At 42.7% G+C, this 251116-nt stretch overlaps 2 protein-coding genes and 1 non-coding gene across 10 annotated transcripts; 1 reads left to right on the top strand and 2 right to left on the bottom strand.

Moving 5' to 3' along the window:
* The first annotated feature begins 8458 nt into the window (after positions 1–8458).
* On the top strand, positions 8459–161605 carry Slx4ip (SLX4 interacting protein). 8 transcript variants are annotated; one of them, XR_007590026.1, is made up of 10 exons: positions 8460–8626; positions 10512–10574; positions 19083–19140; positions 104433–104522; positions 109091–109211; positions 139313–139390; positions 141534–141622; positions 156650–156750; positions 158016–158976; positions 161457–161605. XR_007590026.1 is itself a non-coding variant. In XM_050131937.1 (10 exons), the coding sequence occupies exons 4-10, from the start codon at positions 19114–19116 to the stop codon at positions 158758–158760; spliced, it is 1251 nt and encodes a 416-aa protein (XP_049987894.1). In that variant the 5' UTR covers positions 8460–8626; positions 10100–10194; positions 10512–10574; positions 19083–19113; the 3' UTR covers positions 158761–160517. The 8 variants fall into 8 exon arrangements, 7 of the variants coding, with proteins under 7 accessions (XP_049987940.1, XP_049987921.1, XP_049987932.1 ...); XM_050131937.1 differs by lacking the exon at positions 161457–161605 and adding an exon at positions 10100–10194 and having other exon boundaries at positions 158016–160517; XM_050131931.1 differs by lacking the exon at positions 161457–161605 and having other exon boundaries at positions 158016–160517.
* On the bottom strand, positions 16357–16515 carry LOC126496861 (U1 spliceosomal RNA). The gene has a single exon (XR_007590467.1). It is a non-coding gene; the product is annotated as a U1 spliceosomal RNA (small nuclear RNA).
* A 10220-nt stretch (positions 161606–171825) lies between the features above and the next one.
* Positions 171826–206914, bottom strand: Jag1 (jagged canonical Notch ligand 1). The gene is made up of 26 exons (XM_050131906.1): positions 206439–206914; positions 205704–206009; positions 197277–197328; positions 192169–192423; positions 190524–190584; positions 186664–186794; positions 186195–186314; positions 185256–185369; positions 183959–184072; positions 183208–183321; positions 182658–182704; positions 181973–182146; positions 181383–181533; positions 180294–180458; positions 179748–179861; positions 179143–179256; positions 178936–179049; positions 178653–178769; positions 178175–178202; positions 177635–177720; positions 176324–176437; positions 175678–175787; positions 175354–175587; positions 175009–175140; positions 174705–174855; positions 171826–174082 (listed from the first exon to the last, which is right to left on the bottom strand). The coding sequence occupies exons 1-26, from the start codon at positions 206517–206519 to the stop codon at positions 173625–173627; spliced, it is 3657 nt and encodes a 1218-aa protein (XP_049987863.1). The 5' UTR covers positions 206520–206914; the 3' UTR covers positions 171826–173624.
* Between the last annotated feature and the right edge of the window lie 44202 nt (positions 206915–251116).

The following is a 251116-nucleotide window of genomic DNA, read 5'->3' as shown; positions in this document are numbered from 1 at the left end:
TTTTTTTTTTTTTTTTTTTTTTTTTGGCCAGAGTGCTATAAAATTAAGTTCTCTGTACTAGAAATTAACTAACGGTTGACCAGATTTAATGAAACTTACCTGAAAACTGCAAGCTGCTACTTCAGCTACGTTTGGCTCCTTGGTCATTGACTCTTGAAAGTCCAAGACTGTCTGGCTCAGTGGTATCGTCCTTCGGGATTTGGAAGACAGGGCTGCTTTTGATTTTGTACCACCCCAAATGTATGAATCCGATTAAAGGCACCATAACAATCACAACTTTGTATTCTCTCCAGAGGTGCTGAAAGCTCATCGTCTGCTGACATCAGCACCCCTACGAAAAGATGACATTTAAAAGAAAAAAATTAAAATTAACCCAAACGCAAAACATAAACAGTCCTCAATCATGTCTACAAACACAAACAGTATACTACATTTCAATAAAGTTCTCTCACAGGCTACAGAGACACCCCAGAGGTTAAGAGTTCCCAGCAACTACAAAGCAGCCCACAACCACCTGTAACTCCAATTTGAGGGGTTCCGACACCCAGGTTTCTGCTGGCATTGAGCATACATGCAGTGCAGACATATGCTGAAGGCAACCTCTAAGACACACATTGAAAAAAACTGACTATGAAGCAATTTTTCAAAAATTAAGAATGTGCTCTTGCTTGGGGGCACTGGCCCAGAATTTCCAGAATGCGATGAAGTGAACTCCTCAGAGTGTTCTGAATCTCTCATGGACTACAGAGGTTGACAATGGTCTCATGCTACCTGCTCTAACCAGGGCACAGGTGTCTGTATCATTCATTTGGTTTAGATTAGCTACGTTAACTTTAGCTTGTTCTTACTACAGAAGAGCAAGGCTGAACGAACAGACATACCTCTACCTTGTTATAGTATGTAGCTAACTACACCTAAGGGCTACAAAAGGAATGAGATACAGATCCTATTTTTTAAAATTTATTTTATTTCTATCAATGATGGCAATTACCCTCTCTTCTCTTCTGTAGTAAAAGATTTTAAAAGTCTTTCCCAGGAAGACTTTCGTCAAGTTTTCTGTAATTGTTATATCCCAAGCTAAAAGATTTCTTGGTGGCAAATGGAGGGAGAAAAATTATCCCAAACATTTGGGTTCTAGAAAGATATATAAGACTATCCTATTTCTGTCCATTAAAATAATTATGTGGTTATTTTTCACTCACAATTTGAATACAGACCTTTTTTATATAAATTTTTTTAACAGATTTGTATTTTGCCTTTGAGGCTTCCTGGGCGCCATCTGCTGGTGCTTTAGGCACAGTGTAAGGAGTTCAATCTGCTTAAAATACATGAAAAACAACACTTGCACAAAGGGCAACATAGTCATGGAGAGAACATCAGCTAGGATGCTAAAATTAACCAAACCAAATCTTGTGTTTAGGATGTTTGACAGTTATATAACTTCATGTCTTTAATGAAAATGTTGATGTTGGATACTGAATTCCTCATTTCTGAATTCCAAACATTGACTTGAATAATTCTTTTAAAAATTTAGTCTTTGTAAAAGTAGTCCTTGTTATTTTCAATTTAAACAACAGTTCAAGCTTGGTCCTCAGTGTAGGCACCAGGTACAACTGCAAAAAGCCTAGAGGAAAGGATTCTGAAAGTTTTCATCATAAAAAAATGACCTTTGAAGAGACAGCTATGTTCAACCTAATTCATTGTGTAACACATACATTATCAAAACACCACGAGATGCCTCATATGTACAGGTTTAAAGAAAATGAATGCATATTGTACTCATGGCTAACCTGCCCAGAATGGTAAAGAGTGCCTTTTCCGCACATTTTCTAGACATATCTCCTAAAATGGCACCAGTTTTATTAGACTTTTCTAGTCTTGTAAAACACACACAGCAAACTTCAACTCCTGATGAACCAATGGTTCACAACCGAGTTCTAGTTTCCACTCCACATAATCCTACTCCTTTAGGCAATTGTTCAAGGACAGCTCAGTCAACATCTAAGTCAGGAAATTTATCTTTTTTCAGCAAATGTTAAAAGTTGATACATTATGAGAATTTTACGGTCTTTTCTAATCTTTACCATTCAGTGTATTTATAATGAAAAGCAGACAATACTGAAACCCTTACAAGATGGTGTTATTAACTGAGTAGTGGCCGTAAGTTGACAGGCTCCCGGCAGCCTGCTATTCACCAGGAAGAATATGGTGGATTAGAAGTCTCCGAGGTCTCACAAGTCCGTCCTTTCACTGCTTTTCCTGATTACCACCCGATATGATATCTGCGTTATAATTATCCTGATTATCGTCTGACTCTGGGACTGGTGGGGGAGAGGGGTTGGAAATCACGTGGACTGCTCTAGATCAAATGTCCAGTGGCTTGGCTCTCTGCCCCAATCTGCTAATTTTCAAAGGGTCAATTTCTACCCTTCATTATTTTTGAGATTTTCATTTCATTCTACTTTTGCTTCTGTAAATAACTTATTGTCTAGAGAATGATAGTTATGGGATATTAATACCCTGAATTTCTTGTCCACTTTAAATAAATGTCCTCATTCCAATTCTTATCTTAACCTTCCTTACTGTCTAAAATAAGGAAACAGTTACCTATGGTCCAGTCTCATTTGCCACCACACTGTCAGCTCTAACACCATTGGTCCCTCTCTTCTGTTTTCACCTACCCCTTATAAGGGTTATCTTCATCTGCATGCTTGCGACCATTTTTCTCCACTGTAAAGAACCAAAGCCTATAATCTCAGGACTAGGAATCACAAGAGCTAGCATTGTTCAAGGGCATCCATCCTTCACCAAAATAGCAAACAGCCCGGGCTATATGAAACTCTATCTCAAAACTAATAAAAACAAACAAAGGCAAATCAATGAGTCAACAATAGTAACAAAATCCTTTTTTCTTTCCGAACTGCTGTTATGTCTGGATTTTGTTTATGGAGGTGGGCGGGGAAAGAAAAATATGGAGGGAAGGATGGGTCTTGAAGAGGACTGAATTCGGGTCCCAGCACCCTCATAGGTAGCTCGCAAGTACTTGTATGTAACTCTGGTTCTGGCGGATTGAATACCTTCTTCAGGCCTGAGGGCACCTGCACTCATTGCACATATCCCAACAAGCGCACACACACATATAATATATAAACATAATTAAAAACAAAATCAGGTTAAAATTATCTTATATTAAGCTAGTAAACTCTTGAGAACTGGATATAATGTATTCTACCCTCCTCACTTTTCAAGCCAGTCACCATGTCTTCCTGTTTCACATGACCCCCCCCCCAAAAAAAAAAACCCATAGCCCAGACCCTCATGATCTGTAAATGACTTTCTTCTTTTGTGGTCCCATCATCAGTAGCACTAGTCATCACCTGGGAATTTAGCAGAAATGTAAATTCTCCCTGCGTGGTGGTGGCGCAAGCCTTTAATCCCAACACTCGGGAGGCAGAAGAGTTCGAGGCCAGTCTGGTCTACAAGAGCTAGTTCCAGGACAGGCTCCAAAGGTACAGAGAAATCCTGTCTCGAAAAACCATTAAAAAAAAAAAGAAGAAGAAGAAGAAGAAAGAAAGAAAGAAAGAAAGAAAGAAAGAAAGAAAGAAAGAAAGAAAGAAAGAAAGAAAGAAAGAAAGAAAGAAAGAAAGAAAGAAAGAAAGAAAAGAAAAGAAAAGAAAAGAAAAGAAAAGAAAAGAAAAGAAAAGAAAAGAAAGGTAAATTCTCAGACTGCCCTGACCTATGAAGTAAAAACTCCAGGGTGGTGTCTAGAAACATTTATAATTCCCAGGAAGTCCTAAAGCTGAAGTTGGAGAGCTACTGTCTGAGTGACCTCCAAAAGCTTCTGAACTCCTAAGTATACACAGAGAAATGGGAAGCCATGTTTGTTTGCCTGCAAGACTGCAGTGACATTTTAGACTACAGGGTCAAAGTATGATCTCATAAAAATACACAAAGGCCATCAAGATTTAGTTTCTACTGACTGGTTTTTCAAGACTAGAGTAAGTCAGGTTAGTAAGAATGTATCATAAAGCAGTGACTTAAGGGAATGAGCTGTGGACTCCTATGCCTGGGGTTCAAATCTTCCCTGGATCCTCTTTGTAAGTACACTGCCTCAGGGAGCCACTTCTTGTCCCTACCACTGGCAAAGAGTAACGAAGACTTCCACATCAAAAAGTTGTGTTGAAATTAACATACCAGAAACAGCCTGAACTCTGTACAGATAGTTTTATTAGCAGTCTTATTTGGTCATCTGAAAAGGGAGGATGCCCCCCAGATTTTTTTTGGAGACAAGTGTCATATATAACCCAGGCTCGCCCCCAATTCATGGATGCTAGACAAAAGCTAAAAATATCCAGATTCTCAAGAACAGGTTTTGTGGTTTCGAGAGCTCTTGTTTGAAGGTGGGGTGAGGTGTTGTGCCTATAGTCAGAATGTAAGAAGTTACAAGATTGCTAACAGTGGAATGTGTAAGTCAGGTAAGCTGTGAAGGAAATAAGAGAACTTGTCAAGCACAGAAAAGCAGCAAACACAGAGTAGATGCCACGTATGCTTCTCTGGTGACAGTTAATAAAGTTAGTTACCAGGTGATTAGAGGTGACAGTCCTGATACCTGATCTGGACTTCAGAATGTTGGACAAGAACAAAGGCTTTGAGCAAACGTCTGATGTGGGAGTGATTTCTTATTAATAAAGAAACTGCCTCGGCCCTCATAGGACAGAAAATTAGGTAGGCGGAGTAGACAGAAGAGAATTCTGGGAAAAAGAAGCTGAGTTGGAGTCGCCATGATTCTCCCGCTCCAGACAGACGCAGGTTAAGATCCTGGTAAGCCAGCTCGTGGGCTACACAGAATATTAGAAATGGGTTAGAACAATATGTAAGAGCTAGCCAATAAGAAGCTGGACCTAGCCGGGCCAGGCAGTGTTTAATAGAATACAGTTTCCGTGTAATTATTTCGGGGCATAAGCTAGCCATGCGGGCAGCCGGGTGCCGGGACGCAGCCCTGCCGCTCCTGATTTCAACAAACGTCCTTAAACCTTCATCACAAACCAATTAACATCTTGGGAAAATCGGTTCCTGCCTTAGTCTCATAGCCTATCACATTATAAAAATTATCATACATATTTACAACACTATAGTGTGAGCATGGGTAAGTGCTCGATACATTGCGGCTGTTACTGGTGCATCAGCATGACTTCTAACACATGAAAGTAGCCCCTCCAGAAACGCCTGCTTGAGCAATGGGACCATGTATCTAATCTTTTGCTTATAGTTTACAAAATCAGGAAAATACTGGATTGATCCAAATGTCTCCAGTGTTCATGTCAATTTTCACTTGAGGTATACGTGGAGTTACTTTTATTCAAATGCCCCTGACTGTCCACACATGCTGGCAATACTCCTGGACTAGGGAAACTACCACGGTGAATAAGGAATGGTGCTTGTCTTCCAAGCCAAGACCAAATTTAGAAGGCGGTGATTTTAATAATCTATGACTGAACACCTTATAGGAGCAAAAACAAAAGACCTAATTCAAGTCTGTAGCAGGCTTTCTTTTGGGCCACCAACCAGCTCCCAAATCACGACACAGAAATTTATAAATAGGTATGAATGCTTGGCTTAAGCTTATGCTTGTCCCACTAGCTCTAACTTAAATTAACCTGTTTCTCTTCACCTGTACTTTGTTTTGTGACTTACTTACCTTTCCTTCTGTATGTTTTCCTCCCCGTGTCTAGCTGGGGGCTGCCTAGCTGGCCCCAGGTTTCTTCTTTCTCCCTTGTTCCCTCTTCTTCCTTATTCTCTCTGCCTGCCAGTTCCACCTATCCCTCTACTACCCAGATACTGGCCGTTCAGTTTTTTAAATTAGACCAATCAGGTGCCTTAGGCAGGCAAGGTAAAAAGAGTAACACATCTTTACATAATTAAACAAATATAGCATAAACAAATGTAGCACATCTTTGCCTAGTTAAACAAATGCAACAACTTTACATAGAAATATTTTGCAGCATAAACAAATGTAACACATCTTTGCACAGTTAAAACTAACAGTCTACAACACAAGTCTCCTGATTTTTCAAAACCACACGTCTCTGTTTCCTCTGAATTAATCCCAGTTTTTCAGTCAATATTCACGATTAGTTAATAGCTACTTGTTTTGTTGCTCGACTTTATTCTCACTGTAGCACAGTTACTAGGGAAGCTCGCTTTCTTAGTCCTCACAGGGTGACTCATTAGGATAGGAAAAAAGTAGGGGCTTGTTTTAAGCATTTTAGGTCGTTTATTTCCCCAGGGTGTCAAGGCTCTGCTTTCTCAAGTTGTCAGCAACTCTAAGTAAAGTTTATCTTAAAGATTCAATATCTGAGCTGGGTGGTGATGGTGCACACCTTTAATCCCAGCACTCTAGAAGCAGAGGCAAAAGGAGCTGTCTGAGTTTGAAGCCAGCCTGGTCTTCAGAGTTCCAGGACAGCCAGGGCTACACAGATAAACCCTCTCTCGAAAAACCAAAAAAGAGGGGGGGGGGGATCCAATTTCAGGTTCTTGTAGTATTATGGGCCTGGCATTTCTTTCACAATTCTTGAGCTTCAACTCTTCTTTCGGGTGTCCGTTCTCCGGAGAGCCTTGCTCTAAGCACTTAATCTAAAACTTGGCTTTCCTCCCCCTCTTCATTATTTTCTAGGACTTATCACTAAACTGTTATTCCTAGAATGGTGGGAAGAACCCTCCCAGTCCAGATCACTGATAAATGCAATAGTGTCTCTCTGTCTCTCTCACACACACACACACACACCGCAAAAGCAGACGATAATTATCAAAAACATTTTCCCTCCAACATCAAAAAGGATCCAGGAGGATGAACATAACCTCCGCTCATGTCAGATGTGCTTGGATCTCCAATATATAGTCACAAGTCCGAGTGCTGTTTCTGCTTTCTCAAAGTTGACACGACCATGCTGCCAGCTCTATGCTCCCGTGTGGCGTTTCGGGGACGACCCCACGTCCCGACAGCCCCGGGTGTATCGACCCCCTCCCCGTGAAAGGGTTAGTTCCGGGCTGCAGGTGGAAAGCGACAGCGCAGGTGACCCCGACTATTTCCCAGGGAAGCTTCTCCGTCCAGTTCAGCGCACAGGTGGCTTTAGGAAGCTTTATTCCAACTCTACCTGGTACTGGACATTCCTGGCTACCCACACTCGCACAGTCATCGGACAATCACGACCTGAAACAACTTTCAAAGCCGGCCTTGGGGCCTCTCCGTGGCCAGCTGCTTCCGCGTATCCCCGCCCCCAAATACCCTTGGCCGAAGCCACCCGCGACCTTCGCGTGTGTGGGGACTCGCAGCTGGAGCGCACGGTGGCTTCTCCACTGGCGGCTCGGGCGCTCTCACCTGCCCACCAGCAGCTGCACCTCGCGGCCAAACCGCCGTCGCCGCCACCGGAGCGCAGACCCGGGCTAGTAAAGCACACACGCTACGGACTCTCGCTCCCTTGGCCCAGAGAGACAAGAAGGCGCATGCGCAGCTCCACGCGTCCCGCCCTCTCCTCCGGTATTTGCTGGACGCTCCGGCTAAGGCGAACTGCGGCCGTCCCCGAGTGTCTTTGTCTCTGCAAACTACCGAAAGTGAAAACGTTTAAAAAAGCGCATCGCAGCATCAAGGCGGCGACAGACTTTGCGACCTTCCGCTTTTTTGCCAGGTATTTCTGGAATGAATGAAGTCACCCTGCTTGGCTGCTTTTCGGCCTGTGACCAATCACAAAGCGCCTTCTTTTGTCACTCCGCCTCAATTCCCATCTCAGGGTGCAGAACGTGGCCCCGCCCTACGGTCCCCGAGGGACGTCGGAGAGCGGGCATGCGCAGTCAGTGCAGGACGCCGGGCAGGAAGCTTCCGCCCAGACTTGGTGCCCATTTAGTCAGAAGTCGAGAGTCTCCAGCTCAGTGCCGGCACTGACTGGTTAAATTTCGTGCTCTTGCCGATATTTTTTCTACTTTGGGGATAAATCTTTTGCTCTCTCGGGCCACCCGAACTATTATGACGTTATGTTGAAGCGTACTTTCAATTAGCTTTTCTCTGGCATTGTGAAAGCCACCTTTGTTTCTCAACCTATCGTTTAACCTTTCTCATCAAAATATTTTTCACACCTCACCGTGTAGTTTTGCGATACCATAGAAACACTACTTTTTTTTTTTCTCCCTATCACTACGTATCATTGGATTACAGTGGTTCGTTATCTGCCAATCGTATTCATGGCATGCCCAGCCTCTAAACAGCGCGTTTCTGCCGCCATTTTTATTTTGGTCTCTTTAAAAAGCTTTGAGGTCAGTAACGGGAGCCATTTTTCGTTTGGGCAGATTCTTCCGGTTATCCCGCTACCTTGACAAGCATTTTGCCACCATCTTAGGTTCTGGCACTGGCTTCCAGCCCCCGTGAAGCCGGTCTCGCCATCATGTGTTTGGGCGGTGGCTGCAATCTCAAACGCGCGAGGCGACACAGGGAAAGGGAAGTGAGCCAAAGCCTCTGAGGCTTTGCCTGCCGCCTTTTTGGTGTGAGTTTCCACATCCAGGTACTAGTCCACCAGTGACCCTGGACAGTAACAAAACATAAAAAGTCCGAACCCACCTCCCGCCACCAGCATAGGTAAGAGCATGATACTCTGGCATCTAGCAGTTCCCTCAGCTGCACTGAACTGTTAGCCCATTTTCTGTACCATTGCGTGTTTTTGTTTTGATTTCGATACTTTCCACAATCTTTCTCTTAGGCCTTTTCTCTCCGTTACTTTTTGAAAACACTCCGAGTGCTGAAAAATTGTTAAACATCAGGGTGCAAGATACTTAAAATGAAAATAATGTTGAGGGAATCTCTCCCGAATAAAAGTGCCAAACGGACGGGGCAGCAATTTGTATGAAATTACAGCTGTCTACGTCCATAGATGTAAAATATAGCCTTCAGAGATTTCTTTTCCCCCTCGAGACAAGGTTTCTTGTGTAACAACTCTGACTGTTGTGGAACTTGCCATGTAGACCAGGCTGACGTCTAACTCGAAGAGATTCGCCTGCTTCTGCTTCCCAAGTCCTGGAATTACAGGCGAGCACTACCACTGCTCACATTCTCAGAAGATTTTAAGATGTGATTTAGGGATTCTGTTCGTTCGTTCGTTTGTTCATTCATTCATTCACTCATTCATTCACTCAGCCAGTGCCTTTGTTCAATACTTAACTAACTTTGTGCTATAGAAAGCAAAGAACAGTTAAAAAAAAAACAACAACAACCACTCAACCCTTTCTTGGGGCTCTCATTCAATTTCCTTGCCAACTACCAAGCTGGGACCAGGAACACAGTATTCTATAGTTCTTAGCACTACTGGACAAGCAGCTTAATAGGTTCTTGCTTCTCCTATTTCTTGGGTGTTGTACATAGCCATAATTGTAAACTAGTTGGCTCATGTTCAACTTACTATGGCCTTGTTCGGTCTGGTCATCTACCAGCCAGGTCAGCACCATCTGGGAGTTTACTTTGAATGATTAGAAGTTGCATGTTGGCACAGTGTGATGTTGACTTGGAAATTTGGGTTGTGGCTTACAGTGACTTTCTGTAGCCCCGGGCTTTCTTCTGTGTCTTCCTTTACTGAGAAATCAAAATCGGGAATTCTCAAACTTGGCTGCCCATGGCAGTCACCTGAGAGGCTTCTAAACCTGACTTGAGACTGGTTATAGACAGAAATCCAGACTCTGGGAGAAATCGAAGTGCTACTAAGGTATTTGATGGCACTGAAAGTGATGTTTATGTTTTTCATGCTGTTGTGAGTAAGAAGTGTGGTGTCTCCCCCCACCTCCCACCCCCAGGACTTTCCTTAAAATACTTAGGATTTTGAAGAGGAATATTAGATTGGGAGTTTGGTGAACCATCTTCCCAGTGACTAGTTACCTTGCCAGTCAACTGCCCAGTGATTGGTTACCTTACACTAGCTACCTTGCCAGTCAACTGCCCTGTGATTGGTTACCTTACACTAGCTACCTTGCCAGTCAACTGCCCAGTGATTGGTTACCTTACACTAGTTATATTGCCAGTCAGCGTCACTGTCATTGATTATTGTGTGTCTTTTTTACTCAGTGTATTAAGTGGGAAAGAAGAATGGAAGTCTCTTGTTCTCATGAGTCTTGCGTGGATGTTTCCATCGTGGAGATGCATCTTTTATCACTGTGAAGGTGAACTTCATTACACTGCAGTATTGATTGTCCGCAGTTTATTTGTTTTTGTTTTGTTAATTTTTTTTTTTTTTGGAGCCTTTCCTGGAACTAGCTCTTGTAGACCAGGCTGGTCTCGAACTCACAGAGATCCGCCTGCCTCTGCCTCCCGAGTGCTGGGATTAAAGGCGTGCGCCACCACCGCCCGCCCGGCGATTGTCCGCAGTTTAAACGCTGCACGGGATATTGAGGGGTGGTGATAATGGGGGTGGTTAATAAGAAAATCAGATCTGAAACTGTCTGTCCTGGCCTCACATCCTGCCTTCTCCACTTTCCAGCTCCGCGCTCTGGAATCTGACAGACGTCGTCTACCCTTGTGCTTCAGTTTTGTTACTTGGAAGGTAGGACTGTGTGAGAGTTATATAAGTTAATACCAGAAACATGCTTTTTAGAAGTACCAGGCATGAACTGGAGGGATGGCTCAGTAGTTAGGAGCTGTGTGCTGTTCTAGAGAACTTGAGTGTCGTTCCCAGCATCTATGCCAGGCAGTTTACAATTGCCTTTAATGCCAACTTCTTGGGGGATCCATGGTGTTTGACTTCTATGGGTGTCTACCCTCCCACGAACATACCCACACACAGGCATTCTCCTATATCCATAATTAAAAATAATACATATTTTTAGAAGAAGTACCTGGTACATAGTAACAGTTATGAAGATATTAGCTGTAGATATTTATATTATCTTATAAATCAATCTTTGGATTATTAAGATTTTGTTTACACAGTCCAATGACTGAAATTCTTTGGCTTTCCACTGTGTTCATCCGTTTGAAAAAGAGGGTGGTCTAAATCCATTATTCCAGGCCAGGAAGATGATTTTCAAATAACTTTTTAAATCAAAAGACCTTTCTGTAAACATAGCCTTATTGAGATAAAATTGTGGTGCAAATAGCAACATCTGTTCAAAGTATACAACGTGGTATGTTCTACACATGTATGCTGGTGTGTCACAGTCAGATAATGATCATAACCATCGCCCTCAGTCTGGTTTCTTGGTAATTCCCCAAGCTGCTCTTTTCTAAGCAACTACTGACTTACCAATATAAATAAATAAACAAACATTTTCTAGATTCTTATCTCAAAGAAGCCATGTCCCAGATGTTTTTATTTGGGGGTATGTGTAGCTATCTTTGTTATATATAGCAATATATATTTATGCGGTTATATATGTCAATAGCTCGTGTCTTTTGTTTCCTTCCATTTATTTTTTTTTCTTTTGTGTTGGAGCTTGAAGTAGGACTTTGTGCTTTTTTAGTCAAGTGCTTTATCACAGAGCTAAACCCACAGACTCTTCAGCCTGTTTGAACTGCTGACTTATCAAGTGTGGCTACATAATCATCTGTATCATTCACTAGTGGATAACCATTGGGATTTTTGTTTTCAGTGTGCTCAATTTCACGTAGTTTTGTTTTCCAGCTTATTTAAATTGAAGAAAAAAAAAAGAAGAAACCCTAGTTTTTTAATGCTTTCTATATACAATGAAACCAGAAGAGGACAGTGGCAAAACGTTTTGTGTTGTTATTTTACTTGTCTTTTATATAATTTATGCCTTAACTTCTTATGAATGAAATACGACTTTTTAAAATGCTTTATTTATTTTTATTTATGTGCATTGGTATTTTATGAGGCTGTCAGATCCTCTGGAGGTAGAGTTACAGGCAGTTGTGAGCTGCCATGTGGGTGTGGGGAATTGAGCCCAGGTCCTCTGAAAGAACTGCCAGTGCTCTTAACCACTGAGCCATCTCTCCAGCTCCGAAATACATTTTTAAAATGCAAAATACGGTGCTGGAAGTGTAGTTTAGTGGTAGAGTTCTTGCCTATGGTGCTCTGTTCCTGGGTCTAACATGAAACTGTGTGTGTGTGTGTGTGTGTGTGTGTGTGTGTGTGTGTGTGTTTTAAAGCAGCTTTCAGGATTGAACGTTTCACTTACCAGGCAAATGCTCGACCACTGAGCTGTTGTTCCCCTCCTGCACTTTAGTTTTGAAACGGAGTCTTGCTAAGTTGCCCAGGCTAACGGTGAACTTACAGTTCCTCTCTGTCAGTCCCTGGAGTAGCTAGGAGCACAGGCGTTGTCCACCTGGATTATTTATTTCTAATAATTTTTAAATCGTGTGTATATATGTGTGTCTCTGTGTGGGTATGTGTATGTTAGTGCAGGTAGCTGTAGTGCTTGGGAGTTGGGTCTCCTGGAACCCGTGCTGCAAATGGTTGTGTACTGACTTATGTCCAATGCAAGAGCTACAAGAACTGTTACTGCTGAGTCATCTCTCCAGACTCAGGATTGTTGTCTCTTGGTCTGTATATCTCTAATCATTTAATCTGCCTTAAATCTTTAAAGGTTAGTATGAATATATTGCTTTAGGGATTTTGGACAATAGTCCATCTACATCTGAGAGCCATGAAATTCTACAAAGTAGAGATTTGTAAAGCCAAGCCAGAGACATCCCAGAGCTCCCATTTGTCAGGAGATGGAGAATGCTACTTATGTATTAAGGTTTAGTGTTTTTCTTAGGGAAGAATGGTCAATCAGTTGCTTTTAGTAGTATTGACACATATTGCTAGAATAAGTCAAAGCTGGCTTAAAATTGAATTTGATTTATGTTACTATGGGGGTAATACGAAATGCAGCTGTTAAAATATCGTGGATAGAAAAGATAATTCATGTCACTGTTTTGATTTTTTTCTCTAGAAAAGATTGATGTTTTGTAATTAAAAACAGTTTAAATAGTCAGGCATAAAAAGAAAAATCTTTCTTGGTTTAGTATCTTGAGTTTTGATTCCTGTGGAGTTATGTAACCCCCACTGAAATCGGGATATGGTCCAGGTCTATCATCAGCCTCTATCTCTACCAACACGCTCCCACCCAGTTTCTCCAACTATCCCTTATGTGCATCTGTTCTTCAACCCTTAGCAGCCAGTGAAACAATGGTATATTCTCCAGTGATACAATCTTTGCACCAAAAAGATTAGATTTTAAGAAGAGTATTGATGATAATCAGAATGCCTTTTCTTTTGTTTGATTGTTGTCAGTGAAGGCGAATGGGAAACAGCAATTATCAGAATGGGTTTTAGGTTCTAAAGTAAATTACATGATGTCCGCTTGTACGTTCTTGGGTGTATTTAAGACTAATCATTCACTGAGATTCAGGCACAGAGCCAAGTGATGACCTGACCACTCCCCAGAGCCCAATGACTGTCCTGTTTTATGAAGAAGAGGTCCAGAGACACAGAGGAGTTGAATGGTCTCAGGCCATCCGAAAAGGCAGAAGTGAGAGTCTCAAGTCATTACTAGAGTGCATGAAGATGTCTGTGTGTGCTTCTGATAAGGAATCAGATGATAAATAGATCTGACTGTCAGCGAAGCATCCCATGCAGGGTTGGCTGGCCTGAAAACTCAGCAGGAAGTGGAGACGTAGGTCTTGTGTCATATGATTGGCGTGACAGCAGAGTTACAGAAAAGTAGAATCAGTAATTGGAATTGATCTTGTTACAGTGTTTTAACATCTGGTCTACATTTCGTAAAGGAAAGAAAAATAGTCAGATTTTTGTTGTTTGAATGGTTCTTTTTCCATTGTTGATGCTTGTTTTGATTTGTTTTTATGAGCATACTAGGCATTCAAGGTTGCGGCACCCCACCCCAAGTCATAGGAACAGCTAATTCTTTTTTTGTGCTGAGGTTTCCTTTTAACCTTTATCTAAGTTGTCACTAGTAGGACTTTTGCTCATCTGTCACTTTTTGACCTTTTACTACAGTTTGTTCCTAGGTATCAGTTTAATAACAACCGTGGTGTGTTGCTGGGCAACAGCCATGATTTCTCATGTTTTAATTTCAGTTGTAGTGGCAGAAATCCTAGGGCCCTTACCGTTTTCTGTTCTCTTTCCATAGCTAGAGAGCTTTGTAGGAAGATGATAGAAGCACAATAATTTCTTGAGTGAAGATTGAAATGGAGAGGTTAGGAGGCTAGAGTTAATATTTGGCCTTTTAAATTGAGGCAGCTGCTTTCAAAAGCTTGTCACACAGGCCAGAAATCCTGAAAGAAAGACAAATGGGGATTTCACGTTGCCCTAGATTTTCCCACAGAATAATCTAGAAGGTCACTGACTTTCTTTCTTTGAGTTTATCTCTGCGCTGTATTTAAATGACAGGAAAATCATGTGATATTGTCTAATCTGCTTCTATTCCTTCCCCAAATTAATTTCCCTAAACATCTTAGGCTGTCTGCCTCCCTGTCAGCCACACATGCAAGTGCCTGAGTTTTGGTGGGGTCACACGTTATCCAAGTGTCCATTTTGTGAAGGAATGCTTGTGTCCAGTTTAGAGACAGTGGGCCCAGGAATGCAGAAGAGAGGACAGACGGTCGTATTTGTGAGATTTATGTTGTGCTGTGGCTTCCCTACAGGCTTATGCAAAGTGTATGGTTTCCATGTAATTGGAAAATACATCTTTTTGGAGATTGTCCTGGATTTCATAACACTAGTCAACAAAATAAAAATGCCAACGACTTTAGACTTTAATAGATAGCTCTATAGCAAGGTTTTTTTTTGTTTTGTTTTTTTGTTTGTTTTTTTACATTAGTGCTTGAAACCCTAAGCACTGAGCTTTCTGCTCTTGCAGAAAAATTGTTTGGAAATTTAAAACTTAATTCCAAGGCCAATACATTTTCTATTCAAATGAATGTTAGAAATCAGTATTTTTAACAACAAAAGGCTACACTGAAGTGGACTAAATTTCAACCACATGTCAGATCTGTTGTCCATTTCATCTTTAAATTTAGATTTACTTATTTACTTACTTGTGGTGGTTCAATGTTTTATAACTAAGGATTGAATTTAAAGACTTGAACATGTAAGGCAAACCCTGAGCTACATTCCCAGCCTCATTGTACATTATTCCCAGCATAAAACATTAGGATCTATGTATTAATCACAGCTCTCTCAACTTTGTCTGATGCATTAAGTATTCAGTATTTATTACACTGCTTGTTTCTAAACATCTGTTCAGAGTACTTTGCCTTCCATGTAAAAGATTTAATGGAGAATTTGGGATTGGAGACAATAAAGTTTCATTGGATAAATGGGTGTAAATGTAAAATATACTAATAGCCTATAGCAGCTGACCGTTCGAGGACAGTAGCATTGATTAAACAAACTCTGTTGTGTATCTGTGTGGTGGCTCAGCTATTAAGAAGGACCTGAAAAGATTTTGTCCCGGGGAACTTCTGGTTAGGCAGAGGAGATGCTCTGAGGACCAGGGTGGCGTGGAGTTTAGTGAGCTGAGAATGAGGTAGAAGTGTAACTGGCCGAGAGAGGAACACTTTAGTCTAAACAATCATGACTGGCTCCAAGAAGCTTGTGGTCCTGCTGTTGGACGTTGGATGATAGGGTACCTACCCTAGGAGAGAACATCAGTTCAGTGCGTGTGGGAGGAAGTAGAAGTACCTAGAGATCCATAATCAAGGACGTTTGTCAACGGCTGTTCGGGTGAAGTCAGTGCAGATGTCAAGGAGATTGGTTTTGGAAAGGAGGGTGGGCAAGGATTCTAGTCAGAGGCTTGTGATGCTGTGCAAAGCCTAACCATTTTGAGTACTGGCTTCCCTGTCACACCCCTCTCGTGGTGGGTGGTGTTAGTTATCTAAATACTGAGAACTGAGAAAGAGATACCAAGTAGTTCTCTTAAGAGGCAGTGATTGTGGGGCACCGTCAGGATAATACTCTTTTTGGGGTCCAGAACTCTTGGCATTGACATGTGTTAGTAGTATGTGTGGGCTGCTATCACAAAATACTTTATGGTGGGTAGTATTTATTTATGTCCTGGTCAAGGTCTCTAGTCCAGGCTGTCCTCAGACTTCTAGATAGCCAAGGATAACCTCAGCCTCCAGTCCTCTTGTGTACACCTCCAAGTACATCTTCACCAGCTTTCTGTCTTTCACTGCCTAAGCTTGGCTGTCCTGGAACTCGCTCTGTAGACCAGGCTGGCCTGGAACACACAGAGATCTGTCCGCCTCTGCCTCCCGAGTGCTGGGATTAAAGGCGTGCGCCACCACCACCTGGCTTGTTCATTCGTTCTCTCTCTCTCTCTCTCTCTCTCTCTCTCTCTCTCTCTCTCTCTCTCTCTTTCTTTTCTTGTGCAAACACAATCCCTCACTACCACAAATTATGCAGTCGAGTTTCCTGCATTTAGGGAAATCGCAGCTTTCAGCACATTTGGAGTACAATGAATAAACCTCGTCCTAGGAAAACCACATTGGTGATCATGGTATCTCCCCAGCCAGGACAACTTTTACAACTTAGATTATCCCTTTTTTCCTTAACTATGTTTTGCCTCTGGGCTTTTTACCTTTTTTATTCTATGTAAATGAAGGCAGAGCTTTTGTTTTGTCCCAACTATCTGGTCAGTTACAAATAAATACACAAAAGCTTATATTGATTACAGAATGCTCGGCCTATAGCTCAGGCTTATTGCTAACTAGCTCTTATAACTTAAATTAACTCATTTCTATTAATCTACATTTTGTCACAGGGCTTGTGGCTTTACCTGTACTCTAGCATCTTGCTTCTCTTGGCTCATCTCTTTCTTGAATCCACCCCTTTTCCTCTCTGTATTTTCAGTTTGGCTTTCTCGCCTAACCTTATTCTGCCTGCTATAGGCCAAATCAGCTTTATTATTAACCAATGAGCACAATACATATTCACAGCATACAGAAAGATTATTCCAAAAAAGTTCTATATATCTTTCTTCTTACTTCGTGGCTGGCTCCTGGTGTCCTCCTCTCCTCCCTTTCTCACTCTTTCCTCTTCTCTGCAGCCTAGGTTTTTCCTCCTATTTATTCTCTTTACCTGGTAACCCCACCTATTTCTCTCTCCTGCCTTGCTATTGGCCATTCAGCTCTTTATTAGACCAATTGAGTGTTTTAGGCAGGCAGAGTAACACAGCTTCACAGAGTTACACAAATGCAACATGAAAGAATGAAACACATCTTTGCATCATTAAACAAATAATCCACAGTATAAATGAATGTAAATAAGTAATCCACAGCATAAATGAATGTAATACATCTTAAGCTAATATTCACAACACTCATATGTGCATGCACACACACATGAATATACCCACAGGAGTGTGGACACACACCATACATGAAGATCAACAATAAAATGTCAAAATAAAAAAAATTATTGCCTAAATGAGTGATCATGAAAATTTATAATTTGTGTTTTCTTCTAAGAGTTATAGTTTTAGCTTTCACATTTAGGTATTTGATGCACTTTGAGTTAATTTTTGTTTGAAGTGTGATAGAAGGGGCAAAGCTTATTGCTCTCTGCATGTTGTCCCACCACCAAGTGTTGAAGAATTCTTCCCCATCAAATTGTTTGACACCCTTGTTGAAAATCATGTGGCCATGAGAAAGGATCTATTTTTTGCAGTCTTGATTTTAGTCAGTTGATCTGTGTATATACTTTAATGCAACTACCATGTTTTGTTGATGGTTTTCATGGTTTCAATTTTGTATTAAGTTTTTAAATGGGGACATACAAGTCTTCTGTGTTGTTTTTCAACATTGTTTTGTGTATGCATATGCCTTGTATTCTCATAGATATTTTAGGATATGCTTTCAATTGTATAGAGAACTGAGTTAGGATTTGATACAGATTGCATTGAGTTGGTAGAATCAGTTTGGTGGAGAGTGGTATCTTAATAGTATTAAGTGTCCTAATCCTTGAGTATAAACATGAAGTATATTCCTATTTATATAGACTTACTTTTCTTTGACTTATGGCACTAGCAATTGACAGTAGGGACTTGCTCGTGCTAAACAAGCACTCTACCCCAGAGCTAACTCAACCCATTCTTTAGTTTCTTTCAATAATGTTTTATGGTGTTTAGTGTACAAATAATATATTTCTTTAATTATATTTATTTCTTTGTATCTTCTTTCTACTATCAGAAATGGAATTGTTTTATTAATTTCACGTTTAGTATTGTTCTTTGCTGGCATACCAAAATACAGTGTATTTTAAAATAGTGATCCAGTTACTCCACCAGCTTTCCCAAAGTCACTAATTGTGATAGGTTCTTTGTGTTTGTATGTGTAAAAAAGAGAAAAAGATGGGAGACAGATGAGAGGGGGAAAAAAGAGAAAGAGAAAGGAAGACTTTCTGTATGCAGAAGCGTGATCTCTTCCTTTTCTGGATGCCTTTTTCTCTTCCTTCTCTATTTGCTCTTCAGTACAGTTTTGAATAAAAGCAGCAAGAGAAGAAAGACATTGCCCTTTGCTCATTTTAGTGGGAGTAAAAGATTACTCATCATGTATGATTTTAGCTGTTTTTTCTCTTTTAAAGAATTTTATTAGTTGTTATTGTTTGTGGTGTGTGAGAGAGTGTGTGTTAGTGTGTGTGAGAGAGAGAGACAGAGAGAGAGAGAGAGACAGAGACAGAGAGAGAGAGAGATCATGTGCATAACAGAATTTTTGAAGGTCAGAGGACAACTTCTAGGAGTTGGTTCTCTCCTTTTGTTGTGGATTCTGGGAATCAAATTCTCTGATTATGTGGTATTTTTGTTGATTGCTTTTCAGATGTTAAGCCACCTTTGCATTCCTGGGGTCAAATCAACTCGGTTATAAACATGTGGTGGGTTACTGTAGGGAAGCTCTCGGAGCTTGTACATTTTTCTGGTCAGTTTTTAGGTTACCATATTAGCATAATATTTTAGTTAAGGGCAATTAGAATGAAAATTTTATCTTATACTGATTAATGATATTTTATTAACCAGATCTTCCATATAACATTCCCCAAAGAGATAGTTTTATATATCTAACTATATCTTTCCTTTTTTTTTTTATTCTGCAGGTGCTGTAGCTCTTTTGGAAATCAGTAAACCATGGCATCTAAGAAGTTTGCCATTAAAGTAAGTCATGCTCCGCAGCTGCCTTTAAATGTCCCTCACTCTCCTGTGTATGAGTTCCGTGTTAACTAAAAGATGGAATTCTTAAGTTCATCTCTACTCTTTAAGTTTAGAGGTTTGGACATTTTAAGTTAGTTAACATCAATGGGTGAGAAAACTAATAATTTTTAAAATTTTAAGGAATTCTTTGTGTAAAATCTTCTGTGTAGGTTCCTTTTTGGTCATAAACTTTGTCCCTAATGCTAATATTAATCATTTATATCGCGTGTCCATGGCATGACTTCTGAGGCTAATGTCCAAGGAGCAGCCTAAGCTGTTGTATCTGGTGTGTGCTAGAGTGTGCCTGCTGCCTGCTGCCTGCTGAGCTTTCATTGTTAGCTTTACAGAGGAGAGTCCTCAGTGGAGGGCCTCAGTGAGGAGTTGCCTAGATTTGATTGGAGGGGAGGGGGAATTGTCTTATTTATTGATAAAGGGAGGCCCAGCCCACTATGGGCAGCTCTCTGTTCCTAGGCAGGTGGTCCTGGACTGAGAAGGTGAGGTAAGAAGTGCTCTGAGCATGAGCATGTTAGTAAGCCTATGAGAAAGCTAATGGGGGAGCCAGCACGGGGGTTTCCTCCATTGTTTCTGCTTCAGGCTCCTGCCTTGAGTTCAGACCCTGACTGCCTGTACCCATGGGCTGTGATTTGGGGCTGTAAGTTAAAATAAACTTCTCCTCTCCCAAGTCGCCTTTGGACAGTGTTATCACAGCATCAGAAAAGAAATAGAACAATCGGTTTCTTTCATTTTTCTCTTATAAATTTGCTTTCTCTATCCATCCATAGAGCTGAGAGCTTAGGGTACTGTGTGACGGAAGATCAGGGGAAGACTTGATAAATACCTTGTGTGAGCTCTTGCAGATACTTTCATGTATGTTGATTGTTCTCCTGGTCAGTTCTGTGTAGCACGGTCATTATCTTCCATAGCAATTAAAAACCCCAAAGCCGGGGCCAGTGATATGGCTCAGCAGGTAAGGGCACTTGGCACAGAGCCTGACTATCTGGGTGTGATCCTCAGTATTCCTGAGACCCACATGGTGGCAGGAGAGAACCAGTTTTGGGAAGTTGTCCAGTCACCTGCCTTGCACATACACAAATACATAGGATAATTGAAGCCACTGAAGAGAACTCTTAGAAACTGTGACAGGGAAGCTGAAGTAGCTCTTCACAGTGGGTGGCTTCGGGAGGGGCTGGCAGTGGGGAAGGACTTGGGTTTTTTTAAGGGGCTGGCACCTGGGAGTTTGGCTATGTTGGACTTGATTTTTTTTTCTCTCTCTTTTTCTTCTTCTTTTGTTTTTGGGATGGTCACAAGGGTGGGGAGTGTGGGGTGGGGTGGACTGGGAAGTGAATGTGATTGAGGTGTATTATATGAAATTTCCAAATAATCAATAAAAATATTATGTTAATAAAAAAGCTCAAATTCCAGTATTTGGTTAATCAAATTGCAAAACAATGTAAAATTGTCATTTTATCTTATTCTTAGTTAAGTCAGTGCTTATTAAGTTTGCTAACATATTTATAAATTTCATTGCTTGTAATTACTTCTGATATGCATATGCTCTTGAGTATTTCTTTCATAAGGGTGTCTAAGTGGGGAACATTCACTATTTGTTTATAAAAATTATTTTGATCTTCATCTAGATTTCTAGAATCTAGTACGATATTAAATTGATTTTAGAATGCTAGTTTGAACATTATTTTACTGTGTAGCAATATTCTGCCTCAAAGGACAAAAGTCAATAAAATTATCTGGTGATATGCCCTATTTAATCTCAGTTCTGAGGAGGCAGAGGCAGGTGGACATCTGTTAGTTTAAAGCCAGCCTAGTCTGTGGCAGGGGTAGAGGGAGGGAGAGATTGAGATTACTGGCTTAAAGTAATAATTTAAGATAATCTCACATTTCTTTCCTGACTTTGTATCAGTGATTTCTCCTTTTGATGTTAGCCGGGACTGCAGTTACTTAGGGACTCATGTTTAGGTGAAGCATCAAGTGTGGCATCTTCATAGGGTAGCAGTCATTGTTGTTGACTTTGGTTCTCCTAGCATAGGGACTAAGTATAGAGGCCCCAGACAAGAATTCTAAGTACAGAGTAGTGTACTGTGCTCACCCTCAGAGGCCTAGACTTAAGTCTCAGCTACTGCACCTGTTGCATTCTCTTGGTCAGAACAAGGACCAGCCCAGGGGAAGGAACTTGACTGGTGAAGTAGGGAGCTCCCTGGGTGGGGAGATGTTGGACTGTACCAGAGCCCAGTTGTCACAGGTATCTCTTGACAGCCTTGAATGATCAGTCTCTTTCCTGATGGCCTAGTATGACCAACCCTTTTCCTTGTTATCTGTCCTTTGTCTCTGCTGGTTTGTAAGATTTTATTTGTCTTTGATAGTCTACAGGTTTGTTCTAGACATAGATTTATCTGTTGTGGAATACAGTGTTACACACTCAGTTTTGGGAAATTCTCATCCATTTTTCTACCTGGGGTTGCATGTTTTAATTGACTCTGTTCTCGTTGCAACTTATATTTGAAGTTTGCTGGGTAAAGTCATGATTTATTTACAGCTTGGAAGAATGAGGTTAATCTGTCGAAGACTGTGCCCTAGCAAGCTCTGTGTTCTGAAGTGAACCAGGCTCTTTGCAGAGTTCATCAGAAGCTTTCTGAGGCTCAAGAGGACACCTGATTTTGGTCAGCTGTGACATGTCAACCCTAGCGTACTTTCATTCTGTCAGAGATGATATGCTGACCCCATGCTGTCCACATTGACATGACTCACTGACTTTGCTGCCATATTACCCCGTCTCCCAGCTGTGTCTGAAAGGCTTGGAACCCAGCTTCCACATCATGGGTGTTACCACAAGCGTGAATTTCAACTTGCAGACTAGCTACAGAAACTGGTCTAGCCCATGGTGATCATGTCCTCCTGCCTTTGATCACACAGCCAAGGAACCAGTTCCCTCACTGTGGAGTTTAGCAGCTCCCAGGGCTTTCCTTTGGGTTCCTTTTCCAAATGTCTGACATAGAGCCCTTGTAAAGGATTCTGCTGTGCTCCGTGGTGCCATTGGTGCTGTGAGCGCATGCCTTCTGCAGTGCGCAGGTTCAGAAGGTGTATATGCTGCACGGCCATTGACTTTTCTTGCCATTAGCTCAGTGCTTCATTCAAAGAGCCCCTCCCCCTTTCTAGCCTAAATGTCAGTTTTTAATTCCAAAGTGCCTTTTTGTCAGGTGTCTCCCACTTAACCAAAATCTTCCCATCTGTATTTACTGTACAGGTGAAAGAGAGACATGCACACTGTGGGGTGGGAAAGGCCAAGCCAAAAGGTATCAATTGAAAAGGATAATAGCTATTTAATTTTAGTTATGATTTTTTTATTCGCAAGTTTATATTTTTTTTATTTTTTAAAAATTCAGATTCCACTAGTTCTTTCCCAATTTTTAAATGATTCCATTTTCTCATTTTGTCATCTTACTATATTATAATGGCTTTTAAGTGTTTCTGTTATTTCTAATATTACGTACCAAGTTTGAAGTAAATTGGCCAGTAAAATTGCTACATTGTTTGTACTACATGAACTTTAATTTTTGTATTTTGAGATGAGGCCTTGCTATATTGCCCAGGCTGTCCTAAAACTCATGCTCTTATTGCCTCAGCCCCAGAAGTGCTAACATCATAGTCTATGTTTGTGTTTTTTGGTATTGTGTATAGCATTATACACATGGATTCATGTCTATGTAGTCCTCCCCAACAGACATGGGTAGAGAGATGTACTCTGAAGAGCAGTTGAGCAATTTTAACCCTATTAATTTTATTAATTTTAACTTTATTTTTGCTGAGGCCATTGGCATTCTGTTAGTTGTAGACCAGATTTATTTTCATGGCTCAGGGTTCTACTAACCTGTGAACAGTATATATTTAGAACTCATAACGGAGTTGGATAGGAGTTTTTTTTTAATTTTATTTTTAGTTGCAGATGCTTCATTTCCTTTTTGTTTTTTCCTCCCTCCCCTGCATCCAGGGTTCTAAATGGATGAACCACTGTTCTCACTGATCACTTCTAGGTGTGGAGAAGAGCAGGCTTAGTTACATTTTCACAAATGGCAGCTACTGTTTCTCACAGGAATGAAGTAAAAAGCTCAATTGAACAGCTCCAGTCCCAGAAAACTTATATCTTTGGTTATAGAAAACTGAGCTGAAAAGTATTATGTGATGATGTCTACAGACTGAGTACTTGTATGCTAAACATTGAATTGTGTGACGAAAGGATACACAGATCTACGCAGAGGGTTTTTTCTTAACTCCAGCCTCAATGGAAGTGGCTTCAATTGTAAGGCCCCCTTCTTGTCAGTGCCCCTAGGGCATCATGAGTCCTCTCCCCACTTTTCCCAGTCCTGGTTCTAGATCTCCTGACAGCTAAGCTTGACCCTCATAAAGTCATGGTTATTGATAGTGCTGCGGGCATTTGTTACTTTTACTGTTCTTTTCAGATAACCACCTTCTGTCTTGACCTTTTCCTGTCTGCAGTAAGCTTGTTTCTGTTTCTTCAGTTTCTTATCTATGTCTTTCTTTCCTTTACTTGGGTATATCTTGGGTCTATCTCTTCCTTTCCCAAGTTCTTAAGGCAGAAGCCTAACCCTTTGCCATCAAACCTATCTTTTTTGTTGTGTTACTTAAAGCTAGACAGTTCTGTCAAAGCATGTCCTACTTAATTGTGTCCTTCATAGTATGCAGCTAACTTGGGGATTTGGTCAAATAATTCATAAATTTCCTTATGATATATGTTTCAGTATATTGGCGATCGTAATCTCTATTCTTTCTGATTGGGAATTTCTATTGATCGTATTTAAATTGATCATATTTAAATTCTGTTTTGATAAAATACTGCTCTGTAAGCATTTTAAAATGTGATATTATTTATAATGATTTTATATCACTGTGTAACATCAAGTATAGTAATATGTAATATTTATGTATATGTAAAACGAGTCAGATTTAACATTTGTATCATTTTGCTGTATCATTACTAATGTTTTTGTCCATTTGTTCAATAAGTTGAAAAAATATTAAAATATCTAACTGTGATTTGAAATGTATGTATTTCTCCTTTTAATTTTATTAAATTTTTTTAGTATGGTGTGAAACTCTTTCATAGATATATAAAAACTTATAGTTACCCTATCTATTGAATTACATTTTGAAATGTCCTTTTATCCCTAATTATACTTCTCAAATTATAGTCTATTTGTGTGACATTAGTGTAACCTACATTTGGGATCCATTAATCAAGCATAGGCTCCAATGGGAGTGTCAGTAAGCCAAGCCCAGTCGTATGTGCAGTGCTTCCAAAACCACTTCATTGTTTTAATAATGAATGAAAAATAGCATCAGCACAAATTTAAGGAAAGCTTAGAATATAAGAAATAGAGACAAAAGTGAATGAATAAACTCAGAAGGTCAGAGAGACTTTAGGGAGGGATGAAGATTATGAAGTTTAATGTTTATTTTCGCACTGTTGTAATGATGGAACAAGATCAGGATGTTATAAAGAAGAGAAAGTCATGAGAATTGAAAAGAGTACTTATAAAACATGACAGAAACATAAATTTTTGATCCTATCAAGACCTATCAAGGAATATTGCTCAGAAACTAAAACAAAAGATTTTAAAAAGAAATGTAGGAAAAAAACCCCAAGAGGATTAGAATTTGATCTTGATATCAAAAGTTGAAGTTCTAGAAACAAAGACAAATAGCAGAAAGGAGCACTATGAAAAGAAAAAAAAACAGTATAATAAAAAATTCCACAAAGGACACAGAGTTCCTGTTTGAGAGCTTGAGTGAGGACCCAGCAAAAATCAATGGAAAAGTGTTGTGCTGAGGCCTGCCTTTCTACAGTTTCACAACAGAGACTGTGTGGGGAGGAGGAGGAAGAGGGAGGAGGGGCGGGGAAAGGAGAAAGAACAGCAGCACAGAAGGGAAGGAGTGAAGAATTAGGGCAGCCTGCTCCACAGCAGCGAGACAACAGGAATAGTAATACCTCAGTGCTCACGGTTATCACTCAGAAAACCATTTTCCGGTCAGAGTCTCTTCCCAGTCCAACCTTTAAGCACATGTTATGGTGGAATGGGAACATTTTCAAAGATGCTAAGGTCAGGGAAATTTCCTTCCTCTGTGCTCTATCTTAGGATATGGTTCTCCAAAATGGGGTGTAAACAGAGGGTTAGACATGAGATCCTGGCCGTAGAGAATCCAGACTCAGTGCCTAAGCAAATCCCATGCTGATCATTATACATCAGGTTCAGAGTGGGGTCATTTCCATTGGCCTAGGAAGGAGGGTTCCTGGCAGATAACAGAAAGTGTAAAGGAGGAAGAGGCCTCGAGCATTTAAATAGATAAAGAAAAATTCTTTCTGGGCTGTCAGAGGGCCTGGAGTAATTTAGTCAAAGGAATCTAGGAAACTAACAAAAGAAAAAATGATGTAAGTCTTAACTCTGAAGTAAAAAGAGAATTGTGTAAAGCAGCAGAGTCAATATGATCTATGGCTCAACATTGAGCAAAGCTTCCATTTCATGTCATCTTCAGTTCTAGAGTTTGGAAGGTCGGTGAAAGAGAGGCGTGGGAAGATGATTATAAGCATTATGCCCTCATTTTTTAGCGTGATATAGAAAGTGGAAATGATAAGAAAGTATAGTTCAAGCACAGAAGCATGATGCTTAATAGCAGATGAAATAGCTAAGTTTCCAGTATTGTTGCCTCTGGTACGTGGTAGTTGGGGCCAGAATGGGCTCCTTTTGCTTTGCTTTGTTTTTTGAGACAGGGTAGCTCTAGCTATCCTGGAACTCAGTGTGTAGATTAGGCTGACCTCAAACTCACAGAGATCTGCTGGCCTCTGCCTTCTGATTGTGAGGATTAAATGTGAACACTATCATGTCTGGCTTCTGGGCTTATTTTAATCTGTCTGTGCATAGTATTCAGAAAGAAAGTGAATATAGTGATATATATAAAGCCTGCCTGATGATCAGAGTGCAGAGCTAAGCTACTAGAGGCCAGGGAGTGATGGCACACACCTTTAATCCTCGGGATACATGAGATTGAATCTGTCTAAAAAGAGAAATAGAACTCATGCAAAGGTATCCCAGCCCTTGGAATTTCATGCCTTTAATCCCAGCACTAGGGAGGTAGAGACAGGAGTGATATGGCTGGGCAGAGGTATATAAGGAGGAGGAGACAAGAGCTCATTGGAGTCTGAGGTTTGGTGGAAACACAGTGCAGTCATCTAGCCAGTCTGAGGATCTTTGGTCTGACATTGGTAGAAGTAAAAGGTCTCTCTAGTGGCTTACTGCCCTGCTTCTCTGATCTTCAGCTTTATCCCCTAGATCTGACTCTGGATTTTGATTAATTAAGACCAACTAGAATTCGTGCTACAAGTGAATAAATAAATTTTAATGAAATAAATTTATACGGAGTTTTCATAAAGATGCACCTACTTTTTATCAACCTGGGGTGAAAAATACTTGAATAGATCACGTTTTCAAAAGTAGCAGGCCAACTAATGGCACCAAATAGTGTGTCCTTAGTGTCTGGGTTGTTTGCTCTATGACTTTCCACTGGGTTTAAACTTCTAACAGACAGCTTTTGCCTTTTAAAGTGAAGGTTGTTCTCCAGACCTTCGTTAATCAATGTTTGTTTGTTTTTCTCGTTAATTCTTGGGTCCTTGGACTTGAACTCTCATCTGTAACTCCCTCCCAGATTTCCAGGAAATGGCAGCACCATCTAAGACAGGAACCCTTGGAGCAGCAGCGTTCATGGGGGCATGAAGTCCAAAATCCCTGCAGTTTCCAGCAGGGAGGTCTGTCCTCCACTGCAGTGACTCATCCTACTTGATAAACATGGTGGCAACAGCCTTGATTCTCTACTTATCTTAGTCGAAGACTTTGCCTCATCCCAGTGTTTTAAAATATTCGTTATTGCGTAAATGTTCTGAGTCAAGGGAAGGCCAGGTTTAGACAGAGTTAGCAGATTATAGTACCCAGGACAGCCAGTTGTTTTAGAAAATAAAGTTTTATTTGTACACAGCCACTTCTATTTGGTAAGCTGTTGTTTCTGGCTGCTTTTATGCTATAGTGGGGCTGATTTGAGTAGTTATGATAGAGGCAGAACCCACTACCTACAAAGTACACAGACATGTATATACACATATTGCTTATTTGTATAATATGTGTGTAAATATTTCCTAGAGCATATATCACTTTCTACTGGCCATATACTAAGTACTTAGTAGGTGCAGGTGGCTAGTAGTGTGTACACGTGCACACGCACACATGTACACACACGTGTGTACATGTATTGCGATGCTTCAAATCCAAGCCAGGGCCTCATGCATGCCAGACAAGAGCTTTATATTTGAGCTACTCCTGGCCCCGACAGAACAGGTCTAAATGGCTGTATCTTTTGCTGCTCTCACCTGCTTAAATCATGATGGAGTAAGCATTCAAGGAAATTAACCTTGTGTTAAATTGGCTGCAAGCATCAGACAAGCCCAAAGCAAACAGAAATAGATATGAACATACAGGTATTAATCATAGATGTTTATCCACTGAAACACAAAATGGTAGAGAAAAGAAATCAGAACAATAAATTATTGTTTTAAATGTCCAATAACATATATGGTTTGTGCCTTGGGGAAACTTCACGGTCCCATTCCTGACTTTAAGAAGTGTAGAATGTTGCCAGGCCTCATTCCCAGTAATTACGTCTTAAGATTTAACATGTTTAACTTGGGCTCCAGAGAAGCCGTACAGTGCAAAAGCTCCCAAGCTCATTGTGTGTCTCTGTAGATCATTTCCTCTGCTTCCTGCATCTGTTTTCTTGGATTAGTTTGGTATTACAGCAAAGTCTACGATTCTTTTGGCCATGAAGACTGCTTTGCCGCTTCCCCTCCCCACAACTTTTTTTGTGGGTGGGAAAATTTTTGTTGTGAGAGTTGATTAATTAGAAGGGATTCCTGGCTTCCCTAGCAATGGCAGCCTGGGAAGATTACAGAGCCTGGCTTAGTGACAGGCGGGCCAATCTGTATTTAAGGAAAACTTGGACCAGCCAAATTTCCCTGGAATGTGGATCTGGCTTTGTCTTCTACAGGGAATGTGCAGTGACCCTTCGCCCCTTCCCACCATTGCAGAAGGCTGTCAGCGTCTACTTCTGCTGTTTAACACTGTCCGCTTTTTCTTGGGTGTGTGGGGAGATAGTGGTTTAGAAAGCCTGAGCTGTTTTCTAAATTTGAAGTAAGAGCTCTAAAGGTTTAGTCGTGTTTAAAAAGAAATAAGAGTTTACTGGATTTTAAAAATTTCTTTATACCCTTACTGTTTATGCTTTTTCTTCTTGATAGCAATTTTAGTTTTATGCCGAGATCTAAATTTTCGTTCGTATTAGTTTTTGCATTCTGCAGAAAACCACACAAAGTTAAATATGCTCAAGAGTTGATGTAAATCCTTGGTATAGGAGCAGTGAACGTGAGGAGCGATGCATTCCATTTCCAGAGAAAGAGATGGTTGAATAGCAGATGGGCTGTCAGTAGGCTTTTGTCTTGCTAGCTTGCCTCTGTGAATCACTTGCATCCTGTGTCCTAGGTTTTTGGTGTACCTAAAGGGGAATGTGCCACTGACTGTGTCACCATTGCTTCTTTGAAAATTGATGCATTGATCCGCTGTGTCACATTGAAAACAAGATTGAAACGAGCTTTGCTTCAGTATAGGTTAACTCGACTCATAGAGGTTGAGTTCCACTCTCTGATCTTCTAAGTTTTAAGAACGATAACACTGAAATGTTCTTAAAGAATAATCAAAAGCATTTTAAGCATTCTGTTCTTTACTAGAAATAAATTTTCATATGGAGAGTGATATGTAGCCCTGAGAACATTTTTATAAAGATACTTGTCAGTACCAAGTTTTCAGAGCCTAAGAAGGACCTGCATGTCTCTTTTCCTGATTCTTAAGTTCGCTGCCTTTTAGACCTCTGTAATTTGGTTTTCTTTAAGAGCTTTGTCCTTTTGAAGACATATGGGGTGTGGTGTAGTGCCTGGCAATGTGCTCCGCTCATGTAGGCTGCTGTTTTTCTCAAAGTCTGCTTTGCTGTATTGCCAGATTGGGAAATGTGTGCAGCTCAGTGTGTGCTGATTACTCGATGGAACTGGAACACAGTTGCTCGCAGCTTACTGGCGTTACCCAGTGAGTTCTGCCGTGGGTGCAGAGATGTGGGCTACCTTCTTACACTATAGGATATGTGCTCTGAGTGCTGATGGTTTTGAAACAAGAGGATTTTTGTTTTGTTTGTTTGTTTTGAAATGTAGCTTCTTTTTCCAAGTGTTTTCTATCTGGCCAGATGGTCAGGTCTCAGGCCTCCCTTCTACAGTCTTTTTCCTAGATGTATAAGCATCTTTTTTTTTTCTTTTTTTATAACTGAAAAATGTTGAAATCTAGCTTCAGCTTCTCATCCTCTTTTAAACCTCAGCTTCCCACTTGTTTCTAAGTAGTTTCTTCCTAAGTTCATTGCTGTAGCTTCAAACTCGGGGCATGGCGGCTTCTACTTTTCCTCTGATCTGGCTTTTGATTTGCAGGTTCCCGGCACAACTTGTGATGTCCTTCTTGTCCTTGCCACCTCTTAAGGTGTCTTGTCTGCCTTGAGACTGTTCCTCTTTCCCGTGGTACCCGTGGAAGCCTTTGTTGTCCTCACCTGTCTTTTCTCTGCCAGTCTCTCTGTTTGCCTGCTGCCGCCACCCTCGTTCATCCAGACAAGCGTCTGGGCGCTGTTTCCTTGCTCAAATGATTGAGCAATTCCCTTTGTTTAACCAGGTTTAATGTCAACTCTCAGACTGTACTCTGGTAATTACTGTCCATTTCCTCCTTAGCCTGGTCTTAGTTTTCACTTTGCAACTTGGGAAAATGATCCACCTGTTCCTCTGGAACTGATATCTTTGTATTTTGTGCGGTCACCTGGCCTGTGATTTTTTTTTCTCTTCTTATTTCTCGCCTCTTCTTCTGTAGTCCGTGTTACTTGTCACCGTCTTCCAAGTTTGCCAGATGAATGAATCTTGTTTTCTTTGGTTCAGAGGCCAAATTTTTCCTATGCTAATACACTTTTACTTTCCTTTCAGTCCCCAGTACGTGCATCTTATTGCCATACATTGCACACATTGGCCTAGAACATCTCCTGAGACGGACTTCTCTTCTGTTTCTGCTATAGAGTCACAGGTCCCAAGTAGTCTAGAGTATTGCTGGGGTGACCAGAACCACTCTTTCCTTCTTTCTTTCCTCGTGACCTTTTTTGCAGTCAAGTAATGCATAGTCTTCAATCTGTAGTATATTCTTTACTTTGAAGTTCTATCTTTTCCTATTTCTTCCATAGTGGTCTATAGTGATTTTGAAAATAGTTCAAATAATTCTTTTACAAACAGCCTCTGTTGCCAGGCGGTGGTGCCACACGCCTTTAATCCCAGCACTCAGGAGGCAGAGGCAAGCAGATCGCTGTGAGGTCAGACTGGTCTTCAGAGCAAGTTCCAGGACAGGGTCTGAAGCTAGAGAGCAATCCTGTCTTAACCACCCACCCCCAAAAGAACCAAACAGCCTCTGTTTATTTGTTTGTGTTTCTGAATGTTGGCACGTGTGTGTAGTTGGTTGTGCAGATGTGCACATGTGTATGGCCAGAGAACAACCTTGGGTGTCACTTCTCAGCATCCATCTGTGCCTTTCCTCTTAAGTAGGGTCTCTCAGTGGCCTGGAGCTCAGCAAATAGGTTTCAGGAATCCGTCTGTCTCTGCCTCCACAGCTCTGGGATTACAAGTGTTCTCAGCTTTGGAATAAAGTCAGGCTCTCATACTTGTGCTGTTTCCCAAGCACACGCCATTAATTCTACTTAAACATAACCACAGTGACCGCATGTAGAGTTTGATTTTGTGTCATTCAAGATTATGTCTTAGTTAACGCTTCTGGGTTAAACTGTAATACTTTGGTATTTTTCCTGATATACATATTAAGTGTGTGTTTTATTTTATCTTCTAGTGTTAGACAATGTTTACTAGGAAGGTAGACTCAGGATCTTTGACCAACTATATGGATTCTCTCTGAGGGCTGTAGAGGGCATCATCGTTCTATATTTCATAAGGTAACTCCTCTAGATCCTGTGAGCCAAGGAAGCAGAGCAACTGGCGTCTTTTTTAAAATGGCTGGCTCAGTACCAGATTGTCAGGCAACCAACCCTAAATGCCCGTCTGTTCACCCATTGGTTGTATCCACACTTACATCCAGTGTCTGTTATGTACATGTATATATTTATTGCTTCTGCCTGAATGTACTTAGTAGGATATACCACTCTGAACACTACAGTGGAAACAGTCACAAGGACCAGACCTATCCAGAGTGGCCTCAGAGAAATCCTTCTGAGAGTGGCAGAGGCCACCTGTCGTGTGCTTTCTTCTAGGTTCAAGAATCTAGAAATGACGTACTGAGAGGTTCTTCCCTTGTTTTGGGGACGCCTTAGGGGTCCAGGTCTGTCCGAGCAGTAGAGGCTAGAAGGGGCTAAAAGGGACCGAGCAGTGTTGTTCTGGTTATTCCTCTTCCTGCTCACCTCTGCTCATTGTTCTCGTCAATGCTGCTTTGGGGATATTTGGTTAAGGAAGTTAGGGCTGAGATGCTATTGCGTGTCCTTGGACTTCTCAGTCACTGAGAACTCTGTGGCAATAACGTTGTCTTAAGTGGGCAGCTATCTCCTCATTACCCGTACACTGGAAGGATACATAGTGTTTACCTAACCTCTTTCTAGATACTTCTCTGGGAGTACTTTTTGGAACATCCACCCTTAAGTAATACAGGAAGTTAGGTCTCTGTGTGTGTCATTCTGTCACATGTGAGTAGCATGTGACAATACTTTGATCTCAAGACTTCTTGTTATTTACACGGTTGTTTGGCATTCCTGTGTATTCTCGTTTATGTGTATACACACATGTGATGTATTTTGTGTGACATTAGGAAAGAATGTTCTGCTGTTTGTTTCACAAAGGTGTAACATCATAATGATTCTGGTGAAGCATACACCAAGTCTAGCATTCCAGTTCTTGTTATTTGAAAGATGTATTGGGTATGAGTATTGGCATCTTGTCCGTGATGCCATTTCTATAATTCTGTCATTTGTGCTTGTTTCTGTAGGTTCTTTGATAGCACATCTTGAAATGTGTGTGCGTATGTCTGTGTGTGTGTGTGCACAGACACATGTTATATATGCATGCTGTGCCTCACATTCAGAGATCAGAGAGGATAAATTGGGGTTTGGTCCTTACCATCCACTTTGTGACAGTGTCTCTTGTTTTTCAATGCATATAGCAGGCTAGCTGGCCTGTGAAGTACTGCAGTTTTCTCTGTCTCTGTCTCCCATCTTGCTGTGTGAAAGTGCTGGGATTGTAGACCATACTACCATAGCTGACTTTACATGGACCCTAGGCACTCATTATTGGGTGGCAAGCACATCTCCCAGTCACTTCTTGAAATTAGGTCATTAGGTTTTTAAGAAAGAATGCTAGAATATGAAACTAGCATTAGGTTTTACCCAGGATTCCTTAGTTCATCTTGTGGTTTCACTTCTAAAATGACACTTATGAAACCACCATGTTAATCTCTGAACAACCACCTCCTTATCTATGGAAAGAAATAACAGTATTATCTGTTTCACCGGTTTTTTGATATCAGATTAATAATGAAAGGTATAATGCTATGAAACTGTTTGGAAAAATAACATTCTATGCATGCCGTGGAGCTCTCGGTAATTGTTTTACAGCCATGTTCTGGGTAGCAAAGGGACTGGGCCTTGACTTCTTATTCGTTCTTGGACTCATAATTCTTGGGAGTGAGGACTCGTCTAATTCTTTTCATATGTGAAGTTTCGGTTACTAAGTCTTTATTTGTCTTTGCCTGCAAAGCCCTGGTTAGGCCTTTGAGCCACAGGCAAGCCTGATCATCTGCCCCTGTCCTCGGGGAGTTTGCAGCGAGAAACTGTGTCAACCTTTAAAAGCAGCAGAGTGAAACAGAGGCGCTGGTGCACTCTGCACAGCCTGATCATGACCAGGTTGGATAGAGAAACCGTCCTGATCTGCTTCTGATTGGGCTCTGTGGCCTGTCACTCTGTTCCGGGTCCTCATTGTCAGTCGGTGCTCCAAGCTGCTTATGGTGGTGGGCAGCATTGATTAGAAGACAGAAAAGTTAGATGGTCGTCCTCGGTATTGATTCCTGACTAGGGACAAGGCAGCTAGCTTCCATCATCTCCCGTTGTCTCTGTGTCACTTAAGCAAACTTAGTACAGTGAGTGGGGAAAAGAGCTGGATGGTTCCTGCTTTACTGTTGTCTCCTGGGGTCACTCACTTGGATGCTTAGAGTCAGTGACTGCTCTACAGAAGCTAAGAAGTCACTTGCCTGTTTGGTTCTTTCTTAGTTTGCGTAAATGTGGTGGTGTGGTGGGAACGTCCTCTGGGCATGCGGAGTGCGAGCTGCCGACCTTCTTGAGGGTTCTCCTCAAGCTATGTCCTACTGTGTTGTGTCACATCCAGGAGAAGGCTGAGGCCTTGCTTCTTGGTGGAAAATCAGTGTCTGTTTTCAGAGACGAGGGAGGGACTCACATTGTCAGCTGAATTTTGAGATTGCCATGATTTTCTTAGTTTTAATTAAATGAAGTGTTGCATTCGAGCGTTTCTGGGCTCCACAAATATAAATATATATATAGCCTGGCATTTCCAGAATACTAAAATTTGTATTTGAAGAATTCTTTTTGTGACATACCGGAAGGAATGGGCTGAGTTCTTGTCAGGGCTCGTTAGTAACTGGTACTTTGGAAAGGTATGCTGTTTGGAGTGTTTGTACCCATCTGTTAAATGTTAGGGTTAGGACTGGAAAGATGACGCAGTGGTAAGAGCCTATCCTCGGTTCAGTGGACCTGAGTTCAGTTCTGAGCACCCACATTGGGTGGCCCTTAACCACCTGTAACTCCATCTCCAGGCGATCAATGCCATCTTCTGAATTCAGGGGCATATATACTCACAGGTGAACTTGTGCTTTGTGTACATTTGTCTGTCCTCCTCCCCCATTAAAAATGAAAAGAAATCCTTAAATATTAGGGTTAATTAAATAGACATTAATAACAACCCATAAATAGGATTAATTAAATAGTGTTTTTTTTAAAACCCATATTGAAGTTTCTGACATTGTTTAATATAAAGATATTTGGGTATTGAATCGTGTTTAACAGGCATTAGCATATATGTTTCCCTGTTTTGATGTTATAAATTATTCCTAAAACAATGCAACTATTTTTTTAATAGGCTTAAAATTAAGTGTAGGTTTGAAAATCTATGTTGGTATGCGATCGTCTGAGTTACATGGTATTTCAGGTACTATTTGTGTGGAATGGCTAGCATTTGGTTCTGTTAGGCGGGCAGTGATAGTGCTAAGCCTGTGGATTGGGCCCGATGGCTAAGACGGGAGATGGGGGAGGCTCTGTGCTTCTGGTTGGATGGTTAGAACCACCTGAGTTAGGAGGCTCAGCAAAGAACCAAGGTTGGGGGGAAAAGAGTGTGGTCTCTGAGTCGCTGATGCTCAAAGTCTGCTCCCCGGAGCAGCAGCAGCAGCAGCAGCACCTTCTTCTCTAAGTGTGGCTTTCTAGCACACTGCTCTGTAACCGTCTTAATAAGTATCAGGCCTTGGCTATCACAGTTAGCACTATAATATTAATCATTGTGATTCATATCTTTCTGGCAGGGTATTCCATAAAGCAGCTTATTTTGAAATTCTTCTCACCTGGTTAGTTCTGAAAATCTAGTGGCTGGTCTTGGCTGGTCTGTTATTCTGACCATATTGTGCGTCTAGGGAGAGAAGACCCGTGTAAGCAACGTGTGCAGGTGTTTCTTAGACAGGCCCAAGATTCTGAAGGTGCTGTTCTAAATCTGCTGTTGGAAGACTGTTAGCTGCAGTGATGTCGTTACACACAAAGCCTGAGTGTTTGCTGGAATTGCCAGTGTCATTTTAGGAGTGTGTGCCCCCCCCCCCCCCCGCAATGCTTGAAGTCTGGCTTTGCTTTGAAGAGTGCTTCTCTCTGGACTCCTGCTTCTTCAGTTCAAGCACAGTTGCTCTTCTCCAGGTAGAGTTTTCTCTTTTTCTTTTGTGGTTAAATAAGGATCATGGTTAACTCTAAAAGGAAAACCAACTGCGTCCTAGATCTAGGCCCCGCTGCTGTGCCCAAGCCAGCCGGGGCTTTTCCACCTCTGCTGGCAGCCTTCTTTGCTTCCTCTTTAAGCCAAGCTCTCAAAGTGAGAAGCAGTTTAGCCTGTGTTTAGGACCTGCTGATTCAGAGGCAGCCGTGCCTTTTGACATGGCACTTGCTGCCAGGCCCTTGCCCTGACTTGCTTTGGCTTCTTGTTAGCACCTGCCTTCAGGCCAGGCCACCTTTGCCTTCGCTTTCCTCCAGGAAGCTGTGGGTTTAGGTATGTCCACTGTGGGAAGGCTCCTCTTCCCGCTGTGTTACACACGAGTCCTCCCCTCACGCTCACGCCTTGCACTGTCTTTAGACAAGAGTGGAGTGGCTCATGTGAAGCCAGCTGTTCACATGCAGGGTAGGATGCAGAGGCATAGCCATCCCCCCTGGAGGGTACTTTATGACCTGGGAGTATGAGTGACTCTGAGGGAATTGACCAAGGACTGTTGAGCTCGTGAAAGTCTGGGGGCAGCTCTGGGCTGCTGGTGACCCCACTCCCAGGCAGCTCCACTATAGGCCTGTCTTCGAGAAGGATTTTAGTCTCTGCATTTCCATGGTTACTCCCTCTCTTCTGGTCTCTGTGTGCTCCTCCGTGCACTTTGGAGGACACAGTGACCCATTCCCCAAGCAACATATCCTGCAAGAGTGCTGCACTTCTGCCAAGCTTCTGGAAGCTCGTTGTACAGATGTGGAGATTTGCTGCCTCAACGGCGGTTCGAGGACAGTACCTCTTAGTGCACACACACACGGCCGTTGCCCACCCTCGGGCATGGCAGTTGTCCAAAAACAAGGCACAGTTCCTCCAGAAGTTCTATAATACTAACTGTAGGTTAGAGGCTTGTAAAGCTTGCTGGGTTTTGTGGTTATTCTTTTGTTTTTCTCTTGGCAATCCCATACATACGCTTACATTCTTACAGATAGATCATCATAATGAGTGTTTGTGGAGGTAGGGGCTTCAGTGACGTTTAAGAGCTAGCTGGAATAAATCTAATATTTGACCTGGGCTCCTGGGGCTAGAGAAATCACAGTGGCCTTCTGTGAAGTTTGCAACTGGTTTTGTTATTGGTGTGAAAGTTGAGAAACGTTAGTGTTGTCCACAACTCTCCGTGTGTGTGTGTGTGTGTGTGTGTGTGTGCTTGGTGATTAAACATACTATTGCAGGAAAGTAGTAAGGAGCATGCCGTGTCGTTCTGGTAACATTTCTGGATGTCTATCCCACTGGTGACCTTATGTGTCAGGAGCGGTAACCGGTCTTCGGCAGCGCAAATCTGTTCTTAAATCTTCGGTTTTGAAGCCCTGACTGCGTCCCGGGGACTCATTAGTCATCTCTGAGTCTGCATATTAGCTTCTGACTCAGCACTTCGTGCATACTTCCTCCAGCACATGAAATGACCGAGAATGTGCTGTGGCGTTAGCATTTTTAATCGCCCCTGACGAGTGCTGCTTGCTACGGGCTGCTCAGCCTTCCCAGCGGTTGATGAAATGCTTGCTGTTTGCAAGGGTGTCCCGAGGAATCAGATGCTGCTGTATCAGTTCCGATGCTCCTTGCATGGCTTTCACTTCCCACAATGACTGAGTCTCCATCTGCCATGACATGGCATTCCTGGGCCCCCGCCCCCTCCTTGGGTTGGTGACTAGAATGTTTATTTTTAGGAAAAGTTAAAATTATCCATAGAAGGGTGTGTTCTGCAAAATTTACATTCATCAGCCTTGCACAGCAGGGATCATGGGAAGGGTATGAATGTGTAGATTTTAAAGAAAACCTTTTATGGGAAATTTCACAAAAGGGGAGGAATGTGATGAACATTAATGTACCCATCATCCATTTTCAGCATTGAAGGGAATTTTAAATCGAGTGTCATTCAGTCTGAATGCCGATTTTTAAAAAACTACCACGGAACATTAACCCCCATGTGTTTAATCTGTTTTGTTTTTTGTTTTTTTTTTTTTTCAGGTCTCAGTACCAGTAGCAGTTTTCTCCATAATGCCCAAAAATGTCTTATCCCCTTCCTCCGGTCTTCAGTTTAAATCCTAAGAAAAATTACTAAAAGTGCAAGGGTTATACCTCAGTGCTTTTCTAGCACGCCAGAGCCCTAGTCTTGATCTCTAGCATTGCAGAAAGCAGACAAAACCTGTGTGTAAGCATGCCCTTGTTGTGTATATGTGCATGCGCACGTGTGTGATGTGGGAGTGATTTCTTAACAATAAAGAAACTGCCTCGGCCCTCATAGGACAGAAAATTAGGTAGGCAGAGTAGACAGAAGAGAATTCTGGGAAAAAGAAGCTGAGTGAGAGTTGCCATGATTCTCCCGCTCCAGACAGATGCAGGTTAAGATCCTCCCTGGTAAGCCAGCTCGTGGGCTACACAGAATATTAGAAATGGGTTAGAACAATATGTAAGAGCTAGCCAATAAGAAACTGGAACTAGCCGGGCCAGGCAGTGTTTGAAAGAATACAGTTTCCGTGTAATTATTTCGGGCATAAGCTAGCCATGCAGGCGGCCGGGTGCTGGGGACACAGCCCCGCCGCTCCTATTTCAACACGTGTGTGTGTGTCTGTGTGTGTGTGTGTGTGTGTGTGTCTGCATGCACACACACAGATGGAGGAAGAAAGAAACATAGACAGCCACAGAAGCAAGCACAGGGACAGGCACAGGTAGCCTGACTGGGCAAGATCTAGCTCTAAGGACGGGCTCCTGTGACTTGCTTGTTCCAGTGAGGTCCTGCCTCCTAAAGGTTCCTATGCCTCTTAAAGTCGCCCCAGTACTGGGGGATCCACTCTTTAATCCATGAGTCAATGGGATAGTGGTTCTCAACCTGTAGGCCGTAACCCTTTTGACAAACATCTGTGTCTGTCTCCGAAGGTATTTACATTGTGATTCGTAACAGTAGCAAAACTAAAGTTATGAAGTAGCAATGAAAATAACATTATGGCTGGAGGTCACTGCAAGGTGAAGAACTGTGTTAAATGGTCGCAGCATTAGAAAGGTTGAGAACCGCTGCTATAGGTGATATTTCCTATTCAAACCAAAACAATGTCTGACACAGCAGAGTCAACAAATTAAAAATACCATCTAGAGATACCAGTTTTAAGATTCTTTAGATTTCACTTCATCTTCATTGGCATTTTATTTCAGCAGTTTAAAATGTGAATTCAAGAATCTTACATTCTTTTCATATTTGGTTTATTTATTTATTTATTTATTTATTTATTTATTTATTTATTGAGACAGAATCAGAGGCTGGTCTTGAACTCCTGGTCCTCCTTGACTTCACCTTCCAAGTGCTGGGATTACAGGTACATAGTGTTTTCCTGTTACAGCCTTTCACTTCAAAGCGCTTGTGAACGCAAAAGAAGGCAGCTGACACTCATCTTACCTCTTACTAAATTAGGTGCTTTCCTGTCACCTGACTTCACTCTCACAACACTGGAGCTACACCATATTGTTGACCAATCTCCAGGGAGGTGCTAGGCAGATACCAGTCACGTCAGAAGCAGGGACTATTCGAGCTGGCCACTGATACAAAGCCATGTACTTAGATGGAGATTGGTACTGACTTAGAATCATCCTCTTCTAGAGTAAGACAGCTACTTATGTTATGGTGATCTATAATTTAAAACTATGTGCTAACCACACTACCAATTTTATGAAGTTGGACAGCAGCTGTAATTCAGAGATGGAACCTGGGTCCCCTGGCTCCTCTTTTCACTGCCCCTGCCCTTTAGAAAAACCCTTTAGGGAAATAGATGCACTGGGGACTGAGGTGGTCAAAGGTCAATTCTGGGCCCCCAGCCTCCTTTGTAGAATCTGGCATTCCTGTGTCTTTCTTGTATTCTCTTGGGGGCCGAGCACATGCCTTCTGCATGTGCTTGTTTCTTTTTCTCATGTTGTGCTTTTGATGGAAGCAAGATGAAAGCTGTGCTGTGAACCTTAATCTTGTCTTTGTGCGGTTCTTTCACACATCCTGTTTGTCTCCGTGTAGTGTAAATGAATGTTTATATTGCTCCCCTCTATTTGTTGCTGATTTGATTTTCCTTAAAGCTGTAGTTTGAGGAGCAAGCATTTGCTTGTCTTTTTTAAAGCTGTAGAGAATGACTTCTGCAGGGGAAGTTCAGTGGAGGTGAGATGGTTATCTGCCGTCATGTCTGGATCCTACTTGCCCAAGGTGGTGGAACTGCAGCTTGGGGTGTGCCTATCTTGTTTGGGGATGGACATCCTCCCCTCCCCATAGTTACTTCTGCTTCCCAAATAGCCATTTCCCCACAGTTCACAGAGGAAAAGAATTGGTTTGCAAGATAGGTGGATATATTGGGAAAGATGGAAGTGGTTTAAAATTAGATTGTGTAGAGAGCTATTCAACAGCATACATTTACTAGAACCTATAAAATAGAAAATTTATGATACGTAATATATGCTAATAATGCTCGATCGATCTATCTATCTATCTATCTATCTATCTATCTATCTATCTATCTATCAATCAATCATTGTGGTGCAGAAGTTCAAACCAAGAGTCTTGCCAGCAGCGAATGTCTGCCATCCCAGCACCAGGCAGGCTGAAGCAGGATGACTGGCGTTCATGGCAGCCGGTGCTGCATTTCAGAATTCAGTCTCAAAACAAGAACGCCCATACCAACAGACAGAATCCTCAGAAAAACAGGAAGGAACTCGAAGCCTTGTGTATGCGGAACGTACTCTTACTATTGGGCTACGCCCAGTCTAACGGCGTTAGTTTTCTAAGAAACAGGGCTTTACCTGTGATTCACCTACCTGAGAATTTGCAGCATCCTCCTGCCTCTGCCTTTTTTCCCTTGAGACAGCTTTTCACTATGTAGCCCTGGCTGTCCTCTACAGACCTCTACCGAACTCCCTCTACAGACCAGACCAGGCTCGAACTCCCAGAGCTCCGCCTGCCTCTGCCTGCCGAGTGCTGGGGTTACTGGCGTGCGCCACCACTGCCTATCTTTCCATTTATTGTCAGGGATCCGTAACACACGAGAGGTGTCATAATTTTATGGGTCGACTGTGCTCTCTTTAGTTTTAATGGCAAAAATATGATTACCAAGAAGGATTTTTAATATGGATTGGGTGATATTTTGATGAAAATAGATTTGGGTATTGGAAAAATGCAAAGTTAGATTTTTATTAGTTCCCAGCTATAAAAGAAACTAGAAGCAAAAAGGAATACATTCTTTCCTATAAAAATTTTACCTCAATGACGGGGTTCAGGACATACTATCCCCAGCTATGGCACCATGATATTTGTGAAACATCTGTCTCAGTGATGGAGTTAAGGACCCATTACCCCTACATATGAAACTGTGGCATACATGAAGCAGCAGGCACCGTCAGATTATCCTTACCTTTCCTCACCTAAGAAGTTTCTGACTGTTTTCTTGAGAAAGCGGTAAGACTTGTGTCTCAGACGAACCCGCCCTGTACTCAGATGAAGAAAAGTCCCTAATGTTGGTCATAGAGATATCTAAAGAAAAGCATACCCATTAGAGCTTACTTTGTAAGCGTCATTGTGTGTGTGATGTATATGTATATACATGTTTATGTGTGTGTAATGTATGGATTAATGCATGTTTGTGTGTGATGTATGTGTTTATACATGTCCATGTATGTGTGTGTGTATGTATCATGGGAGCCAGAGGTCAATATCTGATGTCCTCCTAAGATGCTTTTTACATTTATTTATTTTTATTTATTTATCTGAGGCACTGTCTCATTCTGTAGCCTTCACTTGATATATAAATCAAGCCTGAAACTTGATATATGAATTGGATTGCCTCAAACCCAATATGTAGATTGGGTTATCCTCAACCCCACAGATCTACCTGCCTCTGCCTCCGAGTGCTGAGATTGAACACATGTGTCACTAGGCTTGGCATCATTACCTTATCTTTTGAGACAGGATCTCTTCATATTTGTGTAGCAAGTGTTTTATTGACTGATTTATCTCTGAGCCCTAGATCTTTTTATTTTGTTCTAAGACAGGTTGTCCTGAAATTACTTTGTAGACCACCATAGCCTCAAACTCACAGAGATCCTCCTGCCTCTGCCTCCTGGGTGCTGGCATTCAAGGTATGCACCAGTGCACCTACCTTCCAGTCCGAGAGCTTATTTAGGTAATTTTTTTAGTCTCACTTTTCCAGTACTGTTCACTTATACATCAACCGTAACATAAAAACTATACAGATTTATTTACTTGTTCAAGTTTTCTTTCTTGTGAATGCCCCAGTTTTGTGTGCAATTTGTATTAGATACATTTTTGTTTATTACAATTTATTTTATATGCATTTTGTTGGCTTCATCTCATTTCTTCTTATGAAAGCTTCAGCCATAATCTTAAGAGGAGTGGGAAAGAATTTTTACTTTTCTACAATGAGATATTTATTTATTTATTCATTCTAAGAATAAAATCAGGTCTAGTGTTAGTTTATAAAATGTTGTTAAAGGAATTTAGGATAGCCTTTACTTCTTTTAGCTAGGAGTTTCATTCACTTAGTTAAGTTATTCATTGAGGACTCTGTGCTTTGCTGATAAGCTAATGGCATACGAATAAATGTATAGCAAGCTTCCCATAGCCTTTTCCTAAAGACCTCTTTGTGCTTGTCACTTTGTGAGGCATTCTGGGAGATACTGACATTGGGAAACTTTATGGATTTCTTCTTAGATATCCAGCACTTTGTCTGTTACCTGTGTCCAGAAGAATTTTATGCCTACGTGAATGAAAGAATATGTAAGTTGTAGTTATCCTGAAATGTTCTCTTGTACTTAGGATATTGTTTTGGGGTGGAGATAATTTGCCCCCACCCAAAACTCATGCTGTGGCTTGCCCCTGATTGCAGCAGTGTTGGAATTCTTTTAATGGATTGCTGGCTTTCAGGAGAGTTTTTGCTCTGGTAATGGTGGAATAGTTCCTGGAAGAACAGGTTGTGATAGTGAGTCTTCCTGAGTGTTAGTCTTTTTGCCTGTTTTTTAGCCATGTGTCCAGCCTACACAAAGTCCTCAATAGAATGTGAGCAGGTGCTGGCACTGTGTTGGACTTCCCAGTCTCCAGAACTATGAACAAAAACTCTCTTTTATCTATTAATTTCTCAGGCCCCGGGATACTCTGTTTTAGCAACAGAAAACAAACTAAGAAACTTAGAAGCCATATTTATGTGAAAAAGATAGCTAATCATATGGGATTCCCTGGGGATATACCCGAGTCCCTAAGAGCAGGACCCACTCACTGTGACACGTACACAGACAACATAGTAGAGATGAAGATGGCTACGCAGGGAACCTTAAGGAGGCAGCATTGACTCTAGCGAGGGAAAAAAATGGGAGTTAGTGTTGGGTGCAATAGTGGCTACAGACCTTCAGGAACCTAACTGAGAAATTAGGTTGTGTTTTTAAGGACTGTGGAGTCACTGGCTCTTGAGTCATGAAGCCATTGGTGGGACATAATAATTAACTCCAGCACCCAGTAAGCAGAGGATGTGGGTTCACTGTGAGTTTGAGGCCAGCCTGGTCTGTGAGTGAGTTCCAGGCTTGTTAGGGCTATATAGTGAGACTGTGTGTGTGTTTGCGTGTAAACTTATTAAAGTCACTAGGTTGGTAATACTGGTTTTTACATCTCTTATATGCAAGGTGTTTATGTATTTAAGGGGATAGAGTATTTCGTTGTTGCATTCTTGTTTTATTTTCTGACATCTTAAGGTAATCAGCAATAATCCCCACTGCTTCCCTTACTAGATTGAGACAATTCTTCCTTTCTCCCTCTCCTTCCCTTCCCCTCTTCTCCTTTTTTCTCCTTCCTTTCTTATTTTCTTCTTTCTGAGACAAAGTCTTTCTGAGCAGCCAGGCTTGCTCTCCAGCTCTCTGTGTTGCTTATGTTGGCCTCAAACTCAAGACCCTCTAGCCTGAGCCTTACTTACAGATAGGATTAGTAGCACTGGCTTGGAAATAAGTTCTTTTTTGTTTGTTTGTGTTTTCTGAAGTATTTATGCATGAATTCACTGAAGATGTGTTATGTTCATAAAAGTTCAGGAGTAACGATATACCACGCAGGGTGGCTAAACTAGTAGAAAGGCAGGGAGGGAGTGCTTGTGTTGAGAAGAAAAGTTACCGTGTTCTTCTCTGAGCCTCGAGCCAAAGAGATGTTCTGTGTGCCAGGCACTTTCTTTGATTTCATAGTCCCTGCAGCATCCCAGGAAAAATGTTGATCTTCAGATGAGGGAGAGGCTTAGGGAGCTGTTATGTGTGGGTATGAATCTTAAGTCTTGGGTTTGTATTTGGTTGTAGAAGGAAGATTGATAGAAAGGCATTCTATTAATTCAAAAGACCTCAGTGATGTCCTCTTTTCTGGAGTAGATGATTAAACAAGTATGTAGCCAGAGTGCCTCAGTGTCCCTGGTCACCAAATGTCAGGATCTAAGGTGATGTGAACGGTCTTCTATACTATCTGAAGTCAAGTTAGGTCCCTTAAAGCTTCAGCTCCAGCACCTCACTCAACACTTGAAGAATTACTCTTTTGGAAGGGTTATAGTCTGAAAGAACATTTCCTTATTAGGACAAAATCATGTCTGAATTTCTGCTTTCCAAACTGACTTTGAAAAATAGAGTTTGTGAACATTCATGTGCATTGGTGTGTGCATGGAGGCTTGATGTGCTGTTTCCCTCAGTCATTTCTGAGACAGTCTCTCACTGAAGCTAGGCTAGAGCTTACTCGTCCTGCTAAACTGGCGGGCCAGAGAGAGATCCTCCTGCCTCTGCCTCTGTGATGATGTTATTTTAGGCCTACTGTCTAAACCCTGCTTTTTCTTTTTCGTAGAAGACTTTTTTTTAATAAAAAATTTAGTAAAGACTGCAGTTAATTTGTGTTTAAATGCATATACCCTTTAAAATTTTTTCATTGACAGTTTTTTATACAAGTATATAGTGAATTTTAACCATTTTCACCCCCCTTCACCTGTTCTCATCCCCTTCCCTCTCTCCTGAAAGGAGAGGTGCTTCTTCCCAACAAATCTGCCTCCCACTTTGATGTCTTTTTCTTTAAATGATGAGTCACTGAGTTTAATTAGAGGTGTTTGCAGGAGCATGAGTTGGGGGTTTATTTACTAGAGCATGAACAGCTTATCAGTAGCTACACTCTTAAAGAAAATGACACCCCTGCCTTAGCAACCATTAACTGCCCGTAGACCCTCAAGGAGGTCGGAGGTCTCATAAGCCTTCTCCTGTGTATGACGGAGTGTTGATGGTCCTAATCTCGCATAGGCAACTGCACCTGCGGTGAGTTTATAGCCATAGAAACCAAATCGTGTCCAGAAGACGCTGTTTGACAGCATTGCTCCCCATCCCATGGTTTCCACACTCTTTCCATTCCCACTTCCTCTGTGTTCCCTGAGCATCCCTGACCATGTTTGCAGATATGTGATATAGGAGCAAGCACTCAACAGTAACGTATTCACAGCTCTTTGACCAGTTACGGTCTCTGCAAGAAGAAGCTTCTTCAGGGGCGACTCAGGGTAGCACAGATTGTGTGTGGAAACATAAGTATTTAGAAGACAGTTTTGGCAATGTTTTTATTTGACAAAGCGAAAGTTGTTGATTCCCTGCTTGGGTTTATGACCCACCCTACTTTTTCACATCAGAACTGCGGATTGGAGTCAGGTCTTCATGCCGATCCTCCAGGCACATGGTTTTCTTAGTCAGAAAGGAGTAAGTGCTGCCTGCTAATTTGCTTGCTCCTTTGATTTGTAGACACTTTGGTTCTTTGGGCCTTAGTGCCTTTCTCAGTAAACTGAGTTTTGGGTTAGAGTAGATCACATTCCAGCTCTGAATGTTTCTGCTGTTTGTGGAAAATGATTCCTTAGGGCCTTAGTTCATGAATGGTTAAAAACAGAAACAACAAAATCAAAATCTAGTTTAATCCCCTTCACTTTGCATTTATTACGTTAAAAAGGGACTGTACTAACGTGTTAGATCTTCTGCAGTTAAACATAATTCCTAATTTTCCGAGGCCAGCTGTAGATCAGGATTCTAAAGGCCTAATGGAAAAGGGTGGGTAATGTGTTTGTCAAGAGGCCACTTAGAGAAATCAGTTCCATGTAATTTTTAATATGGTTCCTTGGACAAAAGTTTTATGACTCAGTATTACAGATGTCATTAATTTATAATGGAAAATAGTGAGACAATATGACAATTATCTTTAGACTCAGGAATACTTAGGCAGCAGGGGGAGTGATGATTGAATAGTTCCAACAGAGGCCATTTCAAAATGCTGCTAAGCTGAAGCCCTGGTGGCACCGTTGAGCCGTGGGCCCCAGTGCCTCTGAGCACCCTTATATGCCAGCCAACTGATAGAATGACATCAGCGTCTGTTGGCAGTGCCAGCACCTCATGGTTTTTTCTCACTGAAGGAAACCTACACACATTTGCCTTTCTGGGGAGGCTGTGCTGCACGGGAGGGAGGCCAGTTTCATTTGTTCCTCCACAGTCAGATTTCCTCCTCCACCTTCCTCTGAACTCTAGGTATTTTAGAGACGTTAGCAAACCCATTGCAGGTGCATTGCAGACATCCTTATGGGGAGAAGAAGAAAATACATCTGTCTTTTGTAAAGTAGGAGCTATAGTGGTGTGTTCTTTGTGTTTTAATAAATAAAGCTTGCCTGAAGATCAGAGGGCACAGCAGCCACACTAGTCAGCCATTCAGGCCAGGGTGTGTGTGTGTACACACTTTTAATCCCAGGAGACAGAGGCAAATGGATCTCTATGAGTTCAAGGCCACCCTGGGCTACACAAGATTGATCCAGAAACAGATCCAAGTGGTGGTGGTGGTGGTTTACACCTTTAATATCAGTGTTGGGGAGTGACATACTTTTAATCCCAGTTGGGGAGGTGGAGACAGGAGCAATATTGCTGGGCAGAGGAGAGAGGAATATAAAGGAGAAGAGACAGGAACTCTGGAGTGTGTAGTCAATTCCTGGAGACAGGATCTCGCTTTTTCAGTCTGAAGATTTGGTGGGTAGAAGGTCTCCCTGGTGCTTTGCTTTTCTGATCTTCAGCTCGAACCCCATTATCTATCCCTGGGTTTTTATTCTTCATGGAAGTCATGTCTTAATTTAAGTAGAGCCTCTTACCTGTGTAGCCCACAGTATCCTAAGAATAGGAAAATCCTGTAATAGAAAAAGCCACTGGCCTGAGTTGCGAAGTCTGAGTGTTACCTAAGTCCTGAATAGAATTCTTCTTAAGAGTTGATTTTTGTGTCTTGCAATAAAAATATAGGTTGACATTCTCTTTTGTTTCTTGCATATTTACATTATTATTGTTGTTGTTGTTATTTGGTGCTCATGCTTCTCATGTCTTAATGGGGAAATCAGACAATAACTTTGTGGAGTCGCTTTCTCTCTTTCCACTTTAAATAGGTTCTAGGAATTGAACTCATGTCACCAGGCTTATATGGCACATAGCACTTTTACCCACAGAGCTATCTCACTGCTCCTGTATGTTGACTTAGTACTTAGAATCATAGTACTTAGAACGTGACCTTATATGGAAGCATGGTTTGGAAAGAGGTCAACAAAGTCATTTGCGCGGTTCCTATAGGAAGTGGGCATTTGAGCACAGAGATAGACATGTACATGTAATGTTTGAAGAACTCCTTCAACACGGCATGGGGCACCTAAGCCATTAGAAACCTGAAGAGAGGAACGGAATATATTTTTCCTTTGCAAGCCTCAGAGAAGCCATCATGCCAACATCTTTCTTTTAGATGTATGGCCCTGGAAGTGGGGCAACTTTTGATGGTTTAAATCACCCACTTGTTGGTGCTGTTATGGTGACCTCAGGAAAATACAGGCGTGATTATGCAAAGTCATGCAACTTTGGACAAACGTCTCAACTTGGACATCTGCTACATAATGTGTAAAGTCAACTTTTAGCGTAGATAATGTCAGGACCCTCCCGTTCTGCCATTTGATGACTAAACTTCAAAAAGTGTGTTCAGTTTTCAGCAAAGTAATTGTAGTTGTATTTCTCAATGTAGCTGAAATATATAAACATGCTGTTTTCAGTTCCCAGTTTTGCTCTTTTCATTCAAGCGTCATTGATGATACTTCCCTTAAGCCTTAGGGTTGGGCAATTCTGTCTCTTCCAAGTTGACACTAGACAATGACAGCATGTCTAGTCTGTATGTGAGTATGCTATGTGTCCTAAGAACATTAGCACTCAGAACCGCATACCTGTTTTCTACTGATTTGGGCTAATGTAATTTGGTGGTCATTTTGTGAGCTTTTCTTCACTCAACCCTTAGAACATTTTCCCGTTAGCATCTATAGGCCTACTGTAGAGTTTCCAAAGCAATCATTTGGTTACTTGCTGGAGGTCTCACCTTGGCAAACAATAGCGCAGCAGCTGTGTTATGAGATATTTGATTGCACTGTGAAACTCTGAGACTGTGTTGACTGTGTTAATGAAAGTAACTTTGGATCAGGGAGTGGAGCCAGTGAATAGTTGACAAGAATTAGCCATAGAGAGTTTGGAGGAGCCAGGTATATGGGTGGAGAGATGCACAGGCAGGAGTAGGGAGGGACTTAGAGATTTATAGTCTTTTTGGTTTGGGATGAGTGAAGACATGCTTCTTTTGCTGGTTCTCTGGCCAAAAAGGCCAGTCTGCTGGTTGCTTCTCAGCCTCTCTGATCTAGCAGATTTTTACCCCAACATCTGAATCCTGAGCCTTTATTGGTAAATAGAATTACAGAGACCTAGTTAAAACCTACATTTGGTGGCAGAGCCGATGCTGGCAGGACTGGAAATCCCACCATACTGTGGTCTGAGCGATGGGGACCACAGGACACAGACAGTGGTTAAAATATCAGTAAATTCAGGTGCTGCTTCTAAGCCAACAGGAAAATAGCACAACATGCTTACACTGTTAGAGTGTACTTCAACACCTGACTTTCCCTAAGTTAGGCAGCTCGAATGGAGAGACCTTCTTCTTTGGCTTCTGCATCAGCTGCAAGTGGTTCAGTGATACAAGATGAAGACTTTGTAGGCAATTAGGAGCTCTTCTGAGGAATCTGAAGCCCACACTGTATCTCTGAACTCATGAACCCTGGACTTCAGGATAATTTTTTAAATGTGCCTTAAACTTTAAGGAAAGGAAATTAATATAAAATTATCTCTTATTTCTAAAAAAATAAATCATGTATTTGATTCAAAACACATTTTTTAAAGATTCATTATTTTAAATTATGCACATGAGTGTGTGCAGGCGCACATGCATGAACAGGTGTGTGTGTGGATATGTGTGTATACACAAGCATCAGTGCATATGCACTTGACTGCTGATGCCCACTGAGGCCAGAGGCATTGGATCCTGCTGGAGCTGGAATTACAGGTGGCTGTGAGTTGCCCCACGTGGGTGCTGGGAATGCATGTCCGTATTCTGCCAGGGCAATATGTACTCTGATCCCTGAGTCATCTCTCCAGCTTTACAAAATGAAAATCTTTTTTTTTTTAATGTATGAAAAGTTTCACTTTGTTCTTTTATCAGGGGCTTTCCCTAATTTTCCCAGAACCCATTCATGCCTTACTGCTCTGCTAGGATGCCCACTGCCCTCAGCGCGCCATTATACAGAGACCAAGGGCCTAGGTTGGGCAGTGGATCAGCTTTGGCTGGATGTTCTGATGGCTTTGATGACTCCTATTTCCTTCGTAGTCTGCGGAGAAGTGGTGAAGGTGCAGGACATACTCGCTATATGCAACCAAGTTTAAATTGAATGGAGCTTATTTTTTTAAGGTTTATTATTCTGCCTTCCTGAAGTTTTTCTAATACCCGTGGTTTAAAATATTTTCTCTGATTTAAGCTTTCTGCTTAGTTTCACCCACTCATGTATCTTTTATAGGTCAAAATGAAGACCTAATACGTCCTCATTGTTACTAGCTAAGTCTAAGGCGGCTCTGATGAGTCACTTGTGTGTCTGTGATTATGAACACTGTGGCAACGCACCCTCACTGTGGGAGGACTTCAGATAAAATCTCTACCATGAAGATCTGCACATATCTCCTTTTGAAAGGGGATGCTTTTTTATCATTTTAAATGGAAAACTTGTGGAAGTTTTTTTAATGTTATAACTTTCTTTGTATAAATATATAAAGTTGATAATGCTATTTATAATTTAGGTTGTTCACAAATAAATGGTGATTATTAGAATTGTCCACTTCTGAGTCTAAGTGTGGCTCTTTCCCTCTGTAGGTTCCAAGTCTTTGTACCAACTTCAGCAGGGCAGTGGTAATGGGAGATACTCCATTTATTTTGATCCATGTTTTCCTGTAAAGTTTTTTTTCTTACAGTTTTGTATTAGTTACTTTTCTACTGCTGTGATTAAACACCATGACCAAAAGTCAGTTGTGGAAGACAGATTATTTGGGTTTATGGTTCTAGAGAGACACGAGTCCATCATGGAAGAGAGACATGGCTACAATCTGCAGGCAGCATGGCAGGAACAGGAGCGGAGAACTCCTGTCTTGAACACGTGAAGAAACCACAGAGAGCAAACTAGAAGTGACACAAGATTTACAACTCCAAGACCCGCCCCAATGATGTACTTCTTCCAGCAAGGCTGCACCACCTAAACTCCCCAAACAGCACCGCCACCCGGGAACCCAGGGTTCAAATGCCTGAGACTTTGTGGGTCATTTCTCATTCAAGCCACTACAACTGTAAAGAGAGGATTAAAAATCAAGATAAAACCTCAAAGATTCTAGATTAAGGGTCATCGTTCTGTCGTCTCTTCATCACATTGCTCAGGAGCCACCAGATTTTGACCTTTTCTAAGCCCAGCACTCTTTCTTCTGATGATTAGCTGTTTTGATGTTTAATTCTTTCCTCTGAACTTTTTCTTTTTTTTTTTTTACTTTTTCTTTTCTTTTTTTTTAAATTTATTTATTTATTAAAGATTTCTGCCTCCTCCCCGCCACCGCCTCCCATTTCCCTCCCCCTCCCCCTATCAAGTCCCCCTCCGCCATCAAGTCCTCCTCCCTCATCAGCCCAAAGAGGACTCAGGGTTCCCTGACCTGTGGGAAGTCCAAGGACCACCCACCTCCATCCAGGTCTAGTAAGGTGAGCATCCATACTGCCTAGGCTTCCTCTGAACTTTTTCCAGAGAAACTTGAGTTAAAAGAGGAGCTAAAGACCTAGCCTGTCCATGTTAGTATTTGTTATTGGAAGTAGAAAAAACTTAGTAAACCTGCAATTTGAAATTATTGGTCAAATAATAGTTTAGGATTTTTTATTCTTGTTCATCTATTTTGGTGTCTTTTTCCCTCTTCCTCCTACAGTGTGACTTAGGATGGTAAGAGCCAGATTATGTTCATGCTTTGACTTGAATCCTGTGATTCAGTAGCTCCTTACTTGGTCTTTGCTACAACACAGATGGTTTTCACACTCCTTACATGCTCACTTCTACCCTCCTTGTTCGAGACTTTATGGTAGAAAGTGAGAAGGAGCATTTCTTCTATCACAGTGTTCTTAGTTGGCTCCACATTGTAAGTAACTCTTCGTTGCACACCTTGCTAATTAACCCTTCCTTCTTTTGTTCGTGTATTCCTTCCTTCCTTCTTTCCTTCCTTCCTTTCAAATTTTATACATGAGTACAGTGCATTTTGAGCATTTTCTTTCCCTCTAACTCTTTCTAGTTTCCCTTACATGCCTCTCAAATTTATGTGCTTTGTGTGTGTATGAGAGAGAGAGAGAGATTGAGGGGGAGAGAGAGAGGAGATCTCTATCCTATACAGTCCAATTACTATTGCATATATGCATATGGGTATAGGGATAGCCACTTGGGACATGGACAAGTTTATCGTGGAGCTTGTGTTCAAAGACAACTAACTTTTATATATTAAGGGGCTTCTCTCTGGAGAAGACTCATTTACTCATTCACTCATTCATTCATTCATTCATTCATCCCCTTCCCCCCCCCAACAGCCATTGACTGCCCTTTTCATCTGTTTTGGGGCCTTACAAAATTTCCCCTTTGATATGTTGGCATGCTAACTGGTATTGTCACTATACAGTCCTGTTGAGAGCTCATGGACTTACCTTAGTGTTTCTGTCTCTTAAAGTCCTCTACCCTATTTTCTGCAATGTTCTCTGAGCCCTTGGTGTAGAGGTTGAACTGTAGATTTATCAGTTGTTGTTGGGTACTCTCTTAGTTAGGGTTTCTTTTGCTGTGAAGAGACACCATGTCCATGGCAAGTCGTATGAAGGAAAATATTTAATTGGGGGAGGCTTATAGTTTAGAGGTTTAGTTATTATGGTGGGAAGCATGGTGGCCTGCAGGCAGACATGGTGTTAGAGAAGTAGCTGAGAGTTAGTTCTACAAGTGGATCTGCAGGCACAAGGAAGACAGTGAGACACACTAGGCCCAGCTTAAGCTTCTGAGACAACAAAGCCCACCCCCTAGTGACACACCTCTAACAAAGCCACACCTCCTCTGACGAAGCCACACTTCAAAATGGTGCTGTTCATTATGTGCCAAGCATTCAAACATATGAGTCTATAGAGGCCATTTGTATTCAAACCACCACAGGTACTTACCTCATGGTCAGTTCTCTGCATTTGACCAGTTGTGGATTTCTGCCACAGTCTCCATCTGTTGCAAAAGAAGCTTTGTTCATGAGCTACACTTATCTGTGTTTAGAAGAGTAAGTACTTAGAGTCCAGTTAGAAATCACATTGGTTTAGGGAGTTGGCAATAGTAGGTTCTCTCTAGGGTCCATTTGAGTTGAAATAAACAGCTCTTGGTCACTCCCAAGATATCAATGCTGCTTTTGTGCCTTCTTTTCCTCTTTTTATTTTTAAATTTGAGATTATGTTGTTTTGACAGCTCTGGAACTCTTTGTAGACTAGGGTGATCCCAAATTCACAGAGATCCTCTTGCCTCTGCATCCTGAGTACCGGGATTTAAGGTACAATCACTCTTCCCAGCTTCTAACTATCTTTTTCAGTTAGTGGTTCTCAATCTGTGGCTCTCTACCCCTTTTACAGGGGTTGCCCAAGGCCTTCCTAAAACACAGATATTTGCATTACAATTCATAGCAGTAGCAAATTTGCAGTCATTAAGTAGCAAGGAAAATAATTTTATGGTTGAGGGTCACATACCATGAGGTATTAAAGGGTCACCGCATTAGAAAGATTGAGAACCACTGTTTTAAGTAGTTATGGTTTGCATTTTTCTCTAAAATCTTTATATCTGAGTGAACTCATTCATTCACTCACTTTCTACCTTTTTTCCTTCCTTAACTTCAGAAGTGATTTCTTTGATTAAATCATCAATCTTTCCTAATATATAGTAACTATATTTCCTAGTATAATATATATTAGGGAAGATTTAGGATTTAATGTTACATATATATACTCATATACTTACTACACACATGTGCATGCACACATACACTCACACAAGATGCATAGTTGGTTAATAAATCTTCAGGAAGTCATCATGTAAGCCAATGGCTGATACATTATCTGTATTAAATATAAGGTTAAAATTATAAACATGTTTATGTTCTCCTGTGTATGTCTGTTCAGCCTATAATTTTTGGTTTAATAATAATCATTTTTATTTTGTATTTATTCTTCCGATGTATGCCTTTCCTGTAAGCAAATGTGTCCAGCAACAACATTTGGAATTGTTTTGCACATTTTCAAACTTACTCCAGTTGGTGCGTGCTGTGTTGTACCATGCAGTTTCTTTCCCACTCGCTGTTTGGTTAGGGCTGGGGAAGTCAGCATATGGATGTGTTTAACTCTGTGATTGGCTTGTTCCATAGTCTTCCCTCTTGTAACTATAGGCTATTTACCTTTTCTAGAAGAATGTTTAAGTTTTCCCTGAGTTTGTGCTGCTCTCAGCCATTTGCCGTGGACATTTACATGTGTGTACACAGGAAGCTCCCGACAGAGGTCTTGGAATTGCTCAACCGCAGAGGACCACTCAGCCTGGCCACACTAGACACTGTACTTTGTTTTATATAGTAATGATTTTTTTTTCTGTGTCCTTCAGAATGTTTGCTAGTGCCACAGTTTTTGCCATTAATGGTTTTCTTTGTGAAAAAAACATGAAATTATATGGTTTAGTTTTATTGTTTCCCTTGGTAGTTGGTGTATGTCCTTCACTAATTTTTATCTGCATATTGTTTTATCTCTGTTCTTTTTGTTGTTGACGTGGTGTCTCACACTTTGCTAGGTTGCCTCGACTGGCCTAGACTTCACAATTTCTTGCCTCATCCTTCTAAATGGTATCTCCTCTGACTTGCCTTTATCTTTTGATAGAAACTTTTTTTCCGCATAGTGTCTGTGTCTTTTATATGAGTTAAAATGGTAGCTGTTGACTTGGCTTTGTATGTTGTCTGTAGCATGCTTGTTGTGAACAAGTTTTAAAGTTTAATATCTGGTTTATCAGACTTCTATGGTTTCCACTTTTCAAATTTAACTGAAAAAATACCTGTCTAGCCAAAATCCTGAATGTGCCTCTTAGTATTGAAACCTGGTTCTGCCCCTCACTTTCTTTGAGATTTGGTGTCAAGTGTGTGATTCTTCTTCCTTTTTTTCCAGAGTGCTGGGATCACAGACATGTGACATCATGTCCAGCTTTGAAATTTTGCATTAGTTTTGTCATGTGTGTGATCTTTAATGCCCGTCTAGCCAGTTCTCCATATCTGTAAGTTTTGCATGGATTTGGCAAACTACAGATCAAAAATATTTGAGAAAAGTTGTCTGTATTACAGATATTCTTTTCTTGTCCTTATTCCCTGAAAGAATGCATTAAAATAGCCCGTTTATATTGTGTTTACAATTACAAGTATTTTATGCAAAACTTCCCATTTCCTATAAAGATCTGATCGTTTGTGGGCTTTGATTTGCTTAGGTGGTCCTGGACCATTCCCACAGATCCAGGAGGACAGCTGTTAGTGTGTGCACAGCTTCACATTGGCATCTACTTTTATTCAATGCCATGTGGAGAGCCAGTTATCCCAAAGTAACTTACTCTTCCCCGCTGATACGCTGTGCTTTTCTGTTTAATATTATTATGCCAGCAGACATAAATATACTTATATATTCTTTTACAATGCTTATTTTTATTGCTTTTAATTATGTGTACCTGAATGTGTCACTGTGTGGGTATGAGCATATAAGTGCAGGTGCTCACTGAATTCAAAAGAAGGTGTCAGGTTCCCTGAAGTTGGAGTTACAGATGGTTTGAACCACCAAACATAGGTCCTGAGAACTGAACGTGGATCCTCTGGAAGGGCGGTGAGCACTTCTTTTAACCACTGTGTCTGTCATCTCACCATTTCTCTGGCTCCTTCTTTCTTTTTGCTTTTACTTTTCTTGTCTTGTCTTTCTTTTTCTTTTGTTTTTTGTTTTTTGTATTTTTAGGCAGAGTGTTACTCTGTAGACTTTGGTGGACTGGAATTCACTATTGTCCAGACTGGCTTTGAACTCAGAACTCACAGTGATCCATCTGCTTCTGCCTCCCAAGTTCTGGGATTAAAGGTGTGTGCCGCTGGACCTCACAATGTACATTTTTTTCTTTCATCTCTTCACATGTCATCATTTCACATGTCATCATTAACTATTTTGATTGCTTTTTCATTCATTTATTTTATTTATTTGAAGTCAGGGTTTCTTTGGGTAGCCCTGACTGCCCTGGAACTCATTCTGTAGACCAGGCTGTCCTGGAATTTACAGAGATCCTCTTGCCTCTGCCTCCCAGTGCTGGGATTGAAGGTGTGTGCCACCAGGCCTGACAGTTTATGTATTGTTTTGTCTTTCGTCCCTACTTAGTTTGCCTTTTATTCAATTCTTAAGTATCCAGTTTATACTTTTTTTTCTATTCTTTTCTCTTTCTTTCAATTTTTTAAAAAAATTTGTTTGATTGTTTTAAGACCAAGACTTTCTTTGTAGCTCAGGCGGTCTTTGAACTTCCAATCCTCCTATGTCAGCCTCCCAAGTGCTGGGATTTCAGTTATTTGCCGCCATAACTGGTCCTATTTTCTATGTCTATCATAGCATATTATCTTTATAAATGTTCTGCTTTCCTTAGTTCTTGTATTCCTGGAAATAAACTTTGCTATGATTTCCTATTGGTAGAATTTATAGTTATTGAAGCCACTTTTTTTTATGAATGAGCTTTATTGCTTGTTTCTCTATTTTTTAATGGACTTTTTTGTTACTACTCTCATTAAGATGAATCATCCTCTTCTAAGTATTGATAATAGCTTGAACCTGAATAAAACGTTCCTGTGAAACCTCCTAAGCTGGTGGTAGGAAGTGAATATCTAGGACATGATTTTCCAGATTCTTCACCAATATTAGTTTGTATTCTTGTATTCCTCTTGAATCTTTGCTTTAGTAATTAATACTTTTCTTCATAACCACCAGTTTCATTCATGTATTCAAATATATTTTAAATGATATTGGATGGTCTATAATTTTTTCCTGATTAAAATAAAAATCAAAAACCAAGCATTTAAGGTTATACCTTCCTTTTATGTAGTATTATTTATCTGGGATGGAAGCTTTTCTGGTTCATTACATTTTTCTAATGAACCAGAATTTTCCCTTTATTTAATTTCTGCCTCTGTCTTCTTTTTTTCTTGTTTTCTCCTTTCCTCTCTGATCTATCTGCTTAGATTTTTTCCTTTAGTCTGTTGTACGCTGAGTTAATTTTTTTTCTATTTTGTATTATAGAAAATACACTCATGAAAGGGTGGGAAGGAAGAAGAGTTAGAAAATAGTAATAAAATACAAAGTTTCAAATAGAAATACATTTTGGTGTCTTTTGTACAGTTGGTATTAGAGTTATTAATAAATACATTTCAGACTTTATAGGAATGAATTTCAGATATCTTGCCAGAAATACTGGCATAACCATGGCTACAGAATGCCAGTTAGCTTGATTCACTTATTCCCCTTTTCACATCAAAATATCCCATTGTACCTCATATGTTCAATTATTATTTGTTACCTTCAGCATGATAGCTTTTAATATGTATTGCTTTCATCATAGTCCATTTATAAATATTCTGTGATTGTATTATTAGCCCTCTTTGATTTATTTAGAGTCGTGTCTTAAATTTCTTAAATACATTTTAAGATCATTTTTGTGACTGGAAATATTCATTGATAGAGCACTTACCTAACATGGGCATGCCTTGAACTTGATCCCTAGCACTGGAAGAGAAACCAAACAAAAATTTGTCACTTTCTAATTTAAGTACCTACAGTATATTGGGTGATTTGTTGAAATTTCCTTTCTGACCTGGTGCATGGTCAGTCTTAAGTTTTAATTTATCTTAATTTTAATATATGTGTATGTGTGTGTATCTCGATATATATGCTATGCTGGAGGGTGCCTTTGGAAGCTATAAGTGGGCACCTGATATCCTGGGGCTGGAGTTACAAGCAGTTGAATGTAGCGTGGGTCCTCTGGAAAAGAAGCAAGTGTTCTCAACTGCTGAGCTCTTTTCTGGGCTCATCAGTTTCTTTTTCAGTCATTGTATAATTGAGATAATTTTACATTCTATATTTATTAAATTCAAAATTCTATGTAATTTACAGATCAATTTTTATTTGGTTGTCATTAAAATGTTTTACCTGATTACTAAGCTTCTGGCAGTCTTTCTGGGTGTATTCTTGCCATGTGTACTGCATTTTCTCATTTGCGCTTCCTGTCTGTGAAAGCTGCTCTGCTCAATCCAAAGTTTATGATTATCATCTTCATAGGATTTTCTGTTTCTGTTATCAGGTGTTCTTAGTGGCACGAAAACTTTTCCTGGAATAGTCTATTTTCTGATGTTAATATTTTGTTGCAAGTTTTTTTATTAAAATTTGTTAGACATTTATTTTCTAAAATTTTCTATTTATCATTTCTAAGAACAAAGAGATGATATTTATCATCTTCCATTCATCTCTTTCTTTGTACCAATTTATTTCCATAGTGTAGTAATCTATACTTATTAACAGGTTGTACTTATTGCAAATAGTAATAAAACTGAAATTTTTTCTGTTATAGTATATATTTTCTTTGATGTGTGTGTGTCTGTATCCTTCTTGTCTTCTGATTTTACCCAAATGTTTTGTATTTTCTGCTATGCCGACGTCCATCTTCTGACAGATGTGTACTTATTCTGTTACTTTAGAATAATTTTTTCATTTCATTGTATAACAAAGATCGTAAGGAGAAGAAAATTCATCTTGAGAATCACAAGCTAACAGATGTTATTTTTCTTGTAGAATATAAAATCTGGAGGAGGACACATCACTAGCAACTCAGGCCCTGTCTTTCAGGTTCTCATCCCTTACACCATGGACTTCACCTCTCTTTGTTTGTTTGTGTTTTGTTTCATGGCTGCAGACTGGCCTTTTAACTTTCAGATAGCACATCAGTGTATCAGGCAGACAGAGGTTGGGAAAGGACAAATGGGAGAAGAGAGATAGTCATTAAGAAGTCCACTGTTGTCATAAAAGGAGTGCTGGCCAAGAGACTTCCAGTTTGTGGTTCAGAGCTGTGTACCTGACCATCTGTAGCTGGGGGAGGCTGGGGGCAACTGAGACTCGGAATTGGAATCAGAGTGTCTACAGAGCTATCTCTCACATGTATTTAGTTCCCAAAAGTTTGCAATGAGCTCTTGTTCATCAGTATTTCTGTTCTTTCTGTAATGTAACTTAGACTAAGCACATCTTGCTTAAACATTAAACAACTGGCACAAAATCAATTGGCTGTTGATATTTACCAAGTACTTGGTATTCCCCTGTTCCCTACTAATTTCAGATCCGTTTCTGGGCCACGAGACAACTTGCTGCATTATTTCAGTTTACCCTTGGAATGCTAGGCAAACGCTACTCATCACTGAACTATATCCCAGCTCAGTCTTTTTTAAGTTTTAAACCTTGTTTTATTTATGCTTACAATCGTTTGTAGATGGTTTCAAATGTAATAGGACCAGAGGGATGCTTCACAATAAAGAGCTATGTATTATGTTGATTGTAGATTCTTTGGTAATTATAACAAGTTTATTCCTCTGATAGAATTCACAACTGGTGATTGCCATTACATCCTATTTTGGATTGCTCTCAGAGCCCAGATTTTTAATAATCCGTATTAAGCCCATTTCTTTTGAAAACCATCCAATATTTAAATTCATTTTAGAAGTTGTATCATCGGCTGCTCTGTCTAGACTATAACAATAGCAGTTCTCACTGCCTGATTTCTTCTAAGTGAGAGAACAGAACGTAAGCAATTAGATGGTAAGTTCTCACTGAGGATTGCAACTAAAAATAAAGTTTTTATACTTTATTTTTCAGATACTTCAGATAGTCAGTCATCGCCGCCCCTTAATGTGACTCACTGTTATAATGTTACTGTCTCAATGAGGAAATAAATAACATTCAGTTTTGAAACAGATACATAGATGCATACCCGGCTCTATTCAGTTCTAGATTGTTCTTTATATTCACTTAAAAAGTGACAGGGTTGTGAAATTGTAGCCAACCTTGCTGTATAGTCAGGCCTTATCTCAGACAAGCAAACAAAATTATCCCCTCAACAAAAAGTGAAGAGAAGACTTTGCATTTATGAAAATATCTGTCAAAAGTTTGTGGCTTTTACCCCCCCACGCCCATGTTGTACAAAATATGTGTGTTTGTAAGACCTACTATTACTACATTCTTTGCTTCTCCTTATACCCCTTTTCTTTTGGGGGATTTTGATCTATAGCCAGTACTGTTTTGAGATAAAGTACTTGGCAAGGATGCTTCTGAACTCAAACATCCAATGTAAAATGTTTGAGGCCAGCATAGATAGCTAAAAACTTTGTCTACACCAGAATTGTGCATAAATACCAGGTAACCACTCTCTCCTTCCTGTGTTCATTTGGTAGAGCTTCCTTTTCCACTGGCCTGATGCTGTTGGATGAAATTAATGGGTGATTTTTCAATGTGAATTGTACCTAAAAAGAAATGAAAGGCTCCATGCAAAGTACAAATTCGGTTATATGTGCTTACATTGATCGTCCCTAAAACGGGTGAAAATATTACAGTTACTCTGTAACAGAAACATGAGTGTTAGTAATGATAATGGTGGCCAGCAGTCTTTTGCACAACAAGTGCTAATAGACAGGACACAAGACAAGCAAGCTGTCTTGTAACCTTTTCCCAATAGGAAAAGCTTTGTTAGACTACTATACCCTGTTGCTATTCATCTAGACCTACTTCTAGTTCAGATGCTGAGATGGTACATAAATATACATGTGTATAAACACAGATACACAGTATACACACACACACACACACACACACACACAGAATGAACATTAAGGGCCAGGCATGATTGTAGTTGGCGACTGCCTGTGTGTTTCCTGACTGCTCAGACTCGAATCAATCACACAGAAACTGTATTAACTAAATCACTGCTTAGCCTATTAGCTTATGCATATTTCTACCTAGCTCTTACATCTTAAATTAACCCATTTCTATTATTTTATATTTTACCACGAGGCTCGTGGCCTACAGGCAAGGTTCCATCTGGCAACTGGCATCTTTCTCCTCTGGCAGCTACATGGCATCTCCCTGAAGCTGCACACTCGCTCGCCATATCTCCTCCAGCCTGACTATATTCTGCCCTGTCACAGACCCAAGCAGCTTCTTTATTAACGAGTGATAATAAAACACATTCACACACACAGAGGGGAGTCCCACATTACATGATGACCCTGAGGATTGGGAGTTAAAGACCAGCTAGGGCAGCATAGTCAGACCAGATACTGCGTTTCTTGAGTAAAACACATTATTTTCTTCCAGTCAGCTAAAGGCCTAAAGCTTGGACCCTGAAGAAGAAGGTTTTAGCCTTTAGACTGCCTTCTAGGCCCAAGCTTGCATCAGCAGCTGCCCCGTCTCCAATCTCTTGATTTGTCCTGCAGATTTCTGACTTGATAGCCTCTAAGCTGTTCTCTTGCTCTTCCACAGCCCTGCAGTTCTGTTTCTGTGAAGAACCTTGAGAAGTGGCGGCGACTATGCCTTTCCTAGTTGTCTTCACGTTACAGACATCCTCTTAGCTAGGACAGAATGCTCGCCATTAAAGCTATAGAGGAAATTACTCCAATTTAAATTTGAGATTCATTTATTCTCTTCTCCCTCCTAAGATCTTTCGACAATGATGTTAGTGAGTGATAAAGGAGCTGGGGATGCTTTGAAGAGAGGCTGTTGCTATCCATGAATTAATCTGTCCTCACTGAAGTAACCCTTGACAGTTCACATTTACCAGACCACTTGCTGACACCTGGGGCAGTACTAAGGCTTTTATACTGCAGCGATACCCTCCCTTCAGTGGCCAGATGACTCTTTATACTGCAGCAATACCCTCCCTTCAGTGGCCAGACTGTTCACCGCACATACTCAGTCTCCACAGAAGCCTCCTTGTTTCACTCCGTCTTGATGTCTGCCACTGCACTTAGTCCTGTGGATGGCCACCGCTGCCACTAAGTCCTCTTGATGTCTGCCAGTGCACTTAGTCCTCCTGATGGATGACATTGTATTTGTCCTAGAGGCTGGTGGGCAGAACTGTAAAAGACTTTCATAGTTGCCATTCTTGTCTCCACCTGCATTTCATTGTCTTTGCTGTTGTTGTTTGTGATGCTCCTCCAGGGTGCTCACAGGATGCACTGCCTTCTATCATGTGATCTTTACTCAGACCACCCCTTGGGCAGAACCATCTCTGCCATTTCCTGTTCTCTTTTCTGCTTTGCTCCTTCCCAGCACACATGAACTGCTTATTAATATGGCATCTATTTTACCTTCCCCTTCTCCATCTTTATCACAGCACAGACTTCTTGAAGGCAGGGATTTTCTTCTTCCCTCCCTCCCTCCCTCCTTCCCTCCCTTCCTCCCTCCCTCCCTCCCTCCCTCCCTCCCTCCCTCCCTCCCTCCCTTCCTCTCTCCCTCCCTCTGGGACAGTGTCAGGGGTGGGAGCACTGCAGTACTCAGTGTCAGGGGTGGGAGCACTGCAGTACTCAGTGTCAGGGGTGGGAGCACTATAGTATTTAGGTCCGTGTCAGGAGTGGGAGCACTGTAGTACTCAGGGACAGTGCCAGGGGTGGGAGCACAGCATTACTCGGGGACAGTGTCAGGAGCAGGAGCACTTCAGATCCTTGATGAGGTCAGGGAGACGGACATTTTCACATTTTGAAAATGTAACATTGAGCTTAAGTTTCTCTCTGAGCACAGGAGGTTATTACTAGATGTGGAGAAATTGCAGCAGTTACAGGGTCTCTGCAAGGCTTCGGGGGTTTTCCTGGCCCCAAAGATGGCAGCTGTGACAGAGGAGGTCATGTTAGATGGCCTTGCTCTGTTCCTGCAGGGAAGAGTATGCAATACACATCCAGCAGGGCTTAGGTAGCCGGAAGTGTGGTTACTCCTTACCCCCAAAGTGAATTTTAAAGTTCACTTATTTACACTGTTCTCATAGCAACGGGAAAACTCTCCTGACCTATAGCCACAGAAGACTCTGTAAAAGAAACTGTAGGAGGAAAAATAGAATAATGCCAGGGAAAAAAAAGTTTTTAATGAAGTACCATTCTTTCGCTCACTCGGTCAACTGAGAGTAACAATGTGTGCATTTGGCAACCAGAAGGGAAAGGTCATCTCCTGTTGCAGCATGAACCTGCCCACATTATGAGATTTGGTTTTTGTTGACACACAGTGTAGTATGAAGGTTGGTCCTTCGAATGGAAAGTCATTAAAGATGTGAGAACCAGCAGTGCTCGCTAACCTGAAGCATTTGGGACTTTGAGGAATGGTAAGTGCAAACAGCCCAGAATCCAGAGACTGTCCCAAGCGTTAAACTCTAGACTCTGGGAATGTGGACATGTCTTCAGTTACACGGATGTAGATAATTTTTCTTTCTGTGAGGTCTCTTGTCACTTCTATCTTGTCTGGACAGGGTGGAACTTTTGTGTAAATTCTATTTCTAGCTTGAAGAAACACTGAATTGTCAGCCAAAGCCAGGGCCACTTGGAAAGTGGGAAAGACACCGAAGATGGGGCCTGTCTTCTCCTTTGTCCTGGCTGTGAACTTGGGGCCCCTGCTCTGCTTGGTGCTTTCTGGGCTGGTGCCCATGGCCTGTGCAGAGCCTTTAACTGGGCCAAGTTGAAGCAAAGCCTCATCTCATTCTCAAGTTCGTCCTTAGGATCTCTGCTCATTAACTGTTTTGTAGATCTTTTCTGCCATGGAACTCTGGGCTTGGACTTACTGAACATGGTGCTTGGCATATTTCTGTGATTTTGTAAGAAATCTATAGGCTGACGACCTTGTGAGCCCTTCCTGTTCTCTCTCTCCCTCTTGTTTCTCTACTTAATAATATACATTGCTACACAAGTACACATATAACCAAGCTCTATTAAGTTATTTTTTTCTCCAAAACTGTGTTAAAATAAATAAGATCTCTTCCTCCCCCACCCACTTTAAACCTGCCTGCTTCTGAGTTCTCGGCTAGTAATGTCTTGATTCCCGTTTTGGTTGAGGAACTCCATAGCCAAGTTTGTTGCATGCTGCCTCACTTTGTACTCATGGTTATGATATTGAAACTTCAGGACCACACACAGATAGCAAAGTCTCTGGCCACTTAAGCATGTAAACAGTCTGGCTTTTTATAAAGTGGAAAAATATTTCTTGTGCACTATTTTAACATGATCAGCATGTTGAAACTTGGTGTGCAACTGTGTCAACATTTCCTTGGCTCTGAAGAGCAAACCTGGAGAGAGCGCCTCATGGTAACATAAAATGCAAGCTGGTTGTTTACTACGGGGATTTAGGCTGCAATTACAGGCTGAAGCAGACTTCCAAACGTGGAATACAAAATAAATGAAATACATTTTCCTAGCATTGTAATTATGCCAGGTACATAGGGATTCCTTTCCAGATGACTAATATTCTCTCCGAGAATCCGAAGGAAATCGGGAGTTACAGTGCTGTCTGTGAAGCGCCTTCTTGGTCCCTTATCAGGACCAGCCCCTGGGGTCTTGGTTGTATCCATGGCACACATCCTGAGATGTGTTGGATTTGTTACTACCCGCCGAGCATGTGGATTAAACCGGCAGTTTTCTCTCTTCTTGCTTGTCCCCACTCTGGTCCTCTGGAGGAAAACAAGCAGTAAACAAGCAATCAGGGAAGCGAGCAAGAGGATACTGGCACTTGCTAGGAAGTGGATCTATTCCGCATCAGATGTTTACTGAGACACTGTTAAGACCCTTAGTTGGTGAACAAAACATTCCTTTCTTCCCTCAATGGGACTCACTCCGGAGTAAGGAGATAGGCCATGAGCAGTAACCAGAATAAATGCTCAGATGATAGAGGTTGGTAGGTGGCAAATCTTACCTAGCAAGAGAAGCTAAACAGGTGAAATGTATCAAGAGTGGCATGGGGAAGCTGATTGATTTTGCTTTTGTTCTTATTTATCCACCTTTACTTAGGTACAGTTAACAAATAATAATCATATATGTTCAGTACACACTGTCATTCTATGATTGTCAGCTGTGTTTACCAATTCCGTCACCTCACACAGCTACCATTGAGGGGGACATGAGAGGAAATCTCAAGGGACGTTAAGTAGGGCAACATGGGAAGACCCGACTGAGAGAACCTGAGGAGGTGACAGCTGCACACCCTCTCCTCGATTCTAAACCTATAGGAGACCAGCGTGTTTGAAAAGTAAGGAGACAAGTTGGGTGGGGCGGAAACAAGTGGGGGACTCTCCTGGATGAGTAAATGAGCTTAAAAAGCTCTTGAGTTGTGTGACTGAGGACGTTAGGGAAGTCTTCTGATGGAGTTACGATAATTTTAACTGATGCCCAGAAACTGCCAGGAGCTTATTATATATAAGAGTTACATATTATATGTTCCAGGCAGAGGAACAGTAAGACCAGAGTGGAAAGGGAGAGAGAATGCAGTGGGAGAAGGAGGACCATGCTAGGTGAAGCTGTGCTCTGGGTGGAGTTCTGCCCCAAGTGAAACCGCCCACAGAGTGATGCTCTTGTCTCTTCGGTCTTCTCACAAGACCACCGAGGAGAGAATACTAGAGGATGAACTGAGCATGCGCATGGATGCTGCTCGTAGACGGCAACGTGCTTCTTTAGCTCTTCAGTTCTAGTAGAACAGCCAGTGGTCTTAACAGCTGAGCCATTCCTCCAGCCCCAACATTAAAGGTTTTAAATTACCGTTCTTCATTGCTTTCCCAGTGTTAGAGGTAGCCGTGCTGGAGGCTGCCATACCTATACACATAAAATAAATTTAAAAGTAAATCTTTTTTAGGAAGTATCTGGTGCCTTCCAGTGATTAAACAAATGGTTTTTTTTTTTGTTTTTTGGGTTTTTTTTTGTTTTTTTACTGAAAGATGTTCATTTGAGCATTATTAATAATACTTAAAAACTGAAGATGACTGAGTAAAAGTCATTAAACTAATGAGAAAATTTTGACATGGCTATATAATAGAGTTAAAATTAAATAGAATTTCATTTGACTCAAGCAGAACAAAATTGTATGTACAGAATTATTTATAATGATAGTATTGACAAGGAGGCTGGCTGTTTTGACCTTAATTTTATAGCAATACCTCAAGCAGGCAAGTATAAAAAGTAAGAAATGCAGTATAATTCAGTAAATATTCAATACCTTTTTTACAAGGGTACATGGTTGCTATAAGCCAAAGAGTACTTGAAGCACAGTCTTTGCCCTCATACAGTTTGTCCGGCATCCGTGTGAAGTCCCTGGAAGAAAGGAAATTAAGAACAGTACAGGGCAGAAAGGGGAAAAGTGTACCCTGTGTCATGCCAGGCCAGGCCTCTTCACCAGGACTAAGTGAGAAGAGTAGACAGGTGCTGTTTGTCCATTCTGTGCTGGAAAGTAGCAGGTTCTAGCAGATGTGTCTTCTCTGACTCTTTGCTAGAGCTACCATACTAAAGATAAGGACCGTCATCACTCTTTTCCCGAGGAGACCACTGTGACTCAGCTAGCACTTGGTTGAATGGGAATTTATGCCGAAGGCTGATGGGTCAAAGCCCAGACCATCCTTCTCCCTCCTGTGGAGCCAGCATGCACACTCCAGGAAAGAGAACCGGCCCCGGGAGTATTGCTGTGCAGCAGCTCTCTGTTGCTAGGATGCACGGGTAGGGATCCTGGAGGTGGTAGGAGATGGGCAGAGAAGACAGATGTGGAACCAGACTTGAGAAATCTCTAGAGCTCTGCACCCCAGTGTCCTCTTCCTGTCCTTTTTCTAGAAACTGCTGATAAAAGGCGGGGAAGGTATTGGGAAGGGTCAGTGCAGGACTTCGCGTGGCAGTGCAAAGGGGCTAGTGAGGTCTGTTAGGGGAGTGGAGGCATCACCTGCTCCCGAAGCAGCTAAGCTCCTTTGTCATTGCCTTTCATCTTTCTCTTCCTATCAGAGCCACTGCTAACACTGAGGGTGGATATCCCCACGCCTGCTTTCACATGGGAGCCTGGGGATTTGTCCCCTCCCTCTCCCTGCACAGTACTACACAGGCAGCTGAGGTGCTGGCTCCTCCCACTTCCTTCATCCCTATACTGCCCTCCCACCCGGGTGCCTTCACACTTGCTTTGTGTCAGTAAGTCCTGGTATGATCTAGGGTTTGATCTCTTCGTGGCTAGATTTGACGATGGCATGAGAAACAGAAGCCTGAGAAAAGAATGAGTCTTTTCCCTCCCCACTTCACTCTTTTCCCACCCTATCTGAGGGTCTAGCACTCAAAAGTTGTCTAGTACGGTGATCAAAAGGCATTGAGTTGGCAGACTGTAATCTCATTTTTACTCTTTAGGTGTGAGGCATTGGCTTAGTGACATATTTTGAGCCTCCTTTTCCTTATCTGCAAAAGTGAGAGTACAGTTCACCACTAGACTAATTGAAGCACCCTGCCAAGGACTTCATGCTGTGGACTGGAAAGAGCATCTCCTTAACGACGAGTGAGGAGGGCTTGAACTGGAGAACATCTGGGTTCAATATGTATTTGAAGAGTCATTGCATATTAATAATTCCAGAGGTGAAATAGACTGTGAGCATTAGTAGTCCATTTATAGCTGGGTTTTTGTTTTGTTGTGTTGTGTTGTGTTGTGGTGTGGTTGTTAATGTGACATAAACCTAGAGACACCTGAGAAGAGGGAATCTCAGTGGAAGAATTGGCTCAATCAGATAGTCTTGTGATTTTCTTGATTGAAGACTGATGTGAGGGGAACTAGTGACCGTACACATAGCACCAGCACAAGGAAAGTAGGCCTGGGCAGTCCAAAGAGGTGAGTTAAGGTGTGAGCCAAGGGATAAGTAAGTAAGAAGCCATCCACCCTGGCTTCTGCTCCAGGTCTGTGCCTTGAGTTTTTGTCCCTACTTCCCTCAGTGATGGGTTGTGACCTTAAGTGTAAGCTGAAATAAATCCTTTCCTCCCCATTGTACTTTTTCTTATGATGTTTATCAGAGCAACAGAAAGCAAACAAGAACAATGTGCATTTATCCATTTATTGCTCTCACAACCACAATGGCTTTTTAGTGGCCCATCTATTTGCCACGGCAAGCCCATGTTTTCTCTTCTCTCCTGCTCTGAGAGAGAGAGAGAGAGAGAGAGAGAGAGAGAGAGAGAGAGAGAGAGAGAGAGAGAGAGAGAGAGAGACACTCTTGATTTAAATGTCAACTCTGAACTAATGACCCTCATTCCTTTAAAATACCATGAGCCATGAGAACTACATATTGTGGTCATATTTATCTTTCAAGCTAGATTACTGTAGCTCAGGCTTTGGCCCCATGATGCAGTAAGCTGTCTTCCCTGCCTGCCACTGACAGCACAGAGCCTGCCTGTTAGAGCTTGCCTAACTCTTCTGATAATAAGGCAGGCTACAGTGAGAGGGAGCTGGCTGTAGCCTCAGGCACCTGGCAAATTATTAATGGGCCAACATGAATGGACCCAGCTTGAATCGGGCACAGTGTACCTCTGCAGGATCCTGTCAGCCAAAACCACTGTGTCTGTTGTTTGAAGCGATACCTCTGGCTGCTTCCCAGGTGCCCTCAACACACAACTGTGGAATTGTGCCATGTTCTTGTCCCTTTGTTTACCTTGCTGACAAAAGGAAACCAGTTTGTTTTCTTACTGTTTGGAGTTGCTGATGATTCTTCAAAACTTAAAATGTTTGCGATACATTGTTCCCTTAATCTGGAAACAGCTATTTAATCTGCTTTATCTTATTTCCCTGTGATATAACTTTCTTGATCAGAGTCTCTGAGGGAAAAAATAAAAACAAAACCCTGGGACATGTGCCAGATTCTTTCACAGTCTCTTCTGCATCCTTCCAGCCACAGGGCCGCAGCCGCTGAACCGCTGGAGATGCTGGTAGGAATAAACACGGGTCTGAGGTGTTGGACTCCATCTGCTCATCAGATGTTTTGTTTGGAATTGAAATGTTTCTCAGAAACCCATGTTGACAGTTTGGTACTCAATGTAGCAGTCCTCAGAGGTGACTGGATCTGAGGGTCCGACCTCCTGACTAGATGAATCCGTTTATGGATTGACAGGTTAATACTTTATAGAGCAGGGACTGTTATGAAGCCAAGCGCGTTATCCATCCACCCACCCTGCTTCGTGAACACCGTGAGGTCAGTAGACTTGCTCTGCTATGGTCTTCCTGATGTTCTGCCTTAGCAGATAGGACCGAACCAACTGGGTCAAGTGTTTGAGGCATGAATCCACTGGACTCACGAGTCAAAACCAACATTTCCCTCTTTGATTTGATTTATCTCAGATACTTGATCAGAGCAGTGGGAAGCTGACTTTCATGCCTGATAACCAAGTAGCCATTAAGGGAACATCCTGAATGGACATCTGCCTCCCTGAAACCTACCTTAAGCTGTTGTTTGGTGTCGGTCTTGGTTTTTAGACAAGATCTCACTCTGTAGCCCAGGCTGGCCTTGAAGTCTTGGCACTCAGCATTCCCAGTGTTGAGACTGCAGACTGAGTCACATCAGGCTCCTTAAGCTATTTTAAATGTGCCAGGCCGTGTCCACCTGCCCCTTCACAGCCGTGGTGTCAGTGATTAATACAAGTGGCACCCGGGTGTGTGGTGCTCTCTTACGGCCTGACCACTCGCTCTTGGGAAGGAGTTACTTCTCCAGCTCCCAGCTGAGCAGATGGAGGTCTGCTGGAAGGTAGGCAGCCTGAGGAGTCAGCTCCGAGTCCCTGGCTGTGCTGACTCATGCTCCTTGTGACAATTTTGCTGCCTGCCACAGCCACACTTTTGTCTTTCCCAATTTAGTCTTTTCTTCTTCCATCCAAATAGCTGAGTTCTTCTGGTGACCCCACAGATGCATTCTAGACATTACACCCAGCTCTTCCTTCCATTTTGAATCCTTTCTCCCTTGACAGAATCCTAAAAATGTGGTGCTCTTGGAGAAGCTGTAATTTGGTCAATTTTAGTTTCATTTTTAATATGAAATTACGACAAAGTGAAAATTTATGCTTAATCGATAGAAGTACCCTCCCCTCTTTTCTTGTTGGAGAATGGGGTAGGAGTCTTGAGACTCTCAGAGTGGAAGGTTGCCTCTAGATTGCTTGAGCAAACTTCTTTGAGGGCTAGCAAACGTTTCCAAATAAGGCCGTTTTAGTTTTGCAGGTCATATAGTCTTTGCTTATATTAGGAGAACTGGTGAGGCTAGCCTGGGCTTTGTAGAAAGATCCTGTCTCTCAAAATAAAACAACAGCAGCAACAACAAATCCCTAGGAAAACCAAAATAAACAAGAACAACAAAATCCTTCAATTCTGCAATTATTTCATGAAACCAAACATAAATAGAATGCAAAGATATGAGCATGTCTGTGCCCTAATAAGATTTTATTTACACAAACAGGCAGAAACAGAGTTATGACGTGGATCATAGTTTGTATTTAGTAGGGTTGTTCTTGATAATGAAAATTTTGCCAAAGGGCACGAAGTTGGACAGTCTATGTTGTGTTTGCGTGTTGATTTAATACCTACACCTTTTCTACTCCAAGTCTGTGTTGCTCAGCAAATGAATGTGTTGTCACTGTATTGTCGTCATACTTGAAAGTTCTTAATGAGACAAAGATAAACTAGAAACGCTGGCTTATTGTAACAGTCAGGGCTTCTGCTTCATGTGACCCATCAATAGATAATCTATACGAGAACCCGACAGTCTAAGAAATTCATGGAGGGAGAACAAAGACCTCCCAGAGTGTCCATCATTCATTTTGTCGGTAGTCCCTGCTATGGACCTTATATGGTTTATATGTTGTATGAATGCCCTTCACATCAAGGGCTTTATATGGCTTATCACAGGAAATTTACCCAGGACCACAAAGCTAACAATTAGATTTGGTTGTAGTCCTGGACTGTCTGACTCTAGAACCTACCTTCAATTATTATAAAGTAATTGGATTTAACAAATCAGTCACCTGCAGCTAGAAGACTGGGTTGAAATGGCAGAGGCTACTGCTACTCCTTCCTTACCCCTCTTAGACATAAACATCACAGAGGGTGGCTGTTAGGTGGGACCTTTCAATGGGAGTTAAGAAATAATGAAACCTGAAGGCCTTTGGGTTGAATTGATCTTCAAGGCCCAAGAGGAGCATGAATGTGTCAGGTGTGTGTCTCATCCACAGATTTAAGAGATCATAGGACTTAAGGAGGGGGTATAGGCTCGGTTTAGCTCAGAGGTTTGCTGGCTAGGATACAGGATGCAGAAGACAGGAACGCCAGGTCTTCTTTCCATCCACCAACCCTCTGCTGCAGAGTGAAGAAGTCTGTGTTTCACGTATATCTGCGCATCCATTGAGGTGCACATTTTCCTGGGATACCTGTGCCTTCTAATGAGGCCAGTGGAGGGAGAGCAACCCACACTAATCAGGACCTTTATTAGTTTCTCATCTTTCTAGCTCAGTGATTTAAAGAGAATACCAACTCGTATCTAATTTCCATTGGGAGTTGCCTTCGTTAGATAAACCTGTGCCAAAAGGAAATCTTTAAAAATAATTTCCATTGCTCTGATTATTTGTGGGTGGTATTTTTTTGTATGGTTTCCAAAGCAGTGACCCTAGCCACACTGAGGACAGTCATTTGGTGCTCTTGCCAACTCCGCACTCAGTGAAAAGTGCAGAGAAAGGTGCCTGTAGCTTTGGTTACAAACTCCTTCTCCTGGAAGTGGGATGGGTGGGTAGCTCTCCCAGCCCCAGCCTTTCAGTGTAAATCCTTCAAGGTATAGTCTAGTTGGTGTGTTTTTCCCAGATTCTGAACATTACCTCAGGACAACTGTCTGAGTTCATTTTGGCACCAGGACAAATGAGAGGATGTTTCCTGTTTGCCTGACTCTTGCCCCAACTTCTTTCTCTGTTCTGTTAAGCTCTTGGCTAAATTCTTTCCTCTTGTAGTCCACATTTTAACTGATGTTAGGGCACCGAGTGCAAAAATCTGCAAACAGTTAGCTTTTCATGTTTGAGCATTCCAGTCAGAACAGACTGAAGTTAAAGTTCTCGGAGCATGGCAAGATCCCTCTCTGCATAATGCATTAAACATTTAATAACTGTACTAATAATCCCAAACACTTTTAATGGGCCACATGGGAGCCTTAATGTGGTTTAAAAAAAAAAAAAGCGTGTTTCTTCACGTCAAGTTAACTTGCATCAAATTGAGAGAAATTCTTCGAAACAGCTTTGAGGGGCTGGAGGTTTCTAAGCCGGGAAACAAGTAGCATATTCTAAAGTAGTTCCTATGTAGAGAAAGACAATAAAAATATGGTGAGCGCTGACCTAGCACCGAGCATTTGTTTGCAGTTTAATGCTTTTTGAGTTGAGAATCGTCACAGGGCTCTGGTGTCTCTGCTGCGTGTCAGGCTAAGCGATTATGAGTAGGGTTGGCAGCTCAGACCACTCTTGGAACACAGGTCTCTGGCTTCAGGACCTTGTTCTTTGATTGGGAATGTGAACTGTTTGAATTTGGTCCTTTTTGAAGTATTGTAGGAAAAAAGAACATGTAGCATGGAAGGCAAAATTTTGAAGGACAATGTGTTTTGTGTTAAACCGAATTAACATTTATTTCTAAGTTGAATGTTTTACAGAGTTCTTCTCCGGTGAAACAGGTGTGCATTTGAAGCAACACAGTTGCTCTCTGGAACTCGGAAAGAAGTCGTTAGAGCAAGGATGAGTCCATTATTGCAATAACCAGTTTTACTTTGTTTGGCTTGTTTCAAGTAGGGTTGGCTCCTTGCTCTAAACATAATCCAGTCAAAACACTTGCAGTTAAAAAACGTGAATACACTAAGGACTTAGGAAACTGATATTTTTCAAGCATTTGCAAGGAAATGATGTCTTCTGGATAAAATTCATGACATAAGCCTAGCCTATCAGCTCACTAGCCCTGTACTTCAGTGATAACTTTAAAAAAATTTAAATAATTTTTAATTGAAAAATTTAAAAAATTGCACATATCACTGTCGGTATGGCTATTTATATGGTAGTTATCAGAATATTGCTATAAAACTCATATTTTAAGAGAAAACACAGGTTTTGCATTGATTTTGCTGTGTAATCATCTCTCCGTCTTGATTCTTGATGATGTTTTTGTCTGGCCTAGCATACTAGGCCATAGTATCTGGTCTAGTGTTGCTATTAACATGATTAATGCACACAAATTGTAAATATTGGACCCGTTTTTATTCTATGAGGGAAGTTTAGTTTTCCAGTTCAGAGAAAATAGCAGACTGTTGACTATTATAGATAAACAAAGTCATTAGCATTACTGACCAAAGTCGAGGTACGACCCGAAAATCAAGAGGCTAGTTTTCATGTAAGGCTTTGGAGCTGGCTGGGGGGCGGGGGGGGGGCTGTTGGAGACATTGCTGCACATTGGCAGCACCCGCGAGTGGGCATTCTGCCTTTGAAGAGTGTGTTTGTTTGCAAATGTCAGTTCCAAGATGCTTTATAATAAACAGGTCTGTTCCTCCCTGACCTTCTCCATCCAGAGAGTTCCAGCTACAAGCAGCTCACCCCATTTAAGGACAGCAGTGATGCAAGCATCTAATGGCAGTGAGTGTTCCTAAAAGGAAGAACAAAAAAGCCTGGCTTTTTAAGAAGGAATTTACTGGTATTAGCAAAGAAAAATCTCAAAGTGGCTTCACTTATCTCCACTGGCTTCCATTCATCTTTCCTTTTAGCAGAATGAAAAATGGGTGGATAGTTACAGCTTTGTTCTAAAGTGGCCCGTAATGTGCTGTGTGTTTTACATCCCAGAGGACGGCCAAGTCCTAATATGGCATTGGTACTCAGAGAAGCCTCCTTTCCTTTCCTTTCAGTCTATACAATAGGTAATGTGCTCGTGTCCAGGTCAGGATGAGCGTGTAGCAACTGCTAACCCAAAAGCTTGTGTTTCTAAGAACTTGAAAGGAGCTGTTTGTCCGTTCAGATCAGTTTAAGTGGTCAGGTCTTTGTCTTTGAAAAAGCTTCAGAATTTGTGAATGGTTTTGAGTCAGTCTTTTCCTTTCAACTTCATGCCATTATCTGTTTCTCAGTCTCTGTAATACCTGCCCTCTGGTGCTTGAAGCTCGGCTTTGAATCACAGCATGGCCAAAGACCAGGCTGACGTGGTACCCTGGTTGCAGTGTGTATCGCGACTTCATTCCTGGAAATGCAGACATACACAGGAAGGACCCGATTTAAACTTGGGAACTGCAGAGGCCAGAGCTCTATGCAAGTCTGAGGTGGAGCAGGGTATTCTAATAGAGATGATGTGTAAATTTTCCTGTGTGTTTTCAATGTAAGTGCCAACATTTACTAAAAGAGGGAAATGCTTGCTTTATGGAACTGGGCAGATTCTATTGGTTAGAGATTATTTTTCTAGTGGTGGGTTGACTGGACAGGCTTGTCGGGACTCTTGGTTCCCTTCTGAGCTTCTTGACTGTAGGGCTGTTTGTTAACCACGCGGTCCCTTCACTTGTCACTGAGAGATTGGGCCGGGTAATGCTGGCCTGTTTCATGGAGTAGATGAGGAGTAAGTTTAGGAATATTAAGAAAGCCGTTGATTCCTTGATTCCTCCTAACTGAGGCTGCTGCCTCTGAAGATGCTGACAGTTGAGCAGACCCATACTCCTAGACAGGGCTTTGTCAGTATCTGATCAATATATTCCTTAACAAGTCTTCCCATGTTTCCAGTTCATTACCAATTTCAGCCTCTGTAAGAGAAGGGATTTTTGTATTCAAGTGTCTCACAGAGGGAAAATTTATGTTTTTAAGGTAAGATTGTATTGCTCCCCCAAAGCCAACTGTGGTAGTTTGGATAAAGCCTCCTTAGGCTTATATATTTGAATACCTTGCATTGGAACTGTTTGAAAGGATTGTAAAGATTAGGAAGTGTGGCCTTGTTTGAAGAAGTGTGTCACTGTGGGGGTGGGCTTTAAGGTTTCAAAAGCCTGTTTCAGGTCCAGTCTCTGTCTTTGTAGCTCCCAGCTATGACAGATCCTGCTCCCTGTCATAATGATAATGGACTAAACCTCTAAAACTCTAGCGAGCCCCCAATTTAATATTTCCTTTTATAAGAGTTGTCTTGGTAATAGAATCTCTTCCAGCAATAGAACAGTGACTAGGACACAAAGCAAGAATGAATACTTTAACAATGAAGAATTCTGTTAGTGGGTAGTGGTTAGCACACGCCTTTAATCTTAGCACTTGGGAGGTGGAGGCAGGTGAGTCTTTCTGTGAGTTCGAGGCCAGCCTGGCCTATAGAGNAGGAAGAAAAAAAAGAAAAAAAAGAAAAAAAAAAAAAAAAAAAAAAAAAAAAAAAAAAAAAAAAAAAAAAAAAACACAAAAAGAGAGAGTTCTGTTAGACAATTAAATTTCTGTTAATAAAGTATGCTTGCTAAAAATGTTAGGAAAAAGTTAATTAAATCAACCTTGTTACTTTTCCCCTGGAAATTCATCTTGGCACTGATGGATGGCCATTCTCTCGACAGCCCTGAAGCTTTTCCAGTAGACTAAATGATGCCTCTTGCAGAGGATTAGCGCTGGCTGTAAAAAAGATGGTATACTACTGTGTTTGGTTTTATGCCCTTTCCTGCTGCCTGTGTTTTCTTTTATGGGCTCAATGCATGTTATACACTAGTTTTTCTTTCTAGAACCCTAGCCCAAGGAGTGGTGACACTAACATGTAGGGTGAGTTTTCTCTTAATTTAAACCTCTCTGGAAATACCCTCATGGCATGCTCAAAGTGTATCTTCTGGGTGATTTTAAGCAATGAAGATGAACCATCAGAAGTCCAAATAGAATCAAACATACTACTTAAAACTCATAACATTTTTACCCCTGCTCTTCATGACTGTCTGGTAATGCAAAATGGATCCAGCCCAACTAACTGCAAAAGGACATGTAGTCCTTTAAACACCTCAGCAGAGCTCAAAACACCTCAGCAGAGCTCAAAAAAGCTCTTCAACTGTGAACCTCTATAGAGTAAGTTTTTTTTTAAAAAGTTACTACATATTTGTAATATATAGAGTCACACAGTAAATATTTCTATTCCAAAAGCTAAGAATGGGAGTATAGAATGGAAAGACTAGGAATATGTATTTTATACATATACATATGTTTATGTATAATAACAATTATAATTTCAAAAATACAAAAACTATTAATTAGTTAAAAATAAAGTGAAAGAGGACTGTGGAAGCAATTCTGACATAGTTCATCAGTGTCTGGCCTCCATAGGTTAATGTTTCTACACACACACACACACACACACACACACGCGCGCGTGAGCCTTTGTTTCTGGGAGGAATAATGAGAATTCTATGTTCAAAAAGGACAAGAAGCTGCCACCTGTACTCTGGGGAAGTGGCCATACTAAGAACAGTGCCCTGACACAGCATTTTCAGTGTAGTTTTTAGTTTAGCTTGTTATTAAAAAAAAAAAAAAGGCCTCTTTTTCATATCCATTATCTGCTCTAATAGACTGCCTCCTTACTTAAGTCGGTGTAGTAACAATAGCACATGGCAGAAAGGTCAGAAGGCATCGTCCAAACATCACTCAGGCATGCACATATAACACACATGCACTTTTCTACCTTCAGGACATAGGGAATTTTAGAGATAAAATGCCGTTTGTGAGACCACTTATCACAGTGTGCTTTAAAGGGATAAGGCAGGAAGATTACAGTTTGAAACCTATTTCCCAGCAGGTGTTATTAAGTGAAATTTACTTTTTTTCAATGAAAACATGAAATTCTGTGCATTCACAATGCATTATAGTATATTATTTCAATACATGCATACATATATTTCAATACATATACATATATAACAAAGAATGACATACTTTTTCAAATTCTCCCACTCTATTATCTGTTCTCCCTCAATTTTCCTCCTATTTCCAAAAATGCTCTCTCTCTCTCTCTCTCTCTCTCTCTCTCTCTCTCTCTCTCTCTCTCTGACACACACACACAATTCTATAAATGAGGGAAAATGAGAAAAAGTGATACTTTCTTCTGCTTCACATGATCTCTGCTCCATTTTTTTTGCAAATGACAATTTAATTTTTTAAAGTTGTTTAATAATACTGTTTATGGTCTAATATTATAGTTTTGATTTGTAGTTACCTATATTTAGTGTTCATTTGTTCTTCTTTTTTAATATGTTAGTTGACCTCATGCACCCATCTGTAGATTGATATTTGCTCTTTCAGTGTTTGACTATTTTGTTGTGTATCTACTCTAGATATGTATTCTCTTTTGGCTGCATTGCTGGCAAACGTACTTCCCCCCATTATACCTAGTGTCTATTTACTGGGTTAATTACCTTCTTTCCTGTGTAGAAACTCTTCAATTTAATTGAGTTCTACTTGCCAATTATCACTGTTATTTCCTAAGCTTGTGGGGTCCTGCTCAGAAAGTTATTGTCTGCATCAGTATTTTTGAAGTGTTCTCCAACGTTTTCCTCTGGTTATGCCAGGGATTCGGGTATTAGGTTAAACTATCAATTTTTGATTGATTTTTTTTTTCAGGGTAAAGCATAGTTCCTTTCCTTTCCTTTCTTTCGCTTGTCATATGGATATCCAGTTCTCTGAGTATACCTGTTAAAGGTGCTGTGTTTTCTCCATGAGTGATTATGACTGTAGTGTGCACTTATCTTCTGTGTCTTTTGTTCATTGAAGCTGGTCTGTGTATCCTTTTGTGGGCCAGGAAGCCCCATGCTGTTTTGTTACTGTAGCTCTGCAGTATTTGTTTTAAATTAGGCTTTGTAGTACTCCCAGTATCGCACCTTTGCTCAGGTTGACTGACTTTGGGGTCTCTAGTGATTCAATATTAAGCATCATATTTCTGTGGCTATGAGGAATGCCACTGGGGTTTTGACAGGAACCCTCACTTAGGTAATGCAGTCATGTTCACAGTGAACATGGAGATCTTTTTTTTTCATTTTCAGGTTACTTCTGTCCTATTTTACAGTTCTACTCATTTGCATAGGGTTACTCTTGAATTTTGTTTTTATTGATTTTTTTTTCAGACTCTTAAAATAGGATTGTTTTCTTTTTTTTCTTGACTGGTTTGCTGGGTTTGATAGATGAAAAAGCTACTGACTTTTATTTTTCAATTTTGTATTCATACTCTAATGAATTTAGCAATTCTAAAGTTTCTGGTGTTACCTTTAAAGTCTTTTAGATATAGGGACATGTTGTCTGCAAGTTTGGATAAATTTACTTCCCTATTTGTAGTTCTTTTATTTTTTTATTTTGCTTTCTTTCTCTACATAAAACTTAAAATACTACATACATACATTAAATAAGAACACTCCTATTGGTCTCATTACTGATTAAATGAAATGTCTTCTTGTTTTCCTCCATTCATTGTAATGCTGGCTATGGGCTTCTCGTGTGTTGCCTGTATTGTGTTGTGGTATGATTTTTCTGTACCTGTTTTCTTCCAAGCTTTTATCATGAAGGGATGCTATGTTTTGTCAGATACTTTTATTTTATTTGCAATTTTTATCTTTTGTTTTGTTTGTGTGCGATTGTGCATTTGTAGACTTGTATGTGGTGAGCCCATCCTTGCATCTCTGGAAAGAAACAAACTTAATTATGGTATATGATCTTTATGTTGTGTTCAATCTGACTTGCAGGTGTTTTGGTTAGGGTTTTTATATCTATCTTTACCAGTGGTCTTACACTAACCAAAACTTCATCTAGCTTTGGTGTCAAGGTAATAATGGTGTCACAGAGTGAGTTGGAAGCATATCTTCTCTTTTTGTGTTATGAGGTCGTTTAGAAACCGTTGATATTAATTTTTTTGTCTCTGAAGCCCTTATTGCCATAATACCATTATGTGGTATTGATTTGTTTAGATTTCTTTTTGTTCAGTTTTGGGAGATCTTGTTTGTTTAGGAATTTACATGTTTCTTCTATATTTTCTAAATAAGTCTCTTATGTTAACCCTTAATGATCCTCTGGATTTTCATGGTGTCTTTGTATCATTTTATTTCATTATTCTATCTTTAGTTTGTACCTTAATGTTTTTTCTATACCCTAAATATCTAGGTTTGAATTTCAGTCATTTTACAAAAGTCTTATGTTCTTAATTGTGTGTGTGTGTGTGTTATTACTGTGTGACTGTTGTAGTTCATCAATCATGGATCCATTCCTCAGATTTTCTGTACCCCTTCAACTATTGGTAAAAACTGAATTTTTAAAGTTGACATACTGACATACTGAGCCTTTTTAAGATTTCTGGGTTTTCTCCCAATAACTCTTTGTTGAATTTCTCATTCATATTCTGCATTGCTTTCCTTAATTCATTTATTTAGTTACTTTTCTTTATTTTCTTGACATCCAGTGATCTTTTAAAAAAAATTCCTTTAAATTCTGCATCCAGTATTGCATGGGTTTCATTTGAGTCTTTGGAATCATTTGATGGAGAACTGTGAGCTCCTGGAGGAGTCATGACACCTGTTTTCTCATATTTTTTGTATTTTTAATGCTGAGAGATTTTGGATCAATTCTAATGGATGGTTGTTTGGTTTTGGTTTTTATTTTTTTAGTTTACTTCAGTCTTTGTGGGGACTGCCCTTTTCTTGATGACCTGTATTGGGATGGCTGGTTATGTGTAATAAATTTCCAGTTGTGTTTTATATAACTTTAGTGAAACTCCTATTTCTTTGGGGCATTAGTATTTTAATATAGTTTGTACTGTGTTGGAGCCTAAGGGTCCTGTTTCCTTGTAGGCCTTACAAGAGTGGCATGTGGCTAATAAATCAGGCAGATGTGTTTTATACAGTGGAATCCATGAGTTATGTCCTTTGTAATTGCTACTTTAATCTTGTCAGCAGCACGTGGTCTGAAGAAGCATGGGAACAACCTATGCTGTGATCTATCAAAGCTGTAGTGGGCATAGTGTTTTTGTTATTTCTCTCTGCTGTTACTGGGGATGTATAGCCAGGAAAGGGTGTTCAAGCCCCACCTACCCATGATGTCTTGGCGCCTTGTTGGCAGTTTGTGGGTTTTATCTCTTATTCTTTGAATTAAATAGTCACTAACATTCAAGCTAGGATGTTTTGTGGCTAGAACAAGCTGTGTTGACACGTAATCAGACTAGGAGAGTAGTTCAAAAGTAGAGCATTGACACACAATACTAGAAAAGTGTTGTGCTTGATCCTGGTACTGCCTAGAAAGGATCAAAGAAATGAGAGAGACAGCAACAAATAACAATGAACCATATACAAAAATAAAGTGAAAACCAGGTACCAACTCAAAAATCCATGATTTAGGATAGAATTTGTAGAGGCATAAATAATAGCAATAATAATAATAATAGATGTTTTAAATGAGGGCAAAATAAAAAAGAATAGGGAAGGTTAAAAGCAGAAAAATAAGTTAGAATATTAAAAGATGCAGAAGGATGAGAATGCAGAAAGATGAGAATGCTTCTCATTCACCACTGTGGCTCCCTCTGCAACTGTCTTATTTGCTTGTGTTTTGTTTTTACACAGTTATCAGATTGACTAAAATGGTTTCTCTTTTGTATGTTGATGCAGTTAGGTGCTTTTCAAGACTAATTTCTGGGATGTGATTATATTGATTATTTATATGGTAAATAATTTCCCTGTTGCATTAAAATCTTTGTTTCTAAAATGAAACTGTTGTGGAAAAGAGGGACCACGACAGCTTATTCATGTCCTCCCCAAGCCTAGATGGTGCATGGCACCAAATGCAGTGAGTATTCTTGAATGATATAATAATGATAATTGAACAGATATAAATGAAAGGATGGGTAGATGAATAAATGTTTTTTTTTTTTTTTTTTGCAGGAGATGGTGTCTTTTGACTCTGTGCTAGGGGATAACTTATGGGGAAAGCATGTTAAGTCTTAAAATCAGAGTAAGAAGTCTTATTAAAGTTACTTTTATATCCAAAGTTACATCATCACTTATCTTCAACTAAGTTCTTATTGAATATATTAGATGCTAAGTCTGTGCTTGAGGATGTGAAATAGTAGGTGAAAAGTACTACTTTTACAAAGTGGGCCAGAAAGCAAAAGTAGGTGTTTGGTGAGTTTTCTGCCCCTTGTTTGTCAGAGCCTTGGGAAGGCTGGGCTGGATGCTTCAGTACAGAGGCTGCAGTCATACTTGGGGCTCCGCACACTCAGCAAAGCATGAAGACTGGTGTGGTAGCTGTTGAGAGAAAGACCTCTCTGTGGCAGCAGGCCTGAGGTAGGACTAAACTGTGGGAGGGAAGAAGGCTGCCAGTATCATGCTGTCGATTTAATGACTGCTTGTATCCATTTGCAATCTACTACACAGTTACAAGGCGCAGCTCACAAAACTCCGGGGCAGGAGTACCCTGTGCAGTATGTCTTACAGTTCCTCTCTGGGAATCATTCTGGATCCTTTCCGGTTCTTCTACAGGAGAACCTCAGTGTCCCTCAGTGTCCGGCTTTGCATGTTAGAGGGGTGCCCATTTCAGGGATACTCCGTTGACCATGAGCCAGCCTTAGTTCCATGTTGCTCAGACCCACGATGGTTCCATCAGCTGTGTCCAGGCTTTCAATGAAGTCAGAAACCAGAGCTCCCTGGGGCCTACTCAGTGGTGATGAGAAAACAGTCATAGGCGAGAGGTTTAATTGGAAATTCAGTTTGCTCTATACATAAAAATGTCTTTGATGTTTAAAATAATTAATATTTTTGTGAGTTACTTTCAAGTTTTATTTGACCAGTGTGGTGCAGGGTGGCAGTGGTGTTGGCTAGCCAAGTGATGTATGTGCAGAAAACAGCACAGAGCTGGCTTGGGCTCCTGCCACTCACTTGGTACATGTTTGAATCTCATCAGAGCCTCAGTTTACAGATCTCCAAACTGGGGTAATGACAGTGCCTGCCCATGTCAGAAGCTGAGTCTGTCCCAAAGGTCTGATTGCTTGTCCCATCTTATTGCTTATTTCTTGGACATTTTTCCTTGTGATTTCTTGATTCAGGCTGACTCTACCTCTTGTTGCCAGGACGACATAATAGACTCTTAACTAGTGTCCACATCTGGTTTCTTCCCTCAGCTCTCATCATCTCTTTTGGAGTCAGGATGATCCGGTGTTTCTTGTATTAATTCTGTATGACTAAGAAGTCAATGGCACATTATAGAACATAAAATTTAAAGAAAACAAAATCTTTATAGTATATCTAGCCTTTTAATTTTTTGCTCCTACTTTTTTTCATAATTATTTCTATAATTCATTCATATTTTAAATATGTCAAATAAAACACTGCATTTTGACAAAAAGTAGCAGATTCCCATCTCTGCTCTTCTCCACCCTCAAATCATCTAAACCAGGAAATACTTCATTTATTTAGTTAGAGTATAATTTCATGCTTTGTCGAATTTTGACACAACCTGTTGACATCTGCTGTGGGACTCTAGCACTCCCAAACATCTCATTTTCCCATTTATGCAGAGAGAAGCTGCCTGTCTTTCTAGCTTCCATAGTTATATCACAGTGTTGATTTAATAACTACATGAGCATTTTCACTGGTGATTTTCAACTTTCTACCATGAATCTATTTTCTTATTGTTATAACGGAGTAGGGCTTTCCCCCTAGGAATTTAGAGTCATTCCTGTTGATTTATTCATTTGATACAGTATTTTCTCTGTGACTACTTCCCTCAGAGTTTTCCTAATGAGTTTTATAGTCCCACCAAGGAGCCCCCTTCTCCAAATCATTAAACCCATCAAGTAATGCATCCCTGCATCCCCTTCTGAAGATATTAAGCCACTGCTTTCAGGATTGGTTATATGGGATGTCCTTTTCAGCCCATGTCTCCCTCCTTCAGAGGGGTGCTCTCTTTCCTGCACTATGCTGTCTTTCTCAGTTTATTCGTTTGTTTGTTCTTATAAACACTCTCCCAAGAAAGGAATGTGTGGAGTTAGGGACGGCTGCTCCCTCCCCTGCTGCTTGTTGGCAGCCAGTTTTTCATCTGTTTCAAGGCTCATCTGTCCCATGATACTGTCTTTTGCTTTTCAGTGTGGACACAAGCTTTACTACCCTGCAGTTGTTCTCTTTGCCATAGGCTGGATGGCTCTCACTCACCTTTCTACTTGCATAAATGCATGCCATCAAGCTATGTCTTCAGGTGAGATGGTTCTATGGAGGAGAGTCAATAAGATAGGTGGTTTCTCCTGGTTTTCAATTTAGGTGTAACAAAGTACTGAGTCAGCCTTTCTCAAGCAGATGCATCAGAATTGTGAGGCCTGCATTATAAATTGATGGTTTTTTTTTTTTTTTTTTTTTTTTTTTTGGAATGAGCTAGAGTATAATTCGTTAGCAAATAAGATTAGTAGTATCTCCTCAAGGAGACACTTTTCAGTGTGGCAGGATGCTTCAGAAGCAGTGAGGCAGCTGACAAGTGCTAACAGTGTAAAATGGGCACTGGAACGGAGGCTGCCCTCAGCTGCTAGCTCCCTTTCCCAGGCTACTGTGACTAGTTACCACAAATGGATAGAACACAATATATAGCTGCTCCTTCACAGTTCTGGAGCTGGCAGTCTGCGATAAGTTGCCCGCTGGACTAGGCTTTGTCAGCTCTAGAGGAGAATTCCTTTTTTGGTTTGTTCCAGCTTCTTCTGGTTGCCAGTCTTGTTGTCTTGTGAACACACATCTGCTTGCTCCATCCTTATGCCACCTTCCTGTGGGTGTGGCTGTCTCCTCTGTGTCTTTTCAAAGGGCGCTTGTGATTGAATTTAGGGCCCATTTTGCTAATTCAGGGTGCTGTCTTCAAAACCTATAACTTAGTTATATCTATAACGATCCCTTTTCTAAATAAGGTAACCCACATTCTAGAATTAGGGCGTAGACAATGGAGCCACCATCCAACCCTAAAGTAGCTCCCAAAGCATGAGGCCCTTTAAGATAAGTTTCTCTACTCCTAATGAGACAATATATCTTTCATCTGGGCACAGTCATCACTCAGCAGTTGATGTTTTGCTGATTCGTCCTTTCACTTAATGGGTATCATAGAATAAACCAGCCCCTTTGCTGCAGTTCTGTATAGAAGCCAATAAAACGTAAATCCTGGCACTTGAGAACATTCTTGTGCCCAGATAAGACAGTTTTCTCATGACGGCTGCAATGTCCATGTTCATGAATAATCATAGAAATGAGGAGGCAAAACTATGAAGAGAAACAGTCAGTCATCTTAGGCACTGATAGGTCGCAGGAGGACCAGGAGGAAGACACCATGATTCACCCGCTGAAGTATCTGAACTGACTCTTGACTGTGCGGGCTGGCCTTATGACACAAACAGGGACAAACTTGAAACAACCTAGGTAGCATCATCTCTGTTCATGTAATCAGCCCCCAGATCATCATGTTAGGGCTTTCTCAGACAGTGCTGCCTTTGCATCTCCATGCACCTTCGGTGAGTTGTTTACTGCTAAGAAAGTGTCAGTATTTGTCTCTGACTTCTTAGCCATTAAGAAAGGAAGGCAAAGGGAAAAGGACCGACACACACTTACCGTTACCTCTCATTATAATTACTCCTCATCATTTGCATTCCATTCTGCTTTTTCATTTGGGAAAGTGAAGGGTAGAAGGAACAGCTAGTGCCTGTGTAATTATCCGGTCTTTTCTGTACATTCTTGGGAACAGAAATGCCATCCTCTGTCATGCATGATCCTTTAAAAATTATGTGTACATATACCCACCCATGCACACACCCACATGTGTGTATGTATGTATATGAATGTGTATGTATGTATATGTATGTGTGTATGTATGTATATGTATGTGTGTATGTATGTATATGTGCATGTACATGTATATGTATCTATGCATGTATATGCATAGATACAGACCTGGTAATTGATCACTTTGGGTGTCGAACAATTATTTGTAAGAGAATTTTTAAGAATCTTGAGTGTGTGTGAACACATACATAATGTATTTTCAGGGGACACATGCTATAATGTATGACAGAGGACAACTTACAGAATCTGTTTTTCAAGCTTTATATAAGTTCTGGGTATGGAATTCATGTCATCAAATTTGTGTGACAAATGTCTTTAACCATTATGTTATCCAGCTAGACCTCATTTTAAAATTCTGTTTTCACTTTTGAAATTGATAAAAATAGTGTGCATTCTTAGAAAATGATTATTATAAAATTGCCAAAGTTTTGGCCTGGCCTGCTGGTGCATGCCTGTTATCCCAGCACTTCAGAGGCAGGAGGATCTCAGGCCATTAACTGCATAGTAAGTTTAAACGTGGGCTACCTGTGGCCTTGTCTCAAAACAAAAACAACAACAATAACAGCAACAGAAGGTTTTCCAGTTTGTAACGCCTTGCTGTGGTTTGAAGTTTTAAGAGATCAAAAGAGCATCCCGGAATGGAAAAGAAGGGGAGGAGCTGTGTGCTGATCCTGATCCTCATCCTTTGTGGGAATCTCACATTGGATGTCATCGTTTTTGAGATGACATTAATTTTTATAGGGAGGTGAATCATTCAACAAAAATTCGTACCTTCCCCAGTTACTCTTTTTTAATCTGATGCCTATAATGTTTATAGACAGAAATTAATTTTAGTTAGAAGCTAAAGTGCTCTTGGGGAATAAGCTCCATTGGCTTTGTAATACTCTTGGGGAAATCTTTATCTTTTCTCCTATTATTCATTCTCCTTTTCTGGTCTTTTCCTTGTGCCTCCTGGCAGTGAGTTGCCATTCTACCACTCTAGCCCTTTGGACCAGGATTTGGGGCGGGGGGCATTGTCAGGCCTTTCTACCCAGTCTTTGATCCCTGAGGAGAACACCATGGCACTCCCTGTGAAAACCTGTACCCACCTGCCCCAAGTAGCTGACCAGCATTCCTCCCACTAGCTATGTTTTTCTAGGCTTAACAGTTTGACTTATCAGGTCAGAGAAGTTTGTGATTTGGGATTTTGCCTTCTAACATAAATGTCTCAGATCCTTCAAACTACACTAAATGAAGCCCATGTGAGTCTGTGGAGAAAACCCAGGGCTTGCTTTATTCATGTGACTAACATGGCAAATTTATTATTCCATTTTGACCTGTTTGTGGAAGGAATTGCTTTGATACATTCATGGCTTGTTTGGAGGGCATTGTAGTCTATTTTGTTTTCAGGACTTTGGTTTTGTGATAAATTTTGGATGGTGTCCAGCAGTCAAAAAGCATGATCCTAGTTTGCTTCTGCTTTAATGCTGTTTTCAGCCCTGAGGTTAAGAGGACTGCTTATGAAGTGGAAATCTGTCTAACTGTTAAGAGGTGGTTTCTTTTTATAATTTTATTTTGCTTTCTGCTCTTTAGCCATATTATAGAAGAGATAAAATCTATGTTCAGAGTGATCACTCCGATCACTCACTTTCTCTTCATAATCCCAGTGTTTCTAAGAAAGGAAGAGCACCAGAATCATGGAAAATCCACAGACTTTCCTGCCATAATTGCGATCAATAAAATGTTCTTTTCATTCTAGTCCCCCTGGATATAAACTAGCACAAGCCAAAATTAGCAATAATCTCCATGCCAAGAGAATTTCATGAGTTCGGGAAGCCCTTTGAGTCTCTGCCCTTAGTCTGGCAATTGTTTCGTCTCTGTGTTAATGGCAGAATCCAAGACCATATTCAGTCTGCAGAGGTCCCATCCACAGAGCGGGGGTTGGGTGCTGAGCAGCAGAGCTGGCAGTGTGCAGATTCTAGTTTTGTCTGCAGTGATGCTGGCTGTCCAGACGATACTCCAGCAAAAACCTGGTCCTCAGCAGCAGCTTTGGGGAACCCATACTGTGAACAGAGGATGCTGCCTTCACAGCACAGCCAGGCATGACATAAGGGTCACCTGTTTGCAAAGACTGAAAGACTGGTACAGAATTTTATAATGGGATGAATAAAGACTTTTTGGAAGCCTGAATAGCATAAGAAGGCTTACCTGTGTCACCCTCCCCGAGTAAGGGAAGGCAACCCCTGCTGTGAAGCTTTAGAGCTTGAAGCTTAGTAACACCCTGGCTCACACTTTCATCTTACTGGTTCATCTTTACATTCCTGGCATGAGTTTGTGTGTTTACACAATTTAGTGAATCTTTGAGCTTTTTTCCTTGTGAAGTCTGTTAACACATTTGGAAAGTCAGTAAACACAGTACCGTGGTTGCTTTGTGGCTTTTAGGTTTTGGCTTTTCTCTGAAATTACCACCATGCTGTTAAACTTTGATGAAGTTAAGAACATCTGAGGATAGAAGGAAACAATTAGCAGCGGTTATTCGTGTTTGGAGTCTGGGAAGTGTGCTGAGGGCTCACATGGTGAGAAGTTCCTTGGCCACATGTCAATCACGAAATGCATTTCAAAATCAGGTTTGATTAAGATGGGAATTTGAGCCTGCCATGGAGAAACAACTTACTTGCACATTTTTTATGGCACGAGCATAAAGGTTTGGTATAGAGACGGCGCTTTCTCATCTTTCTTTAAAAATAGTTTGGATTATAAAGAGAAAATAACTGCTTGGGCATAGAGGCATATCGTTTTCCAAAAGTGGGTTTTAATTCCCTGAGTTGATATCAAGGTGGAAAATAAAGGACAATTACTAATAACTTTTCAAAAGAACCCAGGTTGCAGCTCAACCCTATATAAAAGTGGCAGAACGTGATGAACAAGTTACACACATGCACTGGAGTATGAGTGTGTGTGTGTGTGTGTGTGTGGAGTCCTCCCCCCAGTCCACCCTCTTTTTAAAGCGAGGCCTCATTATGTTGCACAGGCTGGTTTCAAAGGCTCCCAACTGCCTATAGGTGTGCACTATCGCACCCTGCCAGAGTCCTCACCTTTACACAAATATTCCAGTTCTGAATCATATTGCTTCTCCCACGGTAGGCTGCCCATGGATTGTCTGCTGGGCAGAGACAAGGACCGAGTGACACAGTAGACAGACCTGAGCAGCTGAACAGCTTGGAGTGGGATTAGATGCCCTCCGCCTGGCTACTCTGTCCTGTTAGAACAGTGCTTCTCGGGTCACGTCACGTATCAGATATACACACGGCAATTCCTAACCATAGCAAGATTACAATTATGAAGTATCAATGAATAACTTTATGGTTGGGGGTCACCACAACATGAGGAACTGTATTAAAGGGTCTCAGCATTAGGAAGGTTGAGACCCACTCGACTAAAGGATCAGGCCCCCAGTCCTGCCTGCCTCTGCCCTGCCTTGACAGGTCAGGGTCACTTCGAAAGCTGAGATTTAGTTGGATGCACACACAGATAGCTTCCTGTGCATTTGAGAAGGTGTGTGTTCTCTGCTTTCACTGGGTAGTTTAAGGCATATCTGGCAGACTCACATTATGTGGAATATGTCTCCTGCAGTCCTGTTTGATTTTGCCTTCTTGTTCTGACAAGTGATGGCAAGTGGGTTAGTTGTCTGCTGCTCTTATGTTCCTCATAGTGCTCTTAAAAAGTGGTATCTCAGTTAACAAACTTTGGCTCTTCTTTCCTGTGAACCGGGAATAATTCTCAGCCTGGAAATACAATTTTAAAGACCACAAGGCCTTTGGGCTCGTGAAGGTAGCATAAGACAGTGCGCAAAGGCGAGGCCATTTCAGATCCAGACTGAATGTTGCCAGATCTGTTAAGTGTGAAATCTGAGACGTCTCAGTGTTGACATTATAGTTCAGGAGACTTGGATTTGGGGCGTGGGGATTAGTGGAGTTCAGCTGGTAAAGTCAGTGAAAATATTCCAAAATCAGACAAACTCTGAACTCTACTGTGGAACATTGGAGTTGAAAGCCAGGGAGGCTCTGCTCCGGGTTGTGGGCGACACAGCTCCAGCAGAAGAAGCTGCAGATAGAGCCATGGGAAGCAGGATGCTGCTTCACAGGAGCAGTCTCTGCCACTGCACCTCTGTGCTGTTCGGTCCCCTGAGCTCTCACTCATAGCTTATGGGTTGTGATGGCTAAGGGCCTACTTTTCAGTAGATTCTTGTTGCCCCAGGTGATATTATACCCCAAATATTGTTTTCTTTGCACTTCCTAGAAAGATTTGCCTTCCTTGATCTGGGCTATTCGGACATTTCTGTATGTGATTAATGAGTGGGCCCTGAGGGTGTGGCTTTCCTCAGTTAGAAAGGGAGCAGAACGGTCCACTGTGGTATGGGAAAACAGCATTTTCTGTGCTTGGTTTATTTAATAATAATAATCAGGTCTGGAGTTGCCTCTCATTTGTAGAGCACTTGTCTAGTATGTAGGAAACATTGCATTCAGTCTCTAGGACCACATACCTATGCAGTGTGTATCTGTGTGTCTGTTCTGACAGTGTGATGTGTGATGGTTTGAATGAGAATGCCCCACAGGCTTTTATTTGCATGCGTAGTCCCCAGCTGCTGAATTGCTAGGGAGGGATTAAGAGATGTGGCCTTGATGGGACCTTGTGTCACTGGGGTGGAGTTTGAGGTTTCAGAAGCCCACCACACCACCATCCTGAATGCTCCTAGTGGATCACGATGTAAAGCTCTCAGCTACTGCCCCAGCACCATGCTTGTCTGCCTCCCACCATGATAATAATGGTCTAAGCCTCTGAAATTGTAAGCAAGTCCCCAATTAAATGCTTTCTCTTTATCTGCTTCCCGCCATGATAATAATGGACTAACCCTCTGATACTGTAAGCAAGCCCCCTATTAAATGCTTTCATGGTATCTCTTCTCAGCAACAGAATAGAAACTAAAACACAGAGACACATACATGCATATACGCATACATACACTTGCACACACACACATACCAGACAAATCCATGTACACATAGAAACACACATAAACATATGCATATACACATAAACACAGATATACACATCTACACAGATATACACATCCTCATGTACACAGACACATACACAGCCCACACCCTCATACAGGAAAACATGCACATAGATACACACCCATGGACTCATGCAATATACACACACGGGCACATGTGCACACACATTGAGACATAGACACAACACATGCACACATGGGTACACATACACATACATGCATATACATAATGAAATGACTGTGATTTCTATAAAGAAAAGTGTGAGAGGAGATTAATATTTTAATAAGCTTGATTTAATCATTCCTCAATGTCTACATATAATATCATGATGAATTCCAAAATATATGTAATTATATATGCCAATTAATTATAAAGAAGTTAATGTTAGCACCTTTACCTACTAGTTGCATGTGAGGTCTTTCAGTTTAGAAAGCTGAGTTGAGGGAGGGAATGAGATCTCTTCTCCATGTGGATAATACCACTCTCTCAGCTATGGCATGGTGCAGCTGTGCGGGACAGCACGTTCTCCTTATAACTTACTTTGTAAGAATGAACCTTGTCTAGTTTCCACCTTATGTTAGACTCCTTGTTGCATAGTATGGTTACAAAAAAATACTTATCCTGAGGAGCTGTAGAGATGTTTCAGTAGTTAAGAGCACTGGCTGCTCTTCCAGAGCAGTACTCAATGCCCACATGGAGGCTCACAACTAATTGTAACATCAGTTCCAAGGGCATCAGATGCCCAGTTTGGCCTCTGTGTCAACAGGCACACAGGGGGCACATAGACATACATGTAGGCAACGTACCCATCATATTAAATAAAATAACCCCTCTGAATGAGGGTTCACAGCCTTTTGTTGTTTTTATTCAAGCTGAAGTTTGGACTATTTTATGTTTTAATGTTATGAGTAGAAGCTAAGAAAAATCAACCTTTATAAGTTAGAAGCAGTAGGTTTTTCTCAAGGGGAATCATCAGTATTTCAGAACCCCGTTTGGGGAAGCTGTCTAAATAGGCTTTTTATTTGTGCAGATACAGCAGAGATCCACTGTGCAGTGGGGAGAAGTTTGGCTAAGTCACAGCAGTGTTACGGTTGTTCGGTGCAAGAAATATTTGACTTGCTTCTTCTGGATAACTTGGTGCTATTCAAGTAGAGCATCTCTCTGCTAGTAAGTGCTTAGTTAGAAGCTCACCTTTGGGTATGGTTTCTCAGGTGAGTCTTCCTCTAGTGCCTTTCAGGGAGTAAGAAGAATTGTCCAGCAGAGTGACGGTGAGGTGATGGAGGGGAGAGACGGTTTCTCTTTACTGACAGATCCCCAGAGCAGCTTTGTGCCTTGGAGGATAAGAAGGGGCAGAAGCCAATGTCAGGGAGATGGATTAGATCTCAAGTACCATACTATCTTAGCTACACAAGGACTAGGAAGGAGAGTTGGTTGGCCCCAAGGTGGGGAGCAGGTATGCTGTCCCTCTCCTGTCTACAGTACCTCGTTGAGCATCTCTCAGACTTCGTAAGCTTTGGCGCATCAACAGATAACAAAACCAAAACTAAATGCGGAACTTACCATCTCATGGAAGAATCTGGCTGTCAGACTAACCTTACAGCACCTGGAGAATTTGAAATCTTGAGTCAGTGTTTGAAAAGGAGAATCATGATGCTGCCAGCTAGCTATAGGGAGTGTCACCTCAGTATATAGTCACATGTTTCCATGAAGAAGACACAAGCCCAGGCCGCAGAAACCCATGGGTTGAACCCACAGGGAGGTGATGTAGGCAAGTAGGAAGTGCCTTTCATCAGAACCAAGGTTCTGTCTTCACTTTTTGCTTGTTTGCCTTCTGACATTGGACTGGTGTATGCTCAGTACATAGCAAATGGATGAGTGGCTAGTGGCCTGCAGAGTAGGAGCCCTGTAGAGCACAGAGTTCCATGAGACTGGAGTTCGGGCAGGGTACAGCTCACAAAAGACCATGTTCTTATAAGAACTGCGGCCAATTGCACAGACTAAAAGCTTGCTGTTAATAGTTAGCCTTGTAGTGGGCATAAACTGTAGGTGACCTGGGCAAACTGGGATGTATGGTTAGCTTCTCAACGAGTTAGCCTTTTCTCTGAGAACAGCAGGGAGAAGACCCCTTAAAATTCTTTTAGTGGAGTAGGGGCTCGGGACAAGGCTGATCACAACTTGATCCCTCAGGAACAGACTGTAGGTATATGGAAGGAGAGAAGTACAAAAGGCTGATGCGCGGGACCCAGCAAGACGGAGTGATTGCTTGGACTGTGGGTGGAGGTGGGTAGGTGGGACTCCAGGGTGGGCCTTGTATTTGGCTTCTGGAGAAGGGAGTGTCAGGTCTTAAAAGAGAACCATTGAGCTAGGGTTGGGGAGGAAGCAGATTGGGGTGGGTGGGTATGTAGTTTTAGGCAAGTTGGAAAATGGAGGTATGAATATAAGTTTTCTTCCTTATCTTATGAATTCCCCAAGTGGGAGAGAATGATGTAAACGTACACATTCTTCATGTTCTTTCCTCTGCCCTCTGCCCCTCTACCCACCCATTCACTATTGACTTAGGCCTGAAATGTAAACTGAAAACAATCCCTTTCCTTCCTTAGAGGTGACTGTGTTTGCAAAGTAGGTGCTGAGTGAGCCTGCATAGCAGAGCAAACGGTTTGTCCAGTGAGAGAGGATTAGAAATTTCTTTGCTTCTGGTGAGCTTTCCTGAAGACCCTGAGCTCCAAACAACCTGCTTGGGAATATGAAATTTGGGAGTACAGTCAAGAAGAAAAAGAAGCTAGCATGGGGCCTGGAGATGTTCCCACAGGAGCCGGAAAGGCTGGAATGCTTCAGGGGGACTTAGTTTGTGCTTAGAATTGAGGCTGTGGTTTACAAATATCTTATGGCCCATAGTAATTCCTCTACAGGATCAGCCACTTTTGAAAAAGCGTGGAGCATGAAGCATGGAGCTAGCGTTAGCATGTGGAAGGTGGCTGGCCAGTGGATAGTACTTCTGTTTCTTGAGGTGGACGCAAACCGAAAGAGCTTGGTCCTCTAGACAGCTGTTTACTTGTCCAAGAGAAAAGAGTCCCTATGTCTTCACATGCATGACCCTTAAGAACCAGCATCTCCCTGAGGTGTTTATGAGGTCTGTGTCCTGTGGCAGGTGCTGCCTTCATGACAGGTAACTTTGTGCTCTGTGAGGCGTGCCAGACTGACCACCCATTACCCTCTTCTGGTAAGGGGCCAATGCTACAAATGCACTGAGTTTTTACAACAGAGAAAATTTTAACCTTGGTTTTCACTTGGATCAACTATGCTCTGCCAGGTGACATAAATCCCTGTAATGAAACGAATGTTTGCTTCACTGATAATGGCAGCAATTGCAATGAGTATGGCTTTAATCAACCTTAGTGTCTAATATCTCCGCAGGCATTAGTGTAGCAAGTATTTTAGGCCTGGGATAAACAATTTACGTTCATTGGGGGCATCTTGGTATTTCTTGGTGACATATTTATGTCCTTTATAATTCAGAGATTACTTCATATCACCTGGTAAAACTTTGACTACAATGACTGACCGACTTCACCGGGATGGGGCAGGAGAATATGGGGTTTCAGTGCTTATTTGTGGGGTACCTCTAAGAATTTTCTGAATAGTTTTGGCATCTTCTCTTTCCCTTCCAGCAGAGAAGTAAGATACCTTTCAGGTGAATGAATTGACTTTGTTGTATAGAGGAACCACAGTGAATACTTATAAGGGAAATAATGTTTTATGAGGTGTTTAAGTAATTCTTTAATGTAACCCTTTTAAAACATAAGAGTTTTAGTTAACCCGTTATGCAGCTACTTGACACTTAAACCTGCAGGAGCTAGCCACCATGCTTATTCATTTTATTAGGATATAAAGACATAATGTTCATCTTTTCAGCTGGATCGATTTGATATTGAGAGTTAAGTTAATTGGTACAACTTCCTAGGGGTTTAATAGCAAGAGGAAATGGATCTAATGCGTGAGTCTTACTGTGAGATGAATGATGTCGCATGGAAGGTACTGTTCCATCTATCACTGTATAAAGAGCTCTATGCAGATTACCCACAATAAAAGTGATCAGTATTTCCGGAAGAGCAGTGCTGTGTTTCTATCATAATATAGTCGATTTCTAAGTGTCTGTTGTAGCTCCTACATTATTTCATAAAATGTGATCCCTCACTGGGTCCCCCTTCCCTTCCCTCATTGTTGAAAATGAGTGGTAATGTAAACAGTGCCTTATGGACTGGTGTCCTCTGTCACTTGTTGAGGAGGTGAATCACTCGCTGTGGTTGTTGTTTTCCTAACATGTTACATTGTGTTCCCATGAAAACCGTCAGTCAGGGCAGAGAATTGGAAGCTCTTTCCTTTGCTATAGGCAGTAGAAGGACGAACAGCAGCCCAAGCTCTTACTCCACTGACTCTGGACCATTTGCCCTCTTTTGCTTCCTCCTCCTCCTAGCCTCTGATCCTTATAAATTCTCCAACGCTGAGAAGTCAGCCAGCTCCATGTGGGAGCTTCTACGTGGGCTTCTTTACGTGGGCACTAATGACAGGATAAGCCAGATGATCTTTTGTTGTGGGGGCCAGCCTGTGCCATGCTGAATGCTCAGCAGCTCTTGTAGTCTGCCCACTAGATGCCAATTGTGGCAGCCCTAAATGTTTCCAGACATGGTGTGTAGGAGTAAAACTGTATATTGGGGCCAGAATTACCCCCATGGTTTAGAACCTGAATAAAGTTTTAAACCTTCCTTTAACCATATTATTTGGAGGTTATCGGCACTAACACATTTCACCAATAGCGCCAGGGCATGGCGTACAAAGCCTGCTGCTTCCTTAAGTTGAGGAGTTGAGGATGGGGCAAAAATTTCCTGTTAAGGGCCAGTGCCCAAGGCAGAATTAATCAGAAAGCGCATACCAAAAATAATTTAGCTGCTTTTTTTTCCCCACCAAAGAAAAATATTTAGCCCCTCTGTCAGTTAAATTAGAAACAGGCACTGTAGAACTTGATTTCATGAGCATAATTCTCTATGAGCCATGTTAAGGCAAAAGCAACGAGGGAAGGACAGCCTCAGAATTCCAGATAAGTAGGAATGAGGAAGATGATCTTGAAAGAAGAAAAGGGGTGTGCTGCACAGGGAAGAGACCAGGAAGAGCCTCAGAAAGTTTGGGGTGTTTTGAAATCGTTACCTGCTTGCTGCTCAGCTTCTAGAAGTCTCAGGTCAGAGTTTATCACCCATTGTTTGAAAGAAGCAGAACTTTATCATTTTTTCCCGTATCTCCAGTTGTTCTACAGAGGGAATCTGCGGCAGCAGATTCCCAGACAGCATTAGAATACATATGGTAATGCTTGTGCAAAATGCTCATTCTATTTTGGTTTCTAAGAAAAAGAGAGAAAGAAAAAAAGAAAAGAAAAACAGCCAATGAAACATCTCGACCAAGGAATGGTGGGGTCATGCAGTTGATCTCTGTGTGTGTCCAGGGACACAAACCACTGTCATAGGTCTTTGATTGGCAGACTGTTGCCCCCAGCTGCATCAAGGTTACCTGGAATCCTGTTAGAAGTGCAAATTCTCAGTTCCCCCTCCCCCTCCAGGGCAAGCCGTAGCAGTCTTCAGTTTATTATACATTACTTATACATATATACACATTAAAGCTAGAGGAACACTCTTTCAGGCCATGGAGACGTGTAGCCATCCATCAGATCCCAAGAATCAGGACTCTCTTACAGTAGATTTTGTAACCATTTACTCCAAAGTCAGAGCTGCAGTCTTCAGAGTTCAGTGGCCTCAGGAGACTCTTCTCTTGCCAAGAGGAGGATGCCTGGGAGATGTAAGTTTCCACTGAGAACCTTTATAAGGCTTAATTGCTAATGCGTAGGTGGCAGCTGATACTGACTTGTCCCTCCCACTCAGTTCAGCTCCGCTTTCAACCTCTCTCTCAATATCCTTAATTAATGATCTGCAGCTTCTGAAGCCATTTCATCAGGGGTCTCTTGTCCCAGCATGTTTCCCCTTTGAGCATTCCTTGAAGAGGGTGTTATTCCCAGCAGTCAATTAGAAAAGGAAAGTAGAGGTGGCTCCCAACAAGCCCTGCGACCAATTACCTCCCTCCCTTTATCCCTCTTTGTAGTTCTCCAAAAAATGGGCCAGCCAGGCGAGGAAAAGCTGAGTTCTGACCAGCAGCCCTGGCCTTGTTTTTCTAACGCGCGTTTGTCCCGTTTGGATTTCGGTTTCCTGCCTTAGGCAGGAATTGATTGAAAATTCCCTTTGAACTCTTGATCCTTTTGTGGAAAGCAGTTATAAGATTGTTTCCCTAGCTGGGAGACGTTGAACGCACAGAAAGAGGGGAACTCAGCACCAAACGTTAAAGGTCATTCCCACCAAAACCAAGGGATGATTAGACAAGGGACTGCAATCATTTTAAGAATCATACTTGAATTTTGGCTTTTTTTTCCTCTTGATTTGATAAAGCAGGGTGAAAGATGAATGAGAGCTTAACTTCTTAATCCTCTATTTCTAAGTAATTATTTTTATTGGCTCACCTTCTATTTACAAGGAAAATACCTTTAAAACGTTTATTGGACCTAACACCTTCTTTGGTAAAGTTCATAGAAATTTCCCAGGTTAGTACCTCTCATCCCTCACAGGCAGTGCTGAGGAGTGTTCTGGAATTCCCTGTGGGATGGGAATCCCCTTGGTTCACTGGGCAGGTCCTATTATGGGGTCCTGATACTGTTTGTGGTTTCAGTCTCTCACTAACATAATGTAACCCAGATTTTTGAGCAAGGAGTCACTTTGGGGAAGTAATTACAGTGTCCAGTGGCTACATGCAGGTTTTGAAATTAATGATTAATTGTTAATTAACCAATCTCATTTGTCATCACTTCACACATGACTCAAGATACTACAGGTAACGAATGCCCCCATCATCACAGAAGGACACTGGGCTGGTCAGTTTTTTGCTTTGTTTTCTTTTGTTTACCTTCACTGGTTTGAGTGACTGGTGAGAATGATGTTGTTTATTTGTTAACTCCTCTCAATTTATAACTAATTTATTGATATTGTTACTCTCTTTGCATTCTACATTGTCATTATTGCTCCCTATTACAGATAGGGGGATTGAGAATCAAGCAGGCTTAGGAACTTACATACATAGGCTTCCAGGATAAAGGCTTTATGTACAACTCTCAAGCCCCTGCTTTCCATGTTAACATTTTCCTCAGAAGGTCCATTCTCTGACTCTTGAGTTCAGTAAGCCCACATCTTTAGAGACACATTTTAGAAACACAAAAGCCGGTAACCACTGTGCATTCCTGGATGTTTGAAGTGGCTGGCAGGAACACAGCGAGGCAGCCGGTCTGTCCTCCCTGTGTGGTTTTGCTCACTTCTCACAGGAAAAAGGCTTGTGTTCTGTAGTGACAGTGTGATGATTCATTCAGTCTCCCAATTTTACGGGTTTGGTGTCAGTATAGTTTGATCTTCTGGGTTGGGTGGTGAGACCACTTCCTGTGACAGATCACTTCCTGTCTGGAAGGCCTTTCTGGTCTACAAGTCTTTCTTACATGGAGCATATAGCAGTCTCCTCATGTTTGTTCTGGTTTGCCTAGTTCCCTGTCCTTAAGGCCCTGAAGAACTAAAAAGGAGTATTTATCTGCCGGTTTGGAAGCTATTTTTTCTTTTCTTCCTCAATCCTTGTGACCTGATATTTAAGTATTGCTGCTTCCTTGAGGGCAACCCTTGCTTAACTATATGACAGATTCTCTCAGTCTGAAAATGCATAACAATTAAGCGCTAAATGCATGTAGCCAGGTAGCAATTCATTTCTACTTAGCACCGTTCACCTATTTTAAGAGTACGTTCAATTCCACCATATAGGCAAAGGTACTTTTTAAAAAGGCAGAGTGAGCCTGCAATCAAAGGAAATCTTTCCCATCTCTTCCAAGATGTAGATGCATCAACTGGCTCCTGTGGCTCTGCTTGTTTACTATTAATATTTACCCAATTGTTCCATTGTTCTTTTTGTATATAGCTGAAGAAATGGAACTCCTCTAATCATCGAAAATCCCCAGTTTTTCGCTTCAGGATTCCTTGGTTCTACCCAAGGAGGTAGGAAGGTTGTGCCACCCCCTCCCACCTTCATGCACATCATTCACAAATCTCCCTCTGAGACTACCCTACATTCAAAATTACCTCTCAGTCTAGGTACAGGTCACTAGGGGAATATTTAGAGGGTTTTTCTTTGACTCATAATAAATTTTATAAATTCCTTCAACTCACGCCAACCTGATTTTTTTAGTTTGTCGTCAGGGACATAAAAGGTCCCTATATACACACATACATACACATGTATATACACATACTCTCACACATGTACACACCACATGTACACATATATACGTACACAATCATATACATATATGCACACATACACATGTATCACATGCACAGAGAGTGAGAGAGATAGGGAGAGGGAGGGAGAGAGATTTATGATAAAAATTTACACGGACTGATAGTTTTGTTGTTTTCCAAACTCCACTTCAGGGTACATAAGCCATCACTGATCTCAATCATGTCCCAGAACAGCCTGCATGTTGCTAACCACGGATGGGGCCTGCTCTGCAGCCCTTCAGAGACTCTAGGTAGTCCACAATAATTTCTAGTGAGTTATCTTTTCTTTCATGTTCTCTGTTGCAGAAATATTTAAGAGCAGCATTGATATTTTTTTTACTTAGCCATCTGTCATGACTACAAGCCATCTGCCTGCTCTTCTAAGAAACAATGTGTTGCCAGAGTAAAGCTACAAAAGAATTCTGAGGCATTTATTAGATGTTAGTATAGATAGGTAAATACTTATATTGCATATGTGTAAAAGTTTTTAATTGATAATACAGAGTCTAACTAAAGTGTCCTGGAATTTGAAGCAGATTCTGCCTTTGGCAAAAAGGGTAGAGATGGGAGAGAGGGGTGACGTCATCTGCCCTACGGCTAGGCCAATATATCCCTCATTGCTATACATGCTCTGAGCCTGCCCCTGCCATGGGGCCCAGATGACTGACATGAGGGGTCTGCAGATCACATCTAAACATTGCTAGGGAACGGATCTGAAACAGTGTGCAACTGGAAGCCTGTTCTTACAGCACTTCGCATATACTGATGGATAGACTTTCTGGTTTTGTGTGTGTGCCCCAGTGGTGTGCCCCTTCTCCAACTCCATTTTCGGTGGCCTCTGCCTTATTTCCAGCATCATGGTATATCCCTTTCCAAAACTTGTCTGTGATCTGCCCTATCATTAGGCAAAAGGCTTTCTCTTTCCTGAGTAGACCAGAAACAGTTTGCTAAAGGACGTCAACCAGCCTCTCACTCTTTTCTCCTTACAGAAGCCATCATCAAACCCACTTGTTCCACCTCTCTCTGTCTTCTTCGTTTCTTTATTATTTGCTCTCTGTCTCTAGACTCTTTCCCCTATCTACTGGAAAATTTGGAATAACTAGAAGATTGCTCACCCTGACCTGTATAGTTAGAAGCCCTACAGTGAGCAAGCAGAAAAAAGCAATCTCCCAACTCCCTTTGGTCTCAAGTAGGCCACCCTTTTCTCTGCATCCCTTTCAACTAGAAAAAACTTGAATTCAAAGAACAGGTCATCCACTGACTTGAGCCAAGAACGTTCCTCTGATAGATCTGGTTCACGAAGCCTAGATTTGTCCTCACATCGTGCTCTACTGACTGATTTGGAGGTGAGAAAGTAGCCCTTGGCTTCATCCAGTGGGTGCTGTTGATCATCTCTGTGAGTATGTGGGGTAACCTTACTTGTAAGCCATGAGCTTGTTTCTGTAGTCTTGTTCTAAGGATAGGGTAGAAGAGACAGAGAAGTGGTCCCTCCTAGAGCAACAAGCCAAGTGAGCCATTTTCAGTAGTGATGCTTGCCCTAAACTAACAAATTCCCTTCTTTGGTACCTATGTATTATACTTAGTACTGGGCATGAGAGCTTCAAGGTAACAGGAAGGTGTTCACACAGGCCTATGAGTGGGACGGATAGTGATATAGTCACGTGTTTGCTGCCTGTGGGAAGTTTTAGTGCAGAGACAGGAAGAAGTGCCGTGGCAGTGCCGGGTTTATTTCTGCCGGGGGGTATCATGGAGTACCATAGGGAAGAACATATTCTTTGCAGAGATCCTTCTCTTGGCCATCTCTAGCCCCATTTCCTGTAATTCATACAGTGTTTTCTGGCCCTGCAATTGGCATTTTACATTATGCGGAGTTTCCTAATGCCTTCGTATGGGCCATAGTGGAGTGATAGACAGGACAAGCCGCCGTATTTTGCACGTCTCTGTGGTGACAATTACAGAAGAATGTAATTCTTTGTGCCTTATGTGTGAAGGTAGAAACAAATATATAGATAACTGTGGAGGTGGGATCTGAGAGCACCAGTCCCTTTGAAGGAGATCTGTTGGGTCCTCTTATTTCACATATGGGAAAACTGGTACCTACGGGATCTCCTTGTCCCCTTAGGATGGTCTTCTCTTGTGTCTTCTTTGTGCAGTTGGGATTAAACACATCTGCCTGGCTCTGGTTTCTACTGCCTACCATGCTCCTCTCCCCTGCCTTGGAGGGCTTTCCAGCCTGCCAGTCCCTTAAGGCTCCCTCTGCCCTGTTAGTATCATGTGCTGACATTGATCTGTGTCTGCATTAGGAGACTTGAGCATACAGAGCTAATGCGGTCTCTTTCTCTGAATGCTGTGGTTGGTTTTTTGCCCCCCACAACTTGCTGTTCCATGGGATTCACTGAGGCAACACCTCTCAGGCAGGGCCTTTACTCTCCTGCCTCTGGTCCTAGGGTGAATACCACTAGGGATGGGGGTGGATGCCAAGAGGGTGTGGTACGTGCTGAAGTCCTATGTTGCTGTGTTCCTCTGTTGATGAGGGACTCAGACGACGTGAAAACCCTTCCACCTCTGTGATCTGTCTTGATTTTCATGGTGAACAATGCTAGCATTTTCACTTTCATGTTAGAGATACTTTGTAAAGTCAGAAGACAAGGTCTCCTGAAGACTCAGAGAGAAAGCACAACACAGAGTTACACCTCTGACATTTAGGGATGCAGAAAGTGAAATAACCAGTGTGCTTGTCTGGCACCAAGTTTATGGCCAGAATCCTTATATTTTAAACTTTGAACAAATAATTGTTGCTTCTCATGATGACAGTCGTTATCCCTATAGAATAAGGAGAGAGGAGGGTATTAGTTCTTCAGTGTATTGGACTGAATAGTGGCCTTGTTCCCAAAAAGGGCTTTTGAGCCCTCACCTTCCTGATACACCTAAAACTCGGGGCAGTTTGTTTGGTCATATGTTTCTTCTTACTGCTAAATATGAAGCATGTTCATGGGATTTAGAATCGACATGGGTGTGTGGCCATTTCTACTGGGGCTCATGTTCTAGCAGGGATGTCTCCTACATAGACCAGTCATTTAATGCACACGTCTGTAAAATCTTAAAGAATACGTCTGACTCAGAGGAGGAAGATAAACTGTTCAGAAAAGCTTCCTAGAGCTTGCTGTGCACCCGGTAGGCTTGGAGGCTAGTGGAGGAGCCCACTACACAATGGGAAATAGTGGTGGGGTTTGGTGAAGGGCTGGACTGCCAAGTTTGGCTAGAATAGGAATCCCTGTTGATGACATTACAGGTTCATCTGGGACACCACAAGAAAAGATTCTGATAGTCTAAGCAGGAATGATGTGAACATAGAACAGGATGGATGTCTGAGAAGTCATCCGAAAATAAATAGTACTTACAAGATGAGATGATGTGGGGGTGTGTTGACTGAGGTTTCTGTCCCACCCAGTTCCCACAGTCATTTATTCCCAACGAAACACACAGAGGTCTACATTAGTTATAAACTGATTGGCCTAGTAGCTCAGGCTTCTTATTAAGTTTTATAGCTTATATTAGCCCATAATTCTTGTCTGTGTTAGTCACGTGGCTTGATACCTTTTTCAGCAAGGCAGTCACATTTTGCTTAATCTGTGTCTAGCTTCCTCTGTGTCTGGGTGATGACTGCAGACTGAAACTTCCCTCTTCCCAGAATTCTCATCACCCCGCCTCTACTTCCTACCTGGTTTCTCCATCTATACTTCATGCCTAGCTACTGGCCAATCAACGTTTATTTAAAATACAAGTGTGACAGGATACAGACCATTGTCCCACAGCACTCTCCCCCACTTTTTTAAACAAGAACTCTGAATTGAATCTCCTTTGTTTAGCTTTTCTATTGACCATTATCTATAACAACTTGTAACCAACATTCTAAACAAAGGCAAACATCCATAATCCATTTTTTTTGGGGGGGGGATGTAGGCATGGTTTTCTAGGATACTTCCTGCTGATTGGGGGCACTGATAATCTTATGGGGACTTAAAGAAAATTTAGAATTATGATCAAGTCCTGATTGGAGTATCCTAAGGCTTTATCATCACAGGCAGCAGTCTTTGAACTGTTCTGGATGTAGAACTCAGATATCTGGGCCATTCCTCCTATCGGAGATTTCTCAGGGGATCTTCCTTGGTCAAACCTGATTTTTCTTAACACAGTATGAATCCACAGTTCCTCATTTCCTGTGGAAACAAAAGCAAAACCTCTTATCCAAAGTAATATCTTTTGACTTAAATTTTAAAGTCAAAACTAGAGCTAATGTGCCAAGCAGCGATTTAATTAATACAGTTTCTGGGTGATTATTTCGCAGCTAAGCAGCCATGAACCAACAAGCGGCTCTCTCCTCCAACAGGGGTGTTTCCCAGGGTTTAGGTTGCCACCTCTAGATGGAGGGGTGAAAGTGAGAGTTCCCTGCCTGTGCATGCACAACCAAGTGCACGGGATGTGAAGCTATTTCTCATCGCCCTTGGCTTCACTTCTAATGACCGCCTCTGGCTTGTGGAAGAAGTAATGGTTCCCATGTTTCCTGTCCTGAAGAGAACTAGAGAGTTTTCCTTCTGAGAGTAGCAACAACCTCCTAATTAAGGCTGAGGAGAAAGGGAGGCTTTGCCTCCTGCTGTGCTCAGAAGCCTATTTGTTCACCTCAGTTTACTCATGGGAGAAAAAAGTGGAGCTCTGAGAGCAGAGAATTTTAGAAGCCACAGTACTCCTGATTAGTGTAGATAGCTAAGCTCCTGCTACAGAGAACCAGGGCTTGCTAGCTGCTCAGGGAGAACCTCAGAACAGAATCTTCCAGAAACCTAGGAAACTTCTCTCTTACATTGCCAGTGTAAGAATTGAGGATTTATTTATTTGAAAAAAGAAAAATCTAATTAATCTACAATCAAGCATAAACTGGTCTATGAGAAAACTCCAGCCTGAACCTTGTGTTTCATTGGGAGCTTCTCTGGACTGAGAAGGGATAGCCAGAGCTTGGTTCTGACCAAGTTTTCACGGAGGCAGGCCTCTTTTATTATGATTGTAGGAGTCACATGGCAGTGGTTTTTAGCAGTGCTTGTGGACTCTAGACATCACAGCTCTCTGTGGTTAGAGTTGTCACAGATATTTGAAAATGCCAGACGTACTTCGCAGCCTTCAGTTTGCCGCTGTCACCGTGTCCATAGTCTGTGATACAAATCATTGCCTGCAAAACATGCACACATTATTACTGTATCCCAAATTAGGGGTCACTTTTTAAGGTTTTCATAAATGTGCTGCAGAGTAGTCAGTTTTTTTTTTAATCCTATATATTACATTTTATGTATTTCAAAAGCATTCTAAGCACATTGTGTCAGATTTTCAGTTGGCCGGAAAAAGATTCGTGGCATACAAACTGTTAATATCCCCCAGCTAAGATCTTGTACTTGTGGCATATGGCCTCCACCTGGTGGCAGCATACTCCTTAAAGGTTAGATCTATAATCAACAACTGCAAAGAAATTCTAAGCATAATAATATACTTGAATATGGCTTTCGAACTCTTTTTTTTACTGCAGCCCACAAAAAGAAATTGACCTGTTATCATAAATCACACACAGACTTGCATTTCACAAAGCTTCTCAATCTTACCATGTGGTACATGACATTTTTTCTGGCTTTCTAATGTTCTCTTGGATCTCTTTTATTAAGATAAAATTCTGGATGCATCAAACTAAGCTACATTCAGATGACCATAGTACGCTGGCCTCAGAGAAGGCCATATAATGTACACACAGATTCTGACATCTTACTTACATTTAAAAAATATTTATTGGTGGTGATTAATTTACACATAGTGAGAATAGCAGAACTACTTTTAGGTGTACAACCCAGATTCCCTTCAGGACCCCGTGGTTTCCTGTCACTGAATTTGACTTCTTTGTGTGCCTCTCAGACACCACCCTGGCGCTTTACTAAACAAGGCTCTTGCTGTCATGGAGCCGGAGAGTAGGCATCCATTAGTCGGGCCTCATTAGCTCGTTGTTTTTGAGATGAGTCCCATTTTGGCCATGTCACCATTTTGGTACATGCCGTTCCACTGTGCGAGTAGGCTACAGTTAGTTTATTTTCCTGTTGCTGGGCCTTGAGTATATCTTCAGTCCGGGTTAGTGTGAACAGAGCTCTGTTGCCTAGGTGAACCTGTAGGGTGGCCTCGTTGGCCTAGTCAGTAATCACATGTCTAGTTGTAGGGAACAGGCAAACCATTTGACAGAGTGGTTCAACCCAGTTCCATTCCCATCAGTGTGTCAGAGTGAACTGCTCCATCTTCTCTCCGTTTGGTATGGTGTTGGTCTTTGTAATTTAAGACCTTCTGCATTTCACGGCTGTAGCTACTGATTGGGAACTGAGTTTGACTGTGAACAGTGATGGTGAGCACTCTTTCATGTGCAGCCATCTATTTTTCATATTTGTGGTATCTATTCCAGCTTAGAATGTAAAAACGTCTACCAGTCCATGGAAGTTGTTTTCCTATTTTGGATACCAGTCCTTCATGTCAGACGTGTGTTTGTGAGGGCATTTTATCCCGTTTGCAGCACACACAGCATTCCACCGGTGGTATTGCTGATGAGCAAATATTTCTTCTTTAGATCGTGTCCAGCTTAGTCAACAATTTTTCCTTCAATGTTTCGTGTTTTCTAGCTCACACATAAGAAATCCTTTCCTGCCTTTACGATGAGAATAATAGTTTTTGGTTTTCATACTTAAGTCTGTAATCTGTCTCAAGTTAAATTTTGTATCTGGCAGATGCCAGGAGAGTTTCATTTTCTTTCTGTGTTTGTATCTGACTGATGCTCTCATACCATTTGTTAAAACTGCTTTCACCAAAGTTTAAAGCAGAAATCAAAGATCTCCTTAGAGATTTATAAACGTGACTTTCCTACAGGTCTACAGACTGAAGCTCTGGGTCTCTTGGACATCCCCAACCTGTGGTCCTGGTTATACATTCTTTCCTTTCCAAAGTGTTCATTTACTATTATCTTGGGAATCTCAACAATGACTCCTAAGGTGTGAAGATTTTAAGGTTCCAGTCTATCTGTGTCTGGCTACATCTACTCATGAGATCCGTGTGCCTGTTGTGGAGTTTGTGAGATTCTCTGCAGTTTTCTGCTGGGCATGAGCTGCAGACACATTCTGCCGTTAATAAATATTCTCCCCTTCTCTTTCAGTGTGGAAATTTTGCTGTCCTCGTGGATCTTCATATAGTGCCGCAAGGTCCAAACAAAGATTCCAGTTGGTTTTCAGAGCAGAAGAAAGAGGTACAACAAAGAAATTTTGTTCTTTAAACACTACTTATTGTATCTGCTGGAAGAAATGGCAGCTGCTCTCAGCTTTCATTTTCATTAGTGTTTTTTTAAAAAGTTGAGTGGTAATTAGGATAGTTAGGAGTATGCCCAGTGACAAGCATATATGTGTTCCCACCTCTGCCCTTGAGAAACTGACACAACCATGTTTCATATGCTAATCTATTGTTGGGCTGTGTGTGTGTGTGTGTGTGTGTGTATACATGCGTGTGGTGTTAGAGATCGAATCAAGGACTTTTACGTGCTTGGTAGGCACCTCTCCATCTCTATGTCCTCATCCCAGGCTCTGTTGTTTAAACCAAAACTCTAATCCCCTTTATTTTGGGGAAAATGGTCCTCACTAATAAAAAGGGAGGAAAAAGAAGCCAAACTATTCCAAGCAAGCAGGGATTTTGATCTGAGTGGCGAGAAAGCCGGCAGCACCTGGAGCAGTTGTGGAATTCACACAAGGCTAATCTCCATATCTGTATTAGTCCTTACCTTCATCCTCGCCTCTTCTCATTCTCATGAGCCTGTGACAAGGGAAGAGGAGCTTCAGTCTTCCCCCGCTGCTGCTGGCCTGCCAGTGAAGCAGATAGTTGGTACGGATGGATTGAGTCTGAACAACACGGGCTTGGAGCATGTAGGTTTGCTCTGCTAATACATGAAATTTTAGGAGAATTTGAAAAAAAAAAAACTGTTGGGTAGACTTCATAGCCTAGAAATATTGAAATGTTTAAGTACAATTATTTTACTGTTTGCTACCAACATTTGCTGCCGCTGATTAAGCTCTAGCGTGGTCTCAGTTGTGAGGGTCAACCTGAAACTGGGTGAGCAGCTGTTGCCACATGAGCAGTTTGTCCTTTCACTAAATTGCATGCCAGAGTACACAAAAGTCTCCACTGTTCCTAAGTACTTATTTAACCATGTATAATGCAGCTAATACAGAAAAGGTATCACTTAAGTATTTTTTTTTCCATTAGTAAGGCGTTCCAGTCAATAGTTAGCTATTTATTAAAGAGATGGCTCATTCCTGGGGACCTGAGATAAGTTCCTAGCACACACATACGCACAGACACACACATCAGAATCTTTAAAACCAAACAAAAACCCAGTTATTAGTAGTTAAGTTACAGGACAGTCACCTGTTATTCTTGTTTGCAAGGATTGGCTCTATGATATCTGACCTCCCCAAGAGCTTCTGCCTTCTCTGTCTTCAAATTAAGGAGTTTGACCAGATAAACCCTCAGTCTCCTGTGGTTTCAGTACCCTCTCTGTGAGCTCCTGTGAGGAGAATCATTGTTTCCTTCGGTAGAGATCAGGGACAGGTACTGAGGCAGAGGTCTATTCAAAAGTTTCCCAGCAGGCCAGTTGGATGACGCTGTGGGTAAAGTGCCTGCAACCCAGTACTGATCTGAGCTCAATTCCCATGACAAGAAAAGTGGGAAGAGAGAACTAACTCCGACAAGTCATCCTCTGCCCTCCACACGCACACCATGTCATGCACAGCTGCACACATATGCACTACAAGTAAATGAGTAAGCGTAATTTAAAAACCTTCAAAACACTGTTCTTCATTTCCTCCATAGTATTTGCCTGCTGCCATTACTGTTAGAGAGGTCAATAAACGTGAACTGTATTGAGCAGTAGTGCTGAATAGAAACAGAACAGCGGCACTAGAGCGGAGACAGATGTTTGTGACCAGTGTTCACATCACTAAAACCAACCTGCCCACCCGTACATTATTTTTAAGAGTACATTTTCAGTAAAATGGTAGTACCACCAGTACTTGTGGCCATTATTTCGCAAGGATGTCTAGTGACCTAATGCTGAGAAGACACAGGTTTTGTGAATTTCTCATGAAGGAAATTGACTATGTGCTGTCCTCTTGAGAACTTTGTGTATAGCAGGTCAGGACTTTTCTCCACTGTTCTCTTTCTTATAATCTCAAATTTTAGGTCACCAACACGTGTCCACATGATTCAAATTAGAGCATTCTTTCCACCAAAGTGACTAATATTTCACACAAGGGATCTTGCCCTGCTGACTTTGGAAAGGTTCTCAAGTCCACCATTCCAGACCCCAGCTCTCCCATGTTCTTTTACAGCTTGAAGACTTAAGCTGTAGACCTTAAATATTGATTTTTAGGCAGTTTTGACCAAGAAATGGTTGATACGGAATGTTCTAGAGTCAAGAGTCACCTCCTCTAGAAAGCGCAAGGCTAGATTTCTTGTCAAGGTGCCACGTGCAGCTGTGTTGTTCCAGCGAGTGTCTATTCTGGGGCAGTGAGGCATAACTTAGCAGAGGTGCATGATGGAACCTGCAGAGAGCTCCTTCAGTGGTGACTGCAAGAGGCCTGCTTGCCCTACCGAGCTGATCTTTCCTCTCCAAGCAAAGCTGCCACCTCTATGTTGAGCTGTTCCTTCTATTTATGTTCGTTGCTCTTCGAGTCAGTCAGAGATAATTTATGTATATGTCCTCAAAGGGAGATGTGAGGACAGCTTATGACTTCACATATGCTCAGTCAGTGCTTCCTTGTTTTCCATCTCTAGATCGCTCATGATGGGGCGATCTAGAAACAACCAGCTTGATTGCATTTTAACAGGCGCTTTATATGAAAAGAGGGCTGGGCCATATGTTAAACATGCGGTTCTTTCAAGTCCAACTCATGCAGTCAAAGAGAGAAACTGAAGTTGTCCCGTCTGTGCACTTGAGGAAGCAGACAGAAGCCCTGTTAGCACAGGGAGGTTGTGCCTGTCTCCTGCCCACTCGTGGGTACTTTACTTAGTCCTCTCACCTTCCTCTCAGATATTGCTGGCTGTTTTCTTCCCTGCATTGCTCTAGGCCTGCTGAGGATGCTTTCCCAAGCCCGGCTGGATCAGTTCTTAGGTATCCGTCTACTCTGCACATTGCCCATCTTTAATCCCTGAAACCTGATTCCCATAAGGAACGCCTGGAATATAGTGAGAAACTTCGTGTGTATGGGCTCTATTTTTGTCTAGCTATTTTTAGTTCTAGCCTTATAGGGTATTTATGGCCAAATTTTAGCAATCCTTGTTGCCTTGTGTGTCTTCCACATATTTTCTAGCTCAGTCATACTTGAACCCTGCATGTGAAGCAAAAATCATTTAATTGCTAGAACAACAGTACGAGGCCAGGCTGCCTTTGTGTTGTGTGAGCGGTGCCAAGCATTCAGCTGTAAATGCTAACTTTATATTCCACATTTAGCTGCAAATAAAAAGAAAGAGGAGACTGGCATTTGCATTTTATGTAGAAATGTCTATGTTTGTGTTAAATCAAGGATTTTATATCCTGTTTAAGGGGTATTTGCAATAAAGGAGCGAGCAGCCAAAAACCTGGTTCATGCTGTAATTAGGAAGAATCTCCGTGACTAACCTGTGCTGGCTTTCTGAGAAACAAGTGGAACAAGTTTGAGGTGACCAGAACAACTCTGAATCTGCTACAGAACTGCTGGAAATTGATCTAGGATCTCTCTTAGTTTTAAAGTATCTGTCCTATATGTAGCTTCCCCTGATTTCTTATGGTCAACTACATTTTTCTGGTAATGCAGGAAACACTACACAAAATAGTGATATCCACTGTACATTTGGATTTCTGAGTTGTTGATTTTATTTCTGTTCTTTGCAAATATTACATGCCAACTGATATCTCTAGAAATTAATAATAATACTGCACGCTGAAATTGAATTTAGGCATGGTTTGGCTACCTAGTAACATTAATCTACCCCAGAGACAGGAGGCGTTACTTTTATCATTCATGAATGAAGACTATTAATGTGATTTTAGAAAGTAATTGGGTCTACGACATCATCACAAGAGTGAGAAGGTCATACTGCCCCTCCCTGCTTCTCTTTAACCTACCACTCTGATCTCTTGTGTTTGTAAACCCGAGGCCAGAAACTAATGAATGATGCTGTTTACTCAGCAATAAAATTTAAAAAATAAATCTGAACCATGCTGGAAAATGTAAGTTTCTGGCTTTTCTTACACAAATAACATCAGGTAACGCTTTATCTGCAGGCAGAACAAGAGTGCAGTGGGATAGTAGGCCAGAGCTAGTGGCCTCTGTGACCTGTCCCCGTGCCACGCATACTGACTATAGGAGTGTTCTTACACTCCTTTCTGCGTCTCTGAGTACCCCTGAGTCCCATGCTGAACCGTGTAGACAGCTCCATGGGATTTATCCCCTCTATCCATCACAGTGTGATGGACTGATTCTTACATGAAAACATTCTTGAAGCTATACCCTGCTTTTGAAGTAAGCTTTTAAATCTTTATTTGGAATTGTGAAACTGAGGCAGAGAGAACATCATTAGGCAGAGCCAACACCAGCCATGGAGCTGTCTTTGATAGCCCATTTCATGTGCACTGCACTCCAGAAGGCTGTACAGTGTTCTTGTCTGTGTTCACAGCTAGGTTAAGAAGCTAACTAAATGCCAGCATTTGCCTTTCCAGTTTGTATAATCTTTTCTTCTTTGCATTGCATTAAACTTGATATGTCTGTTGTTTTAAATTTACTTTAGGAAGTTTGTTTGCTGTTAAAAGAAACCATTGATTCCAGAGTTAAGGAGTACGTGGGCATTTATAAACAGCACAGGCCATCAAATGCAGAATTCACAAGATCCAGTCCCTTGTCCTTAAAAGGTAGGCAACAAGCTCTGAGATTTTGGACAAAGAAAATAAAATTTCTGCTTTGTAGAGGTTGCAATTATATTTGACTCTGTTGTGTTAGCATAGTGATACATTGAAAAAATATGCTGTAAAGAAGATACTGTGTTTGAGTAACAAAAATTCACCAAAAAGCCTTAAAGGGCTTTTAATGGAAGGCAAAAATATATAAAAATAGCAAATAAAACATTCTTAAGGAAACTGTAAAATTTTAAAGGTCTGGGTTTTTTTTTTTTTGACAAATAATCTTACAAATGGATTTACATTAATACTGACATAAGTTGATTCAGTGTCTTATGGTTTTAAAAATGTTTTTCCATATGTCCCTCTATTTCAGATGTTCTCAAACAGGAGCAGTGTTATTCCCAGGGGGCATTTGAAAATGTGTGCAGAGCGTTTTGGTTGCCATTACTGGCAAGGGGTGGGATGCTGGCCCATTGTTGGTAGAGACCAGGGATGACATTCCATTCACAGAACTCAGAGCAACCCCTTCATAGCAGGCTACTAGCTTCCAAACCTAAAGGGCACCATCTCTGAGATTCTATCTGTGATAGCGCAGGTGAGGAAACAAGAGTCTGTAGGTTCAGTGGCTCGATCAAGTACAGGGTCGTCTCAGGACAGAGACTGGGGCTTATTTAGTGCCCTCCCCTCATCTGTCCCCAGTGCTTAGCTTGGTGGCTATGGTAGAGATGTAGTGGCATACTGAGTGAGAACTCTCGGAAGGGATGAGTGGCAGAGCTCAAATCCAGACTTAGCTCCTGTGGCCTCCACCCCAAGTTTTTTCTGTTTTCTCAGTCTTCTGCTCTGATTTTCTGTTTTGTTTTCATTGTTTGTTTCTCACTTAAAATCAGCATTTCATAGAAGCCTGTGGTACAGATACAGTGAGAACATGGTAATTATCAGACTACAATGGGTAGACTATTGTGAACCCCATTATGCTAACAGCACACCTGTTTAAGAAAAATACTGAATTACGTATTTCTCTGAACCTTTCTTGATCCAGAGTACTCACCTCTTATAGATGATAAATAAACAAGTAGTTTTTGTCACCCAAAGTGAAAGTCTTAAGAAAATGATTTTCAAACCAAACAATGTTGCTTCTCAGTGACTACTAACCTATGGGTCTCGACCTCACGGGGGTTCTGTATCAGATATTTAAATTATAATTTGCAAGCCGGGCGATGGTGGCACACGCCTTTAATCCCAGCACTCGGGAGGCAGAGGCAGGCGGATCTCTGTGAGTTCGAGGCCAGCCTGGTCTACAGAGCTAGTTTCAGGACAGGCTCCAAAGCCACAGAGAAACCCTGTCTCGAAAAAAACAAAAAAAAAAATTATAATTTGCAACAGCAAAATTACAGCTATGAAGTAGCAACAAAACGTTTTATTTGGGGGGTCATTGCCATATAAGGAACTGTATTGAAGAAATAGGAAGATTGAGAACCACAGCTTTAGATGATGCTCTCTGATTTGTCACCCAGTGTTGTTAAGAATTTTAAGTAGACCTGGCCAATCTCACATTTTATCTGGTGTAACAGGAAAAAGAATGGAGCCAGATTCTAAGACTCCTATCTCTGTCACAGCTGTTACAGTAGGTGGTTTGATCAGAATTCAAGCCAACCTTTCCATTCCCATCCCAGTCCTGACTGCTGAGGGAAGAGACTAAATACTCAGTACCCAGATTCTCTCACAGACAGTTCTGGTCCCAATATGGCAAGAAAATGTCCTTGGGTTTGTGCAAGGAAAAGGTTTATTGATTTTTTTTAAAAGAGAAAGTGATCTTATTGTGCATACAATTTTGTAACCTTTTCATTGTATCACCATTAAAAACTGTTGTTGTAAAATGCAGATAAAGCTTACTGTTCAAAAACTTTCAAGTGTACACTTTTGGCAGAATAAATATGCACATATTTTTGTACAGTTATCACTTTTACCAATCTCCAGAAGTTTTTCATTGTCTAGTCTGGAACTCTGCATGCATGACTAATGTGTCCTCGTCCTCTTGCCCGAGCCCCTGGTCATGGAGGTCTCACTTTCTGACACTCTTGTTCTTTCTACGTCAGTGTCTCGTGAGTGAAGCCATATAATGTCTGTCATTTTATTCTCTGTGTTATTTCCCTTACAAGTTACATTTTCATCATTCTTACAGCTGCATTTATCACAATTTCACATTTCTTATCATCTTCAGTACCTGTTCATTCATCTACTGACAAAGTGTTCCCTTGTTTTGGCTGTTAAGAGCATTGTTGTTGCAAACACTCATATACAAATTATCTTTTTAAGCTTTTTGGCTCTTTTGATTATAAATTTGGAAATTTTTGGATCACAGGGTGGTGCAGGACAATTGTCTATATTCTATCAATTGTGTTTTAAATAAATGCTGATTGGCCAGTAGCCAGGCAGGAAGTATAGGCAGGTCAATGAGAACAGGAGAATTCTGGGAAGAAGGAAGCCCATTCCTCCCCAGTCCTGTTCCAACCACAGAAGAAGGAAGATGTGATTGTTCTTCTGAAAAAGGTACCAAGCCATTTGGCTAACATAGATAAGAATAATGGATTAATATAAGTTATAAGAGTTAATAAGAAGCCTGAACTAATGGGCCAATCAGTTTATCATTAATATAGACCTCTGTGTGATTTCTTTGGGGCTAAACGGCTGTGGGACCTGGTGGGAGGACAGAAACCAGGCAGGACAGAAACCCAGACAACAGTGGGCTAATTATTTTGATTTTGTTTCTGAGGTTAACATACTGTTTGCCACCATGACTGCATCGTTTTTACATCCTCACCAGCATGAGGGTTCCATTTCCCTACATCTTTGCCAACCCTTATTCCTAATATTTTGATAATAGCCATCTTAATATATGTAAAGCAATCTCTAACTCTGGTTTGTTTTGTTGTTTTTGTTGTGTCAGCTCCCTCATGATTAGTGACACTGGCCATCTTCTTATTTATTCATTGGTTATTCATATGTCTTCTATGAAGAAATGTCTATATGCCTAGTCCATTTTTAACTGGGCTTTTTTTTGGGGGGGGGGAGGTTGTTGTTGGAAGGCTTTGTATATTATGCATATTAATTCCTTATTAAATATGTAATTGGTAAATATTTTTGCAAATTTTCTGGTTTGTCTTTTCCCTCTCTTGATGATTTACCCTGGTGCATAGATGGTTTTGAATGTGATAAAGCCGGAATGCCACTTTCTTCCTTTGTTGCTGGCCCTGTGATGCTATGCCTATGGAAGTCTTCTTCAAGTCCTGTCTTGTGAAACTTTTCCTCTCAAAGCAGAAGTTCGACGAAATTTTAAAAATTAGCCATTTTATTCAGGAACCTGACCCCATGTGAGTTACTTTTTATATGTAAATTAAAGTTAAAACCCACTTTCATGTGGATGTCTAGTTCTCTTAGTATCATTTGTTAAAAGACTACTCTCCACACTGAATGGGTTCGGTAATCTTGTCACTAATCATTTGAGCGTTGATGCCGGTTTACTTCTGAGCTTTCTCTTCTGCTTCAGTTGTTTGTGTCTGCCACTGGTGCCAGTGCTGCGGCCTCTTGATATACTATAGCTTTGTGGTAAGTTTTGAAATCAGAAAGCTTAAGTCTTGTAATTTGTTACTCTTTTTCAAGATTGTTTTGACTTGTTCCAGGTCCACATTGCTATTTTGATGACTGCAAAGTATTCTATTAAACGTCAGTGCTCTTAATTTATTGGTAGAATTAGATTGCATCTGATACTGTTCTAAAGAAGAGTACAGTTAACATTCTAGTAATACACATGCTTGTAACTTCAGAGTTGGATTTCATGTTTATAGTTTTGTGGACTTATGAGACAGAGAGAGAGAGAGAGAGAGAGAGAGAGAGAGAGAGAGAGAGAGAGAGAGAAAGTGAGAGTGTTACTGGGGCCACATAGCCTCTGAAAGTGTTCTACTAGCTATATGAGCTACAGCTTTTTCTTTTCCTTTTCCTTTTTTTTTTTTTCTTTCTGAGCAGGATTACCTGAGTTGTTCAGAGTCCAGGCTAGCCCCAAACTTGATATCCTTGTTTCAGCCTCCCAAATACTAGAATTACAGGCATGCACCACACCCAGCCTAGAAGAGCTCTTTAAAGATAGTGATGGATGTGTGTTTAAGTATGTTGAGTGTATGTCTGTGTATACAAGTGTGTGCAAACATGCATGTGGAAGCACAAGGCTGATGTCAGGAATTATCACGGTCTACTCTTCTGCCCCATCCTTTGTGGCCAGTTTTCTTAGTTGAACCCAGAACTCATTGGTATGACTGCTCTTGCTCTAGGGATCCCCTATCCTCATCTTCCCAGGCAGGAATTCTAGGGAGGCAGTTGTGCCCACTGACATTTACATGGGCTGTGGGATCAGAATCTTTGTGCCATGCTTGTGCAGGAAGTGCTTTAATCCCCAAGCCATCTCCTCCCAGTCCCCTGCAAATGACTTCTCTGTTATCATCTGCTCTTGACTTTCTCTAGTTGCACAACAACAAACCAGGTCCTCTGTGCTTTGTGTAGCCCCTGGTGACCATTAGTGGTATAATACTGCATTTAGTGAGATGATAGTATAACCAGAGGAAACCAGGATGGTGCTAATAGAATATTTCATTCACTCTTTGAAAGTGAGCTTTATAGGAAAGCCCCATGCTTTGTCTCTTCTCTCATTCTAACAGCCTTTGAGCGTATCTGTTGAGGGTCACACCATGGCCAGTGTCTTTCCCTGTAGCCACCAGCCCGTCTGGATTCCCACTTCACCTGGACAGCTGTAGCAGGAACCCCTCTGGCTTCCTTCCATATGGTCAGTGTGCCACCTTCTGTCCATACTGTAGTCAGGCCATCCCTTAAAATCTCATGTCTGCTCTTGTGAAGATCTGTAGAAACCCATTCGGGATATTCTCGGGGTCTCAAAGATAAAAGCCAAGCCCCCGGGGGTCTTGCGCGTTTGTTTTCCTTCTTCTTTAAGTGCCTTTAATTCTTTCCTTGTTACGTTTCATTGTCCTGGAGCCTTTGCTCAAATTAGAGCCTCATTTTCCCTATTCTGTGTTGTCTTCAGCTCTCTAGTCAGAGTTCACTCAGGACAGTCATCCTATCTGTAGATCACAAGTACCCTGAACTTCACCTTCTACCATTTGATAAACATCTGTCTTTCCACACATGTGTGAGCCTCCCACAGGCCAGTTCTGCCCTGTATTTTCTCTGTTGTCTCTCCATAACCAAGGCAGTTCGTGGCATGCAAAAGCAGCAATATATATGTGTGTAGATGATTGATCCATTAATCCCTTCATCTTTCCTTTTCTCATCAGGTCAGTAATTGCTGTGACTTGCCTGGCCTTCCTCATTTCCTACAGACCTGCTTTGCTTCTTCCTCTGTGTCCTCACTGTAATAGCTTCTCCCCTGTCTGACAACAATGTTCCAACTCAAAAGTTTTATTTTTTCATCCATTTCCTCATTTCCCCTCTTCTCTGACCACGTGTTGTTTGGCACTTACGTCGCCCACACCATATAGCATCCTAACTGAGCGGTGCTCTACTTACCTGCCTTCCTCTCTCCCTGTGAGGGGATGGCTGACTGGCACCCCTAGAGCCTCCTTCCCAGATTGCCCTGCTGCAGAGAACTGTCTCCTGGGTGCTCACCCTCCCCACATACTGTTTTCCAGGCATGACTGCTACACAGTTCTCTCTCCCACCGGATCACTCTCCTCAGCTGACAGGTTCACCAGGGGCCAGTTTCCCTTTTCCATTTCCAGATCCATATCAGGGTAACATGCCTCAGCATGGCATGTAAACTGAATATGTAATCCTGGGTAAGCCGAAATCTACAAGCTCATAACTCTGCTCACTGCTCTAATAAGATTAATCTTATTCATGCTTTGTGAATGTTCTTTATAACAACTGCATAAGCTCCTCCGAGGCTGTTTCCTTAATCTTTTATAAAAATAAAAAGCACAAAGATAATTCACAAATTATCAATGAGCAGCATAGTACAGACATTAGCTTCAGCCTTCATAAGTCATCTGGAAAAACCCTTTCAGGTCAGGCTACAGTAGTGACATGAGGGAGTCTTCAGAAAGACGTCACCTTCATTTCCCACCAGTGTCACCTCAGCTCTTTCCTCTAGCCTGGACCAGAACTGGGTATGACCCAATGACTTCAGTCTTTGCCAGACCAGCAGACTAAAACTCAACCAGGAGAATTGTGCTCTTTTATCGTCATTTATGTTTTTATGTGCTCACTGACTGGACTGTACAAATGCCTGCAGTTTTAGATTGCTTGCTTCCTTCCTTCCTTTTCTCGTTTCTTCCCTCCCTCCTTTCCTCTCATGTTTCCTTCCTTCCTTCTTTTCCTATCGCCACCCCTTCACAATCAGTTACTGACTTACTGCCATCGCCGCTAGGTCCTCCTTCTAATTCATCCACACCTCTCCTGCTGAAATAGTCATTTGAAAACAGAATTGACAGCCCTCAGCTTGAGATCCTTTTTGGTCAGAAGCTGTAGTTCAATATCCTTCTTCAATTCTTCTCTCCTTGGCACAAGCCAGAGTGTATCTGGCTCTTGGTTGAAGCTGATGGGATCTCTACGAGGGCCAGCACTCACTGTTCTGAAGCCCAGCTTCTGGCACGGGATGGGGACAGCTTCAGGATACATACCATTTTTAGCACAAAACTGATGAACATCTGTAAAACTCAGGACATAGTCCCAAAGCCTCTGCCCAGCCAGAAGAAATTGGTCAGCGCCTGGCCAAGCTCTATGCAACAAAACTGTATCTCATATCTGTTCTGTAGCTGCGGATAAGTCTATGGAGGCAAAACATTTGGCTTTTACCCTGGGAATATAGACTTTATTAAAATATTGTAAAGGCGAAGAGGCCAACCTTTGATTGGGTGGAGTTTATCAACTGAAAATTTACTGTTATCTTCCTGTTTCCATGAGTTTCCAAGTGATAACAACAAGCTGCCCCCCCCCCAACACTCACACGTGCACGTGCGCGCACACACACATACACACCAATTTCCAGCTATACAGGATATGTCCTCCTCAAATAGATAAAGTTCTAAAGCCCAGCTCCACTCTACCACAGGGGTTCTGAGTGATAGTTTTATGCATTTAACCATCTCTAGTTTATTCATAGCCCGTATTTGCTAATTGTCTAAATTGTGATACTAACTATAATCACCATGTTTTAAATAGAACAAATGGAAAACAGCAAAAATGCCTGTCTTAGTTCTTGCAGCTGATGCTGCAAGGAGGTCACAGGCACCATTTGGGTACAGGTCTATTGTTGTTCTTGTTGTTGTTGTAATCATGAAACATGTAGTTACCATCTGTAACTCTTTTCTAATGTGTTTTCTATTCCTGTGTCTTTAGCTGACCTGGAGTCTTCATGTTGGGTTATGGGGTGCTCTAGCTATTAGTAGCTCTGCCTTGACAGGATTATCCTTGCTTTTTGTTCCACTAACTTTGAGAATGCTCAGTGGGGCAGGGTGGTAGTAACACATAATCCCGGCACTCAGGAGGCAGAGGCAGGCATGTCTCTGAGTTCACGATCAGTCTAATCTACAGATTGAGTTCCCAGGAAACCAGGGCTGCACAGAGAAACCCAGTCTCAAAGAAACAGAGGAGGGGGGAGAGACAGACAGACAGAGAGAATGCTCAGTAGACGGGACTGGTGATGTTCACATATTTTCTCCGTAGGGTCCCTTTTCCCTGTGTGCTGTCATGAGCCACCACTTCACTTCTTCCGTGGGCCTCTCCCAGCCTCTGTGTAATGGCTGAGGGGCCTGAAGTAGTTAAATGGCACTTTGAGCTTCCCTACCAGCCCCTGGATGGTCTTCTGTGTTAAAGATTTCCACTGAGTCCTGGATTTAGCAGAATCAGGAAGGCATAAAGCAAGTGTTTGCTGAGCTTGTCCCTCCTACATTTGTTTCCTGACGCCATGTATTTTGCCAGGATGATACATATTCTGATCAGAGTAAACCTTTCATCCTTGAGCCTACAAGCTTTGCCTGCTTCCATCAGGTCCTGGCCGATGCCTCACATTCCAGCAAACCTCCCCATTGTTATATAAGGCTGCTAAATTTGAGTAGTGTTTGATTACATAAGACCATTGACTTTTATCAGTCCATTGTCTTATTTTGACTAAGTGATTTGTGCAGTTATGGCCTTTACTTGCCTCAGTATTTTTAGCTGTTCAGTCATCACATGACTTCCTACTCCAGGGCTTTGGAGGTTTACAGACACCATCTGTTCTAATCATTAGTTCTTCCAGCTCTTGATGCTCTGAGGTTGTCTCTAACCCTAAAGGAGGCTCATCCAGGGACTTTATGGCAATGCTCTTCCCTCACTGGCCAGGCACCATTTTGCAGAGGATTCTGGGAGAACAGGGGAAATCAAATGGTAGGGTGTGCCATTCTTAGGCAGATCTTCTTGAATGTAGATTACCATTCTCTTAGCATCCTTTTACCAAGCTATATTAGGCTGGATCTAACTCAATAAACCTTACAGCTGAGTTCTGGTAGAGGAGCCCAGTCCTCTCAATTGTCTTTTTTTATTGGACAATCATGAGAATGACCTTCTCATCCTCAGTTAAGGTAATGTAAAATCTGACCGTTAAGAAGAATGCTGGGAAGCTAATCAGCTAATCCTATAGACTTTGGAGGATCTCAGGTAGATCTATGAGACACTGAGCTTACAGGAAGTCCTTATTCCCTGAAGAGAGGGGAGTAGTGCCCCAGTGGCCTTGACCAGCATACCTGGAGAGCTCCCTGACTAGTCTTCAGTTTGTCCTTCTACATTGACTAATCAGTAGTCCACAGAATACAATGCTCTCCCAACTCTCATCTTTTATACATGTAGCTTGCCAAACTCTCATTATTCCAGGACAGGGCCCTGGTGTTGTCAGACACTGGGGAGGAGCACAATGTTGGAAAAAACTGAGGAATTGTGGCTACTTGTTGGTCACCTGTCTCTTGAGGATGCTTCTGGTCTGTTGCCACTGCAGCAGAGGTGGTGGTGGTCTGTGGATTGCAAATCAGTAAACTGCCTTTCATGTTCCAAAACCACATCCTGTCCCAGTGTAAGATTGCAGGACAGGGGAATCACCCAGTACAAAGGGACAGAAAATGGTATCCCCTAAGCCGTCCCCTCTGGGAAGCCTTAGCATCTGCCTGCTACGGAGTGACCGTCCATCCCATGTCAGCTGTGCTGGTGTCTGACTCACAGCCAAGGCAACCCCTGACACAGGTGTTTTTAGCCACTTTCCGTCCCCATTTGTGGGGATTAAACTGAGGCTTTCTGTATCTACACAAGTGCTTCACTGCTGGGCTGTGGCTCCAGCCCACAGCCCCCATTCCTAACCTTTCCTCTGAAGATGAGGAGCAGGCTTGGAGTTGTGTAACTTGTGCAAAGGTCATGTGACTTTGAAATGTCAGTGGCTGGGAAAAGTACAGCCATCTAATGTCTGATTGCCTTGTGTCTCCCTTAAGGCGAGTGGTGTGTACATATGCTTTCTTTAGATAAAAAAAAAAAATTCTTGTTATTAATGCTCAGCTCTTTAGACACAGGAGCAGTGTTCTGCTTGTATTACCATATGTGTATCTTTGTGTTAGACTTTGTATATCCCGTCTCTGATCTTGAGACAGGAAAAGAGACATCCAAATAGCTCATCTCCTAGTTCAAAGTACTTGGTGCGATAAATTGTCTGTAAAGATAGCAGTCCATTTATGCTTGTGGAGCAGTAAGAATTTTTTAACTTATTACTCTATTCTATGTAACCTTTTCTTTCAGCTAACATCTAAGAAACCCAGCCCTTTGGAAAAGTGTAAGACAAATTAAATTTCCCTGGGTACTGTGGTTTCTGCCTGCCGAAGTTTTTTTTCCATGACTGTTCTTCTCAGTTGACTACTCCCCAAAAATCTTAGCTGCAGTCTCTAGCCAAAATGCACACCCATCTGCTCATCCTTTTGTGGCATCGTCCCAGGTATGGCATGTGAGTGACCAGGGCAGAAGGACTAAGGCTTCCTCTCCACCTACTTCCTTTGTAGCCTCTGGTGCTGGGGCACTTCACCACCGTGTTAGAGAATCAACGGGTGTTCACACAAGAGAAGAAAAAGACAAGAATGGCCAAAACAAGCAAGTTCTTCCTATTCTTCCCTCTGTCTGAGAAACGTTCCCCTCCCTTCCCCAGTGCCTGATGCAACACAAGGTCCTGCCAAAGAAAGCTTTCTCCTCGCTGTCCAGACTCGGGCTTCTGGTGAGCTCTACTCCCTGATGTCCCTGTGAGTGAAGATGTGTATGTGGCATTTTGTTGTGTATTTATTTTCCCAGCCTATCGAAAACAGAGCCTTTTCCTAATTAAAATAAATTTTGGAAGTGAAACCCGTTTCCCGTGAGCCCAGCCCTTCCTCAGGAGACCCCTGGCACTCTCAGGGAAGCCTGCAAACTCACCACCTATGTGCTTTCCTTCAGCTGCCGCTCCTCTCTGATTTTAAAGGCAATTAAAAAAAAAAAAAAGACCATACATCATACATCTAGCAACTGCTAAATCTCAACAAACACAGGCCCTTGATAGATATGATTTTTATCATCACTTCTGCTGTTGATTGGGCTCCTACCCTGGAGCTCTGAGCGCACACCCACAGCGGGAATAAGTGTGCTTCAGTCACAGACAGAGGGGGTGTAGGCCCTGTCTGACTCTCCCGAGCAGGGGAGAAGTGACAGAGGAGGAAACGCTCACTTGTGTGGTTTCTGGATAGTAAGGCAGCACGGTACATTTTCAGTTACCTGCTCTGTTAAATGTTCTCAATTTTCACACAGTGGTTTTTTTTTTTTTTTTCTGATCGCAGCCACTCGAGAATTAAAATGGATTTCTCTAGTCTGCCGTAGAACATAGTGAAAGCATACGTCTTCTTTTTTACACATGGTTTAAATAGTTTGGGTCATTATTTACATTTTTCCCATAATGTATTCGGTCAAAATATTTTCTAAACTTTCATACACACACACACACACACACACACACACACACACACACACACACACAAACTTAAAAGGCCAGTAATGAAAGTAAGAGCCTGTAAGCCCTCTTGTGTCACTGTGGCATCAGCAGAGATTGTTTTTCCAAGAATGGGAAACTTGTAAAGCTTGAAGTTTTAGACATTTTACTAAAAGTGTGCTGAAGCAGCAGCGACAGCTCGAGATGCTTTTCTTTCTCAAATGCAGGGGAGGTGGTGCTCGCCTCTTACCACAGTAAGGGGAAAGCAAACAGCGGTCCCACTTGGCTCAGCCACCGGACAGGGAGGGATGCTGCGGCGCTGCAGGTGTCTCGTCTGTTGTTTACTTCGTTTTGTACAAAGTGAAATACAGAATGTGCTCAGAGACAGGTCTGTGAACAGAGAAGTGTTGTGTTCAGCCCGTGGGATGCTTGATTGACCCACTGGAGACAGTGCTCTGGCTGTCCGTATAGACTTTATTAGCGTGATCTCACTGGCCAGTGAGTGGACTGCTGCTCTCACGCCCACGGCCCTTCCCCCCTGATCTCACAGCCTGAGCATCACAGAGACTTCTTGAAACAAAACCCATGTAACTTTTGCTTAGGTTCAAGTTATAGTTCCAGTCCTGCTGGGGTGTTTGTAGCAATTCGAGTCCCTTGTTACTTTTGTTGCAGCTCTTGTGAGGATTGGAGTCTCCTGTTACTTTTGCATCTGCTTAAATCTGATCACTCTTACAACTGGAAATTTTGCAATTTAAATTGCTACATGTCGGTGACTCTACATAGCCCCCAGGAGTCTTAGATGCTAGAAGGATTTTTGTTGTCAAACACTGGTTTGTAAGAATGTTGTCAGAGGTTTGTCTTCCTGGGTCTGGGTTACCTCACTCAGGATCTTTTCTAGAGCTATTCATTTGCCTGTGAATTTCAAAGTGTTGTTGTTGATGTTGTTGTTTTTACCACTGTGTGTACGCCATTGTGTAAATGTACCAAATTTTCTCTATCCCTTCTTCAGTTGAGGAGCATCTAGGTTGTTTCTAGGTTCTGGTTATTACAAACAATGCTTCTGTGAACACTGCTGGGAAAACTGCATGGGACTGAACTAGACCCTCTGACAGTTATGTGGCTTGATCTGTTGTAGGGCCCTGGGAGTGGGGCCAGGACTTATCCCAGGTGCATTAACTGGCCTTTTGGGGCCCATTCCTATAGAGGGATACCTTGCTCAGCTTTGATACAGGGAAGAGGGACTTGGTCCTGCCTCAGCTTGGTGTGCCCGAGTTTGTTGACTCCCCAAGGAAGGCCTTACCCCTCAGAGAAGTGGATGGGGCATGGGGTGGGGGTAGGAGAGGGTGGGAGAAGGGGAGGGAACGGAAACTGGGGTTCATATGTAAAATGAAAAAAAAAATTTAAATAAACGAAAAAGAATGTTGTCAGAGGAATTGTACAATTGAGTAAAAGGCCTGCCCTTTACCACCTCCATGCAGACCAATGATTTATTACTAGATTTTCCAAAGACATGCCACTTGTAGGAGTAAGTAGAACTGGTTAGCACTCCTGTCTGTTAAAACTGGAAGGAAAATAGTGGAAGAGAAAGTTTCCTGCTCATAAATTGACATAGAAATGGGACCAAAAAACCAAAACAAAAATCTTTTCTCTTAGGGATCTTTTTGTTATATTTCCAGTTCTGACAGGGCTGTCTAGGCATGCTGCTAACCAAACTAGTGCTTTGCACACAGGACATGTACTTTACCACCGAGCTGCGTGCACGCCATGTTAACTAGAAATGTCACCATTTCTAATGCTAACAACTCAATGCAAGGCCCGTGGCTCTTCACTTCTACCCAGCAGATGAGAGCAACGCTCACCATTGAAAACCATGGTCTAACGCAGCATGTTGGGAACATGTTACATTGGCGTGTTGGTGTTATGTTATCCAAGTGGTCTAGTTGCCGCATAGCTAATATGTATGTATGTATTGGAGAGAAGGGCAGAAGTAGAGGGGAAAAGTGAGATTCCCGGCTAGGCCGTGTTCTCCTTGGCTAAAGCCTAGGGAGGTGACGACCAGTGTGTTTGACAGATTTAAAGCAGTGTTCTCTTCTCTCTGCTATAATGCAGTGGCCCGTTCACATCCAGGCAGCATATAATTTTATGTACTAGGTGACAGGATATGAGGAAGCGCTCCCATAACCTGTGTGTTTCTGGATAGTTCTGTATCCGCCGCACCGTGGCAGTAGCCTTCTCATGTCTAGTAAGCGTCTGACCATTTACCAGCTTGTCTGTGCTGCACCTCCACTCCCCACCTCCTCTCCGGCCAGGACCTCCAAGGTCTTAAAGTTCCCAGGAATTGAGTTTCGTCTTGCTAAGGTTAATACTCCTAAATGCTTACAAGAGAAAACAGGTAGAGAGAGCTCGGTGTGTAAGGCGTGCATGAGGGCCTAAGTTTGATCCTCAGAATCCAGGTAAATAAAATTTGGGCATGGGAACTCATGCTTGTAATTCCAGTACATGGGAGGTATCTAGGGCTCACTGAGTGGCCAGACCAGCCTACTTGGTCAGTTCCAGGCCAGAGAGACACCATGCCTCAAAAAAGATGTAGCTAGAGACTGGAGCTTTTCTTTTGGTCTACACACACACACACACACACATACACACACATTCATACATGAGCAAGCACTCATATTTGCATACACACAGGGAAGGAGGGAAGGAAGGAGGGAGGGAGGGAAAGAGGAAAAGGGTAGAAATCTAACATTAAATGCCAGTAAGGTCCCTCTGATTCTGTAAGGCATGAAGGGGGACTATAGAACACTGGTATAAAAGAATATAATTTGATTTATTCTTGGCACTGAGTTGCTAGCTAAATCCTAAATGCATCATGAAGATTAGAGACAATTACCTACACAGTAATTAAAACTAAAGACCTTTCATTCTCAGATTCCCAAATGTGACCCCCTAATTTTTCTGATTATTTAGAATAAAAGTAGAGGATCTAATATTATGATTTGCGGTAACTAAGCATTTTCTGCTAACTATTTTTTCAACCTGTGCGAGCACATGTGCACAATTTAATGTCAATTATGATAGTTTCTGAACATTAGCATGTGCCCTCTACCACCATAGGTATTAATCATATCTCTAAAGGAATTTACCACAAATTTCTGAGTGAGATGTCCACGTGGGTAGTTGCTGGATTATTCCTCTGGAAGCAGTTGGAGACACCCTGGCCAGCTGCAGGGCCCTCAGAGTTTTAGCTCGTTTAGATTTGCTGTTCTGCCACTGGGCTTTCAATACCAAAACTTCTATCAGTTTCCAGTTTTTAAAACTATTTTACCATCGACCATATAACCTGGTGGAAATGTGTTCTAATCTGTTTTGTGAACTACCTTAGAAAAGTTCTGTCTACATGTTATTGAAAAATTATAAAACAACAAAAACACTCAGCATAACCTCAAGTGTGAAAACGTGAATGCCTGGGCTGGCCTGTAGCTCAGTTGATAGAGTACCTGCCTAGCTTAAACAAAGCCCTGGATTCAGTCCCCAGTGCTACATATACCAGGTGTGATGGTACATGCTTATCATCCTAGCTCTTAGGAGATGGAGACAGGAAGATTAAAGCAAAGTCATTCTTGACTACATAGTGAGTTCAAGGCCAGCTCAGGATACAGGAGTCCTTGTATCTAAGTGGGTGGAGAGGGGATGTTTACTTAGAAGAGGTGTAAGTTTTCAGTTTTAAGCTGAGACCAACCAAATTTCATTCCTAGTGTCATAGATAATATATGTTCAAGTAAATATATGAATTATGTTTCTGTATTCTTTGAACATGTTTAGGTACAAACAGATAGCTGCCATGTAAGTTACTACTGAAGAAAATTAAAGTTGCAAGCCTTGAAAGTGGACACCCAAAATATTATTTCCTTAGAAATATTTGCAGGAATTTTGCTTAATTGCAACCAGAAGTCTGACCTGGAAGTCTAGTGTCTTGACCCTATAGCTGTTCGGTTTCCTATTTGTGGTGTTTTGGCTCTCTCCAACTGTGAGAAAATCTATTTTACATGGCTTTAACCCTGTGTATTCTTAGAAACATTGAAGTAGAAAATACTCCCTTGGGGAGGACAGCATTCTCATTATTTACAAGAATGACTTGTAAAAGTTTCTCTTAAATAGAAAACATTTTTGAAATAGTTAGCAAATCTTTCTTTTTAGGATCTGGTTCGGAAGTAAAAACAGCCCTGAGCTTCCCTTGGAGGTGATATGAATTTTAAGGAGATTTTTGTATTGTATAAATTTCCTTTTCATTAGTGAGATATATTTTAATCAAACTGTGGTTTATAAATCATCCCCTTATAAGGAAACTTTTCCAGATACCCTTCATTTTTAGTTAACTGAATCTTTTCTTCTCTAACCTTTTAGATGAGTGAAAAATAGGAGCATTCTAGTGATTCAGGAGACTGGTTAAGCTGGTCCCTGGGCAAGAAAGCCTTCGGCATTCTTATGTCAAAGGCTCGTGCCAGTTTAAACTCGCTTTATAGACCAGGCTGGCCTTGAACTCATAGAGATCCACCTGCCTTTATCTCCCGAGTGCTGGGATTAAAAGCCTGTACCAACCACTCCTAGCTTGGTATTTTTCAATTAGAGGAAATTCTCTCTCTGTCTGTCTCCCTCTTTGATTGTGTGTTTGTTCCTGTGTGCTTGCCATGGTGTGCTTGTGGAGGTCAGAGAACAATTTTGTAGAGTTGATTGTCTCCTTACATCATTACATGAGTTCTGGGCTTACATTATTGGGCCTTTACCACCTGAGCCGGCTTGCTGCTGTAGAAGAAATCAGTCATAACTATTTCAGAGGATTAAGAGAAAGGAACGCTAGCAGTTAAGTTCAAATTCATTTAGTCTAAGAATATTTTCTTCATTTTTTTTAAATTGTAGTATCAGATTTGTGCAGCGTTTCATCACTGCATTAAGGAGCCCTGGACAGATTAGCATTTTCATCCATTTACTGCTGATGCTCCTTCCACGAGTTTACTGTGCTGCCCTGAACTCTGCTGCTCAGCCCTGGGCTATTATGGTTTATTTAGTACGGGTATATTGGATAATTTGTTCTATACCTAGGAATGAGATTTCAGGTTAATTTTTTTTAATTCTGTGGTTAATATATTAAGGAAAGCACAGACTATTCCTAGTAGCCACACCATTCTGTTTGTTCCTGTAGTAAGTAAGGATTCTATTTTTCTCCATGTTCCCACCAACACGTGTTACTGCTGGTTTGGTTATGCACACCCTAACAAGTGTGAAATGGCATCTCATAGAGGTTCTATTTCTGTCTCCTGATGACTAGTGATGCTTACCCTCCATTTGAATATTTATTGACCACTTAGAATTTTCTTCAGGAAAATGCCTGTCCATTTCCATTTTAAATGTTCTTACCTCATAGATGATGTGAAACTTTTTCTCTTTGGGGTATCTTCTCTCTTCATAGTCTTAACTTTGACTATATGCACATTAATCTATCTTTTATTTTATCAGGCTGTGGACTTCATATCTAAGAAATATTCTGTAGTCCTTGATCACAAAGTTTTATATTTTTTTCTAGATGCTTTATAGGTTTACCTTTTGTAAATGGGTCTTTTAGGTATTGAATTAATTTGGAATGTGGTATGAAGTGGCGGGTTTGATATCATTGTGGTGGACTATTAGTTTAGGATGTGTTACATTCATAAATACTTATTTGTATATTTTTAATGATGCAAAGATGTGTTGCATTCTTTCGTGTTAGATTTGTTTAACTTTGTAAAGCTGTTTTACTCTACCTAAAACACCTACTTGGTCTAATAAAGAGTTGAACGGCCAGTAGCTAGGCAGGAGAGATATTATCATGGCTGCCAAGCAGAGAGAATAAGTAGGAGAACTCTAGGAAAGAGAGAAAGGAGAGAGAAAAGAAGGAAAGGAAGACACCAGGGGCCAGTGACCCAGCCAGTCACAGAATAAGAAATATAAAAGCTAGACACCCAACTACCCAGCCAGCCACAGAGTACGAAGGACAGAAAGATATATAGAATAAAGAAATGTAAAAAGCCCAGAGGCAAAATAAAGAAAAACGGGATAATTTAAGTTATAAAAGCTGACTAAAAACAAGCCAAGCCAAATCCAGACATTCATAAGTAAGAATAAGTCTCCGTGTATTTATTTGGGAGCTGGGTGGCGGGCCCCCAAAGAGTATAAAGAAAACCAATTAGACATCATCCTTTGGCAGATGGATATGCAGTTATCTTAGTACCACTTGTTAGAGAGATGACTCTAACTTCATTTAGTTCTTGGCTGCTTTATTGAAAAGCAAGTGATAGTAAATGTGTGTGCTTGCTTCTGGACTCCGGTCTATATGTCTGTGAAGCTGCCCTGCCAGTATTACACTGACCTGTTCACTGTTGCTTCATAGAAGTACCCTAACATCTGCTTCTGCTTCCCATTCATTTAAAGAGAGTAGAGGAAAGAGACAGAGACAGACAGACAGACAGAGACAGACAGACAGAGACAGAATGATCAAGTACCTTTGCCCCTCCTGAGCCATTTTACAGACACTTTCCGTTCTTTTTAGAACTTTTTGTTGTTGTTGTTCTTCCTAGCAGGATCAAACTGCCATTTTCTGTTTAGCTCAAGTGTCTGGGGGCTAGAGAGATGACTATCTTTGTAAATGGGAGAACATGAGTTTGGATCCTAGTACCCAAGCCTCCTTTGAGACAAAGACAGTAGGATCACTGGGGCTTGCCAGTTACTAGCCTAGCTGCAGGTTCATGGGGAAATTTGTGTCAGAAGAATGAGGTGGAGAGTGATACAGTAGAATGCCTGATGCCCTCTGGCCGCCACATATACTTGCAGACTCGTTTACATACACTACATGTGCATCCTCATGCAACAAAATAGAAGCATTAAAATGAAACAAATAACAAAGAGGTACCTAGTGGAGTTAAAAACACATTTGTACATAAAATGGGATTAAAAAAAAGATTTACCCAATACACAAACACACACACACACACAAAATCTGTGGCCAGGCCAATGAGATGGCTCATGAGGTAAAGGAACTTGCTAATAATAACTAATAAGCCTGGCAACCTGAGTTCAATTCCTGTAACCCACGTAGTTAGAAGTAGAAAACTGACTCTGCCACAGGAGGTCCTGACACACACATACATACACACAAACACACAGACACACACACACTCACGCTGAGATTTGGGGTGGGGGAGAGATAGATTCAGAGAGTCAATTTTAACCTGGTCACTGAAAATGTTATTTTAAATTATTGTAAACAACTGATGCTTTAATAATTTTGAAAGTGCTATTGGTCTTACCTAAAGCTTTCCCTCTAGGGTCTTAGATGAAAACTTCCGTAAGTTTGTTGGCTCTCGTTATTCTTTTTTTTTTTTTTTTTTTTTGCCAAATAAGTGCAGAGAAAGAGATCCTTGTATAGCCAGGGTCTTCCTGTGCAGAAATGTGCATTAGTTACCCATAGGGATCGGGTGTGACTGACGAGACCCCTGGCTGTCAATATTGACTGTCTTTCTAATTACACCTCAGAGCATTTTTGTTTAAGTTTCCTTTGGATTATTGTTATCTACTTAGGAAAACAATTTACAGCAGAGTAAGGGATACCTGTGCCTTCCTTGTTAAATGCTGTTTACACTCTTAGTAAATTACCTATAGAAGCAAGTTTCAGTCCTGGTTTATATTCTGAGACTTTGGAAGAGAGGGCTATACCAATACGAATGCTTAGAAGGAACACATCATCTTTACGGCCCTTGAGTATTTCCATCACATGATGTTATTAAAACCCTCTTCAAAAGAATCTTTACTTTCATTTGTTATACTTATCAAGAGTTTCATTCAGTTATATGTGAAAATAGAGCCCTATAATGAATCCCATTTACTGTCTACATCACTTTTTCACTTAAAGAGTTTCATGTATAACCCCTTCTGCTTTCCCTCCCCTCCTTGAGATTTTTTTAATGTAAAACTTAGAATAATTTTTATATAGCAATGACTCAACATAAATAGCTATAAAAAATGATCGAAGTGCTAATTTACAAAAGGAAGTAGCTGAGCTGAGTATAGAAGCACACGCCTAATCCTGTTCTTGCCTGGTACTGGCTGGAGGATTAGGAGTTCAAGGTCAATGTCTCCTGCCTGAGGAGCTTGAGGCCAACTCTCACCACGTGAGAACCTTCTGCAAATAAAACAATCCCACAAAGTTTATAAGTATGCTCTTATCCATCTTCAGATTTCTGAATGTCTCAATCCTTCTAGATACAAATAAGGTTGAGCCATTTATCCATGTAGTAGGATGCATCTCTTTGCAATAAATGGTCTCTAATATCCCTTCCTCTTTCAGTTTTCTTTTGTTTGCCTATGTATTTATTTAAAAAGCAGGTCAAGGTCCAATATCCTGGAATTTCTCAGGTGTGGGTTTAGCTATCTGTGTCTGTTGCCATACTGACATATTTTCCCAAACCTGGTGTTGTATACCCACTGGCAGTTAGTGCCACTGAGTTAATGAGATTGAAGTCCCATTGGCAGTAGATCTTCGTCCTTGATTAGGAATGCTGGATGGCAGTTGGGGAACATTTCCTATTGTATCTCTGATTTCTGGTTATAGCACTTCTTAATTTCATTCTAACAATGTATATCTAATGAAGATGCAGTTTCTGATCTAAGTTTTTTATTAATATTTTAGATTTGTTCATTTTTATTTATATTGTTAATGAGCAATGCTGTTTAAGCAAACAAAATTATAACAACACCACCCTTATATCTCCTTCTGAAACTTGTCTAAATAGACAGTTAAGATAGGCTTATCAAAGTAGGCTGTCCGCGGTGCTACACATCTTTGATCCTAGCACTCTGGTGGATATTTCTGTGAGTTCAAGGCCACCCTTAGTAGTGAGTTTCAGGCTAGCCAAGGTTAAATAGTAAGACCTTGTCTTAAAAAAAAAAAAGGGGGGGAAAAAGTTAAGATGGGTGTTTTGGGCTGGGGGGGTGGGGGTGCATGGTTCCTTTACCAGTGGGAGTGGTCCAGAGAGTCCTCCTCCAGCAGTGGGAGTAGTTGGAGTTGGCTTTTACAAGCTGAACCTGAGAACAGACTGAAGAAAGTACTTGATTAGGCTGTAGATAGGCATTATCACTCAGTGTAGTTTAATGGATAGTTTCCAGTTACAAACAGATCGGTTACCTGGGTTTCTGATATTGGCATAAAGCTCAATTAAAATTAATCAGTTAAAATTAGTGCATCTAAGTTAAATTTGTTTGTTTACAGAAACAATCTAGGCAATAATATCTTGTGTTTGATTGGTAAAACACATGGTGGGGGAGGGTGGTCATTGTGGATATGTCTATGGTGACATATATGCTTATAATCCTAGCCTTTGGGATCCTCAGACAAAAGGATTTCATTTTCAAGGCCAGCCTGAACTATAAAACTGTCTCAAGCTAACACAGTTATTTCCTTAATTGTGAATGTCAGATACAAGCCTGCTAACAACAAAATTCATTGATTTACTAGAAATTTCAAGCCAAAGAGCAAGACAAGGGATGCAGAACCACAGGAAGCAATATAACTAAAAAGTGTGTTAGTAAATGCAATGATTCTATCCTGGAGAAGAGTATGCCTTATGAGCCCCTATCCCACCTGTGATGGAACCCTAGCCAGTGTTGTGTGGATCTGTGTAGGTAACCCAGCTGCTGAAAACTCAGGATTGCAATGGGCATGTCATACCCAGAGGGCAGTATTCCATAGTAATGTTCATTATTAGGCTCAGTGATTTTAATAGTCAAAGCAGTATAATAGTTGCATAAAACTCGTTTTCAACTGTTTGGGAAAACATTAAAGCTCTTAAAAACGATCAAGAGTTTTGTCATATTAAATTTATAATAAATTTTATTAGAAAAATGTTAGTTTCTTGAAATAGGTCTTTATTTGGTTTATAGGGTTTTTAAAATCAAATGTCCAAAAGGATTTTTTTTAAATGTAGTTTGACAATCTAAATGAAAGGGCAAAAAAAAAAAACCTAGGAATAATAAGTAATATTGATGAAGAAAAAAGTAATATTGAGAAGCAAGAGAAGAATTTGCTCTACCACATTAAGATTTGCTACGAATAAAGTTTAAGTAGTTGTAAAGGAATATAGAAAAGGGGTATGCATGACAGAACTGAGGTTGTGGGTCAGTGTGAGCCTTTTATCTGATTTTTAACTTCTCATCTGTGACATTGATTTTGTGTTTAGTATGAATTACATTGGAATCGCACTGATCTGGCATGTGTTGACATATGCTTGTATTCTCAGCACTCAGGAGTCTGAGGCAAGGTTAAGACAGATGATCAAACCTGGGCTACTTAGAAAGACCTCGTCTCAAGACATGACATGTATTAGTCACTACCTGTTGCCTACTATCTGAAGAACACTGTTAGACGGGTGTAGCTGTACACATCATCATCGGGGGGCGGGGGGGGTTGGCAGTAAGATCATTGGAGTGCATTGCTGGACTTGATACTGTCTAAAACAAAACCACATATAGGGACTATGGATGACTCCACAGATAACGGTACTTGTAACCAATTCTGAAAACCTGAGTTTGTTACCTAGTGCCCACATAGTGGGATGAAAGAATCTACTCCACAAGTGTCCTCTGGCTGCCACATATATGCCATGTCTTGTACCCCAGTCCCTTTGATTAAAAACTACAACAACAAGTAAATAATATAAAATAAACAAATCACACATGGCAATGTGAAAGGGTATAAGGAAATAACATTGAGATATTTATTTATTCATTTTTCATGAAGGACCTTGCTGGATAGCTCAGCGTGGCCTTGAATTCACTTGTATAGCCTCGGCTAACATTCAATGGCACATCTTCCTGTCTCCTCCTCCCAAGAGCCGAGGTTACCGATGTGTGCCACCATGATCAACAACATTGAGTTTGCTTTTTAACGTAGTTGAAAAAAAAATATTATATGATTATTTCTTTTTTAAAATGTAGTATATAAAATAGCAGGTTTCCTCCTGGAATTTCCACGCACACTTTGTCTTGGTCTGTCCTCTCTGCTCCCCTTCTCCTTCCCCCCTCGTGCTGCTTCTGTTCCACGTTTTGTTTTGTTTTGGTTTTTGTCATGTGAGCTCTGCTACTGTCTCTGTCTCTCTTCCTGGTACCTTTCCACCTCACGGGCCTTTTTCTTTACTCACAGTTACTCCCACAGAAACACAAATGTGAAGGTCGAAGCTAGGAGCCATGTATCTTTAATACTGGGACTTTAGAATAGAGTCAAAAAGACAAATCACAAGGAGATATGCATTCCCTGCGCCTGAATTTCTTTTTAGGTTAAACTAAACGACTAAATCACAGCTGAATACTGCCTATCCTAGCATTCGGAACTGACCAGCTTTCCTTAGACTCTGCCAAGCACACTAAGGAGCAGGCTCCCCTAGTGTGAGGAGCTGATACGGAGATGACAAACTGGCCGCACATCCGGAAAATTTATTCAGATTTTACACTGTATCTTAAGTTTGAGTTTCTCTCCAGTTTAAAGTACGAATAGGTTTTATATCAAGTTTGGATTACTGGTTTTTCTGATACTCAGTCTTAGCTTCCTCATGGCACCTGGTGGGTGGAGTTGAATGGCCTGTGTCATTTTAAACACGAGTGTGGTTCTCTTTGGCTTTCTCAGCAGATTTCAACCATTTTTCTATTGACTGCTTTGCCTCGTAGACATGCAGCTTATCACCTGGATTCGGCTGCTAAGGAAGGATGGAGTTGTGTGTGTGTAGGCACAGCATCCTCTCAGCTGATGTTTCAGGTTGTTTTTGTTTTCTGATGTTTTATATATCCTGATCAGCAATCAGGAAGTGGACAGGATGTTTGTCAGGTTCTATCTAGTACTGTGATTTTACAGTCTGGTTGGAATAAACCAAGGTTCGTGACTCTTTCTCTTTATACGTGGTGCTAGAATGTCAAAAGCTGGAGTAGGCTTTCTGCAAGACAGGGAGGCCCGGAGGACATGCCGCCTTAGCATGGAAAAGATATTCTTGAGGGGCATACTCGAACAGCTAGCAGTTCAAGTAACCAGCCACCTCATTCAGATGGCTTATGAAAAATCTGTTTCTTTTATTAAACAAAACAAAATCCATATGAAGAAAAAAATCTGAAATAATTATCTCTTTGTGTATCCCAGCACTTGGGAGACAGAGGCCAGCAAATCTCTGAGACCCAGGCCAGCCTGGTCTACAGAGTGAGTTCCAGGACAGCCAGGGCTACACAGAGAAACACTGTCTTAAAAAAAAAAAAAAAAAAAAAAAAAAAAAAAAAAAAAAAAAAAAAAAAAAAAAAAAAAAAAAAAAAAAAAAAAAAAAGAAGGAAAGAAAGAAAAAAGAAGGGGAGGGGGAAGGGAAAGGGGAGGGGAGAGGTAGAGGAGGAAGAAAAAGAAGAAGAAAGAAATTTTGACTGTCCTATAAAAGCTTTCCATTCCGTGTTAACATTCACTCACTGATGGGCTAACAAGGCCAGCAGGGTAGCAGGTAGCAAATCTGATTTGTAAACAGGAAACAGTCTGACCTCAGTTTTTTTATTCAGCTTAAGGTCTGTTTGTTTGCATGAAACTAACCTGCTTGCTCCATTTATTTTGTCATCAAGTAGACATAAATTTATTGCAATGCAGAGTCTAGAGCTATCATTAAGGATATGAAATGTTATCTCAAGAGAACCTTTTCGAAGTCTCTAAGTGCCTTGGGTAATAATAGATAAATGTCCAGCCTAGGGCCAAATATTCCATGTGTCAACCTAAATTGTTTCCTGGTTGCCATCTTTTTCTAGGCTCCTGTGTACATATTCTTAAGTTTATAACATAACGCTTGAGTCTTAGTTCCCACGAAATCCCTGTTTCCAGCCCTACCTATTACCAGCAATAGTGCAGGTAACATGTAAGCCCATGACAAGCTTTACGAGTCCCCATGGAGTCTCTTGCAAGGCCATGCCTCAGAGTTTCTTGTGTTTTTATGGGCAGTATCAAGCTTATAATTTCTTTACCTTTTCTCTCCTAGACTTTCTTACAAGGACATATGCAGCTTTCTGAATAGATGTGGTGTACGAAGCAACAAGCTGTACACTTTTTTTTCTGGATGAAATAGCTGTGAAACACACACTTCCCATCTTCTCTGTGTTCCTGATCTAGTCTAGTACGCAAGATACTGTCAGTGCTGGCTAGACATGAGCATTTTTCTTCTTGTTCTCTTAACCCAGTCGCAGCCAAGTCTTCAAATGGAGAGCGGGTTCTTCCTCCTGGGCAGTCAATTCTGCAGCAACACACAGCATTCTCACTAATACAAAAGAGACCACAACTCCACCCCCTTCAGTGAGCTTATCCTTGTCAAAATGTTAGGTGTCTACAATTGAACCATGGATTTCTTTGACATCATTAGTAGAACTAAGTATTTAAGTTACAGGCCTCGCAGTCTTTGAAACTGCAGATATATTCAAGGAGAATCCTTAAACAGTTAAAGAAGTCAGAAGTTTGACATTTCTGGCATTCTAAAAGACCATGCAAAGTGGGGGAAAAAATGCAGCTGAGATTTCTTTCTTTAAAGCTCAAATCCAGATTGGGGGTATTCTCTTTGGATGATTTAGCAAGGACTGAAGTAACCTGCCACCAATCCCGATGATCGAGCTTGATTCCCTGGAGGGCACACGGTAGACAGCACCAGCTCCCACAAGTTTTCTCCTGCCGCCCGCGAGCTCGTGGCGAGCAGGCCCCCACTGACACCGAAAGTAAATATGTACATATAATTTTAAAAATTCTTCATGATGACAGATCAGCTTATAGGTTTGTAGTTATAAAACTGTGGGTGGGGAGTAATATTAAGATTAAGGGTGGTATAAAAGAATATATCTGTTAAAAGGCATAGTCTTTGGTTGGCTCCCAGTTCAGAGGAAAATCAGTGGTCTACATTTTGGGAAAGTTGGAGGTAATTGAATTTAGACTGGCTGTCTGAGCAATAGTGTCTTGCTCAACTGCGGTATTGCAGGTTTGAAATTTGTGGGACTAGAGGTAGGTTTTTTTTTTTGATTTGGGAGTTTTAATATAGATTTCATTATTTGAATACTCCTCACTTAAAAGTCAGAACTCTGCATTGCTACAAAATCTGAAACATTGATTGTCATGTCAGTGAACAGAGATTTTCAGATTTGAAGGGAGTTTGAATATTCAGGTTCAAGATGCTCAATCTAGTATGTGGGTAATAAAGGAGATGCTCCTTAGTGCTTGGGCCCAGACTCACGTATTAGGAAAGCGAGTCTTCATGATGGCTAACTTATCCTGAAATGGTTTAGAACATATGTATAAGAAATATGATAAAAGATTAGTCATTATGCTTTACTGAGTCTAAATGGTGGAGTTCGGGGGGACTTGGTGGCACTCAGTCTGATTTCCTGGATACCTGAAGCTTTTATGGTCATCTGATCAACTGAAGAAGTTCTTTCAGTGAGAGAAGATGAAGGACACGAGTGTTCTCCTTGAGCTTGCCTTGTGCTCTGGGAGGAGGCTTTGCTTGCTGAAAGAGAGCATGCAGTGGGTGAATCGAGCCCGTATAAACCCGTGAAGCAGTGCATGCCAGCCATACCATCTCATCAGCTCAGCAGGGCACGCGGAGACATTTTCCCCAGCTTCCCCCATACATGGTATCAGAACAGTGTGAGGGTGGACTTCTGTGTTACGCGCTGCGCCACCAACTCCCCTTGGCAGCTGCAGGGATTCTCAAGTTATTCTGGCTATGCAGCTACTGGAAAGCTAATGAGGCTGAATACTTTCACAGTAAGCAAGGGTATTTCCTCTCAGTGACTTGGCACTGTGAATTAGAATAACCAAATGTAAATGGCCATACCTTTCAAATGAGGGCTTTAGCTACTGTTCTGTTGCTGTGAAGCCCATGCCAGACTCAGGCTGTCTTGCTCAGTGTCTGTCTGTCTCTGTCCTGCTCCCTTCCCTCCTGCTAATCAGGATGTAGCACTGGGCCTTTCTGCATGCTGCCATGCCGCCTGGTGTGTTGATAAAGGCCTAAGCCTGTGAAACTGAAAGCAGAGCCCCAGTTACATACTTTCTCTTATAAGAGTTGCCTTGGTGTAGTGGTCTCTTCACAGCAATTGAACAGTCGCAGAAATTGTCATCAGGGAGTGGCATATTGCTGTGACAGACCTGCCCATGCTCCTAGTTGGAAGAATATGGAAGATTTGGGGATAGTGGACTAGAAAAGCAGTTGGGTGCTTTAAGTGGGGCTGGAAGGGCCATATTTGTAGGAGCATGGAAGACAGTGCTGAAGGCAACTTGAACTCCGGGGCCCCAGCTCAAGAACTTTCAGAGGGCAAGGTTATTAGCAAGTAGCTTAGAGACCATTCTTGTGAACCATCTCTTCAGCCTTGCACCTTTTTATTTCTAATAAAGACATAGTGGAACATTTTAAGACAAAGTGTCCTTGTTCCTTGAGAATCTGTACAGCTTTGGTGGACAACCAGTGGAGCCCAGTAGAAAGTTTGCAGTAATGGGGCCTGTATTGAGCCTTCAGTGGGGAGTTGGAGGCTATTTGTAGAATGGAGAGAACTAAGCAGGGAGTGGAAGAAGTGGGAGCCCGAAGTCCTTGGGGGCTGCCTAGAGGTAAGGAAAAATACGTACTTTCTAGTATTGGACAATATAAATTAGATCTAGGAGTGAACAAAGCTAGGGACTTGTGATCGAAAGAGACTTCCATTACAGAGACATCTGCCTCCCCCCAAACCCCTGGTTCTTCCCGATCTAAAGAGAGTGTTCCCTAGTAGAAGAGGGTCACCGTAGCCAGTGAGAAAACAGACTACATGGTGTGACTTGTTAGTGCCTAATGATCTTAGACGATAATTGCCAGATGGTTTGGAAGAAACACGGTTTCTTCTTCTGTATCTTCTCCCCAGTCCCCTGAGGGCTCTTTTTAATCTGTGTTTTATTCTTTGGCATTTTGTTCGTTTGTGTAGTGAATTTCAGTCATTTCACCACCACCACCCCCATCACCATCTGTCTTCCCCCACTCCTTCTGCAGCTGAAATCCTTCCCAGCCCGTCCCTCTTGTTCTTCAGTGTCTTTCTTCTCTGTGTGAATTACCCACTGAGCTTGTCAGAGTTGCCTCCGTGAGCACGGGTAGAAAGTTACTTCCTGCAGCATGGACGACTCACCCGTACTTACACCACGGAAGAATGACAGCCCTTTCCCCAGCACTACTAATTGTTACCAATTTTTAAGGTAGGGGTGGGGCCTCGTGTGCCCTTCCCCATTTCGTGATGAAATGATGATGGCCTCAATCTTGTACAGGGAGCCACAGATCTAGGAGTGTTTCTGAGTGTAAAGGCCAGTGTTGTGACCAGAAGACGTCTTTTTGCAAAGCATTTTCCCTTCCTCCATCTCTTCCAGTCTTTGCTTACTCCCTCCCGTAATTCTCTAAACGTTGGGAAGGGTGATAACAATGGCCCATTTAGGGTCAAGCACTCTACTATCCTCTTTTCTTGGTAATTCTGCCAGTTATGAGTCTCCGTATTAATCACAGCTTGCTGCAACGAGAAACTTATCTGACCAAGGCTGAGAACCTAACACGATTTTCTGCATTTAGACCATTAATGTCGGAAGCTGGGAGATGATGCTGAGTAGGGAGGACACAGACCTCCTGGATTCTTTGCCACATTACTGTTATCTTCAGAGTGGTGCAGCTTTGCTTCAACCCTGAGCAAGTTTAAAACCTCAGTGGCTAGTTGAACTCTGTAAACTCAGTTTCATTAACAACAAAGATAAGAATGTAGTAATCTTTATATCTGTTATCTATGGAAATGTAATACATCTCCCAAAGAATTCCAGCTCGATGTGTTTCAGTGGCAGTAATATTCTCTGTTTATATATCAAGTTTAGTTTGACTTAAAAACTGACACAAGTACATTTTTTGTTTAATCTCTCTTTAAACAATAAAGTTTCATGTAACCAGTAGAATTAGGTTAAGCAGATGCAATTTTTTTTAGCATGTTAAACTTAATATTTCATTTGAAGGACCATTAGCGTGCAATCCCCAAGACTACTAATAATACAAACCACTTTAGGAGTGATGCCCCGACATAATTCAGCCTTGGGGGACATAGGTGCACGGGACAAGGTTCTGTCCTACTGATTCCACTAACAAACCACTTGGCATATGCCTTGTATTGTTTTCTGTAGGCGGAGGCACTATATCGGAACTTTATTGTTTAGGATTGTTTACTCATTAAAATTTTTGGTGTAGAGTTTCTTTATCGTCTAGGTGGTATCTCCCGGGTAACAGGCTTCATGAGAAGCAGAGGAGTGGCTTACGTGATCAGCTTTACATTAGCCCCTTCCTGCCTATAACTTTCTGTTGCTGAGATTTTCGTCAGAAAGAATTCGAAACTTTGAACATGCCATCTGCATCTTAATTGCTTAAACCTGCAGACTAGCAGAGGCTATTGTACACTCTCTTTCTCGTTTACCCTTTGTAAGACTCATAAATAATTATGTGAAAATTCACTTCTGAATTTCGATGTTTCCAAATTGCTACAGATTCCTCTTTTATAGCCACTCCTCCCCTGACAGTAAGGCAAATAAGGAGATGTGGAGGTGACTTCTGTCTTCTCAGTGGCGTAAAGAATGAAACACTTGTTTAAAGCCCTCGGAGAAATGCCAACCTTGTACAACTTAGAGGAAGCAAACAATATGGTTTAAGTACAATCTGATTTTTACTGTGTCGGGAAAAGTGTATTTGATCACTGTAAATCTGGAGGTTTTCCTTTTGTGGATGTCACTGTCATTTCACAATCTGTGTGACTGAAGTAATTCTTCTGCCGAAGATGTTCTGTAGACAGAACATCAAGTCTGTTCTCCTGTGTCCTGAGCCTGCTTGCAGAGTGGTTAGAACGAGAGTAAATGTAGAAGAGGAAACTTCTTTGGTTGTGTTTTAACTATACACATAGTTGAGAAAAACCTTTATTATGGAGGTAAAGGTAGTAGGAACTTAATTTCCCTACAGAGGTTCTCATGGTTCTCAATCTCTGTCTTGAAGGCTTAGCAGCTTTATGGGTTGTCTCATTGCCGGGAAATGCTCACCCTCAGGACTGTGGTAACCAGAAGCATTGTTACTTGATCTTTCAGAAAGTCAATCCAGTATTTTATAACCCAAGGAAAAACTGGAGAAGGGTACCAAACAAAGGAAGGGAACGGCAGGCAAGTGCTTCCTTGTGGAAGTTCTGTTAGCACGCTGATGAATCAATGGCTATGTCTTCACTTGCACAGATAAGATTCTCCGTTTGGGGCAGAGTTTATGCAGTAGCTACAGCTTATGCCTTTTTAAAGAGAAATATAATATTTCATATTCATTATCATTTAAACACATTCTATTCTTGATAGATCTTCCTTTTGGCTCCAGTTTGAGACCATTTGCTAAAGTTCAACTTTAGGATTGCATACTCTTTCAAAACAGTTGTGTCTATTGGTACTTCTGCCAACAGCATATGAAGATGCTGACTTTGCAATCTTTTTTTCTATCTGTTCTGGTGAATTGGGAGCTGGGGGGGGATGCATGTTGTTGGTGGTTTTATCTTCATTGATAAAGATGAGACTGAACTTGAACTAAGAAGTAGCTTACTTACAAAGTATACTCATTTGAATAAAAATTAAACTATTCTTTTAATGTTAAGTAGTGGACATTAGAAGGTGGCCAAGATCTATGCATCAGTTTAGACTTATTAGTTTATCATTCATCTGAAATCATTAATTTTCAGACACATTAGATCTCCTCATTTGCCCATTTTACAGATGAGGTGACTGAGTCACTTCACAGACTTAGGATAATACCAGGTGTTTTGGCCTGACCTCTCAGAAGAGTCAGTATGATAATATTGCTCTCCCATTCATGGGAGGCCTCTGTTACTTCTTTTATTCTTTTATTTGTTAATTATTGAGTGCATAGTGTGACAGGCATTGGGCAGGGTCTCTGGGATTCAGACAGATTTATAACCTAATGATGTCACTATCATATTGCAGGTTATGGCTTTCAGATCTCAGCCTATTTCATCAAGAGAGGGATACGCCTTCGCTGTATTCAGAGCTCCCAGAACACTGGTAAGAATCCGGTTTCTTGGACCAGGCATTTACATAATCAATTTGTCCAAAAGAAGATTGATAATCATGGACTAAATGTTCCTATTTGCTTCTGTGGCTACATCATTTAGTATTTCAAAGCATATGATCCCTCATGCTCCATGCATAGTACTTACTGCCCACGAGAACAGAGAGCAGAACCACGGGACACTTCTTCCAAATGCATCACAAGGTTTTCATTGGGTTTCAAAAGTGACTCAGTGAGCACGTGAACTTTGATTCATTTTCTCAGGCTTAGCGCACCCCATAGCCCTTGGAAAGGGGCACATGATCTACAAGAAAGTGCTTTCCCAGCCCAAAGCCAGCAAACCTTCCATATGTATTTAATGAGGCCAGCTTCCAACCCTCACTTCTGCAAGTCATGATACAAAAAATGATATCATGTCCAGTCAGCCACAGTGACATCAGGAGATAACAACCATTCCCTCTGTGCAGATCTGAACAGTAGAAAGTTTAGCTTAGCTATTTTGGAGAATGTCTTTATGAATATAAGATATAAAACAATGACTTTGAAATTGCCTTCATGGAAGTTTGCTCATAAAATAGTAATCATTCATGTCTGTACTTTTTTGTTGCTAATTACCCTCTGTTTCTTTTTAAAAAGGTTATTTTTATTTTCTGTGTGTGTGAGGTCTGCCTGCATGCATGTATATATGTGTCCAACATGTGTGCTTAGTATCCTTGGAGGCGAGAAGTGGGCATTGGATCTCTTGGAATGAGAGTTTCAGATGCTTGTGAGCCAACATAATGGGTGCCAAGACTCAAAGCCAGGTCCTCTGGAAGAGCAGATTATGCTCTTAACCACAGATTCATCTCTCCAGCCCCTATATTAGCCTTTTACTGGAGTCATCTACCTTGTTTACATCACTCACAAAGTTAACCTTCTATCTCATACAATACAGTCTAGGTATGCATTCTGGTCTGGACTGATGTTTAAATCTTTATTTACGTATTAAGGTAACATAAATCAATTATTATATAATCAAGTAAAGTGATTGAAAAAGCTTTTGAATTGACTATCATAAGCTATTCATATTTTATTCAAAAGTATTCATAATTATCGTTCTTCTTTTTGAGATGAACAATAGAAATACAGCATACATGAAGTGATAATTTTGAATTTTAATTCTCATCTCCTAAATAACAATGTACTTTAATTTTTTGATTTAGTTATAAGGAAGAGAAAGGACAAATAATGAACAGAGGCTACTTACAACTTAATTCCAATCCCAATAATTTATTTCAAGAATTAATACATAAATAGTAACTGTTTCTATAATTTTGTTCTTAGAGCTTTCCAAAAACTATCTGAGGTCTTCATTCATATATAATTTCTGAATTATAGACACACCCATGACCCCACCTACAACAAAGCCTTCCTATTGGAGGCCTGGTTGGCTGAGACCAGAACAGCAGATTGGGCTGAAGTCATGAATCTGAATCTCTGAAAATGAATCATGAGTCTGAATGTTGGCACATCCTTGTTAGGTAGTGGAAGCCAGGTGAGGCAGGATGGGTGGAGCGTTTGCTTAGAGCATCTGACCTGTTGTGATGAGATGCATAGTTTAGAACAGTAGTCACCAAGGAAACACCAGTGTCCCAGGGTCTCAGTAGAACCACTCCAGGAACATCAGTGCTTTTGGCGTTTTGTACGCTCTGACCTAGCCAAGTGGTATAAGGTGTTACCTGTATTCATATTGTGCATTTGTACAATTCACGTCTCTGTGATTAACTGACAGTTGAACCAAATGGAAGCACGTTACTGTCTCATCCAGTACCTCACATGTAGAATATTGAAAGGGCCCCCTTACCACACAGGAGTTCTAAACAGAAAGCAGCATCGAACACAGAGAACAATTATAATGGCCTGCCTGGAGGTTCTGTCTGTTCTGATAGTTCAGTGGCTGTGGTACACCTTGGCTCTTCCTCAGCTCACTCTGCCCAAGTGGTGGAAGCCCTATAGAGAGAAGGAGGGAGAGGAGACCCCAGTCCCAAGTATGCGCATCTTGCCGTAACAAAGCATTACCAAAGAACCTGGGAATGAGAATTTCTATTTGCATGGTATTAATGCTTTTAGTAACTCGGTCTTCTTTGTTTTGTACAGAACTTCATATATTTCCTGACAGATTTGTGGTCTGTGTTAGTCAACTTGCGTTCGGTCCTGATACTTGGGCAAGCCAGAATGAAAAATCGGTATGTATGAAAAATATTATGTGTGAGAATCTTCTTAGTGCTAAGTAACCGTGGTGGTAGCTGTGTGTGGTGGTAGTGGTGGTGTATGTGGTAGTGATGTGGAGGGGGTTGCCTTCTATTATCGGCTATTCAGTGTGTTTTAAGAGGTTAGAAATGCCTTGCCTTCTGTTTTGCATGGTAACACTGATCAGTTCATGAATTTGTTGATTAATGTGTTGGGTTTTTGTTTCTTTCTTCTCTAATACCATGAATATTTCATTTGATAACCAGTATCTTATCACTTTCAACTTTAAGTGAAGCAACAACACATGAGAAAGCCTTGATGGTGTTTGTGATGGTATGTAAATGAGAAGAAGCGAGATCTGTGCCTCCCCTGGAAGTTTCCACTGGGGTCAGTGGCTTCTGAATTGTATTCCATGGTGAATCACTGGCATTTTTCATGAGAACTAGTGTTTCTCCCCAGTGTATTATTTCGGAGCTAGTAGAGTTCATTTTCTCTTGCTCTCTTGTCTCATGCTAAGCTTGAGCTCTATCAGGGCCTCGTTTTGTTTCACTGGAGTTCTCTGCTCACACAATAAATGTAGAAAACCTACTCAAAATGTTGTAGCTTATAACGGTGTCTTTTAAGCTTCTTGTGTGCTTTTGACAGTGTCCTTGTTGTGTGTGTATGTGTCTTCCTGCCGTCACAGTTCAGGCTATTTAACTTGTCCTTAAAAAAATAAAAAATATTAGATCTCTGGCTTGAACCTTCAGTGAACAGGAAAAAAAATATAGAAGATATTAACCCAGCCATAAAGTATGACATGATTATTATGCTTCTAAAATAATTTATGGGGATATTAGATTATCCCTATTGCTTATTATTTTTTAACCCATTTGAAATTTGGCCCTCATAGTATAAAATCAGCTTCTTATCTCATCTTAAGTAAATACATAAGTGTTTAAGAGGCTCTGTGAGACAGTAGAAACCCAGAAAGAGCAAAGAACTGAAAATTCGCCCTTGCATTTGGTTCCTTTGTTTTGAACAGAGGATCCTTTCAAAAAAGCCCGTGTAACCCTTTTATTTCCTCTTCGTCCATCAAAAACAATCTCTCTATGTAAACATAAAATAAGATCAGTGAAGCAAATCTGGCCAAAGGCAGTAAAAGTTTATTTTTTTTAAATATTTTCAGGACATTGCTTTATCTTAGTAAATTAATAAATACTAAAGTAATTCTGTTGGCATATATTTTAATAAAGATTGCTTAACTGATTTTTCAGAGCAAGAAAAAAAATTGATCTGTAGTTTAAAAACACAGCTAGAACTAAACTACCAGAATGTTATTGCTTGCAGATGGGATAGAGGAGAAATCAGATCTTATATCTGACGTGTAATGGTAATACTTAATATCTTAAATTGTTAAAAAGGAATTAAAGCATCTGAATACAAATGAAACATTATCCCCTTGGGGGACTCTAGTATTTATACAGATGTAAGTTTTCCGAAGCTGCTGTTATATAATTCCTGCGATCTGGAGAACTTCCTAATTACTGAAAACTTTCCTTGTGAACCAGTCTTTCATTTCATTTAACCGTCTGGACACTTTACATGGGAACTCAGTTTCCTCGTCTTTAGCCTGTTCTGATCTTTACTGAGTACACTATCAAAGTTGCCCATATTCGTGCATAAGAAAAGTCATTTATATCACACAGTTCTTTCTTTTTTGGGGTGGTTCATTTTAGTTATGTCTCACTTTCCCTTCATGTACACTTTCCCAGCAACACAGACAAGAGTCAGGGAAACAGAGTCGAGCAGGTACCACCTAACTGCGCCATTGCCGCATGTGCTCCTGTCTCACTGAACAACTCCCCTCCTCGGGGCCTCACGCCCACCACTTTCTCAAGTGTGTCTGAGGTAGCTGTGAATAGCCAGGCCCTCCTGCGGACCCCTCATCAAGCCGGTCATACTGCCTTCCCACTGCTAATATCTGACCTCTTGAGAGTCCACCTTCCCAGCTATTTAGAGGTCAATCAGCCATCTTTCCCCCCTCCCCCCCAATGCTTCCTGCCAGAGAAGAAATTCATTCTCATGATGAACTCCAAATACACAAACATAGTGATATCAGTTCTCCCTTCCGCAAGAATTTGAATTTCTTTTCATGTTATATGATCACAAGAGGGCAGGATCCATCTCATTCTCTCCTGGTAGTCATTCTCAAGGAACTTCTGATTAGCAAGGCCTGAGAACTTGGCTCCCCACGTAGCTATATTGGCAATAAACTGCAGTTATTTTTCTTGTAATTGTTTATGACTCAGTGTTTTACATTCACAGGATTAATGGGGAGTGGTCTTGTTCTTGATAGCAGCCTCAACCTCTCACTGGTACTGTAGCTCTTAGGGAGTTTTCCTTTAGTTTCCTGTGCTTTCTGGGGCATCTGTGTCTTAAGTGAGAACTGACTAGGAAATCTGGGAGCATCTGTTGAAAACTACTTTGCCTAGGGAGTCTTTCAGCCTTCAGAGTAGGAAGCCAGCAGCATTTAGCATGGCAGTTCTTCAGGATAGCTCCACCAAAGAACATGTCCCAGATCAGGCAGCACAAAAGAGGCAGAGCAGAGTGAGAGCCGTTTTTGCTGTTCCTTTACCACCGTGCTAGAGAAGTATGTTCACCTTATCAACTTTCTCTGTCCACGGGGGACAGAGAGTAGAAGAAGGGTCCTCCGTGTTGCAATAGCCCTGCACGGCGTTCTTATGTTTGGGATGTGGGAACTGAGCTCTGTACTTTGGGAAGCAAGGGCATTATTATGAAATGAGTCACTGTATTTTTCTTACTAGAGTTTCTCATAAGAAATCTCTACTCTCCTAGAGCCTCAGATATGACCTTCTGCTGGACGTGGCGCCTGAGTCTTTCTGACAGTTTTCACCTTTGCTGTTCTGTTCACTTCTTCAGATTTTACTGTACTTGGTTCTATTCCACAGTATTGACTTCCCTCTTCTCTCTCTCTCTCTCTCTCTCTCTCTCTCTCTCTTTCTTTTTTCTTTCTTCCCCTCTATCAGAAACTTAAGTCTCCTGTGTAGAGACTGTTCCTTTTCAGTTATAAAGCCCTGGAGGTTTGGAGAAATCTGAAGTTACTTACTAGTTCCTGTGACTTCTTTATTGAAGTTACGTAAATAGGCAGGGACCTCTGTATATATCTGGGACATTTCAGGGTCACTGCAAAGCTACTGTTTGATTGTGAGCTAGTTACAAGCCACTCCTAGTCTCTAGAGACCACGGTTCCCATCTACTCTGACCATTGCAAGGAACAAAATGTTCTGGGTGCTGGCTCTGTACCAGGGTCTCTATTGGGCTTCAGTGACAGAAAAATAAGAAAATACTGTTGCCTTCTAACTGCTTATAGTCTGGGAGATTGACACATATCCGGGTCACCTAAAATCATTTTTATACCCTTTCTACAGTTCCAAAAGAAAGCCCAGAAATTTAGACCTCCATTCTTTCTTTTAAAGCTGCATGCACTGTGTTAAAGTTTGTGATCCCTTTGTAAATTAGAAAGTGACAAACCGTATTAGTGCTGCGCTAAAAGAAGATCCGTGCATTAAGGTCTTATGGTTTTCCATCTTGTCCTTCACCTGACTTGTGGCTGAGCTATGAAAATAGCTGTCGAGATTGCACACACACCGCAGCTCTCAGGGCAGGGTCCTCTCTGTAGCACGGACTATCTGAAAAGTTGACTAAGAGGTCCTGACCATCAACAGCATTTAAACACTGAGTTGAATACTTCTCTTAAGCCAGGCTACTATTAAAAAGAAAAAAAAAACACCTCATTTATAAATATAAGATTGAAGAAAAAATTAGTCTCAAGCAATAAACTGCCCTAGACTGAGATGTATTTAGCAGGGGCCTTACATTCCTCTGCTGGCTCAGTCCTCCTCCATATGCAAGAGAAGGTGGCACATTATCCCAGAAATCCTTTCTCAGATAGACTCCCTGTCAAGAAAGAAAAAAAAAGATGAAAATGCACTCAATAAGAATTTTAATATGATTTTTTACCAACATAGAGTTTTTTTAATGCAACAATAATCTTGCAGATCGAGTCACATTTTATTTTAGGAAAGGTAAACAAAAGTTATAAGAAAAAATTTTAGAAATAACAATTTTTTTAAAAAGGAACAGAAGAAATATATGACTTGAAAATTCGAGTGTTCTAACTGAATTCTGTGCCCTGATGAGAGGATAAGTAGTCCATGACTTTGCCAAGTTTTGGATGAAGTATCATAGACTTTAAAAAGCCACTTGTCCCTAACTATACTTCTGGTTCATCGTGAATTACACGGAGCTGTCAAGATGCTCCTACAACACTTGGGAAAGGCCCTTAAGTGTGGAGGAAAGGCAGATCACTTGTTCCCATTTTCTAATATTTCAAACTTGGTTCTTTCTTAGCATGTGGTTACCAAACTCCTGTATGTTCATTGCGCCAAAAGGCTAAATACAAACACACTCAAGGAAAGCAAAAATTACCCCTGACTTCCAGCCCAAAGAACCTCTGTTTCCAACCTGATCTTTGTTTCTTCAGGCTTAATAACTAAGGTCAGTGCATATTTATTTTTGCTAGGATTCTGTTCATTTATAAGTTAGTTTATTTCCACTTTTCTGTTGATGTTCTATTGTATATATTTCTACTTACTATATAATATATCCTCATCAAGTAAGGAGAGTAATCTGAAGTGAGCTTATCCTCTGTCTTTCAATTACATGTCATTGATGCGTGGCAGGAAGCGTCTGTATCTTTTCCACAATGATTTCTCCATGGAAACTCTTGATGTTGTATTTTTACATAGATAAATATTTTCTACAATCTATTAGTTTGAGATGTGAAGTCCTTTTCACTCTGTATGGTGACCAATGTCATGCTAATCATGATCTATAGGTTTCAAGAGAAAACGACATTCTGTTACTTCTACTGATGGGTTCACCATCTAGGTCTCATGCCAATCACTTCTAGGGACTAGGTTTCCCTGTTGCCCCATAGATTGAAATATTCACGGATGTCATTAAGGTATCGGTGTTCTCCTGTGAAAACAGCTGTCAGATGCACAGGACGGGTCCTCACTATAGCTTGGTAGAAGGAATATTCAAACATCCTGACAGAAGGCAAGATGTAAGCACTGAGTTGAATATATCCCTTTAGTCAGCCTATTATTTAATGCTAAGGAATTCTCACAGTCCTTGCCCCCTGCAGAGGCTGGCTGCCAGTTCCTTCTCCAGGTAGCTGGGATCACAGCTCAGGATCAAAACACGGTCAGCAGATAGTCAAGGGACTGACTGGGGCAGTGCCATCTGTAGAACATTTTGCCTTAGCAGTACCCTCATCACTGCCCTGGACTGGCAGGTGACTGATCTTAATGAAAATGCTAGTGATGGCAATGAAGATGTTCTTTCTTGCTTTATTTTTCTAGACTACAACACAGAAAATTAGAAAAAAAACTATTTCTCAGGTTAAGATCTTTTTAACAATTAACTATTACATACTTGTTACAGTGATCTGAGGTCTTATTCTCCTTTCCTAATAATAAAAATCTCCCAGGTGTTTAACCAGTAGAATTGCAAGTGAGATATGTTGTATTTCATTGCCAGAGGGTAACCTGCCCACTAATCAATTGGACTCTAAGATTGATAATAGCTAGGGTAATAGGAAATGACATATCTGGTTCTCTAATCCTCTGTGCTTGTTTTACATAATGTTCCTTTTGTGTTCAGAGGTCTATGCTCATTGGTCCATAGCGACCACCTAATTACATTGCAGATTAATTTGGAAAACTATACTATGGAATAGAACAGAGGGAAAGATATTGAAGTTAAACTATAAAGACCTGGTCTTGAATTCTACTTCTCCTATCACTTGCTGGAAGACCTCAGACACAGACAGTGTCTGACTTTAGGACATTAGCCCCTGTCTTGGTACACAGAGGTAAATGGGATACATGCTAGAAAGCCTGGCTAAATTTTCCCAACAGTCAAGTGAAATAATAGATATTAAAATGGCTTATAAACTCTGAAGCACTTGTGGGTACTAATTTTCATCACCATTATTTCCTTCTTCCCCCAAGGAAGAGTTCATACACATGCCATGCTGCCAGATTAGTGAATGATTCTATGTCTTCTTCGTGGTCTTGAGAAGAGAGTAATACTTGGTAATACCCTCTGCACATAGTATTCTCCCAAGAAGGTTAGGGCCTTGTTTTTGTGTGACTCTACTCTTCTCAGCTGCATTTTGCAACTAGAAAGACTGCAAATGCAAACGGCTGAGGGATAAGCCCCCATGTAGTCAGCTGGTCATGCGGACTCTGCTGTCCAGTTGCAGAGGAGGAAGAACTATGACGTCTGCCCCTCTACGTACCTTAATTTACAGCACTGGTCAGTAGACTCCTGTCGAGATGAAGCTTTGGAAGAGAAACCCAGTCATTTCTCTAGGGTATTAGGGGTTGGGAGATAGCAGACTTCTCAGGCCTGGATTTCTAGGAGTTCATGCTCCACAAAACACCCACAGGGCCAGCACAGATAGAGTTCAGTGTGTGAGTGGGGTATGTTTGGAAAATTCATTAATAAGCAGATGATTTAGAATGTAGCACTCATTTTCTCAAGGAAACAATGTCATGATAGAGGTGAGGTTCCCAGACAAGTCCACAAAAGCTGTGCCTATCAGGAGATATGAGTCTTGGAAAGAGGGGGCCTGGCTGTCTGTGTTCAAGGAAAATAGCAAGAGCTATTTCTTCCATATCCCCAGGCGGAGGGCCAGATCTAGAAAGAAATTTGAAATGAGACAGACATCTGTGATGTCTTCCCTCTGGCCTTTTGCCTCTTTCCCAGTATGTTCTGGCTTCTTTAGTCCATCTTTTAGCCAGCCATACTACCTGCATAGTATAGACTTGCCCACCACTCTCTTCTCCCCTTCTGTCCAAGGCCTTGACCTCAGTCCCGTGAGCGGTCACAGCAGTCTGAACCCTGAATGAAGGGCCGGCGACTTGCTGTGCTTGCCAGCACATTAGCAGCCGTAGATATGATAGAGGAGGTACTTTTGAACAAGGAGACTCTGGAGATAGGCCAAGTTTCACTGAGGTCATTCACAGCCTGTTTTAATATTTATCTGATCAAAGTTAAATAAATTTTATACAATGCTAATAGTGGTCAGTAGCCTCCTATGTCAGCCGCAGACCCAAACCTATTTGTCTTTTAAAATACTGTGTTTTGTCATACTTGTCTATACCCAAGACAACAGTAGCTAAGGTTGGTCAGGATTTATTTTTAGGTTCTCAAGGGCAGGTGAATGTAAACTGGAAAATCCTTGTGAAGTGTATACTTCCTACAAGATAACTTCCTTCATTTTTCACAGATACCATTTTTAGGGCTACATTCTTTGCAGTTACTTACAGGTATTTCCCTAGAATTGTATACAACAGCTTCCTAGTCACAGCTTCAAAAGAGAAGTATTTTTTTCCTTTCTCAAGACAGACTCACATGTCCCAGGCTGGCCTCAAACTCACTATGTAGCTGAGTATAATGTTGGCCTCCCGACTCTGCTGTCTTTGCCTATTCAGTACTGGGGTCACCAGCATGTGCACCATGCCCAGATTATGTACTGCTTGATCTACATCCTCAGCCCTATGGAAAGAAAACCAGTAAATTATTTTAAAGGAAAAATCAGTAATATTTGTACCTAACCTGGGTGGTAGCACAGTCCACAGCCTGGTTCTCTCTCCCCTAGAGACCCAGCCTTTCGTGGAAGCAGAAGAGTGAAAAGCTTAGGGGAGGAAAAGACCCTACCCTCACTGTGGGAAATGGGCAGGCAGGTGGCTTGGCATAATAGAACCCTCGAGATGGAGAGGACTTGCTTCTTCACACAGCTCCATTTAACAACTGCTGATCCCTGTCCTGCCTGCTTTGCCTAAACTAATACAACACACATCTACTTCCATTGTTTTTAGAAAATGACTTCAGTCCTGTGGAATTCATCAGATGCCGCCTCCCTTTTTATTTTGTTCCATTTTGCTTCTGTTCCTTTGAGTTAATACATGATACACCTGAATGTGCCTATCTTTTGACCTGAATGTGTCTATCCTATTCTGTCTGTCTACCTCCGCTTTTATTTCTTTAACTTATTGCTCAGTAGTTTAAGAAAATATTAGACATGAACTTTGGGAGATGCTTCCTCCTCATTGTTAGGACACATGCCTGGGATGACCGTGTCAGAATTTGGTCTGAGATGATGTGGTCTCGTGTTCAAACTTCATTCTTGCTCCCTCTCTATAACCACCCAGCTTTCCATCCTGTGTCACACTTCAGAACCCAGACATACCTGAAATCCAGTAGGCACAGCACTGAAGTAACGTCATATACTTTAATGCTCTCAGCTTTATAGTTTAATACTGTTACATGTTCCCTAAATAAACGGGTATGATATATTACACTTTTACTCTGCTCTTGCTGTTTATAGAAGGTATTGTTGGCAGAGTGCAGGGGCCTGGCACCTACAATAACTTATTCAGTACAACAGACTTGAGAAGAGATTCAGTGAGTGGTGACCCTTTTCATTTTCAACAGACAGGCAGGACGATTCCACAGAGCATGGGGGCATAAATGAGGATTTTACTGATGTCTCTGACAGCTCCAGACCTTAAGTAGAGCTTGATCAGAGACACAGAGAGGATTCTGAAAACTCAGTTTCACACCACTGTTAGCTCTGCCAGCCTCTGTGCTGGCTCTGCTCTCTGCCTGTATATGGTGGTTGGTCCTGGCATCTCAAGGTCTTTTCTTCCCAAGGGGAAAGAGAACAGACTTCCACCCACGACAGCTGTGCTGGCTCGTTGTATATCAACGTGACACAAGCTAGAGTCATTTTGGAAGAGGAAACCTCAATGAGAAAGCACTGCTACCAGACTGGCCTGTGGGAAAGCCTGTGCTGCCTTCTCCTGTTGATGATCAGGGTGGGACAGCCCACCTTACTGCCGACGGTGCTACCCTTCAGCTTGTGATTCTGAGTGCTGTAAGAAAACTGGCTGAGGAAGCCATGGGGAGCAAGCCAGTAAGCAGCCGCCCTCCATGGCTGCTTCTTCAGTTCCTGCCCTGACTTCCTGATGGGCTGATACAGAAGTATAAGATGCACCAAATCCTTTCCTCCCCAAGATGCTTTGGCCATCATGTTTTAGTGCAGCAACAGAAACCGTAACTGAGACAACAGCCATGCTGTGTGTGTGTGCATGTGTGCGTGCGTGTGTGTATGTGTGTGTGTGTGTGTGTGTAAAAGATTAAGAAATGGATATGAGTCAGTTTTCCAAATCTCTCCACCAGATAGTGACTAGAAGGGACTGTAGCCAAGGACTTCTGATTCAGAGTCACCTCGGTACATCTCCATCCCACCACGACAGCACATGACATGTGACCACTCTGCAGAAAAGAGAGAGCACTGCCTAGGACAGCCCTCCCGATAAGATGTTGGGGAAAGGGCTTTGGGAACTATGAATTTCTTTAGGTATAAAAAGCATGGTTTTTTCCCTTTTTACAAACTCCATGACTTATGAAGACACCAGGGTCTATTTTTTCATTTGTTTTAACCAATAATGTAAAAAAAATAATAATACTTTCCATATTCCAAAGTGTGCTTCATACGCCTCTCCCTACTCACAGGTGAAAATGAAAGTGAGCCATTGGAGGTTGTAAAACTGGTCCCAGAACAAGCTGGCACTGAGTGGGAGACGTCGTGCTGCACTCTCCTTCGGCTTTGTGCTCTCTGCCATTTGTTTTACTGATAAACCCAGGACAGATCACTTTTTGAATGTGCCTCAGATGTATACACGTATTATAATGCTCGGTGAATTGCCTCCTTTAAAAATATAGTTGGGCTATCATTTTAACTTGGGGTACACAAAACAGAATCAGAAGACACCCCTCTCCGTTATAATAAGAAAGTGATTCAACTCTCAAAAGATGAAGATGATAGTGGTGATAAAAATATATTACTATGTTAATTACTCCCTGGGGGGAGGGAGGTTCTACCATCCTTGGGTAGCATATTTTATAGTCTATGAACAGTAGTTTGGTGACCGAGCTCTTCTACAGGCATTCTGTCATGGCTGTGAGATATACCAGGAGTCCCTTGTACAGGTTCTCAGTTATGGCTGTGAGATATACCAGGAGTCCCTTGTACAGGCTCTCAGTTATGGCTGTGAGATATACCAGGAGTACCATTCTGCAGGGAGTAGACTATGTGTGTCTGTCATGCACAGGAGTGATCATGTCATCATTGGCATTGCCACCTCATGCTATTTGCTCATGTTGCATTAGTTCCTGACCAACATCATCTAGCCCTGGGATGTGGTAACAGTAATAAAACCTGCCTCACTGAGCAATTTCAGGAGTAACATTGAAGTGTGCCTACATTTCTCTGCTTTTCCTTAATAAAAAATTCTCCCAAAGTATTGCTGGCCAATGTGGTTTCCATTGACTGATGTGGGATGTCCTTCTGTATATGTGTTGCTTTTATTGGTTGATGAAAAAAACTGTTTGGGCCAATGGCTTAGCAGAGTAAAGCCAGGCAGGGAATCTGAGCAGAGTTATATATAGAGAGAAAATGTCATGTAGCTGCCGAAGGAGAAAGATGCCAGGACATTACCAGTAAGCCTCAGGCTTATGGCAATACATAGATTCCTAGAAATGAGTTGATTTAAGATGTAAGAGCTAGCTAGGAATATTCCTAAGCCATTGCCCGGTGTTGTTATTAATATAGTTTCTATATGATTATTTGAGTCTGGGTGACCAGGAAACAAAAGCGCAGACTCTGCTTACCTAATGATGCCCAAATGTTTGGCAAGAATTTCCATAATAAAGCCAGAGAAAGCTTTCACTGATGTTAATTTTTCTTCTTTTCTTACTTCTGGGGACACTTTTGTTCTCCTTCCTTATCAGTTTCATTGCCTCTTTTTCTGCATCTTCAATATCTTCTCATCTGCTTTTTGGATCCAGACATGTTGCATTGTAGCTCTTGTCTGAGTGACTTTGGACACCATATGCAAAGGCTTGCCCAGTTTTGCTTTGGTAGCTAAAGAACAGAAATGTATTGCAGTGTATCGAAAGCGGAGCCATCCAGGAACAAGGACCAGTAGCTTCACTGAAGAGGGTTTGGCCTCTGCTTTCAAGTTCATACTTTACTACTCCATGTCAGAAAGAGAGAGATAACAGGTCTTCACGTGATAGAAGACAGATGGGCAAGCAAGAGCTTCCTATGTCGGGTTCTATAAGGGAACCTGATGGCACTAAAATATACCTGTCCTGACCCCACCCCCTAGGGATACAAATGCAGCAGATTCTGGGTGGAATCTGTAACATTTCTTAACAAGCTCCCAGGGTGATTTCACGGGCTAATGCAAGCACACTTTGCAAAGTTTTGTCTCGCTGGCTCATTGTACCAGGTTAAGTTCATTTCTCTATGGCTCCCCTGCTTGAGTGTTGTTTCCCAGCCGAGTGTGAATCACCTGGGAGCCTCAATATAGATCCCCTAGCCCCACCTCAGACCTTGTGAATCAGAATTTCCACGATGAGTCCTAGGAATCTACAAGAAAAGAAAAAAGAGGAAAAAGAAAAGAAAACCCACCTCCCTTGGTGCCTCTGCTGCAGCCAGTCTTCTGCTAGCCTTTGATAGTCCCATCTCGTCTTACAGACTCTATGAGGAGGTCCTAACTCAGGAGCAAGTGGGTGTCTTCTTTGTCATTATAAGCCCATTTCTCAGTCTGTCCCACAATGTTCGAAAGTGCTGCTCAGTAAGACAAGTCACTGTGGGATGAACTCCGAGGGGAGTCACACTTGCCAGATGTCTTTGCAGCTTGGATATCAGCCATTGCTACACAGACATCTCAAAACTGTTCTCTGACTGGAGCCAATGAGTGTGGCATGGCTGCCTATCTTGTTTTGGTGAGGATGCCCTCGGTCATCCTTTTCGTCCAGGAATTCAATGTTCCCCAGAACAGACAACATGGTATACTCTCCTCCCTCGTTGCATTTTTTACATTTCTCCAGCTCAACCTTCCCCTTGGATCTGCATAGAGGGACACGCTTGGATTGGCTTCAAGCTCGGGATGTATCCACTGGTCTCCAGAGAGATAGTGAAAGACCTGAACCCTTTGTCCTGGGGCCTACCTGGACTTCACAAGTCACTGAGGGCAGGGTGTCCCCTTAGGTTAGACTTCTAGGGGAGTAGCCTTGTCTCACTTCTGTTTGGGTGCTTTCTCAGGTAGAACACTAAACCAGAACCGGTAAAATATTACCAGAAATGGAAGCAAAATGCAGCAGTGGGGATTGCTCAAGTGGTTAAGAACAAACCGTACCGAGAAATTATATTCACACAACTTTATCCTTGGCCTAGGTGGACAGCAAGCATCCAGGCTGTGAAGAGTAAGTCCTGTCCTGCTTGGTCTGCTTCCTGAGTTCCTGACCTGCTTACTCTGGACATCAGAGTCAAATGCTAGCCTCTTTGAATGGGGTAGATTTGTTTATATTCTTGCAGAAGGTCGGCTCATCGCTCACACAAAACCTAAAACCTAGTGATATCGGCCCTGCTAGTGTGCTCCATGGATTTGCGCTTTGGAGTTTTGTCTCTGGATAAGCGGCAGATGTCATTTTTATGCCAGATAAGAAAATCAGTAATTAAGAGAAATCCCTGCGGGAAATCCTATTCCCAGGTGATAGCTGCTTCCGCAGGCTTTTGAGGTGAGGGGGCTAGCTCTGGAGACTCCAAGCTGTGATTTAGTGACAGACAGATGGAACTGACTCTAGAAATATATGGCGAGCCATCCGATGAGTCCTGACAGTTAAAGGACTCAAGGAGACAATTTTTTTTCCCTGCCCACCTAGTCCTCATACAAATGTAAATATATCTCTTTCAACAAGTTGCTGAATGTGGTTTTAATTTATAAGCTAGAGATCAGTCTTACTGAGTGTACAGTCAGGAGTGTGTGTGTGTGTATGTGTTCGTTCTCTCTCTCTCTCTCTCTCTCTCTCTCTCTCTCTCTCTCTCTGCCTCCCCCTCTTTCTCTTCCCATGTCGCCCCCTTTCCTCACCCTCTGTTCTCCTTTTCTCTCCTTCTCTTTTTTGAAGTCACAGGTTTTATACTTTTTGAACTGGACATTTCCCCTGTCACTTTTCTTCCAGAGACTTCCCTGACCCCATTGTCAGGGGCCTTTAAGACAAGAGTAGTATTTCTTGAAGTAGTATTTCTGCTGTATTTCTTAAAGACATTTTTGAAGTTCCCAGAGGAGCTACATGTGGTTTTAAAACGTAACTAAGACAGTGGCTGAATCCATACTGCGATTGAGATTTGAAGAGCCTGTCACTATATCATACTTTATACAGTATCATATTTTATAGTGTATGCAGAACCCATTGTTGTTATTTATGACCCTGTCTGCCTTCCATTGTGGACTTCTTCCAGCCTTGGGGAATTTACATCATTCCTAATAGCAAAAGGCTTTCTGGTTCCCACAGCGTTGTTCAAAGCCTGACTCATGCTCCTTATGTTAATTGTTCAGCTCTGAAAATACAGCACTTACAGGGTGTGGCTGCAAGGGGAAAATCAACTGTATTTACAGGGCATGCAGGACATGTTTAGAAGTGTTTCGCACATAAATCTCCATCGCTCCCAATCCCTCTCAGCCTACCCTCTTTTGCCTTCCCCCTCTGACTTAATTTGGAGTATTCTTTTCCCAAAAATTCATTTTAGGAAACAACCAACTAAAAAAGAATGGCGACACATTACCGTGCAGTACAATCCAGTATAGCCAGTTATACTCTGTTGACTGACAATTAAAGCCAATTTAGGTTACAAGTGGACATGTCTTTGAAAGATGCCGGCCCAGGTCTGAAGCATAGGCATGGCCCAGAGCTCACGGATCCTCCTAACCTAGTTTTGTGAGCTCTGATGAGATGGAGCCCTTAGAGATACCCCGGAATAATACTCATGGCTGCCATCCTTCAGAATCTGGGGACTACCACCATTCATTCCTATGTAAGCCTACATAAGACACAGGTCTACTGATAGGTACGGTTCCTCATAGTCACTACATTTTAGAGGAATTTGATGGGGAAGAATTACTTGGACTCTCAGAAAAGAAAGAGCAGATAACACCTTATCTGGACTATCAGCTTCTAACCTATGGGAGGAAATTCCAAAACATTATGTGGGTCAACTCTGGCAAAGGTTGCCATAACTTTAAATTTTGTAATTATCTCTTTATGAAGCTTTGTGGTTTTTTTTTTTTTTTTTTTTTTTGGTTTTTCGAGACAGGGTTTCTCTGTGGCTTTGGAGCCTGTCCTGGAACTAGCTCTGTAGACCAGGCTGGTCTCGAACTCACGGAGATCGGCCTGCCTCTGCCTCCCGAGTGCTGGGATTAAAGGCATGCTCCACCACCACCCGGCCAGTGGATATGTTTTTTAAAGGTAGATAATCTGTGTATAAGATTATGGCAATGACTACTATAAGAAGCCAGAGACTCCCAGGTTTTTGGTGGTTGTTTGTTTGTTTTTAGTAACCGAGATTGAAAAAAACTTCATTTTTAAAATGCCAATATTAAAAGGTTTAACTTGATATTGTTTTATGGCTCACAATATTGGTAAGTAAGGGGCATGTGGAGGAAATCTCAGGATCATCAGGACACTGGCTACTGTCTTCTCACAAGCCTGCTGCTGCTGGCTGAGGGATTCTACCCTCTGGGGCCACAGAGAGACCACATATTGTTCTAAATGCCTTGGGATCTGCATGTTTCACATTACGGTTTTGGGTGTTTGTGGTACATACTCATGCATGAATTGTAAAGAGACGAATACAAAACCAGTGTGACACCAGAAAGTGCCGACTGAAAGCAATTGAAAGAGACTAAAACAGCAGTCTTGTTTTATTTGGTGTCTAAAGAAGTAAAGCTGTCCACCTGAGCATTCCTAGTGTCGCTGTTTTCCCTGGTTTTCAGCTAACAGGCTCCTGTTTGAACCTTTGTTATCTTTTGGAGTAGACAAAAAGAACCCTCCACGGACTGTCTGACTATTTCGCTGGGTGTGCACAGAGTTCACCTTCTCCTGGTAGAAAGCTCAAGAAAAACACTCTACAAGAAATGTAGGTCCAGCATGTTCCCTTGTTCTCCCTTTCTTACTGCCTGTGTGGATAGTCTATTACTCAATGAGAGTGTGTGAAACCTAATCAGAAGCCCCTTTGCCATTGGTCCGGCCCACAGCCGTATATTAATACATGTCCTTCCCACCTTCCTGTTGCTCTTGTTCTCTGGACAGTGGGAATGGACTCCTTGCTTCACAGGTGTGTGTGTGTTGCAAGGGGTGATTAATTACAAGCTCTTTGAAGATGAAAAGCACCTGCTGCTGCTGTGTTTCACACAGCTCTTGAGGTAACTGCAGACAGACCTACAAACTCCATTCCCTTTGTGAGAGCCTTTCTCTGACTTTGGTAGAATTATGGCAGTCCTTGGGCCCCTTACTACAACATATTTATGTTTTTTTTTTTTTCCACAGAGCTTAGCCAAAGTAAATAATCCAGCTTCGATGCTTGAATTTAGTGGCTGAAAAAGTTTCTTGCTATTTGTAAATGTATTGTTGTCAACTCCTTGCCAAAGTTAAGGACTTTAGTCTCTCGATTTCCTAAGCAGTTTCTGTCCGGCCATGGAAGTTTGTTTTAAAGTTTGCCTTGTCTGTTGTTTATCCTGTAGAAGAGGGAGGTAGAGAGATGATAGATGGGTAGATAGATAGACAGACAGACGGACAGACAGGGTAGATATACTGCTTATCATGGTTGTACTTTATTTAATGTTTGTTGTCTGAATGCTTTCTAGGACTGACCAAGTCCGATTCACTGAGGCTTACTCCCATATGCTTGATGAATAAACCTGGCACCTACTGAGTCATGTCATTAGAGAATCTTCAGATTAGTATTTATTCCCAAATATGAACAATGTGTGCATATTTGTACATATCTGTGGGTGTGCACACACATCCTGTGCTTTGGATGTATCTAAAGCATTCCCTCCTAGTAAAAGTCACTCTATTCACCCCAGGGAGAATTTTTCCTCTGCCATCTGAAAATGCATACCTGTTTGGTTAAAGTGATTCCATTTTAAAATGATTCCATCACTGAACCAACACTGAGATCTTAGAACATATCCTACTTGAGTGGAAAATGCGGAGGTTATTACTTAAGCCAATCTGTATTCAACGTACACTTTGGGGATTTCCTAGCTATGCTGAGGTGTTGAGGAGAAGCCAGCTGGCACGTGCCTTGTTCTCAGGTGTAACAGCCGGGGAGTGGGGGTTTGGAGGAATTCGTGCCGTTGCAAACCTCACATGCCATGCAATCTTAACTGTCTGTTTTAGTGTGAGAAAAACTGAAGCAAAACGCAGCGCCAAGAGCAAATCACAGGCCAGCACGGACCTTGTGGGAAGATCTACTGATTCGGTCATTACTGTGGTACCAAGGAGGAGGGATGCCTCTGCCATTCTCTTGTCAGAATCCATGGGTCAAGCACAGGATGACATAAAAGCAGCCAAGAGCCACCGGGGACTTCCTGTTCAAAAGCTGGAAAATGTTTCCCAGACTGAGCCAGAAGACACTAGCAGCCAGCAACAACCTCATCCTGGGGAGTGGCTAAAGTCGGGGCTTCTAAGCAGGAGCCCTATGTGTAGCTATGAGTCAGCATCACCAGGTCCAAAGCAAAGTCCACGAGCAGCCAAGACACAACAGAAACGCAGGAACTGCGGCTCTGCGGAAGACTCTGACCACCGCAGGAGAGTTTCTCTTGGAAATGATGGATTAGCCCCAGGAGACGTGATGGTGGGAAAGAGCACAGCTGTCAGTGTTTTGCCAGCGTTAGAGTTGTCAGATCCAGGGTTGCTTTTGAATCAGGATTTGGCAAAAGCCACGGCTAAAGAAGAGCTACATGCTTTGGAAAATCTCTCCTCCAGACACCTTATGACCAACATCCCAGGGCAGGCACAGCAAGCCACCCCGGCTGCAGCTGACGAAAGATTAGCGACAGTTGAAGGCGGCCCAAGCAAAAAAAGAAAGAAATTGCAAAGTTCTAGCAGAGGATGTAGTGGCAAGAAAACTTTGAATGTGTAGTTCCCGGGATTTGGAAAGAATTGGGGTAATCTCTCTAAATAAACAGATGTTTAGAGGCTGGAGGACTGTCTCAGTTTTTAGGAGCACTTACTGCTCTTGCAGAGGACCTAGGTTGGCTTCCAAGCATCCACAAGGTGACTCAGAAGCATCACGAACTCTAGATCCAGGAGACACAACACCCACTTTTGGCCCCCATGGGCACCGGGCATGCACATGGTATGTATACACACAAGCAGGCAAAATACACATACACATGAGATAAATCTTTTTTAAAAAGCTGTTTGTGTTGGGATTAGACTTCACAGTCACCTCCTGGAGGCTGTTTTTCTAATAGGCGTGTTACTTTCTCATCATGTTTATAACTGTCTCCAGAAAACACTGTGTTGACAAAGAGCCCTCTACTTGTCAAGGTATATAGGGCCCCGTGGAGAAGCCAGTAAGGTAGGGTTTTCTCACCGCATCACTATGGAGACCTCCTGATGGGATACAGAGAGATGGTGCCCTACGCTGCCAGCCAGCTCTTGTGCTCCAGTCCTCTTGCTCCTCAAACTGAGTACATGGCAGTGAAAATAGGCTAGTGGTTCTCAGCGCTGTGGTTCTATGCGAAATGCAGGTTTTGGAGTCTGAGAGGAACTATGATTCTGAAATAACACTAAAACTGACAATTCCCTAGGAATTATTTCCTCCAGCCTTGCCACCGCGGCTTCCATCAACTGGGGCCACATGTGGACACGTACAGCCCTGTGCTCCCTCGGACTTGTGAAGTATTTAGATTGTGTGAGTCACTTAATTCCCAGGTTCTGCTGCAGGATGGAGACAGCGCTTAGGGAGCTGGTTAGCTGTAGTTGCCAGAAATGCACAGGTAATTCATCTCAGCCTTATGTGAAGACATGGAAGAGGTGTGTTCTGTGTGACGCAGGTCTGACCCTGTCCTTGTTCACACCTCTAATATTCCAGATACAGTAAGGACAGACCAGAACCCATTCCAGTTCCAAGTTGGAAAAATTCACAGGGCATTTACATATTCTTTTTGGTTGTATAGCCTGCTCTCAAGAAAGACAAGAAACCTAAGTTATCTGCCTGGAAATTTCATCTGATCATCCCAGCCTCAAAGGACCAGAAACCACTTGCTGTTGTTCCTTTCCTTTCCCTTCCTGCCTAGCTTTTTTTTCTTGAGAGATAATCCCCAACTACTGAATCCTCAATGGAAGTCTGAGTAGCCCCTATTATACACCAAGAAGCAGCTTGCTCAGAAAGATCCTAAAGTCAAAGCCAGTCCTATCAGAATGATGGGCTCCAAAACTAAGATATTCTGACCTGGAATCAACAGGGTTTTACTTGTTTAATAGTTAAGGTCAGACTCAGTCCTTAATTGTACTTCAATGAAGGATTTGCTTTCAAGAAATGTTTTGTTTTTCAAATCTGTTATTGTAGGAAATAACGATTATTGTGACTAGTGAGAAAAAATAGTACGTTTGGTTTGTACATAGATGTGGTCTTTTACACAGTCTTCTTGCACAATGGATTTTAACAGGATTAGCAGGGAATGGCTCTGGGCTCCCATAAGTGGCATATGTTTAAGGATATGCCTTTAAGGATTTTGCCTTTAAGCATTTTCCTTCGGTGTATCTGAAACACCTCTACATCTCTTGTTTCTTGAATGGTTTTATAATTCTTTGAATATATGGACAAAGGGGAAAATTAGTCCCAAGTGTTTTGTTAATCATCATATGGTATATTAAATATTGTCTACTGTTGGGAGTGGTATGAGTTTTTATATTCTTAACTATTGTAATAACTTGGCATTTGAAATTCTGAGACCCTGTCAGTGTTGATAGTCAGAAACAAGTTCTTCAACCCCTTGGTACCCAATTTAAATTTATATTCAGGTCCCTGTAATTCTGATACTTACAAGAGATATCCATCCAGTTCTCCTGATAGTATTATAACTGAAGAACTTTCTCAGTACCTGGGATGCTAAGCCACCTCTATGTTCTTTCAAATGACATTTAATAAGTGAGAATTGGTTAGGTCTTTTTTTTCTCTTTCTTTCTTTCTTTCTTTCTTTCTTTCTTTCTTTCTTTCTTTCTTTCTTTCTTCCTCTCCCTCCACTCCACCCCCATTTAAAATCCTGTGGGAGAGGCTGGGCCTGGGGCTGTCCTAGCACTCGGGAGGCAAAGGCAGGCAGATCTCGTGAGTTCAAGGCTAACTTGGCCTACATAGTAAGTTCCCAGATAGCCAGAGCTACATAGTGAGACCCTGTCTTAAAACAAACAGATGAAAAAAAGGTATGAGAATAATCTGAGTTTTTTCTTGCACAACTGTTTTTTCTTTGCCACTGGAGGTAAAACTCACTCAGATATGCATATGATACGTTAAGTGTAAAAGGTCACTTGGCACTAGAACGGAGTAAGAACCACATGATTTTGTTCCCTTATTGCGTGCTAAAGAAATATGGAAATGCATTTCATTCTTTAAAAATAAGACTCATGGACTGTTGGTGAAGAAGGCGCTTTGCATGTGCAGTTCTCTGGATTTGATCCCTAAGATATCAATAAGAAAGAAAAATACACAAAACGTCTGTAGTTTGATTTCTGAAGAATGTAGTTCATCTCTGGATGAACCTTCTCAAAGTGTACCTAGGAGATGATGCTGGGGTCTTGGTATAATTGTTTTATGTTTGCTGTTGTATTTAGATTTCAGCAGAGATCGTGCCTGTCAGTGCCCGTTGGCTTCAGAAAGAGCCCCGACTGGGGCAGACACATAGGGAAGGAACTATCTATGCCCAAGAGAATGGCCCGGGATCAGTGGCGGCATTCGTGTTTCCTTAAGCTCCTTGGCAGACCTTACTGTAATATTTCCACAAAACGGTAGTGAATGGTCCTCTGAACAACAAGCAACTTTTCAAGAGCCAAAAAAACTCGCTGTGCAGCATGCTGGGACTGGAATATGGAAATTGTTTTAATTTCTTTTCTCTTATGAGGAAATCACTGCATTTGGTTTGTCAAGACAAGAGAGTTCATTCCCCAGTATTGAAACAGTGATGAACTGAAACATGTTGGAGCACGTTTAAAAAAAAAAAAAGTCAAAATTAAACTGGCTTCTCTTAAATAGCTTAAAGCTTTCCACAGTACAAAATAAATTAAGCATTGTAAAATGAAGTTAACTCAAGTAACCACTCCGTACAGAAATGTGGCCATTTATACCATCAGCCTTGCTGTTCCAGGGTATAATTAAATCCTCAGAAATCTGCAGAATTCCCTCTAATTTGGTTTCTATATATATTTAATGAGACAGGGAGGGAAGGTATGTCAAGATGTAGCATAACCGGGACCTTAGATGGATGAGATTTCCTTTATCATCTGGACCCATTCAGGTAAATTCCATTGGCAGCAGAGAATTGCCACACTATATGAAGTGTCCCCATCACCATTCTCACCAGAGATTGGCAATTAGTTGACTGAAACAAAAGTTGGTAAAACCACACATTTGACTCCCCAAAGCATCTGATGGGTTCTAATAGGTGGTAATTTGACAGATTCTCAGAATGAGTTTCCAGGTAGAATTAGACATTGCCAAATCTCCAGGAGAACCCTGGTCCTCTCATTTAAGTAGCTTAAATAGTCTGAATGTCCAGCGAATAAAACCATTTTTGTATTGAAAATGTACCTTTTTATGAATAAATATGTGTGTGGTGTGTTGTGTCATCCAGATTGCTTACTTTGTGTTTGTGTGATGAGCGGGGGGGGGGGGGGGGGGGGGCGGGGCGGTGTCTCACTATATCCCACAGTTCAAACTCACTACATAGCCCACACTGACCTCCAGTCTTGGTCCTGCCTCTGTGAGGAAAGCATGTGTGCGTGTGTGTGTGTGTGTGTGTGTGTGTGTGTGTGTGTGTGTGTGTGTGTGTAAGAGAGAGAGACATGCTGTTCAAAAACAAATGAATTAAGCTCAAAGAATGCATATCTAATGCACCCTTTTCTGAACATGTTATTCTCAATTATGTTCTGCCTGGAAGAATGTCTTTCCTCCCAGGAATGTTTTTTGGGTTCGGGAAATCTTGCTAAGTTAAAGGTACCATTTGAACCACTAGCCCAAAAGATTTAGGTTTAGAAAACCGAGTGAGAATCATTAAGATCAAATTGACCCTTAAGGTTCTAGGCTGTCTTAGCAGTCTAGTCCGCTCCCACTGTGCTCCTAAGTGAGTTCTGTGGCCCTCTTAGGAAGGGCTTTCATAGTCTTGACACCTTCCCCGAGAACCCTGACTTTCCCCAGGTGAGCTCCTTTACGTGCTGCATGAGCTTCTGGTCTTTATTCAGTACTGCTTGAGGTTCTGGGCCAGCTCTTTCTCTAATCACCTCAATGTTTCCGTCCCTTGTCCCTGTGGTCACTTGTAAGTAGATTTCCCTGGTGGCCCTATTCCCGTCCCTCCAAAAGCTTTTCATTGTCAGTTCAGAGATGACATCAGAGCTTTGTGTGAAATGGGAAGGGTGACTCCCAATGGGGAAGCCCATTTCTTAGTGTTTTGGTCGTCTTGGTGCACTGGGTGGCAAAGCCCACACAAAGGATACCCTGCCCTGGGCTGGAACCTGGACTGGAGAGCTGGGACAATGTAACAGCATGGCACTGCACGGTACTGCAAGCCGCAAACCCTGGGTCCAGGAGCTACATTGCCATTAATGGGTTTTCTGTGTGTTTTGATATAAGTCACTTAACCTTCCAGTCTTCAGTTTCCTCATCTTTCAAAACTGTCTAGTATTTTAAGCGTAAACCCATTGCCCTTTAAGTACTAAAGTAAGCATGTCACACCCCTATGTTAATTTGTCCATCTGTCTAGAAATGCTTCCTACAGTGGACGCTAGTTGGAATCACCTCTGTGGCTTGTCGATCAGTCTCTAACCCCCTGGGGTTGGTCGGGACTGCATTTTAGTATTTTTAAAACCCCTCAAACAATGACTCATGGGATACCGTATTAAGAACTACTTTCTCAAAATGGGGGATGTGTGCTTATGTAAATCCTGGATGTTGACAGGCAGGGTTGACTGGGAAAAATAGCCCTTAAAAGGGGGCTTTCTTCAAATCTAAAGTAGGCCCACTTTCAGCCAAATGAGTAGGAAGTCTTTAGGGACGAGGTGTCAATAATAGCTGTGCATTTTAATCACAGGGTTGTGTTTCCTTCTGCGGCTTTCCCATTCCGGAGTGGTAGACCCTGCGCATCATTCTCCACGTTGAGATATTGTTACCCTCATTCGGAAGATGAGTTTTCAAAGTGCCTAAATAATTGTCTGGAATTTCTACATAAACCTCTGGGTTTTTGCCTTTGATCCATGATCATTAATATCATTAATAGACCCTCTAAAAGCGCATGTGCATCTCAAGCTAGCTTTTGGCAGAGCAACGGGAGAATGAATGCTTTTAAAATATTTTGGCTCAGAAAGCGCATGTGAAATAACCCTGTGGGAAAATCAGGAGACTTTCTCATCCTGCAAAGGATTACCTAGGATGAGATACTGACCTTGTATTTTAAGTTCAGTTACATTTCTTAAAACCCCCGTTCATTACCCAGCCTGATTTATATTAGAGGTCGAAGTAGCTGTGAGAGGCTTCTATGATGATGTACAGTTTGCGTTTGTTGTTTTCTGCAGTTCCCAGAAGACATGTGTGTGTGTGTGTGTGTGTGTGTGTGTGTGTTCTTTAAAGAAAAAACAGCTTCTGCAGGAGATTTACTACAGCTTTTCTCTCAGAAACTAGCTGGAGACTTCTTTTCCTGGGGCTCTAAGGCGATCAAGCCCCAGAAGGCTAGTGTGTCAGGGTGAGCAGAGTGCTGACCTCCACGGGGGAGAGGTCAGCTCAGCACAGAAGACTCAAAAGGGAGGAAGAGAAAGCAACTCCGCAGCAGGGATTTGACTTGCTTAAGGGCAGAAGAGCTTCTCTAAAGGGGTCCCCAGTCTCCCACGCCCTTTTGCCTGCTCTTCTGTTCCTGCTCGGCACCATGCTCAGCACACTCACCACGCCACACAGACACAAGCACACACAGCCCACCCTCCTGCTAAATGGCTCACACCCTTTCTCCACCTGCCCCCAAGCAGTGTGCAGATTGGCAGTCCCTTCTCCAGAGGAGGCAGGTGATGGGTGGGCTGGAAATTTTGCTAGACCCAGTGACTCCGAAGACCTGTTGAGTTCCTCCTCCACATGCCTGTCTGGTGAGAACACAGAGCTTTCTCCCCCAAACCCTCTGTGGGTGCCTGGGAGGGCTCAGACCAGCTCATCCATTCTTGTCAGAGGAAGGCTGAGTTGGTAAATCAGACTTGGGCTGGGCGCTTGGTCCATATCCCAGAAGGAGGAGCCTGGAAAAAACCTCCAAGGACGCCAGAAGCTTGTGAAACAGCAGCATGGCTTTATTTGCATACTCCCCCTTAAAATGCTTCCCTGGTAAGCTATTCTGCTTGGTGGGAGATACCCAAGAAACACAGGGAAAAGCTTTCTCCAGTGGCTCGCCAATGAGAAGGGCTATGGTCATCAGAAGGGATCTCTGGGACCAAGGACTCTGTGCAAAGGAGTAGGGGGCTGAGGCGTGTATCTGCTGTTACGAATTCTGTTGTGAAGCTAAGAATCTCTAGTTGGAAAGGACTCAAAGCATGCTCCATCCATCTAGGGACTTTCCGCAACAAATCTGCATGCTTTCTCTTGAAGATGACATTTCTAATCAAATCCAATGTTCTCTCAAACCTCAGTTGTACATGAAGTGGACTCTTGTTTTGTATGTTTGTTAGGTCTAATGCCAGATCCCTATAATATTTTAGGCATGCCCACTGGATTTGTAAGAACCCCTAGCTGCTCTGCTAGCAGCTGAGTATGTCTACCTAGGCCAGCTGCCCAGCACATGAGAGCCAGACAGAGGAGGAAGGAGAAGGTTTGACATTTAGTCTGTTCTCAGTCCAGGCAGGGAAAGGCCACTATGCAATGTGACAGCCATGGAGTGAACATAATTGCTGCGATAAGCTCTGTAGGGGAGGAGCCATTACAAAGAGTATTTCTGAAATGCCCAGTCTACTGAAAACCTCTTAAAAGTGGTCAAACATCAGGTCCTTTCATAGCAATTAAGAAACCGATCCAATGCCATGTCTGAGGTCCTCCAAAACCAGGCACCTCAGCTGGGCACTGATTTTAGAGGAGAGGAAGGAGAAGAGAGAGCTGTGTAGTCAAAGGCTGTATAGTCAGCAAATGTATCTGTGTAGACTGTGCGGTTGTGTGGAATTTAAAAGGGCCCCAACTTGGCTTTCTTGTGTTCACTTGTTTTTGTTTGTTTCCTACAGTCCTGTAGTTAGTTCGTTCTCATCTTGAGTGGGCTTTCTTTCTGCTACACTGGTAGCAGGCACTGAATTGATCAAGGAAAAAGCCAACCATTTGTATAATCACCACCCAATAGAGCTTCTGAATGTGAACACAGCCTGGTTTGATTCTCCCTTGCAAAAGGGCTGTAGCTTTCCATTGCTGTAGAACAAATTGCCATGGATTTACTGCCTTGACAACACATAAATCAATTACCTCATCATTTCTGACACCTTTTACTTGGATCCTCTGCTCAGTATAACACTGAAACTGGGAGATTTGTTGCATTTTATCCCCATCTGAAGACGCAGCCAGGCAAAGGTCCATCCCTGACCTTCCCTGCATTATAACCTTCTTCCTTGCAGCATCAGGTGAAGGGTGCCCGTTATCCAGCTGGCTCTGCCAGGGATCTTCTAGAAGCCATTCTGAGCCCCTCCCCACCTCATTAATGGAGAGACCGCCACTGTGCTGAAATATCTCACACACTGAGTCCACTGACTTCTTCTTTGGTGGCCAGAGACATTTTTCTTCTAAAAACAAAAACCATCACTGTGGTTCTGTGACTATGTGGTGTCCCTGAAAATTTCTATCTTTATGTCCACCCAAGTGAGACAGTACATTTATGAACAACCATCACTATTGTACAGTATTTGTTCAACAACAAGGGGCCAGGGATCCTTGGAGGCCATCACTAGCTCTGCAGCTTGATACATTTCATCTAACTGAATACCTTCATCCTTTAACGGGCTCTTATCACATCACAGCTAAAAACTAATAGCAGCCTGTTTTCTTTTTCCTATAATGATTTCAGTATTGCATGACAAAGAATTCTGGAAATATCCAAGTTGGTCCAAACCCAGAACACAAAAACAAGGCCCTAGTGGGAGAAAAATTACAAAACCCAAAATGTGGATGGAGGAGCTCTTACTGGAATCCAGGAAGTCTGGCCCAAGAGCGCTTGCCTTTGAGCATACAGTCTGGCTTGCACACGAAGAGCGTGAAAGTAACAGTCAAATGTCGAGCCAGGCCACTGTGGAAGCAGAAGAGCTGGAGGAAATATCTTAGAACCTCTCTGGTAACTGAACTACAGCCAGCGTTGTCCAAATGAGAACACACAGAAAGCAGGAGATGGTTGGGTGCGGATGGAGAAAGGAGGGCGTGATGAGACCTGACCCTCTCCCGTCTCACCCCTTCCAGCTCCCTTCTCCTTACCCCAGAGGCATGTTGCCTTAGTTTTATTCAAACCTGTAGGCCATCCACATTTGCCCTTTGAGTTTTCTAAAATACACTTCCAGCACCACAAAGCCATAGCGAACCCATTGGGAGGATTCGAATGTTCTAACTTGAACTTGAGTAGTTTTATTTCTCTCCACGGGACAGAGTTTATCCAAATCATTCCTTCATCGGTACCTGGTGCAGAGGGATGGTCTGACCACACTGACATCACACACAGGGACAGAGGGGTAAAAGATGACTCAAGGGGGAGATTCTAATTCTTCAGCTTGAGCGGGGGAAAGCAGGGAGTTAGAAGCATTTTAGCGAGGGGAAGCAGAGCTGCAGCTCGGCAGCGGTGGAGACGTGCCTGTCGCAGCCAGCTGTGGCCCACTGAACATAGCTACCTTAGGCTCGTTCATTTAATCTGGATATTAGTAATTTTAAATGGTCACATGGCTTTTCTACTATAATACAGAAGGAAGGAGCCTTCCCAACGAGGCAGGCATGCTTAGGGAACATGGGATGAGCGGTAATTGTGTAGTGGCTACTACCAGGCCACCCCAACAGGATGGTTGCATCGGGGAGGCAGGCAGACCCAGCAGTGACACCAGTTTTAAAAATACCTACCAAGTTCTATGTATACGCATGCATGCATATAAGTGTGTATGTATATACATGTAACCGAACTGAGTGTGCACACAAGCGAGGGAAAGGTGAAATCTGTGGAGACCTGCCCGTTTCCTCTCAGTACTCCTTTCCTGCAATTCATTTTCTAATTCTATGAAGCAGAACCTAAAGAGGAAGTCTGAAACTTCCCAAGAACAAAGCAACAGCCCAAAGGGCTGGGACTTCATCTACGATTCAAAAAACACCTACGGTTCCCTGACTTGGAGATGCCACCATCAAGGTAAATGTAGTTCGGGTATGTCACAGCGGATTCTCCCTGGAGTCTCCATGGAGATATCAGCCAAGGCTGGATCCTGGCATAAATCTGGTTAAGTTCCCAGAAGAAGCACAACACCAAGCAGCCCAGGAAGGAGGGGTCTCCAAATTCTAGCCCTGGCTGTTGCTATCTGAACAACCCCCAAACCTCTGGAGGCCTCAGTTTGCCCTTCTGGGATCCTTTGATGAGGAGGATCATGGCTTATACTGGCATTCGGCGACTCTGTCGTGGAGGTTTTTCAACCGCACCTGTCTCTGGGAGGATGAAGCAAAGAAGTTACCCCCCACCTTCTACCCTCAACCCCCCTCCCCGCGCCTTATGCTAATCACAGAGGGGGCAGTCAGTATGGCTGCCTGAGTAGTCATTAGAAAAGCAGCTGCAAACCTGGGCCTCCCCTGGAATCACCAGGAGCCACACACATCCTGCCAGGACAACACGGCTTTAAAGCTGCAACTTCCATGTTGCTAGTACCCGTTTTTGTTCTGTGGATAAAGAATTCAACCTTTCGCACTCTGGTGTGGGTATTTTCAGTGGGATGGGCTGGGGAGGCTACGGGCAGACTTTCTTTCATTCAAGCTTCTTACTGGATTTAAGAGCCTTTACTCTAAGATAATTTCCCTGACTTGTGTATCACAGGTTAATACTGCACCCGTGCGTAATGATACATAATTTGAGACTTGTAAAAGCTGCTTTGGACTTGAAAGAAACACACTCTCTGCCAGAAAGGTTGTACCTGGCATGCAAGAGCAAGTAGTGCTGGTAGAGACTGTGTGTCCAAAGCAAGGGAGCCACACCCTTTTGACACGGTCTCAGAGGATGCCATGCAGGTGCTGGGTCCCTTGTTAGGTCGCCTTGCCAGGCAACCACACAGCCACAGTCCTGCGAGCACCCACCCCCATCCTTGCTTGCCCATGTCATGACCACTGGGGGAAAAAAAATTGCTCACCAAGAAAAAATTCAGTACTTTTAGCACACCCAGAAACACTGCACAAAGTTGAAGTGATGCAACAAGATTGTCTTAATGACTTCTAAACTTTGTTTTTAAGGCTTCTGGGACAAGAACCTCAAAGACCTGCCTCCAGGGGCCTCATTCTACCTTGGATAACCGAGCCATTTGTTGGCGTTGTTAGAGACTGACATAGTCTGAGCCAGGATGTTTAGCTGCTTGTGCAGTAGGGGAAAAAAAATGTTAAGAAAAATAATTGTTTTTGCAAACTATCTATTTAAAAACTGAACCTCAGGAAGCAGATTTGTGTTCCAATGCTTGGATGAATCAGAGCTTACAAAGTATAAATACACATTAGCAGGAGAAGGCTTCCCATAACCCATGTGCTTATGTCTTCCCAGCCCGGGAACCTCTGAACTCCTGTTTCTCATTCCCAGTGGAGGCAAGAAAGCAACCCACAGTCAAAACGGAAGTGGTGGGGCTGCATTCAGCTGAAGTTCAAACCCCGATGGGCCTCTAGGACAGTTTTTGTTTTGTTTTGTTTTGTTTTGTTTCTTTAAAAGCAGCTGATATTTAGCAGCTTGCTTTGTTCACTTTGAGGCAAGCAGGTATACCATTTAAAAAGGTGGGGACCATACATCTGCTTTCCTTGGCTCCTTTCTACCAAAGAAATATTACTAAAGAAGTTAACTTTGACTCACTGACCCCTCAGATCAGCTAATAAAGATGAATCACATAGCCCACAGCTTGCTTAAGGGGCAGTGTAATCGTTTTACTTAAAAATGATGTCAGGTGGTAATTTAGCAACAAACTGGCTTCCAGGCTATTTAATTCCATTTAACAAGGAGGGAAAACATTGTAATTAATGAAGAGCATATACTTTAGTACTTCAGTGGAGCTGTTCTCAAACTTTACTGTGTGCAAGCAAAAGGGGGCAGGGACAGAGGAAAGCCTGTTGAAACTGTAGACTCTGAGGTCCTACTTGGGTGAGTTCTGATCCTACGGGGTCTTGGGCTGGGCCAGGACTTCCGCAGTGAAGAAAGTGAGAGGCATGCAGACTCACTTGCATTTAGTTAAAAGTGTTCCTCCTCCGCAGCTGTCTAGAATCTGGGGACAGCGCCTCAGGTAAAACCATCAGCCTGAGGGTAATTCCCTTCTGGCATCTCATGGTGTATTCTAACTTTCGGATTCTAGCCCGAAATGTTTCCCTCCCAAAGCTTCTTGCAGGAGGGCTGAGAACATCTCCGGGAGGACTGAAGCTGAGTCCTTCTTTTCTCCTCCCTGACCCCAGCATAACTGGGCCTCCTTCGCTTCCTTCTCTCTCCACAATCCTGGCTCTGAGCCGTGCCCACAGGAGTCTGACCTATGCCCTCCCACTACTCAGTGTCGGGACCAAAGGCTCGTCAAGACAACACCCATGAATCTCAAGATCACTTCCCTCCTGGAATGAAGAACTGCAGAAGCTCATTAATTTTTTTTTTCTTGGCACAGAACTACTTGGCAGCTATCCAAGGAATTCTAGAGTCCTGCAGAATCCAAGTTTACAAACCACCAGAACAAGGTATTACTTCAGAATGCTATTTGAATCTGGTGCTGCTTAACAGGATTGTCTCCTGGCTTTTAGGGTCCCTACTTCTCCTCCTCTGACCCCACCTTGCAGAAACCAGCTGTCTACCCGCAGGGGTTAATGACCAAGTATGGCTCCACCAAGGCAAGATGTCATGGGCATCTAAACTCATCACTATCTGGGTCCTTCTGAAGCACCTCAACGAGGTACCCAAACAAAACACGACTGGGCACTCTTAGGGCTGTTAGAGACATTGAATCCTTTGATGGTTTCTGTTCATGCCCAGGGATTTGGGGACACTTAAAGCCCTTAAATGAGTTGCCCACCTGAGAATCATCCCTAGACTGGTTAAAAAAAAAAGAGAAAAAAACTTCCTGGAGACAAAACAGAGCATGCCTCTTCAACACTGGTTTGTGTTCGACCATTAAGTTCAAAGGGCCATGAACAACTCCAAATGCTGGGTGCGAGGGAGAATTCTAAGGTAAGCTTTGGCCTCCTAACCGGAAGCAGGGAATTCCTAGTGACTCCGCATAGCTCCTGGAATGTGTCCATGAGCTTTCCCAACTTATCCCTAGCCGAAGAGGAACCAGAGGCCAGCCGCCTGAATCCCGCCGTGTGGGGAAAAAGACAAGGCCCCTGGAGCCACCGGGAGCCGCAGTTCTTGCCCTTTGCAGATAATATATAGAGGGCAGTTGGATCTTGTAAGCTCTCAGGAAGTCAGATACCCAGCACCCACGGTCTGCATGGTGAGGCAGCCCAACACTCATTCTCTGGGTCAAGGTGGTCACTAGACGGGCCCTAACATCAGACTAGCCACTGTGTGGCAAAAAGAACCTCCAAGGATAGGATAGGCCTACACGTAAAGCCATAGGCTGTGGTCTGTAATGACAGCAAGGTGACATCCAATCCAAATCCAAACAGCTAGGAGGGAAATGAGAGCGCACTAAGTCTCCCTCTTTACCTCGACACCAATCCCAAACTGCTGAAAACCCTGTCGGTGCTGCCAGGGCAGAGGGCATTCCCTGTGCGTGCTCCCAAACAATTCACCTCCACACTGCGAGCCATTAATCCAGTGGTATTTATTCAAGCAGTATCCACACTTGTCAGATAACAACGGAATCGGGGGGCCCCCACAGCTCCCGCCCTCACAGCAGCCCCAAGACTTCTTGAGAGCCCAGATAAACTTTGCTGTTTGAAAGGCTTCAAAAGTGCATCACCCTGGCCCCTTTTCAGATGCTCCATCCAACTGAATGACCAGCACCAAACGGTGGGATGGAAAAGCCAGCAAGAACTACAGAAGCTCAGAAGAGGCCACACTGTTCCGTGTTTTCATACAAAAAAATTTAATAAATATTACTTTTTTCAAAATTTATTGCCAGGAACAACACATCAAAGATGCATTTTTATGTTCATATAACACTAATAGGACAATACAAAGTATCTTCCCGCTCTCAACGGTGAACCAAGATTACTCTGTTTCATAAGCCTTTTTGATCTTCAACTTGGTAATAGCACTTTGATTTCCTCACTTAAGGCAGGCAGTGTACTCTATGGCAAATCTAAACAGTGATCTAACTGGACATTTTATGGTTCAAGTATTCATCTAGCTTATTAGAATACTCCCTAAATGCAGTAGACAACAACAACAACAACCAAATCAAAGCGACAAGTGGTTCAGCATTACATACGAATGGTGAAAAAGAAATCAGAATTTACAAAGGAAGACCGGTGTGCTTCCAACGTCACACAATTCATCTGATTTGTTTTTAATGGGATTCAACCACTCACATTCTGGCTACGGTAAGTCATAGCTCAGTTTGTTCCCTTAAACTGTTCTGGAGCAGATCGACTGCCTGTCGCTTTTCAAGTCTAAAGCAGGAAAAAGAAAAGAAAAAAAAAAAAAAAGGACCTGTTCTAGACTAATTCTCAATCTGCCTCAGTCATCCTTAAAATGCCTTAAAGCAATGCAATAAAGGAAGGGATGGAACACCTGACGTCAGAAAAAAAAAAAATTCCACTAGTACTCCCAGGTGAAGAAGCCTATCTTATCCTTGCAAGAGAAACTATTTCCAAACACCTTAATTCTGGCTTACAGGCAACATGGAATGAGAAAAGTTCACCAGAAAAAAACTCATATGCTTACAACACTATCCAAAACCTTCAGTTCTAAACACATTACGTATAAATAAAAAGGAATGATGTTTTAAGGCTCTTGATTATTAAGTTAATAAATCAAATATACACAGTGATTAATAAAAAAAGAATTATTTACATAGCTATACAAAAATTCTACTTTTGACACATTTTTCCTCTTTAAATTCTTCATTTTTACCAGCAACTGCTGACATCAAAGGCCCCCCTCCCCCAACAACAAAAATACAATAAAAAAAATAAATAATAAAGTCATTTGTGATAGTTGCTGTGGTTCTGAGCTGCAAAAGGCACTTTCAAATACAGAACTACTTGTACGTCATCATAAAACCAATATACAAAAACAACTCAAGAGTCAATAAATATAAATAAAACTATGATCCTAAGGCTGCCTCACCATTAGGACCGCTGGCACAAGTGGAAGCTCCTGGCCTAGGGCTGGGCAGCTCCCGGGAGCCCGGACGTGTCGGCTGCAGGGGAATGTACACCCAGGCACATTCACTAGTTTTTGCATAGCTGTGAGCGCTGCGCTCGATTGCCCAGCCAACCACAGAAAACTACCGGTGCCAGTGGAAGCCAGCTTGTCGAAACTTAAATTAACACAGGGTTCTAAGTCAACAGCCTCAGACTGGAATACGACAACAGTTTAGAGAAAACTACAAGCCCCAGGGTGTCCTCAGACTCTACATACGGTGGCAGCCCACTGTCTGCTATACGATGTACTCCATCCGGTTCAAGCTCTGGGCACTTTCCAAGTCTCTGTTGTCCTGTTTGTTTGTCCAGTTCGGGTGTTTTGTCGGTGTGCCGCTGGGGGCCTTTTCCTCTCTGTCTACCAACGTGTACACGGGCTGTTTGGCAAACCTGACTTTCTGCTGGTGTTTATCCATGTCATCCTCCTCCACTTCGGAGTTGTGTGTCCTTATCTTTGACATTTTGGAGTTCTTGTTCTCATAATCCTTAATGGGGACTGTGTTGGCTCCGTGTTTCTCAATGGGGTTTTTGATCTGGTTCAGCTGCTCCCGCACATTGTTGGTGGTGTTGTCCTCGGAGGCAGAATGAGTGTGGCTGTTGGGCTTCCGCCGCTTCCGAACACACCAGTAAAAGGCCGTCACCAAGCAACAGACCCAAGCCACTGTTAAGACAGAGCTCAGCAGAGGAACCAGGAAATCTGAAAGATGGGCCAAAGACCAATTAATTGAGGAGTACTCCTATGATCTCTCCCAACTCCACACGACAGGGATTGTTTCTGGCCACTTTGGTGGCTTAGGATCAGGGCTGATTTCAGAATTAACAGAAACCCAAGTGCCAGCATGAACAACGCAAATCCCCCAGAGTCAGAAGAACAGTGGTGCTCTGGAGCATCAAAGGGTTAAATTTGAATATTCTGACAGGCCATCCAGCCATCCACCCAGTGAGTGCCTCTCAGCGCTCAGGACAAGCTATGCTAGGCTAATAATGCCACAGTTGCCTTTGTACAGAAGCAGGGCAAGGACCACTCTGCCCCAGGGCTGTGCAGTGGATTTAGATCACACCTCTTCTTCATGGGAGCTTGCCAACAAAGATAGTGCACACAACATGCTAGTGGGCTAGAAGGGTCAGATCATCAGCCAAGACCAATATAGGTTTTGTGACCTCGGGCAAGTAGATTGATCTGAGTTCTCTCAGTAGAGGGGTTTCTAAGATTCAAGAGGCGGTTGTCAGGTCACTACCAGCTGATGGCTTTCCTGGATGGTGTGGTCACATCAACAACACAGCCACCAGGAAAGGATGTACTCCAAATGGGCACCCACCTGTTCTGTTTTTCATAGGTCGCCTCTGAACTCTGACTTCGGCAACAGCAGCAAAAAAGGAGCTATTTCCTTCACGTTTACTAACGAGTTCTATTATTTTATCAGTAATTTCCTTGATAGGGTTCCCATCATCCCTGATGTCTTCCGCAGACTAGAAAAAAAATGAATTAACAGATGGTAGTCATCATTCGAAATAAGACAACAGCAAGGCTACCTAATGCTTTCAATGCAATTGCTGTTTGATATTACCCAACTTAAGTCCCTTGTAACCATATAGTTAGCAGTGAAATGGTCTTATACTCACAATGGCCACATGTATTTCATTGTTTGCTGACAGGGAAGGCTCACAGGCTATGTAGATCGAATATTCAGCAGAAACATTCTTTAGAATATTCAGATTTCTCAATTCACTGCAAATGTGCTCGGTGGTAAGACCCTACAATGATTAAAAACAAACAAGCATTAACACACATGTAAACAATGGGAAAAAAAAAAAAAAGGTTCCCGGTCTTATCAACTGCTAGATTTAATCTTCACTTTGTTCTAAGAGACAACTTTTGGCTACAGAGAAGTAGATGACCCCCCTCATTTGCCATACTACATTGGAACAAGCAGACACACTCCCATTCTCATTAAAGAAGTTACATACTGGAGACATCATCTCTTTGTTGAAAGTGAAAGTGATGTTTGCACAATTATCCTGGTAATAGGAGTCGGACGTGCACTTGGTCTTCACTGGCTGGAGACTGGAGGATCGACACTCGCCCACACCAGTGCAGGGGTGCACGAAGCACTGGTCATCGAGGACCGGAATGCAGCTCTGCCCACTGGGGCATTCGCTGTGCCCTTTGTGAAGCCGGCAAGGTCTAGGGCCACACCAGACCTGTGGAGGAGAAAACAGGAGCTGGTGGCTCAGCAGGAATAGCCACCCGTGATAATGCTGGGGAAGTGCAGCAAACTGTCATCGCCCTACCTTGGAGCAGGCGACCCGGCCGTTCAGGCACTGGCAGGTGTTACAGTCATCATCCCATTTGGCCCCGTCAAGTATCACTCTCCCCATGGTGACGCAAGATCTCCCTGAAACTGAGGGGTGGAGACACTTAAGTAGGAGTTTCCGTTGCCACCGACTGGAGCACGGTTCTGAATTGTTTACCCCCTCCCTGTTAAGACACAGTTACGCCCAGGTCCTTTGCCACGTGGCGACAACTCCTCCTACAATGTCAGGCACGTGCACTGGCCACCCCAACTGACTGCTTGCTTTGGGATATGACCTGAGAGACCCTCTAACGGAGCCTTCACAGTTGAGCTAGCCCCCGATGTGCCTGCCATCTGTTATAAAAAGTACATGCCTCAAAGACCGCTGATGATCAGCCAGCCAGAACTGGACCTGGAATCGTTACTCTGCTCACCCATCACGCTACATGCCATGAAAATAGATCCTGCATGCCACTGGGTTTTAAGGATTTAAGGAACTTTGTAACACAGTGATTTTGTGGCAACAGAAATCAATAGCTACCCTTCTACTTTTCCCTTCCTCCCTATGGTGAAGAGTCAAATGGTGGCTGCAGTGTCCACTCCACTTAGAAGATGCACAGGTAGCCAGACACCAGCACACCTACCTTCATGGCATTTGGCACCACTATGTCCCGGAGGGCAGATGCACTGGTAGCCGTTGATCTCATCCACACAGGTGGCCCCGAAAGCACAAGGCGAAGATTGGCATTCATTGATGTCTAGGAGAAACAGGTTCAAGTTTAGGCTTTTTTTTTTTAAATTTATTTATTTATTAAAGATTTCTGTCTCTTCCCCACCGCCACCTCCCCTTTCCCTCCCCCTCCCCCAATCAAGTCCCCCTCCCTCGTCAGCCCAAAGAGCAATCAGGGTTCCCTGCCCTGTGGGAAGTCCTCAAGTTTAGGCTTTAATAGAGTTTTTTTCCCCACAAACATCGACAAGGATTCAAACCCTTAAGTACAAGCTCGGTGAATTTCCAAGCCTGATGTATACAACAAACATATCACTAATCATTCATGAAGCCGCTGGCACCCAAAGGCCATCACTGTCCTGACATCTAAAGCCAAGAACCTGGGGAAGGGCAGCATTTCCCTTAGGTTCTCTCTCCTCTGACAGTACACTTTACAGCAAGGTTGACAGTCGCTCCCCGAAAATGGGTCAGAGTGGAAAGTTTAACTCCATCAGACCATAATGTCTGTCCCAGTGACTGGAGTCTGACAGCACCCTGTAGCTAGGCGTGGAAAAATGGGTAAGAGCGAGTAAGTGTAGCCCGATACAATAAAATTTCACTCATAGAAACAGGGGGGACTGACGTGGCTCCCAGACCATCCTTTGCCTGCCTTAGAAGGCAAAGCAGATACAGCCTATCAATCTAGTGCTGAAGTCCACCCCATCTCAGTAAGATGCAACTGCCACTATAATTTCAAAGAATTTGAGGAACAGAACAAGAGAAACAAAGTATTCTGTGCTTTTTTGTGTGTGCATGGGGGGGGAGAGTTAAAGTAGAAAAAAAAACCCAGAATTCAGTTTTTCTTCCACTTTTTGATTCTAATCATTTCTCTGGGGCCTAGTCAAACCCACTACAGAAAAGTCTATAGAAGCCAGAAACCCAGCTGCCTGCGTGGACAATGGCTTGGCCATAGTTTCATGCTAATCACGAGGGAAGTAAACACTTTCCTCAGGGCCCCGCATAGCTTAGCTGTCAAATTCTATGGCTGGCACGCTCTCTGAGAACAAGGAAAGCTGTGCCACCCAGAGAATGACCAGGGAGGATATCAGCCAGGGGCATTTAAATCCATGTTGGAGGAAGGAGATTAATTGGAACTGTGCTCTTAATTGTCCTTAAAGATGAAAAGATTTGAGTGCCGAAGTGGATGAACAAGTAGAGCCATGGGAAAATGAGATACGGTGGTACTTACTTATCCTGCAGTCTGGCCCAGCAAAACCCGGGGCACATTCACACCGATACCAGTTGTCTCCATCCACACAGGTCCCGCTGTTGTAACTAAGAAATCAAAGGTGACCTTAGTTACCAACATCCAGGTCTACAACCCACCCATCACAGGAAGCCCTGCCTGCCAGAACATCAGCTCTCTCACCCCAGGCCATATCTGCTGCTGACTAAGGAGCTTAAAAATACTGATGCCTGGGCACCACCCCCTGAGAATCTAATTTCCTAGGTCTCGGTTTGCAGCCCAGGCACTGGGACTTTTAAAAGCTCCCCAGGTAATTCGCGTGTGCAGCCCAAGGTTGAGAATCATTGCTCTAAATGAAGACACAGCCTGGATAATTAAAGTGTGGCCCACAGAGCAGCAGGCCAGTGTCACCTGGGAGCTTGTTAGAAACACATAGCCCCACCACAGACCTCCTGAATCAGAACCTCCCTTTTTCACCTCCATCCCTGGAGATTCCCATGCACCTTACAGCCAAGTACCAGCTTAAAAGATTGCCACACTTACCAAGGATGAGGGCTGCAGTCATTGGTATCTGCAAAGGAAAAAAAAAAAAGACTTAACTTTGGGGGTCTCTGTACAAACACCACTCATTTCCTCACCACCCAAAGGATACAATCACACTTAAGTCAGATATGTTGAAAACCTATTCTAAATTGGAAGCAGGCCTGGATCATACTCGGTTTCATTTGCCGTGGGACACATGTACACAGGAAGAGGCCCTGGTAGGGAAAGGGGGCAGGGGCGGGGGTGGGAATGGAAGGAGGCAGGCTGCTGGTCAGAGAAACCATCTGTCCCCATTTATCTCACGGGTGACTTTCTCATGGCCAGGTCAGGGCTGTATCCCATCAAAATCATTAGTAAGGACCCAGGTGACACAGAAGCAGGCATCAAACAGCAGTGGCTCTGGTTTCAATTCCAAGTCCCCATGAGTGTCGAGGATAGGCTGCAGTGGCCCAGGAAGAATTCAAGGGAGGCCACTCACTCTGAGTACAAATAGGCCCCTCCCAGCCTTCTTTGCAGACACAGGTGAAGGAGTCGCCATTGACCACACAGGTGCCTCCATTATGACAGGGGCTTGGCAGGCAGCTACTGTTCCTGGCTATAAGACAAAAGAAGGTTAAGGCCACTCTTGCTGAGGATCCCAGGTGGTCTGAGGGCGAGAACCAGACCCACAAAAATGATCACTGAGTCCCAAGAGCCTAGTGGCAGAGAAGGACAGATGACAGCCATGCCCACAGCAGATCCCACCTAAGGCGGAAGGTTACCTATGTTGCAGGTTGTTCCTTCCCAGCCACCAGGGCACATGCACTTAAATGCATCCCCTTCATCAGAGCAGGTACCACCATTGTTGCACGTGGCCTCGTCACACTGGCTGTCACCTAAAGAAAGACGACCTCGGGTCATGAGGGTCTCTGCCGGAGATCTTCCCTCCCGCAAAAGACAGACAGGAGGACCCTGGCAGCAACACTCACGTGAATGGCACGTCTTGCCTTTCCATCCATTTTTGCAGTCACAGTAAAAGTCATTGACCAGGTCTCGGCACGTACCCCCATTGTGGCAGGGGTTCTGGCTGCAGTCATTTATGTCTAGAACCAAAGAGGCACAGTTACAGGCGATCCCAAATGCATTCGTGATAACAAGGGTACCTTTCCTACAGTTGAGATCCAACCCTGGCTTTCTATACCACCTCCAGGAACAAGTGGGTTGTCCTGGGACTTTGATACAATCACCCTTTTCGAGAAGTTCCCAGCCAGGAAGAATGAATACAAGTTAGGATACAATCTTCTGGAATGCCGATGACAAAGTCCAGATGGACAAAAATTACAATCAAATCAGAGAGGTTCCTCCCAGGCCCGTATTCTAACTACCAATCTATTTCCATCATTCCCCAACAGTCGCTCCTCCCCGCTGATACCCAGAAGCCTTAATAAATGCCAAGGTGAGACATGAGATGAGGTCATCACAGTCACCAGGAATGGCAGTCTCAGGAAGACCACAGCAAAGACAGGCTTCCATCCCTCCCACCCCCATCCCTCACCCTGGAGCCATCTGTCCCCCAAAGCAGCCCCAGACTCACTGGTCTCACAGTAGGCCCCCTCCCAGCCATCGCTGCAGATACACTTGTAGGAGTTAACGCCATCTATGCAAGTGCCGCCGTTTTTACAGGGGTTGCTCTCGCAGTCATTAATATCTGTGAAAGGGAAATGCAAGGGAAAGTGAGGAGCCAAAGGGCACAGCGTGAGGTCACCAAGCACTAGCGAGTGACCTCCACAGCTGCCTCCAGAGAATGCACCTGGAACCAGCACCACCCTTTCTAGGTAGACACTTCTGGAGGGGGCCTCCCTTTTTAAGAGCCTCACACATTGGCTTATTTGGTAGGCCCGGGCAAAAAACTTCTACAGAAAAGCAGAACCACCCAAATAAGATTCCAAGACATTACAAAGTCATCTTGGGGAGCTCAAGACGCTGTTGGTGGTTTAACCAATGGACTACTACCTCCACGTGGGGCCTAAATAAACCTTTCCTGGTCTCCTCCACCTTCGTTTCTGACTAAAGCAATTCAAACACAAGTGCTCCCCAAGCTGGGTACCCACGGGGCTCCCGATTCCCGGTGGACTCTTACTTTCATGGCAGTAGGTGCCGGTGAAGCCTTTGTTACAGTCACAGGTGAATTTGCCTCCTGACTGGCTCTTGCACTTCCCATGGGGACCACAGACGTTAGAAGAGATATACCGCACCCCTTCAGGCGTGTCGTTGGAGGCCATGGCCACAGTGCAGCTGTCAATCACTGAAGACAGGCTTGGGATCAGACTGCAGCCACACTCCCACAGACAGCATTTCTAAGCAGAGAACTTAGCCCATGCCTGCCTGGTTGGAGAGGGCCAACCTCGGGCTAATGAGTTAATAAGACATCCAGAGGAGCTTGGGGACCAAAGCCCAACAATGTCCCTATGACAGGTAATATTAGGACTTCCGGGCAGACAGAATATTTTTTAAAGTTACTTTTAATTGCACCTTAACTTCTGATTTGTAAATGTCGTCTAAGAAGAAAGAACACCTTCATACTTTTTCCTCTATCTTTCTTTTCCTTTTTTCTTCCTTTTTTGAATTCTTATACTTATTTAAATATCTTATTTATTTATTTATTTGGTTTTTCGAGGCATAGTTCCTCTGTATAGCTCTGGCTGTCCTCAAACACCTGCTTCTCCCTCCTTTCAGTGCTGGGACTAAAGGCCACTGCCTGGCTCGCCTTCTCTATTGGAAGCAAAGCAAAAGTACAAACCCATACAAGTTTAAAGCTATACTGCCCAATATAGTAGCCATAGGCCAGTGCGCTTATTTTTAAATGAAACACACACACGTGTCAAGCAGTCAAGCCCTAGGGACATGCTAAATGCCATGGCTACTGCAACTTCCGCTACAGAGCACCACTCACAGGGCTTCTCAGATCAATTCTTTTTGTCACAAACTCGGCCACCTCTGAACTGGAAAGATAAATGAATTTCACACTCTCCCTTGGGCGATTCATACGTGGCTCTCCCAACTGGCGGCCTGACAGATTAGCTCCATATGGTCTCCATTCCCCTAAGTGACCAGATAAAGTCGTTCCCATCTGCAACCCTTCCTCCTCGTCATTTACCACTTAAAAGGGGAGGCGGCGGGAGATGCTCTAGAGAAAGACAGGTCCCTCCCGGGGAAGGGGGGAAGATACCTTCACAGGGGGTTGTGCGACAGTGGTCTTTCAGGTGTGAGCAGTTCTTGCCCTCATAGTCCTCAGGGCACTTGCAGAAATAGTCACTGGCACGGTTGTAGCACTGGGCACCGTTCTGGCAAGGGTTGGGCTCGCAATAATCGATGTCCAGCTGTCAAGTGGCCGAGGAAGAAGGAAAGGATCAAAGAAAAACAAAGGTGTCACTATCGCTTCTCTAGGCAGTAGACACCTGACCCCTCCCCAACCACTTCTGCAAGGAGACGCCCTGTACAGGACATACCCATAGAACCCATACACCCATAGAACCACATCCCTGGAAATCACTAAATCATAGAGCAGAGGTACAGAGCAGAAACGGGGCTGTGGAATGAAACTCAAAGTCAAGCAGACAGGCCACAGCAATCAAGAAGAAACTCATTCATCAACACCCGCTTCTACCAGCATTTGTTTAAAGGAAATTCCCTAGACAGCAGGGCGCTAGTAGATGTCAGAGGCCTAAGCACTAGAGTAGGGGAGGGGGCAAGGGCGGGTGGCAGAGCAAAGGTTTCAATGTTAAAGCTTGGTGATCTGAAGGGTTTGCCTCGGCTCACCTGACAGAGGTTTCCAGAGAAACCAGTGGGGCACAGACACTGGAATCTGTTGATTTCATTCTGACAGTGACCCCCATTCAAGCAGGGGTTGCTAGCACACTCATCGATGTCTCTTTCACAGTGATCGCCTGCATAGCCAGGTGGACAGATACAGCGATAACCATTAACCAAGTCCTGGAAAAGGAGAAGGGGGGGGGGAGAAACACATGCAGATGTTTCTATGTGTTCACACACACAGAACGTCAGTGGTTTTAACATGGCTGCTGCAGTTCTGGTCACCCGCTGACGTGGCCACATGTTAAGCTTTGGCATGGACCCGCAGTTCTGAATACATGACTTTAAATGGCCCTCGGGAGGCTAGGGTTGTTGAGGGACTCGACTTGTCACCTACATTTCTTTTTTTTTTAATTTTTATTTATTTATTTATTTTATTTATTTATTAAAGATTTCTGTCTCTTCCCCGCCACCGCCTCCCATTTCCCCCCCCCCCCCCCCCCCAAATCCCCCCCCCCCATCAGCCCAAAGAGCAATCAGGGTTCCCTGCCCTGTGGGAAGTCCAAGGACCACCCACCTCCATCCAGGTCTAGTAAGGTGAGCATCCACATTTCTAACCCCATGGGAACAAGACTCTCCTAGTATCACATAAATCTTAAGACTGTTTCCATTTAAGCAATGGTCTACATACCCGACAGGAGGCGTCATTCTGACACTGGCCAAGGCAGTCATTGATATCTGCAAAAGACAAACAAGTCATTGCGTTAAAGAGGCCCATGACATTCAACTGGGCTTACCTGAAAAGTACAGGCCTGATAAAAGTTTCAATCAGATTTCCCCGTGCTTCCGGTAAGATAAAGTTATTACACTGGGTGGGGGACCCTCCCTAATCCTCCAGGACAAGGGAGTGAAACCTCACCTCATTGTTTCAATCACCTTATCAGAATATGCCCAATTTTAGCAGCTAACAAGCCCGATAAATTGTATTTTTTTTCCTTGCTGTGCTAGCCCGGCCACTCCCTCTCCAAAAACATTCCCTTCCCGCTATAATATAAGGTTTTCCTTCTATTCAGCCAGAGAGGGTCTAAACAGCTCCTACAAAGCAGTGGGCTCTATCCCTAGTACCACAAAGCAAGAGAAAAAAGTTTCAGAACTGCAGCAGGAGGATGAATAGCTAAGAGGCACCATCACCCAAGTTTCACAACAACAACAACAACAACAACCCAGACCAAGTCACTCACTTATGTCACAATTCTGACCCATCCAGCCAGGAAGGCAATCGCAGTAGTAGCTGGCAATCAGATTCTTACAGGACCTGGCATTTACACAAGGTTTGGCCTCACATTCATTTGCATCTGAAAAGAAGCAAGGATGAGCAGTGACAAATGGGGGGTTTGTCTCCCCCTCCCGCCCCCCTCGTCCCCTTAAAAAGCATCACTATAGAGTTGGTGTGAAATACGAGACATTTTAACAAGCTGGCTAAATAAGCAATAGTAGGTGTTCTCTATCTGGAGCGTCCGAGCCCTCTCCTTAGCCTTTATCCAATAAGGGACGCTAATTGATAACTTTCCTTTGGGCTGCCGGCTAACAACCAGCCCCCAACAGAATGACAGAAAGTCACCAGGCAGCTCTCTGCAAAACCCAGGGCAGCCCAGTTGCTGGGATTTAAATGTGGCGCAAAGAATGCAGACAGCTCATTCCTCATGAGGTCATCCCTGTTTGGAACCTGGCTGCACACTCCTCGGACAGGCGATTGACATGGTCCAAGGAATCCCAGGACTTTCCCACAGGATCTAAAAGTGCTAGGCCATTTGCATATAAGTTATTTCTCCCAAGGCCCATTAGACCTTGATAATACTTAGTATGATGGAGTGTGCATGCACACACGCACGCACGCACACACGCACTGCTGGCCACACGCTCATCTTTCCTCACAGCTCTAATGAGCAGAGCCAACCTTGGCAGAGAACTTATGGTCACAAGTTTTCTTACCTAACTGACATGTCTTGCCAGTCCACTGGGGCGGGCACACACACTTGAATCCATTCACCAGATCCTGGCAGGTGCCCCCATGGGAACAGTTATTTGGAGAACAGTCATCAATGTCTGTCCAATGAGAACAAGAGAGGCCCAGCAGTTTAATTTCATTTGACCCACTTGGCAATTGGATAATGCAACAGCACCCTCCAGAAGAGGAGCCCTCACCTAAGAACGGGACGCCTGCTACAGTACACGGCCAAGGAGAGCCGCAAGTAAGGGAGGTGACGAAAAGGCCCAAGCCTTGATTTTAGCTTTAAATCCCCTACTGCCCTAGTTCAGTTAATCCGTCTCTAAGCAGGGAGACAAGGAATAGATAGCTGGAGACATACAGAGCATCAACTCAGTGGTGACAAGGGACATTCTCATCTGTGCTTAATCTTTACTTTTAAAAACACCTTTTCCTTCATGGCTCAGAGATGGAAAAGAGGAGGCACAGAAAAGTCATTTTCTTATACACGGAAAACATCCCTATGATTGGCTTACAAGTTTTCCCAAAAGTCACATGCACTGAGGCTGCAAAAGCCCCCACCAGAGATCTCATTCATTTATAACGTGTGCCACACTCGATTTACAAATTGGCTCACCAAGACTGCATGGCAACCCTCGCAAATGGGAACTGCTTGCTACTGCCCCGGTTAAAGCCGGCTCGGGGAAGGTTGAAATGACCACTGGGGTCCCAGAAGTCACAGCAAGGGCAGAGGTACCTACTACCTCCAGAACCCACACCCTTCACCACGCCGTACATATTGCTCCCTAAGGTGCCAAGGACAGTGGTTTTCAGGCTGAACCTCAAAACTCCAGGAACTCATTAAAGACTGTGGACTGCCTAATTCTGGTATTGTGCGTGACCAGAGCTCTTCAGTGAAAAACTCTGGTCAAGCCTCACAGCCAAGCTGCAACACAACTCCTTCTCTTGGATCCCTACGACCATATTCAATGGTTGGCCTTACTTCTTGTCCCACAGGATTGGGGGAGACAAGTCCAAAACTCACATGCGAAGGAATCTGATTCTATCCATCACAGACACATCACTAGCCACCTTACTGGGTAGAAAGGGGATCCTGGAAACTGTCCAAGTGCTATTAGACCACCCACCAAACTATGGGAGGTACCCATCCCTCTCCCACCAACGTAGACATATCACTAATGCACACATTGGACCAGCCACGTCTCTCCCATCAACCTTCTCTCTCAATACAATAAATAACCTTCCAGAACAGAACCATGACAAAACCTGGCACTGACTTACTTGTGGAACACGTGGGCCCAGTCCAGCCTGGAGAACACTCACACTCAAAGCCCAGGGAGGTCTCCTTGCAGCTGCCTCTGTTGTGGCAGGGGTCCGAGAGGCAAGCATGCTCGGCTGTGGAAAGGAGATAGCAGGTCAACAAGGGAGGAGAGCATGTGGGGCCCATTATTCCTTCCCTTCCCTCCAACATCCATCCCCTGCCTTGGCGACTATTCTAAGCAGATTACACCAGCAACAAGAGCAAGTTGGTGACGCCGCTCGGCTGTGGTGTGACTAGGGTAGACACCTTCCAACGAAGCTGTTTCAAGTCACATTTTCAATATCTGCTGGAGCTGAGAGGGTCACTTAAAAATCCTGCAAATACCATTGTCTGTACCACCTCAAAACATTAGGGATTCGGAGACAGTTCATAGGCTCACAGAAGGACTGGGATCACAGGCACTGTGATCGTTTTTATAGGTGTGTTAAGTGTATGGATTTTTCTTTGGGTATCTTCAATCTGCCATGTTTCCCCATGAATATACACGAGGCCTTTATCAAAACAATGCATCTTAATGAATTGTAAATAAAATAATCTAGCTCCGTTCATCAGTTGCCTAGCCCCGTCCTGCGTTTCTCCAGTGAGCCTCTGGATTTAGCTACAGATAAACCCAAGATCCTTAGGGGACATTACTATTGACACTCAAGCTACCACTTCCTAGCTCCAAGTTTTATTTTTTGGGGTTTTTTTTTTTGAGAACTCCCTACAATATATCTTGATCATATTCATCTCTTCCCCCAAATCCTGCCAAATCCAACCCCCCTTCCCTACCCACTCAACTTTGTGTCTTAAAAAAAAAAAAAAAAAAAAAAAAAACAAAAAAAAAACAAGGAAACCTATTTGATTTTCAAACGAAGTGTACAGAAAATGAGGGGTCCCACCCAGCATGGGTGACTTACCAATTTCACAGTTGGGTCCCGAGTAGCCCTCTGGGCAGGAACATTGGTATTTGTCAGGACCAGTGTTGCTACAAGTTCCCCGGTTGAGACAAGGCTGATGAGTCCCACAGTAATTCAGATCTGCCAAAAGTCCCCCAAAGTGATGAAAAAAGCAAACAAAACAAAAAGAGCTGCTAACTGGTCCCAGTTCTAGGCCATGCATGTTTTAAAAATAAATAATCAACCCACAACATTAAAGGTGAATTCAAACAGTCCTAATAAGAGTCTTTGCAAAAGGTTAAATAGGGCTGGGGTATACCTAAGCTAGAGCCCTAGCATCTGCAAGGCCCTAAGGTTTAGCTCCAGCAACACCCCCGTCCCCCCAAAATAGAAGTGGTATTAATGCCATTCATTCTACCACATAACCTCAGTTCCCCCAACCCCTGCCAAGTCCCCAGGCCACCCCCAGCCTCCACCACCGCGGTCATACCTTTGTCACAGAGCTGTCCACCCCAGTTGGTCTCACAGAGGCACTGCCAGGGTTCATTGCACGTGCCGTGGACACATCCAGGGTGTGGGATGCACTTATCGCAGTACAGGCCCTGCCAACCATACTGGCACCTGCAGACAGACAGCATAGCCCTCCCTTAGCCTTCTGAGCAGAGCAGCCGGGAATGCGCCCAGTGAGCGCACACAGCTGTTGCTGTTTCTGTTTTGCCAGAAAGGACAGGATGGCAGACTTGTGCAGGGAGCTCTAGGAGGAATACTTCAGAGTTAGACCAATGTGTGTCCTCTCAGCCTCCTCTGACAAAAGGAGAGCTGTCCTGGGAGCGGCCAGCATGGGGTGCCCCCTACAAAGCCATCCTCTTCCCAGGCTTCCAGGAATGGACTATGGGTTAAGGGCTGGCATAAATCAATCCCAGGTCCTAGTCAGGACAGACCATACAAGGGGAAGGAGCCTCTGGCGACAACAGCCATATACCTCTGCAATGCTGCACCAGAAGCCCAACTCCACCCTCCACACCACCTCAGTGCACAGAATTCAGCGACAGCGGAGGGTGGCAGGGAAGCTCCTCATTGCTTTGGCAGAGTCAAACAGAAAGGAAGGAGAGCAACCTCAGTACAACAACCTGGATCCCTAAACCCAGTTCTGTAGGAAGGAGAGAGGAGCAACAGCGCTGGGAAGCAGTTCCATAGATCATTCATGACCCACTACCCCAGCCAGGCATGCTGATTTATAGTTATTTCTCAGTTTAGAAAAAAACGGGGGGGGGGGGGAAGAGGTCAGTTTAGTTTATCTAGTTCTAGAGGAGTTGAGTTTCCTTTGTAAGTACCTTGTTCAACAGACTCTTTTGAGGTCAGATGGAACTTTTGATGCCCAAACAAAAACACAAACATAAACCTTCACCTGGGGTGGAGAGGGCAAGGTCTCACACCATTCTCCCCTCAGAGTTTCCAGGCCCCTGCAACTTGAGCCTCCCTCTCAAAATCCATCTCAAACAAAGGGGGCTGGGGAAAGGTAGGGACCAGCAGGCAGCCTGCTAAAGGCATGAAGGTGGAGCAAATGTAGGCCCTGCAGAACCAGCCTAAAGCAGAGCTGAGGGAAATGCGGGATTAGCTCCAGCTCTGTAAAAAACCTCTCAGCTGTGACTCAGGGGGAAAGAAAAGAAAACCACCCCCTGGTGGTCCTCCCTCCCTCCCTGACCAGAAGGGCAGTCTTTCAGGGAGCTGGAGGCAAAGAGCAAAGCGTGGTCATGGGAAAAATTATAGAAATCTAGCTATGAGCTAATCACCCAGGCTGAGAAGCCACTGAACCCTTGAGAATCCTGACTACTTCCTAACTTCTCAAGACAGCCATCCACACCCAAACACCGACAGCCACTAGAATGTGGGGCTTAACGTTAATCAGACACAGGATTCTGGTGTCTGTAAACAAGAGCAAATGACAAGTGACTATTTTAAAAGGCTGACCTAAGAACAGGGGCGTCATTCGGTAGGAACAACTTCCTTCAGAAGCAGACACCCAAGTTAGTGGGAGATAGAGGGTAGGGAGCCATTCTGTCAGCTCAGGATTCTTAGCTTAGAAGACACAATGGAACTGATGGGGCCATGGCAATGCTGTCTTCCCTCAGTGTCCCAAGAGGAAGGATGGTTACATTTCTTCAGTTTGCCTAATAAAACCAAGCAGGACAGCCGAGGACCCAACCTAACCCCCTAATTAATAAAGGTTCAATGCCCAAGCATAAAAAAAGCAACCACAGGAGGCCATGGATGACTTCAAAACGAAAACAAAAACCCTGACCCTAACAGGGACATCTACCAAGTTATCCCAGGGTAATGACAGATGATTAGCATTCTCATGAGAATCAGAGACTTTCCTGAGATGATGATTCACCATTAAGTTTGATATTTTTGGCAGGCTGTCACTGACCTAGCCTGTACACCCAGGAAGGGGCAACCCGAGTCTATAACAAAACCGATGAAGTGGTTTTTTTTTGTTTTTTTGTTTTTTTGTTTTTTTTTTTTTTTTTTTTCCCTGTGGGTGAGTCAGGAAAGAAAAAAAAAAGCAAGCCCATGTAATACATAACCCAAAAGACAACTTACAGGTAAATTGCCGTGCAACTATTTCTGGAGCAGGACCCAACCTGAACTTCCTTAGCTGGAAGGTTCTGTTTTGATATTCTTTCAGGGCAGAGAGAAGGAACTGGGCTGGGAGACTATGCAAATGGCGTGTGGGAAAGTTGCACCTTAAGTAAATAAGGGCACTGGTGCATGTCTGGGCAGGGAGTGGGAGGTGAGACTTCGAAAGAGAAAGGGCTCAATTCTGGAAACAAAGCCTGTTGTTCTGGCTGGGAGGGACCTCCCCTGCCCAGCAGTGTGTTTATTCTGATGACAGAGGCACACAGCTCAGCCGGCCTCGCTGATACTCATCTGAGCCAGGAGCAGGCTCCAGGGCCCTGGCATAACCAGTGCTCGTGCTTTCTTCACAACAGCCTTCATTAGCAGAGCCCCTGCAGGTGGGTTTCTGCGGGTCTCTGGCAGAGATGGCTGGGGGACGTCACAGTCAGCTGCGACCATGCACACCTGCAGTGGGCCAATCCTGTCCAAGCGCCCTGCAAATCCACTTCCTCCGGGACAACCTGTTCTTAGTTTACTTCCAGCTGCCTTGGGTCTCTCTTCAGCCTCAAGTTAGCCCTCCCGTGGCTCAGGAAGAGAACACAGGGGCTGCAGCTCAGAGTCATCAAGGTCAAGCCTACAGGTGACCAGTTAAAGGAGCGGCCCTCGTGCTTACTCAGAAAGAAATCACTCAGTAAGGTTGTCAAAGGCGCACTCCTAGGCCCACCTGAGGGCTAGGGAGTCAGTGGTGCTTGGGTAGGGCCAAGAAACTATTTCCTGCCTGCATTTCTAATAGTTCCTTGTAAATTCTCTAGTTTGGGAGTAACACAATCCACTGGGGTCCAGCACAGACCCTCAAATCTCAAGAACTACTTTTCAGTAAGAACACCAGGTACCTCATGTGCCTAAAGACTGTTTAAAAACTGTCTTTGACTCAAGTCAGAGCAGCTTCCAGAGCAAGGGTGACAGGACTGAAGGGTCCACTTAGTGTCTCATCGAGTTTGCTAATTCTTAAAGGCTCTGGGAGAAGAAAGTGTGAGGCCAGTCAAAATGCCACAGACACCAAAGGTATTTCCTGAAACAAGGCTTTTCCAAATTGGCATAATGTACATTTCAAAAAGCCCCCCAAACCGGGCATCGGAAGGGGAAACAGGCAGGCTAGGTTTCCGTTCGGCTTCAGCATTGTCCCCGACCATAAAGAACAGACTTCAAAGGGCAGCAGCGGAGTCGACATTCATCAGACTCAACTGAGCAGATTCCAGCACAGCCATTAACCTCTCAGCACCAGCCCAGCTCCCGCCTGCAAAGGGGCCAGGAGATTGTACTAATCCCATTCTAAAGAATGCTGGACTTTCGCCTGTTGATGGGAAAAGTGGGGGAGGGTGACAGCGGAAAAGCCAGGGTGGAGGAGGAGACACAAGGACACAAAGCTCCATCCCAGTCCAGGCCGTCAGCACTTAAGGAAGATTACGAACATGTCTTATCAATTTACGGAACAGTTCATATAAGTTTTTGTTGGTTTTTTTTTTTTTTTGGACCAAAGAAGTACATTCCACCAAACAGCTGCCATGATTTAATAAGCTTTGGATGTGCCTGTTTTGCCCCCCCCCCACTTATTCATTCTCCAAAGAAAAAGAGGCACATTCACAATGAAGTCAGTCTCTGTGCAGCATCAAAGAGGAAAAACAAGAAAAAAGAAAAGGAGAAATTACTGAAGATCCATTGGTCATTTACCTGCAGTCACCTGGGAGCTTGCAGGAACCATGCTTGGGACTGCAGCCCTGCCGGCATATAGCTGCAAAAAACAGAAAGCTTTATTAGCATACAACACTGCCTATGCCTTTCAGGTCACTGTCGTGAGAATGGCCTAGTATATAAAATTGGGGGCCCACATAATAAGTCCAGGTTCAAACTTCAAGGCCATGTTAGCAGATCTTCAAAATACACTACTGTTTGAAGACAAAATGAAAATACATGATGAGGGAAATCCCTTAGGTCTATTCTGTGAGCCTTGTCTGGCCCAGATCCCCTCACAAGAGACAGAATAAAGACATCCTGCCTCCCTACCCCCAACTCTGTCCCATCCCCGTATCTTCAGGTGAGCCTCCAACTAAATGCCTGGCTTCAACAATCAAAAGGGGCTAAAGAACAAGGTCGGCTAATCTTGTGGCCAAGTTGCCTCACAAAGCAAATTCTATACTTCTCATGGGAAAGAAAGAAATCAAGCAGACACTTAGGGAAGCAGACACTTAGGGAAACACACACACGGACACACAAACATTAGAGAACTTAAGTAATTGTTATCTAATTTTAAAATATAATTATTTCAGATACATTGAGCAATTCCTTCTGTCATCAATTCCAGAAGTGCCATCTTTTAAAAGACAAAAAACTATTGTCATACTAGCTACTGAAGAAAGGAATACTGCCCAAGAGACCATCTGCCCTCACGTGCCCCCTTCCTCACAGTTCAAAGATAAACAAAGGAGTTTATTTAATTATTGTGCAAATCAGGAAGGGACATTATATGTCCATGAGGGGACAGCAGATGACCTGGGATTCCCCAACTCTATTGCTACGAATTAGAATTACTGAATTCTAGTAGTATAAGGGATAAAAGACAGTAAGGGACTCTCAAAAAGCTTAGGCTCCTTTGGATGGGTTGTTCGGTCATAAGGAATATGAAAGTACAAGGTAAACACCTACCCTCCCCCCCTTAATGTCACAACCTCAAAGATGTCCAGTGAAACTTGCTGCAGTGACATGTGAGCTCAGGGCAGTCATCCCCCATGGCACTGCCTGCTCAATCATCACTGGCCTGGCCTGTTCCTGTTTGGCATCAGGCTCCGCAGAAATACAGTCCGAGAAGATGTGGTAATAGGAGAAAGGAACGGGGAGGCAGATGAGGCTGAAGGAGGAGTTGAGCAAGGCTATGGTCTCAGCTGGGGTCTGACTTCAGGAAGATCCCAGGGGAAGCTCTGGAGTGTGAATCTTATACCACAGCGTTAAGGCAAAGGGGCTGGCCTTTGGAACACGCCCCTCCCCATGTCAGTCACTCTGTAACTGTTTGCTGCAGGGATGGGGCAGGAGAGTGGCTCCTGCTTGGCCAAGGACAACTCCCTGGAGAAGGAGCAGCTGCGAGCTGTTAGCAGCCAACACTCAATAGCAGATGGGGGATGGGGACACCAGCTGGTAGAGGGGATCTGGACAGGGCACCAAGAGAATCTCCTCCATACAGCATCTTCATGGTTCGGTCCACGATAACAGCAACATCCCACCCTGCCACTGGACAGCTTGCCGTAAGGGTGGGAACCTGGCACCAAGAGTGACAGGCCGTCAGCATTCGCCAACCCACCCAGCTGCATGCACACATACCTACCTTTGTTACACTCAGGACCCATCCAGCCTTCCATGCAGGTTTTGTTGCCGTTCTGGTCACAGGCATAGTGTCCAAAGAAGTCATCTCTAGGCCGACAGAACTTATTGCAGCCAAAGCCATAATAGTGGTCATCACAAGTCACTCGGATCTGATACTCAAAGTGGGCAATCCCCGTGTTTTGTTTCAGTGTCTGCCATTGCCGGCTGGGGTTTATCATGCCTGAGTGAGAGGCCTTTTCAATTATGCTATCAGGTTCTAGAGGCAAAAAAAGAAAAAGAAAAAGAAAAAAAAAGATGACACTCCTTAACAGTCACATTAGCATCTTCTGCTCTCACCGTTTTGGCTACTTTCAGACTAGAAACACACATGGTACAAAAAATATGCCAATTCATCCCTTAAACTCGTTGCCAGGTGCTTCATATTATTTCCTTGCCTGGAAATACCATTAAATCCATGCACACCTCATCCCGGATCCAGAGGCACTCGAGTCAGCAATGTTGGCCTCTTGCTATTCGCAGCTGTAATGGGCCGGTTACAGCTTGTTGAATGGGACTGTGGGGCCAGGAACAAGAGCTATGCTAAGAACGTTAGGGCAGATGTGGAGGAAGCAGCAAGAACTATCCTAAGGACATTCGTGCAGATTTGGAGGAAGCACACAAGCAACACACTCCATCCACGGATTGATTCCCCATTGCCTGCCAGCAAAGCCTTGTGGGTCCATCTTCCAACAGCTCCCAGGGCTGCACCAGGAGCAGTACCATAGTCTGATCCTTGCCCAATAGATACAACGCTGTTTAAACTGGCCTTTGGTGACACGTGACCATCTGATTTGTTCCTGTGCTCTGGGTCCTTTGCCAACTTTCCTAACATATTGCTGGCCACACTACTTTGCAAAAAAAAAAAAACAAAACAAAACAAAAAAAACTCCTAAATGTTATAGAAGGCTGCCCCTTGGGAAATTTTACTTTTAAAGAAATTTAACTGTTCCAGATAAGGTTAGTGATCTGTACTTTCATTTGACTTTCAAGTTTTCTTGGAGAAGCTCTATTTTCTTCGCTGAAAGTCAAGGGGTGGGTTGCAATACATGAAAAACACAATTAATAAACAAACGCTTAAACTGGCATTCCATTGGCAGCATCAAAAACCTCTCACTCAGGTTCCTTAAATACGCTTGCTAGGCAAATTACTGTCTAGAGTCCAAGCAGATCTCAGAAGCAGTAAGGCCTGGCCTCTACACTGAGGTCACCTGCAGTCTAGCCTAAGAGAAGAGACAGGTCCTAAAATGGCGCCAAACCCCAGGAGCAAGGAGTACAGAAGGATGTGAGCAGACAAGGCTCGCAGTCAGCACTCAGCCTGGTGCTTATGTTTGTTTTCTTAAACCTGCCAGTCATCACCTTGTCAAATGCATGGCCACCTTGGAGAGGCAACGTTGGCCCTCCTTGCAACGTCTCTGTGATTCCTGCACACCCACACCACTGTTTTTCTAGGCCTTGGGCCTGTGCTCCTAGACAAAGCTAGAGAAGCCCTACAGGTGACCAGGGGAAGAACTCCTGGGTGGCTCCATCTACAACCAACACAGCCCCAGCCAGTCTGGACTGCGGTGTGGGCAAGAAGGGCCTTGAACAAGCCCATGTACCTTCAGGCTTACATCTAGCAACACACAGAACCACATGCCCGTAACACTGTACTTGAGTTTTTGCAAACATACACAGAGCAAAGAATGGCAAAAATGCCTCTCCACTAACTGCCTGTTTGCTTTGCAGAGTCAGTTAAGAAATGTAGTGGGCCGTTACTGCGTGGTTATAAGAGCTTAAGGAAGGAACTGTTAAACACAGTAGCCACGTCACAAAGGTATCTTAGCTTCTCTCAGGCTGATACCAACCATCATTCAGACCACAGGTCAGGACCATCCCGAGGGTGCTGAATGGTGCAGAACTCTAGCTCGGCGCACTTACTACCTGCTTCCAGGAAATGCTGTGAAGATGATAACTTCGGAATCCTGGGGCGCCAACAAAGCTATGGAAACAACTTGACACCCACTGAGGCAAGAGGCTCCGGCATATGTGACACGCTCCATGCTGTCTAGGTTATGGAGCCCGAGTTTACTGCGTGATGACTCTACACTGCCACCTGACTCGGCTCTCCCATCAGCTTAGGCCACTAAGTACCAGGGGCAGCTCACCTGGGGCAGTTCCAGCCTTAGGACTGGAAAGGATGTGAGCACTCATCCCAGTATGTTTCAATGGCATTAAGGTGCATCATGAAACATATACACCCCCTTGTACACGAAGAAGAAAGGAGAGGGAACACAAAGAACATGACCCAAGGACCAGCCAGAAAACCTAGACAGTAGCCTTAGCTGAGAAGGCTAAGCTATGCGGAACACCTGGTCTCAAGGATTGCTGGTTATGTTTACCTACCCATCAATCAAATGATCAATACCATATCCTGAAATCTTTTGCTCAGGTGGAAAAAGAGAAACTTGGATCTTTATATGCTATAGTCCTGATCCACATTAGAAATGACTGGAAGTCAGCCTTGGAACTTCGGAAGCACTTGAGCTTAATCTGGTCTAGACTCTGTTCATGAGGGTTCACATGTGAAAAGGAAATCTGCCCCCAAGTGATGTTTTTGCACCTCGATGAGCTACCGACAGATAACCTGCACCATTGGGTTCCTTGGCATACTCAAGTGCTTTAGAATGGCAGAGGGCAAAGAAAACAAGGAGTCGAACATCCTGGGAAGAACAAATAGTACACATCAAGGTCCTGGGACAAGAAAGAAATGTGATACACTCAAGAATAAAAATCAATAAAGAATACCCAGGATACAGACATGGTAGACACGGTGTTTTAAGACAAACCACGAGGAAAAGAAAGAAAAGCCCAAAAAGATCTGACCCAAGAGCTCTGGGAAGCTATTAAGCAGTTCGCTTTTACTATTAGGATGACCATCACATGTAAATGGTCAAGAAAAATAAAACAAAGATGGAGCAAGAATGGAGATGATATTGGAAGTTGGCCAGAGCCAATAAGGACAGGCCCTGTGGCAGTCATGCTAGCTCAGAGGCAAGCAGGCACTGCAGTGGCCAGACATGCAGCAGCAGCCGTGTTAGCAGGCGCTTGGTCATAGGGAGGGCAAAAGGACAAGATGGTTCAGAAGTTGGAGGCTGTGAGGATGGGGACAATGAAAGAGTACACAGGGGCTGTCCAGATGTGTGGCTTATGGCACTGGTTATCCAAATCCTAGTGCTTATCACCCATAAAAGGCTCTGTTAAAGGGGGAGTGCTCTCGGAGAGGACAGACCCCCAATTTGGCTTTGACCACTGAATTTGTGATACCTGGGAAATATTGACAAAAGACAGAGGGAGAATAGGAACCCAGAAAAGCCACCTGCAAACTTAACTGCAATGGGCACCTGTGAGGACATCATCCACTCTTCCTAGAAAGTGAGATCTGAGAGCACTTTGTTCTCACCTCATCCAGGGATGAGTTAGCCTAGGAAGAGATGAGATATCCAGGAATCCCAAGGTGGGGGGATTACCATTGCCGAGAAACGTGGACAACTATGGGGAGCTGTGGATGTGCGGTCCCTGGGAGCACAGCTCTGGAGTGTGATACAGATGCTGGGGTAGGAATCCTCTCCCGGGTCCTTATCAGACATCCTGACCTGGTCAAGGATGGATAGCAATCCATCCATTGGATTACTTAAACTGCTAGTAGAATACCAGTCCTGCACAGAAGGTCCACTTCTTCTATCCCCCTGTGCATTGCACTGTACATAAGGGAAAATCTACACAGAGAGCTCAGTGTTTGTGGGAGGGCAGAACAGACAGGTATCCATGACCTTAGCTGACATCAATCATAAGCAAGACTGGCCGAGAGCCCTAATAACCACCCTCAAAGGATAAATGTGCTTCACTATGAGACAGCTCAGATCCTGGTCTTCTACAAGCTCCTTTCTAGGAAGGGCCAGTGTCTAAATAGCTGGATGGCAAAGCAAGCCGACATCCCAAGTGACAGACAGCCTGCCTCACACCAGGGCTGGGCAAGGATTCCGTGACCCTAAGCGGTCTAGGAATCCAGTTCTGCTGAACTGCCCACTGAATTTAAGTGCAGCCGTAACTACACTCATGCTATATGGGAACTGACTGCCTTCAGCTATAACAGAACAGCACAGTGATGTTGACAAGCAAGAAAAGATGGTATTGGCAGTGAAAAATATAAGAAACGGATGGGAGGCCAGAGAAACAGAAGGAAGAAGGAAAAAGATATTCTGGGAGCAGAGGCCAAAGGTAAACATGTGGCTTCTTCCTGAACAGAACAAAAACTCTCAGAGGTTTTCCAATGAGAACCCAGGCTCTGGCAATCAAACAGGGACCGTCTACTTTGGCGTGAGGGAAGATATGTTAAGTCACAGTGGACCACCTTCACCAGAGCACACCGTCACTGCCTCACCCCTACCCCGCCTCTACCCCCACATACCCCTCTGCAGGCCTGAAAAGCAACCTGCCTAGAAAACAGAGCCATCTTTCAGAAGGGACAGGGCAGGTCACGACTTCAGGGGCTCTGAAATTCTGCTTCAATGGGAGGTTTGTGGCGAGCAGTGTGGGAAACTCAGGCTGGCTTGAGGCTCACCTGCCCACCCAGTGAAATTTAAGGTTGGTCTTTAGAGACCAGCACCTCCCTCTGCAGCTTTATCTTTCTGATGAGAGATTAAATGCTCACTTCAAGTTTAAATGGACTCTTAAGAAGCCACCACTTTGATCCTTTAGCAGTCTACAAGGTTTTAAAGTTGTAAAACCATTAAGATCTCCATCCAGAGATAATCTAGGTCCCCCTTTTTTTTTTTTTTTTTTTTTTTTTTTTTTTTTTTTTTTTTTTTTTTTTTTGCAAGGACTGAGTAAACTGGGAGTCTATTCTGGCTACTTAATATTTTCAGACGAAAGTCCTAGGGAGTGAAGGCAGGGGACTCCACAGACAGGTTCAGCCCGGTTGGGGGCAGGGCAGGTGGGAGAGGGGCACTGGGGGGCTTGTCCTCTGGCAGATCTGCCCAGCACTGCACTTCACCAGCGTTTCGGGGGACAGTTCCCTGAGGAGATACTTACGAACAGTGTCGTTACTGGAATCCCATGCCTCCACCAGCAAAGTGTAGGACCTCTGCAAGACAGATAAGCAAAGTTTAGTGAGTCAGATAGAATGGGTCAACCCTATGATGCTGCAGTCTCGGGGCCTCCCTGTGTGTTCTGCCGACCCAAAATAGCAGAGTCAAAGAGGCAGCTGGATATCTGAAGCCAGACCAACGTCTACTTTTTCTCTTCAGCTCTCATCCCAGCTTGATACCTCCCTTCCACCCAGCAGGGGCACACTGGGGCTCAGACCAAGCAAGCCAGCAGCCCAGAGTCCTGATCAGAAAAGAGTACCTCCCTACATGGGAACACATAACACATAGGTTTCCCAAAACTTTTCAGTCCCTAGTTCTAGTGCATGAGGAAAAAAAAAAAAAAAAAACCCCACACAAAGAATTTCTCCCAAGCCAACCTACTCAGGTGTTTGCACTGAGAAGAGAGCTGGTAGGGTTACGCTTTGGGCCCTGGTGGGGGCAGTCCCCAGGGAGGCCCCCTTTTCCTTTTCAGAACCCCTTTGAAAGGCCTGTCTGTGTGCGACCATCCCAGCTCCCACAAGTATCAGGTGACTCTCGGAAGAAGGAGGGGTAGGGCTCAAAGACTTAAGACAAAGGCAGCAACCTAGCATGGGTGGTGGGGTGGGCTGCGGCCCGTCTGTGGGAGAAAGTACAAAGGAGAAGCCACCGCACACCCATGGGGGTATATTTATTGATGAACCTATCTGTCAATAAGATCTAGCATTCCTAGAGTAATCAGTTGGGCAAACTAAACAAATTCCCTGGATCCTGGCAAGATGCCAGCCATTCTGCTGCAGCCCTCATTCTTTTCCGAGCTCGTCTCTGAATTCTGCTCTCTTCCCCAAGACCCAGGTCATGAGCAAATCTCCACTGTTCCTCTCCCCTCGCAACAGGCACTGAGGTGGAAGCTTGCTAAGCCGATCTGAGGGCTGAGAAACACAGCTGAGTAAAGGAACGGAACAGGTTGCTGGAGCCTTGCTCTGCCACCACCAGGAACCCAGGCATTGCTTATGTTGCTCCGATAACCGCAACGCCACCAGAAACACTGCTGCCGGGGGAAGAGATGGCACCGATAGGGGGAAGGCCTGGGAGAAAAGCCGGAGGTTTCATTCATAAATCAAAGGCCAGCTTATTACTCTGTCAGTGACACAGCAGGTCCGCTCTGACAACAAACATATCTCGCGATAGACCCTGCCTTGGAATTCAGCCGAAATATGTTTCATACTTACAGCAGGATTCCATTTCGTTCACTGATAACTGTGGGAAAATGCTCCCAAAGCAAGCAAAACCGGGCAAGCTGGGGCACATACCCAGCCCTCTCTGGTTAGTGGCTCTAGGTCCAAATACATTGTTATTGTCGTTAATATTTTATTAGTGAAAGTTACACCTTATTTACAGCCTCTTTAAGCTTCCGAGGACTTCCTACAAATTACAGGACTCTTCCCAAAGAGCAGCAAGAAATTATATTTCTCTACTGATTCATGGTGAGAGCCAAGTCGAAATGAGGCCAGATGTGTGGCTGATTCTGTATAATTAAGCCCTTCATTTGTTGGTCACGTTGAGTCCCACATCCTTCACTTCAACAATATTGCTGTAATTAATCCTCTGATTAAATGCATTGATACCAAGAGTTTTGACAGACTTGCACAAGCACTAAACACACATAATACCCACAAGCACCACTGCAAAGGAAGGTGCCGTGGAACCAGCTGGCGCAGCAGCATGAACTCAGCTTCATAGTCAAGGCAGAAGGAATCCGTAGACCTTGCACAAGAACTTGTAAGATCAAGCCATCTGTCAGGTTCATCCTGGATTCGAAAGTTGATGACCAACCCTACCCCGGGCTAGAGGGAACAGAACTGTACCACAGCTCCATGGGCTGGCACTACGATCTTTCAATCAAGTGCCTTCCTTTTGGGAGGTGGAAGTGGGCTTGAGTTAGGGTATGGGGCCTGCAGTGACAACTTTGCTCTCGCTTGAGAGCCTGAATTAGAGCTCCCTGTCTCCTGGGGCCTGGGTGCCCTGCCTTCAGAGAAAGGATTCCCTGCAAGGCTTTTATTAAGAGGCATTCTTCCCTCCCACTCCATCCCCACACTATAGATCAACAATCAAGATAATTTGGCAATGATTATTAGTTGCTAGGGAGCTTTAATTTTTTCCCAGGCCCACGCTTGACCTCTGTACATCCCCAGCTATATGTCCTAACGCTGCAATGCTAGACCATGTGTACCTCATGCCACTCAAGCAGATACCCAGCCACAAATCAGTACACGTGACTGCCTGCTCCAAACCACCCCCAGCAGAGGCCCAAGTCCCCAGTCCAAGGAGGGCTTGGAAGGGGCTCAGTTTTAGCTCAGTCTTAACTTCACACCCAAAAACCAAACAAAAAAAAAATCCTGAGTTTCTGGGGTTCAAACAGTAAAAGACTTTGAGGAGTCACCTGGATTTCTTCTTGTGTCCTAAGTCTCCCCAGAGTAGTAGTCTGGGGGCAAAACAAGAGGCGTGATAGTTACCAGATCTTCCATCTGGATTTGCCAGTGAGTCACTTCTGGCCCTTCCCAGCCCGGGGCTCAAGGACATCTGGCAGCATGGCAGCTGACTCCCATTCTTGTGAAGCATCAAACAGGACTGGTCAGCTTTCCAGAATGGCCTTTTGGGAGATTTCCATGCAATGTTACCTACAGAAGAGTCCTGGCATCAAAGTCCCCAAGGCATACCGTATGCAGTCACCAAGTTGCTGTACCAAGGCTCTGTCACCAGGCACCACCTCCTATCCTCCACACTTGAGCTGCTGGTCTAGGGTTCATTCTTTGTCCTGCCCCACTCCATGGCGGTTACCTTGGCACTGGGCAAAGCAGTAAGCACTTAATTGCCACATTAAGGGGGGGGGTATGTAAGAAACAAAGGTGATTGTGTTGGCAGCTGGGAGCTTCCTTTTCCTGGCAACAGTGGCAGCCAAACCAAGCCCTAAGAAGTGGCTGCCTCCCCTCCTGCCAAGCGGAGGGACACAAACAAACCGCCATCCAAACAGCACGCGTGTGGAGTCCAAAACCCCAGACCGCTGCGACAGGCAGGCCCGCCAGAGGCAAGCACATCCTGGGAATGCCCCGAGTGCCAACACAGCCATTGTACATAGCCTGCTGGCCCTGGGTCTGTCAGGGGCCCTGCATGTGCTCTGCTGACTCAACTGGTGCTTCCTGTCACTTGTCCTGTGTTAGCAGTATTTCTGGAGAGGCCCCCATTCTTCTCTGTAATCCTCACTTCAGTCGGTCCAGCCAGCTCTATTGTCCTGCCTGCGTCTGGGTGGCCAGGGTATAAAATATTCCAGGCACAAAACATGTGAAACAAAAAAGGTTTCAGAGAGTCCATGTGTGGGCACACACAATTCCTGTCTTTTAGGGTTTTGGCAAGGTGAGGGGGTGAAGAAAAGGCCACTCCCCCTAGTGCGTGCAAGCTGAGGCTCCCGCCATAGAAAGCAACCATTTCTGCAGGGTTTGACATGTCAATAGAGTGTGATCTGGTGACAAAGGGTGATTTTCTCATCAAAGCCCACCTCAAAGGCTCACCAAGGGGCCCCGGAGCTCATATCCAGATTGGAGACTCTCAATGAGAGGCCCCTAACCCCGTTCCCATCATTACCCTCACCTGTTAGAAAAGCATCCCACTGATAATTAAATGCACCAGTTACAAAAGGGTGGCGAGGTTAATAGATAGAATACCGAGGAGCCAGCCAAGCACAACCATCCAGTTCACACAGAGCAAGCCTGAACAAGAAGCCTTTCTACTTATTTACCAAAAGCGCATAGAAACTGGGCTGAGCTGGTAGAGGACTCAGTTTGATTATTTACATGCCCCCCTTTAACCACTAGGAGCCACCCTGGGAATGTCTTCCCCACGCATGTGCTACTCCAATAAGAGATGTTACTGACACCATGAATAAGGGCCAAGGGGCTGCCTGTGGGCCAAGGAGTAATCAGAAGTCAGCAGCAGCAGTTTCTGAATTCAAGATCTCCCTACCATGTTAGAATCTTCACTTTCATGCCTCCAGATGTGTCCCCCAGCCCTTGGAAGGAAAGGTTAAGTCGCTTTTCTTCTAACTATTTTTAAAGTATATTTAAGAGCTGGAGTCAAATGCCACTTCTGAGCAGCTTGAATCCCAAAACCTCGGGGTCGGGGATACTGCTAGCACTTTACCAGGGAAATTTCTCAGGACTGTTTGTCATTATGGATCAGCAAGGTCGCTCTATGCACACACACACACAGTTTATGCGCCCTCACATTGTTAAGTAATCTAGAAAACCTGACACTGGGACCAAGTCTGGCCCTTCTTCAACAGGAACAGTGTGACTTTGAGTCCGGCCGCCCAAGCCTGCTGCCTGCATCCCTGTTTTCACATGTGAAATGTGAAGACAACTATTCGCCTCGGTCTTGTTTTTTTTTTTTTTTTTTCCCCACAAACAGTCTCTTTCCTCCATGCTAAATTTCCTGCTTGTCCTCTTTCCAAGGCGTCCCTGAAGGTCCCAGCACGTGTAAAGATGTTAGGCTCTCTGGGCAGTTATTCCTCTAACCACATCGCTGCGGCCTTGTCTTCTGACCCCTTCAGCTTCCAACAGCACTGAGCCTTAAGCTTCCCCATTTTCTACAAATGTTCTGAGTCCCCATAGAATTATGGGTGTGGAGCTGGTGGGCTGCAAATTCCTGTAAGTACTGGAGGTTTGAGCGAGTTGCTAAGAAACAAGGCAAGGGAGAAGAAAATACAGAGACGGTTATACCTGCAGGAAAAGGAACACTATTAGAAACCAAGTTAAGTCCTTGGAACAGCAGCCCGCGCAGGTCACAGCTATTCTACTGGGCAATGTTCCCCCCAAAGCTTATTCCTGCAACATAAACATGTTTGAGGCAGATTTCTTAAAGAAAAAGGATGTTTCTCTCCACACATAGATCATCCCTTGGGCGGAACACATACACCAAGGCACTGTTTGCACACACACTAAGCATGCAGGCGAGGTACAGAAAAAGCTAACTTAAAGAGAACCTTATTCCTCTGTCGCCCATGTGTCCACACACACATCTAGAGGAACGATGGCAGAGAGCATAATTATACCCAAGGACTGGTAATTTACATTCTGGCACTAACCACCTGAAGGCAACTTGACTCTAACCCTGGTTATTTAGTTACTCGGGCTCTAAGTGTGAGAAGGGCTCAAGCTGGCACCCTTTTGCCCTGTTACAGTCTCATTCCATGGGCTGTTCCTAAAATAATTAATCTCAGCAAGACTCTGAACGGCGTCAATGTTATTTAAAGATAAAGCCAGATACTACGGTTGTCTCCCCCAAGTCATTGCAATTTAGGGCCACCAATGCAGCTATATGACTGAGGTTTTCAAAAACACAAGTAATTACACTAATGCATTTTTAATGAGCAGGCACTCCTGGGATTTTGAACTAATTCGGGGAGGTGCAAATTAACCATTTCGGTGATTTATAAATGCTTATTCCCAAATCATTTCTTGTTAAGCCCAATTACCTGCCATAATGATGCTCTTATCACCTAGTACCCCAAATTGAGAAGAATAAATCAAGCCAGTTGCTGCAAGTTGAGCTCCCTTGCAGCACGGATGGCAACACAGTCAGAAGCCACGGGCACGATGCTGAAGGACTGGGACCCAGCAGCAGATACCAAGTGGGATATAGCCCAAGGGGGATATAACCAAATGTGTTGCTGATGCAGGGAGGCCCACTTCAGAGCATCGCTCATGCTGGGTGAAGATTGTGTTTCACATCTGACCAAACCATTTCCTCGTCTTCCTCTCTAGACCACGAACGGGGAGGGGGGGCATGATACCAAACAAAAAGACAGGAATTACATGACCTTCACTGGACTAAGTCTTGCCAACCGCAGTGTTTCCCTTCCCTTGTAAGCCAACTTAGGAGGACTTAGCCCAAATGACAACTGGGCCTGCTTAGGGGTTGGCAGCTTATGTGGCTAAGAGGCCAAGGGAGCCTGGAGTTTCTGTTTGCTTTTTAAACTCTGTGTTCTTTCCTTGAATCCTAGTATCTGCACATCACATTCCACTGTTACCTACCCAAGGGAATTTTTTTTTTTTTTTTTAATTTGTGGAGCTTAGAGTCAAACCCAGGGTCTGTGAGAATATCAGGCCTATACTCTGCCAGTAAGCCACCCCCTGCCCTGGAGACCAGATTTTTGAAGACAAACTTCTAATGTTAATTACCGAAGTGAATGAAGCTGTGCTGTCCACTAACTAGGGAAGGTTAAGGCTTTCGCGGGAGCTCACTCACCCAGGAGCTGTTCTTGAAGGTTACAGACGGCCAAGTTTCTCTAACCACACTGAGGAAAATAAACTAAAACAATACACCCAAACTTCAGCTTCCCCTGGGAAGTAGAGCTTGTATTTCACGGGCGGCCTTTTTGGGGCAGCAGGATGGAGACTTGCTTATGAGTGAGGCATGTACTTGGCCCAGCTTCAAAAGAACCACATTCGCAGTGCTGACCCAGTGGGTCTCTCTCTTTCTAGAAAAGTCGACTCTATTTCATGGTTGGTGACCCGTGGGGCCTGAAGGCACTGAAGAGTACTCAGCGCCTTCAGTGGCGGCAACCTGCCATCCACCCATACTGTTTCAGCTCCTTGTCTGTGAAGGGCTCTGCCAGGTGTCAAATGCAGACAGCCACACTTCTAGGTCACTTTTCCCCAGCTAGCCCGAGGAGCAAGCCTGTCTGTTTTCATCCAAGTCATCCTCCCTCTGACCCCTCTCTCCAAAATAAACCTCAGCCAGGCCTGCCGTTTTTTCCACATCACTAATAAGACTCCTTTTATGGTCTTGTGAAAAGCGAGGGGGTCGGACTGATCCTAGGGAGGGTGGAACCACCTGCAGGCCCCTTCCTCCTAAAGTCCAAACACAGTTCAAGGGCAGCCAGCAGTCACCCTAAGCTTGGACCCAGCCAGATTGAGAGGTGGCCAACCTCTTTAGCTTAAAGTTCTCCCTAATAGGGGATTAACAAACAAGACAAACATTCTTTGTAAAAGTGAAATCCCACAACAGACACAGCCCGCAGATCTGAGGAGAGTTTCACTTACAGCAGCAAAGCCCCTGCCAAAATAAGACCCTTTTAATAGCATGTTTTCGATAACTGTCTTATCGCACCCACGGCAGAGGCCAACTCCTGTAAATGCAGACTTTAAGAGCCAGCTCAGCTTCACACACAGACAGAGCCAGACAGGCTCCTCTCCCGCCCCTCTTCAGAGTTTCAAATCACAGCCCAAACCCGCGGGTAGGAGGCAGCAGAGCGCACCCCATCAGAGCACGTGGCGGAAAGCAATCCTCGGGGCACAGAGCTCCCCCCTCTTACCACCCACCCTCGGAGCTCAAGTTTGGCCAAGCACCAGTCCTGGCAGCGAGTCACGCCTCCTGGACAACGGGCACACCCCCACCATTTCCCTTTCCTCCCCTTCTGCAATCGCACCCATCCTCCTTCCACCCATTTTGGGATGTTGCAAGGGCTTTGCTGCAGAGTCTGCCAGCTGTACGCCGGCCTCAAGCTGTTCCGAGGGCCACGAAGGGAGATGAGGGGGCATGCACTTGCACCCGAAAACACTACTTCCAGCGGGCCTCCCCTTACTAAACCCTGCCACAGCCCCGGAAGGGCTTGCGGAGGCCGTGTGCCCTCCGGACGAGAGTGTGCGCCCGCCCTTCCCGGGGAAGTTTGCAAACACAGCTGTTCCAGAGCTGGGGAACCGCTGGGAATAAGGCAGCCAGGGCTTCACCAAGCAGGGGCGGGAGGAAGGGGCCGGCAGGGGGCGGGGGTTCCCAGACTAAAGCCTAGACACCAGGCGGAGACACCCCTGCAGCCGCCATCCCAGGCTGGGAGAGCGCCCTCCAACACACCAAAATCTCCCCTCAAGTCGCGGGAAACCGGCTCCCCCACACCCTGCAGGAAGGACACACCCGCCCTCGGGGCGGCTCACGGGAAAGGGGAGGGTGCCAACTTGGACAGCGTTCGCAGGGCAGACTGTGCGCAGTCGCCTTCCAGGGCGCTCTGAGTTTTAATTAGTTAAGCAAAGAGATCATCTACAATGACCTCCTGGTTGAGGGCTATTGCAAACAGTAAGTATAAAACTAACATCCTTGGGTACTCCCCTTTCCCAATCCTCTTCGGCGTCCCCATTTCAGTACATTAAGCAAACACCATCGAGGATGGAAGACCCGCCTGTCCCATCTTGTTCAAGGTCTAGCTATAGCATGGGCTCTCGCTTGCCATCCAAAAAGCCTCTCCACTTAACGCCAAGTTTCAAGCCAGGGGCTACTAAATCCTTCTCAAGGGAATACAGGACTCGGCCCCGCGTTCGACTCCGTCCGGGAGTCGTTCACTCACCGGCCAGGCGAAACTGAAAGGCAGCACGATGCGGTTACGGTCGTTGCCGCGGCTGGCCTTGAGATTGAAGGTGTTGCCTCCAATGACAGGCGTGGACCCCGAGCCGAAGCTGCAGGGTCCCCCGGCCGTAACGCGGGACTGATACTCCTTGAGGCACACTTTGAAGTACGTGTCACACTCGTCGCGGACGCACTTGCGGTCGCCAGGGTTCCGGGCACCGCCGCAACAGTTCCCATTCTGCAGTTCTCCGTTCACGTTCTGCATGGACAGGATCTCCAGCTCAAACTGACCCGAGGCCCCGCACACCTGCCGACGAGGAAGGAAGGTCAACGTCTGAGAAAGTTTTTCTGTCGAAGTGGAGACTCCCTGCGATCCCCCACCCCACCCCCGAGGCGCGAAGACTTCGCTGCAAGTGAAAATAATTGTGCAAAACTAGGTTCAGGGCTTGACCTGATTCAGTGGCATAAAAACCAAGTACGGGAAAAATCGGAGAACAGCCCCGAGGGGCCAAGAGCGTGATGAACGCACTCTACCCAGCCTGGAGGAGTTTATCTTTCGAGGCCGGAGTCTTCCCTCTGGGGAGCCGGCGTTCCCAGACCCACTGCAGCCCCAGGGTCGGGGAGCCTGGTGCCCAAGGACTCGAGAGCCTGCTCTGGGAGCCACAGCCGCCCGTGTCCAGGACGCCACGAGGGAAGGGAGAAGAGTGCGGAGAGGAAGAACGGGAGAGACTCCTACCTTGGCTCGCAGGGCACAGAGCAGGGCGAGCAGAAGGCTCAGGGGGCGCCCGGGCCGGCCGCGCGTCCGTGGGGACCGCATCGCTGCGCCGCGCGCCGCGGGCACTCCGGACGCCGCCGCCGCCGCCGCCGCCGCTAGCGCTGGTGCTCCCGCCGAGGCTGCCGTCGCCGCTGCCCCCGCGGCCGCCGCGTCCCGGCTCTAATATACTCCGTGGATTGGAGCATGCACGACTGGAAAACAACACCACTTTTCAAAAGCCCTTTCAAGAGCAGCGCGTTCCAGAAGGCAAAGAGGCCGGCCTCCTTTTATTATTCTGATCGCTTCTTTGAGGCGCTCCCCCTCCTCTTCCACCTCTCGGCTTTCTTTCCTTCTCTCGCGCTCCCCTTCTTTTATTATTATGATTATGCGCAGCCTTTTATTCCCTTTCAGATCAGCTGCACGGAACGCGGGGGAGGGAAGGGAAAAAAAAAAAAACCTGAGCCTAGCTCGCCGGCCGGCTGCAGGTAACACAATGACGCGTGCCCGCCTGGCTCTCGGAGAGGGACCCGGAGCGCCCGTCTGGGAGTCGCGTCTCTGGCTGGCCACCTCTACCCAGCACGCGGAACAAGGCGCATGCGCGATTGTTAATATTCATAAGGGGCGTGCCCGCTTCAGGACACGCCCCTTTCCTCCGGGTTGATGGGGAGGGGAGGAACTTAGAAGGAGTTGGGGGGCTGCGGGAAGTACCGAGTGGCTTGGATGTCTGGGGGACCCCACACGCAAACCACTGCCCTGGGGACCTCGTGCCAAGAGGAAGGAAGGACCCAGGGGGGACATGGAGGAGCCCGTGGTTCTGAGCCGCCCGGAGTGCCTCCGCCGGACCGCCCCCTCGGTGCGCGGCCTGGGTGCCCAGGCAAGCCCCAGGTGTAGGCGCCGTGGTGCGGCCCGGGTAGTTGGGGCGGGTGGCTTCCGCCTTCCGAGCCGCCTGCGTCAGCTGCGGCTTTCACCCCGGGAGGAGGGCCTGCCTGCCGGGAGCCCGGGCCGCTCCCAGCGAGCGAGCGAGCCCAGAGCTCTGCGCTGGCGGCGGCGAGACTGGCGCGCTCGCCGCCGTCTGCTCGCCCGGCAGAGGCGACCTGGGCAGACGCTGCTGGGAACTTTGTAAAACTTTCCCGGAGCCAGACTTGCCGCAAATTCGAGGGAAAGCCTCGGCCGCGCGCCATCCCTTCCCAAATCCCAGTCCGTGGAGCCTCGGAGGGCTCCCAGCTTCCTTTACAGACCACGCCAGGGCAGAGGCGTGGGGAAGCAGGGGGAGAGGGTGGCGGGCACCCGAGGGCTCTGCTGAGGCTTCGGGGAAGAGTTTGCAGAGACGCAGAGGGCTCCGCCAGCCTCCCGCCCCCGCGCAGTGGCGGGATTGCACCTGTAGGCGGCCTCCGTGTTGCTCTCTGGGTGGCAAGGTTCGGCCTGAAAAGAACCTCTGCGCTGTCGCGGGCCACAGAACTTGGCTTCTCGTGGGACGGGGAGGGGTGGTGGAAACCGATGCTATTTTCCACCTTGAGTTGGGCCTTGCAATTAGCAGCGACACTCCTGGTCATAATCAAGGTCAAAGGGAACCCACAGGCTGGCCCAAGCCTCTGACAGCCCCTCTCCAGCTGGGTTTAAAGGGAACTCTTTAGGAAAACTGATTTCCATTAAAGGATGAATGGAGTTTCATACCAGCCTTTGGGCCTTTCATGAAGAAAAGTGTGGATTTTCTTAGATCGGTTTCATGCTCTAACCCTTCAAAACAAAGGCATGATGAGTCAAGGGAAAAAGTTTCCAACTATGACAACATAAAGGTAGATATTCGTAGCGATCTACATTATAGAAAGTGCCAGATAACAATTTGGTGGGATCAAGAAAGCTGATCGGTACATTGGTTCAAGGCTACCCCAGATGGTTCAGCAATCTTGGCGTTTTAATCATCCAAAAGTGATTTCTTATTGGCAATGTGCCCCATCTTGATCATTCCCGAGGAACTTAATACATAATTAGGAAGCACATAGCCTAAATCAGAATGAGTTTGTAACTGGTCACAGAAGCACCTGTCTTAGGCAGCAGTCACGTGGGCATTTCTTCAGATACCCAGCTCCCATTAATTATCACTAACGCAAAGCATCAGCTGTCGACTTTAATGCGATGCAGGCTTTACCTACTAAAATTTCCAAAAACACAGTACTCCCCACTTCTCCTTCAACCCCTCACTTTTACCCTTAGTGGCCAAGTTAGGGTGCTAAATCACAGTCGGGTGGTGAGAAAAAAAATTACACAGCCCATAAAGGCCACAGAGGTCTTAGAATGTATAATCCTTGAGGTTCACAGGTCTAAAGCTGTCTTAAAGTTTAAAGCTGTCTCCAATAGTCCATGCCACCTGAGGAGGTTGCAGAGTCAGGCATTCAGTTGAGAATTTTTGAGCCAGTCACCTGAGTTACATTGAAGAGCTACCTGGCCTTAGTAATCAGTTGTCCTGCTGGTAACAATCCCAGCTTCGTGAAAGCTGAGATCAGTACCTGTGCACCGATGAGTCTGGCTCACTTCATAAGTAGGAAAGACTGGTTCTGAGTGCTGAAAAGCACCTAAATCACTCAACAGGAATGTCAGATCACTTCTAAACACCAAACACAGCAAATAGCACAGAGCCCTAGTCCTATCTGAGCCTGGGAACGCATATTTGAGGAAGATAGTTGTGAGTTCCAGGGGATTCTTTCAAAAAATTTCACTTGGGGCTCTTCCAGTGAGCTGGGAGTCCCCCAAGAAGCTAGTTAAGTTTACTGCAATGGACGCTGGGTGGAAGCTCTGTCCTCTACTTCCTAGATCACCCACCCCCGACCTTGAGAATGGGGAACTACTACAAAAAAAATTTCAGATATGGACATTTCCCCTTGCTAGGCCATCGTCTGCCTTTGGCCTTTGCTTTCCATCTGTAAATGAATAGTTCAGAAAACATTCCCTTGAAAAATGCCACATAGCCATCACCCTTACCCCTGAGAAAAAGGAGGGGCTCAGAGCCAGATACCCTAGGACCTGTTGTTCATGTCTGAGTATCTTTTGTCATTTTTTTTTAAAAGATGATGCCTCAATTTCTTTCCCACAAAATGTGCCCCCACCTTTACTGAATCATCCCCCAAAAGTGCTGATTTCCCACAGGGCTTCCCAAGAGACCTTCTAGTTTTAATGATTATATTTTAAACCGTTTCATCAACAGAAATCCTTAATCAACACTGATAAGAATCAGCTAATCAATATTTATTGAGAAGTAACTGCTGCGTGCAGCAGCGCGGATGATCTAAGGGATGCCACGTGAAGGGAAACAAGCCAGGCACCAAGAGTACAGCATCTGTGAGTTCCTTTAGACACAGCTCGAGAACAGGAAAAACTAGTCTCCCGTGAAAAATGAAGGATGGTAAGGGTGGTGGGTGGTTGGAGATTTGACGAGCTTGATGCTTTCCTGAGCATGAGATAAGGCTCCTATTTGTGTCTTAATAGGGGCCGGGTGACACAGGTGTCTGCATTATCAACTTCCATTAACAAGCACATTTGAAATCAGGGCCAGTCTTTATTTGCTTAAGAAAAGATTGAAAGATTGAGAGTCCCCTCCCCCCCATTACTTATGTCAATACAAAAGCATTTAGGGAATATTTGAAATGACACCTACAGTGAAACTTCAAATGCATAAAAAGTAGAGAATGCCTAGGTGGCTAGCTATACTTGCCTAAAGAAAGCAACAAGGTCTTAGAGCCTAGCTCCTGGGAAGCAGGAGGCTCACTTTGCATTCAGAGTCAGCATGGTCTATACGCAGAGATTCTATCTCAGAAAGACAGAAGGATGAAAAGAGGTGCTAGAAGAAGGGAATCAATGAGTCTAGGGAAGAGACTTGTTCACTGTAAAATTTCTCGTTGAAATGTCAATTATAAAATGCTGAGGAAGTAATTATTGATATGCCTGATATTATCCAAAGTTCCAAGAACATGGAAGAAACCAGCCAAATACTGGACCTCAGCAGGGTAGAGCAAAGCATATATATTCAAGGACTGGCAGGGGTGTAGATGGAGGTAGTAACCAAAGCACACTATTTGTTTTTCCCCCTATTCCTTGTCCTTCTAATTCTTTTCTTCATTGCAGTAAAGTCCAAATTAAAGAGAAGAAATATATAATGCACCCTTTAAAATCTTTTATCTTGTTTGTAGACTATATTTTATGTATACGTCTGTTTAGCCTGCATGTGTGTATATTCACTACATGCATGTCTAGGGTCTAAAGACATCATAAAATTACATCCGCTACCCCGGACCTGGAATTATGGATACCTGTAAACCACACTGTGCCTTCTGGGAACTGAACCCAGCTGCTCTGAAACCATCTCTCAAAGCTTCTCTAGCCTTGTTTGCAGAAAAGTTACCGCATCCTTTCAAGTCCTAGTCTATGGAGTTAATACCTCTCTGTCTCTTTTCAGCAGAGAAAAAAGATACTTACATATCCTGCAAGGTCCTCTCGTCCTATGATGGGCCACTGCTTCAGACTCTTGGTCAAGCCTACCAGAAATTCTGCCCAGTCAGCCCTCCAGGTAAGCACAACTTTTCCATATATGTCCATCTCCCTGGATTCTTCTCATTCTTCCTCATTATAAGAAATTGTACATAGAAAAAAACCCCTACCACCTAAGGTTGGACTACACATGAAACACTAAAAGTCAGGTTAAAGTAATAGTTCCCACACCAATCATAAATAAGGCATGAGTTTACCCACCAAGTATAAATTAAGAACAAACATAGTTTCCAAAGTTTTATTTTACATACACAAAACTATCTGAATTAATTTTCTTTCGAAAACAAAACCTGTGAATCTGTAGCATTATCAGGACTAATTTAGTATGAGGCTATGAGTGGATATCATTATAATTTTGCCTGTCCTGGCCAGGTGTGCCTCACACTCACTGTCGATGTGAACAGAGTTTTGTTTCCATGTTCTCTTTAACAAACCATCACAGAAAATCTCTCTAAACATTAGATCCAAAACTTAGGCAGTGTGGGACTAATGTCTCCATTTTATTCTTTATGATCCAGTGTTCTTATTTTTATCACTTTTGGAGCTATGGGGAGCTAAATAGTCCTGCTTATAAAGTCTCCACCCCCCCTTTTTTTCTTAGAATTGAGTCTTTGAGGGGAAAATATCCTTAGTATAAGTTGCTGTCGCTTTCTATGTTCACAAAGCACCTAGAAATGTTCCTTGGTCCTTCTCTGTGGCACTGGGGTAAGGAGGTGCCCCAATGGTGGATGGCACCTGACTGATTTGATGACCTGGTTCATAAAAATCCTATGGTACTTTGCTTTTATAACCCAAACTGAGCCATTTGTTCAAGTGACCAATCTAAATGCTCTTGCAAACCTTGCAGCTCCTAAAAGGAACCTAAAGAAATTTACACTTCCGGAAGCAGGTAGCATTTAAACACTGACAGGGCCCAGTGCATGCTGGGAGTGTGTTTTCACCCCACTTGCAGGCAGGTTTTCCAAAGAAATACAGAATGAAACCTATGTCTATGTCTAAGGGGGTTAGGGAGGGAGGAAAGCTGCTGGAACTTGAGAACAAGAGACTTGAATATATTGAGTTATCTGGGAATTTTTCCAAAACATGTAAATTTAAGTGTCAAAGAAAAATGATTACACCTGCCAGTGGTCATGGTGTTTCATGTTTGGGTTAATGTTTCCCAATAAATTACAACTCTGTGTCTGTGTTTGACACTTCTGTTCTCAAGCCAGTAGTCTCTTTAACTGATATGTGCTCCAATTTAGAAGTTATTATGAGTATCAAAATGGGTTGATTGTAACATTTATGTTTAATTTTCTCATTTGAAAGATAAATCATTTTTATGGTTGTTTTATAACAAGAGTGTATAAGGACAGTTAAATAAATATTAGCAAGCATAGGGATATTGACCCAGTATAAATGTCCGGATCTTCAGTGATAGCCATAGTATATGTTTGCTGATACATAGATATTTTTATAAACATCATTCAGAAATTATTTCAGGACAATGGAAAAATCCTTTTTCTTTTGTCAGTAAAGGCACAGAAAATTTTTAAATGGCAATAAAGGAGGAAATTTGATTTCCAAAAGATTATTATTTTATGCACTGAAGTAATGATATTTTTCTTAAAGCCAGTTAGAAACTGGAGAAATCAACTATTTTTGTGAAGAGGAACTTAGGGGATTTTTTTTCTAGTAGACCACACATGTAACATGCCTTCATAGTGCAATTTGCCCATGGACAGAGCTGCATTACTAAAATTACAGGGGGTTGGCAGTTAAGCAAGCAACACCCACAGTCTCTACATAGTTCTCACTAGCTTCTTAATATTTCTGGAAGACTCTTCTCTGGTTTGGGAGCTGGGTTTTGTTCTTAAACTGTAGTAAAGTACTCATAACCAAGTTTACCATACTGAACTATTTTTAAGTTTGATGGTGTGTAGAGCATTGATGTTGTGCAATAATCTCTAAAAGCTTTCCACGTTGCAAAACTGAAAGTCAATCCATTAAATACCTCCCTTTGTCTTCCTCTTACTTTGGGCACCTTGCAACAACCATTTAACCCTGTCACTAGGTACTCCATATAAAGTGGCTGCCTACACCATCTATATCTGATTTCACCTAGCAAATGTTCCCGAGGTCCATGCACATTGCAGTATGTGTGAGGATCCTCCCCTTCTGCTGGGGTGTAACTCGTCAGTAGAATGGGTTCCATTTCTGGTAATTATTGCAAAACAAAGCAAAATATATCTTCATTTTTAAAAAAGTGTGTGTGTGTGTGTGTGGTGTGGGCACATGTGCACATGCAGGTAATTGCCCCCCCCCCCCCCCCCGTGTACACAGCCAGAGGCTGGAGTTGATATTGGATGACTTAATCCATCTCTCTCTAGTTTATTTTTGAGGCAGAGTATCTCTTACTGAACAGTAAACTCATGATTTAAGAAGACTGGCTAGCCAGTGGTGTCTGGGGAGTCCTCTGTCTTCCACACAGTTGGTGTTATAGACAAGCATCCCCACATCTAGGCCTTATGTGGGGGGTGGGTATCTGAATTTGGGTCCCCATGATTCCTCATTGAATCGTCTCCCCAGTCCCTGCTCTCTATTGTTTAAGGCTGATGTCATTATGTTTGAATTATGCATTTTTTTCTAATACATTGTCTTGTGATAGATATTTGAGTTGTGCCTAACATTTGGCTCTTTTGAATAATTCTGTTTTGTTGGGTATAAAATATCTCTTTATGTCCCTGATTTCAATTCTTTTGGGCATATACTGGATACCATGTCTAAGTGTAATACTGACTGAGTGGGTTGTGTCATGCTTAAGAAAGGGCAAAGTAAGGTCGTAATATGAAGACCTTTAAGTAGAGCAGCTGAAGGACTTAGGAGAGGGTCCAACTGGAAAAGAGGGGAAAGGAAGCCTAGTGTGTTAGACAGACTGACAAGTAAGATGACTTGAAATTCTGCAATGGCATTTTGGGCTTGGTGGATGGAGGTTGCATGAAATTTGACTTTTAACTCAATAGAAAGACCATTTGTTTCTGTAACCAGCCAGGATACAGTGATTCCTTGCCATCAAATATAATCAAGCAGAGGTTTCTCTGGACTATTGTAAAAAGAAAGTGAGAACAAGAGATTCTCTGTCATGACTGGGAGATTGTGCTGGGGAATTTCCTGGGAATCAGATCCACACACAAAGACTATCTAGCAGCAAGCCTTCTCATACTCTCCCCAACGTGCTCCTCTGAATGCAGTCTCAGAATCAACAGTATTGGCATCTACCTATATAATTCCTGCCTTGTGGGACTGAAGAAAGGGATCAAGAGTTCAAGTCTAGTCCAAACTACCTAATGAGTTCCCAATCATGTCTGAAAAAAGAAACAAAAATCAAACAAACAAACAACAACAACAAAACCAGAATCTTGGGAATCTCAGGTCTTTGTTCCAGAACTCTCTGAGTCAGAACCTGCAATTATATAAGATGTTCATGTGATTTCTATACATGTTAATGTTTAAGAAGCCCTGGCCTAATATACAAGGAGCCCAGTCTTCTAGAATTGTGTTGCTTGTACTGCTCTTTCTACCTACCAGCCATTCTCTCTCAGTCAGCAGAGAATGGTAGACAAATGAACAAACCCAGCTGAGGTCAGCTGAATGGATCTTGGTCAGCAGAACCTTCCACTCAACCCACACTCTTGAGAGAATTAACAACACGTTCTTTTAAATTAGGCTTAGAGCTGGTTTGTTGGGTAGCATCATTTCAGCAACAGATCCTTCCTCTGTGGGTGAAATTAAAAACAAAACAGACAAACAAACAAACAAACAAAAAAACCAAGCAGAACTGCAAAGTGTCTGCTTTTACCATTCAATTGAAGATCATTGTCACTAGTGAGCTTCTGAGAGCTACATGCATCTCTGGGTAACCAAACTGAACTCAACAACCTCTACTTGAGTCAGCAAAGAGTGAAAATGCCATCACTAGAGACTTGTTCTGCTCAGTGTACCTAAGGTATTTTCAGGCCTCTGTGTAACAAATCTTGACTTAAACTTTTGTAACCAAATTTTTAGATTAATGTGATTGACCAAAGCTCTCTGTCCTTCCTGTAATAGATGCTGTATGTTCCCCAGAGCATGGAGAACTCTTGTAGTCAATAGACGGAGTTCTCATGTGTTCTTGTGCAATTCAGTTACAAAAAGGGGTAGGATGGTAAACTTTCCAATCATCAGTTGGGTGGGTTCCCAACCTGTAGTTGTTATTGTAATTACATCATTCCAGGCAATGTTACATAAACTGATGGAATAAGTGTGCCAAAAGAGAGCTGTTGCTTCCATGCATACTAAATCAAATATAACTGGAGGAAAACAAATATGAGGAGCTAAAAGTAGATTCTCATCGAATAAACGTGACCCAGGCAACTTTAACAGAATTGAAAATGTCTTAAAAATAGAGAACAGAGTTTGCATTCTGACTACTATGCATTTTACTTCCTTTGCAGTTTAAGGAATGAACACTAAAAAGATGATGTATTATCTATGTAATTGGATGCAATCCTACCATTGTAAATTAAAAAAAAATTGTCTTATGTTAAAAGGTGGGCCGACAAATATCAATTTGCATGTTTTCTGTTGAAGTGAAGCATTTGTGTATCATCTTTCACGATACCATTTTTAACCAGTGTTTTTGATTAACAAACCAATTACAAGTGATGATTGTATCGCTTCAGGAGGTTTTATTCTATTACTGGAGTCTGGACCAGTGCCTGACATATAACAGAAACACGATTCCCAGCTGTTGAATGAATCTGTTTTAGATGGCTGGCAATATACATCATAACAAAAGCAGACATGTTTTCACACACCAATGTGTTTTAATACTGACATTTAAGAACCAGTAACGTAGAAGAAGAAGAACTGTCTTAGTAATTCAGTAAATCTTTCAAGTATTGCTTCTTTATAAAAGACTTTAAATAGAAGCAGAAGATTCAGGAGTTTGCCATTATTGATAATGCGCTACTAGCATGTAGAAGCATCATCGGGAAGGCTTGTAATTGTGAAACTAAACTTACAGAATTTGTAGTTAGTCTGAGGTAGCATCCTAGAATTTACATTGCTAACAAGGTCCTTCTGTAAAGCCCAAACTCTGAGAGTCACCAACCTACTAATCCCTGAAGTGGATAATTACTAAGGCCATCTGCCTCTCCCTCTGGCCATGCACATCCTGGACCATTTAATTCCTTCACATGGCACACCTGATTGGACATTTGACTTCTGTGTTTTCCCGACCAGTTTCCAGTTGTCTGGGTTCCTTGAGGAACAGAGTGAGACAACTGAGGTGTGCAATCCTGGGTCATTTGTGAAGCACAATAGTGTCATTTTCTTGTTTGATGTAACCCTACAGCAACACTCTAAAAATGACAGTAATATACCCACGCTAGAGATGGGAGGACATCTGTGGCATTCTGAACTGAGGTTCAGAAGGACAGACCCTTGTATACCCACTTTCCTCCACAGAGTTATGTAGCTAGTAATCAGTGGCATAAGTGTCATGGTGGATTGAGTGAGACTTGAGGGCCTTCTTTTTTCCGTAGTAGCAGTGAAGGCTCTGGGTTACTATGCAGTTAAGATGGACAATTACATCTAGAGTAGAAATTCTTAGACTCTAATCTGCAGGCAAACCCTGTGGACACCTTATGAAAATGCAGATTCTTATTCTATAGGAGGAGGGAAGGCCCAAGGTTAGGTCCTACATTTCTCACAAGCTGCTCATTGATGCTGAGACTGCTGGTCTCAGATCATGCTCGTAAATCCTAGCAGCACCAGGGCAGACCCTGGATGTCTGCGGGCAGAAAAGAGAGCTCCTAACAAGTGCTTTTAAACAGATCACACCCACAAGATAATTTGCCTTTCTTTCTTTCTTTCTTTCTTTCTTTTCTTTTCTTTTCTTTTCTTTTCTTTTCTTTTCTTTTCTTTTCAATTTAAAGAAGGAACAGGAAATTTCCTATTTTAAAAAATGAGTTCATATTCATAGAGGTGCTCCAAGGCCATATAATCTGCATGGAGCTAAGTCCCCAGGAGCTTGTGCCCTACCATGATTTCCAGGGAAAAGAGGAGGGGGTGGGTCTCTGTTCACTTCAGAGGCATGCAAAGGGAATCTGCTTGGTCCTCCTAATTACCATCGAAACCAAACCAGCGTCTGGAATTTGAGTGGAGAGACTGTAAGTGCTTTAAGCTTTAAAACTCTTTCCTAATTTCCAGCCTGTCGCTGGCTTATTTTCCAGTTTTACACATTAATGTTTTCCTTCACTGACCTGGGTTTGGTTGTTCAGACCTTTAACCTCAGCCCTTGGGAGGCAGATACATGTGGATCAATGTGAGATCCAGGCCATTTTGGTGTTCTTTCAGGAACTCTAGCTAAGGATGCGTAATGAGACTTTGTCTCAAAAGCCAATCAGTCAAGCAAACAAACAAACAAAAGGCCTAAAAATGTTCCCATTGTAGTTATTTTTTCTGTGCTGAGTAGCTACATGGACCTAGAGCCTCATGTGTGCCACAAATAAGTGTCTTTAAAGTGTGTGTGTGTGAGGGGCCAGTTGCCCTTAGACTCCAGTCAGACGTCTGTGACCTGGAGTTACAGTTGGTTGTAGCCGCCCAACATGGGTGCTGGGAATGGAACTTGAGTACTCTGGAATGGTATTACCTGATCGTAACCCTTGATCTGCTCTCTGGTCCCTTCTTTTTACTTTTTATAGCAAAGTCTCACTAAGTTGCCCAGGCTGGCTTTGAATTCACTCTGTAGTTCAGGGAGGACCTTCTGTTTCAGCCACTCATGTTGCTAGAATTATAGTTCTTTGCCACCAGACCCATCTGAAATTCTTCTTGGTGTAGTACTCTGTGAGCTCTGACAAATGCGGTCTAGACACAGGGCATTCCCATCTTGCTCAATTTCCTGCTGTTGCTCCTAGGTAAATGTCCCTTCCCCTAGATGTTACAGCTCTACCTTTTATAGAATGTCCCATGAATAGAATCAGACAACAGTGGCCTTTTGAGTCAGACTCTTTGACTCAGCAGAATGTACTCATGATTAACATATGTCTCTGCATGTTAGTAAGTTCTATCCTTTTAAATTTCTGAATGACATCCTAATACCACAGTTTGTCTACCCCTAACTGAGAGAGCTTAACATTTCATCCTTTATTTCTAACGAATACAGCTGCTAGAAACACTTGTGCACAGGCTTTTGCTCAAACACACTTTTTATTTCTCCTAGGTAAGAATCAAGGGGTAGGCTTATTTGGTCACTTGGTAAGAAAATGACAAACTGTTTTCCCAATGGCTACGCCATTTGGCATTCATCCTAGCAACCTCTCAGTGTTACTTCTGAGATTGCTGGCCTCTGACCACGGGGCACGTTTCACTTTGGGGACCTCAATGAGGAGCTGCTGTGAGCAAGAGCCACCCAAGAGAATCTTGAGATCAGAGGTTTGGGAAAACCTGGAGAGGCTGGATTCCTTTCCCTAATCCCTTCCTAGCCCCATCTGTTGAGGTCTTCATGGCGGTTCCTTGCCTATGTCTTTGAGTCCACCTCTTCCCCAAGGAAGTATGCAGTCCTCCAACACTACCCTTCTGGCCAGATAATGTGGCTTTGAGAGACGCTCCTCCCCACCTGAAAAGACTGAGATGTTCTGAGATCAATCCTCAACACACTTGCCACTGACAGACCTCTAGCAGTTTCATTCTCCGGTCCTTCATTGGGCAGCTGCAGGGCCAGCCTCCTGTCCCAGCTCAGCCCCTGTGTGTTAACCTGAAAGCTGTTCCTATCATTTAATCCAGATGAAAATCTTCTCGTGGGCCTGTGCTCCCACCCCGCTCCCTGAGATACAGTCTGCCAAAGTAAACCTGGGCTTAAGTCCTGTCTTATAGAAAGAAGAGAAATGTTACAGCTTTCCACGCTCTATTCAAGATGAAGACTCTTTCCTAATCTAGAAGTGTGAGTCCTCACCCCTGCTGGGCTTTCTGAGAAAAATGACACTTGGGATTTTTTTTTTTTTTTCTGAAAAGAGCATCATTGAGCAGAGGTAAACTCGAGATGGCTTGAGAGGAGCTGTGTCGTCTTTCAAATTTCCTATCACCCAGCTGCGTAAGGTCTCATTGATGGCCAGCTGAGTTCCTTTGGGGTTTTGATTTTGGAGGTGTTTTTGTTTTTATTTCGACAGGCTCTGGCTGTGTAGTTCAGGTTAATCTCAAATACATTATGAACCCAGACTGACTTCACATTCCCGGTCTCCTTGCCTCAGCCTCTAGAATAGTGGGATTACGAGACTAGACCAGCTCACAGTTACGCTGGCCGCCAGCTGAATTCTTTCAGTTTAGAGAATGTGGATAGAGGAGGCTGTGAGCATCAAATCTAGCTTTTATATTCCAGAATTACTGGCATCTGTCATGAGGAACACAGAGACTCTCCCACCCCATCGCTGCAGACTTGAAAGAACATTCCCTATAAGAGTTCCCTAGTTCCCGCAGTTTCAGAAAAACAAAACAACATAGAAAATTTCATACACAAAATGAATTCCTTTTGGCTTGTTTCAGGACCCAAGCAGTATTCAGAGAATAAATGGTCTCAGGTGACTAATTAAAGGTGACTTCCTTATAAGGAAAATTACTATATGAACCCCATGAAAAATCTTTATCCCTTGTTGGGTAATATTTATTAAACTTCTACTTTATATAAGATGATCCAGGGAGCATATGGAGAAAACCAAATGTGAAGACCATCCAGAGAGCTTTGTAATCATAGAACACATTAAAAAAAATATCAGAATTGTATCAGGAACATTAAGCCCGTAGTCAGCATGGACAACCTTTGCTACACAATGAAATCACCTGGGGAACTCTAAAAATTGCTGATGCCTCAGCCCCACCCAAGAGATCTTGATTTAATTGGTCCAGGTTGTAGCTTGAGCACTGAGGATGTTTAACATCTTCCAATGTGTAGCCATGATGGAAACTCCAGGCACTCAGCTGCACAAAAGAAGAGAGAAGAAGAATGGCATTATACCAGCACCTTCCCTTACACCCTCCAAAGTGTATCTCACCAAGGGGTGTAGAATGAGACAGGCTTCAGGACTCACAAACACACGGGGATGTGGAACTGTACCACGATAGGAACTGAGAAAACGCCGTACCGATTCATGCATGTGTAGGATGGGATTGAATCATAACGGTATGAGAATAAATGAAGGAGACTCTAGAAGGACATGTTCCATGTGCAAAAGCAGCATCTTAAAATTGTTCTACAAGAATAATATTTTTTGTAGACCTAAGTGGAGACTCCAACACTACTATTGACTAGCTCCATAATTTCTCTAGCCTTTATTTTCCCATCTGAACAATGGATACAATAATAGTCTCTTCCTTTTATGGTGGATAAAAAAATTAAGTAATGTATGTAATGAACTTAGCTTGATTCTTGGCACGTAAGCTCTCTACATGTTTGAGATGTCCATTATCAGATCAGTGGTGGTGGTTAGTAGTGTGCCATAGAGACCTAAACTAACCTCACTTAATGGAAATGAGTGAAGTTCATTTGGCGTTAATAGGGTCTAGAAACCTAGTTCCCTGTATGAGTATTTGCCTCTAAAGATTGAGGACCCGTGGTCAGATCCCAACACCTAAGTCCGATAGACAGGTGTAGTTGGGTGTCTCTGAAACCTCAGGGTTATAGGACCGGGAGACAAGAGAATCACTGGGCTTAGCATCTGCCAGCCTACCTCTGGGTTCTGTTAAGAGACCTTGCCTCAAAGTAATAAAGTGTAGAATGATAAATTAGAACACCAATGTTCTTCTTTGGCCTTCTGAGAGCACATAGAAATTAAAAAAAAATTGAGAAAATAAGCCAAAAGTAACTCTTATAAACCTCATAATGATTGATCCATTTGAACCCCGAGATCTTTCCTGTTGGAGGAAAGTCTGAGTATATGCTGTACATATAGAGAAAGAAAGAGGCTGTTCAACTAGGGATTTGGGCAGCATGCTTTATATATATAATAATTGTCCAATGAAGAGATTTACTGGGCTAATTTTGAGTTGAAAGGGAAGCATCTAGGACAGGAGTAATAGAGACTTGCTTCCACAGGAGGGGAGAGGGGAAGGGGAGAGGAGGGTAGGGTAGTGAAAGAGAGAGGAGGGGAGGGGAAGGTGGGGAGAAGAGTGGGGTTAAGTTTGGCAATGGACAATTAATTTCTAGGCTTGACTGATTGCATCTAGGAAGCAGAAGTGAACCGAGTGAGGAGAAAGAGGACCCTGGTTTTGCATGTTGTAATGCAGATCCCAATGAGTGGGCAGCTGAGGTGAAGTCAAGAGATTGTCTCACTAGCAAGGAGGCTAGTGAAGAGCCTCTGCTTACTTGGGTCCTGCTCTAGGCCCTTGAGCCCATTCTTCTCATTGCCAAGGGACAAATGAAAAGGGTGACAGGAAGAGTCCATTGTTTTCCCAGAGATCAAGGCTCATGCATCCTTGTGCGCTTTATGTCTCTAAACTAAAGCACAGGTGGGAGTTACTAACCTCTCCTGTCACTCTGAGGACCAAAGTACCCAGTCTCTGCCACCAGCCCTCCTTCAGGTGGTCTTCCTGTAACTTGCAAAGTCCTTCCAGTGCTGACCTCTCAGAGAGCTGCTAGATAGTTCCATAAAATCCTGCTAGTTTTGCACAAAGCATCGAGTTAAGTAGGACTCCCTTTGAGGCTTTTGTACACCGACTGGTGACCCTTCCTTCCCAAAGAGTCTGACTCAGCAGACCTTAGGTAGTACCCAAAAATATGCTTGGCAAGAAGCCTTTCCTGGGGCCACTGCTACCACTGCTGCTGCTTAGAGGTCCACACTCTGAAGGGCCCTAGCCGAGTCTCCCCTTTTCTGCTAGCTCCCTCAGCTGTGGATGCTTGAATGTGGACCACTGTTTATCTTCGGGGGGGGGGGGTTAAACTTTAGCGAATGCTCTAGCTGACATTAGTTGGCATCGGATTCCAAGATATAGCGTCTCTTTGGTAGGACTCAAGCATTGTTTTAAAGGCAACTTGGTGGGAAATAGAATATGTAATGTCCATATCCTTTCCAGAAGACTCAGTTCTTCTAATGTCTTACCTGAGCACATGAGCTATGAAGGTGTAAGAGGTGTATGAAGGGTCAGATGTCTCATTAAGACTTTGCAAATTTAAAGTCTATGTTACAGTGATGCGTTTTCTTTCCTCGTCTTTTCTTTTCTTTTTTCTTTTTTTTTTTTTTGCTGTTGTTTTGTACCTGGGGGATATTTTGGAAGGTAGACATTCTCTTCCTATTGACATTCTTGACCACCGTGTCCACACTGCTGAGCTTCCTTTGAAGTTTGAGTCCTCAGACATTTCCAGCAAGGAACCCCTATGTTTCTTCCCATCTCGTGAGATGAAATTCTGTTTGATTTAGTTAGGGTACCGCCTCATCTTCTTTCTTGCCCCCCCCCCCAAACAGAATTTGAAACACATCCAGGTATCTTTACAAGGAGCAGCCTGCCATCTGAATGATCTGCTCAAACAAAGCCACTTTTCAACCACTGCCCTTTTTTAAGTCCTGCAGCTGGGTTTTGAGGTTTGGTTACCAAAGGGGAAAGATAAGGATAGGCTGTTGCTTCTTGGTGACTGGAGGCTATGTCTACGGATGGCCATGTTGAGAAACCAAAGCAGCCTAGTGTTGGGTATAAGCAAATGCTTCTTTAACCCCTATTTGGAATTTGCAATTCCTCAGTTGCCTGCCGAGAAGCCTCAAGTGTGTGCGTTGCTTTTTACCTCTCCAGCTCTGTGCTGGGAACCCACCAGTCCTGCAGTACCTACACTGGGTTCTTCTCTCCTACAGAAGGGCGGTTCTTAGGCAACAGCTGGAGTTTATTTTGATCTCTGTCTTTTGAAGCCAGAAACTGTTCATGTGTAACTTTAAAGAAAACTGTGATTTTTTTTTCCCTAGCACAAAGCTGCAATTTCAAGGCAGGATTCTATTAAAAACAGACAAATAATTCCCATTCCTTCCTGGTCCTGCCTATTGTTTTCTTAAGTTTGTTTGGATTCCCAGATTGAATCCTTCTGTCTTAGTCTCCAAAGAGAGGGTCCCGGCCATGGCTGCCCCATGAGGTTGACTGTCTGGTGAGGTCCTCGGGGGACACTTCCTGTTTCTCTGTCACAGAGGCCTACGGAGGATGTGGGAGAATGTCTCCTGTCTTCCCTATTCAGAGAGCCTTTTATTTCCTCCTTATGTTTTGTCTATAGCCAGCTTTGGTTTTCCTTAGAAGAACTGTTCCTCGGAAGAAGTGTTGGTCCAGAGCCAGCACTACTTATAGATACTCAGTAAGTCCCGGTGTTGGTTTAAAGAACCCAGGACCGTATTCAACACCCAATCCACAGCACCTACAGAAACACATCAAAGACCGCTATCTGCTGCTAGCCACATGCTTCTGGATGCCTCCAGTGTATGATGCCCTGTGCATACAATCTGATCCTTTGCCAAGGAAGAATCCTTTATGATGCAGCCATGGTTCCATTCTCCCAAAGATCCCTGGTGTGGTCAGTCTCTTTCACATAGTCATTGCCCATTGGTCAGAACTGGACGCTAGTTGCAACTCAGAATCAAGAGTTGGCTTTCCAATGGAGAACAGACCTGAAATAGAAATGGGCTGTTATTGTGGCCTTCATATGATTTCTTTTTTCCTCTCTTACAGCATGGCCATATTATGGTTTAGCGGGGACAGTGGGACATCCTTGTCCCCTTTCTTTTCTCTAGGGAGGGTGCACATTCTTGGTGACAGGTGTCAATGCACTCAGTTATACACACAGGTAAATGTAGACTCGCTGAGAGATCTGTTGAGAGAGGAAGCAATTACTTTTTTCAGGCTAAGTATTCTGAACTGCGTCTGGTGAAGAATCGTAGGCTTTAAGCGGAAGCCTCTGAAGCTCCTTTCTCAGAGTATTCCAAGGAGAAACGGGCAAGCCACATTCTTTCTAAGTTTGCCTTTTCCTTGGGGGAAAGCGAGGGCTGCCTGAGACTGGCAGATGCAAATGCTCTGAGCATCCTGACAAAGATAGGAACTTTAGGCTAGTGCAAAAAAAAAAAAAATCCAAATAAACAGATTTTCAAACAGACCAGCTTTCCTCTTGGTAGCTGAAAAGGAAACCCCACATCCAGGGGGAATGCAGATCAAAGCGAAGTCCACAAATGATGCAGAAACACATAAAATAACAAACAAGCCCGGTGGGAAGAGGGAACTTTTTGTAAAAGAATAGGCCTCTTCATATTACACTGAAACTGAATGCAAGATTGCAAGCTAAGATACATGAGCTGGGAATACAAAGCTATAGTTTCTTTTCCCTTTTTGGGGGGCTGGGGTTATACCTTTAATAGGTCACTTTGGAAGCCACTAAAAGCAGCAGACAAAAGATAGGCCCCTTGTTGGAAACCTTGCCTCCTTTACCTTTGGCGGTTGTCTTTGCCTCTCTCTTGGTATAAACTGGACAGAGTAATTAATCTATTCTGGCTGTAAAAGTGGAGCCTGAAATGCCCTGGCCTGTGAACGTTTCATATCAAAAGCAGAGCCTTTTTCATTCTTCAAAACCCAGTTCTACTGATTGGTGTCCCAGGTGAGAAACAATTAAAATGGCTGACGTGATAATATTTTCATTTGCAGAGCGTCCTTTCCTCAGTTGTAAACATTTATTTGAGTGAACTTTTCTGGAGAATCATAGTTAGCAAGGCAGAAAAACCAGTCTTGGAGAGCTTTATCTTTGGGAACTAGGTCTGTTTAACATATATCTATATTGCTAGCAGGGGCTGAGCAGCTACTAAACAACACCACGTGCTGTTGCTATCTAAAAACCGGGATCACTGTCTTTGCTAAGTGTTCTATCATATTTGGGGGCATTGTGATGAGGGCTTCTGGTGTCAGGCCTCTCTTTTAAAGACCTTGAGGTGTTATGCAGACATTGCATTGAACTTGGTACTCATGTGTGTCTTTCACTAGAAAAGAGGACCCGACCGTCACCTTTAGATAATTTTTAGTAATGTCTCTCAGGCTGTGTGAGTGGCCTCCGAAAATTATTACCTGAGTCTGTTTCTCCTAGTGGGATTTTGGGTCACCACATGTATTTGACTTCAAGTGCGTGGGCTCTCACTGAATTGTTCTCTCTGGAAATGACATCACTTTGCCTTCCTGCTACTGTAGAACAATTCTACCTTATTGTTTCATATTCTTGGAAATGCTGTGGTCATATACAAAATAAACCAGTTCTATCTATCTATCTATCTATCTATCTATCTATCTATCTATCTATCTATCTATCATCTATCTAATTACCTATCGATCTATTGAGTAGGAGAATGGGGGTAGGTGTGCCATGGCATGTATTGGAGCCCAGAGGACAACTTGTAGAAGTCATTCTCATCTCCTACCATGTGGGGTTGGGGACTGAACTCAGGTCATCAGGCTTGCTGGCAAGTGTCTTTACCCACTGAGTTATATTGCTGGCCCAGAATAATCTGTCATATCCTCAAATCATAAGAAACTTCTCTACATTTCAATGATAGGCTCTGCAGCTACCTAGACTGGATTCTTGAATGTGACATGGAGCATGGACAGCAGAGTGACAAGCTGTCCTGCCAGGCTCGTTAATTCTTGGCCCATTGTTTCCCCAATAATCTACGGTTCTTTTCCTGTCACACTTTTATGCATCCTTGAGTCTGTCCCTGGGGTCTCCATTCTGTTCCCCTGACCTTTGCTTGTTTCTATACTGAGACTATACTCTGCCTTAGTATCAAGCACACACAAATGGTAGCTATTTGGTAGAATTGGTTTTTCAATTAATCTCCATTCTTTTTAAAGTTGGCTCACCTATCCTTGGACCTTTTCTTTTCCACATATAGTTTGTAATCTGCATGTCAAAGTCTATGAAAAATTCTGCAGACATTTTTTATTTTCAAATTAATTATGTTAAAATTATGTTTGAATTTCCAGATTGAAATTCTTATAATTTTAAGTCTTCCCACCTATAAACATGGTATGCTTTCTTGTATGATTATTTACTAAGGCTTTTTACTGAAATATTTGTTGATAGAATGCCTGCCAATCTTTTTCCAAGACAGCATCTTTTTATTGCTTCAACTTTTGCTTTTGACAACCAACAACACCGACTTGTGCATTCCATATCTGTAACCCAGATTTTTAAATGTATTCAGTGTTAAAGGGAATGTATATAATATAGTGTTGGCCTGCAAATTTTATATTCTCACTAGAAGCAGAGAAAGGCGGAACAATGGGAGTCCATGGTAGCGTGCCAGCTGTTCCCCTTGTGAGTTGATGGTAATATGTACAGTTAGAAAGAAGCCACAGGCAGACTGGTTCAGTTAAAGAAGGACCAGCAGGAAAGGTGGGTGAAAAGTTCAGTAGCATTTTGATCACTAGATGAAATATATGAGTAGAAAGAAAGCATGTGCACATAAATTTGCATGTATTTTGATAACAGGATTGAGGACTGTAAGAGTGAAGACCGTGCTTGAGCGATAGAGAATCTTAAATGTCAGGATTCATGCCTTATCTTTTGCTCTCTAGAAAGTCTCCCAAAGTTAGAGGATTCCTTCAGCTTTAATAGTTGGCCACTGAGTCCTTTCCACAAAGAGACGGTTGGACAGCACAAGTAGGCTTCCATTATATTTTTTAAAATTATTTTTTTTAATTTATTTTTTCCATTCAAAAATTTACACTTCCTCCTCTGTCTCCCTCACTCACCCTCCTCCCTCTCTATCCCTCCTTAAAAGAGGGCAGGGAACCCTGCCCTGGGGGAAGTCCAAGCCCCCCCCCCCCCATATCCAGGCCTAGGAAGCTTTGCATCCAAATAGACTAGGGACCCAAAAAGCCAGTACATGCAGTAGAAACAAGTCCCAGTGCCTTCATCAATGGCTTCTCAGTCAGCCCCCATTTTCAGCCACATTCAGAGAGTCCGGTTTGATCGCATGCTCATTCAGTCTTGGTCCAGCTGGATTTGGTGAGCTCCTATTAGAACAGGCACACTGTCACGGTGAATGGACCAACCCATTGCAGTCTAGACTTCCTTGCTCATCTTCTCCCTCCTTCTTCTCTTCAACTGGATCTTGGGGTCTCAGTCCGTTGCTCTGATGAGGGACTTTGTCTCTATCTCCATCCATCGCCGGACGAAGATTCTATGGTGATATTCGAGATAATCATCAGTGTGATAGTGGGGCAAGGCCAGTTCAGGCACCATCTACTCTGCTGCCCAAGGACCTAGCTGGGGACATCTGGAATCCCCTCTAGAGCCAAATCTCTTGCCAACCCTAAAATGGCTCCCTTAATGTAGAAATATTTTCTTCCCTGCTCCTATATCCGCCCTTCCTCCATCTCCACCCTCTCACTCCCCCAAGCTCTCTCCAGTCTTTCCCGTCTCCCTTTTCTCTCCCTCCTCCCCTTCTGCCATCCCTACCCTCACCCCTACCCCCACCCCCATGCTCTCAACTTTTGCCTGGCAATCTTATTTGCTTCCAATTTCCAAGAGGATCTATATATGTTTTTCTTTGGGTTCCTTTTGTTATTTGGCTTCTCTAGGCTTGCGAACTATAGGCTTAATGTCCTTTGTTTATGACTAGAGTCCACAAATGAGTGAGGACATACCATAGTCATCTTTTTGGGTCTGGGTTATCTCACTCATGATAGTGTTTTCTGTTTCCATCTGGGTGTGAGAAGAGAGCAACAGGAGCCTACCTTGCTATCCGAAGAATCCTGTTCTGGGAACGGGGCACTGTCAACTACTCATTGTGCTCTAGGTGACATCCTAGCCCAGATTTCTTTAAATATCGCATAAGATTCCTTGAGAAAAACAATGCCAAATTCTTTGCCAATTACTAAGGTAGTGTCTCAATTCTCCTCCTATGACCGTTTCTGTGATGCTAGAATGGAGACGGTATTAATCCCACTTCAACTTTGCCAACCATAACCAGTAGGGGGTGCTAGACTGAGACTGCAAACCTGGAAGACAGAGGGGGAACCTCTTGCTTCAGCTATCACCTGACCAGCTTTATGGCAACATCAATTGACTCCAGTGTGAGATTAGCCACTATTCTGTGAACACTTTTAGGGACTCTAACATCAATTACCTGATGTGGGAGTGTCATATATCAATCTGTTTATTTCATTGGTTAAGCAATAAAGAAACTCCTTGGCCCTGATAGGTTAAAACATAGGTGGGAGGAGTAAACAGAATAGGATGCTGGGAGGAAGAGGAAGTGAGGTCAGACTCTGCTCTGCTCCCGGAGAAACTCAACAGCTCTGCTCTCTGGAGCAGAGACACCAGGCTCCGTTCTCCCAGGCAGCTCCGACCCAGGATGGACGTAGGCTAGAATCTTCCCGGTAAGCGCACCTTGGGGTGCTTACACAGATGATTAGAAATGGGCTAAATTAATATGTGAGAATTAGCCTAGAAGAGGCTAGATAGAAATGGGCCAAGCAGTGTTTAAATGAATACAGTTTGTGTGTTGTTATTTCGGGCATAAGCTAGCAGGCGGCCGGGGTGCTGGGGACGCAGCCCTGCCACTCCTATTTCAACAATTACCCAACCCCTATTTTTGGAGACCTAGGTCAAGCTCCCAGAAGTGATCAGCCTTGAGAACAGCATCATCTGAATTCAAGTTTAATAATTGCTTCTTTTGAGTGATGTTCCTGTCGTCTTGCTAATTGATCCTGTTCATACTCTTTGAATTAATTAAAATGTTCTATCCAGATATTTCTATTGTATTCTTTTTACTTGATCACTGGTATGGTTCCTGACTCCTAACTAGTCTTCTGGTTTTTATACCACATTTCTTATAAGGGTCAAGGGTTCATGGAAACACAGATAGTTGGGCCTATATCTAGAGCTTCTGATTCCATAGATCTTATATGATGGTGTTCTCATGTGGTCTAAGGCCTCACTCTGATAGTGATTTAGCTGGACAAAATGGCCTGTTTCCAATGGCTTTTTTTTTAAAGACTACCACAGGGATCCTTGGAAATAGTACCCCCATTTCAATGCAATTACTATTACGTTGGTAGTGTTTTGAAGGCAGAATGGGCATGGTCCAGATCTTACTTATCATTCGCCAATATATCAAGGAATGAAATAGAGTACACATTATCAACCTGCCTGCAGTATGCTCACATGTAAGGTTCAAGAATGGCATGTATGACTTCTGAAAGTCTATGGACCAATAGGCATCGATCAAATTAACCCTCATTCCACCCCCCATTCTCTTACTACTTCCCTGTCCCAACTTCACATACTCTTTTTTGATACCCACTGAATATACTTAATATATACATGGGTGTAAGGCCATCCACTAGAGTGTGGGTAGCTCTTCTGGGTCTGTATCCCTGAAGAAAATCAAGTTTGCCTCTCCCATCATTTATCAACTGCCAATAGTTCCTCAGCTGTTGGTAGGACTTCATGACCCTCTCCCCAGTTTATGCTGGGATTTTATCTGAGTTGAGCCTGTGTAGGTCTTGCAGATGTAGTCATAGCTACCATGAGCTCAGGCCCTGTCCTGTCAGAAAAGGACTGCCACTGCATTTACTTACTGTCTCTAAGTCCTAGGGCATGGAGAAGTCAAGATGGCACTGATCTGGAAGCTTCTTCCTTGCTATACTGGCTAGCTTCCAGAGTGCTGGGACATGCTATGCGTGCCCTCAGGGAGGGCATATATTTCCATATCTATATCTATATATTACTGGAGCTAGAGTGGTCGGAAATGTCCTTACTTAAAAGTCAGGCAGATGATGCTGTTTTTTAGGTGATGTCTTTGTTGGGGCTGAATACTGACAAACCTTTTTATAGAGCATGGGTTTCCTCACAGGCTAATGGCTGGATTCCCAAGAATGAGCAGATGGAGAAAATGAGGAGGAAAAAGGAACACTCAGCAGGAACTTCATGTAGCAACCTTAGAAATCATATAAAATCACATCTTCCATAACTTATGAGTTACATTTATCTGTCAGAAGTCACAGCCCAGGTTTAAGATGAGAGGTCCCATATATCAGACCAAGATTCTGAAGAGTAGAAGAGATCAACAATACTGTTGTGGATATTTTGGGGGGAAAGTTTCTGTCAAACTATCCTCTTGACACCCGTCAGGTTTTGATTTTTAGTTTTTATAAGGCAGCCCTATTCTCCCTTCCCTTCTAACCACTAGACCAGAGGTAGACCCTAACACGGGACCTGGGCTAATACGATTCATCTCTGGCCAAAAATTTCAACTAAACAGCAAAGAGAATGATAAAGCCAGTGTGGTTGGTAGAGCTCTGAACTGGGGCAGGCACTTTTGGTCCATGTCTTTAGAGGAGCTACAATGCTATACTCTATTACACACAAAAGAAAGGAATAAGAATGGGAAAAAGACACATTTGTTTCTAAGGGCTCTCCATCTTTGATGTCCACCAGACCTCCTAATCTTGGGTTAAAAGGTACAATCTTATGCCATAGAACACTCTGCCCCCCTTTTCTAACCTATATTGTGTTTTTCTGTCTTCTGTTGGACTGTGGAACAGGCGAAAAATTATTCTTCAAGAGAGAGATTTCTGTCTATACAGTAGGCTGTTTCGCACTGGGATGTTCTTGGATCTGCATTCCATGGCTCCTGCCCTTTGATTTTATGTTCCTTATCAAAGGTAGCCCCACCTTCCCCACCCATTATTCCTCAACTGATATTGTGGACTAGAACAAATATCTCATGGAACTAGGCCAGAGCAAATAAATGAGCAATTTTTTCTAAAACCAGCTAGATTTTATAGTTTTAACTCAACAAAGCAGTAGGAGAGATGCTTGGAGCTGCATTTTAGGAAACATAGTGAGGTGGGATGTTCAGTGACGACGTGAGTTAGGGAGGCTGCTAGGCGTTTGTACATTCGTCTTGTCTTGTTCTCGGAGACTGTGCCCAGATGTTCTGTGCTTGGACTCTAGCATCATGAATGACTACCTTCCTGAAAGGGTGACCCTTGGGCTACTGCAGCCACTTTGCCCACACAACATGCAGATTTCTAGAAGCATCCAGGAGTTTATGTCTTCCTGCTGAACCCTGTAACTCAGGACTGACTAGTGTGTGTTTCTGAAAGCCTAGTTTCTTTATCTCCAAGTCAGCTGTGTTCTTGAGTGTCATTCATGTCCTCAAAGTGTTTTGCAGCATGGGACTTTGCGTGAAATAGCCATCTCGCTTGAGTCCTTTTGCTCCTTGTTCTGGGACCCCCATTCCTTTACAAGTTTTTACTGAGAACATTTGAAAATATAAATCATTCATATAGTAAATCTTCTCTCAGGTTCTGCTTCCAAAAACCCAACCAAAAGTGTGAGATAAAAAGATATGGCTAAAAAAAATAAACACACCCTTTAAAGTGATCAAACAAATGTTCAGATCTCTGCTTACAGAACTGATTTATTATGGCGCACCAGTTATGTCTCTAACTTTGACTCCCTATCTAGAAGACAGAGGTGATAATTATTAACTTGTGGCTTCTTGTAGCCAGTATAGATTTTATCTCTATAAATCTATAACTATATCAAACAGGGCTTGAAAGGCATAGATCAGCCTTGCCTAGTAGTATTTTCTATGGCACAAAATTCTGTTCTCTATTCCACATGGCAACTACTAGTGATATGTAGTCACTAATTTTAAGTGAAAACAAATGTTTAATTATTAAGATATGTAGGTGCATGTAGCACAGGCCTGCCATTTTGGACATCTCCCGGTAATAGTATCATAAAGACGAGTCCTCAACTTTTTAGTAATTTACTGTGATTATATAAAGTGTGGTTTTGAAATAAGAACAAAGACATTAGGAATGAAGGAAAATAATGCCTACAACTTATTCTCAAGTGGTCTTGAGAAACAGTGGGAAATGCTAAGTGCTAGAGAAGTTCGGTGAAAGTTTTATTAGGTTTTTCTTTTTTTTTATAAATGAACAATAAAATGTTAAAGAGAATCAGAATTTATACTGGTAAAATAAACTGGAGGATCAAAAGGCATCCTCACACTCATATCACTTAGAAGTATGGAGGAAAACACTAGAGAGGAGAAAACAAGTTACTTGAAATAGTGAAAACGTGCCTAAATTCTTTCTATCCTAATCTGCATGATCGCTGCAATTTCATTTTGAAGATATTCCAAACAAGAAATTTATTTCTGGCTGGACATGGTGGTTGGTGCATACTTGTTATTCCAGGACGTAGGAGATTGAGGAAGGAGGAACCTGAGTTTGAGGCCAGCCTGACTGACATAGTAAGATCCTAGTAGACACATACAAATATGTTTCCTTTCTTTCTTCCTTCCTTCCTCCTTCCTTCTATCCCTCCCTCCTCCCTTCTCTCTCTCTCTCTCTCTTCCTTCCTTCCTTCCTTCCTTCCTTCCTTCCTTCCTTCCTTCCTGTCTGTCTGTCTTTCTTTCTTTCTTTCTTTCTTTCTTTCTTTCTTTCTTTCTTTCTTTCTTTCTTTTTCTATGTGACTTGTTGTGGTCAGTGGAATAGCAAGGGTGGATATGAGCAACAAATACTTACCTTTTTGTATTTGCCTTTCTTGATACTCTCAGGCTCTTGAGGGCTCTGCATCTACCACTATGGGATCAAGCCTGGACAGGCCTGTTGGCAGATGAAAGATCATGTGCAGAGGAGCCTTGCCATGTCAGTCATTATACCTCCATTCTTGGCTAAGGTCCCAGATTAAAGATAAGGTCTCAGATAGAAGATGTTGGGTCCTCTAGCTCAAAGGTAGCTGTATTTACAGCATGCTAGTTGCTATAACAAACACATTCCAGATGCATAAAGACTCCGAGAAGTATTTTCACTTTTGATTTACTTCAAGTTTATAGCCAGGTCCAGTGAGTGAGTGGGTAGATCTATTAAGGCAGGAATCTTTTACCTGACGGTTCTACCGTTTTCAACACTCATTTTACTTACATCAGCTAGAGAAGAGAAGAGAATGGGGAATGAGTTGTGTGGAGTTTTATGGCCCTGACCACAAAGCGACACGTATCTTTTCCATATATGTTGCACAGTCAGAACTCAGTCATATGTCCATACCTCATTACATACCGGTGCAACATTTAGAAAACTTACTAGTGTTATGTGTTCAGTGGTATTATATGATTTCATAATGTTGTACAATGTCAGCACCATCCATTCCCACAACTGCTTTCATACTGTCAGCCTGAAATTCTGTGCTGAGTAAGCAATCACTGCCCAATCCCATGTCCGTCATGTGCTGATAACGACTGTTGTACTTTCTGTTGTGTGACTTTGATACTGTCACACATCTCCTGTATGTGACCATACTAAAGTCTTTCTGCGGCTATCTTAGTTTTCTTAGTATAATGTTCTGAAGTATAATACAATAATATATAATATATCATAATAATGTTCATAGTATAGCATGTGTCAGAATTTCATGATCTTTTGTTGTTTTTCCCCCTTTTATAAAAAAAATAGATTCTTGCTGGGCATTGGTGACACACGCCTTTAATCCTAGCACTAGGGAGGCAGAGAGAGGTGGATCTCTATGAGTTTGAGGACAGCCTGGTCTACAAAGCGAGCTCTGAGACAGCCTGTTATATAGAGAAACCCTGTCAACAAAAGAGAAAAAGAAAAAGATTCTTTTCTCATACAATATATCCTCATATAGTTCCCCCTCTCTCTCCTCTCCCTTCGCCTCCCCTCCCGTCCAAATCTGTTTCCTGTCTGTCTCTCATTAGAAAAGAACAGGCTTCTAAGAGATAACAACCAACATGACAATATAAAATGGAAGATAGGGCAAAAGCTGAATACTCATGTTGGCCTCAAACTGGATCATCCTGCTTCAACCCTCTGAGTATTGAGTGTTGGGATTACAGACATATGCCACCATACCTCGTTAGAATTTCTTGCCCTTTTTAGGACAAATAATATTTTACTATACATATAGTCTGTATTTTCTTTATCCATTCATCTATCAATAGATACTTTGGTTGTTTTATATAATAACTGTTATGAATAATGCTGCTATGACCATGGGTATAGACACAAGAAGACATAGTCTTGTGTATTAAAAAAGAGAACAATCCACATTTGTGAACTCTTGCCAGATCTTGGCCATGGCTGGTGCCTTGAGGTGAGGGATAAGTTGCAAGGTTTGGGGATCAATGGGAACAGTCTAGGCATAAGATTATGAGGCTTCATGGAGACAGTAGAAAATACGTCAGAGAGCAGTCATCCCTCTGCTTCACCTGACGAGAGAAGGCAAATCTCATTTTTTTTAAAAAAAAGTATAATCATTTGAATTTATGGACAAAATTTGATTTAAAAAGTTTGGTAAGCAACTCATCAAGGCAGCTATACATAGTATAAAAAATAATTAAATCCCACTTGTGGACCCAGTGTAACTAGCATGTTTTAGGTTGTGAAGTTAGTTTGTAGGCCAGATTCATTCTGGTTGGAAAGGCTTCGGAAGTCATATATTCTGTGGGTGAATACCAGGCTCTAGTATGGATTTGAAAGTTAGGCCAGGGGCGTACTTTAGCCTGGGATTCTGGTGGGCCTCATTCCATGGTCAGAGATCTGCCATAATGAGGCAGAGAAAGGTATTTTTCTCGGAGATTTCCATACATGTCCAAAGAAGAAACAGCTGTTCATGCCATATAGGGGGTAGAGGCAAGGCTGAGAAGGAGGACGGGGGGGGGGNAGGAGGAGGAGGAGGAGGAGGAGGAGGAGGAGGAGGAGGAGGAGAAGGAGGAGAAGGAGAAGGAGAAGGAGAAGGAGAAGGAGAAGAAGAAGAAGAAGAAGAAGAAGAAGAAGAAGAAGAAGAAGAAGAAGAAGAAGAAGAAGAAGAAGAAGAAGAAGAGAATTAAATGTGAAATGACCCTGAGATGGGCATCTAGATCGTGACTTTCACTGTTGTACCTGCTGCTGCTGGCATCATAAGATGCTGCTGGGAGAGGAGCCAGGTCGCGGCCTCAGCAAAGAGGTGATTTCACCGTTAGTCACAGGCGCCCTAGGTATTTACCGCTCTAAGACTGTGTAGACATACATTTCCTCTAACCCTGTGAGTGGCTGTAGGTATGAGCTTTGTACTGGTCACACCTTAGGTGATTAAGAAGTACAGCAAACATTGGGATTGAGAAGCTCATTATTTTCTTGGTCAAGGGATGATGACCTGGATGTCACGGTATGATTGTCTATTTACATTGTAGGTAAGCTTGGAGACTTTTGTCTGTCTAATGGTTTCACATCCACCTTAATGGATCTGTAACATCCATATGCAATGCCAGTGTCGCTAGGCATTGTGGAACGCTGAACCCTAGCCCCACTAGTCCACATCCTTGGGTTTATGATCTGAAGAAAGAAAATTAAAGCACATAATCCCAGAAAAAGCAAAGTTAAGTCTAATGTAGGCAGGATAGCATGAAGGTTGAAAGGAATGTGGGGGTGGGAGAAACAGTCCTGGACAGGAAGAGGGAGGGGAGTGGAGTCAGAGCTAGGGTCCATTTCTCTCTTCCCAGAAATCAGGACTTTGGGAAGAGCAAATATTGTTCTTGCTTTCCTGATACACAGGTTACTACTACTCCACCTCCTCAAGGAAAATGAAGATCAATTAAGGAATTTAAAGCAGATGTTTGGAACATTTTGTTGAATCCGGGGCGCATTTTGTCAAAGGGATTTCAGCTTTCTGAAATGTGAAGCTCATGGGGACGGCGGGTGCCCGAGACAGCAGTGACTGGAGGAGCCATTACTGTGCATTATGGGAAAGCGAGAAATGTCTGTCCTCCGAACAGAATTCTTAGAAGTCCCAAGATGTGTACACTCAGAAGGCGGGAGTGCATACGATGTTTTTAAGGTTCTGTTCGTGACTTGTGTTAAAATAAAGATGTAACCGGTAGCCATATAACAAGTATTGCGACCCTTTTCATGCTTAAGAATTCCAAGTTCTTAGTACTACACTTTCTGTTTGGCAGGAGGGTAAGTGGAGAAGGTGAAACTTGCCATGTTCGGACAACATGTGCTCATGTGCCTCCAGTTTGGATCCAAAAGGACAATTTGGATCACGGAGTTGGTTATACTCCTTTGCCAAGTTGGGCAAGGAATCCTGGCTGCAAGTTGTTATTTAAAGATGTAGAGGGTCGGACTAGATGTCAAGGCATCTGTATTTGGGCTTCTTCGGTGCCACTGTTTGAAAAAGCAAAGATATCTGGCTTTCCTATTTCTTTCCATTTTAATGTAGAATGAGTGTTTCTTCGGTCCTCTTACAGAACTTCATCTTGAAAAAAGAAATGAATCTTCTCTCCAAGCTGGCATCTCTGGAGTAGTTATTTTGCAACAAAACTGCATCTACTAACTAGTGCTATTGCTTCTGGGTCAGGGTTTTGGCCATGATTATTGTGCCAATGTCTCTGTTGATTATAAAATGAAATGCTTCACTTGATGACTGATATTCTTTCCAGACAGACAAAATATGTTGCAGAGAAGTTAAATGTGAAGATTATTTATGTCACACCACTAGGGAAACTAAATACCCAGTAGTTAAAAAAAAAGAAAGAAAGAAAGAAAGAAAGAAAGAAAGGGAAAAAAAAAAGCCCTATCAAAGCCTCTAGGAACGCTAGCTGAGCATAGGTGCTCCATGCTCACTGCTTTTCACCCTGGGCTGGGATTCGGACATCAGTACTCTGACTGATGGGAACTCTTCTTGGACATACTTTTTTTTTTATTATAATTTAATAAAACCCTGCTGATCTCTGTCTGAAGTTATAGACCCAGATATGAATCTGATTCTACAGTCTCTTATAGTAGAAAATAAACCTCTTCCAAATCCAAATTTGAGGAAGACATGAGATAACTTTATTGCCCATGATGTTTGTATTACTCAGATTTTTAAAAACTGATAGAATAATTGCACATGTGCATGCCTACACATAATGACCAAAGCACGGCCATTGGAGTAGTCACCATCTCAAACATTTTCTGCTACTCTCGTGCTTTCTCCGCTCAGGAACTTTTGACAGACAAGCGTATTTAAATAAGAAAATCGTGTCTGAACTATGCAAAGAAGCAGCTTGCAGGGGGAAGATGAGCAGGGAGTACACGGTCAGAATGAGAAGCAGCCATGCCACCCTGGGCTGGGAACCGGAGAGGAGTGCAGTAATGTGATTATGGTAATGACTCAACAAGTCGTCGTCTGCTGCCTTTGTTTGCTGTAATTAACTTTTTGGAATTGCATAGCCTCTGTCTCTGGGCTCATCAGCTGGCCCAGTTCTTGTGTGTCTCAGGTCTGTCATTTCTCCCTGGGTCCGGGAGCCTTTAAGTGCACTGCTAAATGAATTCATTGCTGGAACAAAGCTTTGGTGGTCGAATAGAGATGGCTATCTTTTGTTGTCAGACATTCAATCCCATATAGCAATCCAATTACTTAGGCCGTTTGTATCAGTCTTATTAGGACTGGCCATTCAGGCCAGCTCCAATGCTGATCGCTGTGTCCTGGAAGAATGTGGTGGAACAGATTAGTACTTTAATGAGAAGCTTTCTGAAGGCCAGGATCTCTTCCATTGTGTACATATATCGAGATCTAGGAATCATTTTTAGGCGAGGGCCCGGAGTCGCTGTTACAAAAGACTGATCAAAGGATGGCTGGAAATCTGTACAATTGCTTCAAGAAATTTTATGGGTTATAAAATATTGGCACAGGTTCTGTCTGTTATGGGCTATCTGACAAAAATCTCTAGTAGGCTGGGAAAGGAAATTGCTTATTGGCGTTTATTCTGTGGGATGGCTATCTCTGGAGTTTGCATTTGAACTCTCTCTTCACTGTGCTACAGGTCAAATTCTGTAGTCAGCACGAACATTCCAGGAATGTGGGCTGCACAAAATCAACATAAGCCTTGCTCCATAGTCTGCTACCCAGAGAAAAACATACAGAGAGAGTGGCCCAGACAGGGGTGTCCAGATAATTGCCAAGGAAAAAATTGCAGGGTGGAGGAAGACAGTGGCAGTTAATGTGTGGATGTTAAAACCCGAAGTTAATGGGTAAAGGAGGAGTGAAATTTCTGAGCCCCCCAGGTCTGTCAGGAAAAGGTGATGATTGGTTTCCAAGACTCCAAGAAACAATACCCAACCTCTGCATGGCATGCCTTTAGCTTTGGGAACATTTATGAAATGTCACGTGGAAAGAAGTTTATCTTAAAGGAAGCAAGTGTGTCCTACTTGGAATGTTTTTAACAAACAGAAAAGCATTGATTTAATGTAGAAACTCTTAAACAAATGCAAAAATATCCTGCCCTCAGATTCAATCATCAGAGGAAATCCTACAGCTAAGGGCACTAACCTGTTCCCTAGGGCCGACCTCTGACTCAAAGAGGTTTCATTTCTTCATTTCTTGCTCTTACTTTTTCTTTACATTTCTTGCTCTTTATTTTTAATTATTTTTAAAAACGTTTAAAATTCACTTTATATACCAACCAACCACAGTTCCCCCTCCCTTCCCTTCTTTCCTTACCCCTTTCCATCCTCTCCTGAGAGAGGGTAGATCCTGGTCCCACTGCCAGAGGCCCACGAAAAGATCAAGCCACACAACTGTCACCTACTTTTAGAGGGCCTAGTTTGGTCCCATGCAGGCTAGCTCAGGTCAGTTGTCCCTGTGGGTTTCCCCACATGATCTCGACTCCAGGAACTCAGCCTAGGGCTTGGCCGTGGATCACCGCATCTGCTTTCATCAGTTGCTGGATGAAGGTTCTATGATGGCAATTAAGGTGGTCACCAGTCTGATTACAGGAGGAGACTAGTTCAGGCACCCTCTTTGCTATTGCTAGGAGTCTTAGCTGGGGTCATCCTTATGAATTCCTGGGTGTTTTCCTAGCCCCAGGTTTCTCCTTAGCCCCATAATGGCTCCCTCTATCAAGATATCTCTTTCATTGTTCTCCCTCTCCATCCCTCACCAAACTCACTCATCCCATTTCCTCATGTTCAGTCAAACCAAAATAAAAAACCTCTACACCATTATCATCTTTAGAAATATTAACAATAGCCCAGGGCTGGTGGCACACACCTTTAAACTGAACGCTCTCAGGAGGCAGAGGCAGGCAAGTCTCTGTGAACTCAAGGCCAGCATGGTCTACAAAGCTAGTTCTAGGACAACCAGAGCTACACAAAGAAAAAAAAAGAATAGAAAAGAGAGAATAGGAAAGAAATATGTGGGGGCCAAAGTAGCTTAAATTAACAGTAATTCCTTAGTTGCTACCAAAATAGTCACTTTATAAAATTTCTCATAATCAAAATTTGTAAAGCTCTGGCCAGATTTTTATATTTAGTTTTTAGTATGGGATCTTTGGGATGCTTTTAGATTATAAATGCCTTATTCACAGAGCTGCTTGCCTCCTGCTGCGTAAGCTGATGTCAATTAAATGTTACTAGAGCAATCAAAAAACAGAAAAAAAGATATGTTTGTATGGGAAATGTAGACAATAATACTGCACATTGGGTTGCAAACATTCATATGCAAATGATCTGGCATTCTGTGTCTGATTCTGAGGATACCTCCGAGGGTTGGAGAGAAGGGAACAGCCCCAAATGATGCTTCCCCTTGGCATGGATCTTCTTCTTGGCCTTGACTTTCACATCCTCTCTCTCAATATCATGATCTCTAAAACAGCAAACCCCCTAAACAAATGAACAAAACCCAACACACTACCAACAAGCAACACTTCTGTTGGCTTTGGAGTCCTTCTGAGATCCAAACTCAGAAGGATTTGGTGATGGATTATTTCCTTTTAAGAGGCATAAAATGTATGCATAGCCCCTCTATTAAAAGAAAACAAGAAATTAATGAAACTAGTAAGTTACTGAGTCAAAATAGCGATTGAAATGCGGCTGTAGAAAGGTCTTCATTCAAGTCCTAAATAAGGCATGTGTTGTGTGTGTGTGCTGCCTGTGTGTGTTATCTGGTGTGCAGGTGGTGTATGTATGCATGCTGTCTGTGTATACTTTCTTTGTGTGTATATTACATTTGTGTGTGCATCTTGATGGATGTGTGTGTGTGCGCCTGTGTTTTATGTGTATTTTTATTTGTATGACTCTATATGTGAATGTGTACAACATCTTTTGGGTTGCCTCAGTTTTTATCCATTTCTTTTTAGGATAAAACCATAGGAACTAACAAATGCAGAATCTGCTCCATACTAAGAAATCCAGAGCCACTGGTGCCTGCTTTCTTTTGTTAAAAAAAAAAAAAATGGAAAGGTCATGCACGATAGGAATAAATGGAGGCAGAAGAAAATCAATGTTTAACTCGGAAATATTTTTCAGTTAATCATCCCTGACTGCTCACACTAAGAAGGCACTGTTAGGTGTTGGCAAGTTGAGCTTGAAGTCACTAAGCTGCTAGTAAAACAGCCTCATGTCAGAATTTGTACAACCCCAAATCCTGAAGCACTATAGGTTTAGCTACAAATGAACATAAATCTTCTGCAAATGTGAGTGTGTGTGTATAGAGATGTTTTGGGGATTTGTTTTCACTTATGAAGGTTGTGCAGTGAGACTTCTCTTGTTTGGATATTATTTTTAAAATGTAGGACCGATATCTGGTAGGAAATTGGCTCTAAGATGTAGAGGATCATCTTGTAACCTCTGTATAATTGTATGAAATATGATGGAATACAGTTTCTAAGCTCGAGGCTTTTTGGAGAGCATTTTGATTTTGTATTATAGTCTGTCTTTAAGAAAGCTATGGAAACCTTAAGGAGCCAATATTTGCTTCAGTGGGCACATGGACTTTTTAGGCTCATCTCTTTGTGTGTGTATGTGTGTTCAACATGGTCACTGATGAGGAAAGACCAAGGTTTTGACAGGCTTTGTTCTTAAGTCTGTATGCATGAAATGCTTATCTGCTAAACACAAGAAGTAACTCCTTTGGCCTGTAAATATAATATACCCATTCTTGTTATATTAACATTCATCTTAAGCTGAGTCTATAAAGAGAGTCATAGGAAAGCATCAACCTTTTCTTATAGCCATTGTGGGGCACCCTGCCGAACATACAGTGCTCTGCTGTGGCCCACTGCTTAAGAGCTATGCCATGGGCACTGCGTTATAGTCAGAGGGTGATGCAGCTGATTCCAAAACCATGAATATTCTAGGAGCCCAGAGATGTAGCCTCTCTGGTATTCCGTTTCTATTACATGGGGCAGCTTATAATGATTCGGCAGCCATGAGAGTCAGCAAAACTACATGTGAATTATTACAAAAGCTTGATTTTGATTTTACACTTGGGGAGCATTGAAAGAGCTTATTTTAGAGCTTTTGAGGAATATAAATGGGCCAGATTGGTTTTACAGAAAAAATAACAAATACCAGATTACATGTGTCTATCTTCTTTCTCATTGAAAAAATAGGTTGCATGTATTTTCTGTCCTTTTATGACCAATGTACTAGACTCTGGTGGGACACTGATAAAATGGCTCTATTCGCTATAAACTTAGATCTTGGACTGTGAAATGATCTTAAATAATATCAATTATGGGGCTAGTGAGAGGTCCCAGTAGATAAAAGTGCTTTCCACCAAGTTTCATAATTTAAGTTCAATCCCTGGAACCTACAACTTAGAAGGAGAGAGCTAAATCTTCACATAAACACCAAAATATGCTTATCTTTACACCTGTGAGCCATAATACATAAATATAAAATAAAATTTAAAATGTCATTTATACTGTTACTTTAATTATTTGTTTGGAATCTCTGTATTAGATTTTCCTACTCAAGGTAATTATTGAAAAATGTAGGTACAAGCAAACAAGTATTTGTTTAATATTTTTAAAATACTCTGAATTTAATTACAAAACTATACACATATGCATGCATTATCAAATCAGTTAAAATGCACCAAAGATCCAGTATAAAACTTAACACATAGAAGCTGCTAGAGGAGACTATGTCAAGATATAGGTGCTGGTAAGGACTCCATATCTTGGCAAGCAATCCCAGGACTGAGTGACAGAATTATATGAAATTAAAAAATAAAGAAAATGGGGCTGGAGAGATGGCTCAGAGGTTAAGAGCATTGCCTGCTCTTCCAAAGGTCCTGAGTTCAATTCCCAGCAACCACATGGTGGCTCACAACCATCTGTAGTGAGGTCTGGTGCCCTCTTCTGGCCTGCAAGCATACACACAGACAGAATATTGTATATGTAATAAATAAATAAATATTTAAAAAAATAAAGAAAATGGTCACTAGAGTGAACCAAACTCAGCATAATGAAAAAAAAAAACTATTGTCAACTACACGTTGATTAGAGGATTAATATATAAAATACATAAAGATCTGCAGGAACTGAACACCTCAGAAAAAGCCTAAATCACCTCATGAATACAAGGGGCAATGAATTGAATAAACAATTCACAAAGAAAAATTACAAATGGCCAATAAATATCTGGGAAAATATTCAACATCTTTAGACCTGCTTTGAGATTTTGTTACAACTTGGGTAGAATGGCAGTGGTCAAGTAAATGAATGGCAGTAGATGCTGCTGAGTGCATAGGAAAAGAGTAGCCCACATTCACTGTTGATGGGATTGGAAACGTGCATCTATTTAGAAACCAGTATGAAAGTACTATTGCTGCGACTAAACACTATAACCAAGGCAACCAACAAAAGAGAGTATTTAACTTTAGGTCTCATGGCTCTGGTTAGGGTCTGCATCTATCAAGGCAGGGGTATGGCCGCTGGTGGGCCCACATGACCTTGCAGCAGTAGCTGTAAACTTACCTCTGATACACAAACAAGAAGTGGGGGGAGGGTGTAGTGGCATGACCAGTGACATACCTCCTCCAATAAGGTCACACTTCTCAACCGTCTCGCAAACAGTTCTGCCAACTAGAGACCAAGTATTCAAACTTATGAGCACATGGGGGTCATTTTAATATCCTTATTTAAACCACCACAGGAAATTTCTCAGAAACTAGAAATCAAGACATCCTATGACCTAGTTATGCCATTATTTTGGATTTATTCCAGAAGTTCTTCCAAGTGTTGTGACATTCATGACAACCAGCTTAGATGTTCATCAAAAACAGAAGGGATAAAGAAAATGAGATACACAGATACACTTTCAGGCAACTGAAAAGAAAATGAAATGATGACATTTGTGGAAAAATAGAGATCACTATGTGATGTGGGATTCCCCTCTGTATGCTGTGAATACCATTGGTGAATAAAGAAACTGCCTTGGCCTGTTGATAGGGCAGGGTAAAGCTAGGCGGGGAAAACTAAACTGAATGCTGGGAGAAAGGAGGCAGACTCAGAGAGAAGCCATGTAGCCCCACTGGAGACAGGCACTGGAACTTTAACCTGTAAGCCACAGCCTCCTGGCAATATATAGATGAATAGAAATGATGTAAATTAAGATGTAAGAGTTAGCTAATAAGAAGCTAAAGCTAATGGGTCAAGCAGTGATTTAATTAATACAGTTTCTGTGTGGTTATTTTGGGATCTGGGCAGCTGGGTAACCAACAAGCAGCCTCCTTACAACTATGTTAAAAAAATATGCTAGACTCACTAAAACAAATGTCAGATGTTTTCTCTCATTCTAGATGTAAAACTGTAGGTGTGTGTTAATCTTGGATAACTTGACTATATCTGTAATTAACTAAAACTCAAGTACCTTGGCATGCCTGTGATGGAATTTCTTGATTGGATCATTTTAGTGGGGAAGACCCACCCTACATCAGGGCCACACCCTCTGGAGGCAGCTCACATAAATGCACACAGAAGAAGGAAGCTTTTGCTCTTTGCCTGCTTGCCCTCACCCTTACTGGTAACTTCACCTACCATGTTGCTGACACATTCCTCTCTTGGTATTAGAATCCACTTCTCTGGGTTCCCAGAGTAGACTAAAGATGGGTATCTCTCTAGGAATCCTTCAGGACTCTGGCATTAGATTAGGACTGCTGAGACATCCAGGCTTGTGGACTGAACAACTACAAGGTTCTTGGCCTTCTTCCTGGGAGACAGCCATTGTCGGAATGCCCTGAACACTGCCTGTAAACTACTGTAATAAACCCCTTTTTAATACACACACACTTCATTCTATCTGTTCTTTTCCATTAGAGAGCCTAACTACGACAGGAGGGGAGTGGGAGAAGACATGAATGTAAACAGAGCACAATGACCTATGTATGAGATTTCTGTATTTGACACATATAAAAATACTTCGTGTACTCACCTAAAAAGTCAGTATAAAGTATGTGATTGAAAGTATCTTCAACAAATTATCACCCTCCCTGAAGTTAGAAAGCATCATAACCACTTCAGATCAGCACACTTATCCTGATAGAATCAACTTATTTGTTTAGTTACTTTGGTTCTTTTGATCTTATAAGGGGCCTCGGAAATGAGTGTCTCAAATTGGGCCACTTCCATATCCTTAAAAAAAAAACTTAAAGTGAACATTCCTTGATAGAATGATAAAACAAACATATAACATGCTTTTCGGGCATCTATGAAAGATCCAAGATAAGAAATTGACACATTTTTTTCTTGACAAGAGAAAAACTAAAAATAGAAGCTGTAGGTTGCATCTATTTCCTGCTAGGAGGTAAGTAGAAAGGGCAAAAGGGAGCCTGACATTTAACATCCTTATCTGAATCAAACACTGTGAGTGAAGGGGCATTCAGGTGCCTTGCAAGTAAGAGTAAGTGACCAATCTGTGTACACACACATACAATTGTGTGTGTGTGTGTGTGTGCATGTGTGCATGTGTGTGTGTTTGCTTGTGCTTGTGCTTGGGTGAGATAGGGTAGGGTGCAGCACAATTACACTAGAAACTTTCTGGAGCTTTTGGCTAAATTTTTCCCGAAGATAGTCTTTGGGGATTAAAAAGTATTTTATATTATTTTATTTTAATTTAAAAAATTAAAAATAGTTACAAGCACATTCAAATCCCCCCAAAAGTATTTAGATGTAAACTAGAAGACAAATCTGAAAAGCGAAAACAGATTTAGAATAGGCTAGTACTAAAGGAAACGCTTTGGGTATCCATCTCTACTGTTAGCAATTGGGCCTGTGGAGGTACAAGCTGGCTTCTGAAAGCAATACTACTAGCTCGTGTTCTTTCCTGGCTTCCAAATTCTTAGTTTGAGCCACTAGCTTCACTGGATTAGTTTATCAGTTACTTTTCTATTGCTGTGATAAAACACCATAACCAAAGTGACTTATAAATGAAAACATTTAACTGGGCTTATGGTTTCCGAGGGTTAGAGTCCATGAAGACACAGAGAAGGCATCCCAGGAGGAACAGCTGAGAATTCATATCTTAAAGTGCAAGAAGGCAGAGAGCACACTGGGAGATGGAGGGAGGCATTTGAAGCCTCAAGCCTGCCTTTGGTGACACACTTCTTCCAACAAGGCTACATCATCTCCTAATCCTTCCCAGACAATTCCGCTTACTGAAGAACAAATATGCAAACACATGAGTCTACAAGAGTCATTCTCACCACAGTTAGCAAGTTCAAATGCATCAAAGGCTTGGGCGAGAACTGTGAGTGAGTGAAATTGAATGGCTACATGATGGGGGTGAAAGAGCACAGAGTAAAACTAGAACAGGCATGTTTTACTGAGAAGCCCCTGACTTTCAGGTTTATAAATGAAAGTTTGAATCTGGCCAATGGAACAAGTTTGTGGAGATAGTCAACTCTTTGACTGCGGTGAATTTGAGCTGGTTTTAGTCCAGACTTAAACTTCGGGCCTTTAAGGCTCTCTGTGAACTAACATAGTGCTGTGAGCGGAATAAGATCCGGCATTCATGTGTGATACAGAAAGGGTATGCTTATTTAGTTCTGGAAGTCTCGGGACTGAAGTTTGAGTTCACCATTCCCTGCAGCGCTGCAGAAACATAGAAATGCTATCCATGTATCATGTGGTAGCCCCGAACTGTGTGCTTTTCACGTGCACAATATAGACAGGCATGCCTGCCCTGCTTAGTGCCTCTATTTCCTAGGAAATGATAGCATTCAAAGCTATACCACCAATGCAAAAGTCACCGGTCCCATGTTCTCATTCTCCTCCATTATTGTATTTGGGTTCTGTAAAGGAAAAGAACTGATAGAATGAATACACATATATCTATATCTATATATGTATATTTTATATACACGTATGTATATAAAATATATGCACACGTATGTATAAAATATACTTAGATTTTAAGGGGTTCATTACAGTAGTTTACAGGCAGTGTTCAGGGCATTCCGACAATGGCTGTCTCCCAGGAAGAAGGCCAAGAACCTTGTAGTTGTTCAGTCCACAAGCCTGGATGTCTCAGCAGTCCTAATCTGGTGCCAGAGTCCTGAAGGATTCTTAGAGAGATACCCATCTTGAGTCTACTCTGCGAACCCAGAGAAGTGGATTCTAATACCAAGAGAGGAATGTGTCAGCAACATGGTAGGTGAAGTTGCCAGTAAGGGTGAGGGCAAGCAGGCAAAGAGCAAAAGCTTCCTTCTTCTGTGAGCATTTATGTGAGCTGCCTCCAGAGGGTGTGGCCCTGAAGTAGAGTGAATCTTCCCATCTGAAATGATCCAATCAAGAAAATCCTTCACAGGTGTGCCCAGGCATTTGGATCTTAGTTCATTACAGGTGTAATAAAGTTGACAACTCAGAGTAGTAGTCATACTTACTGGCTCCAATTCTTTGAAAAAAAAAAAAAGAAGGATACTGTACACAAGTGGAATCTGTTCAAAGCTATTATGTGGAGGTGGTGGATGCATGGTCTGTATTCCTGCCTGTGCACATGGCAGGATGGAGGAAGATTTGGGGTATCTTTCTCTGTCACTTTCTGACTCAGTCTTCTGGGTCCTGTTCAGCTAGGCTGGCAGCTGGCCAACTTCAGCCATCTCCTTTCTCGGCTACTCCCAGGATTTGGGGTTAGAGGTGTGTACTAGGATGCATCTGGCTTGCTATATGGGTGTTAGTGTCTGAACTCATTTTTAGAAAGATTTGGTTATAATATTCTCTCTCTCTCTCTCTCTCTCTCTCTCTCTCTCTCTCTCTCTCTCTCTCTCTGTCTGTCTATGTTTGGGTCTGTGTGCTCAAGAGTACAAGTATATGCAGAGGCCAGAGGTTGCAGATCTCCTTTAGCCTGGAGTCACAGGCTGTTGTATGCTACCCGACAAGGGTGTGGAAATTGAGCTGGCTCCTCTGCAAGAACAGTAGTTCAGGTCCTCCGTCTTCAGTCGTCTTACAGGTGTTTTACCTGCTCAGCCACTTCTCTAGCAATTGTCAGTCTTTTTTAACCACAAGCCGTTAGGAAATAGAAAGATAAATTGAATATTTCTGGTGAAAATTTGTCACCTGAGTAGAGATGTCTGAAGTATGAAACATGCCACAGCTGTTAAAGATTCAATATGAAAAAAAATATAATGTAAATATATCAATAAGGGCCGAGGGTGCCACTCCATGATAGAGCATGCTGAGGCCTTCACTACAGTCTCTAATATTGAAAGACAAAGAGCAAAAATAGCTTTTATTGATGGCTATATCATTCTTTCCTATTTAATGTTTTGGACATTTGGGGAACTATTAATCATATAAATTAATTTCACTTATTTCTTTTTAAATTTTAAATAAATATATCTGCTCAACATATTAAACGTATATAAACAATTCATAATATCTTTCTATGGACGTTATTGATCTTTATGAAAACTTTTAATAAATTATAATGTCATAATAACAAAATCCATGCATATGTTACAGTATTTGTGAGGGCAGGAATTGCACCTGTAGTCATCCTATATGGAATTGGTTCCAGGATACCAATATATGAAAATGCTAAAACCCTAAGATGAGCTGCTACAGTTTTTCATATTCCCTATGGTTTATCTATTTGTAACTTTTTTTTCAGGTATGCTCTTACTGTGTAGTATAAGCAGTCTTGAAACTCTCAACTTGAACTCGTGATCCTCCTGTCTCCGCCTCCAAGTGCTAAGATTACAGATATGCAATACTTCACCTGACTATTCACCTAAAGCATCATCTGCAGGTCACTTGCATTACCAAAGGCAACGTAAATGCTGTGCAACTGGTCATCAGTCTATTAAATTGCTTCTGAAATTACAACACAGTAGAGTCTGCTCATGTGCAGCACACTTGCAACTTTTTTGAAAATCGTGTAATGATTTTTATCTGTAATTAGTTCATTCTGCCAACGTACATACTGTACTTTATGTACTGTACTCTCCATCATGTATCCAGAGCCCACACAGCCCAGTGTCTACCACAAACTAGGGGCTTGGTAAAGATCATCTAAATGAATGTATTTCTTGTATGAGTATGTATTAAAACTGTGCTCATGTGTTATTGCCCATAAAATGGATCACTTTCAATACAATCTACCTCTAAGAAACGACACAGCCTGTCATGGAAGACTTTGCAGCCTGATAAAACTCGTTTTACTCCATGTGTAGGTGTGTCGTCTTTTTCACGTTTCTGAACTGTAGAGATTTGATAAATTATGTTTATGCAATACATATGATGGCAACAGATGCATCAATCTCATTCCCATTCTCAGAGTTCTACTCAGCAGGAAGGAAGGTATGATTGGCTATAGTGGCACCTGTAGGTTGGACCTCAACATTTGGTTTTAAATTACCTTTCTTTTTCATCAAACTGTTTTATTAGAACAACTCCTCTGCAGCATTCATTTTTGCTGACAGACCTTTGAGTTGATTTTTCTTTTTTATGCATGTGGGTATTCACACTTTCAGGTGAGAATTTGCCTCTCGAGAAACTGCATTTTTTTTCATGGAGAATGAATTGTCACCTCACATTTCCCATCTGTCCTGAAGGAAATATGCTTATTTTTAGTGAACATGCTAAACCCCACAGGGGGTAGGTGAGAGATTCCCTGAAGCAGTAGGTTACAGTTTCTTTCGTAGAGTATTCTCTTGGTAATTAACAGATCAGGTTTCTGAGATCATCATACAAGGCAGAGGAACTCTTTGCAAATGAACACGTTAAATGCATGTGTGTTTCTGTTTCCCTGGGAACGTTACAGCAGGATTTATCCTATAAAAATCTAACATTTTCAAAACTACCTTTAATTTCTTGGATTGAAAGGTGGAAGACCTTATTGCAGAGTGCAGTTCCTCTGGAAATGAATGGTAACTTTTCATTTTCCTCCACTTCTTGCTGATGGAAATTGTAAAGATTGCAGCGATTTCCCTCGGGAGATTATCTTCTGTTGGCTGCCATCCTAAATTTTGAGATGTTTATTCAAGAAACAATTCAAACAAAAGGGGGGAAATGCCCTGGATGAGAGACTGCCTGTAATCATAATGAAAAACGCTTGATATTGAATCAAAGGCATGGAATATGGTGTCGTGATTTCAGATTTTGACTCTCGCCTCTGAGGTCAGGCCTCTTCCCTCCCCCTCCAAGAAACTAAGAAACTAGGATAAAAGAAAAGCATATTGTCGCAAACAGCTCTTATTGTAGTCTCTCTTTCCCTCCCCCATTATGGTGTGGTCACCCTGTGAATAAGGAGGCCTGTGATTGCTCAGGCAGTCTGATGTTTTCTTTTGCCCTGTGGTGGTAGCCAGTGAACTAAGTTTCCAAAATGTAGCTCTTAAATTCTCTTGATTTTATTAGATATATTTATTGCATATACCAATGAGTTTATGACATTTTTAAGACATGCATGCAGTATATCTTTATCATATTTATTCTCACTACTTTCTTTTTCCCCTCCCTCCTCCTGTTGATCCCTCACCTTGTTGCAATGAGTTTAACTAGGCTTGTTTATGTGAGCTTAGGTGATGCACTATTTACAGAAGCATGGACAACTTACCGGTAGCTACACCACTGAAGAAAATGTGCGTCACAGCAATCTTTACCTTTACCAATAGCCCCTGGGAGAGCAGGGGGGCGGGGCATGCCTTAGGAGCCCTTCCTTCCCCTGGGTAGTGGTGGCCACTGAACTAACTTCCTGCAATGTATCTTTAAGAAGCAAGCTAGGACAAGTAGAATAACAAATAGTTCAGGCAACAATCATCTATGGCTGTTCAACCCAGAGGGGCACATTAAGTGGGAAACAGAAGATTTACAGCATCCCAAATTATTTTAAAGCAAATAAGGACAAATAATCACTGTTCAGTAAAGAAATGGGACAATATCTTAATCCAGACAGAAATTACAAGCACTAAAAGGAGACAAGTGGTTATCATGGCTTCTGCAGTTAAAGGATTCTACAGAGAGACAATAAAACTGAGCATTGTAAACTCACCTAAATCCTTTACGGGACAGAACGTTGTTAAATCATTACTAGGGAGACATGATGAATTTTCATGGTCTGTGTATAATGTTAATGTTAAATTTCTTGCATTTGACAATTGTACTGTGGTTATATATAAATTCTCTAAAAAAAATGCACATTGAGGTATTGTAGAGGAAAGGCATGCTACTTAGTCGTAGTCACGCAGTTCAGAAAAAAAACTATCTTTGAGTGTATGTATAGATAGATATACATGTGCACATACACACACAGTGTGAAAAGAGGCAGACAGACAGACAGACAAAGACAGAGAGACACAAAGAGAGGGGCTAATATTAAGGAAAATATCACAAAACATTAAAAATTTTGTAAATCTGGAAAGCAGAGATTTAGCATGCTGGTAGAATGTTTATCTAGTATCTACTAGGTCCATTTTCTACCTTCAGCATTGTTCTGAGCAAGCAAGCAAGCAAGCAAATGAAATTGGTGAATCTACTCACAGAGTGTTGGGATTTATTTATAAGATTCTTGCAATTTTTTATACATTGGAAAATAAGATGAAAACCTTGAAAAATAAGCTGTATGACAACTCCCTACAACGTTCTCATATACTTTGCAATGGGAAGGTTTTCAGAGAGAGTTTGGAATGTACAAAGCTCAGATATTGGGGGGAAAACATGAGGAAGAGTCCTGAAAGCATATGTCATAAATATTGTTAGAAGCAGTCCTTTCACAATGACAGACTCCAGAAATTCCCTGCCTATCAAAATAATCCCATTAAAGAAATATCAGATGGCTGCAAAGCCCTGAGAGTCCAGGGTGCAGGGTGATGAAGG

Source organism: Alexandromys fortis, unplaced genomic scaffold (assembly GCF_014885135.2).
Source record: "Alexandromys fortis isolate MF-2015 unplaced genomic scaffold, M_Fortis_MF-2015_v1.1 scaffold_6, whole genome shotgun sequence".
NCBI classification, from domain to species: domain Eukaryota; kingdom Metazoa; phylum Chordata; class Mammalia; order Rodentia; family Cricetidae; genus Alexandromys; species Alexandromys fortis.
This window is presented reverse-complemented; position numbering and strand designations above follow the sequence as displayed.

Excerpts from the sequence above, each read along its gene's own strand:
- Jag1 (XM_050131906.1), bottom strand. The coding sequence starts at position 206,519 with ATGCGGTCCCCACGGACGCGCGGCCGGCCCGGGCGCCCCCTGAGCCTT. Across the intron at positions 186,315-186,663 it reads TGGACAGCTCTGTGACAAAG|ATCTGAATTACTGTGGGACT; the intron begins GTATGACCGCGG and ends GACTTTTGGCAG. Across the intron at positions 179,050-179,142 it reads AGGCAAGACGTGCCATTCAC|GTGACAGCCAGTGTGACGAG; the intron begins GTGAGTGTTGCT and ends GTCTTTCTTTAG.
- Slx4ip (XM_050131945.1), top strand. The coding sequence starts at position 19,114 with ATGGCATCTAAGAAGTTTGCCATTAAA. Across the intron at positions 104,523-109,090 it reads TTTCAGAGCAGAAGAAAGAG|GAAGTTTGTTTGCTGTTAAA; the intron begins GTACAACAAAGA and ends AATTTACTTTAG. Across the intron at positions 109,212-139,312 it reads CAGTCCCTTGTCCTTAAAAG|GTTATGGCTTTCAGATCTCA; the intron begins GTAGGCAACAAG and ends ATCATATTGCAG.